This window comes from Perognathus longimembris, chromosome 9 (genome assembly GCF_023159225.1).
Source record: "Perognathus longimembris pacificus isolate PPM17 chromosome 9, ASM2315922v1, whole genome shotgun sequence".
Classification (NCBI taxonomy): Eukaryota; Metazoa; Chordata; class Mammalia; order Rodentia; family Heteromyidae; genus Perognathus; species Perognathus longimembris.
This window is the reverse complement of record NC_063169.1, coordinates 34,964,334-35,240,014: the sequence shown is the minus strand read 5'-3', so window position 1 is coordinate 35,240,014 and position 275,681 is coordinate 34,964,334. Positions and strand designations below refer to the sequence as shown.

General features: G+C 38.7%; 4 protein-coding genes across 7 annotated transcripts; 2 read left to right on the top strand and 2 right to left on the bottom strand.

Moving 5' to 3' along the window:
* Positions 1 to 83,958: 83,958 nt before the first annotated feature.
* Lama4 (laminin subunit alpha 4) lies at positions 83,959 to 229,140 on the top strand. Of its 3 annotated transcripts, XM_048353934.1 has the most exons (39): positions 83,959 to 84,071; positions 84,219 to 84,565; positions 116,557 to 116,658; positions 124,794 to 124,918; positions 130,744 to 130,824; positions 140,484 to 140,698; positions 142,996 to 143,091; positions 144,918 to 145,069; positions 146,063 to 146,173; positions 154,765 to 154,876; positions 157,467 to 157,634; positions 159,783 to 159,976; positions 164,727 to 164,843; positions 170,403 to 170,551; positions 181,187 to 181,328; positions 181,915 to 182,011; positions 186,021 to 186,137; positions 187,874 to 188,053; positions 188,721 to 188,860; positions 192,301 to 192,474; positions 193,001 to 193,146; positions 193,964 to 194,126; positions 195,039 to 195,172; positions 195,848 to 196,019; positions 197,096 to 197,227; positions 197,720 to 197,862; positions 200,161 to 200,299; positions 200,404 to 200,541; positions 202,246 to 202,379; positions 203,274 to 203,438; positions 204,517 to 204,670; positions 207,240 to 207,427; positions 208,761 to 208,950; positions 216,734 to 216,889; positions 218,559 to 218,718; positions 221,162 to 221,292; positions 222,299 to 222,392; positions 222,902 to 223,021; positions 228,659 to 229,140. In XM_048353934.1, exons 2-39 carry the CDS (start codon positions 84,368 to 84,370, stop codon positions 228,802 to 228,804), a joined length of 5,475 nt encoding a protein of 1,824 aa, XP_048209891.1. In that variant the 5' UTR covers positions 83,959 to 84,071; positions 84,219 to 84,367; the 3' UTR covers positions 228,805 to 229,140. The 3 variants fall into 3 exon arrangements, with proteins under 3 accessions (XP_048209891.1, XP_048209889.1, XP_048209892.1); XM_048353932.1 differs by lacking the exon at positions 83,959 to 84,071 and having other exon boundaries at positions 84,168 to 84,565; XM_048353935.1 differs by lacking the exon at positions 83,959 to 84,071 and having other exon boundaries at positions 84,168 to 84,565; positions 142,996 to 143,070; positions 228,659 to 229,139.
* A 2,445-nt stretch (positions 229,141 to 231,585) lies between these two features.
* Positions 231,586 to 242,120, bottom strand: Fam229b (family with sequence similarity 229 member B). 2 transcript variants are annotated; one of them, XM_048353937.1, is made up of 4 exons: positions 241,982 to 242,120; positions 234,069 to 234,227; positions 232,982 to 233,120; positions 231,586 to 231,807 (listed from the first exon to the last, which is right to left on the bottom strand). In XM_048353937.1, the coding sequence occupies exons 3-4, from the start codon at positions 233,104 to 233,106 to the stop codon at positions 231,690 to 231,692; spliced, it is 243 nt and encodes an 80-aa protein (XP_048209894.1). In that variant the 5' UTR covers positions 233,107 to 233,120; positions 234,069 to 234,227; positions 241,982 to 242,120; the 3' UTR covers positions 231,586 to 231,689. The 2 variants fall into 2 exon arrangements, with proteins under 2 accessions (XP_048209894.1, XP_048209895.1); XM_048353938.1 differs by having other exon boundaries at positions 234,126 to 234,227.
* A 15-nt stretch (positions 242,121 to 242,135) lies between these two features.
* On the top strand, positions 242,136 to 257,086 carry Tube1 (tubulin epsilon 1). Its single transcript, XM_048353936.1, has 12 exons — positions 242,136 to 242,249; positions 242,357 to 242,430; positions 243,217 to 243,269; positions 244,468 to 244,525; positions 247,613 to 247,728; positions 248,835 to 248,956; positions 251,923 to 252,110; positions 252,327 to 252,502; positions 253,518 to 253,658; positions 254,879 to 255,019; positions 255,628 to 255,802; positions 256,043 to 257,086. Exons 1-12 carry the CDS (start codon positions 242,225 to 242,227, stop codon positions 256,199 to 256,201), a joined length of 1,428 nt encoding a protein of 475 aa, XP_048209893.1. The 5' UTR covers positions 242,136 to 242,224; the 3' UTR covers positions 256,202 to 257,086.
* A 165-nt stretch (positions 257,087 to 257,251) lies between these two features.
* On the bottom strand, positions 257,252 to 267,379 carry Ccn6 (cellular communication network factor 6). The gene is made up of 6 exons (XM_048354535.1): positions 267,241 to 267,379; positions 265,007 to 265,059; positions 263,686 to 263,974; positions 262,797 to 263,030; positions 258,851 to 259,044; positions 257,252 to 257,835 (listed from the first exon to the last, which is right to left on the bottom strand). Exons 1-6 carry the CDS (start codon positions 267,377 to 267,379, stop codon positions 257,554 to 257,556), a joined length of 1,191 nt encoding a protein of 396 aa, XP_048210492.1. The 3' UTR covers positions 257,252 to 257,553.
* Between the last annotated feature and the right edge of the window lie 8,302 nt (positions 267,380 to 275,681).

The following is a 275,681-nucleotide window of genomic DNA, read 5'->3' as shown; positions in this document are numbered from 1 at the left end:
TTTTCCAGATAATTCTGATGCTAGGTTCAACATCCACTGCCTTACTGCTTCTGAAACTTTACTTATAGGAGACATATTTTCTTACCAGAAATTCTCATTTCTATTTCCAAATTATTTATTTCCACAGGAAGGCTGAATTCAAAAAGAAACATCTTTTCAACCACTGAAAATATTTAGAACCACTTATCTCTAATATTTTTTTTTAAAAAAACTTTGTTACAGCTTACCAAAAGAAGTGCAGGAAACTTCTCTTTCTACTTTTGGAATAATCTTTTAATGATCATTAGTACTTCCACCAAGTAAAAGTAAATCACAAATTATGTTCCCATAGCTTCCTGGCATAAAAAAAAATCGACTTTTATATATGCAAGTTAGATAAGATGCAGACATTGGGGGGCAGGAGGAGAATACAGCCTGATCAGGAATCAAAGATATGTATATGAGGGGGCCATTGGTTCTTTGAGGATTTGTTTTGGAGGAATTTAATTTTTTGAGTTCGACGTATGTTTTAGATATGAGGCCTTTGTCTGCTGTATGGCCAGTAAAGATCTTCTCCCAATCTGTGGGCTTTCAGATTATCTTGTAAGCTATGTCCTTTGCCGTGCAGAAGCTCTGTGGTTTGATGCAGTCCCATTTGTCCAAACTTTCTGTGATTTGTTGCATTTCTGGGCCTTTAGTAAGGAAGTTTTATCCTGAGCCAAGGAGCCCAAGTGTTTCTCCTATTCTTTCTTGTAGTGTTTTCAAGCTATCTGATTTTACTTCAAGTTCTTTGATCCATTTGGATTTGATTTTGTTGCAGGGTGATATATTTTGTTTGTTACAGGTGTTGAAGCAGTTTCATGGGCACCATTTGTTGAAGAGGCTGTCTTTCTTCCATCCTATTTTTTAGCTCCTTTATCAAAGATTAAGTAGGCATAGGCCTGTGGATTCATTACTAGGTCTTCAGTTCTATTCCATTGGTCCTCAGGCCTGTTCTTGTGCCAATACCAAGCTGTATTTATTACTATAGCTTTGTAATACAGTTTGAAGTTTGGCATTGAAATTCTTCCAGCACTGTTCTTTCTACTTAGGATTTTTTTTTTTTTTTTTTGCTATTCAGGGTTAAGGGTCTTTTGTTGTTCCAAATGAATTTTGGATTGCTTCCTCTATTTGATTAAAGAATGGTATTGGGATATTGATGGGTATTGCATTGAATTTGTGGATAGCCCTTGGCAATATTGCCAATTTCACAATGTTAATCCTTCCCATCCAGGAGTATAGGAGGTTTCTCCATTTCCTTAGTTCTGCCTTAATTTCCTTTTTTAGGTTTTTAAAGTTCTCATCATAGAGATCTTTCACTTCTTTGGTTAAGGTTATTCCTAAGTATTTTATGTTTTTTGATGCTATTGCAAAAGGTGTTACTTTCCTGATTTTAGCCTCGCTCTTTAAGTTGTTGGTATATAGAAAAGCCATTGATTTTTGAGAATTTATTTTATATCCTGCTATTTTGCCAAAGTTTTGGATCAGCTTAAGTAACTTGGGAGTAGAGTCTATGGGGTTCTTTCATAGAATGTGTTTGGTAGCAAAGAGACTTCTCTGAAGAGGAAATGAGAATGGCCAAGAGACACATGAAGAAGTGCTCTACATCACTGGCCATAAAAGAAATGCAAATCAAAACAACACTGACTTTCCACCTCACCCCAGTAAAAATATCCATTACCAGGAAAATTGATAATAACAAATGCTGGAAGGGATGTGGCCAAAAGGGAACCCTACTCTATTGTTGGTGGGAATGTAAACTTGTTCAAACACTCTGGAAAGCAGTGTGGAGGTTCCATATAAGGCTAAACACAGAGCTCCCCTACCACCCAGCAGTCCCACTTTTGGGCATCTACCCAAAGATTACCAGCAAGATCACACTAAAGCCACCAGCACAACAATGTTAATCGCAGCACAATTTGTCATTGCTAAAATATGGAACCAACCCAGATGTCCCTCAGTAGATGAGTGGATCAAGAAAATGTGGTACATATACACAATGGAATTCTAGCCTCTATCAGAAAGAATGATACTGCCTCATTTGTAAGGAAATGGAAGGACTTAGAAAAAATTCATACTAAGTGAAGTGAGCCAGACCCAAAGAAACATGGACTCTATGGTTTCCCTAATAGGGAATAATTAGTACATGTGTAGGATACTTATAGCAGAAGATCACAATAGCTCAATAGCTATGCCTGTATGATGACATAAGATGATCCTAGGCAATATGAACTCCAAGTTATGGAAATAAGTGGTACATCATTGTTGTAGTTATTCTCAACATCCCATGTGAAACTGTACCTTTCTTTTCTCTAGTATTCCCTTCCTGTGGTTTTACCTCTGCTATTACTGTAAGTGATCTTAGTACCCCAGATACTGTAAATATGTGTATTGGAACTAGGGAAGGGAAAGGGAATACCAAAATCAAGAGACAAATGATAAAAAGACAAACTGTTGCAACAGTGATAGTTACAAAACCAATTTGGTGTAAACTAACGGTACAACTCTTGGAGGGGAGGGAAATGGAAAGGGGGAGATGGGGAAAAATGAGGGAGGAAGTAACAATTGGGTAAGAAATGTGCTCACTGCCTTTCATATGAAACTGTAATCCCTCTGTACTTCACTTTGACAGTAAAGAAAAAGAAAATAAAACAAAGGTAAAGAACAAAAACAAGAAAAAAAGATATGTATATATTCAAAACACTTTGGATTTTTTTTTTTTTTGCCAGTTATGGGCCTTGGACTCAGGGCCTGAACACTGTCCCTGGCTTCCTTTTGCTCCAGGCTAGCACTCTGCCACTTGAGCCACAGCACCACTTCTGGCCATTTTCTATATTTGTGGTTCTGGGTAAATAGAACCCAGGGTTTCATGTATACAAGGCAAGCACTCTTGCCACTAGGCAATATTTCCAGCCCCACACTTCAGATTTTTGAAAACATAGCAACTCAAGTGGGTGAGGTTTTGTCCATGAGCTCCCCTGCCCTGGTGTGGGATGGCATAGCACCAGCTTACAACCTCCTCTTTCCTTTGGTTCTTTCCTCTTCTCCTCTCTGCTAGCCAGCTACACATTAAAGTGAATTCTCTGCTTATGTGAGAGAAGTCTGAACTGCTTCTGAATTATTAATGCCAACAGAACCCAGTAATGGAGTTCCCTCACTGTCTTCTTCAAACACAGTTGTCTTTTACAGATGTGCTGAGCCCCACACAGAGATTGCCTCTGGAACTTAGGATGTGCAAAGGACAATTTAGGACAGACTATAGAAAATGTCAGGGATAATTAGACTGCCCACATAGTTCATTTTAGGTAGTCCTTGCTGCATTCTTATTCATAAACCTTTTATTCTTCATGTCTCTAAATTTGTTTCCTATCAAAAGTATTGACAAAAATCTAAGTCATGAAGAAGTCCTGGGCACAAGTTCTGTGTACATATTAAGAATGGGCCATGGATTTCTTCATCTATACCTTATTATCAGTGAAAATAATCAGCTCCAGCTTGAGTTCTGACAGAATTGTTCATGACCATTCACCATCCTCAAGTGAAAGAGTGGTGCTTAGCTTTCCCATCTTTCAATGGGAAAGGGTTCTAGACCTTCAGTATCACACCAAAGACTCAGTGTAAATTATATAAATGTCATGTATATAAAAACAAATTCAGATGGCAATAACCCTTGGGCTTCTATCTTCATGTCTTTGTGTCTCGTAGCACCAAATATAAGAATTTTCACACCAGGCATGAATTCTTTTCTCTAGTTTAGGGCTATCAGAATACTTCTTGGGCAGGTGAAGTGGTCTGAATCAAAATTAATTTTTTTTCAATCTAATCACCACACAGCCAATGGACTGATCAATGCACACTGTGAATGTTCCAACGCATCTAGCTAGGGTTCCCCCCTACCCACACCCCACATGCAAGTATGGCTTTGATTTGCATAGGGTCTGAAGGTGTCCTCTGAGCCCTCATGTATTGAACTGGTATCCCCAGTGTGAGTTCTTAAGAGGTATGAAGCTTCTTCTGCCCATAGTGTTTAGGGGTGAGACCCTTGGAACATTATTAGAATTAAAGGTGTTAGGATGATGGCTCCCATGAGGAAATCTTGGCTGGCTTTATAAGCATAAGAGAACTAGAGGACAGGCATGCTCCTTTTCTCTTTACTCCGATACTCTGTGTCATTTCATTACTCTGTTAGCAGAGAGTCTACATGCAGACTCTCAAAATCCAGAATTGTGAACCAAAACAACCCTTTTTATAAGCTCCCTGATGCATGGTATTCAGTAGTTAGCAACAGAAATATATCACACAGCTGCATATAGGAAATCCCACCTGGGTCTCATCAGGCAGAGAGGGCTAGATCTTTCTAAACCTGCCATACAAACCAGTAGATAACAAATCACAGCACCACCCTCCTCTACCAGCTCAATCCTATTTATGGTTCCTTAGAAAAACTAAATATCCTACTATATCCTCCTACTGCTCTGTGCAGCCACATATCCCTTTATCCAGACAGAAAGCCTTCTTCTCTTACTGAGACTCTCCATCCTAACTCAAGGCACACCTTGCCAGCCATCCACCTCATTATTTCCTACTCATCTTTCATAGTTGAGGGTCAAGTTCCTCAGGAAAATGTTCCTGGATCTCCTCAAGCTAGGTCTTTGCTTTACTTCCCTCCATCCTTCTTCCATATAAATCACAAGAATATTAGTTGCACATTTATTAGAATGTGAGCAAATACATTCATCTCTGGTTCCTTCATATTTGTATATAAAACCTATTGTGTTAGTCAGCTTTCTATCACTGTGACAAAAACCAGGAGATAATCAACTTAAAAGGAGGAAAAGCTTGTTCAGAGTTTTAGAGAGCTCAATCCATCAGTTTTGTCCTGTGACTTTGGGGTCTATGGTAAAGCAGCATACAGTGGTGGAGTAAGTAACAGAAGTGGGGCATTTACCTCAAGGAGATCTGAAAATGATATCTCTATAGCCCCTTCCAAGCCATGCTACCAATGACCTAACTTTCTCCCACTATACATCCTAAAGTTTCTCTAACACTTCCCAATGAGGTTGCTGGCTAGAGTTTCTACTGTATGAGTCTTTGGTAGTCACTTGAGATCCAAACTCCATTATCTTCAGACTACTTATTACGAGCCAGCCATTTTTCCAAACATTTCATACACTTCCTCTCCTGTTAGCTCTATGAACTCAGTGCAGTTATCATCTTTATCACCCAAATAATGAATTTAAGGCTCTCCTAACCACCAAGCTGGTGTGATATTCATATGTTCCTAAGACCTCTGGATAGACTGTTTCTGGCCATGTTCCATAGGAGACAGAAATAAACATCAATTCTGTTTAAGCCTATATGTTTTATGAGCTTTCAATTTCATGCATGCAATGCAATCCAATTACAAAAGGCCCAGGTTTGTAAAAAGAATTCTGTTAGCAGTGGCATTGAAAAAAAAAATAAGTAAAGATAACAACTTCAGTGAAGTCAACAGATTTCTACAAATTCAGCTGAGAATATCTTATGCAGTCAATTCCTTCAATTGACTACAATATAAACCAAGCACACTATCTTAACATCTTCCCCACTGTTGTGAGGTAAGCCAAGCTAAACCAATCTAAATAACCATTCTGCTCCAGAAGTTGCAATTCAGTATTATCAGGAGAGTTCAGTCTAAGGTCAGTTGGCCTAGTTGCTTTTCTGACTTATGGCAAGGAAGTACATCATAGAAGTGTGTGTCACCTCCTGACACTCAGAAACAAAGAGAGGGGAAGAGACTGAGGTCACTATAGAGACACCCATTCAAGGGCAGGGCCTCAATGGCCCAACTTCCTTCAGCATCTAGCTTTACATATAAATGTCAATATAGACTATGGAGTATCACTTTTGAGGTACTCTATTTGATTCAGAAGACACTATCATAAGAAAAAAAAGGAATAACACAACTAATGCGCTTGTGGTTGCAGTAGAATGAGGGAAGAGAAGACAAATACATAAGAAGCTAAAAAAGTCTTGGGAAGTAGATAAGACCACGATAAGTGATAGACAGGTAGCTAAATTCATTTTTAACCACATCTACATGAAGATACCAAAACCAACCTAATTTGGCTTGTTTAAAGATATTCTTCCATAATGCTCACATAATAGTCATTTCTTTAAAAACATGGAAGATCTTTAGAAGCAACACCATCTAACTTGTCCTGTATGAACAGAATAAAGATAACAGGTATAGCTTTGTTTATTCGAAGCACACCCTTCTCCCACCGAACACAAGTCCAGTCACCCATCACCATAAACATCCCATATGAAGAGCCCAACAAGTATTACAGAAGAATAATTTACAATGAGGTTAAACATTAATGTATTCCTGCTACACATTATATAGAAGTATATCCCTATATCCCATGCCCCTGCTCCATGGGAGGCAATGCCCTGAGTGACAGACATGAAATTGATGGAAATTGATGGGTAAGGCAAGTACAGTCCCTGCCTCTACAGCAGTAGTAGAGACAAGGAAACTAACCAATACAATATATTCTCTAAGTACTATGGTAGGAAAAGTGCATGGTGCAACAGACCTCATGAAAGAATATGTCATGCAAGCTCAAAAGGTCAGGGTAGCCATTCGTCAGTGGTTCATGCTTATAATCCTAGCTACTCAGGAGGCTGAAATCTAAGGATGGCAGTTCAAAGATAGCCGAGGCAGGAAAGTCCCTATGCGACTCTTATCTCTAATTAACCACCAGAAAACTGAAAGTGGCACTTTGGCTCAAGTAGTAGAGGGCTAGCCATGAGCAGAAGAGTTCAGGGACAGAGCCCAGGCCCAGAGTTCAAGCCCCACAACTGACCAAAAAAAAAAAAAAAAAAAAGGTCAAAGTAAGTGTTCAGAAACAATAGAATCTAGGTAGAGATATAGTGGCTGAGATAGAGTCCAGAGTGAATGAGCTAAGAGATAGAAGGAATTTTTTAAGCAGGAAAAAAAATCTGATTAAATGAGTATTCAAGAGCTGTAAGTATAGCATGGGAAAGGAATGAACCTGAGGTTGAGGCCAGTTCAAAGGCTTTGCTCTAAGAAAAAGACAGGGATGGCCAGGTATATGTAATTGTTTTCCAAGGTATTTAGGAGCTTGAATCACCAGGATTTGATCATTGTTTAGAAAAAGATGAATGTGGGACTTCTGAACTGGAGACAGAAATGCTGGTATCAGGCACTAAAGTGTGATGACCAGGAAGAACAAATATGTAAGAAAAATGAAGCATGAGATGTTGGTCTTATAGAGGTGTCAGGAGATGTTTAATTGCCTCTAGACCTGAGATAGCCACAGTTCTGCATGTCTAGGCTGTCGACATGAACTTGAAGTGATCAGAACAACTGTGATCCAGAGAAAAGGTCAAGATCGTCCAGGAAAGCTGTGCAGAATGGGAAAGGAAGCACCCAAGATGGAACCCTGAAAAATATCAGCATTTAAAGGCAGTAGAAAAACCATCTTCTAAAAGCCTCAGACTCTGAGGAAAGAGATCTACGAGCAACTGCACAGTTTGGGAATGCGCTCTAGTGGACTGGAGGCTATTTGAGTGGTTTAGCCCAACTGGGTCAGGCTTCAGTGCCAGCAGAGTCAGTCCACAACAAGCCAAAACTGGGAGTTCCAAGATCCTGGGGAACTAAAATCTAAATGGACAAAGAAGTGTAGAAAAATAAATATGGTGTGACACATGAGTCCAAGCAAGAATGAGCAGACAGGCCCACACACGTTGAAAAACAAGGGTCAGAGCAAAATCTCCTGCCCCGTCTGAGGACACAAGTCCAGACAGGAGGGAAGTTTCAGGAAAGTAAAAATATGGGTACTTGATTATTTTAGTTATTAAATCTCAATGGAGTTAAGTTCTGCAGGGAATTTGCCTGCATCTTTCCTTTCCTCTAAGGACTCTTATTTTAGGAAATTCCTCTTCTACAAATATCTGTTACTGCTGAGTCAAGTCTCTTTAGCTAAAGTTAAATAATGATCTTCAGATTAGAGATGATTTCATTGCTTATTACAGAAATAATGAGTTTTAAAAATCTTCAGCAAATTGGGGCTGGGGATACGGCCTAGTGGCAAGAGTGCCTGCCTCATATACATGAGGCCCTGGGTTTGATTCCCCAGCACCACATATACAGAAAATGGCCAGAAGTGACGCTGTGGCTCAAGTGGCAGAGTGCTAGCCTTGAGCAAAATGAAGCCAGGGACAGTGCTCAGGCCCTGAGTCCAAGGCCCAGGACTGGCCAAAAAAAAAAAAAAAAATCTTCAGCAAAACTTCCCTGGTTACCAAGCACTTCTATAATAAAAAAAAAAAAATGCTTAACTATGTCAAGACTTAAAACAATTATTTCTAAACTTAGGAGTTACTATAGACAAAAACTGTAAATGCTTTAAAAATGTAAATATAGTTAGCTAATTAAATATGCTCGTTGAGACTATACAATACTGTTCAAAGTTATCTATTTATAAAGCTAAAGAACCAAACCACAAAGTCCTAATATATATAACACACTCTTATGCCATGTCCAGAATGTTTATCTGTAAGTAACTCAAGGTGACTTTACTTTAAAACAATAAATAAAGTATGAAGGGCAGAGATGGCAGCCCAACCCTGGAACTGTAAGATTTTGATGTGCATTGAAGAGGAATTTTTGAAATACCTATTTTTTTTTTAAATCAGGCTTAAAGCTTAGTGTTCTTCAGTGTCAACATGGTTGGAATAATTTAAGTTTACTGATTCAGCAAAACCAATTTTCTGTGGAAAAATAATTTCCAAGGATAACCTCTTCCCCTGACTGGGCTGGAAAAAAACAACTTCCATGTCCAGAGATTCATTCTCTGGCCAGTCAGTTGCTTGGCAGGATGGAGAAACTCGAGAATCTGTGTGGCACACTGTCATCTACCGTGTAGCTGCGGAACTGCAGGAGCAAACTACAACACAGCATCCTAGGTCTATTGGTGAACAGAAAACCAACGTGCCTCACATTCCTATTGGTTATGGGAGATTTATAAATATTATTGAAAATGTAAATGATAGATAGCCATGCATGTATGCTTAGGAAGAAGATGTGAACAAGCAGTAAATAGGACAAGAATCTTACTCACCCAGGGGAAATTAACTTATCAAATTTGTAATCACTTCTGGGCATCATGGAGAACAAAGAAATCTATTTTGTTGTTGATGATTATTTTGTTGTTGTTTAAACTAAATCCCAACGCAAACAACTCTAACTGATATGGCTGAATTATGTATAGGTAGAAAATATTCATGCAGGCATATAGGTCTGTTTTATTTATTAAAGAAGTATTTGTGTAATTCTCTTGTTGTGCATCAATTATTTAAACTGAGACAGCTTGCATTTGGTTCTATCTGTCCTATTTTTGTATGTTGGTAGCTAACTTCTAGCTCCTTTGCTGCAATATTAACACCAAAGAAAGGAAGATAATACAAAATAATGAACAGCCACACCAAGTCCTGTTAACTGGGCTTCTAAGCAATTTTGATAGGTCTGTAAAGGGAAAATATTTTCATAAGATTTCATGATGAGTTTAGCTCACTGAGTCATCAATACGTGGTAACTTGAATCCTGGATGGTTTCCATATTAATGTTTATTTATAAACTAGGTTGTGATATGAAAGTAACACTAGTACCTAGTACTGGTGAACCATTGTAGGGCTTAGCCAGGAGCTGCTGGGGGCTGAGATCCTCTATGCATTAACAGTGTCACAATTCCAAATATACTCATTCCTGATGTGATAGGCATTGAAACAAATATTCTGAGGGAGAATGACAACCTACAATCCCTGGAAATGAGAAACATCTGTAAAGAAGCACTGGAGGAGGAGAGAAGGTGCATTGACAGATAAAAAGAGAGAAATGTTGAGGGATTTTTTTCACTCTTAGTTCTCATCCTCTTGCCCTCAATTCAATAAAATTGGGAGGGCACTGCAAGGATTGTTGAATTATGTCAAGGGAGCATGTTATTGATTCTTTGATTTGTTATGTTTCTGGGCCTTTACTAAGAAAGCAAGACTAAAGCTACTGGCACAATTATGTTCATCACAGCACAATTTACCATGACTAAAATATGGAACCAACCCAAATGCCCCTCAGTAGATTAATGGATCAGGAAAATGTGGTACATATACACAATAGAATTATGTGCTTCTATCAAAAGAATGACATTGCCCTATTCGTAAGAAATGGAAAGACTTAGAAAAAATCATATTAAATGAAGTAAGCCAGACCCAAAGAAACATGGACTCTATGGTTTCCCTCATTGGGAATAACTAGTTCACATCTAGGATAGCCCTAGAAGAAGATCACAATAGCTCAATAACTAGGTATATATGAGCACATAAGATGATTTTAAGTGAAATAAACTCCAAATTATAGAAATAAGTGGCTTATCATTGTTGTTGCTTTTTTCTTTTGTCTCTCCAAGTTATGGAAATAAGTGGTTTATCATTGTTGTTGCCTTTTTCTTTTGTCTTTCTTCCCCATGGTTTTACCCTTGATGTCACTATAACTGATTTTGGTACCCTGGGTATTGTATATATGTTTATCGAAACTAGGGAAGGGAAGGGGAACATCAAAATGGAGAGAGAAAGGGTAAAAGGCCAACCAATGCAACCACAATAATTACAAGACAATTTGTTGTAAAGCAACTATCAAGCTCCTGGGTCGAGGGGGAGGGGTCAAGGGGAAAGAAGGGAACTGGGGAAGGGGGCAGGTGGGAGAAAAATGAGGGAGGAGGAAACAAATTTGGTAAGAAATTTACTCACTGCCTTATGTATGAAACTGTAACCCCTCTGTACAACACTTTGACAATAAATTAATTAATTTCAAAAAATATGAAGATTTGTCCTTAGATCATACAATCATGGAATTATTCTTTCAAGTTTATCAATCAAGCCTTTAATATTTATATGGAGTGATAGAGTATTTTATGAATAGCCTACCTATTATCATGGCTCATGATATTTTATAATACAATTGTGGAACATACCAGAACATTCTACAAATGGATTCTACATGTAGAATTCTACAAGTGGAAATGGGAGGTAATAAGAGGAATAAAGTTATGCAAGAAAATGCAAATGCTACTATATTTGTGAATTAAATAAAAAATATAATGTGTAGGTATAAATATTGAAAAATTGATGGAGAGAAACAAATTTGGAATTTTCTGTAAGGGTCAATTGTAAGAACAGTTTTCTCTGACACACCTGTTCAGATAATAAGGCTTTAGCTATGAAATCAAACTTGAGTAGAAGTCTGGCAAAAGTCAGGTCTACAGAACATGTCAGAATAGCATAATTTATACTTTGGAGCCAGTTAATAACTCATGAACTTGTCTGGATTTAAACAAGCAATAGGGAATTGTTGCAATGTGAGTACTTAATCAGCATTTGGGATCTCACTCTCTCCCATGAATATTTTTAATAAGTTAGATGCATGGGCTGGGGAGTAAAGGTTAGTGGTAGAAAACTTAACTAGAATGTATAACCCCCTGAGTCTAATTATAGAAACACAAATATAATAATAATAACAATATAAGTTGAATGTGTCAGATATTTAGTCTTCACTTTGATGTACAGAAGTAGAGGTGTGGCTCAAGTGGTAGAATGCCATCTATGAGCAAAAAGGCTAAGGGAGAGCACAAGTCCCTGATTTCAAGTCCCAGTACAAGCAATGAACAAACAAACAAATTTGTTGAAATGTAGCTCCTAGCACAAAAGTATTCTCTTTTATAACCACATTTTAATAATCAACAATCAGATTGATCACGGAGCATAGAGTGTACTACTGTAATCCCTACTACGCACAAGGCAGAGATCAAACAGATTGTGGTTTAAGGATAACCCAAGGAAAAAGTTTCCATGACACTATCTTCCCCTCATCCCAACAAAAAAGCTGGCAAGGTGGCATGTGTATATAATCCTAGTAATATTGAAAGTATTTATTAGGTGGATTGGAGCCTGAAGTGAACTCTCAACAAAAACTCTAGACCTTGCCTAAAAAATAACTACAGTGAAAATGGATTGGGACATGGCACAGGGGTATAGCACCTGTCCAACAAGTGGAAAACACTGAATTCAAATCTTTGTACCATCAAAGTTCATCAAGCCACGTGGCTTTCTATCCTTTTTGCTCTCCATATGTCTTCAAGCTTTCATTGTAAGACAGCAATCACCGTCAACTTTTTAGTGCTGTTGTTTGTTTGTTTGTTTTTAGGACCCTGACATTGGGATAAATCTTTTGCAGTTGTTGATTGTAGAAATACCTCTCCACAAACCTCACTTGCCTGATCATGCCCTCATGTTTAGGTCCAGGTCATATTTGTCCATAGGTTTTTTAAGTGGATCAAGACAATATCTATTCCTTATTTGTATGTTTCAACTGTAGACAATTCTCTACCAGACATAAAAAAACTATGAGTTTGTCCTTTTGGAGAGTAAGAGAAATCAAAGAGAAGAAGTAAAGAATGGTCGACTTGTTTTAGTGCCAGATTCTTTAAATTAGATTCAGATGGTGTATTCACAAGGTGTGTGTGTGTGTGTGTGTGTGTGTGTGTGTGTGTGTGTGTGTGTGTGAATCTTGACATTTCTGAATCATTTGAAAGGATTCAGCTGGTCTTTAGAGATTGCCACAAAAAAAAAACCTCCCTTTTCTTCCTGCACAGAGAGATTTTTGAACTTAGAATGTAGAAAGTGATTGTTCATTATCCAAACCCTTTTAAGAGAAAAAGAAAAGGGGCGGGTGATGATCTAAAGGAAGAATCTTAGTTGCTGGGTTAAAAAAGACAAAATTTATGACTTTCCCACTGAGTCCTTAGCCAATTTTACCCTCTTCAGGGACTTTCCACTTCTTCAGAGATTAAAACATGCTTGAATAGGAGCAGGCATTTCCTTCCTTCTGTTCAGTGCCCATTCTCAGAGGAAAATATCCATTTTGCTCTTTGATTCCCGTAGCCCAGAGACAGCAATGAAAAGGCCTGCTGCTTCCTAGGGTAGAAGGATTTCATCTGGGGGCTGTGGACAGGAAGGGGAGCTTGAAGTGAGTATGTATCAAGCGTGGGTGTGAGAATTATTTTCCCCAGGGCCAGTTACTTGGTCTGGAGCCCAGAGTAAACCATTCATCCACCTTAAATGTCCCACCATGAAATAGAGGAGGTTGCGGGGGAAATCACTAATGGGTGCTGTCACTTATTGCCCTTTTCATTGTCTCCTTTGTGTGGGATGTCCAAGAAACATAGGCCATTTTCCATTTCTTCCCACCAGGGGAGTAAATAATAGACTTCTTTTAAACTATATGGGATGCTACAGGACTGTAATCCCAGCTATTCCTGAGATAAGAGAGTAAAATTAGGATCGTGAGTTGAGTTCAGTCATGATCAATATAGAGAAACTGGGCCATAGAGAGAGGAAAAAAAGATAGGTAGAAAGAAAGAAAGATGATAGATAGATAGATAGATAGATAGATAGATAGATAGATAGATAGATGGATAAAAAGAAGAGAACCTCTCTGTCATCAATTAACTAAATGAAATAGCCAAAAATCAGAATAATTTTCCAATAAAAACTAATAGTTGGATCTATTCTTGTATTTTGTGGTCTTACACCAAATGCAAACAAGACCTAATAATAAAACATATTTCTAAATACAGAGGGATAGGAAACATGAAATTTCTCTTCATATAGACATAAAATCAATTTCATATTTTATGGTCAACAGGCAGACCCAATTTGATCTAGTTTTATGTGAGGATATTTACTTTTGCCATGCAGCTTAGGAGGTCATAAAATGATAAAGCTGGCTGGGATCCTAGCAATGTAAAGTTTCTGCATTTGTGTCTAATTAAGGGCACAATTAGAAGTTTTCTTACTTGTGTGGGGGTTAGTTGTTATCATTTTTCATTTGAAACAAAGAGAGGAAGTTTTGGTCTGGTCACCATTTCACTTTAGCTAAGCATATGATGCTTTGCCTGGTATCAATATGGTTTCCAAGATAAGAGATGTTCAGTGCCAAAATGAGGAAATATCTGGAAAAACTGGCACAAGTGGTTATTTTGGTGAGTGTAAAATGAACACAGCACCTAAAACATAAAATGCTTAGCCAAACTCATGTTATAATATTAAACTTACATCAGAATTAGTGAAAGAAGAGAAGAATTGCTATCAATGTAGACTGAAGAAAGTTCTACATAAGTATGAATATGCAGGAACATAGATGATTTAAGATTTAAAACAACATTTTGAATGGTTTGGAAAAGATTAATACTCTTCCTTTTCAGGAGCTACTCTGTGATCTCTGTTTCTAAGAACATTTAAAACAGATCTTTCTCTCTCTTGAATTTCCCCTTAAATTAAGAGCGATAATCATGTTGAAGTTTATAAATACCCTGAGCTAGGCTTCTAACCTGGTTTCTCATAGGAAAACCAACTCACAGAAAAGCATTTTCCTCTAATGACTCTGTAAAAATATTGATTCCTTAGTCTTTGGATTCCATGGAAGATTTTTGCTAGTGATAGTCATAGTAAGTAACTCCTTGGGCACAAAATATATATTCTATTGAAATCATTAGAAAACAATCTTTAGTAACCATTGGGACATTGGGTCCTTAAAGAGAATGTTCAATAGGAGTTAAAAATATTGACAAGTGTCAGGTGCCAGTGGCTCCTGCCTATAATCCGAGCTACTCAGGAGGCTGAGATTTGAGGAGTGCAGTTTGAGGCCAGCGAGGTCCAGAAAGTCCATGAGATGCTTATCTCCAGTTAACCACCAAAAAGCCAGATGTAGAGCTGTAGCTCAAGTGCTAGAGCATTATCCTTGACCAACAAACCTCAGGAATAGCACGCAGGCCTGGAGTTCAAACTCTAATACTGGCACACCAAAATAATTGACATAAGTAATCAAATTTATTAAGCAAACAAATCATAGAACATATATCAAAGAAAAAATACCATTTGCATTAAGTAATGAGGATGTACCATGACTTCTTTGTAAAGAGGTTTATGTAGGACCCTGCTTAGTAACTATCTCACTAAACAGTAACAGCCTGTGTAGCAGAGAAATTTTGAGACATTTTGAAAAACACAGGGCCAAAAAGTATGAATAAGTCATCAAAATTCAGATGGTGAAAAAGGAAATGACAACAAAATGAATACAAACAACAAACAATATAAACAACAAAATTCAGAACTGTGTGATTGCTAATGGTAGTAGAACCATAGATATTTAAGAATAATTAGAATCTAGAAAGCATTAGCAGGTATTTACTGACCTATTTGGAAGTAGTAGGGAGGAAGGCATTAGATGGTAAGAGGAATGAGAAGCTATACCATTGTCCTCCAGAAAACGGAAAATCCAATGGCCCTGGATTTGAAGCCTGCTTCCTTACATCCCAAACAGTTTGATCTTGGGAGAGTTATTTAATGAGTTAAACATCTGTTTCCAACTTACTAAAATGGAGATGCTAGACTGAGCCATATGAAATTTCTGTATAGACAGGTTAGAATTGGTGAATATTAGCAGCTGCACATGGTTTGATCTAAAGGGCACTTATACCATGACACTGTTACAAGGGTCAATAAGATAGCCGTTCAGCTAAAGATTAAAAGCAGAGTTTCTAGGGCCATACAGCTTTGAATTAAATGCTGACTCCATGAAGTCTAGTTGTGTGATGTTGGGCAAATTGTTCATCCTGTCTGTGCCTCTATATCCTCTTGTATAAATTAAGGTTAAAAATGGCATCTATTTCTTTGGCTTGTGTAAAATCATCAATGATTTTTCAGCTAGTAGCAACTCCACAAATGGTAATAACATTTGACAGGTTACAGCATGAGGGAAGTTGGTTTAAATTGAGCCCTGCAAATAATTGGTAGACACTTTAGTGCTCCATTTGTATGAAGTATTGTCTCAGTGAACATATATAACTCAAATCAATAATTTCCCCAGAGAGACAGAGGTTGTATGTTATCTTTCATGTGTGGAAGCTAGAATCAATGTATAAATATCTAAGTGAATACTTCAGAGTGTCGTGCAAGTGTACACAAATGTGTTGACTGAAATAGGGTAGATTCAGGGGAGAACTCAACAGCTTAATTCCTTAGAAAGGCTCACAGTTCAACAAAATAAACATTAGGAAAGGGATACTTGAAAGGCGAGGGGACAGACAAATGAAGAGAGAAAGGGATTAAAGGATGTTACAAAATTCAATGCACATCCTACACAATTAAAGAAAGTGAGGAAAGGGGTGGATTGGGAGAATGTTGGAAAAGGTGACATTGATCAAGATGAATTGTATTTATAAACTACTTTGTTGAATAGAAACTCCTTTGTACAATGACCTGGAGATAATGAAAATATATTATGTCATTTAATCACAGTATTTGGTATGTAAATAGTATTATATCTATACACCTGTATAAACATATATGGTATACAATATAGCATACATAGAAATATCGTCATTTTATTGATGTTACATTTAATAGTAAAGTTGGGCTTCTTTTTATAAACTTGAATCAGTTATTTCATGCTCATACACAAAATAATAGTTGATGCTCATATCAAACATTTACACAAGCAAAATTTTCCTTATTTACTGAATAAAGAAATGCATAAACACCACCTCATCATTCTGAAGACTCAATGACCTTCAGAAGAAACTGTATACCTCTTCTAACAACAATAGTTAGGTTTGGATTTATGGGAAAAAACGTACACCAAAAACCTGACAGTTTTATTTTAATTTTCTAAACAAGTCAAATGATTAGCAGAAGAAATGCCAAATCAAAACTATGTGGGATATTTGTTAATTAAAATTTTATGAGCATTTTGGTAGTATTTCGACTAGACTATGATGGGCTTCAGATAAAATTTTAAACTTGGCCACTTAAGGTTCTTCCAGGCAATTAGCTTTTTATCCAGTGGGTCATCTCGTGCACATGGAAGAGAGAAATAAGCAGAGGCAGGACTAACTTTTATTGTGTAAAAACCATGGAAAGATGTAATAATCAAGATATAAATCATTGGCAAGAGTCTTTTCCAGCCAGAGATAAAGTATAATACTTAGACCTGTTTTTTGACCAGATTCCTTCTTCCTACTCCACATTTTCCAATGCTCCCAAAACAGTACAAGAAAGTATTCAATGCCTAACGTATGAAAGTGTAACCTCTCTGTACCTCAGTTTGACAATAAAAATTTAACAACAACAATAAAAAAAGACCAACATCGTTAGAAGTCAAGTCACATGACTAGGAGATTTCTTACAGGGTTCAAGTGTTTCCTGGTGTGAGAGCTTGACCTATAACCACCACTCTTGATGGGGAAGAAAATGAGCTTTTGAATCAGATCCTTACAGAAATATCAGAAACCAAGAAATGCACACTAACTGCTATATATCCTATGGAGAAAATGCATTTCAATGCCTCTGAACTCAAGACACTATTTGCAATGTGGCCTTTGGGAGGAATTTCTCCCTAAGGTAGTGGAAACTGGGGACACTTCAGACAATCATTCTCACAAATCTATGTTTGACATTGCCTCACAATTCCATGACAAAGAGGCCATTTTTTTTCTTTTTTTTTTTAATCTAAGTATTGCTGTTGCATTGGTTCTTTTACCCTTCATCTCTCCATTGTGATGTTCCCCTTCCCTTCCCTAGTTCCAATAAATGTATATATAATACCCAGGATACCAAAATCATTTACAGTGACATCAGGGGTAAAACCTTGGGGAAGAAAGGTAAAAGAAAAAGGCATAATTTCACATGGTACATTGAAAATAACAAACCAACTGTACAACTTGTGGGTGGGGGAGGGAAAATGAGAGAAAACTGAAGAAGGTAACAAGTTTCATAAGATGTACTCACTGCCTTACATATGAATCTGTAACCTCTCTGTACACCACTTTGACAACAAAGTAATTGATTAATTAATTATTTTTTTAAAGATCATTTCAGTCATCTTTAATTTCCTGAGAAGCAAAGTTCAATCCAAGGAGGTAAAACATTTCAAAGCAAGATTCAGGGTGAGAATGTAACTCTGTTCCTGTACCCTGCTACCTCTCAAGAGAAATATTTTTTGTTTCTTCTCTTTAAAAATGTTTATGTGGATCCTCAAGTGAGCATTTTTAAAGCAGTTTCTAAGTCTACCAGAGAAGTTATTTGGTGCTGATAAATTACACTAAGAATAAGATTGTGATTGTAGATTGAAGATAACTAAAAACAAAGACTTGCCCAGAGCTAGTGGCTCATACCTATGATCCTATAATATAACTATAATCATAACTACCCAGGAAGCTGTGATCTGATAATGATATCTATGATAATCTTATCTTCAATGACCCAGCAGAAAGCCAGAAATGAAGGTGTAGCTCAACTGGCAGAGCATTCTTGAGTGAAAAAGCTAAGTAGGAGTTTGAGGTCTCAAGTTCAAGCCCCAGTATCAGCACCAAAACAAAACAAAACAAAAACAAAACAGAGACTTATAAAGAAGAAGCATAGTGTGAAGTAAAACCCGTACTCCAAAACTTTCTCCAAATTAATATATTACTAATTTTACTCTTTCTGTCTCTATTTGATTTCCACAGAGTAGACAGAATAGTATTTTACAATGTTTTCTCAAAAATATTTGCAAATGACTTAACATAACATGAAACATAAGAGAATTGAAAGGGAAACTATTGCTGTTGTTGTACATACAAGAAAAGATTTGCTTAAATTTTCTGTGATAACAGAAAAACCAAATCGAAACTTCTTTCTAGTTGAGAAAATTTCACAGTGCTGAGAATTGAAGCCAATTGATCTCACTCAATGTACCCACTCCTGTTCATTATACAGATGGAAAATTATTTGTTGAATGATAAACAAACAAGAACAGGTCCTCATCCTGTCTTGCTGTGAGTGTCCACTCATGAGAACACTCAGCTTAAACTGTTTTCTAGCTACTCGGCACTTTTGCCGATTTTGTCTGTTTACATTATAGAGAATGAAATCAGTGTTCTCCCTTTCTCTTCTGCCCAGCATGTCCTGATACCTTGCTAATCTCTTTAGCTTTCTTGTCTGATTATTACTGAAGTTGGGTTCTCAAATCTAGAAATGGTAGAAATGAGATCAAACTCTAAGGAATACAGGCAAGGTTTTCTATTAGGATATCAGCTAGTCAGAGACAAGAGACATAGCTTTTACCTCAAGAAAGTCAGAATTTCTGCTTCTCACACAAAGGAAAAGGGGGTGGTAAATACATGAAGAACTCCTTCCAAAGGTCCCATCCAGATCCTTCATGAAAATAAGGAATTCACACTTGCAGAGGATAGCTAGGCCTGCCTGGGCAATGTCCAACCCTCCCTGTGATAAACAGATTTAAGTTTGCAAAGGGTATGTGGACCTGATTGGTCAATGTCTGAGACCAATTGCAAACAGCTTAGTCAGCTTTTGACTTCTAGGGTAAGGAAAGTTTTCAGGAAACTGATTATGGCTTGCATCTGTGTTAGTAGGTCTTGCTTATAGCTGTTGTATTTTCAAATTCCAGGGATATGTGTGAGTCTTGGGTCCCCACTTATATCTTTTCTCTTTGTTGTGGAAAGCACAAAACAGATATGGTCCCTTCCCAACACCACAGGTTCTATTTCCCTTGGAGGTGTCCCTAACAATCTCACAATGTTGGAGACATTTTGAGTAAGAGGAGAATATATTAACTAGGTTGCCTAGGATATGGCTCCATAAAATTTGGAAGTATATAATAAGAAGTAGAACAGAATTTAAATTGAACAGAATAGGAGTAGAATAGAATTTATGTTGAGAAAACTCACATTCTGGCCTGGGAATATGGCCTAGTGGTAGAGTGCTTGCCTCCTATACATGAAGCCCTGGGTCCGATTACTCAGCACCACATATATACAAAAAGCCAGAAGGGGCACTGTGGCTCAAGTGGTAGAGTGCTAGCCTTGAGCAAAAAGAAGCAGGGACAATGCTCAGGCCCTGAGTTCAAACCCCAGGAATGGCAGAAAGAAAGGAAGAAAGGAAGAAAAAAGAAAGAAAGAAAGAAAGAAAGAAAGAAAGAAAGAAAGAAAGAAAGAAAGAAAGAAAGAAAGAAAGAAAGAAAGAAAGAAAGAAGGAAGAAGGAAGGAAGGAAGGAAGGAAGGAAGGAAGGAAGGAAGAAAGAAAGAAAGAAGAAAGGAAGAAAGAAAGAAAGAAAGAAAGAAGAGAAAGAAAGAAAGAAAGAAAGAAAGAAAGAAAGAAAGAAAGAAAGAAAGAAGAGAGAGAAAGAGAGAGAGAAAGGGAGGGAGGAAGGGAGGGAGGGAGGAAGGAAGGAAGGAAGGAAGGAAGGAAGGAAGGAAGGAAGGAAGGAAGGAAGGAAGGAAACTCACATTCTTCAAACTCTCCAAAGATAAAAAGTAAGTAGGTAGCATATGCCCTATGATTCAGAAGAAGTGATCTTCTGGCAACAACAACAACAATAACATCAACAACGAAAATAGTGAGCTTCTCATGCTTTTTTCTCATGTTTTGCTATCCTTATATGAGCATGCTCATTTAGGAAGGAACACCTCCCAAGACATCAGCCTAGCAAGGGTGTGCTTTGCAAATGTTATAAAAGATTCACTAGTTGGTAAACAGAAAACAGCAGATTAAAAAGTAAATGTTCATTATTTCTGAAGAAAGGACACTAAAGAGAAAGGAAGTCTTTAGTATGCACATCTTCCCTGTTGTTGAAGTGTGAAGGGGAGAGAGGTGTTTGATAAGCTGTGGTGCGCATCAGTTCACAACCAACTCAACATACCACTCATTGCCCTACCACCTTCTGGAAGTATGTACCTTTGGCATCTAGCTCATTCCAGTCCTATTCTACTGACCAAGTTTTACCCTTATCTTTATAGCTGGTGGAGGGGATGAGAGATGTTACCATGGACAAATGTCCTTAGGACATGTCATAGAGCTTGATAAGTTAATTGATTTCTGGTCCCCAATAAGATTCCCTGCACACACCACTATGGTGGAGTGGGTTGTCCAGTGTCTCAAAGCAACTTTTCTGATGTTCATTAGAAACCAATTTGTGCTTAGCCACAGGGCCCTCCAAGGTAAAAACTCATTATTCACCCAAATTGGAGTGGCCACATTTGAGTCCCAATTTATCAGGTAAGTGTGTCAGTATTTCTTCTCACCTTGTGTTGTTTATTCATCATTCAATAAAATTCTTGCTGATACCTGACTATGTGCCAAGACTACAAGATACAACATTTAATAAAACACAACTCATTATACTTGAAGCCTATGGGATATAAAGAGGGAACATAAATAAAAATTTTATTGCACCTGAGTGAGCTGAGCCAATTGCTATGGGACAACACAGTTTTGTTGGCTTTGTTTTTCAGGCAAGCCACCTTTAAAAGTTAGCAGCCAGCATATAACACAGATTCTGAGAGAAAACTTTTAGACATAATGCAGACTTATTCTCCCAGATGACAATAAATAAAGACTGGAGTAAATCTGAATTATGTCCAGAAGATAATAATTCATTTTAGGGAACAAATCAAGAAAGATTCACCTTGATACAATTTACTGCTGCTGATTTGAAGAAGAACTCCCCATTGGATGACAATAAATGTAGCCTGGAACAAGACTGCCACTATGTCCTCTGGAAACTCAGTTTATAATACAAATTTTATAGACCAACTTCAGATAATCTAGCTGTGACTATCAATAATTCTATATCTCCCTGTATTATCAGAGGTCCAATAATTGTTCTGTTTCTCTTGTCTTGGTTTAAAAATGGGAGTTACTCTGTTTCCTTATGATTTATAAGAATGTCCAGATGATTCCAGATGCAATAGAGAGATCATTCTATTACATCAATGAAAACCATCAAGAAATGATTCACACTAGGGGAGAATGACAGAAGGAGTGATACTAATCAAGATGCCTTGTGCTAAAAAACTGATGTGATACAAAACACATGACACACACACTCTCTAAGTTTCATAGCATCTTACATGGGATACAAATCCATTCCATGAAAGGAGCATTATTTGACTTGTTCTAATCTTTAGATGAGTGTGGCATAAAAAGTGACAGCACTGGAAAGAAGCAACACAACAAAATGAAGATGAGGGTGTAGGGAGTGAGCTCTAGATCAGATGGCCCTGAGTTCAATTGAGTGTAAGTTGCATACTTATATGAAACACTAGTTCTCTTTAAAATATAAGAGAGGGAGGATCATTCCAATTTCATCCTGCAGAGGGCTAGCATGGTGCCACTTGTATATAGAGTATCTGCCCAGTTCCACTTGCTACCCTCCCCACCCCCTAATCCCCGCCCTACACCCCCATCACACACACACACACACACACACACACACACAGAGTAAGAGCAAGAGAGGACATTTGTGGAATCTTGCCATGTTTGAAGTGGCTAGCTCCAAAAGAAATATTTTTCTTGGCTTATCCCAAAGAGTGAATTTTATTATGGGGGAAGGGAGGCAGTTTGCGGAAGTAAGAAAGCTTTTGTCAACATGGTGTATGGCAGGGGAGATGTATAACCTTGAACCAAGAACACAGAGTGATAATAGTAATGCAAGCAATGCAATCCATTCTCTTTTGTTATTCATTTTCCTAAACAACCTATCATTCATTCTTTTTTTCTTTTTTTTTTTTTTTTTGCCAGTCTTGGGGCTTGAACTCAGGGCCTGAACACTGTCCCTGGATTCTTTTTGCTCAAGGCTAGCACTCTGCCAACTTGAGCCATAGTGCCACTTCTGGCCTTTTCTATATATGTGGTGCTGAGGAATAAAACCTAGGCTTCATGTATTCAAGGCAAGCACTCTTGCCACTAGGCCATATTCCCAGCCCCCATCATTCATTCTTTAAACAACACCTAACATGACTTTGTCCATTTTTCTTATATTCTGTTTTTTAGTGGGTGGCAGATGGCAGATATATTTTACTTATTACATAATTTGTCTTAAACATGCACTTGAAAGCAAAACTATCTTCAGGATTGTTGTTAAGATGCACAGTGTGAACTTAGAGAGTAAAGGAAGGAGTGACATTGTCCAAAATGCAATGTACCTGGCTTATAACTGTAACCCCTCTATGCATCACCTGTATAATAACAACAAAAATAAAAGATACACAATACTCTACTGCATTCCTAAAAAGAAAAAAGCTAATGCTCAGTTGATACCTCCAGCAAACATAGTGAAAATGGTCTACCATTGTGAGGAGTGAGCCTCAGGAGGCTGGGATCTCAGGATCATGGGTTCAAAGCCAGACCAGGCAAGAATGTCTGTGAGACTCTTACCTCCAATTAACATTAAAAACAACAACAACAGAAATGGAGCTATGGCTCACATAGTAAACAGTCAGCTTTGAGTTAAAAGGCTAAGAGACAGTGTCCAGGCCCTGAGTTCAAGCCCCAGTACTGGCCATAAAATAAGTAGCTAGATGGATGGATGGACAGACAGATAAATGGATACTTTTTAAAATACCTAACTTAAAATTAAGGCAGGACTGTCTGTACTGTGCAAATGCCTATGTATTTTCTGTGATTTGTATATTCATGTGATTTGCTCATCTTTCTGTTCTATTGTTATCCTTACCCATGTCATTCAGAGTTTTTAGTATTAGAAATAATAATATGATTATCAAATATACCATGTGCATTTTCTAAGTTTTAAAAAATCTATTGCAGTCAAATCTATCTTTTCTTTCTGATCCTTTTCATTGACACATCTCTTCACAATTCTGTCTGATGCTATATAGAGATCTGAAAAATAAAGACTACAGAGCTGTTATTCAATTATAATAGTAAGATGCCTTTGCACATTTTTAATAAGCAATGTCTACACACTTGCAAACTTTGATGTTAAATTGCAACAAAGAATGCAGGCCAATATCTATGCAAAAGGAAATAGGCAACATCAAAGTCTGTGGCTGGGCAGAGTGAAGAGCTTAGTTGAAGATACTGATTCTAGCTAACCTGCCATTCCTGCAGTGAGCTGTGTTCCTTCCCCACGGTTCACTAATGATTGACCCTCATTACTGAATATCTGTCCTCAGAAAGGAAGTCCATTGCTAGTGCTAGCTCAGGAAAAAAAGCTGTGCATCAATATGGTCATACTGGCAACAAATGAATTTGAAAACACATTTTCTATATTACTTCCTCTTTGTCTGTTGTCAAATGAGGCAGGTAGAGAGGTAGCATGTTTTCCTTTCACAGAAGAAGAAAATGAATTTCTTTCTGGTCCAATACATAGTGTGAAATATCAAATTATGTTCTTACAAGCTAAAGTGTCTACTTTTGCAAGTAAGGCAAAATAGTGAAGGGATAAAAAATTAAGAGTACTCAAGACAATGGGCACAACTTAAGTACAAATCAAATGAATACAGATCAAATTCAATAACATTGGATACATGGTACCAATCATGAGAGCTAGTGAGATAGCTGAGGAAGGCCCACATAATATTAGCTAGAATATTGAGAGAATTTGGGTAGAAATGGAAGTTGTGTTGTGGTAAATTAGAGTGAAAGCAACCATTTAGACAGGAACAGAATGACAACGTATTGTGTGGGCAGACAGAGAGCAATGAGGAGGAAGCCCTGGCTGAGATAAGCCTTCTCATAATTTACAGATTAGGCTGGAAAGTTCAAGCCAGAATTTGAAGGGCTTGGAATATCAAGGTGAATGTTATTAAACTGAACTGTGAAGAAGCATTGTAGGTGTTTTCAACAAAGGGAGGGAAGTGTTCTGAGAAGTACTTTTTAAGAAGAGCTGATAACACATGCTAAGGAGATAGCAGGAAAAGGTACTGGCAGCTAGAAGAAATAATTCAAATCCTCAAACAGCCACCCAGACATGAAGCTATAAGGTATATAGGATGGTATTGAAGATCGAAAAGTTAGAAAAATAAGGAAAATGAAAGAAAAGGAAGAAAAGGGGAAGGAAGGGTAAGGTAGGGTAGGGTAGGAGAGGAAACCAGAAAGAGAGGAAAAGAAAGAGGTAAAAATAGAGTCTGAGATGCTGGAAAAACATCCTCCCAAGTATGAGCTGCAAGAATTGGAGCTCCTTTGATGTTAGGAGAGGCAGAAAGGCAAAGAGGGTGTTTAAGAAGGGACATGACTAAAGGACTGAGGAAAACGTGAAGAAAGTCAGATGCAGCACATTTATGTATGCCTACACACGCACACCTCCCCCCACACACACCTTGCTCATGTACATGAACTCAAAAAACACATGCTCCTTACCACACCTGTACACTCTGGAAATGACATAGATTAAAAGATTTTTGATTGAGATACAATAACTAGCAGTGTGAAAAATAAATGAGTCCTGGGACATAACAAATGTAGATTTATTTTCTTAAGGATGCATATGGAGTGAAGGAGCATTCACAGTTAGTGGGTAGGAAAATCTAACAAAGCTGATTAAGGAGCAGGGAGAGTCCTAGTTGCCTCTGAAAATAACACAATTCCCTTCTAAAGCATTAGCTTTAAAGATTCACATTCACTGCCAAGGGTGTGAATGGTAAAATTAATGGAGAAAGCCCAGTTCTTCTGCCAAGGAGACCCATTTGAAAGTGAGATGGAGGTCAAAACCCCACTCTGGCATGGAAATTAGAAACCACCAGATGTTCTGATGCAATGGTAGTTCAAAAGGGGAAGAATTGAAGGATTATTAGCCAGGCCAGCTGGCATCCTGGAATTTATGTTTTCTTTGTTGTGTGAAATGTGCAATCAAACAGAAACATTAAGAACCTGAGTAGGTCCAAAGAAGGACATAAAACAGCATAAATCAAGTTTTGCCGCAATGAATAAATCTAGCAGCAGAGGGCGCGCTTTGATGCCTGGCAAATTCTCAAGACATACACATGCCAGATGGGGAGCTTTTTTATTTTATTTTGTATTTTTATTCTTTGGTAGCTTCTAGTTACAGTTGAAAATGTCCATATATAATAAATACAGCAACTATCCACATTTTAATATAAATTAGAAATGCAATATCTAGACCAGTAAGGTCCTAAAAATTCATTTTTTCTTTAAAATTTTCCCCCACTGTGCTTTTTTACTAATGAAAAACATTAATTGAAATTATTAATACAATTATTCAAGGTCGTCTAGGTATACAAAGCCTCAAGACAGTAATTCCTATAATATTTCTCAAATATTGCATACTGTCACCTGATACATACAATATTTGAAAAAATGCTAATTTTGGCCTATAATCCCTAATCCCAAATGCACAAATTACAAACAAAAAAGTTGCACTTGGCAAGCAAGAACCTTTAAAGAGCTGGTGCCAGTGGCTCACACCAGTAATCCTAGCTACTCAGGAGGCTGAGATCTGAAGACTGGGCCTGGGAATATGGCTTAGCAGTAGAGTGCTTGCCTAGCATGCATGAAGCCCTGGGTTGGATTCCTCAGCACCACATAGACAGAAAAAGCCAGAAGTGGCCCTGTGGCTCAAGTTGGTAGAGTGCTATCTTGAGCAAAAAGAAGCCAGGGAAAGTGCTCAGGCCCTGAGTCCAAGCTCCAGAACTGGCAAAAAGAGAGAAACAGAGGCAGAGACAGAGAGAGATCTGAAAATTGCAGTTCAAAGCCAGCTCATGAGATTCTCATCTTTCCAATTAACCTCTAGAAAACCAGAAGTGGTGCTAGCCTTGAGCAGAAAAGCTCAGGGACAGCACTCAAGCCCTAAGTTCAAGTCCCAAGACTAACAACAACAACAAGAAGGAACCTTTAACAATGCAAAGCCACAGGAAAGCTTACATATAACTGAACACTAGGTGTTTTAATATCTAGTCACAATCTTATTTGTATTTTGTGAAGATGTTTGTAAGTATTTTGAATCATTTTCAAAACATCACTACTCTAGACAGGAAGACCATTCTTGTTCCAACCAGATATTTTTTTTCTTTTTCTTTTCATTTTTAAAGTTATCTTTAAGTAGTTGAACCAAAAGGTTTCAGTTCAATATGTCAATTGATGAGTGCAATGCATCTTGATCAATGTCTCAGTCAACTATTTTTAATTTACTATGAAAAAAATACATAGCTTTGCCTCAAAAAATTTAAGCTGTGCTTGAAAATGTGCTTTTAACTTGCACATTGGCAAAGATAGTGATTTTGTCTAGAAGACTAGGTTTACTTCTATTAAAAATAAGAAGCTCATCTGAATATTGACTTATTTTTAGGTAGATGCACAATTTTATTGTGTCTTTGGATGTTACACCAGGAGTCAGCAAACTTCAACCTGAGGAGCCAGACCTAGCTTGCTGCCTACTTTTTTCGGTTGTTGTTGTTGTTGTTGTTGTTGGGGTTGTCTTGTGTTGTGTCGCGTTGTGTTCTGTTGTGTTTGCTAGTCCTGAGGCTCAAACTCAGGGCCTGAGAGCTATTCCTGAGTTTCTTTGTGCTCAAGACTACCACTTAAGCCACAACACCACTTCCAATTTATTTTCTGAATAGTTTATTAGAGATAACAGTCTCACAGACTTTTCTGCTCAGGCTAGCTTCAAACCACAATCCTCAGATCTCTACCTCCTGAATAGCTGGGATTACAGGTGTGAGCCACCATTCCTGGCTTGCCTATCTTTGTATGATATACAAACTAAAAATAATTTTTGCCTTGCTAATTGGCTGAAAATTATTTAAGTAAATGTAATATTTACTTCATGACATGCAAAATTTAGGTGAAAGTCAAAGTTCACTATAATGGAAATTTGTTTTCTTTCTCATTATATAAACATTTACCTAATACTCCTAAGTTTGCTTCTTGGCCAAGGAAACCTACAATATTTTCTATCTGGCTCTCTACAGAAATGTTTTGCCAAACCCTGAACTATGCCAAACCTAAATACCATTCTTCAAATCCCCTTTAGTTCCTTATAAAACATGAAATATCCTTTATCTCTGAGAGCAAATAGACAACAATAGTGGTACCCAAAAATGATCTCTACACTTTTCAGTTACCTAAGTAGACTCAAAAATAGTGTTATTCACATGTCAGCCCCAGAATCTGTGATTTAATTGGTCTAAGACATAACTGGGCCTTCAAGTTTCTAAAAATTCCCCAGTGGTTCTAAATTGGGTGCCTCCAATTTAGTGCTTTGAAAAATTCTATCTCTTTAACATTACTTGAACCCTTATAGACATTTGTTCTTCCTGCAGATCCCCCAGACAATGAAACCCTTCAGTTGCCACAAACTTTCTCAATTCTTGTTGAGTGTTTCATTGTAACCATCCCACCCAAGGTTCCATTCTAGCAGCAAGTGTCCTCCTCACTAATTCAACTGAGACCCAAACCAACCAATCACCAAGTTTGCCTGTTTTACATCTGGAGTGGAATTCCTCCCCTTAAGTCCATTTTCTTCTTTCCAATACAACAATGGTTGGAAGAAAAGAAAGAGGACCTTAAATCAGACACACCTAAATTTGAGTCCCAGAAGCTCTCTTAGCAAGATGTGAGACCTAGAGCATATTATTTAATCAATTTATATATATGTATCGCCATTCAGAAAGCATAAAAAAGTATTTACTCCTTAAACATATTTATTCCTTAGGAATTTTTGTGAAGATTGCATGAGACTTTCTTCCTATTTGAAACATGTTCCTCAGATTCGCATCCCGGGAGTCACTCAAGCACTTGCTAGACCTACTCAGACCTCTGCATCAGCTTCTGCATTGCAATGACATCGCACAGGCTTTGTGTGTACCATACAGTTGAAGAACAATGGGGCTAGCCAGCTTCTCCTTTCCCTCCACATTGGACTAGAAGGTCTTGGTCTTTTTATAGCTCTAAATGCACACAATGTAGGTGGTCTTCTCACTGGTGGTTTTCTGAAGAGAATTGCTTACAGTTATTGTTTGGTTTTGTTGTTGTTGTTTCCCTTCTGATCCTAGCTATTCCGGATGCTGAGATCTGAAAGTCTGAGCTTCAAGGCTAGCATGGGCAGAGAAGTCCATTAGACTCAGTTTCCAATATAACCAGCAAAGAGCAGAGCTAAAGTCTTAAATGCTAGAGCACCAACCGAGCAGGTGCAAGGCCCTGATTTCAAGCCCCAGTACAAGAAGAAGAAGAAGAAGAAGAAGAAGAAGAGGAAGAGGAAGAGGAAGAGGAAGAGGAAGAGGAAGAGGAAGAGGAGAAGAAGAAGAAGAAGAAGAAGAAGAAGAAGAAGAAGAAGAAGAAGAAGAAGAAGAAGAAGAAGAAGAAGAAGAAGAAGAAGAAGAAGAAGAAGAAGAAGAAGAAGAAGAAGAAGAAGAAGAAGAAGAAGAAGAAGAGGAAGAAGAGGAAGAAGAAGAGGAAGAAGAAGAGGGGGAGGGGAGGGGGAGGGGGAGGGGGAGGGGGAGGAGGAGGAGGAGGAGGAGAGGAGGAGGAGGAGGAGGGAGGGGGGAGGGAGGGAGGGAGGGAGGGAGGGAGGGAGGGAGGGAGGGAGGGAGGGAAAGAAGGAAATCAGAAAAATCTATGTATAAGAAACTTGAAACCAAACTGGAAGTCCAGAGTCACATTCATGTAACTCAAGAAAAGATCCTCTTTTGAGTAGACATGACTCGTGGGTAAACTTCATGAGCTAAGGGGCCCTGGTGCAATTTAGAGAAAAATGCCCCTCTGGGCTGAGGCTGCTCTGATCAGAGCAGGTAACAAGCCAACTGCAGCAGGGCTCAACCAGTCATCCTTGGGCATTGTGTGGCAACTGTGCAGATAAGGAGAGTGTGGCCAACTGGAATAAAAACAAAGGTGGATCCAGAAAATACCAAAATGGTGGGAGTTGTAGGGGAAAGGGGAAAGAGGAAAGTACCTAAGTTTGCCAAGATTTTCATTTGACACACATCCAAAAGCTTATAAAATTTAAGTATCAAGGTGATATAGAATCAAATATAAGCAGGTCTTATCTAATCTGAGCATCTACGTATGAATTGCCTCAAAATCTGAAACATGTCCAGGACTGAGCTGATACAAATGGAAAGTTTTACACTTCATCTCAGGTGACAGAATGTAATAAAAAGGCAGATACACTAAAAATCACCTCCATGCTATGTGTATAACGAATATACAAAACACATAAGTTTTGTGTTTAGACTTAGTCCCATTCTCAAAAATCGAATTATACATGTAAATATTCCTAATCTTAATTGCTTCTTGTCTCAAAACAATTCAGATAAGGATACTCAACCTGTATTTAAAATGTCTGAACAGCCAGGCACCAATGCTTGTGCCTGTCATCCTAGCTACTCAGGAAGTTGAGATCTAAAGACCTGGTTCAGAGGCAGCCATCACAGGAAACTTCAAGACACTTTTCTTTTTTAAGCTTTTTATTGTCAAAGTAATGTGCAGAGAAGTTACATATGTATCAAACTTGTTACCTCCTCCTTCATTTTTCTCTCACCTCCCCCCCCCCCCCCCCCCCGTTCCCTCCCCACCCTCCCTGAGTTGTACAGTTGGTTTACAGCATATTATCTCACAAGTATTGCTGGTGAATTGGTTCGCCTTTTACCCTTTGTCTCTCCATTTTGCTGTTCCCCTCCCCTAGTTCCAATAAACATACATACAATACCCAGTGTACCAAAGTCAATTACAGTGACATCAGGGAATAAAACCATGGGGAAGAAAGACAAAAGAAAGAGGTATAATTTCATAGAGTACATTGGAAATAACAATAGCAAAGACAAACCACTTATTTCCAAGTTTTGTAGTTCATTTTGCTTAGGATCATCTTTCCACTTTGTCAAAAGGCATACAGAGAGCTATAGTGAGGGATCTGGTCAATTCATGATGTCTTGTCCCTTGCCATTACTGCACTGAGCCCAGCAGCCTAAGTCCAAAGTCTCCATTGCTTTCCAAATGAGAAGTCTGTTTCCCCTTCTTGACATAATTCATTCTGAGTGGCTACCACCAGGGAAATTCCTGTTTACTTCATTTAACACAGTTGCCAGCCTAGTTCTCAAGTCAGATTTTTTTTTTTTTTTAGAAAAGAAGGTAAGAGGGAAGACGAAGGCTAAGGTTAATTCTAGCCCTTAGCTATGTAGTTTGAACTAATGACTACTTCTTGAAGTGGAAATAACATGCCACTCCCTGAATGCTCAATTATGTAGGAGGAGGAGGCCCAGAGAAATGTCCAAGCATTACTGTTAGAAAACCATTGGTAACGATTGTGGTAAGATGATTCATTTTCTGAATTTCATGTGTATTCTCTTCTTCTGGAGCTGAGGTGATCAGTAAATATGTAATGGATGGATGAAACAATAAATGACCAAAGGCAATCTAAGAGTTTCAGCTCCCTCCCATGGGAACTAATGATAACTAGTTAAAGAAAACAAAATGCCTGTGTCTAGGGCACCCAGCAGGGAGTAAAAGCTGTATATGCTAACCTAGATAAAATGCTGTGGCCTGGGAGTCACTTGGAAGACCTGAAGCATTAAAAACAGTCTTTTCAATGAAGGTCTTTTGCATGACAAAGGATTATGGAAATGGAACTTTTTTTGTGGTAAGTCATGGGCCTTGAACTCAGGGCCTAGACTCTGTCCCTGCCTTATTTTGTTCAAGACTAGTGCTCTACTGCTTCAAGCCACAGCTCCACTCCTGATTTTTAAGTAGTTAGTTGGAAATAAGAGACTCACAGACTTCCTGCCTGGGCTGGATTTGAAATCTGGGTGCTATTTGACAAAGAAATCAAGTCATGAATTATCTTGCATTTGAACTTTTAAATAAAAAATCAGGAAATAAGGAAGAGAAAGCAAGTCCTAGAGAAAGAAAAACAGAGAGAAAGAACGACTTTTTACTTTGGAGTCAACCTAGATTACAGTCATGAAAAAAGGATTGTGCCTCTGGGAGAGATGGTAATATATGCAAACAAATGTCACATATGAAAAGTCAATTTTTCCTCCTAATGCCAGTGAGAAAAGATGAAGAGTTTCCAATGGTTTGAGAGAGCTTAGTGATACCTGGGAGCTTGCAGTCTTTTGCCAAGTTTATTTCAGAAATGGGAGAAGAATGAAGTGCAACAACAAAATTTATGTTCCCCCTTAGTTCACAGCTGAAACAAACTCTGGTGTGAGAGATTAATGGGCTATCCTCCCTTCAAGTGTTCTGTTTTCAAATATGTGCGTGCCTGCCCCAGAGAATTGATATTGTAGGCAATGTGACTGGGTATAATCCTACACATGGGCATTGTTATGTTATCTGGGCTTTGCTTTAAAAATACTTTGGCATAGTATGTACTTGTTTAAGTAGAGCCTTTGTTGTTTTCTATCCTGCTAAACAGAAATTCTCACAATAGGAGCAGTTACTCAGTTAATTGGAAAGCCCACACACCAAAAGGCTGCTACAAGTCTTTAGCTATAGAGATGGATGGGAAGGAAATTAAGCTAGGATAATTAGCATAGGGACATTAGTGACATTTTGTGTATAGACATTCTGGGTATAGACATGAATTCACAAAGTGGATTCAGGATACTCCTAGCTCTAGAGAATGAATGTCACAAGGCCTATTTCCTATACCTAAAGCGATAAGCAGCTAGAAGGACAGAGATTTCTGTCTATCAGATATCAGCTTCTCAGAATAACTAGATTCTTTCTTCAGGAAACCCATGTCTGCCTCCAGTAAGATGAGTGTTAGAACAAGAGTAATTGAAGCACCTACAAATGGAGAGAGCCAGAGGTGATGAAGCTCAGTGGTAGAACACTTCCTAGTGTATGCAAGACCCTGGCTTTGATCCCTAGCAGTCGGGGGTGAGGGGGGAGAGAGAGAGAGAGAGAGAGAGAGAGAGAGAGAGAGAGAGAGAGAGAGAGAGAGAGAGAGAGAGAAACACTAGACCTTTCTAAAGTAGGTAATTCAGTTTAGTATATAATAATCACCTTGCTAGGTATTCATACCCCATAAGATCATTTTACAAATCTAAAACAGATGCAATAAGAATTTTGAAACTTTTACCTAAGCATCTGATATCAGAGTGATTAAAGAGGAGCTAAATTATACCTATATCAAATCAATTGAAATCTATTCACTACTAACAATAAATCAAGAGTTGTACCTTTCCAAATGTGCCTTTGTCAGTTGAAAAAACCTAAATAAATAGTTTAAACAGGAGGACTGCTGCTTTCTAACTTGCCTTTTGAGTGCTAAAATACACAGCGCAAATGAGGGTTTTCAGTGTCTATAGCATCACGAAAAGGATGGCTCACTGTGAGTGGTTCTATTCTAGCTCTTAGCAAAGAGGGGAAGCATTTTTAGATAAGCAGAGGCCCAACTTTGAAGATATTGACGTAAAAGTCAGCATCATCTTACCTGACAGCTTCAAAACAAGAATAATAGGCCTGAAGTCATGCATAAAGAAATCAAGCAAGCCTGGGGAGAATCCCATGTGTGTATGGAGTCCTGTAAGCAACAGATTCGCACCACTAACACCGTAGCACCATCAGACAAGGCTGCGGAGTAGTAGCACAAATCTGAAACTGGTCACTGTCCTTGTAAGACATGCCATGATTCTTGTCCCTTGTACTCATTATTCAGTTGTCTGGGAGACTCAACTTCCCTTCATCCCAGTCTTATTTACCTACCTCACTGACAGACTCCAGATCAACCATATCTAGATCCAAACCAGCCCAGGTGGTCCAAAGAAAATTAGTCTAGTAGGTGTTAGAAGCCTAAAATTGGTTGTTAGGGTCCTGGTCATCTTTATTCAGACTCAGGCTATTTGTGGCAGTAAATTTCTTTATTCCAACTTATGTATCAGACATTGTCACAGCAATTCAATGTGTCCACAGTCTATACATCCTATGTTTACAATTTAAGTAATGAATCTTTACTATTTTAACCATTTTCAACCATATATCCCTTTCCCTATATGTATATCATCCTTACTCTATCAACAGAGACATGTGAATGTAACTTTTTTTAAAGTGTCCCTTGGGCATCATCAACCTCCTCAGGTTAGCATGCTAAGTGACAGCTCTGATTACTGGTTGCTGGGACTGTCATTGCTTTGACCTATGACTGTGACTCATGATACTACCTCAGGTGACACTGGCCAATGGGTTCCCAGGTGTGAACCTAGATTTAATATTTCAGCATTACTTCAGTCTCCTATCTTTCATGGTTTATCTGCCCATTTAATGCCAATGAATCAGTGTTCCAGAATATTAATGTAAAAGGTTAGTCAAATGAGGAAGACGAGTGCCTATAGATACAAAGTATTTCACTAAAGTGAGCATTGACTTGCAGGTATGTCGAAAATGAAATCAACGATTGGACAATAAGCTATGTTAAATACAAGTTCAGTGTGTGCTCAACAAACGCACTTTCAGCTGAGCATGCATTGTAGCTTCAGAAGAAAAGTAACTTTTCAGTTTGAATCCAGACAAGGCAGGAAAATTTGTGAGACTCTAATCTCTAATTAATCACAGAAAATCCAGAAGTGGCACCATGGCTTGAGTAGTAGAGTGCTAGTCTTGAGCCAAAAGGAGCCCAGGGACAGTGTGCAGGTCCAGAATTCAAGCCTAAGACTGGTTAAAAAATAATAAAGTAACTTAGACAAAGACTATTTCAATGCTTAGAGTTGAATCATCATAACAAATATATTAAAGCACTTTCCTTAGAAAAATTCAAAATACTTTACCAACTATTTTGTCTGTTCATTGCTATCACTTTATTATTTTTTTTGTCCACTGATGAGACTTGAACCCAGGGCTTTGCCCTCTTGCATTTCTTTGTGCCGTAAGGCTGGCACTCTGCAATATGCACCAAATCTTTATACCTTGTGTTTTCATTTCTAAAGCATTGCTGTGCTCACTTGGCAAATAACTAAACTAAAGAATCACAATCCTGTATCTATTCCTATAGTAGTACATGAAAAGGACACAGATCAAGTGAAAATAGTGACTTGATACCTTATCTTTTGAGAGAGTCTTGCCTCATAGCCCAGGGTAGCCTCAAGCTTTCAATCCTCCTGTCTGAGCTTGCTGAGTGCTGGATTACAGGCATGTGCCATCACACTTGGCCTAAACCTAAACTTTTTTTCTGTAATCTAAACAATATTAAAGTAGATATCTTTAAAACTTAAATAGTTCTTTTTTTTTTTTTTTTGGCCAGTCCTGGGCCTTGGACTCAGGGCCTGAGCACTGTCCCTGGCTTCTTCCCGCTCAAGGCTAGCACTCTGCCACTTGAGCCACAGCGCCGCTTCTGGCCGTTTTCTGTATATGTGGTGCTGGGGAATCGAACCTAGGGCCTCGTATATCCGAGGCAGGCACTCTTGCCACTAGGCTATATCCCCAGCCCTAAATAGTTCTTAAAGGATTATAAAGAATAGCAATGACAGATAAGCTTGGTGGGCTCTTGTTCTCAGTTAGCATAAAAATAAATCCAGGAAAAATGAGCACAGTTTTAAAGAGTTTACACTCAGGAGAGTGTATAGTGGGACCAGAAACCCACTGTCCACTACCTGATCAGGGATCTGTTGTTTTACATTGTCCCTCCCCATCTTTTTCTCCTCCCTCGGCAATTTGTCAGATGGTGATTAATCTGTTTAAAACAACCAAAACACTCCCCTAGATGGCAGCTTATTAGAGGACTTGCATGGTTTATAGAAGACCCAAGACCCTCCCCTCTGTGGTGACCATTGGTTGGGGGAGGGAGAGGGAAAACTGGTTGATGTTTTCCCTCCTCACCTCAGTGATCTGCCCCACCATTGCCCTGCTCACCAACAGCACTACTTTTTATTCTTTCCATTATTTTTCCTAATATTCATCATCACATTTTTAAACATTGCACACTTTTAGACATTGCACACATGCTGCTGTTCTTTGTGAAGTTTACACAGTAGTCTATTCATTTATAACAGTAGCTGGAAACCATCTGGCCAGTGTAACATGAAGTAGCTTCTTTCAATGATCACGGAGATTTGGCCAAAAGTCACAAACACAAAAAGTCCTTGTGCTACAAAATTTGAAGATTCTATTCATTCTTGAGTCACTGAAAAGATCAAGTTTACAATACAAAATCAGAATACAGAAAGGATAGAAGATTTGAGAAAAATTCTTTGGAGGGTTGAGGTTGTGACCCAATTATTGTTTTCATCCCCAAGGACATGGATGCAATGTCACTTTCTATTTCTTTTGCCTCAAATCCAAGACACTAGGTTTGAAAGTGACCATCATAAAGATTGAGATGTAGTCCCTGCTGGGGAACCATAACAGATACATGCTGTATTCCTGCTTGAGGCCAGCAGGCTGCTATGCTGGCAGGACAGACAGAACATTGAAGCATGTGGGTAAGAAACTTTGTTTCCGGTTGATGGTGGGTTAAAGGCTTATGAAACCCAAGGACACTATGTTGCACCTATTGTAAGTATGGTGAAGTATCTTAAGGATATACTATTGAGTGAGTCATCATTATGTACAGTTCCCTCATATCCAAGTTGGACAGAACATGTGATTTACTTTTATCGAGAAGAATATGTCAAAGGTAAATTATATCACTCTGCTAATTAGATAAAGGTGACAGGACAGTCCATCCATTACATTACATCTTGGTGAACTAGATATTCTTGTGTCTTTGAAAGACCAAGTTCTCATATAGTTTAGGGTCCTTATGAACAGAAGACAGAACTGCAAATGGCCTCTAGCTGCTGACAGCAGCCTCTAGCTGACAGTAAACAATGGGGAAAAAAATCCAAAACCTCAATTCTACAAATGAATTCCACCATCAAAACTACCTGAGCATGAAAGCTGTACTCAGTTCATCTGACATTCTGATTGCAGAAATGTAGGACTCTGAGTGGAAGCCCTTGCAAAGCCATGACCAGACTCCTGACCTACCAAAGCTGACGTAATTAATGAGTGTTGTCTAAAGTTACAAGTGAGTTTTATGCAGCATTAGAAAACTAATATCACAGGGAAATAATTCTGTGGCAATATATGTGGGAATGCACAGACATATCCCCAATAATAGGAGTCTTGAGATGTCTACGATCAGAAGCCGACTGAGTAGGAACAGCCAGACAAAGAATCACATAAACAGGGGTCATGACAGAGCTATAGGTACCTCATCATAAGAGACCCCGCCACAAAAAAAAAACTTAAAAAGTTGTCTAAAAGTCGACAAAACTATCATCCTAGACTGGAGGGCTCAAACTACCAAAGCTCTGGGAAAATTTCCTCTTCCCTACAGCAGTGTGTTGAGTAACATCTCTATAGAAGAGTTATAAAGTCTTCACATGTTGGCCAATGTCTCTGTGTATTTATACTCATGATGACTGATTTCAAGCTTCCAGTGGTATAACAATCAACTCATGGTAATCCAGGTATACAGTAACAGGATCTGGAGAGCTAGCATTCAGCAGGACACTGTTATCTTCACTTCCTTCACCCTGGAGAAATCAGTCAGCCAAGGGGAGCAGGCAGCAGAATCTTGATCCATTAGGAATCTGTCTTGTGTATGAAGAAAATAAAAAAAAAGACTTCATTTCAAATGGAATGTATGGTGTTGAGTTATAACTTGAGTGAGGCAGCCTGGAATATCTAAGGAAATGATGAAAAACTTACTATTACTCAAGATTGAGTGAGTGCCCAAATTCACACATGCACATATACAATCTCATGATAAATTAATACTCTACAGATTTTTGAAAAAAATTCTACTTGTTGTTGGTGGTGGTGGTGGTGTTAGTAATACTTGTTTTGTGCCAATCTTTGAGCTTAAACTCAGAGCCTAGGCACTGTCCTAGGCTTCTTTTGCTCAAGGCTAGTGCTCTACCAATTGAGCCATAGCTCCACTTCTGGCTTTTCACTGGAGATAAGAGTCCCATGGATTTTCCTGCCTGGCCTGACTTCGAATAGCAATCTTCAGATCCTAGCCTCCTGAGTACCCACTAGCACCTGGCTGAGTTTTCCACTACTTTTAACATTCTCCTTTTTTTTTTTTTTAATAAAAAGACCTCATGAGTGAGATGTTTTGTATGTCCTAAAGTTCTAAGCAGAAGCATGAACAATTACCTAATTGGCTGAGGAAAGTCATTTTTTCAGCATGAGAGTGCTTCCCTGTGCCTACCCAAATCCCCTATATCAAGGGGATTCTCCAGGGGTCTGCGTGGTGGTGCAACATGGTAAGCAATCCCTGAAACATGCCAGAGAGAATGCATCAAATTTTAAAGCAGTGAGAACATAGTGACTTCACAGACCTAAATGGACCTGACAGCTAAGTGGGAAGAGACATGGGAGCTGAACAGGAATCTTTGCTTGGGGACTCTCACAGAGGAAATAAATTTAAACCCTTTGTGGAGTTAGAGCTCTGGGGTCAAGATGAATCTCTCTCATTCTTTCCACTTAGATGCTCTCAATGAGTCATCTGAGAGAAGTGTGTGTAGTTGCTATGAGTTATCCTCCTTTCAAGAACATTCTTAAAGGAATGGAGGCCCTGAAAGTTCCCTCTATGTATGCTGAGTTTTGGAATATCATTTAATTATCTATTCAACAGCTATGTGAGTAACACATTTCTTGAACCATGGAACTTCTCAAACGGGTCTTGTCTATTGATTCAGCACATGTGAAACTCCAGCAAATAAACACTGTTTAAGTAAGGGAATTTCAAAGTAGTGGGTCTCTGACATATTTATGTCATCATAAAATTTTTGGATTATCCTTGTTCTTTGATGCTAACCTTTAATTTTCATTTCTGTGAGAGAATAGAAACCCTTAGAAGAAAACTTTCACAAGCTTCTACTAAAGCATGTATCATATTGCTACATCTTCCATACACAAAATTTCCATTTTCCTATCAGCTTTTCCTAGTGTGTGCTAGACCTTAAACTTCATGCCTAGGATATCATTCTCTCCTCTGTCTCCAACATTTTGCACTTGTCTGTTGTATCATTCTATCAAGATTCAAATATGTTCTATTCTTGACATCATCAGTAATTTCCATGTTACTAAAGCCAATGGTCAGTTCTCATTGGTTTTTCTCCGTTGATCTTTCAGCTTATCATGTGACAAAGCTAAAGGCTTACTCATCCTTAATCCAGTTTTTATGTGCTTCCCAGGAGAACACACTTGGCTTTTGCTTCTACTCCCAGATCATTCCCTTATTTGGTTCTTCTTCTTCTCCAGGACAACTTCATGTTAGAAAACCCTAAGGTTGGCTAGTTTCCTAACTCTTCTTTATTGTTTAGTGTTCTTTATGTGGCAGGAGTGCCTGCCTCAGATACACGAGGCCCTAGGTTCGATTCCCCAGCACCACATATACAGAAAACGGCCAGAAGCGGCGCTGTGGCTCAAGTGGCAGAGTGCTAGCCTTGAGCGGGAAGAAGCCAGGGACGGTGCTCAGGCCCTGAGTTCACGGCCCAGGACTGGCCAAAAAAAAAAAAATTTTTATTATTACTATTATTATTATTACAGCATTGGAGATTGAACTCAAGGCCTATTGCTTAAAAGGCAAGTACTCTACCACTGGAGCCATCCCTCCATCCCTTTTCTGCTTTGGTCATTGTTAAGGTAGAGTCTTGCTTTATGCCTGGGTAGGTTTGGGCTTCAGTCCTCTTATTTGTCCTTCCCTATATTACGAGAATTATGAGAATGACAGGTACATGCGCCATGATCAGTCATTGGTTGAATGGAGTCTCATGAACTTCTTTTTGCTTGGGCTGGTTTCTAATTCCAGTTCTTGAGAGGAAGATGGCACCATCACAATAGGGAGGCACCCCAACTGGCTTCAACCGAATAGTGATCTGGGAACTCCAACACCCAATGCCCCATCAAGAGACCAGAAAACCCAACAACCAGAACAAACAGAGAAACACAGGAAACAAAAAAGAACAAAGTAAGGAAAGCCTACAACCTGCACAGAGCCAGAAAATCTCTGGGGTACCCCCTGGCCCCCACCTACCCTGGCCCGAAGAGGGCCAGGCTGGGAAAGCAGCCCCTGTGCCGGTAAATGGGACCGCAGACTGTCAGCGACCAGAGAAGCAACAGCCAAAAAGTCCCGCCGTGAGTGCAGAGTCCAGACAGCAGGAGCTCCACAGGCCCCAGACAGAGCACAGACAGGACCGACACAGCTGCGCAGGTGCGGGACCGGGACCAGACAACAACAGCAGGGCAACCAGGCGCCACAGACGGGGAGAGCTGGACAGGGAGAGCCAGAACGCCACCACCAAATGATCGATCACCACACCTCAGCTCGGAAAAGCCCACAGCAGTGCGGGACACACACACAATCCAGGACCAGTAAGTTCCCCATTGCCACACACACCCCCCGCCACGGAAGATCAGCTCTAGAAGTACCCAAAACGTCATGTAGAGCTCATCACAAGGGGACAAAAGCTAGAGCTCCCTCCCTCCTCCTTCCCACCCCTAAGGAACAAAAGAGCCACATATCTGGTGGCTCTAGAACCCTACAGCTCCTGGGAGGACACAGGAGCTAGCAGCAGGTGGAGCAGCGCCCAACAAAGTGACTGGGAGACACCATAGGCCAGCATCACCCAAAGCCCCAGTTGGGGAGCCTGAATCTGTCTGCACCAGCATCCCCCACAGCAGGGACCCGGGGACTGGTAGGCATTTGAACACTACCTGAGGCACCCTGGTCCGTGTGGACTTTTTGAACAACAGTCACAGGCATGCTGGTGTGCAATACCATCCCAGCGGGGTCACCTGGGCCCGAGCACACAACCCCTCACAGCAGAGGTGCAGAGTGTCTGTGGGCACCAACCCACGCCCAGACACTGGAACCTGCTGGGGACCACGCATACCACCCCCACAGTAGATTCGCCAGAGGGCACAAGCACACTCCAACAATCCGGGGCAGTTGGCCCCAAAAGAAGCACAAGAGTGCCCCCCCAGGGCCAACAATGGTCAGCATGCTAGCCCTCTAGCAGGAGGATCTGACGCCCACCCCCAACACGGGAGCATGCAAATGGGCAAGCTGCCCCCTCAGCAGCAACGCCCACTCTGATAGGCACAATCCACACAGGTGGGCAGGGCCCCCCAGTGCAACGCCTGCTCTGACAGGTGCACTCTGCACAGGTGGGTGGGCCATCCCTTGACAGCAACACCTGCTCTGACAGGAACACTCCACACAAGTGGGCAAGCTGCCCCTCAGTGGCAATTCTCAATCTGAGAGGTGAGATCTCTTGACCCACAGCAACTAGCAGGAAAAGAATCAAAGAAGAGAAAAGGCTCCACGCCACACTGAATCAGCGACCCACAAACCCCAACAGGGGCACACAAGGGTCAGCACAACATGGCGGCAGAGCACAGTTCTGCAGAGAAAGACACAGAACCTACCCACTCCTAAGGGCTGCAAGGGTGACTGCCTGGGAAACAACAGAGATGGTCATGCTCACCCATTTGGCAGTAAGGTTCAACAGACAAACTCAAACCCAGAGCCAGGACACAAACAAGTCCCCACTGATGGACCAGTGGGAAAAAAACACAAAACCAAGCCAAGGTCGCCACACACAGGTACAGATCTCCAGATGTGTAAATCACAAAGAAATATTACAAATTTCATGAAAGGTCAAACCAACTCGCCAGCTCCAAAAACTAGTACGACCAAGGAGGAGATGGGGAATAAAAAAATCAACTTGAGACTAAGATAGCAGAAATGATGGAAAGCCTCAGGAACGAATTCGGAAAACAGTTACAGGAGCTTAGAATGGAAGTCTCGAAGGACCTTCAGGAAGTCAAGAAAGAAATGGAAGCAAAAATGGATACAGTCTACTCCGTTAAAGAAGACCTTAACGTCCTAAAAAACGAAATGCATGAAAAAATAGATTCAAAACACAACTCATTAAAAGGAGAAATTACCACGATGAGAACTGATCTGGCAACCATACACAGCTCACTGGCAGTGATGAATACCACACTCGAAGCCAAATCAAAAAGAATTGACCATATCGAATTCAAATCTCTTTTTTGGACAACAATGTAGCTGATAAGGACCAGAAGATTACCACACTCCACGAAACTGTCAAACTCCAGGGTGGACTAATCCAGGAGATAGTGGACAGGGAAAAGAGATATAACCTGCAAATAATTGGAATAGAGGAAGAAGAAGACTACCAGAGCAGAGGTCTGCAACACATTTTCAATAGAGTTATTACAGAAAACTTCCCCAATCTCACACGGGACCTCACCCAAGTAATGGAAGCTTATAGGACACCTGGCAGACCAGACCCTAGAAAATCCTCACGTAGGCACATAATTATCAAGACCTCAGATCTCAAGAATAAAGAGCAAATTTTGAACACAGCCAAAACGAAGAAAGAGCTATATTACAATGGAAAACAGATCAGAATCACGGAAGACCGCTCCACACAAACCTACAATGCACGAAGAGACTGGGAGAACACAATCCAAGTCCTCCAGCACAACAACTGCCAACCCCGAATTAGATATCCAGCAAAATTAGAATTCACCTTCGAGGGGAAAAACAGATCTTTCCATAGCAAAGAGGACCTAAAGGATTATGTTAATAAAAATCCAGCCTTACAGCAAATTCTAAGAGGGGAACCCCACCCAACAGAACATGTACAGGACCCCCAGACAGAAACAGAAAGAAACTACAATAGCCAGAGCCCAACAGGAAGAGCAGCTCAATAAAGACAAGAAAAAAGGGAGAGAAAAAACAGCCTATCAGGAAAATTGAGGGATAAAAACACACTTATCCATGATCTCTTTGAATATAAATGGTATAAACTCTCCGATAAAGAGGAGCAGACTGACAGAGTGGGTCCATAAACAAAACGTTGCTATCTATTGTCTTCAAGAGACCCATCTTACAGCAAGGGACAAAAACAGGCTCCGAATGAAAGGATGGAGCAAGATCTACCAAGCAAACACACCTACCAAATTGGCAGGGGTAGCCATCCTGATTTCAGACAAGCTGGACTTCTCATTAAAATCAACTCCAAAAGACAAGGAAGGGCACTACATTTTAATACAAGGAAAAATCCAGAATCAAGACATCACGGTGATAAATTTATACTCACCAAACAAAAGAGGCCCTAAATATGTCAAACAAATTCTCACAGAACTACAGAAAAAGATAGACCCAAACACAATCATAGTGGGAGACTAATACTCCACTCTCTCCAAGAGGCATATCCAGTACCCAGTGGAATAGCAAGGCAGCTGAAGACCTAACTAACACCATATCCCAAATGGATCTGACAGATCTGTACAGAGTCTTTCACCCCACAGAGACCCAATACACATTCTTCTCAGCAGCCCATGGGACATACTCCAAAATAGATCATGTCATAGTCCACACAAAGAACCTCAGCAAATACAAGAGTATTGATGTCATCCCATGTATTATATCTGATCACAGTGGAATCACGGTAACTCTCAATAACAAAGGATACCACAGAGGCTATACAAATACTTGGAGGCTAAACCTCTCACTGTTATCTAAAACTTGGGTCACAGAGCAAATTAAGGATGAAATTAACGAATTCATAAGCCACAACTACAATGAAAATACATCACAACAAAACCTATGGGTTACAGCTAAGGCAGTGCTGAGGGGCAAGATCATTACCCTCAGCACTCACATTAAAAGAATGGAAGCAGAGCAGGTGAATAACCTCACGATGAAACTAAAACATCTGGAGAAACAAGAAATAATCGAACCTAAAATGACTAGGAGTAGAGAGATCACCAAGATTAAAGAGATAAATCTGATTGAAAATAGAAAGACCATTCAACAAATAAATAAAACAAAAAGCTGGTTCTTTAAGAAAATAAATAAAATTGACAGACCCCTTGCAAGACTTACAAAGAAAAAGAAGACAAGAGACTCACATCCGTAAGATCAGGGACTCCATCAGAAAAATTACAACAAATACACACGATATTCAAACAATCATAAGGAACTATTTCCAGAACCTCTACTCACTAAAGAACAATAATTTTACAGAAATGGATCAATTCTTAGAGAAGTATAAACTGCCCAAACTGAGTCAAGAAGAAATAAATCAACTAAATAAACCAATAACTTACAGTGAGATACAGGGGGTAATCAAGAGACTCCCAACAAAGAAAAGCCCAGGCCTGGATGGATTCACCAATGAATTCTATAAAACCTTTAGTGAGGAGCTAATGCCAATACTCCTCTAATTCCAGTTCTTTTGCCCCCCAACCTCTCCATATCTGAAATAGCTTGAGCTACTTGAGCTCAAGCTATAGGTTTGAGCTAGTCTGGTCTTTACTTACCATATATTCATATATATATATATATATATCTCCACATATTTATATATACATATATGTACATATAAATGTATATATATAAACATGTATGTAGATCCTTATCCTGTATCCTTAATGTATATCTCTTTCCCAAATTGTAGGTTCATATAGTCAACTACCTCCTCCATTTGGAGGCCTGATCTTCCAAACTCAACAAGTCTAAAACTAATCTTCTGATCTTTCACCCAGCCCTTCTTCACCTACAACCTTCTTCATCTCAGCTGAGAACAGCACCATCTAGTTGCTCAGATCACTAACTCCAGTAACTTTGGAGTTATTCATGTGTCTTCTCTTTTCTCTACAACCTTCTCATCACCAATGAGATGTCATTGGCTTTTCTCTCAAATATTCTCTACCTCCCTTCTCCCAGCATGGTCACAGTCACCATCCTCTCTCATGGGAATTGCTATGGAAATAGTCTTCCATTCCCTTCTGTTCTCCAGTTGTCCCCTAGTGTCTTTCACCATACAGCAGCAAGAATACTCCATACAAAACATGGGTCAGTTATTTCTGTTTAAAATCCTAGTCTTCCAAATTTCCTGCAAGACAATTGCCTCAGAGGAAACCATTGCAGGTTCTTCTGGCTAAGGGGACTAGCTTCCCAGTTAGAAAGGAAAACTGCCTCTACAAACAAAGTCTGTGGGTTTAAAGCCTCAGTTTCTTCAGCTATATTAAAGTTCACCTGCATATCCCCATTCCAATTTCCAGAATCTAGTCCTTCCTAAGCAGTAATATCAACAGAACTGATCCTGAGAGGTTCCATATTATTGGTTCCGATTGTCCAGGTTATGGGATAGGTTCCAATTGTATAGTTTCTAATATACAATGGTTTTCTCATCATTAGTTTTCCTATAGTTTGTATTCTTGACACTCTTACTAAAGCAAGACTTGTTTGGTACACTGCACCATTTCCAGCCTTTTCTGGGTAATATATTGGAGATATGAATGTCACGGACTTTCCTACCCAAGTTAGCTTCACTGTGATCCTCAGATCTCAGCCTCCTGAGTAGCTAGGATTACAGGCATGAGATACCAGCTGCTTTGCTTGTTGTATTTTTATAAACAACATATCATTAAACGGCTTCTTTCTTGAACATATTGATATTTTCTTTGAGGCTGAATAAAGAAATAATATTTATAAATGCATGTTTAAAAAGCAAATGCATTTTATACTTTTTTCTGAGATATATTTTAATAGGTTACTAATGACTTATGTAACTAAAATTCTTTACTACATACAAATATGGTGGATACAGGCTCACAAAAATGATGGTTTTTATTTCTCAGAGGATAGAGCAAAAGCTCACATTCCACTAATGGAGAAATGAAGTCAGTTACCTGGATATGCAATCTAAGTAGCCTTGTGTACTATTTTCTTCCACCAAATGGAAACATGGTCAAGGAAGCTATTATGCTCCTGTAGGAAAAATGGAGGCTGCATAGGAACTTGCAGTCAATGCCTTCTCCATCATAGCCTTTGCAGAAAATATGGACAAGTGACGTTGAACCGATATTTTGCTTTCCAGAACCAGTTATGCATACACAAATATACGATCAACTAGACACCCTCTCCAAAGGCAGGCCATGTGGCATAAAATGGGATTTCCCTCCCACAAAATGCTTCTGATTAACTCTTTCAAATACTAAAAACAAACCCTGACATTACATAAACTACCTAAACCAATTTTATCTGATCCTAAATATATGTGAGATTTCAAATACTATAAAAACAATCAACATACATCTGTAGATAAAGTACTATGTGACAATACTCTAAAATGTAAAATCATAACACAATTCCCATTTTCCATGAAAATAAAATGTACAGATATACCAATCCCATTCTGTAAAAATATTATAAATATATTTTTTATTTGTTTAATAATTGAACACAATTTTTTTTACAAGGTGTTGTGCAAAAGGGGTACAGTTACATAGTAGGGCAGTGTGTACATTTCTTGTGATATCTTATATCCTGTTTTTCTATCCCTTCTCTAGGTCAGGTAGACATATATACAATATACAATGTATCAAGAACATATAAAGTATTCACAGACTTGGTCTCTACTGTCTCTCCGTCTCCCTTTGTTAACAGTCATATATCAGGGAGATCATGCCCTTTTGTTTTCTGTGTTCTAGGCTTGTCTCGCTCAACATTATTTGTTCGAGTTCTGACCTTTTCCCTGCGAATAACAATATTTCACCATTCCTAATCACTATGTAGTATTCCATTGTGTATAAGTAGCATATTTTTTGGATCCATTCGTCTGTGGAGGGGCGTCTGGGTTGTTTCCATATTTTGGCTATTGTGAATTGTTCCACGATAAACATGGAAGCACAAATGTCTTTTTGATATCTTGGGGTTTGCTGTTTAGGATAGATGCCTAGGAGTGATATGGCCGGGTCATAAGGTAGGTCTATATTGAGCTTTTTGAGAAATCTCCATACTGTTCTCCAAAGTGGTTGTACTAATTTGCACTCCCACCAACAATGGAGAAGGGTTCCTCTTTCCCCGCACCCCCTCCAGCATTTGTTGTTGCCTGAGTTCAGAGTATAGGCCATTCTAACTGGGGTGAGGTGGTATCTCAGGGTTGTTTTTATTTGCATTTCCTTTACCACCAGGGATGTTGAGCATTTCCTCATGTGTTTCTTTGCCATTTTTATATCTTCTCTTGTGAAGTCTCTCTTTAGCTCCTTTGCCCATTTCCTAATAGGTTTATTGGGCTTGGAGGGGCTTAGTGTTTTGAGTTCTCTGTAGATGACCGATATCAGGCCTTTGTCTGTTGCTGTGCTGGTAAATATCTTTTCCCATATCATTGGCTCTTTCTATTTTGGTGGCTATGTCCTTAGCTGTGCAGAAACTTTTTAACTTGTAGTAGTCCCATTTGTCGAGTCTTTCCCCTATTTGTTGTGCCCCTGGGACTCTATTCAGGAATTTCCTTCCTGTGCCTATAAGTTCTAGCGTCTTTCCTACTCTGTCCTTCAGTGGTTTCAAAGATTCAGGTCTGATGTTGAGGTCTTTTATCCATTTTGAGTTGATCTTGGTGCATGGTGATAGGCTTGGGTCTACTTTGAGTTTTCTGCATATGGCTGCCCAGTTCTCCCAGGACCAGAAGTTGAAGAGGTTATGTTTATTCTATTGTATGTCTTTAGCTCCTTTGTCAAATATCAGTTGGCTGTAAGAGTGTGGTTTTATTTCTGGGTCTTCAATTCTAACCCATTGGTCTTCCGATCTGTTTTTATACCAATACCATCCTGTTTTTGTTATGATGGCCTTGTAGTAGAGCTTGAAGTCTGGTATTGTGATACCTCCTGCACTGCTTTTTTTGCCTAGAATTGCTTTAGCTATTCTAGGTTTTTTGCTTTTCCATATGAATTTATGGATTGGTTTCTCTATTTCAGTGAAGAATGTGGCTGGGATTTTGATAGGTATTGCATTGAATTTGTATAACAATTTGGGCAATATGGCCATTTTCACTATATTGATTCTGCCTACCCATGAGCATGGGAGGTCTTTCCATCTCCTTGTGTCTCCTTTGATTTCCCTTATTAGATTTTTATAATTTTCATTAAATAGGTCCATCACATCCTTGTTTAAGTTGATCTCTAGGTACTTTATTCTTTTTTTTGGCTACTGTAAATGGAATTATTTCAATAATTTCCTTTTCTGTTTGTATATTGCTGGTGTACAGAAAAGCTGCTGACTTTTGTGGATTGATTTTGTATCCTGCTACTTTGCCAAATTGATTTATTAGGTGTAGGAGTTTGGGTACTGAGTTTTTTGGGTCCTTCAGATATAAGATCATGTCGTCTGCGAATAGGGATAACTTGATTTCTTCCTTGCCGATGTGGTGCCCTTTGATGTCCTCCTTTTGCCTTATTGCTATGGCTAGGGAATCCAGCACTTTGTTGAACAGAAGTGGGGAGAGTGGGCATCCTTGTCTTGTTCCTGAGTTTAGGGGGAATGATTTAAGTTTCTCTCCATTTAATATGATATTAGCAGTTGGTCTGTTGTATATGGCTTTTATTGTTTTGAGGAATGTTCCATCTATTCCTGTTCTCTCCAAAGCTTTTAATAAGTATGGATGTTGTATTTTGTCAAAGGCTTTTTGGGCATTGACTGAGATAACAATGTAATTCTTAATTTTAGATCTGTTTATGTGGTGAATTACGTTGATTGATTTACGGATGTTGAACCATCCTTGTGACTGTGGGATGAAGCCTACTTGGTCATGATGTATGATTTTCTTGATCAGTTTCTGGATCCTGTTAGCTAATATTTTATTAAGGAGCTTTGCGTCTGTGTTCATTAGTGATATTGGTCTGTAGTTCTCTTTTTTTGTTGGGTCTTTGCCTGGTTTGGGAATGAGTATGATACTGGCTTCGTAGAATGGGTTTGGGATTTCTCCCTCTGTTTCTATTTCGCGGAAGAGTTTGAGGAGTATTGGTATTAGCTCATCACTAAAGGTTTTGTAGAATTCGTTGGTGAATCCATCTGGGCCTGGGCTTTTCTTTGTTGGGAGGTTCTTGATTACCTCCTGTATCTCGCCGTAAGTTATTGGTTTATTTAGTTGATTTATTTCTTCTTGGTTCAGTTTGGGCAGTTTGTACTTCTCTAAGAATTGATCCATTTCTGTAAAGTTATTGTTTTTTGCTGAGTAGAGGTTTTGGAAATAGCTCCTTATGATTGTTTGAATATCGTGTGTACTTGTTGTAATTTTTCCGGTGGAGTCCTTGATTTTACGTATATGAGTCTCTTCTCTTCTTTTTGTTTGTAAGTCTTGCAAGGGGTCCGTCAATTTTGTTTATTTTCTCAAAGAACCAGCTTTTAGTCTTATTTATTTGTTGAATGGTCTTTCTATTTTCAATCAGATTTATCTCTTCTTTAATCTTTGTGATCTCTCTCCTCCTAGTCATTTTAGATTCTGTCATTTCTTGTGTCTCCAGTTGTTTTAGTTTCATCGTGAGGTTATTCACCTGCTCTGCTTCTATTCTTTTAATGTGAGTGCTGAGGGAAATGATCTTGCCCCTCAGTACTGCCTTAGCTGTGTCCCATAGGTTTCTTTGTGATGTGTTTTCATTGTCATTGTGGCTTATGAATTCGTTGATTTCATCTTTAATTTGGTCTGTGGCCCAAGTGTTGGACAGCAGCGTGGGGTTTAGCCTCCAAGAGTGTGTATAGCCTCTGTGGTATCCTTTGTTGTTGAGGGTTTCCTTTAATCCGCTGTGATCAGATATAATACATGGGATGACATCAATACTTTTGTATTTGCTGAGGTTCTTTGTGTGGGCTAGGACGTGGTCCATTTTGGAATATGATCCATGGGCTGCTGAAAAGAATGTGTATTGGGTCTCTGTAGGGTGGAAGATTCTATATAGGTCTGTCAGATCCATTTGGGAAATGATGTTACTTAGGTCCTCAGCTCCCTTGCTAATCCTCTGGGTGTTGGATCTGTCTCTTGGACAGAGTGGGGTGTTAAGGTCCCCCACTATGATTGTGTTTGCGTCTATCTTGTTCTGTAATTCTGTGAGAATTTGCTTGACATATGTAGGGCCTCTTTGGTTCGGTGAGTATATATTTATCACCGTGATGTCTTGACTCTGGATTTTTTCTTGTATTAATATGTAGTGTCCTTCTTTGTCTTTTTGAGTTGATTTTAATGCAAAGTCCAGCTTATCTGAGATCAGGATGGCTACACCTGCCGTTTTGGTAAGTGCATTTGCATGGTAGATCTTGCTCCATCCTTTCATTTGGAGCCTGTTTTTGTCCCTTGCTGTAAGGTGGGTCTCTTGTAGACAGCAGATGTCAACTTTTTGTTTGCGAATCCATTCTGCCAGTCTGCTACTCTTTATCGGAGAGTTTAAACCATTTATATTTAAAGAGATCAAGGATAAGGGTGTTTTTTCTCCTTCTGTTTTCTTGTTGGGCTGTTTTTTCCTCTTTTTTTTTTTTCTTGTCTTTAGTGAGCTGTTTTTTCTGTTGGATTTTGGCTATTGTAGTTTCTTTCTGATTCTGTCTGTGTGTCTTTTACGATCTCTGTTGGGTGGGGCTCCCCTCTTAGAATTCACTGTAGGGCTGGTTTTTTATTCACATACTCCTTTAGCTCCTCTTTGGTGTGGAAAGATCTGGTTTTCCCTTCGAATGTGGACTCCAATTTCACTGGATATTTGATCCGAGGTTGCATATTGTTAACCTTACATACTTGGATGGTGTTCTTCCACTCACTTCGTGCTTGGTAAGTTTGTGTGGATAAGTCAGCTGTTATTCGAATCCTCTTCCCATTGTAGAAAATTTCCTTCTTTGCTTTGGCTGAATTCAGAATTTGCTCTTTAATCTTGAGGTCTGAAGTCTTGAATATTCTGTGCCTTGAGGTGGTTTTTCTGGGGTCTGGCCTGCCAGGTGTCCTATAGGCTTCGGTTACCTGTGTGGGGTCCCCTGTGAGATTGGGGAAGTTTTCTGCAATAACTTTATTAAGAACATGTTTAAGCCCTCTGCTCTGGTATTCGGCTCCTTCTTCTATTCCAATTATGTGCAGATTATATCTCTTGTCTTTGTCCATTAGTTCCTGGATTAGTCTGCCCTGAAGCTTCACCGTTTCTTGGAGTGTGGTCATTTTCTGGTTGTTGTCGGCTGTTTCATCGTCCAGGCGAGAGATTCTGGATTCCATATGGTCCACTCTTTGTGTTATGGTTTCAATTGTGGAGTTTATCGATGTCAGAGAGCTATTTATGGTTGTCAGATCAGCTCTGATCGTGGAAATTTCTTCCTTCAAAGAGTTGTATTTTAAATCTATTTTTTCATGCATTTCAGTTCTCAGGTTGTTAAGATCCATTTTTGCTTCCATTTCTTTAAAGGAGGCTTGCATTGTATCCATTTTTGCTTCCATTTCTTTCTTGGCTTCTTGGGTGTCCTTCAAGATTTCCGCTCTAAACTCCTGGAATTGTTTTCTGATTTCCTTTCTGATGTTTTCCATCATTCCTGTTAACATGGCCTCATTTGCTTTTTTAATCTCCATCTCCTCTTCAGTCGTGCTGCTTTTTGGAGCTGGCGAGTTGGCTTGTTCTTTGATGAACTGTGTTATGTTTCTTTGTGATTTGCGCATCTGGAAATCTGTGGCTGGCTTCTCAGGTTTGGTTTGTAGCTCTGCCCTCCCTCCTGTGTAGGTGTGTCTACCGGGGCAGGTGCTGCCGCTGTGGCCCTGCCCACCAGTGCGGGGTATACCTACCAGCATTTTATACTTTTAAAGCTGGTTTCTATGTTCATTTTATTTATTAAATTTTCTCTGGCCTTACTTAAGGGATCTTAAGGATCTTAACATTTTACAAGATTTTAAGGATCTTGACTTAACTTGTCATTTCTAACAAAAGCACACAAAGTTTAATGCTTGTGGATCTGTAAGAATGAAATGAAACCAAAACCTAACAGGACACTCATCATGTCTTCCATCAAATTTAGAGAGAGAACTCAAGACTTACACTGAAATAATCTCAGTTATTCTCTTTTTACCTCTCTCCTCATCACTGCTTGTTTGATTCCTGACAGAGCATATTTCCTGGTGCTCAAACATGAACTTCACTCTGTTTTCCCTGCTTGAAATGTTCTCCCTCAGAATTCTAGCTTACCTCTTACCTCTGCTCAAATCTCTCAACTCTCAAATCTACCCCAATCTTCCCCTCTTCGCTAGAGCTACCCTCTCACCCTCTTTAAGATACAACTCCCCTGGACTTCTAACTGACAGACTCACTCTTCTTTATTCTAGTTTTCTTTTTTCATTGTGCTTATATCACGTAATCTAACTTACTATGAAATTTATTGGTTTTGTTTATTTTTCATGGTTTGCCTCCTCCAGTTGAACGTAAACTCATTTCGAGATAAATTTCAAACACTAACATATTCAAAGATTCTAGAACTTTACCTGGCACATAGCCAGAGTCCGGTAAACATTTGAGGAATGAATAAATGATGGAAGCTTCAATTTAAGTCATCCTTTCAGGGAGTGTTTTTGGCATTCTAAGACTTTGTGGGGAGAAATAAATAAGTCCTGCATTGGCAACAGGTCTTGTTTTTGAAGTAATATCACAATGCTGCATCTAAAGTTTAGCTGTGAAATTTAAAAGGCAATTTAAGTCATCTAAAATTATGCTGTTACTTCTCAAAAGATTCCCATGGTCAGTGTTTCTTAATGCAAATGTTTTACTGTGCTAATTGAGAGCCTTCAATAATATGTAGCTATTCTTATTTATGTATATACATATATTTTTTTCAATTTCAGAGAATCGGAGGAGACCCTAAACCCTACATGAATTAGGTTATTTTTGACCCCCTCCCCAATAGCAGCTGTATGCTTAGTGAGATATATATATATATATGCATACATAATTTAGATCTTGTTACTAGTCTATCTATGAAAGCTTTGTCCTTCACCTTACCAAGTGCTGGTGTTGCTGCTCCACTGTTTATTGCAATAATGTTAGAGTGTTTTCATTTCAGAAGAAGCTTAAAGGCCTGTTGAGTCTATCTCCAAAGTGGGGACCAGATAGGTATTTTTCAGAAAAACTTCTAGATGACTTTTTAAAGACAAATTGCAAAGCAAATTGCAAAGTGTTAATCCATGTTTTGCTTGTGGTTTCCACTTTTTATTTGAGATTAATATTTAATTTTTTAAAAAGTTACTATGATAGTACAGAATTCTATAAACCTTTCACCAAACTTCCTCCATCTTAACCACATGCATGCTCACCACACTCACTGATCATTAGTCAAAACTACAAAGTTAACATCAGTAGTTTTCCCACTAATCCCTTCACATTATTTTAAGATACAGGGCACCACACTAGTTAATCATCTTATATTCTCAGTCTCTTTAAACCTGGGAAATTTTCTTAGTCTTCCGTTTAAAAAAAATGACTTCAATACTTTCAAAGAGTACAAGTCAGGCATTTTGTAGACCATCCCTTGATTTCAGTTTGCTGATATTTTCTCATTACTTTTTGGGGGAAGAGGTACCCCAAGTGAATGGATATTAGAATCCCATGGAAGGAAAAGTTGACAAACTGATGTTTGGAATAGGTGTGTCATAGTGATATCACTTGCCAGTGTCCCTACAGAACACAAATCAAAGGCCAGGCTTTAGGAACACAAGGATTGTTTAAATTTTGGATGTATCCAGTTAGAAGCACTTTGGGCTTTCCAGATGGAGCAGTTTCACAGTTAGTTGGAAGTTTGTTCACATAAGAAGATAGAGGCAGACAATATAAAAGAAAACGTTGGAACTGATACCAAGAGGTTAAGTGAGATCACTCAGAGAGATTTGCAAAGCTGAAGAAAAGAGCACCTAATGCAGCTGTAAATTTAGATAATATTTAAGATTTGGCTGGAGAGAGAGCCAATAAAGAATGACAGGAGGGGGCAGGGAATATGGCCTAGTAGTAAAGTGCTCTCCTCATATACACGAAGCCCTGGGTTCGATTCCTCAACACCACATATATATATAGAAAATGCCGAAGTGATGCTGTGGCTCAAGTTGTAGAGTGCCAGCCTTGAGCAAAAAGAAGCCAGAGACAGTGGTCAGGCCCAGAGTTCAAGCCCCAGGACTGGGAAAAAAAAAAACAAGAAAGACAGGAGGGTTAAAATATTCTTAGAGCAAAAAGAGAACCAGATGTGAGTAGTTTTAGAAAGTGAATCTAGTAGAATCCAAAGAATGAGTCCAAAGTCTGTTGATGCTGATAAAGAGATTCTCAAGGACCAAAAGAGACAAGAGGTGACAAAATAACAGAGGTAATTTGTCACTTCTGCTCTTTGAAGCATGAAAATGGACAAAAACCCAGAAACACAATGTGATGTCTTGAGGAGGTTTTAGGATAGACTACAGGTAATGTTTTCTTGCTTTCTGGCCTTGTTGGAGTCAGCAAGAATGACAAATGAAGGAATTAGAGGTGGGAAATTCTCAGAAGTCTAATGGGCAGGCTGAGTCTCTTGTCCTTCAAGTTACCTCTATAACTACAAACACAAGGGGAAATTTTGTAGATAGTGATTTAAAAAAGGAAATTCTAACTATGGGGAGAGTGGAGGTAGAGGTGACCAAAAGACTTAAGAGGGACTTCATAGATTACCCATAGATTATATAAGCAAATTTACTTATGTAAAATATTTGGTATTTGGGGTAACTATTGTCATAGACAGTGAAAGCAACAGTTTTTTTTTTAATCTGGGATTACTTTAGAAAGAAACCCCAACAACAGAACTTTGTGTTTTTAATCCACGATATGATTTTCTCAGTCAATTTATAATGCTCCTGGGGTTTGAGATCACTCATACAATGTGTTTCCCGAGGGTTGTAGATATGCAATCGTCTTAAACAAGGCTGAAATGCCAGTCTCACACTATGAACACCATCTCAACATCAAAAGAAAAAGCCATATTTCATCTCTTGTGGGACTAAATATTTTAGACTCATCTAAACAAACATCTTCAATGTATTTATTTATGCTACATTATATAGAAGAATGTATTGAAAACACAAACAATACTGAACTGAAATATGAGCTGCTTGTTTATGCAGTGGCTCTTTAAAAACACAATAATATGAGTCACAAAAATTTGCTGTTCCTTTTTGTAACACGATCTGGAATTTCTTTTGATGTGGACAAAACGTAATTATAAATAACACCAAAACATCATTGAAAGTATTAAGAATAGTGGTTTAGATTAAACGTTAGCTGAGTATAGGTAGAAATTATACTCTTTGTTTGTTATTTTCTGTACTATATTGCACTGTACTCCATGCTTATTATGATGTAAGCATATTCTGAAGAGAAGACCCCCACAGCAGGAGTGGGAGATACAATCTTGACCCCCAATCCTAGTTGTGTTGCTAGGTGGCACATCTTTCCTCTGGAATAAATTCTTCCGGAATATATTTCTTCTGGAATATATTTTACAGAGACTTAAATTTAAAATGCCTACATTTAAAACATATCGTCTACTTTAATCTCTGAGAAGCAGAGATTAAAAACTTTTGGAGGAGCAAAAAGGAAATTCATTGGCTTGATGAAGTAAAAAAAAGCACATAGACATCTTAAAGAGATGAGTGGAAGCAGCAGCTCTTGATTCTCACTGGCTTAGTACAGAGGTAAAGGCAGGAGCCCTGGAGTCAGACTGATAAATTCAAATACGTCCTTTGTCACTTATTAGCTGGAAACCTGGAATAAGTTATTTGTCTTTAGTAGCCCTATCTGGAAAAGTGAGTCCACAATAGATCTTCCTGCTTAGATCTTCCTGTAAGGATGGAAGGAGTTAAGATAAAGAAAACACTGGGGCTGGGGATATGGCCTAGTGGCAAGAGTGCCTGCCTCCTATACATGAGGCCCTGGGTTCAATTCCCCAGCACCACATATACAGAAAATGGCCAGAAGTGGCGCTGTGGCTCAAGTGGCAGAGTGCTAGCCTTGAGCAAGAAGAAGCCAGGGACAGTGCTCAGACCCTGAGTCCAAGCCCCAGGACTGTCCAAAAAAAAAAAAAGAAAACACTTCTGACATGTAAAGACAAAACTATGTTAACTTCCTATATGATGTGTCTCACTTTGCTCATGTTTCTTCAGAGGTTTGGATTTCTTACAGAGAGGAATACATCAGTCAAATATGGCACTGAACTACTACTCAAAAACTAACTTGAAGCCAGGCACTGGTGAGCTCAGCACCCAGCTACCAGTGATCTTAACATCATTACTAGCTGCTCAGGAGGCTGAGATCTGAGAATCACCATTCAAAGCTAGCCTGGGTAGGAAAGACCATGAAACTCTTTTTCCCAAATAACCACCAAAATTCAGGAAATGGCACTATGTCTTGAGTGAAAAGGCAAAATTCCTAGGCCCTTAGTTCAAGCCTCAGTATCAGAGAGAAAAAAGAAGTCAGATCCAAAGAAACAGATCCAAATCCAGGTTTTATATTGCCTGAAGATTATACAATTTGGGAGTCCATTTTTAAGAACCAAAACATAAAATTATAAATTATGTATGTGGCAGGAACCCTGCCTGCCAAAACCCAAGCTTGTGAAGAGCTTGGAGCTTAAGCTTTTTGGAGAGTCCCCCCAACTTCCCCATCACAGTACAAAATGTAGCATGTCACTGTGACTTGAAAGCTTTTTCCAAATTCTTTCATGTAAAACCAGACAAATGTAAAATATCTTCTACAAATTAGCTCAAATACAATCCGAACTCCACTGAGGAATTCTTGGATCCCCCACAACTCAGAGCCAAGAGACTCAGAATGTTTGAGGTTGGAAGAGACCAACTTGATGTTTTTATTATGAACGAGTGCTTTGCGTGCAGGCACAGAGGCCAGCTCTAACTGCTAAGTCCTGAGATCTAGAAGGAGCAGGAAGGGGTTGTGTGAGCTGCCAGAAGAGCAGGGCCCCCATGCAACTTGCCTGCGGTGTGTGTGCTAAAAAACAGCCTTCTGAGACAGTGCTGTAGGAGCGCTCAAGTTGCCAAGCCTAAGAGAAATATAGCCAAGGAGGGAAAAGCTGAGTAGAGGTTGGGGGAGGGAGGGAAGATGGGAGGTTAGGAAAGAAAGCAAATGTGTTTTCCTGACTATCCTCTCCAAAAGCAATGAGACATCTCCCCTGAAGGCTTCCTTCTGACAGAGAAACACCCCCTTGAGGATTACACTATTAGATTGTAACTGGAAACCCAGGGCCCGAGAACAGGAGAAAATAAAGGCAATGAGTGAGAAATTTTTTCTTTCCTTTTTCTGTTTTCTTTTTAATTTTTTTTTCTTGAAAACCATCCAAGCCCCCCTGCAGTTGTCTTTATTTATCCACACTAAGCAAATTCTGTTTGCTAATGGACTGTCCTTGCTTTGAGGAGAATCACAGGATTGTGTTGTTGAAGAAAAGGAATGTTAGTATTTTCACTATAGCTCATCTGTAAAACTTCTGCCAGGAGGAGAAACATAGCTTGGGAATTTACACCAGCTTAGGCGCTAGGCCTGACTCCAGCACCTTTGTCCAGCTGCATCAGTACAAAAGGCAAACCTTTCACAACTTCAGTTTCTTTGTATGCAAATCAAAGGAAAAGATGGTGCCCAAATCTTTGGAGTGCTGAGAATGCTGGGGAAATAAAACAAACCAAGTTGTAGCAAGGTTCCCAGCAACTACTCAGTGCTCCCAAAGAGCAGCTATTGTTTGTCTCCTACCTATGACATGTGAAGGTTTCAATCCAGTGTATTACTTGACAGATCAGAGTGTTTTCTGAAAGTAGCAACTACTAATATCTTTTTTTATTGTTGATTGAGTTGGGGTTTGGTTTGGTTTAGTAAGGATTCATTTATGTATAATATTATTAAAGTAGAGAGAATTTTAAGAGAAGACTTCCCCATCAAGAAATTGGAATTAAAGGCTAAAAATAGTGCTTCTGAACTGTTTCTTTTATACTTTGGGAGGATACATATGGCTCTGTTGGTCTAGCAACTCATAGCCATGAGCCCATGGTTGGAAGTAGGTCAGATGGGTGAGACTTATGCAAAATAGACTTGCTCTTTTAATTTTTCAGTGTGAAAAATCACCAAAGAAGGAAGCATCCATGGAATGCTTGATGTTACCAAAATTACTTTTATGAAATGATGCTCTAGATAAGAATACAATGCTTTAAAACTTTGTAACACCAGGTGCTGGTGGCCCACACCTGTAATCCTAGTTATTCAGGAGGCTGTGGTCTAAGGATTTAAGTCAGAGCAGAAAAGTCCTTGAGACTCTTATCTCCAATTAACCAGCAAAAGGCCAAAGGAGAGCTATGGCTCAAGTTGTAGAACCTAACCTTGAACTAAAACACTAAGAAGCAATGCCTAGATCCTTAAGTTCAAGACCTAGTGCCAGCACCAGTACACACACACACACACACACACACACACACACACACACACACGGGGGGGGGGAGAGATTAACATCTTTATTAACATCCTATTAAAGAATGCTGTATGTTTATGTTTCATCCATTTTAAAACCTGTCCTAGGAAGGATATCCAGACTTGTTGCTGAAGTAAAAAATGCAGTCCTGACCTGATGCACTTATAATTTAATAAAGCAATTGGCTTAACAGAGAATCACATAAATAAATATGACAGAAAGCACATAGTAAACATTTATACATCGCTGCACACAGCTGCATGGGTTTACACAGGTGCAAAAAAATTGTGAAGGAAGGAAAATTTAAGCAAGTGAGAGTTGTTATAGTGTTTGGGGACTCAAATACAGAGTAAATTTTAAAAGATTCACTGGTGCTAAACAATGTTGAGGCCAAAGATTAAAGCCCCAGTATTAAATTAAGGAAAGTAGGAATTCCACATCATAGGAAGAGCAGAAATAATAATGCATTAGAAATGAGTGACATTGAACCACTGTTGACCATGAAGACCTGAGACTTTCTACTGTGTGAAGAATTTAGCATTACAAGAATTATCTCTTTTCGTTTTCCAAACAACAAAATTCAATAAGGATGCATTGCCATTATTATACTTTACAGAAGCAAAAGCTAAGGCTTACGGGAATTAAGTGACTTGGTTAAAATACAGACACTCATTGTGAGATTGTCTGAACCCCAGCTTACCATCTTAAGCAATGGCACTCATTTGTAAGGCAGTATTTCTCCTCTACCTGTTATACAGTAACAGGTAAAAGAGTTGAAAGGAAAAGAGTTGAAAAATATCCAGCAAGAATGATGGTTGACTAAGTCCTCTTAAGTTCCAAATAAGTAATCATGAAAGCTCCAAATTGTGTGGAAGAAGCCAAAAGAGCATCTATTTTTCCCCTAAGGCATCACTGGCAAGCTCTTCCTTTTTTTTTTTTTTTTTTTTTTTTTTTTTTTTTTGCCAGTCCTGGGGCTTGGACTCAGGGCCTGAGCATTGTCCCTGGCTTCTTCTTGCTCAAGGCTAGCACTCTGCCACTTGAGCCACAGCTCCACTTCTGGCCATTTTCTGTATATGTGGTTCTGGGGAATCGAACCCAGAGCCTCATGTATATGAGGCAAGCACTCTTGCCACTAGGCCATATCCCCAGCCCCCAAGCTCTTCCTTTACCACTGAGCAAGTTGCCTTGACATAAACACTTTAACTCCCTAACAAACACCACAGTATTGCTACACCACATGAGAGAACATAAGTCATCCAAAGTATGCACATAGTTAACCAGTATAGGGCACTATTGATTTGGTGACCTGATCGGTTGGGAAATGAACTGGGAAAATGTCTTCTGGCAACTGAAAAAAAAAAAAAAGAAAATGTCTTCTAGCCTAATAAATGCTTTACCAAGCAAATATCTCCCAATGAGGTCCAGGTAAAAAGCTTGCTCCCTTCACAATTAGTTCTGGAAGAGAAACAAGCCTGGACTTGAATCCAGGTTCTAATATCTATTGACTCCTGGACAAACGCTTTAAGTATTCTAGGTATGGCTTGTAATGTATGCATAGTAATTTTATTCTCTCAACAGAGGATGATGAACTGAGATGATCCTCCAGAAACAGTGCTTAGTCCATTATAAGTGCTCAAACAGATTAGCTGTTGTTATTAAAAGTTTCATAAAGCAGACAATGCACCCCATAAGCTCTCTTCAAAGCAGTCAAAAGCATTATGGATCTATTGATATCAGCAATGTGATTTTTTTTTTGCCAGTTCTGGGCCTTGAACTCAGGGCCTAAGCACTGTCTCTGGATTCTTTTCGCTCAAGGTACTCTGCCACTTGAGCCACAGCGCCACTTCTGGCCATTTTCTATATATGTGGTGCTGAGGAATCGAACCCAGGGTTTCATGTATACAAGGCAAGTACTCTTGCCATTAGGCCATGTTCCCAGCCCAGGAATGTGATTCTTATATTGGAAAAACCTTCTTTTGCTTATTTATGTGAAATCTGGTAGCTGACATTGTCTAAAATGACCACCCTGCTCATCTGAACCTTACCCCTCAGGCTTCTTCTTTCCCTCTGGCTTCCTGGGATGCTATCCTGGTTTTGATTGCCACCAGGTTTGCAGTGCAATTTAATCAGGGACACATTGCACGAGGCTTTGTTTGGGTGTTGCCCTGTCAAGATAACATGGAATAGGGCAATGAGTACAATCCACTTCCATGTTCATCATTACCCAGAGAAACCTCCCAATTAACCTTAGGGTGTAATAAAGCCAATCAGTACATGAAAACAAGAATGTTTCATTTACTGAAATGATAGTTAGCTTATAATTGCTGTCTGGGAATATTGAACCAAGAAGAAAACATTAAGGAAATGATTTTCCTCCTCCCCACAAATACAGGTTTGTTGATTATTGATAAAACTATGAATATCATTTAGCAGTCTAGCTGCTTTGTTCTAATACATGATAAGCTTACAAATCTATATTGTCTTTCTTTATTTTCTTTCCAGTACTGGGGCTTTGAACTCAAGGCACTGAATCAGCTTTTATGCTCAGAGCTGATGTGCTATCATTTGAGTCACTCCTCCACATTTGGCTTTTTGCTAGTAAATCAGAGAAAGTGTCTCAACCACAAATCTCATATCTCATCCTCTTGAGTAGCTAGGATTGTAGGGGTCAGTCACCAGAGTCTTACTCTATGTTGTCTCTTGATGTAAATGAATATGCATACGAAAACATACTTATAGCATAAAACCTGAAATAAATTCATAAATCACATAAATACTTTCAGTAGTCTTTGTGGCTTAAAACTCTAGACATTAGGAATTAATTTGGAAAATATATTTTCTTTCCTCTCTTTTTTCTGTCTGTCAGGGGGCTTGTACTCAGGGCCTGTGCATTGTCCCTGAGCTCTTTTTGCTCAAGGTTAGCACTCTACCACTTTGAGCCACAGCTCCACTTGCAGGTGGTTTGGGATTTGGGTTTTTTGTTTATTTGTTTGTTTTGAGTGGTTAATTGGAGATAAGAGCCTCACATGAAATTTTCTGCATATACTAGCTTTGAACCAAAATCCTTAGATCTCAGCCTCATGAGTAGCTAGGATTAGAAGTGTGAGTCACTGGTGCCAAACTAGGAAAATGTATTTTCTTTACAAACATCCTCAATCATTTTTTTATTGTCAAGGTGATGTACAGAGGAGTTACAATTGCATATGTAAGGTAGTGAGTACATTTCTTGTCAACTTTTTACTTCTTCCCTCATTTTTCTCCAACCTTCCCTCCTTTGCAACCACACCCTCCCCCAGTTGTACAGTTAGTTTACAGTATATTGTCTTGTAAGTATGGCTGTTGCATTGGTTCACCTTTTACCCTTTGTCTCACTATTTTGATGTTCCCTTTCCCTTCCCTAATTCAGATAAATGTACGTACAATATCCAGGGTACCGACATCAAATACAGTGACAACTAGGGTTTAAGCCATAGGGAAGAAAAATGCAAGGAAAAGGAATAATCTCACATAGTATGTTGAAAATAACAGCAATGATAAACCACTTGTTTCCATAACTTGGAGTTCATTTCACTTAGCATTATCTTATGTGTTCATATGTACATAGCTATTGTGATCAACTACTAGGACTGTTCTAGATGTGTACTAATTATTACCAATGAGGGAAACTATAGAGTCCAAGTTTCTTTGGGTCTGGATCACTTCACTTAGTATGATTTTTTTCCAAGTATTTCCATTTCCTTATGACTGGGGCAATGTCATTCTTTCTGATAGAAGCATAGAATTCCATTGTGTATTTGTACTAAGTTTTTTTGATCCATTAATCTACTGAGGGACATATGGGTTGGTTCCATATTTTAGCTATGGTAAATAATGCTGCTATGAATATGTCTGTGCTATTAGTATGACCTTGCTATCCTGGATCTTTTAAAAGAAAGAAAACAAAATAAAGAAAATGCTGCATATGTATAAATAAGAGATCTACCACAAATCACCACAAAAATTAGTAAGAAGATTTCCCAGTCAAACCCCACCATTTTTTTTCCAGTCCTGGGCCTTGGACTCAGGGCCTGAGCACTGTCCCTGGCTTCTTTCTGCCCAAGGCTAGCACTCTGCCACTTGAGCCACAGCGTTACTTCTGGCTTTTTCTATATATGTGGTGCTGAGGAATTGAACACAGGGCTTCAGATATACGAGGCAAGCACTCTTGCCACGAGGCCATATTCCCAGCCCAAACCCCACCATTTTTGAAGTCTTACTGTTTATCCTATACCACTGTGCTAGCTGGATGGACAATACAAGATTAAGGAGGGATAGAGAACCAGTATTTTTCAATTTGTGCCTACCAGCCCTTCAGAAGTCTGCTGAAATGAATTAACTAAATTGATGCGTATTAGGCCAATGATGAAACATTGTCATGATGCTTAAATCTCCAGTGTAACTATAAATATATTATGTGTGAAATTTTGAAAATACAACTAATAGATAGCAACATAGAGCTGTAATTTTCATTTTGAAATAATTATACATAAACAGGTAGTTGTAAGTATACAACATAGAGTCCCTAAGACTCTTATCTTCAGTTAACCAGCAAAAAGCTGGACGTAGATAGCACCAGCCTTGAGTGGAAAAGCTGAGCAAAAGTGGGAGGCCCTCAGTTCAAGCCCCAGTACTGACACACAATAAAACAATGCTATATGAATAGGATGATATCATATGTAGCCATTTGAGATTAATCTTTTCAGTGAGAATATTGCTCCCACAATCCATCCAAGTTATTGCATGGGTCAATAAGCCTTTGTTGTTTTTAGTTATTGATAATGAGTATTCCATGATATAGATATACCCAGGTTTGGTTTAATCACTCACTTGTTAAAAGATATTTAGATTGTTTCCAATTTGGGCCTACAAGAATTAAAGCTGTTATGAATACTCTAATATACAACATTTTGTCATCCTAAATTTTCAGTTTCCTGTGATAAATGCCTAGGAATGTACATGTTAGGTCATATGATAATCATGTGGTTAGTTTTGCAAGAAACTGCTTCCTATCCCCACCAGCTAAGTAAGTGATCCATAATGTAACCACTCGTCTTTATCTATTTCTGGCAATGTTCAGTAACATATCACTATGGTGTTTAAATTGCTTTTCACCAATACACAACTACAATTTGTAAGAAGTCACAAGAGACGAGTGCAGGTGACTCATATCTATCATCCTAGCTGCTCAGCAGACTTAGATCTGAGAATAATAGTTCAAAGATAACCTGGGCAACAATCTCCATGAAACTCTTAGCTCCAAATAACCACAAAAAAGCAAAAAATGGAACTGCAATTCATGAGGTAGAGTGCTAACCTTGAGTGCAAAAGCTGAAGGACAGCTAAGGCCCTCAGTTCGAACCTCAGTACTCACGAGAGAGAGAGAGAGAGAGAGAGGTCTCAAGATATTTAACTGAGGGCAAACAACATGAGTAAACTTCTTCTTCTGTCTTGATAGTTTTTCAGCCTTTTAAAAGAATATTCATTTTTATTAAGTAGTGGTACAAAGAGATTTCAACTCCAGAAGTCAGGTTATACAATGCATTTTAATCAATGTCACTGCTATCATCACTTCCCACCCCATCTTTCCTTCTCTCATCCCTACCCTTAAGTTATTTAGTTCAATTTTTATATAATATATATTGATATAAGGACTGCATTTACTCTCCCTTCATTCTTATGACCCCAGTTCTCAATCTTGATGTTACTTTAGAATCACCCATGAAATGTCAAAACTATCCCAAAGCACAGACCATATCTTTAGACCAATTAAATCTTGAATCTCTCAGTGTAGACTTGGGCATTGTTCCTCATTTGTTAAAATGTGCCATATAGTCTTATCATGTGGCCAAGGTTGAAGACCAAGGCTGAACACAATTTCTACACAGACACTAGAAATGTGACCACACCAAAAGTTCTTGGATGATTCCCTATAACCTGTTCTGCAGCTAAACCCCAAGCCCATTGGCAGCCTCCACCAGATTGTGTGGCTTCTGGATCCCTTCTTCCTCATCTCTGTCCATTTTCCACTCTGAAGTAACCGGCTAATAGAACTATACCTAGCATACCACTATGTTTCATGGGAATGTGGATTTTCTCTCAACATTATCCCAAGACAAGTTAAAACTAGAGGAAATAATATGGCTCAGTGGAGAGTCCTGTAGGACAAGCAAAAGTGTGACAAATGGGTGAGTAAGGGCAGAGAGGGGCTCAGGGCGCTACCTCACAGGAGTAGAACTCCACTAAGAGTTCAAAACATGAAGACTGAAAAGAAATTAGCCAGACAAGTACAAGCAGGGGAAATCATGGCATTTTCCTAAGAGACAAAGGATCACGTTGAAAGCTAAAAACAAAATGTTATGGCCTTAAGCCAGGCACTGGTGGCTCAAGCCTGTATTCTCCTCAAGAGGCTAAGATATGAGAATAGCAGTTCAAAGCCAGCCTGACAAGGAAGGCCCTTGAGACTCTTAAAAGCCAAAAAACTGGAAGTAGAGCTGTGGCTCAAGTGGTAGGCTGCTAACCTTCAGCCAAATAAAGTAAGGAACAGAACCCAGGACCTGAGTTCAAGCCTCAGTATCAGTGCATACAATGTATGCATATGCACACATATACACACACACATACACACAGTGACATGGCTTGTCAGTTGAGTATAATTGTAACAGGAAGGAAAAAGACTAAAAATATACATGAACTGTTTTAGCTATATTAGTGCAATACATCTAATATAGTAATATCAATAAACAAAGATCAATGGCCATGAATGAGTAGTCATCTTTCTTAAGCAGAGAGAAAATGCTAATAGTTGATAACTTAAAGTTATTTTTGAAGACTCACTAAGAAATAGCTCTCAATTCACTAAATTCTACCAGTGCCATATTTTTATTTAGGCCCTGATCCTACGCAGGAGTGGTTTATAGCTTCAACTTCAAGGTCAAGACATTTGCTTCAGGCACTTGAAATTTTTTTTAAGTTTTTTTTATTTTTTTTTCTTATTTATTGTCAAAGTGATGTACAAAGAGGTTACAGTTTCATACGTTAGGACTTGGGTACATTTCTTTTACTGTTTGTTCCCTCCTCGCTCATTCCCCCTCCCCCTTCTCCCTTTCCCCTTCCCCCTTCTTCCTTTCCCTCTCCCCCCATGAGTTGTTCAGTTGGTTTACACCAAATGGTTTTGCAAGTATTGCTTTTGGAGTTGTTTGTCTTTTTATCCTTTGTCTCTCAATTTTGATATTCCCTTTCACTTCCCTAGTTCTAATATCTTTTATGGGAACTAAGTACTCTAGTTTAGTCCACATTTGCATCTCTAATGGGAGAAATTGCTCTATTCCCTGAATGACTGACAGTCACTTTGCAAATACATACACAGCAGATGTTTTTCTCCTTTAGTCAGTCACTCTGAGAGGCTTCCTTCTCTCTCTCTCTCTCTCTCTCTCTCTCTCTCTCTCTCTGTGTGTGTGTGTGTGTGTGTGTGTGTGTGTGTGTGTGTGTAAGACTAGCAGGGAGATGAAGAGGATTGGCAGGGATTAAAGTATAGGGTCCAAAGTTAAAAATTGCTCAAATTGCCATAGTATTTCATTGGAACCAAAACAGGATGAATTTTTCAGTTAAACTGCTGAAATATATTACCATGAAATTGAAAAGGAAAAGAAAATAAGTATTTCATTTTCAAAAATTTAACTGAAAGAAAAAGGCAAGTCTCATCTCACTGGGGAGGTTTTCTGTTCCAGAACAATTCTAAGTTCATTTAGGGATATTTTAGTTAGATTCATGTTTTGGCAAATTTTATGAACTAAAGATCATTTTCTGAAAATAAGACATTTGTACAGTTCCTGCCAGTTTCAGAGTGTTTCACTTAGTCAAAACTTTTCAGGATCACTTATATTTTAAAATATAATCCCTAGTGCTGCTCTACCTTTCTGATGAGACCATGTCCACAAAACAGCCATGAGAAGATCCGATCAATCTGGCATTTTGGGGATCCACAGAGCAGGACATCTGAAATCAGGAATATCTAGAATATTTGCATCTGGTCTGTGGGCCTACTCTGGACTGACTGACAGCCCAGAGCATTTCTACATAAATGATGAGGCAAAAAGTAATAATCCTTGAACATGTAAAAAAAAAATAAGAATATATGTGCTCAAGCTAGGCACCATTGACTCAAGCCTATAACATACTTGAGATGTTGAGAGCAAAAGGCTCAAGGTTCAAGACCATGCAAGGCGTAAATTGAAAAATTGTATTTGCTGGTACAGAGAGAATCTGGACATGGAGATATATAACTATACTCCCAGTAGTGACTGGAAGCCTAAAGTATATGGATTATGGCTATTGGCAGGAAACAAGATCCTGTCTCAAAAATAACTAGCTGAAAACCAGCTAGAGGAGTGCTTCAAATGGTAGAGCTCTAGCCTAATAAGTTTGAAATCTTGAGTTCTAATCCCAGTACCTGAATATTTCTCAACCAATTAGTTTTACTTTACTAGTAGCCGTTTGCAAATCCTTTGAATGCCCTGAGCTCTTTAATAAAAGAGGACATTAAAAAGGCCCTACTGGCTAGCTTCTCAAGTTACTCACTCCTGCTAGTGAGTCTCTCTTTCCCAGAATTGAAACTAGGGACAAGTAGAGAAATGTACATGTGAATGTGTGTGTGAGTGTGTGTGTGTGTGTGTGTGTGTGTGTGTGTATAAGCATTCATAGGGAGACGTAGAGCTGGAATCAACTCAGAAAGTGGCTTGTTCTTATTTCCTTGTAACCTGGCAGTCAAGACTATAGACTGTAATTTGAAGAAATAATATCATATGATGGAAACATATTATTTATTGAGATGACAGCATATACAAATGTACATATTCATTCTCTAAATTGCAATGCCATTTTCAGAGCAAAGAGTGGACTTGGATAGATTTTTCTGCTATTTTTCAAATTTCCTATGTTATGGAGAAAAGACAAACTTTCCATTTTCCATTTTTGACATTTTATGAGAACTGGGATGTATTTTATCCTGTAATGTAATGTGACTTTGAAAATTACCTGTTAACTTCTAGCAAGATCTTAATACTTAAAAGTTCTAACAATCTCCACAAAGAAAAGGCAAAAGTAGAGCAAATTAACAAGGGGACAGCATAGTACATTTTCAGGGCCTGGCTGGAAAAAGGTAAGAAAAGTGATTGATCCTCAAAAGCACATCAAATTCAAACCTTCCAACACACCCTATCTTTCTGCAAGTGTAAGTTCTCTTCCTAGCCAATATAGTAAACCCAGTGACAATATGATTACTTCTTCCCTTCATTTCCCTCCCTGTTCTTCTTACAGACCTACAGAATTAATTTGCAGGCCAGTGAAAGGAAATGATTTCATCAGGGTGGAGAAGGGAAAAGATATAATTTGAGTCCAAATACTGTAAGTCAAATGTGCTGCCTAAGAAAAACAACTAACCCCACAGGCTGAGTCTCCTAAGTGTCAAGCCTTGCTTCTGGAGCCTCCCTAAGGGATGCAATAGCACAGGGTGGAGACAGACAAGAGGCCTGCGAGGCACACATCTTGCATGCCTGTTCTAATTACCACGATCCTCTGGTTTTTTCCCTTTTTACGTTAGCAGAGACATTTCTTTCTCCTCAGAAAACTAGAGAGCTTTTCTAGCTGCTAGAACTTCTCTCCCTGCTCCTTCTCAATTATGGATTATACAAGAGGCCCTATTTCTTAGATTCTTACATATTGTACTAATGCTAAAAACGAATCAAGAGTTACATTTGAAAAACTAAGTTCCTTTTATTTGGGCACTGATGGTTCATGTCTATATTCCTAGCTACTAAGGAAACTGAGATCTCAGGGTTTATGTTCAAAGCCAGTGCAGCAAAATTCCAGACTAGAAATGTGGCATAAGTGGTAGAGCACAAGTTGTGTGCAAAAAGTCAGCAAGAGGAGGATGTCCTGAGTTCAAGCCTTGGCAGGCAGGCAGGCAGGCATGCACACACACGTGTATGCACGCACACATGCATGCACACACACATGAGTATGCACACGCAGCCCATGTGAAAACTTAGATTTAAGATACTGTCAAAAAGCCAGAAAACTAGTTAATCTTCACAGAATAAAAATGTTGTAAGCTGAGTACTAGTGACACTTACTCTTACTCATTTCATTGTGCCATGTTTTATCCCCAGCATGCTACACTGAAGGGGTCAGGAAAAGACATCAGAAGGGAAACTGGTGGATATCTGGCATGCAGCAGGGGAAGTGAGGCTCAGCCAGCCAATCTTTTGGGTAGCTCAGATTTGAGGTTAAATGTGAAATAACTGCTTCACACCACCACTTTCTTTTTCCCTGCTCTCTCCCAGAAGGCATCCTTGTAAGCTCATCTCTATGTTCTCCTTTCAATAGGATGGGGTAATAGTTCTCTTTCAGATCAACTTCAGGAGACCTCAACTACAATTTACCAAAGTATTTTCCTTCCAAGTGCCTTCAAGACAACTTATTGTTGATGCATGCATGCCCTGCTGTTTAACTAGATAATTAAGCAGCATATTTTAAATCATTTACTAAGCAGCTATTACACACAACACCCCCCCCCCAGCTTATAAAACTGGAACTTTGGAGGAAACCTACATCTAACCACTTCACTCTCTAGCCACCTACCTCCCCAAATTAACAGGATTTTGAAATCCAATATTGATCACTGCCTTGCTTTTTTTCTCTCTCCTTACTAAATCCATACACACTTTAAAATGTAATATTTTTTGGCCTTAACTTTAAGAGGAAAAAAATATACCGTACTGTAGATATTGTTCCAAGGCATATTTTTTTTTAACGGAACATATTGCTGAAGTTAATCCATTCCTTTAGATTATACTCTTCCTTTGCCCTAGTAATACAGTATATTCTTCTTCTTCTATTAATGGGGCATCTGGGCTGTTTCTGTGTGTGCTTTGCAGCTCAGTGCTTTCAGACATGTGTCCTGTTGTGCAGAGACAGTGTGGTAGTATTCTCAGAAATCGCTGGCCCCTTGGTATAACTTGACAAGATGATGTTGAATATTCTTAGGCAAGTGTGATGATTCAAACCCAATCCTACAAGAAAATAGCTCTTCCAGAGATTTGTGGTGGCCAGTGTAGATTCTATTGACTGTGAAAAAGCATGAGATTAGTTCTAGGCTACCTATCATTCAAGGATTTGTTTTTTTTTGGCCAGTCCTGGGCCTTGGACTCAGGGCCTGAGCACTGTCCCTGGCTTCTTCCCGCTCAAGGCTGCTAGCACTCTGCCACTTGAGCCACAGCGCCGCTTCTGGCCGTTTTCTGTATATGTGGTGCTGGGGAATCGAACCTAGGGCCTCGTGTGTCCGAGGCAGGCACTCTTGCTATATCCCCAGCCCTATCATTCAAGGATTTGTTGATTTTGAGATACATGAGCTCCAAGTTAACATGAGAATGGTGTGGGGAGATTTGTACTTTTTGGTGTATATTTTATGATGGTGTCAGCAATTCAATAAACTGTGTAAAATTATTTCCAGAGTACAAACCAAGTCATTCTCGATAAACTCTTATTGGTTTATAAATCTCCAAATTAACAAGTTTCTCTGAAGTGTTGCTTTGGGAAATTCTTTTTTTTTTCTTTTTTTTTTTTTTTGGCCAGTCCTGGGCCTTGGACTCAGGGCCTGAGCACTGTCCCTGGCTTCTTCCCGCTCAAGGCTAGCACTCTGCCACTTGAGCCACAGCGCCGCTTCTGGCCGTTTTCTGCATATGTGGTGCTGGGGAATCGAACCTAGGGCCTCGTGTATCCGAGGCAGGCACTCTTGCCACTAGGCTATATCCCCAGCCCCAGCTTTGGGAAATTCTTGACCTGAGGAAATGAGCTGGAGACAAAAATTTACCTAGCAAAATTCTGACCAGTTCGGTGGGCTATAAGTTACAATATTCTGTTTGCAGACATTGTATCTAGACTTAAATGGGAGCTTTATGAACCACAATTATACTAACACACCCCCATGACAGATAGGTAAAGAGAATATTTCCATTTCCAGAAAATATCCAAATGCTGTCTTTTTAATCCTTGAAATCAATTATTAAGTCTTCTCTCTTTTCTTACCAGATGCTACATCACTTTCTCTTGAAATTGTGGCCACTTTTCCCTTTAGAAATATACTTGTAGGCTGGGGATATAGCCTAGTGGCAAGAGTGCCTGCCTCGGATACACGAGGCCCTAGGTTCGATTCCCCAGCACCACATATACAGAAAACGGCCAGAAGCGGCGCTGTGGCTCAAGTGGCAGAGTGCTAGCCTTGAGCGGGAAGAAGCCAGGGACAGTGCTCAGGCCCTGAGTCCAAGGCCCAGGACTGGCCAAAAAAAAAAAAAAAAAAGAAAGAAATATACTTGTAATACACTTTGGGCTTAAAAAAAACACTACCTAAGCCAGTTAAATTGTACATAACGAAAAGGAAAAGGACGCTGAGAGACAGTAGAATGAGGCAGTATTTCACTGTATTTCATTGGCTTTATATTGCTTTTAGGAATTAAAGACATAGTTCGCTTACTTCCTTATTTTCTGTAATATTTTTAGTGCAACAGTTTGGTAAATAGTCAACTTCCAACCATAAAAATATTTTAGCAGAAAATCTAGACCACAACCCAAGTTTTAGTTCAACTTTGGTATTTGATTGCTAAATGGCATACCCTGTCAAGGTGAGTCATCTTTGCACATTTCTCCATCAGTGCAACCACAATGAAGAAGTCACTCTCTTTAGGTACAAAAATGCATTTAGTGTTTTGATATATCCAAATGGTTGGATACCAGAATGACACTTTTTTTTTCTGTGCATGTACTTGCCAAAATATATTCTATCACTTTTGGATAAAGCTAAATAGATTTCTTGTATTAAAGCAAGTGTTCTTTAGTCGAGTAAGTAGAGAAATTTGCCTAGGAACTTCCTTTCTAGAAATTCACAAAGCTCTGAGAAGTACATTAGTCTTTTGTTTTAACTTTGTTTAACACATTATTATGTAATATGCTTGTTTGTGAAATATTGCTTTACTAAAATTGATTGACTTGGAAATGACTGAGAAGTGAGGCTCAAAACAAAAATAAATTATGCAAACAATTGAGGTGGATGACTAGGAAAATCAATAGAAAAATATAAAGGAGATTTCATATAGCGAAAATGATACATTCCATTATCAGCATACTGAGAGTGATGGAAAGATCCTCCAGAGGGCTGTAAAAGTTCAGCAATTGGAAATTCTTGAATAGAACTTGTTTTAGTAATACATAAAAACAATAATTAAAGCCAGGGCAGTAGGTTAGATCAAGAAGGAAACATAAAGAGATAAGAATGTTAGAGGCTCAATGTCTCTCTAAATTTAGAGTTATCAGAAAGTAGAGAACAAAAGGAGAATGATTTTATAGAAGCCTAATAAAGAGAATTTGAAAATAAATACTCTCAAGAGACTAAGATCTTATATAAGATTACTGAATATAGTATTTTAGAAGCCTTGCCACTCTTATGGTAAAGAAACTATACCTTATGAAAATGTTTAAAAGTTGACTGGGTGCAGAGGGAGTAACAGCAAGTCAGAGGTGAAAGGAGGGGAAAGATCAGGAACTTAAGAAATGGTAGAATAAAGAGAGAACATTTTTAATTTTAAGAGACAAGAGGGAAGCCTAAAAGATTTTCTGTAGTCAAAGGGAGTGATTAGAAATAGAAGTAAAAGGGCAAGGGTATAGCTAATAAAATTATAGAGAAGATGAGGGGGAATGAGATCAGTAGTCTGGTCATCATTGGTAAAAGATGTAGTATTGAAAAAACTTTTTAAGAGACTAATGTAAGGATATCTATGCAAAATTATATGTATATCCCTTTGAACTAGTAATTTTATTTAAATGAAACCTTTAGGAATCTAGAAGGAAGTTAGGTCACTGGAAGCACATCTGTCCTTGAAAGAGATAGGATCACAACCCCCTTGTTTTTTCTCTTTCTCTCCTCTTCTCTCCCTCCCCTCTTCCTCTTCCTTCTCTTCTTCTTCCTATTCCTCTCTTCTTCTGCCTCTCTCTCTCTCGCTCTCTCTTCCCTACCCAGACACCATGAGGAGCACACCACCTACTCCATGCTATGATGTTTTTGTCTTGCCAAAAAAATCAAAGGCATCATTAGCCATCCTAGACAGAAACTTCTGAAACCATGAACTGAAACAAAGCTTTCCTTCTTATCTCAAGTATTTTGACATGGAGACAGAAAACTAACACATTAGCTACCACTGGGACAGGAAACATTCAATTACCTCGCATAGATATGGAACTGTAGTTAGGAAGTAGTCAATAAATATTTGTTATTGAATGGATAGGATGATAATTTTTCAATACAAGCTGCAAAACTGGATTTGAGTTTATGTACAATATATGTGTATATATACTAAATAGATTTATGTTTTCTAATATTCATTCTTGAATAACTTTGGAGAATAGGATTGAATGGGATGTAGTAGAACAGAAGTATATTCACTTTTATAATAGTTTCTTTGGTGTTATTAAATTTTAACAAGTATTACATTTTTCATAATATTGATATTTTGATAAAAGTCATAAATCACCGGAAACAAAAAAAAGTAATCCGATGGGTTAACCTTGACAAGAGTCAAGCCCTGTCTCACTGAAAGACAGTAGTGAATGATGTATAAGCTAGAGAAAGAAAAATAGGCAAGAGAACCCAAGCATGTGTTTCAATAAATCAGGACCCATTGTCACTTGTGAGAGTGAAGACAATGGAGGACCAAGACCAGCAAACATCCAGAACTATTTCAGACCTGGTGAGACCCTGAACTCCATATAATCTACCACTCACTTTTTAAAAACTTAATTTTATTGTCAAGGTGATGTACAGAGAGGTTACAGTTACATACCTAAGGTAGTGAGTGAATTTCTTGTCATATTTGTCACCTCCTCCCTCATTTTTCTCCAACCTTCCCTCCCTCCCAGTCCTTACCCCCCCCCCGAATTGTACAATTAATTTCCAACATATTCTTGTGAGTGTCACTGTTGCGTTGTTTTTCCCTTTATCCTTTGTCTCACCATTTTGATGTTCCTCTTCCCTTCCCTATTTCAGATAAACATATATTCAGTACCCAGGCTACCAAAATCAAATACAGTGACAACAGGTGATAAACTATAGGAACAAAAAATGAAAGAAAAAAGAAATCGTTTCACACAGTATATTAAAATAACAACAATGAAGAACCTCTTGTTTCCATATCTCAGGGTTCACTTCCCTTAGCTTCATCTTATATAATCATATGTACGTAGCTATTGAGCAAGTGTGATCTTCTGCTAGGACTACCGTAGACATATACTAATTATTACCAATGAAGGAAACCATCCACCACGCACTTTTATATAAGATGTTATTAAAGCACTTACCTAAGAACACAGAGTTTATGAGTGACAATGACAACCCAGGATGACACTCTTTAAAATTATAAATGCATAAATGTACTATCAGGCATTTAAGAGAACCCTGGTAAGATTACAACCAAGAAATTGTGAAAGAGTTCAGGCCTGTCTTACCTCACTTTCATTTTCTAGAGGGGAAAATAAGGGCCAGCTTGCTTCAGAGGCTTGCTCAATACTGTGACTAGGAAGGGGAAGTGGTGCAATGAGAACACCAGGCCTACCTGTACATAAACCACTTCATCATTACTCATTTTCACACCAGACAAAAAATTACAGATCTTCTTCAGACACTATTCAGCTGATGTAGACACAGAAATACCATGTGTCCATTTTCAGTAGCTGGATGAAAAAAAAAATGTTATTCCAGGATCTTGGGCTCTTACTCATATTCATATGAAAGACTTCTTCCCACAAAACAAACCAAATGGCAAACCCAATTCTTTCAGATACCCCAATTAATAAAGACAGAGATAAGAATAGCTTTCATTTTTATTCAGTTTTTTAAGGATGAAATTCATCTCCTTTTCAGTCATATATTCATTCTCTTCTAATCTCATCATCTATTTCTTGTCACTGGCATTTTTGTTTTCTAATGGCAAAGAATAGTTTAGTCAAACATAATAGACAAAAGTACTCATTGTTGACCTCCATACCCTTGCTACTAAACTATAATGTCATTTGAGTTGTAAAGTTAAAGATGCCAAGTTAGGCACAATTGTATTTTATAATCTTAGATAATTGAGAAACTAAGATCCAGAATACTGAGATCCAGAATATTGAAGTTGAAAGCCAGCCTGGGCAGAAAAGTCCGTGGGATTTCATCTCCAAAATAAACATCAAAAACCAAAACTGGAGGCATGGCTGAAGTAGTGCAGTGTCAGCCATGAGCAAGCAACCTAAGTGAGCATGAGGTCCTGAGATCAAACCACCGAAGAAGAAAGCCAAAGATTCAAAGACTGATGACTTTAGAAGCCAGGAAGAAATCACAGTAAATTGAGAACTTGAACATCAGCCACTGAGGCCTAAGCTCCTGTTCCCTAAGGGCCCTGTCTCTCTCAGCTACAAGTTATTCTATTTGAAGATGCTCAATCACTTAACAGTTGTTAGCAGAGTAACTGAGACAAAGTAGGTGACAGCAGTCTATGTACTCTAACTGATGAAAGTTTAAAACCAATGTTAAGTTCCATAATTCTAAAAAAAAAAACTTTAGTGAGTGCCTGAGAATATCAGACAGGAAACTGGCCCCTATAAAAAGGTCTAATCCCCTAGAAAATCTGTTCACTTCTAGGCACTTATTGCTAAGAAGTTTAACTGCCCTGGTCTGTAAACGAATATAAAAAATTTAATGAATAAAGTAAGGAAATAATTCATAAGAAAATCACTCCAGATGGAAAGAACCAAGTAATTAAATCATAGTGACTAGAGCTTTGGATTGTCTGGGCAATTCTAAGGGTTAAAAGAGCCAAAAGATAAGAGTTAGATAATATCTTGTGTCCTTAATGTGAAGAAGACTATGTGATAGCCCAATTAGCCTCTGTGAGAAATGTTAGCCAATATCAAATATTACATTGATAAACCATCTATAATCATTACATTATAGCTTCTCAATGTTAAGAAATGAGCATTTATTGCATGATGCTACATATAACAGTAAATTCTATTAGTCTTATAAGCATCAGTCTTCATGTCTTTTGTTTGTTTTGGGTATATGACAGTCCTGGGCTTTGAACTTAAAATCTCTACCACTTGAGCCACAGCCCCATTTCCAGCTTTTTTGGTGGTTAATGAGAGGTAAGAATCTCACACTTTCTTGCCCAGGCTGGCTTTGAACCATGGTCCTCAGATCTCAGCCTCCTGAGTAATGAGGATTATAGGCCTGAGCCACTACTGCCTGACTTATGTAGGCAATCTTAATAATCTTTAATTCTTTTACCTTAATAGTGTAGAAAATGAGGTTTTAGAAAGAGAGAGACTAGAAACAACATATTACATTACATATTACAGGGACAGGAAGCCAAGGGTTTGCAATTCCCCTCCTGTGACCTCAATGTCACAATACATCCTTTTTGTAATCTTTACCATTTCAGCCTCTGGTCACTACTATTATGCTTTCAGCTTCTATGAGATCAACTTGTTTTAAGTTCCAGAATTAACTTAGGTTATATGTTATTTGTCTTTTTGTGCCTGTACTGTGCTTGTACTAGTCTTTCAGTAGAGGGCTACCTTCTAATTTTCCTCAGAAGACATTGTGCATCAAATAACTAATTAATATTAGTATGATATTGAGAAAAGCTAAAGTTTATAGAATGTTCACCATAGAAAAGGAATTTTCTGAGCAATTTATACATATTTTATTCTTACCAAAACTCCATGAGACAGGTATACTCCAATCTGAGGGAGTTCCATTTACCCTAACTTTTAGTAAGTGTGTTAGTAAAGTCCTAAAGATGAGGGAGCTCAAGCTTTCAGAATAAAACAGCTTCCCAAGGTCTCATGACTAATAGATATAAGAATTAAGAGCTATAAATAAACACTATCTGACCACATACACTGGGACACATACATCTGATTTCTCTTTTAATAAATGTTTATAAGTGGGTGCCAGTGGCTCATGCCTGTAATCTTAGCTACTCAGGAGGCTGATATCTGAGGACCTGATTCAGAGACAGCCCTGGTAGAAAAGTCCAAGAGACTCTTTAAAACAAAATGATTGTCATGGTGATATACAGAGGGGTTACAGTTACATATATAAGGTAATAAATACATTTCTTATCAAACTTGTTACCTCCTGCCTCATTTTTCTCCCACCTTCCTTCCTCCCGCCCTGAGTTGTACAGTTGGTTTACAACATACTGTCTTGTCAGTATTGCTATTGCATTGGTTCACCTTTTACCCTTTGTCTCACAATTTTGATGTTCTTCTTCCCTTCCCTAATACAGACAAATATATATACAATACCCAGGGTACCAAAATCAAATAAAGTGACAACAGAGGCTAAACACATAATGAAGAAAAAAAGAAATAATTTCACGTAGTATGTTAAAAATAACAACAATGATAAACCACGTGTTTCCATAACTTGGAGTTCATTTCACTTAACATCATCTTAGGTGATCATATGGACATAGCTATTTAGCTATTATTATCTTCTGCTGGGACTATCCTAGTCATATATTAATTATTACCAATAAGGGAAACCATAGGGTCTACGTTTTTTTGGATCTGGCTCACTTCACTTAGTAGGATTTTTTTCCAGGTCTTTCCATTTCTTTATGAATGGGGCAATGCCATTCTTTCTGATAGACTCATAGAATTCCATTGTGTATATATACCACAAGTTCTTGATCCATTCATCTCCTGAGAGGCATCTGGGTTAGTTCCATATTTTAGCTATATTAAATAATTCTGCAATAAGCATGGTTGTGCTAGTAGATTTAGTATGGCCTTACTTGTGATCCTTTGGGTAAATGCCCAAAAGTGGGGTTGCTGGGTCATAGGGGAGCTCTATGTTTAGCCTTTTAAGGAACTTCCATATTGCTTTCCAGAGTGGTTGAATAAGTCTACTCTCCTATCAAGAGTGTAATAGGGTTCTCTTTTGGCCACATCCCCACCAGCATCTGTTGTTATTAGTTGTCTTGATAATGGCCATTCTTAGGACTGGGGTGAGTGAAATCTCAATGTTGTTTTGATTTGCATTTTTTTTATAGCTAGGGATGTTGAGTACTTCTTCATGTGCCTCTTAGCCATTCTCATATCTCCAAGCACTGGAAGTAGAGCTATGGCTCAACTGGCAAAACATCATCCTTGAGCTAAAAGCAACAGACAGTGCCCAGGCCCTGAGTTCCAGCATCAGTACACACACACACACACACACACACACACACACACACACACACACACACTGAAAATGGACAAATAATTCACTTGAATTTTCATCAGCACCATTAGAGTCCTTACCATGTCACTATGGGAATGCCTAGAAACTATATACAAATGTGGCTACATTTAAAAGATTTTATAATTATCTCAATGTTATGTATATTTGGCCTCATTTAGCTGGTTGCCTTTCTGACTTGATTTCTAGCCATCCATCACCTCTATAATTTCATTTTAGCCCTTTTTTTTTCAAAAGGCAAGCTCCTTCCTCTTTTCTAGTGCCTTGTTGATCTGCTCTTCTAAGTTGATGGATACCTGTCTGTTTTGCCCTTCCCATTCTTTTAGACTCTACCCAAATCTTGTCAGCGGGCAGTCCTGAAACAGAACACCTCAGATATACCTCATCCCCTGCCTTCTTCTCCAAAGCACTGAGCAATTGACATACTAGACAATTCCCTTATCTGACACACATACCCATCCTTCTCCCCTACGAGAGATCAAACCTGGATTCATCAACCCTTGTTTCAACACAATAAAAATTCCATGAATTTTTAATCTAATTTCTTTTTTGCTGTACAGCCTAGGAAAAATGAAGCTTGCAAAGTAGATATTTGAAAAATATTATTTGAGTAGGCAGACAGTGAAAATCAATCATGTTTAGACTATTAAATATTCAGAGATAAGAGATAAAGTAGAAAGTGACTTGAAAATCTTTTTCAAAAGGGCTGAATCTAGACTTGCAAAAACAAATTGATTCCTCACTTGTGAGAGAAGCATTTCTAAAGTAAAGCACTGTGAAAATTTGACACATTGTTATGATTATGTATTCCTCCTTATTTTGGACTTATTTTTCTAAAGTTGGTTGATTACCTAAACTGAGCATGACTGACATATGTTTTCTAGAAAATAAAGCAAGGGATGCAGAGTTACAAAGTTACAAAGTTAAAAATCTCAGAGTGGCTTCTGTCACTGCTCACACAAGACAAATTACAACCACTTTACCCCACCATCCTACCTATACACCCATCATGATGACAGCAATCATCTTGGTGGCCAATTCCTTTGTGTCACTAGGAGTAAAGTAAGTATGGAAATACAAAAAGCATCTCTCAATCCTCCTATTTGGATGTCACCTGTCTTAACTCTATCATTTTATTACCAAGTCCCAGGAGCTTCTATTTTGTATTGATCTCATTACTGAGCTAATTGATGTTAACATTTGCGATTCTCCATTGAGTATTTTACCACAAGTGTGAATCTCTCTCCTTCAGCCAAAGTGATGTCATTATCCTATTAGACTAGAAGGGAAGGTCACCACAGAGGCATGACAATAACCCTAGTTAGGACCACTGTCTAATGTCTGTGTTTCATCCACTAAGTGTGACCACTTGCTACCATCATTTTCAAAGGCTTTCTAAGTTTCCCTATCCATGCATGAAGTCTCTCCCCTTGGTCCCTTTCTGTATGCCTCAGCCTCCTAACTGGTCTCTGGTCTTGTTCTCCAGGGGAGGCTTCTTCCTCACTAGCTAATCCTCCAAAACTGCAAATCTGAACATGGTAAGCTAGGCATCGCACTGGCAGGGACAAAAAGGTTAAAATATTGTGCATAGTTTGATAAATTGGTGTTCAAGAGTGGATGTGATACAGAAAATGAATATAGGTAAGATAATGATGTAGAATATATTCTGGAGTATACAAAATATAAAATATTTCCTTTCTTTCCTCAGGTTCAATGGACCTGCAGGCAGGGACTGTGCCCCTGGCTGAGAGGTTTGAAATCACATGACTTCCTTGTTCTTCAGCTTCCTGTTCTGTTCTTCCCCTTTCCCATTAATTAAGACTTAACTACTGCCTTCTTCTAGAACCTACAGCTGTATTTGTGTAAAGGCTGCTCTATTTATTTCATTTTTTTCCTTTATTGTCAAAGTGAAGTACAGAGGAGTTGCAACTTCATATGTAAGGCAATGAGTACATTTCTTATCCAACTTGTTACCTCCTCCCTAATATCCTGTCTGAACCACTGTTAATTACTTCACATCCTCACAGGATCTACTTCCATAGGTCCCATCTGACTCTACTCCTTGAAAATAAGGATCATGGTTTGACCCATTTCCTCAGTGTCTAAATCTGGTATCTGAGATGTTCAGTAAATGCAGTGACTTAACAAATGCACAGATAGATGAAAGGAAGAATTTTAAAAAATACAGAGAATATATGATCAAAGAAGATGAGACCATGACAGGAAACAATAGATAGGCATACTATCTAATTAACACAAGTCTCATGCTATCCACTCCCTTGAATAAATGCTGGGAACTAATGGGAAGAATATTTTTTTATTTTCTTGTATTCCATATTTATTACATAAAAATGTTTCACTGTGGTCATTTATATGTGCATATATTATAATTTAGCCAAATTAATTTCATCTATTACTCTCTTTCCCAGAGAAACTTTCAAGAAATTTCATCCATCTGCTAGCTCTTTTTCAGACACTGCTCCTCAAATGGCATGAATTTTCATTAGGGTTGTCCATGAGAAAAGATGAGTATTAGTAGAAAAAGAGGGATCATATCACACTTTTTATTCTTACCACAGGATTATCAGTTAGAGGTCTCAAAGTGAAAGGAGGGGAGAAGTTCAGTTCATACTTGCATCTCTAACCAAAGTCATCATGAAATGATTGTCACTAGTACACAGTTCCCACAACAATCCTCTGTCTAGTTAAGATTAGCACCTACAAATCCAAAATAGCATCTGACACAACTTTCTATTTACAGAATGGCATATGGGCTATGTTAACAGCACACTTAGGTCTTTAAATGCTAAGGACAGGCCCAACAGCTAAATGCTGAAGAGACACGCAGCCCTGATATTTATCTGTTGATAACTGCACTGGGGATTGGGGCGGTAGAGGGACTTGTAAGGAAATTCCAGAACTTGCTTTGATAAAAATCTTTTTTTAAAAAAATGCCAGATCTGCTGCTGCCAGGACCAAAAAAAAAAACAAAAAAAAAACACCGTAGTCTACTTAGTTAAGCAATTGGTCTAGAAGTCAGAAGTTGCACTAACTGGTTTGGTGTACTAGAAGAAGCTATTTAAGGCTTCCCCAGATGCCCCTGCTTTCTTCTCTGCCTCAGGATGGTCACCAGGAAGAGAGGAGTCCCAAAGAAGTTAGTGGTTGCAAACATTCTCAGCAAATCTTCAACACCATCCCCACAAAGGGACAGAAAGTCATAATTTGAACGCAGCCATACTGAAAATGCTCCTCAATTGTACTTTTAGCAGGAATATAATCCTTCCATGCTCAGATCTTTGGTGGTCTGGGAGTATCCCCTGAGTGAAGAGATAATTGGTGCCTTTTGCTCTGTGCCACCTTCTAGCTTGCTATAAAATATTCATCCATGCTTTCTCCTTGCCTGCCTGCCCTATCACACTGTGATTCATGGAAGCCTCATTTCAGTGGTTAGTAAAGGAAAGGGCCTAGGAGAAGTAAAAATGGGAATGGTTATTTTCAGCAAATGTGAAGTTACCCAAGCCACAGCATAAACAAGCATAGCTATTTTTCCTCCTTAGAAATAGTCACTATTAAGGCTTGAAAATTTTGCATTAAATAAGAATTATTTACTGGCTACTTAGTATGTATGTGCTAGTCTATATTAATATTATTCTTACATTATTTCCTTGTTACTCATACATAACTCAATGAAAGAAGCATCACTATCCTCATTTTACAGTTGAGGAAATTAATGTTTAGAAAGATTCCATTTTCTGTCAAGCTCTTAGAACTACTAAACTTGTCTAGGAGGTGAGCCTGGTTTTATTTCAGACAAAGATCCATGCTATCACATATTGTGCCATTTGACTGGAATATGATCATAGCTACTGCAGAAAGATGAAAAAAAAATGGAGGAATAGGTTTAACCAAACCCATAGGTTCTGGGTAATGACAGTCCCCACTGCACAGACCTTTAAAATACCTGCTGGGCAGAGAAAAGAGGTCTCAGGTTAAAGAAAAGTTGTACAATTATGTGACAGGGAAACAAATATGCATGTTTTTAGTGTGTTGCTGAGGTGGACAATATTTAAAACTATCTCCGTCTCTATATATACATATATGTGTGTATATATGTATATTTCTTTTAAAAGAAGAATAGTGCAGAAAAATTGAATGTCATTCTCCTTCAGAGTCTGATTACCTCATCTGCCAATAGAAATTTCAAAAGAATCAATCAAACCAAGTGTGTGTGTGTGTGTGTGTGTGTGTGTATCTTACTAAACATGTGTGTGTATTTTACAGGACTTGTGTATGTGTATTTTAGTGGACATATGTGTGATTTTTGTGTGTGAATGCAGTGCCTTGCACTCTCTCTTTACTTTTTCACTCAAGTTTCAAGTTTGAGCCACCAGCAATCATCCCCAAACATGTGTTTTGGGCTTTTTCACTTTATATAGTTGATTACTTTATGTGGAAGATGGTGATAGGAATTCATCTTAATAGTTTCTTACAGTACTATTTTTAAATATTTCAATAAAACATTACAAATACTTTAGCATCTATAGACCCCTTCTTGTTTCTTCTGGTTTTGGATCTTTGCATTATAGCATTTATAATTTAAAGCAAAGGCCTTGCTTCTACCAAGCAAAGGCTCAATGCTCAATGGGCATGGAAGCCCCTACTATAGAATTGATTATTTGCTGAATGTGGACTGACAAGGAGACAGAAGGCATACTCACATCCATCTTCTGATGAGCAACCTAGGCTAGGGGATCTAGGGGGAGGAGTGGGGGGATAATGTATGCAGTAAATACATCTAAGTAGAACTAGAAATCATGGTGGTCCATCCTGCAACTGTCGGCAGCATCCTCACTTCTCATCAAAGCCCACCATGCTCTGTTCTTGTTCCTCAATGCTGTATCTTAAAGCACCAAGCTCTCAAGGTCATTTTAGATCAGACTCTAGGATTGTGCACCTGTATAATGAAAAATAGCCTTAATCATTTCAAGACGAAGGGTATTTGACATATTATAGCTCATTTCATTAGATTTACCTGGGCTCCAGTAATACCCACTGTCATGTATATGACAATACTTCCTGAGATTTTCCTGTAGATGAAATTAAATGAGATAATCCCTACAAAATTTTGGTATATGGGAAGTACCGCCCCCCCAAAAAAAAAACCAAGGAGTACCTGTCCCTCCTGCCTCTGAAGCTGTTAAGGTCTTTATTTTGAGAACTTCAGGGTGACACAAGTGTGAAGGCAAGCTTTGGACTTATAAAACCAATCCAAACTGCAACTCAGCTTTCTACCAGTTGGGTGGCCTTGGGCAAAAGTCCTGGTCTTTCTGAATCCCTGATTTTTCTTCCATAAAGAGAAAATAATAGCCTTACTGTGCAAAAATGCTGTGAAGTTTTCAAATAACATATGCCAAGTATCTGACACCTGATAGCTGCACAATAAATGGTTGTTTTGTGTGTCTTCTGATTTAAAAAACCTTGTTCTGTGGAACAGAATCTGAGATTCATTTTCAGGAAGATGTTTTATTGCAACATTGTGATTTCAAATACCTGGAAGACTTGAGTATCCCTTTATGGTTGTTTCATCAAGAACTTTCAAAGCTACTTTTGAGTAGCTGAACTGGAGATATTCACACATGTAAACAAAGTACCTACAGACAGGCACTCATCCACAGGACTGGCATAATTGTCATCCAACTTCTACCAAAGTCTTGGAAAGGTTGCATGACTCAGACAGATGGAGTAGGCATGAGGTTACAGGCCAACAGGAAGAGGTTGGGACTGTAGGCACTATATTTGACAGGCTCATACACTGTAAGCCTTGTTCGTGGTCCCTTACAAAGCACCTCTTTAGGACGAAAACAAGATGTTCTTTGTAAATCAAAGTTCATGCATTTGAGCAACGCAGTCATTTTCCAGCGGGGCAGTGAAAGATATTCTTCTCCCAAGCCCTCTGGGTGAGGACTGTAGGGAGGAAGAGGGTGGGCCATCTAGACTCCAAAAAAGACATTAGCACTCAGCACAGAAGTCCATCTCTAGAAAAGGAGAAGGCTTGCTCCAAAACTGGACACTGAATCATCTACCTCTGGTCCCCTCCTACCCTTGGAATCTCATTTCCACCCACTTTCCTGCAAACTAGTGGAGCCACATGAAAAAAAAATCTATTTAAATAGATAAGACTTCCAGCTGGGCACCTTTTTACTCAATTAATAAAAGAGATGTGAGAAAGCAACTGCAAGCTCTAAATATTTGGAGCCCCTTTAGGGGCTCCAAACTTGAGGGGAGGAAGAAGAGGGGAGGGAGGCTACCAGGAAAGCCTTGAGCGGCTCCAGCTAGGGGTGGGAGGGCCTGGAAGTGGAAGGTGGGAAGGGAGTGGTGAGAGAGCAAGCCAGCTTGTGGGAAGGAAGCCAGAACTGCTCTGTGTGCCGCCGTCCCTGCAGCTGGCCCAGAGGAAGACGAGGTGGCAGGCGCTCGCCCGGGGTCCCAGTTGCCTTTGGAGGCTGGCTGGATTCTGAGCTCCATCCATCTGTAGGTTCCACAGCTCAAGCTTCAGGAGTGGAGGGCGGGGGCAAAACGAGAGAGAGTGGGAGGAGGGAAGAGGGCGAGAGAGAGGGAGGGAGAGAAAGAGAGCGCCTACGCTGACTCTCACTCTCGCTTTTCTTTTTTTAACAACAGAAGTTAACCCGGAGTTGCCTGCCCACATCTGGATACCGCTGACCCAGAAAAGATACATACACCAGGCAACACCACAAGCAACCCTTCGGGATCCGACCGAGAGCAGCAGTCCCTGGAGGCTGAGAACCGGGCTGGATGCACGCGCCCAGATGGCTGTGAGCTCAGCTTGGTGGTGCTCCATCCTGCCCCTGTGGCTCCTCTGGGGTGCTGCCTACTCCAGCGCTGCGTCGGGAGACGACACCCCGTTTGCTTTTGACATGGAAGGGAGCTCCCCGGTGGGCAGGCAAGACCTACCTGAGACCAGTGAGCCACATGTGACATCCAGAAGCCCACCGCCTGTGGTCCAGGTACAGACTCCCTGCCTCTGCCACCCCTGCTGGCCACCTGCGCCTGCCTGCCTGCCCTCTGTGAATCCACCCATGCCTCCTTTCTCTTGCTGCCTTGGTAGTTAGTATCACCTAGGCTTATTATTTTGTAGGTTGGATTTTGGATATTGCCAGCTGGAAGTTGGAGTTTCTTACTGTACTGATTTAAGTTGGCCTGGGTCCGTGCTCTGAGCCTCTTCTGGCCCACTCAACTGGGAATGCCTAAGCATATCAGTGACATTCTGCTGTTTGCAGGTCCCAGGAAGCATCTTGGAAAGCCATAGCATTCGTGTGTGCTGGTCACTCACTGCCTTCCTCTTCCTCTGCTTTTGGGACAAGACCTAAGCTTTGATTCCGTTTAAACAAAAGGTCTTCAACAAAGGAGGTTGAGGGCCTGAGTGACAGGGAGGAGCCAGGAAAGAGGCAATTGGGAAACCACAGAGCAAATAGATCCCTGAAGTAGAAATGAAGCTTTCCTTTCCAGCAGCAAGATTAAATCAAGCCCGTCTGCAGTTCAGAAATGATCCCGATATTGATAATGTGTTTATTCAGACAGCTGCTGCTTGACTGCCTTTCCAAAGCTCAGACGTTGAAAACATAGCTAAAAGTGCAGACATTCGGTGAGGTCTGATGGATCCAGAGCAAGTGATTTAAGAGTCCCCTGAGCCCAGGCAGACAGTATCATGTCCAGTGCGTGGGAGATGCTAAGGAGGAGGAAATGAAGTCACCTAAGTTCATGGGAAAGGAAAGAGCAACTGGCCTCAACACGCATGCACACACACACACACACACACACACACACACACACTACAGCCTCAGTTATATACCCATAAAACTAAAATAATTATGCAGAATGGCACCATTTCTAATACCACTCAAGTATGGATTGTTGCTTTTAAATGATACTATTTGGGAGAATAAGGAGCATAAAGACCATCCTGCATCACAGTGAGCTCCACTCTCCTTCCCCAAAAGACAGGAGAATAGGTAGAGCCAGAGTGTATTCATTGCCTGTCCTATATGTAAGTGAGAAAGAGTGGGTCAGACTTGGGGTCAGCTTCACACCCAGACACTGGAGACAAGCTACAGAAGGTGAGACTCCATGCTATGGAGGGGCACTGCAGTCGTGGAATTAAACCCAAACGAAGCATAATCTTTACCTGTCCCTTTGAGCATGGAAAGTCCCTGATTGCATGAAATGCTCGACTTAAGAGCAGGATTGGCAGACAAAATATAGAATGCTCAATTAAATTTGAATTCCAAGCACAGCTTAAGTAAAATGTTAGTCACGTCCCAAATATTGCCTAAGACATATTTATGCTTAAAACTTTTCACAGTTCATCTGAAATTTAAATTTATCTAGACAGACTGCATTTTGATTAAGTCAAGCACATACAACTTTAAGAAAATGATTCAGTATAAAGGAACCACAAAACTTATTTCTGGGACTGTGAACTGTTTCTTATATACTCATGTTCAGTAAAACAGTAGGAAAGTGGCAGAGTAAAGTGTTTTAGATGACAGCCTTTCAGACAGAAAGTACTACATTCAAATTGCAAGCTTCTTGATCCAGGAAAAATTTCAGTTATCTAAATTGCAGATAACAAAACTGACACTTATAGAGGATTTTGATACCTACTTCATACCTCAGTTATGGTGATTAAGTTATGGAGAGTGCTTGGCACAGTGTTTGGCATAGTAAAAATGCTAACTATTGTTGTTGTCACTATTATAAATGGGTGATTAGGTTAAGAGAGACCCCTCTTTGGCAATAGTTCTCAGGATGTTATTTTTTCTGGTTTTATTTTACTTAATGTTGTTTATAAATATTATTATGTATCTGTCTCTATCATACTCATGGAAAAGAATTTCCCATAGTCACTGAAGTATGCAATATTGTCAGAGTCTAATAGTTTCAAAATTCCATTTGAGGACTTTAGGAAGCAGAAAGAAAATACAAGACGTTCCAGGAAGGTCAAAGTGTAGGCTGTACACAGGGTGTGATGGAGGTAATTGTGTTCCCAGTGCATACTTTCACATAACACTGCAGTGAGCTACAGTCCCAGGGTGATTCCAACACCCCATCCTCTGGCTTCTCAGGCTTTTTATAGCCAAGAAGCAGATCTGAAGTGGAATACATTCCAGAGGTTTTAATAACATGGCATGACCAGTTTACTGGATTGGATCAGAAGATTGTGTTTATAGAGGCAGGGAAGGAAGGGAGGGATGGAGGATGTGGATATTTATGGGAGAAGTTGAAAATGTGGATGGAAGAGTATTCTAAAAGTACATTTACTTTATTTGAACTGGATTCATATGAATGGTTATATCTCAGATTCTTTTCAAATGGAAAGAAGAAAACTATAAAGGCAAGCATGGGATGGTGGAAGGTGATTGGCTTTAGGCCCTTAAGGTCCATACCAGACTTATGCCCTGTCTATGCCTGCACCATTGGACCAAGGCATGGACTCTGGACCACTGTAGTGTACTTTGTGTGAGGTGGAAGCAAATTCATGAAACATATTCAGACTGAAGGATTAGAGAATGTTGGACTAAGAAACAAGGAAGAGGGTCCTTCTTTTCTCTTCTTCTCTTTTCTTTCCTTTCTTTCCTGCTTCCTTTCTTCCTTCCCTCTTCATCCTCTTTCTCCTTTTCTTTTCTTCTGCCAGTCTGGGGCTTGAACTTAGGGCTTGGGTGCTGTCCCTGAGCTGCTTTTTGCTCAAGGCTAACACTCTACCACTTGAGCCAGAGATTCACTTCTGGCCTTTTTTGAGCAGTTTATTGGAGATAAGAGTCTCATGGATTTTCCTGCCCAGGCTGACTTCAAACAATAATTCTCAGTTCTCAGTGTCCTGAGTAGGTAGGATTACAGGCATGAGCCACCAGTACCTGGGTCCTTTCTTTCCCTCTTCCTTCCTTCCTTCCTTCCTTCCTTCCTTCCTTCCTTCCTTCCTTCCTTCCTTTCTTCCATTCTCTCTCTCTCTCTCTCGCTCTCTCTCTCTCTCTCTCTCTCTCTCTCTCTCTCTATTGCCAGTCCTAAGGCTTGAACTCAGCCTGGGTGCTGTCCCTGAGCTTTTGGGCTTAAGGCTCCAGCTCTACCACTTGAGAACCACAGCTCCACTTCTGACTTTGGGGGGTGGGGTGGGGGTATGTTCACATCTCAGCCTCCTGAGCTAGGATTAAGCAATTTATCAAGTTCATTATTGCTGAATATGTGGTAATCGTAGTGTTTTCTTTCAGTTGGAACAGAAAAGACATCCCAGTATTCACATTTTTAAAAAATGACTTCATTTCATCATCTCTACTGTCACTTGTGAACCTAAGCAAATATCATCTTGCCTAAATGAAGGAATGTACCCAAAGCAGGGAGAATGCATGACCTGGGTAGGGGACATCCTTAAGGCACTGGTATGTGACTTTTGTCTGTGTAAGAGTTAAGTAAGGTCAAGACCACTAGGTTAAAGGTTGACACTATCTGTGGGCTGGAAAGAAGCCACCCAGGATACTGAGCAATACAGGAGCAAGAACTTTGCTCTGAAGGCCAACTGGGATTGGGTGGAGGGTGCTGTTATTGGTTTGACACATACAAGAGAGAATAAGGGAAATAATTGACAACAGTGAGCAAACTTCCCAAAAGAAAAGAGGATTGTACTTCCCAGTAAACCAACTGTGTCTTATTAGCATTATTTTGTTATTTTCCTCCAAAAATATCCATCCGTCTTCCATAGCCTCATGTGTACCATACCCTAGCCCAACTAACTTGCTTAATGGAAGCCTTGTGAAGAAGATTCATTTTGCTAGACTTTCCCTGTAAATTCTTTTCACTGTTGATCAGTGATTTCAGCACACACAGTTAGACTCCCTGCAGAATGTTTACCAAAAAATGGTTTATATCTCTTTCACTATCTGCTTTCCTTTTTCTTATCTTGGTCTCTTTGAAAGAAATTCCAAAAGGCCACAGTAATACCTCTAGTCACCAACCTAGGCCATCACCCTGGAACTGTTGTTCCAGCCACTAAATTAGGTAATTTGAACCCCAGCATGCATTACTTCTCCATTTACTTAATCACTCTAGAACTAACCCATTGAGAGACTTAATCAGCTTCAGAACAATTAAGAGGGTCTAGGAGGAATGGAGAAGGCATTCTCACCCTTACCCTCAAGAGTGAGCCATCTAAGAAAAAAATCATATACATAGCAATTGCACACCGCAAAATGAGCTGATATTCTGTAAGGGTGAGTACACACTAGGTGCTATAGAGATAACATGGAACAAGAACTAATCCTACAGTAGTAAAGCACAATAACCTACTCATCAAACAACAATGGCTTTATAAAGCTTACTGTGGAAGGACTGTAATATAGTAGTAGTTGTATGTACTCAGTACTTACACATGCCAGATACTCATCCAAACACTTCCTGTGTGTTAGTTCCTTTCACCTTCTTGACTAATCATGACCATCACGTTGTCACTTCATTTTACAAACATACCAACAGAGGCATAAAGCAGACAGCAGGCCTCCTGGATGGTAAGTAGTAAGTAATCCAGCTAGAAAGGAATTTATAAAAGCTGTTTGTCCAGGAATATCTAATAAGATGAAGTAACATCAATAGAAACACCTATGGGGACCATTTTATCAAAGTTCAGGGAAGTTCTTACAAATGAGGAAATGTAAAATAACAATCAATACTGAGATTTTTAAGAGTAGCTTAAGTCACATAAACTATTAGAACACCAAGACTTAAAATAACTTTTCTTCCCTGACTTGTCTAATAAAAATTTTTACATTTTTTTATTCATGGGTTTTTGTGGTATTTTGAGGGTTACATGGGATAGAATCAGGATTTCAAACATGTTCTCACCCGCTGAGCCCATAACTATGTTTTAAGTATTCATATTTTTAAAAAGAAAAAAGTTAATGCTTTTTTATTCCTATCATATCCCATCAACCTACATTTACTATTATCTTACTTAATACTCCAGAGTGAAAACTATACCTTTCCTGTGAGTTGATGTTGGAAATGACAAGTACCTTGCCCAAGCATTAAGTTCCTATTCTTTTTTCCCAGTAGATCACTGCTTCTTCCTACTAGATTGCCCGTTGACTAACTATAGCATTTTCTTGTGTTCTACTTTCCTTTTATACACATATTCTAATGTTTTTTTCTCCACAACATGCTATGGTCTCCACTAGAAACTTTTCATTTAGGCTAATAAAAAATTCATAACAGCAACACCTCCAGGAATATCTGATCAGTACTATGAAAACATACTAGAAGATAAAGATTTCCATTCCCTTAATTGGTTCAGAGTTCTCTGACCTAACCAGAGGAAGTTTTATTAATGCGATAAAACATTTATAGCATAAACATTACCATTGCAGTTATTTTATGTATAGTTTTCACATTCATACTGTTATGTACCCCAATTGAAACCCATTAAATAATTTATGCCAGTCCAGGTTCTCAGCCGCTGATAACCACCATTTTGCTTTCTGTTTCTAACATCATTGTAGGTACTTCATATAAGTGGACTCATGAAAATTTTCCTTTTGCGTTTGCTTTATTTCATTTAGCATAATGTTTTCAATTTTTGCTCATGTTGAACATGCTAAAATTTTATTTTTAGAACCTGAATTATTTATTTAATATATTATCCTTTAATTCTTTTTAATTTTTTTTTGTGGTACTGAGATGTGAACTCAGAACTTCAGGTTTGTTCAGCAGGTATGCTACCACTTGAGCCATGCCTCCACTGCTGCTCTTTGCTACTTATTTTGGGGATGGATCTAGCACACTATTCTTCCTTGGCTGGCTTCAAATCACAATCCTCTTGATTTTGGCCTTCTGATTAGGATTACAGGCTTGAGCCCCATCATTATCTTATACCATATTTCTTTATCTATTACAATATCTGCTCAACACGGTCAAACATTTGTGTTACTTCTACCTTTCAGCAGTTGTGAATGATGCTTTTATGAGTACTAATGTACAAATGTGTTTGTTTGAGTCGCTCCATTCAGTCCCTCCAAGTATATATTCCAAGCTTGAATTGCTACATCTTGTAGTACAAAGGAATTTTTAAAATTCAGATTCTTACAAAGGTCAAGGAGAAGGAAAAAAAAGCCAGGATCCAACCTAGGTGGAGCCAATGAAGGGAATGAAGCCTGGCGAGGATGAACTCTGAGTCACAAGCAGCCAAAGTATGCCTCTGGCTCAGCGGTGCCAGGTCTTCTGGGGTTTTCTCTGTTTGTTTTCTTTTTTCTAAATTTTCTGAGAGAACAAAATATTTCTTAAGAGAAACTGCTGACTTTATGTTTGTAATACCCTCTAGGCTAAGTATATCTGAAGACCAGATTCAGTTGGAAAACTATTTATTTGTAGTCTGCTTTATAATATGTGACATGACCTTTCATCAAAAGCAGTATATACTTTTGGCCAGACAGATAGAAAGTGTAAATCTAGCTCCAGAACTCTCTCACCAGTGGGCTTTGAGCAAATTTGTTCTTTTTTTTTTTTTTTTTTTTTTGGCCAGTCCTGGGCCTTGGACTCAGGGCCTGAGCACTGTCCCTGGCTTCTTCCCGCTCAAGGCTAGTACTCTGCCACTTGAGCCACAGCGCCGCTTCTGGCCGTTTTCTGTATATGTGGTGCTGGGGAACCGAACCTAGGGCCTCATGTATCCGAGGCAGGCACTCTTGCCACTAGGCTATATCCCCAGCCCAATTTGTTCATTTTTTATTTTTAGAGACTCAGTTCTTCTAACTGTAACATGAATCGAAATATATTTATTTGCAAATCTGACATGGAATTTAAGTGAAGTATTACATAGAAGCTGGCACAGAGTCCTCAGTTTCTAATTCTGTTTCTTTTCCTCTCTTTCTCCCACAACATTTCTGTCTATACTGTATACAGGGAAAGTTATATAATTCATAATTTATTAAAAGTATTTTGTTGTCTAAATCTTTACTTCTGCTGTAAGTTTGATTGCTTTCAATCTTTGCTTACAAATCTGCTGGTTTTGCAACACTGGAGAAGACTCAAGTTCAGTTTTATAATTTTATTCTTCAGTTGTTTCCTTTACAACCTTTCCTCACCAGTAGAATATCTCAGCAGTTCAGAAAAAAATGAATCTCTTGGAAAGCTAAACAAAAAATGCAAGGCCTTCACTACAAGGATAGTAACTTCTATTTTGCTACAAATTTCAGACCCAATGTTAGGGTTTTGTAAAGTAAGACTCCAAACACTTCTATCTTTGAGCAGTTTTCCTTGCTTATGGTAAATGTGATATATAGTAAATGTTATAGCCAGATATAGTTTTCAGAGCTTTCATTGGTTAAAAGCCATTTAAACCTGATGGCCAGTACATGCTTTGAGTTCTAAAACTGAGCCTTCCCAAACAGTTATTTGTTTTCTAAGATAAGCAAGTGTGTGAGTTCATTGAGGTACAGTGATCACATAGCCAAAGATTTAAATATCCACTCTTATATTTGCAGAAGAGCAACATTCTCTTTCCAGCTGTTTTTCTTTTCTTTGCTCCTGGTGTAGTAAAGTTAAATTCTGAGAAATGGTTTACTGAAGGGAAGTTTAGCCACAGATGTTTGTAATTCCAACTTAAGTTTCCCATCAAAGTCTTAATGAAACTCAGCTGCCAGGAGTTTGCCTCCGAGTCTGAATCTTTTTATCATGAGAAACTTGGGGGAAGTAACATTCTAAAGCAAAATGGTAGCGGGAAAATTTCCATACTCAAGCCAAAATCCTTTGCATTAAGGGGAAAAAAAGACACATAAAGAGATTCTTCATTAAAAACTAGGGAAAACATAGATGGATGTACTTAGAATATTATGCAAAATGACCCTCAACTTCCAGAATGTTCTTAGATTTTATGTTGTTTTCTTTTGAATGCTAGAGACCTTGTGTTTATGTAAATGGAGTGAAATATCTACATTTATGACTCCATGAGAACTAGTAAGTTGGAGAAATTCCATAACATCAGCAACTGCATTATTCCAAGTCTCTTGCATATCAGAATAGTAATCCATTTGGACATTACAGCTAAAAGGGCCCCTGGAGCATGGCGCAGTCTTTGTCTATTAATATTTACTTGGAAATTATACTCTCTCTGAGCTTGATTAGTGTATGATTGCATAAAAGAAAATCAGGGACTCCAGGGGTCACCAATATCTTCAGTAATACTCTCTTTGAGTTTGTGATGTTACATGAATTACTGTTGTCCAAATGTTACCATTTGCTATCTGCAACTCCACATACTGAATGAAGAAGCCATTCCATGCCAAATGCCAAATCACTACATAAATGGCCACAAGCAAGAGGCAAGGAAAATGTCCAGTGGGCCCTCAGACCCTGGAACCCCAGAGCTATAGAACCACCTAGAATCTGATCATATAAAATATCAAAATGGCTGCAGAATGTTTAAGACAGAAATCCTTTTCTAAACGTGTGATTACAGCATATGATGATACAAATTCTAGGTCTAAAGCTTAAATGTGGCAAGCCTGTTTGATAGCAAATTAGTTGGCAATGCCTTTCAAGCTTCCTGATGTGTGTGCTTCCCCTCAATGAACAGTGATATACTTTGACAAACGAAGTGTGCCCTAAATGTTACCTCTCTTCCCGCTGATCTACTATGAGCCCTGGGAGCAGCAGTCTGTTTCCTGTCAATCCCCAGGTTACAGGAGGAGCAGTACATGTCTGCTATTTGAAGACTGAACAGAGACTGAATGTCTGAACTACGCTGCTGTGTTCTTGTAGTACACAAACAATGGCCATATTCTATTCTGTTGTCTGGGATATTCCTGTCTGTCAAGATCAATGCCAATAGACACCCCAAATCCCACTTCAAAGAGATGAGCACTGCAGCCTCAACAGCACGCATAACTCATTAGTAACACAGACATGCATCAGGTGCTTGAGAGTCAGTGGGAGGTTTTTGTGGATTTTTTATTATACCTTACAGCATAAACTCAAAGAAACAATCAGATATTAGACTGAGAAAGGAAGTTTAGAGATCCAATTCATTCTTGCTAGTAATGAAACTGAATTGGGCAAGAGGAGTAGTTCAGCAGCAGGAGTCCAAAGAATTCTGTTCTGACTATTAGAGTCTTCCCAGTCATTTCAATGGGCCTAAAATGATCACCCTTCAAACCTTCAAATTAAACATCATTACACTAATATACCTTTATATCCTTTCTTTTTTCAGTACTGGAAATGAATCTCAGGGCCTTGTGGATGCTAGAGAAGTGCCCTATCACCCAGCTCTATCTACCCCAAGCCCTTTATAGCTTCATAGCTGATAAAGGAAAATGTTTACTTCCATATTATCGCCCACTTTGTGCTTTATTATCTCTACTTACTGCAGTACCTTCTCAGTAAGAGATTCTCATGGAACTGAATAGAGCTGGCTTGTGAGTCTAGAACAATTCAGGTTCTTGGCTCCACTGTTAATGAACAGGTTGCCTATGTCAGATAAAAGACACTGAGCAACAACTCCTTCCACATTCTGGGACCAGCATTTGTTAAGCCAAAGAAAAAGGGTTACTTCTAGCAAAAACAAACAAAAAACCCTCTAGATTAAAATATATACCAATCAAAGGGAGCCAAGTTTAAGGAACAGAATCACACAGGCATAGCTGTTACTGCCTTTTGAGATCCAAGATTTAAGAGTCCAGAACCTATGGGAAATAGAGGGACCTGACCTTGCAGAGAATGTGAGCACAGGTATTTAATCGAACATGTTTTCATGCTTCCCACAAAGTATGGGTGCGGAGCTGAGCATGATCCACTCAACAGAACACTGGCACAGCCATAGACATGAGGCTTTCCAAGGTGACTTACCACGGAGGCTTCCCAGACAGTACTAGTGACTATGAAGTTTGTCCTGGTGAGGCCAACAAAACCCTTTCAGACCCTTTACAGTGACTTTAAGCATTCAGCTTCACACAAAGAGACAGCAAGTATAATAATGAAAGGGGCCATTGACATGGAAAACTACTAGGAGGAGCACCATCTCAGTACCTAAGTGCCATTTAAGTACCCATGAGTCTAGAGAGGAGAATACTTTTATCACTCATCAGGAAGAGTAGGGCAAACTAGCAACAGATTATTTATACGCTGTAAACACCAAATCATCAATAGTATTGTACACTGTACAGCTAGCAACCCAGTGAGTCTTAATAATTCTGGAAAGGAATACTTGGGAGCTAAAATAATACTTGAAAACGTACCCCAGATTTGGCAAAATACAATATTTAAAAACAAATATGGGGGCTGGGGATATAGCCTAGTGGCAAGAGTGCCTGCTTCGGATACACGAGGCCCTAGGTTCAATTCCCCAGCACCACATATACAGAAAACGGCCAGAAGCGGCGCTGTGGCTCAAGTGGCAGTGCTAGCCTTGAGCAAAAAGAAGCCAGGGACAGTGCTCAGGCCCTGAGTCCAAGGCCCAGGACTGGCCAAAAAAAAAAAACAAACAAACAAATATGGGTCTGGGAATATGGCCTAGTGGTAGAGTACTTGCCTCATATACATGAAGCCCTGGGTTCAATTCCTCAGCACCACATATATGGAAAAAGCCAGAAGTGACACTGTGGCTCAAGTGGTAGAGTGCTAGCCTTGAGCAAAAAGAAGCCAGGGACAGTGCTCAGGCCCTGAGTTCAAGCTCCATGACTGGCAAAACAAAACAAAAAACAAAAACAAACACACACACACACACAAAAACAAATATGTTCAAGGAACTTTCTGAAGTCAGAATTAATGGGTGTTAGAGCACATACACTCATGTATGCATTCGCTGGTTATTACAGCTGGCTGTGGAAAAGTGGAATCTGAAAGGCTGATAATGTGTGGTCCAAAAATGGTAGCACCAGTGTTCCCCAAAACATGTAAAGAGCACAGAACCACAAAACACCAGGTTCCACCCCAGAACCAGAATCTGTCCTTTCACCATAGGATAAATTATCCACATTAAAGTAACTCTGAGAAAGAAAGCAGAAAAGATGGAAGTCATACCTAAGACAAACATAAGATAACTCCATTCCTAGAAATTGTCAAGCCCTGAATAAAACAAGCTGACTGAGAAGACTGAAAATTTATTACCCTGAGGGGCAAGAGCCCTGTGCTCATCCCCTGATGTACCAATGACTTGGTCAGCACTGATCCAGCACCTTTGCCCTCCTCAACCAGGACAGTGGCTGTGGCAGGGTCATTTGTGAAGACCGTGGCTACCTGGAAAGGGAAAAAAGATAGGTGTGCACTGGTCCCTAAACTTTTCATGCCCAAGAAATCTCTATTATTTCTCCCCCACCTCTAGTCTCACATACTTCACAGTGTTTGTTTGAGCTATTGTATTAAACTCTGAGGTTTTCCACAATAAGGCATTCCAAAAGGGTGGCTTAAACAACAGAAATTTATTTATTTTTCCATAGTATTAAAGGCTACAAGTTCAAGATCATGGAGCTGTCAGGGCTGGGTAGGTTGCTTGTCTTCCTGGCTTCACAGGAGGTCTCTCATAGCCTTTCTTCTGTGCACCAGCAGAAAAAGAGGCCTCTGATGTTTCTTCTTCTTATAAAGACAACAGTTCTATTATAGTAAGATTCTGTCCATATGATCTCTTTATACATTTATTACTTTCATGGACCTTATCTCTAAATACAGTTGCAACATGAATTTGGAGGACACACAATCCAGCCTAAAATATATACCGTACAAAATGTTAAGGAATATCTCACTTATAAGCAAAGCAATTTATAACTGTAAAAGATGGTTTTGATAAAGGAATATGGTGTCATTGTTCTGCTTATCTTTGGCCAAAACTACAAAATTGTCATTGTATGTTAGTTGTGCATTTATATGGCTATGTCACAAATGGTTTTTAAATAAACTATAGGAAATGGTATTTAAGTTCTGCATTGTCACCTTGTATTTCTTAGGCGTTCAAAGATACTTGCCTGATCAGCAACAATATCTCTATTTTTTATTCAACAAAAAGCACCTACAACTTCAACAATTGCCACATTCCCTGAAAAGATGAATGGAAATAAAACAAAGACCCTAATAATTTAATATAGTTAAGTTACTAGATTCTGAAAACTCAGAGAGTGAACCATCTTTTCTGTTTCTGATGGGAAATTCCTAAGTAACCATACAAGAAAGGTAACTTTTAAATTATATCTTTAAGGTTTAGGGGAAGGATCTACACTGACAGGACATAAGTAAGAGTGAATGTAGTTAATCATGGAGGAAAATTTGTGCAGGAACCTTTAACACAGAGTTTTTTTTACTAGGAAGAAAAATAGACCCAGCTGGTTGGAATGGAAAACACTGAAGATATCAAAGCAGAAGACAAACTCAATGAGAAACGTACTTTATCAACATTAATCTGGGCATAGGATGGATCAAACAGTAGGCAGCAGAGAGCCTGAAAGTAGGGTAACCTATGTTGGGCATTAGTAACTGTTTGGAGAGGGATAATGGGGGAAGGTGGTATAAATGACCTGGATTTATATGGTGGTGTTGTCTGGAAGGTAGAAGAACAGGTTGCTAAGGTCTTAGCAAGATTTCACAGTGCAGAGATAAAGGAGAGAAAAAGGTACTGCTGATATTATAGAAATGAAGTCAATAAACTGTCATTTTTAGGGAGGGCAAAGGTGAGAGAAGATGAATGGAGCAAGGAACAGTGGGTAAATACAGTCGTTATATTCAATGAACATATATAAAATGAACTACATAATTTGAGGATTATGATGGGTTTGGGAAAGCTGGAGGACAACTATGAAAGGGGTGACATCATCAAGACACATTGTTCTTATAATCTGACATGTTGAATTGAAACACACACACACACACACAAAAAATGTGGTCAATCATGGAGGAAAATCTGTGCAGGAGCCTTTTCACATAAGATCTACTAAATCAGTGGTTTTCAAGTGAGGAAGCACAATGGAAACACGGTGGCTACAACAAGGAGTGATGTGGGGATTCTTACCTTCTCTAACCACATCTACTTCCTTTTCCTCATAGGATTTTTCCTTCTAGGATTTCACTTCCCTCCCCCCCCCCAAAAAAAAGAAAAGAAAATGAAGCTTCTCTGCCCTTTTGGAGGTTTATAATTACAGTACTGAGGTATCCAAAGTAGATGTTCTAAATCACCACATCAGAGATGTTACCCAAAACTTCATTCCACTCAGTCATCCTAGGCAGATTCCTTAGGAGGACACACATCTGCCTCTGGCCAGGATGTGCTGTGCCTATACAGCATGGCTGTTCTTCCGAACACCATCAGGCTTCCAAAAGTGAACAGAGATGTTTAAACAATTGGTCCTCTCCTAAGAGATATTTTTATGCTTCCTGTTCCCTGTCTTATGATTATTTTTGGCCCTTTCCTAGGAAATTCCACTTTTGTCTCAGTCATTACCTGGGAGCACTGAGGAAAACAACAAAGGAATTTTGGCGAGAGGATGTGGTGGCAGAGGGCAGAGCAGTTAGCAACTGTCTTTTGATCCTCATAGGCATGACCAGATGTTTGTTCATTTTTTTGTCTACTTAAATCATTCCATCACAACTATTACCCTAATGTAGAAACTACATCATGATATAAGCCAAATAATTGCATACTTCCACCCAGGATGAAAAAAGTAACTCTCAGGCTTACTTGCTCTTCCTTCAACTCAGTATTATGACCTATCTGTGATCCAAAAGCCATTTCCACAATCTCCAAAGGCCAAATGCTTCCAAATAGAAATTTAAAAAAACAAAAATATATCAAAATAGTTTTAGTAGTCTGGTGCCAGTGGCTCACACCTATAATCCTAGATCGTGGTAATCGAGACTGTGGTAATCAAGACTGTGGTCTGGGATTTGTGGTTCAAAGCCAGCCTGGGCAAGAAAGGCCATGAGAATCTTATCACTAATTTAACCACCAAAATGCCAGAAGTAGAGCCATAGCACAAGTGGTAGAGCACTGGCCTTGATTGAGCATCAAATCTTAAGAACAGTGCCCAGACATTGAGTTTAATCCCTAAGACTGGCATAAAAAAAATCATCTATTAACATCACTTTGTTGTACAGGGAGGGTTTTTTAAAAACAAAATTTATGTGTGCAATATAATTCATGTATAAATGTATGTGATATATACATACATAATCATCCCCCTAATGCATCATAGAACAGGATGCTAGCTACCTTGGGAACAAAGGCTGGAGTGAGGAGAGCATGTGAGGACAGCAGATAACATCTGCCAGAGAAGAGCCAACCCATAGACACAGAGAGAGAGAGAGAGAGAGAGAGAGAGATACATATATGTATAAAGATATATAGAGATATAGATAAATATATCTTCTTATATATGTATATCTATCTGTCTATATATATATATATATATATCTTCTTACTACATCTGTGTAGCATCTGCATCTTAGTACTAAATAATTTAATTACCAAAGCATTAAAAATTCCCAAAGGCCCAAAGATCTTGAGATCCTTACATTCATCTCAAATTTGAATTTAATTTGTCAACACAGCATTTATCCTTTTCCTTTGTTTGGTTTTGTAGATGTTTACCCTGGTCTCATACAGTTATCAACCATTTAAACTTTGCTCTGTATATCTAGACTTGGGAAGTCACTTATTCGAGGGCAATAAGACTTGAGAATTTCTGGCTCAAATTTTCTGATGGTCACATAAAATTAACCATACTTCCTTGATCTTAAAAAGAAGAAAGATCAATTTCAAAACCGAACAATAGCCCCTTTTGTTTCAAAACTAGGAGACCTAAATTTTAAATTTTACAGACTACCTCATGTCTGGTATTCCCCACATACAGCCTTCAGTCAGGTTTCCACAGGACTTCAAGGAACTTCCCCAGTATGTTGCAAAACAACTGAAACATGAGAAATTGAGAAATGAAAACATAATGTTTCAGAGGGCTGAAGTGGTCTCTTCCCACATTTCTACCCCACTGTGACCTTTCTAGGCTGCTTTAGAGCAATTCCAGTTTTATTTAACATCTCCAGTTTTATTTAGAGAGCCCCACCACTGTGGATTTTAAAGTTAAGTCATGCTACCAGTGTGTGTGTGTGTGTGTGTGTGTGTGTGTGTGTGTGTGTGTGTGTGTGGCCTGAGCACTCTACCTGGGCTTTTTCACTCAAGGCTGACTCTACCTTTTGAGCTACAGCGCTGCCTTTTTGTTTTCCTACACTCATCTTCTAATAACAATGATAAATACCTGTTTCGCAAAAGAAAATGTGAGACTTCACATTGGAATTCCACCACTTTATGATACAATCCAGAGACTTCACATGTGAACAGCTTCTGATCAAATGTGCTTTGAGGGGGGGCAAGAGTGTCTGAAGAGTAGAAGAGTTTCCCTGCAATTTAGGGCAGCCTCTATCTGGTCAACCAAATGAAAAGCTACTTGGGAGATAGGATGGTTCAAACCTGCTACCCATTCTAGGGTTCACTGCCATACTGTTTTCTCCCCATACTTGGAGGTGAGGAAGACCTCAGGAGGGTAGGGTAACTCTGTGTTTAAGGTGATTCTGGTACTGCAGAAAGGTCAAGGCAATTATCTTCATGAGGCAAGGATAGTATCCTGCGTAAGGTACTTTATAACCTCTGGGTTTTATTAAAGGATTGAGCTCTCTCTAACCTAAAAAAAAAAAAAGTATTTGTAGTTACTTTGGCAGATGAAACACATTTTTACTGTGCCTGTGTTCTTGGACATAGAGTATAACAAATATTCAGGGGGAAATAACTATTTTGAAGAGATTTTTTTTTCCTGTAGGACATCATTTTATCTCCTCTTTCACTCAGTTATTTTGAGAGCTAAATGTAAGATTGATATTTTAGTTATAAATCCTGTATTTCATCTCAGATTACCTACATAAGTTTTGCTTTTGTTTGATTCCAATCTTTTTTTTTTAATCTGTTAGGAGTACAGCCTCATTCATCCAGAAAATGTGTGTTTTTTTCCTCAAAGGACCAAATCAACATGTATTTCCTTTGAGTTGAGTTCAAATGATGCAAGAAATTTATAAAATTTAAGAAAGGAAGATTCAATATAAACTGTACTCCCAGCTTAAATAATTATTTGCTCCATTTCAGCTAGACAAAGACTGGGTTATTGGAGCTGGGCATAGTGGCTCACACCCTTACTCCTGGGTATATACAAGGCTAAAATCAGGAGGATTACAATTCAAGGTCAGCCTAGACAAAAAGTTTCTGAGACTTCATCTTAACAGAGAAAGCTGTACACCATAAAATAAGTAAATCTATCATCCCAACTACAGTAGGAAGTGTAAATAGGATGATGGTGCCTCAAACAGGCCACAACAGAAAACATGACCAAAGCAAAAGTGCTGGAAGCGTGACTCAAGTGATAGAGTGCCTGCCTACCAATCTCCTGGTGCTGAATTTGAAACCCAGTGCTTCTAAAACAGAAAAAGAGACTGGGTTATTAACTATAGAAAACTGAAAAACAAGTGCACCAGTTTCTTTTCTTAGTTCTCTTTTTCTTCTTAGAAATATTTTATTACATTTACAAATAACATTGCATCCATATTTGCTTAGTTTCTCAGTAAGTTTCTTAATCTGATCAACTGAAATGCTTCCAATTACCAAAAATGACATTTAAGTGAAGAAATGCAATCAATAGGTTTTCTTTTTTAAAAATTTATTATTCAATGGTTGTACACAGAGGGTACAATGCCATAAGTCAAGTTATAAGTACAGTGTTCCACTGTCACCCTTTCCTTCTTCCATCCCTACCCTCAAGTTACATAGTTCATTTTTTACATATTGTACCTTGAATATAATGACTGCATTTGCTCACCCTTCCTCTCTCCTTTCCTAATTGCTTCTTAATTAGCTAGGTTAATGAAAATAATCTTGCAATTCTCAGAGAGCCACAAAGCAAAGCATTTCCCCAAATCTCTTGCTCAACTCAGTTTGAACAGAATCAAAGAGGGTAAAAATATAAAGCATCCTAGTATCTAGTTGAATGAAATTGTCTCTTTTATAAGTTATAACTTGAAAACTATTGTCACTTCTAAAGTTTCTAATTTCCAAGTTGTATAAGAGTAACTCATGGGACCTAGTGAGCAAAAAGAATTACAGAGACGCTCGGGTGTGCCTAACAAGTATTTCAGGAATTAGGGATTCCTCCAATATTATCTACAATGAAAAGAGAAGAGACAGAATGACCTTGGAAGCATATGCTAGAGGTTAATGCTTAGACCTAAACTCATTTTTTCAGAGAAAAAGGTTCCAGCATGAGATTAAATCAATTTTTATTAGGGTAGATTACCAGAAGGGAAACATGTTGGCTTCCAAAATCAAGACAGCAGGCAGAATTTAAGATGGCAGGGAATAATGAAAAACTGTCCTACTAAAAGTTTCCAGTCTTTAACTTCAGGTCTTCTCCTTCCCAAAGCCCTGTACAATACTGGGCTTGATCTCAGGGCCTGGGCACTGTCCTTGAGCTTTTTCACTCAATCCTGGTGGTTAATTAGAGAAAAGAGTATCACAAACTTTCCTGCCTGGCCTGGCTTCAAACCAGGTTCCTCAGATCTTAGCTCCCTGAGTGGCTAGGATGAGTCAAAGACACCCAACCTCCAAAGGAACTAGTCTTGATTCCCTCAGCCTTTCAAGTCGCAGCTTATCTCTCCTTCCTCCCCACACACCAGCATTTCTCTATAGCACTCAGTGTATTATGATTCTTATTACTTTCTTCTATATGTGCTAGTAAGTGATAAAGACATCTTAAATACTCTCACTGAACTGCAGACTGATTTCTCCATCACTCATTTTCTGATTCCCTAAATTGCCTGTTCAAGTGTCTTGGGTGTCTGTGGTTTTGCTTATGCATCCCTTGGTTATTTCTTGGATGTCTGCTCTGTGCCAAGCATTGAGTTGAGCTTGAGTAAACGATGATACAGGAAACAGAGACAGCAAATGAATAGATGACCATCCCAAATACCAAAGCCAAAACAGAACGTAATTTTCTGTTTGTAGCACACGGGTCTTCTGATATAATTCTGTCAAATAATTCTGAGAAAGAAATCAGCATTCTGCTTGACATCAATAGTGAACCATGGTGTTATGTGCCCAACTGCAGGCACGAGAGAATGCCTTTTAAGCTAAAAGCTTTGTCTTTCCCACTGTATATGGAAAAATTGACTGCACTTCCATGGAGAAGCTCTGTCAAGAAATGTTTATATTGGAACAAGCCCCATCTCTAAATCTGGGCTTGTTACTGAATGGTATTTTGTTTCCTTGGATCAGGGAAGAGGTCTGGAAACATCTGTAACTAAAGTATTGTTTTAAAATCAGCACAATTTTCCCCCTCAAATGACAGATAACAGAATTGCTTTAAACCCAATACACTCAACTTTCTCTGTCCAGTTCCTCTCACAAAAGTATATTACTTGGTTCTCATTAAAATGGCCTTTCCCTTCCCAAACTTTCTTATTACTTTAGTTTATATACTTTGCCTTCAGTTTTCTAAACAGCCTATCATGGGATGGCTGCCAAGATTGTAACAGTTACTTGGGAACAATTTTTCAAAGCTACAGTAATGTGATAGACAATAAAGTGATTCTAAAAGTATCCTCCTAAATTTTTACTTAAAAAAAAAGCACAGGTTATGCATGCCATTCACAACTGTAACTTAATTTTTTAAAATACTGTAACTAAATCTTATCTTACAAAAAAAAAACAACTCTATATCTTTAGACAGAGAAGTTAGAGAGAGGAAATCATAGGAAAAATTTTAAATAACATGAAAATATGGGAAATCTATGATAATTTTAATACCATTCAAAATTTTAAAATAATAGAAGTAGCTTGCAGACAGTTCATGATACTGGAGTTAAATTTTTATGCATAAATATTTTTCTTGAGAATTTTTCTTTAGTTTTGTTTATCATTAGCTCCCTCAATGAAGGGGGCAATATTTAATTTTGCTTGATTTTTGGAAGCAGGTGGTTCCTATTATATGCATTTATTTCAAATTGTTTGAAATGGTCCTATTATCAGAGATCTAAACAACCACTGAAATACTCTGGTCTTGTCCTAAAAATCGATTCCATTCTTCCAATCTTTTAAAGTTATTTGACATGCAACAGATATGCAATATATCTATTAAATGATTTTACTAATAAGTACACTGGGATACAATCTCATGGTTATACATACCACAAAAATCCACCAATGGTAGATTAAGGGTTCACTCCATAGCCTGAAATTAGGAGTGAGATCTAACCTTCATCAGCATTGAATGACAAAGGTATTTGTTTCATAGTTCAGTCAAAATTTTAGTGATGGCATTTTATTAGTGCAATTTAAGGGCCATAGTTTTCCTGTTAGATGCAACCAGATATATGTCAAGCTGCCATATATAATGGCTAGCCAGACATCTGCTTCTGACTCATGAGGGGAAACACCTGCACACATGCCGGTATGTGTTACACAAAGGGCATCCTTTCCCAGGACCCACTGTCAGATCCCTCGAATGGAACAAGGGAAGTGTCACAACACAGGCAGATGTTATATGGCCATCTGCCAACATGAAGTGACTTCTCTAATGAGTAATGCATTATTTGCCTCATAGTCAATATCAATCCACAAACATAAAACATTTAATAACTAAAACACTAGCTATAAAACATTACATATGTTAAGATTAAGTGCTAAACGAGATGGTTGATGAGCAAGCTTTCCTATTTGAAGTCAGCTAGGGTGTGCTCATTGAGAAAATCTGAGACTTCCCAAGAGTATTTGAGCCACAACCCTCGCCCCCCATTCAAGATACTTAGGGAGTGACTAACAACACCTTTTTATGATAGTGACCCTCCCTTTTAAAATAAGGGAGAAAGAAGGATGGAATATTGTCTGAGATTCCTTATAAACATGAAAACATTTGACTTTCCTCCCAAATATCTCTTGTAAAGGCAGAGATGGGCAACATAGTGTTGTTTGCAATCCCAGAGAACATGTGTTCTTCAGCAGTAACTCCAATTTTCACTTTCTTCTCCAGTCATCAACAAGAAGTATAGCTGCTGATAAGTCCTTTATTTCGTTAAGTTCCAGTCTTTCAGTTAGTGGTATAGTGAGACCTGAAGTCTAGATGTTCTCACACTTCCCATCCACTCCAGTTATCTCCAAAGGACACAAAGAATGACAAAACTTGTGCCCACTGTGACAAGTAGGTAGCATCAATACTGACAGAATAAACTGAAGTCTAAAGGCTGGAGATATCTTAAATGCAAGCATATTTTCAGTATAAAGTCATTCATTTTAAATTAATGAATGGCTGCCAGGAAAATGGTGGGCAAATGGGCCTGGATACTGATGCAAATGCTTCTTAACATGACAAAGATCAGATTTCCATCCTATCCTGACAATTCAGGATGTAAATGAACATGTTACAGGGTGGGCTTGGGATATGGCTGGGGAGCAGGAAGCATAAAAAAAACAAAAGTACAAAGGAAAAGTTTTTCTTTTTCTTATGAACTGCCCTTGATTTATTCCATTTAACATTTAGATACTGTGACTACATTGAAAAATAAAGTCTACCAAAACTGATTGGTTGAAATGGACTCCTTCTTTAAATACAAACACTTATCTCTTTTGATTCTTTTCAGCCAAACAAGGAGAAAATGTCACTTTCCCCAGGTTATTGTAGACTTATTGTAGGTTATTGTAGGTTATTATAGAAGCATCCATACAGTTGAAGTGCAATATATTTTATACAGTGTAATTTCAGTTCTCAGATAGATAGAATTCACTTTGCTAACTCTTTTCAGTCCTTACTAGTTACTTCAGAAATATGGCTTGCAAGAAGCATTTATAACCATGCCATTTCCTACGGCCCCCTAATGAGAACATTTCAAGTTCAGATGCTTCTACCAAATTAGTGTCTGGAATAATTACCTTTGAGAATATCTTTCCACGTCTGCAAAGAACAATTATCTCCCAAGAGTTGGTTTAACTTCTTAGAAATGCAAGGTTGAGTTCAGGACATTAAAGAAGATAATCATGTTATTATGGTTTGGGGTCTTTTGGGTGACTTACCCCTAAGGAATACTGAGAAGCAGGACCTAAAAACATGAAAGAAGCATTGCTATCTGTCAATTAAAACAGTGAAGAATGGGGCTATGAGGAAGATGTGATTTTTAAAAGTTGGATATAAATAACCTTTCATATTTGGCCTATTTCTAGGTTGGTCCACACAGCCACAGTGATTTCTAGAACCACATTTAATAAATTTTCCTAACAAAAGCTTTTCTTTCAGGGTTTTAAACCATCTTGATTGATAAGTGAACATTTTAATAAGACTTTGAAATACTGGTAAAAAGTACCTTAATACTTGAAAAGCTACGTGACTGTACACCTAGAAAGTCAATCAATCAGATGTCACTCCACATATACACTGCTTGGCCACTGAAGAGTTCCCAGATGAACTGCTGGCAAGCCAGCTCCTCTGTTTCTCTCTATTTCTCACTGTGTGTGTTTCTCTCTGTGTGTATCTCTGTCTCTTTCTGTGTCTCTGTCTCTGTCTCTCTCTCTCTTTCTCTCTCGCTCACTTGCTTCCTTCCTTTCCATTATCATTAAGTAGTTGAACAAAGTGCTTTAATTTCAGCAAGTCAGTTTTGAGTACAATGCATCTTGATCAATGTAATCCTTCCAGGAATTTCTTTCTTATTTTTCTTATTCCTGCCACACCTTTGTTTCTATCCAACTGTCCCCCACAGATCTTGTCTTGCCCTGCTCATCAGGCTAAGCACAGAGTACTACAATATGGAGGCTCCCTTGATAGCTGAGAACCAGTAAAAGGGAGAGCTCCAGACAGCTGTCTTACTCCCTGCCTCAGAACTGCCTTTGGGGTAGAAGTTTGAGCCTCCAAAGACTGCAAATCCTACTGGCAACCTTCTCTCCTTCATAGCTCTGGTGTGCCCTGGGTTAGTGAAATCATCTTCTTTACTAATTGGGTCTTAGGAACAGATCTTTGCAAATTCTACTGGATCTGAATTTTCCAAGTCCGCTACATTTCTTGCTCCCTGTAAGAAGGACACATTTCTCTAAGCCATCACCCATTGGATTCTGTTCATTTGAACCTGCTGATTTCTTTTTCTTGCTAGGCTCCACACTTCTTACTAATCCCCTTCCAAAATTCATGGCTTTCCCCATTTCTTTGCTTATGGAGAAAACCTTGTTACAATCACTCACTTCAGTCAGCTGTTTGGTTCACAATTTGTTTGCCTTTATGTAATGGAAAACAGAGAAGAGATTATACCAAAAGAAAGAGAAAGAAGGGATGTGATGGAGAGAGAGAAAGACAGACAGAGACAGAGAGACAGAGACAGGAAGACAGAGACAGGAAGAGATACAGAGAGAGAGTGACAAAGAAAGAAAAGAAAGAAAGAAAGAAAGAAAGAAAGAGAGAGAGAGAGAGAGAAAGAAAGAAAGAAAGAGAGAAAGAAAGAAAGAAAGAAAGAAAGAAAGAAAGAAAGAAAGAAAGAAAGAAGAAAGAAAGAAAGAAAGAAAGGAAGGAAGGAAGGAAGGAAGGAAGGAAGGAAGGAAGGAAAAGAAAGAAAGAAAGAAAGAAAGAAAGAGAGAAAGAAGAAAGAAAGAAAGAAAGAAAGAAAGAAAGAAAGAAAGAAAGAAAGAAAGAAAGAGAGAGAGAGAGAAAGAGAAAGAAAGAAAGAGAGAGAGAGGAAGGAAGGAAGGAAGGAAGAGGAAATTTAACAGGCTATGACAACATTATCTTAAACTCCCTAATTCATCTGTATTTGTCCAGATTATTGCATAATTTTCAGTGGATGTTTCTTCAGATCCAGATCAGCAGTGAGGGCAACCTTTGGCCCAGCTTATGAGTCACTGTTTTTATGTTGAGCCAATCTAATGCCAAAATGTTTAGAGCTCCATTATTAGCTGTCTTGGCTCCTGAGGGGGGAAAAAGCACTTTGTGAATATGGCTGAACACTCCTTTTGGAGAGAAAATAGACTGTGAATCCTTTTACCTGGATTTTAGTTTCTCTATCAATTGGAAAATTAGTGTTCATAATTCTGACCACTTTTTATCTCTACCACAAAAGCCCTCCAGATTGCACAGGCAGCCTAGGAGAGATAACTCTTAAAGTGCAATAATCCATGGAATGCAAATTAGCCATTCAGAAGAATTTAAAAACTGATGAGTGCCTTTCCTGAGACAAACATCAGACCTGTTCAAGGAAGGCTGCCGCATAGAGGAATAGCTGTTGACCATACAGTGAAAAACAAAGGAAGAATAAATTAAGCAAGGAATGTTCATTTGATTTTTTAGCTGTGTGTCATGATAAGGCTACACCAAGTGAATAGCCAGGAACTGAGGAGAATTCTCCACATGCACCTGAATCCATTGTCAAGACCACATTAGTCACTTCCTAAAGATGATGTATGACCTCACAAATCTAGACATGAGAATCCAATATGCAGCCACACATGAGTCACATCATTTTTCCTTTCTTTTTACTTTCATGAAATGTGATATACTCTCCATATATCTTCATAAAGACAAATTCACTCTATATAGAGCCCACAAATTATACTTAAAATTTATTCTCTTCTTTGTCTTTAACTAGACTTGTTTCTTAGATTCCCATACATTTTTTTCTGATTTCTCTTTACATGTGTGCACCCCTACCCTAGCTATTTCACACTAAACATACTTTGAATGCTTTCTATGTGATAAAGATATCATACTGTTTCTCTTATGCAGCTGAGTTTTCCCAGAATATTATACTTATAAGACTCAATGGTGATAGATCAATATTTGCCAAATTATTTTCCAATTTGTTCTTATCTGACTCATTCTTTACAGATTCAAATATTTTTTCCTATTACTATATTTTCAGTACCCAAATGCTATTATCCAATCATAATTTTAGGTAATAAGGGCATAAATATGAATGAGACTCTATCACTATTCTCAGTGAGCTCACTGAGAAGTCAGAGGATTATAAATTAAAAATCATAGTATTATGTTCCATGTGCTCTAATGATGTATCTGCAAAGAGCAAAGTGACTGAGAATTTTCAGAGGGGGATGAGGGAAGAAAGCCATCTGGGCCTCTATAGCTATATACTCAAAGGCAAGGTGGGCATATATGGAAGGGGAAGCCAATTACCAGTGGCTCATGCCTGTAATTCTAGCTACTCTGGAGGATGAGATTTGAAGATCATAGTTTACCCAACCCATGACAGGAAAGTCTATGAGACCCTTATCCCCAATTAACCACCAAAATGCCAGAAGTGGAGCTGTGGTTCCAGTGGTAGATCACTAGCCTTGAGCAGAAAAGCTCAAGGACAGCACCCAGGCCCTGAGTTCAAGCCCCACAATCATTACACACATATACACATATAATCTGTGTCTAGTCAAGAAATTTTATTTATTCATGTAGTCAATAATCCAGGAGCCACTTGAGACTTGAAGCAAAAAATTTTTTAAAGTAATATGATAAGGATTTTAGTAATTCTAATAATAAAGAGTAAACTGGAAGAGAGATATTCTAGTAAGGAAGAAAATAGAGTAAGGAGTAAGAACAATCCAAGAGAGAGAAGTAGTAAGAGGGTTAACAGAGCTGAGATGTTGGGAACAGGAGGAAGTACCAACTTGGAAACAACAGAGGTAGAATGTAAACCTTATGAGAGCACCGTGCACAATGAGTACCAGGAGATGCAAATAATCTAAACCAGGTAGAGGCAACAAGGGGTGTGTTGTATGTAGAGAAGTTTAAAAATTATAATAAAACATTAACCTTCAAACTGCTTTCTGTTATGAACACATGCCAGCAATTCTAAACAATGTAATGACAAAAATTCCTTCCTAAAAATAAAAACATTTGTTGTCTAAGTTCTAAACAGTTGCTCTGGTGACTGCTGAGTTTTAATAATGAAATAAATATGTAAGCTTTAAATTAGCACATCCTAATTACTCAACCATATATAAACATTGTATTCAACACAGAAATTAATTTGGAAAGCTGCTAATCCCACAGTTCATCCCAATATTCTGGTGATGTAAATTCAGATAGTAAACTTATTATACTTTAGAATAAATTGTACAAGGTCATTCGTATGCCTGCATTGCAATAAAGACAGAAGACACTGCTAGTAACTGTGAGGAAGAAGAGGCATAACTTGACTACAACTATTTTTTCATTCTATTTGCAATAAGTTTCCAATCCTTGGTCACTCTTGGAAGCATTTCACAAAATTATATTTTGAAACTATTAATCATTGCTTCTGTTCATGTCCCACAATCTTTATCATTAACTATGGTGATCTTAGTTATCGTCAATGTGATGAGAAAAATAGGTTTGTAAGAGGTATAATAGTGGGGGACATGTTAAGTTTTATATGCCTCTAGCATAGGAGATGCATATAAAAGAACAAAGACAGGAATATGTAGGAAGATTTGGGGGTAACCGAAATATAGATGGAGGAAAAAACTGTGGGAGGGTTGACATCATCTAGAAAAACTATGTAGATAGAAAAGAAGGTATAGGAGACACCCAGAAATACAGAACCCACCCTCACTACTGCATCTCACCCCCCCCCAAAAAATAAAACTAGGAAATATATACAGGAGACAAAGACCAGAAAAGAGAGTTGTTTTCTGGAAACCAAGAGAAGAGAGAACTTCAAGAGTGAATTCAAACATGTTAAGTTCTGTAGTATAGTGAGAACAAATAAACTGGAAAAGCAAAGCCACAGACATCACTTGAGTTTTCTCTGGCAGGACATTGTGCTACAATGAAGGCAGTGGTCACACGATTGGAAGACACACACACTGAAAGGAAAGAAGAGCTAGTATGGTTAATTCACTTAAGAAAGAGAAAGATGATGGGAAGGTGAAATGAGACCATAGGAAGACGTTAAGGCATAGCCAACATAAGATCCAGCGTCCACCTGTACTCTAAGCCCCCCTCCCTTTTCTGGCTGCCAAATAGTGAATAGATTTCCTCAGTTTCCTGCCACATAGTCTTGTCATGATGTATGGTGTCATCACAGACCCAAAGTAGCAGGGCCAAGCAACTAGTGACTGAAATTCCTGAAACTTTAAAAGTTAATCTTTCACAAATACTTGGCTCATTGTAACAATAGAATGATGATGAGCAGAGATGGTGTAAGAGACAAGGAGGGTAAGCAACACAATAGGGTCTGAAGGACACAGAAATCTTGGCCTCGGAGTATGAACAAAACACTGGTCTTTCTCCTTCCTTTTAGTTTTTGACAGGATTAAGAAATGAACTCAGAGACTCATACTTGTAGGACAAGTGTGCTGCCACTTGAGTACAACATCCCCCAATCCAAAAGGGAAAAAGAACAGTGCCACTTATGGAATGAGAAAAGGGCCTAAGAATGAATCAAGACAAATGGGTAATTTTGAAAAGAAGAGAGCTATAGTGAGATTCCATCCAATGGCCTCTGTGCTATCATGGAAGAGATAGTATTATCTTATGAGCAGAAGTGGATGTGATGGAAATTTGGGATGCCTTTCCCCTTCCTACTAGCTGGAAATAATGTTTCTTCAGTGATGCACAAGTCTGTGAGGAAAAAATAGGAAGGGAAAAAGATTTGTCCTAGTCACTTCCTGATTGAATTCTTGAGTGATTACCCAGGGAGAGGGTAGCACCAAGTCACTCCAAATAATAGGGTCATTTACAAGCAGCAGAAAGTGAAAAGTATTGCTAGTTTCCCTGAGCTCACTGAAGGGACGGCATTGTCATTCATAGACTTTTCAACTTCCAAACATCCTGTAAGAAGACATTTGCAAGGCTGAACCATAAAGTGTGAGCAAACTGATATCATCCCTAAAAAGCACTAAGATCAGTCCTTGGTGCCTATCCATCAATATTAGCTGTTATTATTCATCAACACACACTTGAAGATGACAGAGCTGAGTGTCATGTCACACCTTTGATTTTTCTAAATAGTGAAGGAGTCACCAAAATGTCCTAAATGCCTGTAGTTGTGGTCTTTTCTCCCTTCTTGTTTTTCTAGCTAGCCCAGTAGCTACATCTTCCTTTCTTGGAAATGTGTCCACAGCATTTGCCCCAGTAAATAAAAAAATGAGTCCAAAAACCTGACAGAAACTAGGTTGTGTAACCATAGCTGAGAAGGTGAAAAGTGCAAAGAACAAGCCAGTTTCAGGAAGCGATGTGAGAATCCAGAGCAGAAAGCCAGATGCTTACAGATTTATTTTTTTAAAATGACCACTGGAGGCTTATTACATTATGCAAGCATAATGTTATGCAAGTGGCAATCACTGCTATAAATGAGTAACTTAAAATGTATTTTAAGTAAATTTTCAGAGAGAAAATGAAAGCAATGTTCATCAATATTAATTAATGTCATCATCCCTACATCCAATAGTTCATAGGGAAAATCTATATGGCTCTAGGGCCTATGAAATTGATCCTTTCAATTGTGCAGATAAAGAGGAATATTTATCAGCAAGTGAAATATTTCAACAGGCCCAAATATGTTGGTACCTATAAACCCAAATAAGTATTTGATGAACTTAGCTTGGAGCTGCTGCTGTTGTGTTGTTATTATTGGCATACTGGAGTTTGAACTCAAGACTTTGCATTTGCTAGGCAGGTGCTCTATTGCTTACACCATGCCTCCAACTCTGGTTGTTTTGTAGACAGGATCTTGCTTTTATGCCTAAGCCAGCCTGGATCTCAGTTCGCTTTTGTGAAAAGCATGTGCCATCATACCCAGATTTTGCTGTTGAAGTGGGATTTTATGAACGTTTTTGTTCAGGATAGCCTGAAACTTCAATCCTTTTGATCTAAAGCCTCCAGCATAGCAGTGGTGACAGGCACAGCTAGGATTTGAGATGAGAAGTTATATGAACTTTCGGTTCAGAATCGCCTCAAGCTGCAATCCTTCTGACTTCTGTCTCTCTAGTATTATAGATATAAACCAACATGCTGGGCCTAGGGACAATTGGGATCTGTGAAGGGAGCATGGGTTTTCACCTATGAGAATTCACATTAAGGAATGCTGAGGGATAATCACATAAATGTGATTTAAATACCATGATAATGATCTTCCTAATTTTGTTTTGTTTTGTTTTTTGCCAGTCTTGGGGGTTAAACTCAGGGCCTGAGCACTGTCCCTGGCTTCTTTTTGCTCAAGGCTAGCACTCTACCATTTGAGTCATGGCGCCACTTCTGGCTTTTTCTGTTTATGTGGTGCTGAGGAATCGAACCCAGGGCTTCATGTATACAAGGCGAGCACTTTACCACTAGGCCATATTCCCAGTCCGTGATCTTCCTATTTTTGACTAAATGAAAGAGCCTGACTAAAGATTGATCAAGACAGCTCTGTGTTCCCCAGAATTCCTCAGGAGATGAATCATTGTCCCTACATCATTAGTAATTAAATTGAGAGCTGGAATGTCTTGTAAACTAGACTAACTGTGGCAGACATCTGCTCTGAGCAGCAAGCATAAAGTTAACTCTAGGAGCCAATTAGGAGAAACCAACACAGCGTGAACTATGTATGTTTTTATCCTAGCTTTATTATAACATATATAAAAAATAAGATACTTTTGAACTGGATAAAATCTCATAGGAATGCTGAAACCACTTTCCTAATCAAGCTGTGATAAAATCACTGACAAAAAAGAAAATCTAAAAATCAACTTGTCCTATTAAAATGTAGGAAATTTCAATTACGCAAACAAGAACTTAGACATACCCAGGGGAGACTATATGGGTAATTCTCTCCAGATTCAAATAAAATCAATCAAGAGACCAAATTATTATGTAACACATGGCATATGCATTTTGCTTATCTTGGTGCTTTGAGTGGATATTGGTACATGTTAAGCCCTATTCAAGCCCAAACTTATCAATAGCTTAATTTGGGGCTGCTTTCCAACACAGATTTTTACCTTTTATTTTTTTTTCTTTTAGCTACTCCTGGGGCTTGAACTTAGGGCCTGGCACTCTCTCTGAGTTTTTTGCTCAAATCTATCACTCTAACCATTTAAGCATTTAGGCCAGAGCTCCAGCTTCCATTTGCCTGTCTGTTGCATTTTATGAGTTTTTTAAATGGTGCCTCACCTCTGCATAGAGGAACTGGAAAATATAGTTCTTTCAGATAGACCTAATCCAGAAGGAAAAGAATTTTCTAGCTTTGCACCCCAAAACCCTGCCCTTTCGTCAAAAGGCTGAATGACTGCTCAATACAGCTCTTTCCCTGCCCCTTTTTTTCTTTCTCTTCTCTCACAACACAAGCCAGGAGCTAAGTTATTCTTCACCCAAGGTCACAGTCTCAGCCTGAGCACTAGATAAGTGGGTAATGGCAGCCTATCAAAGTGAAGTCACCTCCTAAATTCAGCACAACTTAAAGATTGTACCTGGGATGCAGAGCAACCTAAACAGGGGCTATGGGACACTAAATCTAAGAGCAATCCAGTCCTTGCAGAGAGCAGTGGATGGATTAGCAGCAAGTGCTTCCAAAAGCACACAGGGCTTAGATGTGTTATCCCAGTTCCAACCATTCCAATGACCACCTGTTAGTGAACAGTTAACATATACGCATTGTAGCTGAGTGATCTTTATGCAGATTCTCCACAATCTTTTGTAAATCTTGAGTTATTTTAAACTACAAAAATTACCTGTTGATAAATACAGATCCCTTGGTTTCATCCTCAGTAGTACTGGAACAGCAGTTCTCTGAACAATTATAACATGATCAATGAAGAGCTCAGAAGCCATTGCTTTGTAGGCTACTGGGATAACTAATATAAGACCTTTGCTACTCTTTTTTGGGTAAGAGCAAAGAGAATACATGGACTTAAACTCAGAGCCTGGGCTCTGCCACTTAGCATTTTTTAACTCAAGGCTGCTGTTCTGCCACTTGATCCCCAGCTCCATTTCTGGATTTTTGGTGATTAACTGGATATAAGAATCTCATAGACATTCCTGACTTTGCTGGCTTTGAACTGCAATCTTCAGATCTCAACTTCCTGAAGAACTTATATACTCTTAACCATTCCTCTAATAATTGAAACCATGAAAATTGTAAAGTGCTACATTATACATGGGTCAAGAAATTGCTTTTGTGGGCCAGGGCCATGATATATTTTTAAATAAAGTAGAGAACTTTAAGGCACACTATATAGTAAGTTTACTTAGTGTCAAATAACTCTGTGCCATACCTATATTTGTGTGTGCATTTCCAGATCAATATCAGCATCAGTCTAGATACATATATGAATACCAATCTTCATACTAAAGAACATTGAAAACACATGTTTTAAGTTATAAGACAAAAATATGTGAAACTAAATCTAAGTTTCAAGCTTCCTGCTGAAATTTTAATGGATTTCCTTTCTTTTGTCTCCAACTTTCTTTTGGGAAACTGAGAAGTTTTTCATCAACCATAAACTCCCCATTATAAATTAAAATTTGTCCCTTTCAGCCTTACTTGTTCTAAAGTAGAAAAGGTGAAATTTCTTTTCCTATTTTTTATGGACAAATGCCATTATATTCTAGTAAACTCCCTTCAAGTAAACCTAATAAAGTTTAGTTTTACAGTCCTTCAAACACATATGTAAAGTTTTAGTCTTAGAGTCCAGACTGGTGGTGTTTTTATAGTGTGACTACTGTCTACATTGTTCTTTTACAGAGAAAAAATTAAGAGGAAATAGGTTTGCGTAGCAGTCACAGGGACTTCAGCCAGATAAAATGAAAACTTTCCTGGTAACCAGGACAGTACAAAACTACAATGGGTCAGTAGCAAAGGGGGGTAATGAGGAAATCTCCTCTTACTGTGCAAGTCTGAGGGAACAATCCAGATTCTTATCTGTTTGAAATTCTTTAGATGTAAGCCTATCTGAATGGCAAGGAGTGAACTTCCAAGACTACAATGCAGTATTTTCCCCTGCATCACTGAGACATGTTAAAAAAAAAAAAAAGCAAATATATGTCCCTAATAAGCTCATTCACATGAATAGGGAGAAATCTGTTTCTTGGTTGGCAGCACTAAGGACAGTAGAGAGGGTCCTTCATTACTGGGTAGGTGACCTGGTACATTTCAGTATGGTTTAACCTCCCAGAGCCACTTAACTTCTCTGGCTCTCATTATCTAAATACTAGAATGAAAGAAAATAATGTGTGATCAGCACCTAACAGGCCTGATAAGTGTAAAAACTAACTAACTTCTTATCCTTTCTCTGTGTAATATATTAGAATCTGAAGAAATAAAGTTAAGAACCCACATTTGTGAAAGATGCAGCTCAGCTCAAAGTTGCTATCTCATGACCAATCATTACTAAAACTAGAAATCTGTTTACAGGAAGCCTGCTGTAATTGCACATATTGACTAATGGTCATGGATGGGTTTGGATTGGATTGCATTGGGAAAAAGCAACAAAAATTTCTTACTGTTGACTAAGGTGTTATTCTTCCTTAAAATGATGGAACACTGTTAATAGTATTTCTTCTCTGCAAAGGGAAAGAAATTATACACACACACACACACACAAAAAAAAAAAAAAAAAAAAAAAAGATTTGATCAGCCAGGTACCAGTGGTTCACACCTGTAATTGCAGCTAGCCAGGAGGCTGAAGTCTGAGAATCATGGTTTGAAGCTAGCCCAGACAGAAAAGCCCCTAAGTCTCTAATTTCTAATTAATCAGCAAAAACCTAGAAATAAATGTGTAGCTCAAATGGCAGAACAAAGACCCTGAGCTCAAGCCTCAGCACCAGTACAGAGAGAAAGTGAGAGAGAGAGAGAGAGATCTAACCTATCTATCCATTATCACTGCATGTATAAGAATTACTTTACATATGCTTTAGCAGTAAAGTAATTTAATTTACTATTCACCTACCATTTCTCTCAGGAATTACAAATTGCAATGAGTCTTGTAATTAAAATGTTTTTAAATGTGTTGCAGAGATGTGATACCGGCTACTTCCGGGCCTTGTCAGGAGAGTGTTTACCCTGTGACTGCAACGATAATTCCAATGAATGCTTGGATGGCTTCGGATTCTGTGTGGTGAGTCTGGGGACTGAAAGAGCACAAACTGCTCATCAAGCCCCTTCCCTAGTCTTTACATTTTCCTGCAAAGCACATCATGGAAATGTCTTCTCATTTTAAGTGGCCACCAAGGCTTTGGCACAAATGTACATATGTGCTCCAGAAGGTTCCTGCCTCCCCACACTCAACAGCTGGTTTCCTGCTGTAGGCCAGCAGTGACGGGTGAAAATAATACACAGAGGAAGGAAGCATGCATCCAGATTCTTCTGTAATAGTATAGTTTGCCATATGTTTGGCTTCATCCCACAAAAACCCGGAGAATAAAGCAGTTGCTGCATAGCTTATTATAGATGATAAGATAAGCAGGTTTATAGATAAAAATTAGTTCTAAAAGGTGTTTAAGTTTGAGCCAAATAGCCAATAAAGAAGTAACCACAAGGCTTCATCTTCAAGTCCCACAGAGACCTTTTTTCCCCTTAATTGAAATTAATTCTCCAGTAGACTGATCTTCCATTACGTATGATACAGAGAAGGCTTCTAAAAGAAAAGCCCTCATTGCACATTTCTTGCTTCAGTGCCTGGATATGACACCACAGTGAGAGTGGATAAGGAAATACTGACTGGAAGTAGCTACTGTAGAAATCAAACTTACCATTTCTAAATTCTTATGACCTAATGCCATGCTTTTCTTCATCAGGGATGTGATGTAGTAAGAAAACCCATTTCTTCAAGTTTCTATACAGCAAAAGAGCTTTTCTCATGCTATGAGTTTTTCTTAAGCTACTGGAAGATTTATTTAAATACACTTAAAATTAGCATAATTGTCCCAATTAAAGAATTTTAATTCGAGGTGGCCTCTAAGGTACATGAAGATGCTATTTTACACTTCATGTGAAGCTGCAAATTAGAACACTTCTATTTATTTTAAACCTAGAAGTTGTAATTTTTTTAGGGGCAGAAAACTAAGAGGCAAAAAGTGTTGTTATGTCCTTGTAGTGCTTTTCAGCCCTCATATTTGTTCTCCTGCTCTCCACCACCCCCCCAACTTCTTAAATAACCATTACATTCAGGATGTGCTTTGTAGCTATGTAGGCATACCCAGCTGCCAAAGTCTACCCCTTTCTAATGCTTCTACCTCCGGTTTCCTGTTGTTTTAATCCCAGTGACATTTGGAGGGAAATTATCCCATGCATACCCTTAAACTAATAATGCACATCTCTGATAAATTTGAACACTTAGAGGCTCTTTATTTAGTAAACTACAGAATAGTAGGGAGCACCAAGCCTATCATCTGCTGCTTACTGACAAGACTGGAAGAAATTAAAAGGGGAAAATGTCTCCTGCTAGACCCTGCCTAGAGCAGTGACTAAGCCACTGTATAAAATGATGATGTCAGTATAGAAACAAACATGGTGTGTTGGTTGATCTGGTCTTTGGCATCTGAGAAGATTCATTTCTTCCCTGTTTCTGGAGTACAGGGGCTCCTAATCAAAGAGTGAGGCTGGGCTAGTGTTAAACATCATTTTGTGCCCCCTGATCCTCCTATGATTACTTTGTTCTAAGATAAAATTTAAACAAAAAAATAAACAACTATTCTACTCATAATTGTGGTTCCTCCCTCACAATATATGTAGAGAGAAATAGCTTGTTTTACTTACTCACTTAATATTTGCTCAGTGAATTTATTTAGAGGCTATGTAGTATGTTTGAAATTCAAAAGTATAAATCACCCACAGTCCTGTCTCCCAAAGATACATATATTCATATTCTTATAAACTTGATTTTGAAAAGAAAAAAAGTGTCTCATTTGTATTATGTGTGAGTAAAGGAGGATAAATGCCTTGCAAATACAGAAATGAGAGATTGTCACTTAATTGGCAAAGACAATAAGCCTACGGAGTAACACTGGTATCAAACTCAGTTGTTTTTTTTTTGTTTGTTTGTTTCCTTGGTTGTCCCTATTCTAGCCTAACAATGAAAAAAAACAGTTTGCTCAACACCTGTGGTCCCAGATCATTCTCCCATCTCAGGGAGCCCAAGAAACAGGGGCTCTAACAAAACCACTCTATGCAGCTAACTATGTCACCGGTGTTCTGGTCTCACCAGTTGCTTGACTTCTTATCTCTTCCAACCTTTACAGGCAATCAAAGTAGAAAGGCTGCCTTTTATTTCATTTTTGTCTTGCTCTACTTTTATTTTGAAAGCTAGAGCATATATTTGTATGTGTATGTATATACATGTATATATATATATGTGTGTGCTCGCATGCACACACACACACACACACACACACTGTGTACTCCCAACTGCTTCTAATTCCTTCTCAATTCCAGTGCCAAAATAACCTTAAAATTAACAGACTGGAGTGGGATACCTGTGGCTCAAACCTGTAATCCTAGCTAGTCAGAAAGCTGAAATCTGGATATCATGGTTTGAAGCCAGACCAGGCAGGAAAGTACCTGAGACACTTACTGAGACTCCATTTAACTATCAAAAAGCAGAAGTGGAGCTGTGGCTCAGGTGCTAGAGTGACAGCCTTAAGCAAAATGTTCAAAGACAGCACCCATTCCCTGAACTCAAGCCCTAGGACCAGCACATCAAAAATAAGAATTATAATTTTAATAATGGACTGATTCTAATTAATCAATAAACTAAGCCGTCTAGCAATATAAACAGAATGACAGCACCATTTCAGACATCAGACAAGCAAGGAGATTTTTTCACTAACACCTAATCTTTCAGAGAAAGCTACATTAGAAAATGGCTTAGACATCTAATATGTACTGTGTCCTTCTAAGGTACCACTCTGCATCCTATCAGAACCTTGGGCAGTGTTTGCAGAAGAGCAGCCAGGTAGTGTCCCAAAGTCCAGTTAATATACCAGGCTGTATAGAAGGCTTCCAGAAGGTGGCACAAGATAAGTGCAACCCATATAGAAAAGTATCAAGGCAAGCACTCTTGGCACTAGGCCATATTCCCAGCCCCTAGAAAAGTATCAAGAACAAAGCAGGCTTAGAGGCATGGATCAAGTGGCTGACCTAACAAATATTTCTCCCCTTTATACCCTGCTCATATAAAAGTATACTTGTATAACTAGGCTCACTCCACAGCACCTGACTGCTGCTCAAACTTCCACACATACAATGACTTCCTCTAATCTCCCTGGGCATACATGGAAACAGCTTTCATAAACAACGTAAGGAATCCTTTGTTCTAAAATCCTCCAAAAGTTTCTTCTTCATTTATAGCTCATTATCTATCATGGTATCAGCTTAATCCATGTTTGTTAAGTAAATGAATGCATTTGTAACTGACATAACAAGATAACCTAAATACCAAAACCTTTCACTTTGTAATATCTAACAGACAGGGGTCACCCTTTTTATACAGCCTCTAAAAATTTAGGCTTTGGGACAACTCTGAGTAATTAGAAAGTGCTGATTCTAATATTAGGTATTTCTTTCCAGATTCTTACTTTCCTCACTTCACAGAGCAGCCTACAACAATGCCACTGGCAATATATAGACACTTGCTAGAAATATAGACTCTTAGGTTTTACACCAATTGTCCTGGATCCAAACCCTCATTTTTACCAGAACCTTAAAATATGTGTGCATAGCCTGAAATTTTAAAAAAGCAACATAAACAGTTCTCAAGCTAAATATCATGAATTCTTTATATACTTGAGATTTATTTATTTTATTTGTTGTACTGAAAAAGCCCACAATAAGAAAACCAAATAAGACATTGGAACACATACTTTGTTTATGTAAAGAGAAAATGTATCCTGTACAAAGTTCTAATTTTTTTAGAAAGAGCTTGGTTTATGTGGTTTACATTAGAAAATAATTGCATTACAGCCAGTCACATGTGGTCTAAGCCTATAAACTTAACTACTTAGGATGTTGAGATCTGAGGATCTTGGTTTGAAGCCAGCCCAAGCATGAAAGTTTGTGAGATTCTTATCTCTAATTAAGCACTAAAACAGCCATAGTGGAGCTGTGGCTTTGAGCAAAAACACTCAGGGATAGCACTCAGGCCTGAGTTCAAGTCCCAGGACTGGCACCAAATATATTGCATTAGGAATTTGAACTAAAAACAGGCTGGGAATGGGGCTTAGTGGTAGAGTGCTTACCTAGCATGCATGAAGCCCTGGGTTTGATTTCTCAGCCCCACATAAACAGAAAAAGCCAGACGTGGCACTGTGGCTCACAAGGTAGAGTGAGCAAAAAGAAGCCAGAGACAGTGCTCAGGCCCTGAGTCCAAGCCCCAGGACTGGCAAAATAAATAAATAAATAAAACTCATCGTTTTAAACTAAAAACAATTTATAATTCTTATAGCAATAATAATCCCATTAGCTGTTAATCTATGTAATGTACTTTTATTAAACTTTTACATATTGTAAATGTGTTGGAGACTGACTTAACTGAGAGTAGTTGGATTGATACACCCACTTCTGCTTCAAGCTGGCGTGATGTTGTGTTACATTGCTTCTAGAAAGGTGCATCTCATGCCCATGAGCAAATGAGATTACAAAAGACAAAATATTAATTTTATTTGGGAAACAGTTTTCACCTCCTGGCACATATATTGAGATCTGTGGATTTCATTCTGCATGAAGCATGTTGATATTACCCAAGGAAGAACCTGACCCTTTGGGGGTCTCATCCTACATTGTGCTGGTATGGTGAAAAAGTTGTCAGAAGACAGAATTTCTTATGTGGAGAGAACAGAGCTTGTGTTCAAGATCATTGCTAACACTTTGCTTGTAACTGACTCTGGCTGTCTGGCCATGGGTTAATTACTTCATCTTTAAGGGGGGTGAGTTATATTAAAAAGTAAACTCTTCCTCAACAATATATTTACTCTTGTCATTGTTGTTTTCTCTCTTTTAAACAGAAAAGCTTTGAAAGTCAAGGGACATTGCATAATCTCAGAGTAAAAGATTTTCAAAGAGAAAAGAAACCCTGACTGGCAGTGTGGACTGAGTCTTCATTTTACATACAGTTAAAGAAATAGAGACCCTAGAAGGGAGAATAAGCTAGGGACCTTTGCCTGACAGCAGATTCTCTACCAGTCTTCCAGAATGGACATCAAGGCCTTCTAGGGAATTTCATAACAATCATTTAAAGAAGAGAGATAAGGAGAGTCAAGTTTAAACCATCATCTTTTAGAGGTCAAGAGAGAGTTGATGCCTTTGTCCTGGGGCAATTACTCCCCTTGGGTACTACAGCAGAATTACAGCCCTAACAAGAAACCCATCAGTTTAAAAGGGGACACAATGAGGAACTAACTTACTTTAACCATGTAAGAAGCACTTCATGCACAAGTAACTGTTTGACAGCTGACCACGGGCCTATTTTCTTCTGCTCAGATAGGCTTCATCTGTTTAACAAGGACTCAGAGAAATTGGGCCACAGTCTACAAAGCAGTCCTTCCTGGTTGCTTATGGCTTGGGTTCATGATAGTTCATGATGTTTACCTATGGCTTATTGGATTTCCCTGGAATGAAAAATCACCACCAATTCTGAGCCAGTTTGAGTGCAAATTAATTTCTTTTATTAGCTCCAGATACTAGCCCATTCATTCATCATTTTTCCTTTTCATGTATTTCCCCAGCAAATATATTCCTAAAGGACGACTAAGCACACAACCAGTTTTAAGAACTGTGAGCTACATGGGGGGCTTCCCCAGAGTGTGGCAGAGAAGATCCCTGGGCAGGTGTTATGCCATCACTTCACTGGAGCCTGGGGGGTTGCCTAGCAACCCTGGCCTCCAACAACAGGATGCATCTGGGCTGAGCTGAGGCATGGCGTGGTCCTGTGTGGACTCCTGTGATGCTGAGGATGGTGGTACCTTGGCGCCCCTATCTCTGCCCTGTCCAATGTTTGTGTGGCTGCAGCCTCTGGGCTCTCCTCGTTAGTTGGCCAGAATTAGCAGTATACTTTTAAATGTGAGAAAACTGAATGACACTTTTAAGATAATGACCATTATCAAAACAAAATGTATAAGGTCTTAATTTGAACAATTAACTGAGTGTTTAAATGCTACCTGTAGTCTCCACATACAAAAATAGTTTCTTAGATTTAAAAAAAGAACTGTGAGATAAATATGTTAACACCCTCTTGCATATATACCATTCATTATTTTTCAGAGTTCTAATTGATCAAGCAATCTTAACTTTGTTGTTGTTGATCAGGGGCTTGAACTCAGGGCCTGGGCTCTGTCCCTGAATTCTTTTTATCAAGTTAGCGCTGCAACACTTTAAGCCACAGCACCACTTCCTTGCAATCTGAACTTTGTATGCATAATTATAATCTAGGCTCATACCTAATGGCCAGTCATTTGATTGACCTTAAGCGTGTTCAGTGAATACAGATTGTTGATTTCATGACCATTCCTCTCTCTTAACTGTGTGATACTCTGGAAGCTCAAAATTCTCAGTAAAATAATCCAGTGCATTCAATTGAAGCCCATCTAAGACTGGTTTGGAAAATGAGCCTTTTCTCTAGCATTACTGACCAAGCTGTATGTTTTATGGGCCTGGACTGTGGAGCAAGATTGAGACTTGGAATCTCACTTTTGCTGCTTATTCTCTGTGTGATGTTGAACATGCAGCCTGGTGGCAGAATGATTGCCCAGCATGCATGGGATCCTAGGCTGGATCCTCAGCAATGCAAGGGGGGAAAAAATAAAGCTTCTGAGATCTCCAAGTATTGCAATTCAAAGCCAACCAGGACAAGAAAATCCATGTGAATTTTATCTCCAATCAGCCACCAAAAAGCCAGAAGGGGAACTGTGGTTCAAGTGGTAGAGCAACAGCCTTGAACAAAATTGCTCAAGGACTGAGTTTAATACCCAGGACAAGAACAAAAACAAACAAACAAGCAAAAGACCTTAACTTTCTATTCCTCTCTTTATATGTAAAACGTGAGAGCAAAGAAAAACATTGTTAGAAGAATCAAATTGTTTAATCCATGTAAAATGTTTAGAGCTAGCTGTTCTATTCTGAAGCATAAATAGCATAAAGACAAAAATAAAGAGTCCAAAGTTCAGCTTAACTCTGCTCCAACTTGGCCCTCCCCCACCCATCCTAACTCCCTCCACAGAGGGAGGCCCTGTAATAGCTCTTGTGCACAAGCATTACAAGATAATTACTCAAATAGTGCTTCTCCAAAGGCAATCTGGTACCAGCAGTATAATTCTTCACCAATTCCACTTTTGTACACACTGGAGAAGGTACTCTGAAAATAGTGGGGTGCTATTGGCCTATTAGATCAAGTTTTATGAATGAAAGCTGTCTCTGTGAATCACTGCCTCTGTGGAAATTAATCCTGCCTCTGAGCATTTACCTGTGCTGTGCACATTAGTGATAATACAGTGCTGAGGACACAGTATACTGGAGAGGGTGACTAAGTCTGGGAACAGATAATAATGGGATGTGGGTAGTAAGAATTGCATGGGAATCAGGAGTGGAGAATCAGAGAGAACTTTCTGGAGACTTTGAAGCCTAGTATAATTCTTGGATGCTGAGCAAGCATTCCACACAGAAAGATCAGCCTATTTTGTGTCTTTCTTCCTATTTATTATCCTTCACCACAAATGGAAACATCATTCAAATCAACCCACTATTTCTGTGTGTCATTATCCAGAACACCATGCCATTAGCAAGATGCTCTTTATCTTTGTTTGTACCACAATCTAACATATTGGGTTCATCCATGCCCATAATCTTTTATTATTCTCATTGTTCTGGGTAAGTCATAGGACATATTATTTGTTTTATTTTTGTAATTTCATGCTCGTTACTAGTCTGCAAGCGGATGCTTCTAGAACATGCAGAGTATGATTTTTCTGATGATCTTTCAGAATTGAAACAATAAATGGTCTCCACTGCACACAACCTCTAAAGAGGCCTCAGGCTGCTAGTGCATACCCAGATAGATATCCAGGATAAACACATCTATCTTCTGTCTACACTTTCTAGCAGTAATTGGGACTCCGGAGGGGACTCCTTTGTGCCTCCACACAACATCTATCCTTCTAGGCATGATGTCTCTGTGTTTGAAGTATTGCTTGCTTGCTGCATTTTCTGTCTATAAAATTCCATGTGCATCTAGGTCATTTTTTTTTCCTGTCTTGTGTCTCACAGCACTGCCAGAGGAACACAACAGGGGAGCACTGTGAAAAATGCCTGGATGGCTATATCGGAGATTCCATCAGGGGTGTGCCTCGATTCTGCCTGCCCTGCCCCTGTCCCTTGCCCAACCTGGCCAAGTAAGTCTCAAAGAAAGAGGGTTTTATTCTAATGCTCATCCTCAACATTTTTTCTCCACTTGATCCAGAGTTCTGAGGAGAATTTTTCCCCATAGTCAACTCTGAACCTTGAGGTGAAACTGAAAAAGATATAAGTGGGAAAGATCCCTAATCTAAACACCCTCTGAGGTAAAGCTGAAGCACTTGCATGTGATTAATTCTGTTCCCAAAATACCTGAATGTGTCATAAATTCAGTAAAGTATTCCAAGTTTCATAAGCAAGAGTATGACACCTTGGCTATCTCTAACCTATGGGGGGAAATGTCTAAATAGTCACCACACACACACTTGCAGACTTATAAATACACATATACTCACACTCATGGCTAGAAAAGAGAAAAAGAAGGAAACAACCATATTTCCACCTGAGGATTTTCCTTCACTGAATATGAATATTAACTAACAATTCATTCAATAGCTTGTGATGTGTTCAACTCCTACCACATACCTGACAGTCAGTGAGTTCAGAACATCCACAACCTTGTCTTTCTTTAGAAACTATAAAAGGGCCTTAGACCTTGCTTTGTGATCTCTCACGTCTGATAGTATTACTAATGTGTTCAAGGTGGAGGGTACTGCGATGGAGTGAAGACACAAAAATTAAATATTCTGCTACCTCCACTTGAGAATGACCCAATTTATGAGCTCTTTTGCCTCATCTAGGTGGAATCTTTTTTTTTTTTTTTCTTTTTGCCAGTCCTGGGGCTTGGACTCAGGGCCTGAGCACTGTCCCTGGCTTCTTTGCTCAAGGCTAGCACTCTGCCACTTGAGCCACAGCGCCACTTCTGGCCATTTTCTGTATGTGGTACTGGGAATTGAACCCAGGGCTTCATGTATATAAACGAGGCAAGCACTCTTGCCACTAGGTCATATTCCCAGCCCCCTAGGTGTAATCTTTAAGTGTACATTCATATTCTGCTTTCAAACATTAATGCTAATGACATCTGATATTTATTGTACTATTTTCTTGCCATAGGGTACTTATTTTGTTAAATATATTTGCCTCTGATCTCCAAATAACCAGTTAGATGCATTATCCATATAAATGAAGATGTCGTACAACTTCATCATCTCAGAAGAGATTTTCTAAGCTTTGAGCTGCAATTCCTTTAGTCAGTCACATGAATTAGGAAGGCAATCTCAAGTGATCCTTTCAGATTGTACTGTCTCATTTTTGCACTTTTTGACCCAGGCACATGAAAAAACTTTCTTTTCCTGACAATTATTTGACATTAATGTCTTGATATACAAGACTTTGAAACAGTTTCAAAGTAGACTGAGACATCTTATCTACCTGCATTCATGCAAGTATACATATTGAACAATTATGTGCTGGTAGAGAAATGATATTTCTTTACAAAGTATTAGTATTTTAGTAATACAAAATAATAAATTTCATTATGAAATTTTCATACATATACATAATGGACTTTGATCATCTCTAGCCACATCTTAATCACTGATAACACAACAAAAAATTTTGACTTCATTAAGAAACTTCAAAGCAAATCTGTTTTTTGAAGCTGCCACAGAAAGTCTTTTTATTAAGTTAATCATTTTCTAATAACCTTTTTTTTTTTTTTTTTTTTTTTTTTTTTTTGGCCAGTCCTGGGCCTTGGACTCAGGGCCTGAGCACTGTCCCTGGCTTCTTCCCGCTCAAGGCTGCTAGCACTCTGCCACTTGAGCCACAGCGCCGCTTCTGGCCGTTTTCTGTATATGTGGTGCTGGCGAATCGAACCTAGGGCCTCGTGTATCCGAGGCAGGCACTCTTGCCACTAGGCTATATCCCCAGCCCCTCTAATAACCTTTAAATAGTTGTACATGCCATTCAATTCAATGTGTCAATTTGTATGTACAATGTACTTTGATCACTGTCACCCTTTCCATCATTTCCCCACCTCTCAAGTTTCCATGTTCATGTGTATAAATCAAGTTTTATGACTGTCTTCATCCACTATTCCTCTGTCTGTGCCCCTTCCTTTAATCCTACTCCCCTCTCTCCATAAAAGACATGCTTCAACATCCTGGTATTCAGCAAGTAAGTCTTTATGTTTTCACCCCATTATCTAGTATTATGGTTGAGCAAGAACCACTTCCCCCAGGCATTTGCTCTTTTTTCCCCAATAATCATTTCCCTTTTATTTCTGTTTTTAATTTAATTTTATTGTCAAGGTGATGTACAGAGGGGTTAGGATTACGTACATAAGGTAGTGAGTACATTTCTTGTCAAATTTGTTGTCTCCTCCTTCGTTTTTCTCCCACCTTCCCTCCTCCCCAGTCACCCCCCTCTTGGTTGTACAGGTAATTTTCAAGTATCATTGTTGCATTGGTTGGACTTTTATCTTTTGTCTTGTCAGTTTGATGTTCCCCTTCCCTGCCCTAATTCAGATAAGCATATATGCAATACCCACAGTATCAAAATCAAATACAATGAAAACAGGGGATAAATCATAAGAAAAACTCAAGAAAAAAGAAATAATTTCACATAGTATATTAAAAATAACAACAACAATGAAAAACCACTTGTTTCCATATCTTGGAGTTCATTTCGCTTAGCATCATCTTACGTGATCATATGTACATAGTCATTGAGCTATTGTGATCCTCTGCTAGGACTACCCTAGACATATACCATGGCCATTAGCTCTTGTCAATGAATGAGGCAACACCTTTCCAATTGGTTGGTGTCTACCCTAAGAGAGGAAATGGTTTCCAAAGACATCAGGATTAATCATTTCTACCCAGCATGGGTGGAAACCTGCGAGGAGCCAGAGTTTAAAATAGCTGAAAAAGGGGATTTGGAAATGTGCTGCCAAGGTGCACATTCACAGATAGAATGGGGGGAAAGTCTCTGTAATACATACTTGATATTGTACTACCTGGTGAAAATTAAAACACAAACAATAGTGTGCTATATATAGGTAAACAACGTTTTGTGGGCATGATCACACATGAGAGACCTTCTCTAAGATTTTATAGAGTTTTCTCTGTAGCAGCAATAGATTACTATCCAGAAAATAAACTTCCTTCTAAAGAACAAGGGGTGGGGACAGTGAATCTGTGATCACAGAATAAACAAATATGCTTGGATCCCTCAAAGATCTAATCCTTAGTCTGGCTTTATTAATGACTCGGTTAATGAATCTCAAATACTAATCAGCGAGTTTATCAAAAGTCGAATGGTCCATCGCCTTCTGCAGCTTTTAAAATATATTCTTCTTGAGAGTTTCTATTAAAAAGAAAAGTAAAAAGCTCATCAGAAAAGGTGTGGAAACAGAATTACACTTGAAAGATCCATAGGTTGAGCCTGTAGAGGGCAGAATTTGGGGTTCTAGTTAATAATGGCCACATCAGAAAGCAAGGAAATCAAGCTTGAGTGAGTTAAACAAACAGGACTGAGTCTTTTTGCTTGAAGTTCCCCCCAAGGGTTTTCCAAGAGAGATGGTATGTGCAGTCCTGAGAGTATACCGAGAAAAACATAGTGTTTTTATTTTTCAAGCCAACAATACTGAGTTCCCTAAGAAAAATATTACTGTTAAGACTGATTTAAAAAACAACAGCAGCAAGAATGAACATCTCTGTTTCTGCAGGTCCCCAATCCAAAGGGCAAATTGATGCTCCTGGGGACCATTTGCAGGGTTCATTTACTTATTTTGGGTTGCCCAGACATCCTCCATGTCTATGACTATTTATGGTAATCACTCCAATTAAGGAAAAGGTCATCTGTTTGAAACAGTAGGACATCAGGAAAAGGCAGACAACACAGACCACCCTGGCAGATGTTTCATCTTAAAGTTGTGGGTGGACTGATGAGTGCAACACCTTTGAAGGAACATGTATGAGTATATGTTCATGTTCTGGATTCCATTGGCAGTGTCTCTTTAAAGCAGCTAAGGGATATGAGCAAGCAAAATAAGGGGGAAAAGGCCAAAGGAATGTAATTTCACTGGAATGTTTTTACCAAAGAGAGAGAGAGAAAATAAATTGTGGGTATTTCCTTTCACTGAGAAACATACACTGTTTTCTAACTAGCTTTATAAATGTCTTCAAACAAAGCAAACATATCCATTTGCTTTCCTTCCAAGATCATTAGAGTAAAATTGCTGATACATGCAAGAACTTGAGAGCAGCAGGTCATGCTTCATTGATTTGCACAGTGCTTAAGCCTAGACTAATTTAAAAGTCTTTAAAATTTTTCACTCACCTACACCCTGATTCATGTGTCAGTGTGAAATTTTCCACACATGTGAAAAGTAATGCTCCATCTTTCCTGCCTTAATAATTAAGGGAGTTATTTATTCTGCTGGACCAAAATTTTCTATACTGTATCCTATTTTTTATTGACAAAAAAAAGTGGGAGAAGGAGGACAGGAGGAAGAGCGGGAGAGGGAGGAGGAAGAAAAAGAGGAGGAGGGGGAGAAGGAAAAGGAGCAGGAGGGGGAGAAGGAGAGGGGAAAAAAGGAGGAGACAAAGAAAAAGGAAGAGGGAAAAGTCTAAGTACTGGAAGAAAAGGAAAGAGGAAGAGGAGAAAAGGGGGGAGAAGAAAAAGTATGAGGAGGAGGATGGAGAAAAGGACAGGAAGAGAGAGGAAAAGGTCAAGAAGGGAGGAGAAGGGGAAGGAGAAGGAAAAAAAAGGAAATGGTCTGATTTTGCTTAAAGGCTTACTTTACACTGTTCAGATTTAGCTAGTCCCTTCAACTTAGCCCAATCTTTACAGTACATAATGAAAGAAATTAAGGTTCTGTGGAAATTATAGGGTGTAATTTATGACTGGTCCTTGATCTTTTAAAAATCTGATTTTAGATTTTGGCTAGTCACAGCAGAGGATCACAAGAGCCCAAATAACTATGCCCTTATGAATGCATAAGATGATGCTAAGTGAAATGAACTCCATGTTATAGAAACTAGTGTTTTATCACTGTTGTAATTACTTTCAACATGCCATGTGAAACTGTAGCTTCTATTGTTGATGACCCTCTTTTATCCCCTTCCTGTGGTTGTACCCACACTATCACTGTATCTTATCTGAGTACATTGGAAACTGTATATACTGGTATTAGAACTAGGAAAGTGAAAGGGAATACCAAAATCAAGCAACAAAGGATAAAATGACAAACAACTACAAAAGCATTACTTGCAAAACTGTTTGGTGTAAACCAACTGAACAACTCATGGGGGGAGAGAAAGAGGGGGAGGGAGGAAAGGGGAATGAGGGAGGAGGTAACAAACAGTACAAGAAATGTATCCAATGCCTAACGTACAAAACTGTAAACACTCTGTACATCAGTTTGACAATAAATAAGGGGAAAAATCTGACTTATTGCCAAAAATAGTGGAAAAATTTTAAATGAGAATTCTTATAAACATCTAAAATTATAGCAAAATTTTAATTATTTTATTTTTGCCTTTAGATATGTATTTTAGACCTCTATCTGAAAATTTAAGTACGATATTTATGTTATAAATGTACACATACATATTTGTGGAATACAAAATGATATGCTAGAAATTCCTACTGCTTCCAGCAAAAATAATGAAATAGCTATATTAAGAAATAAGTAAACATACCTGGAAAATGGTACCACCAACAGAGTGACATTTTCTCTTTAGACATCCTGGATGTTAGATGTCTTGACAGGTAAGAATTTAACTTAAGTAAATAAAGTAAATGATTGTACCCACTACAACATAAGGGGGACTAAGGTAGAAACTGAGCTAATCAAAAGTTAAGATAGTATTTTCAGTGACATATGGAATTGATTTTTTACATTCATTTATAATTCTAGTTTTGCAGAATCCTGCTATAGGAAAAATGGAGCTGTTCGGTGTATCTGTAAAGAAAATTATGCTGGACCTAACTGTGAAAGGTAAGTAAATAAATAGAATTCTCCATTTTCTTTCTATGTGTCAAAAGAAGCTTTATGGGCTGGGAGGTAGCTCCGTGGCAAAGCTCTTCTTGCCTATCAAATGCTATGTCCTGAATCCCATCCCCAGAACCAAAAAGAAAAGACAAAAAATAAAAAGTAAAGAAGAAGAAGGGTGGAGAGACACATTTCAGGAGATCCTTCCCAAATTCCATGTCCTGATGTAGCTCTAATGATGTGTTCTTTGGAGTCTAGGCCTCAGCCATAGTACAGAATATCAGGATAAATGGATAGGGAAAGAGGAAGTTAAGGCCGTGTGTGTGTGGTGTGTGTGTGTGTGTGTGTGTGTGTGTGTGTGTTCAGAAAATTATCAAGACAGTTTTAGTTACACTTCTCTCTCCATCCCTGGAAAACAGTGTAACAATATAATGCCCTTACAAGACATAGTCTCATAAAAAGTGAATCCTTTATTGTTAATGAACCAATATATTGACAAAAAGATTACCCTACCCTATTATTATTTCTTATACCTTCTCTTTTAATGTAAACAAATAGCAATGATAATTTGAATTCTCTATAGCCCTCGTTAGTATGTACACATTGGTCTCATCTCTGTGTTCAGGCAGGTGGATGATAGATAGGGAAGGTCCTGATCAAACACATTGTCTGTCACCTACCTGCAGGTTGCTCATGTCAGTGACAGAGCATACAAGACAGCCCCTGAACAGGGTACACAAATTCAGCCTGCAGAGCTTTGAAAAACATTCAGCAGATTTATATGGCTATTTCAAACAAATATTTATTTATAATCTTCCTCCAAAGAAAACAAGCTTAAAAAAACCTTCTGAATTGTTAACATGATTGATTATTAAACATGAAAAACTTAGATGGTTCTTCACTCCAAGACTATGGAATTTTTTCTTTTCCTTGTTACTGTTGTTGCTGGAGGGAACATGAGACTTGAGGACTCACGTGCATTTCATTCCCTGCAAGAGACTAACAAAAATGAGCTGATTATGTTGGGTTGATTGATATTTGTGACACAATCATTCTGTAGTTCCTTAGTTGGAAACAGAGGAATCTGAGGCACAAGATTTGCTCATCTTCTGATTCTAAGGTTTAGACTCCTCTGAGGGGTCTAATGTCTCAGCTAAGACTGGATTTGTTTCTCTGAGGTTAAACTCAGTGAATCTGATAAGGACTGAATGCTGTTGCTAATGGGTATTTGATGTCTCTCCAGAGAGGAGTTAATGGCCTCTCACAAGGCCCTGCTGAGCAGTGCAAGGCCTAGCAAAAGAGAACTACTCTTGGCCTGAAGGGCATGCCAGAGCCCATTGGTAGAGATAATTGATTCTGTCAGCTGTGTTGGCCCCAACCCTGACACAAGACAGCATGCCTACCAGACACAAGGTTGCAGATAACAGATTCCCTCCCCAGTACCCCCCACTTGGGAGGCTTATGGGATCAGCCATTATCCAGTGAGGCTGGGTCAGAGCTGATGTTTATCCTAGACCTGAATTGACAGGATTTAAAAAGAACACTAGTTTGGGAAGTGGATACAGAATGTTAATGAGATTTAGCATTAGCCTGTAGCACAATTCAATCACTTCTTGATTCTCTGGGGTAAGTTATTTGATCTTAGAGTCAATTTCTTCTTCTGTAGAATGAGAAAATGAAGGCAGCGACCACACAGGGCTGCCATGAGGTTTGCCATCAGGTTTTTATATGGCACCTGGCACTCTAATGAATGCTCAGTGAGCATGAACTGATACTCATGGTCACTGTCCAGCTTCCACCCCTGGCAGAATGCGGGCCTAGAATGAGTTGGTTCATCCTCCTGAATCTCAGTTTCATTAATTACAAATTGTGTCTTTGAATAATAATTTCACTTATTAATTGCCCCCCTCCCCAGCTTCAGCCTCACAACCACCCTGAGAGGAGGTCAAGTTTTGCCATTTTTCTGATGAGAAAACTGAGCCAAAGGAAGTGATGTCGCTACCCAGTGGGAACAACAGATTTGAGTATTTAGGTCAAAAGTTTAGGTTCTTGCACTGTCCCTAAACTGTTTTTCCTAAATGCCTTCCTAAGTACCTTGGATTTTGAAGGGTCTATGATGATCTTAGACAAGCCTCGGAGATGCAGGAAAGCACTGCTAACCTGTGGCTAGCCTCTGGGATTTTCTTTGACAGAGGGCTGCCTCCACCGAGGAACTAAAAGTAAGCTTCCTCTCTAAGACCTTTCATTGCATGAGGAGGCTCAGGGTAAGCAGCTTTCTCAGCTCTTTCTGCCTTTCCAGTCCACCCCCCACCCCCCATTACCCTCATCCTTCCTGTGCCCCTCTTAAGAAGAAAGTACCAATATCTTTTACATAAATATTGATCTCACAATCCAGGATTAAAGGAATACATGCAGATCCTGCTACAACTATTGGTCCTTAAGCAATGTCAATGATAGGGGAGGAGACAATAAAACCACAAGACAGGAAAACACATGCTTAAGCCAAGTATACCCTCATAGTTCAGATCCCCTTTATTTGAGCCCAGAAGTTTAGGGCTACCTTGGTTTAACAGAATAAGACACTACTCTAGCATCTACTCCAGAGTATAGAATGACTTCTTTTCCCATGCAGTAGCTATTCATCCCAAACAAGGTGGCCTTAGCTATTTTGGATTTGTGTTTGACCCAGGGACTGAGTGGAGGGTTACTGTTCTGAATTTATAATCCAAGTTCTTAAGTTGTCTGAGTGAAGCATCAACCTAATCTATGTTTTCAATGTACTGGTGAACTTGGACCTGTCCGTGAGAGCTTTTCAAAACATTCAGCAGATTTATATGGATATCTATTTCAAACAAAAGAAAATACCAATCCAATCCAAGAACACTCAGAACCTTTCTGTACTTGGACATGATTTCATAAAGAGGGATATTTTCTGTTGTAATAACTGAATACCACAAACTGGATCACATATAAAGAAAGAAAAGATAGTTATTTCATTTCATTCTGGAAACTGAGACATGCAAGGTTAAGAAGCTGCACCTGGTGAAACCTTCCTTGCCAGGTGGGATTCTGAGAAGTTCTAAGATGGCACAGAGCATCAGATGGAAAAACAGAGATAGCTAGCCAGAGAGAGCTCATGGTACTGTAGAAGGCCATTCATATGGTAATCATCCAGCATTGACTCATGAGTGGACTCATTCAAACTATCTCTCAAGTATCATTAACATATGCCTTTGGGGATCAAATATCTAAACCATGAAATTAAATTTCTAACACATTCCATCTATTGTAGGTGGTTTTTCAAATGACTCTTAATGTCTCTTTTCAACTCATCTCTACCACCCACTGAGAAGATTGTCTAGGTTGTAAGGCCTGGGAAGCCACACTTTGGCTTTCCATTTGGTTCCCAGGCATGGAGTTCTCTGTTTTGTAGAATACGTCAGGCTTCAAAATATCACAAAAATGTAACAGAACAATATTCTTTTTTCTTTTTTTTTTTTGGCCAGTCCTAGGCCGTGAACTAAGGGCCTGAGCACTGTCCCTGGCTTCTTTTTGCTCAAGGCTCGCACTCTGCCACTTGAGCCACAGCACCACTTCTGGCCATTTTCTGTATATGTGGTGCTGAGGAATCGAACCCAGGGCCTCATGTATACGAGGCAAGCACTCTTGCCACTAGGCCATATTCCCAGCCCCAGAACAATATTCTTCACAGCCTAAGAAACCCTAGTATCCCCTGAAATATTCGTGAAGGTTCATGTGTTGCCAGGGAATATTTTCTTCATTTTATGTTTAACTGCAGTGACAATCATGAGAAAAAAGTGTTCGTTAAATCACATTCAGGGCTTTCTGTAAGTCTCCTTGCCTCCATGTAAGGAAGAAAAAAGCAGGAGTGGCAGTGTGCCTCGACACTATGCAGGCAAACTGCAGTGGAATGGCACCTATTGGCAAACTGAGATGTGAGTCATCACACAGCACGTGGCATGATCTGCACACATAACTCAGACAACTCTCAACCACATCTCCTCCCAAGTGACCATTCCAATGCAACAAAATCATCACCACTATCTCAAGTAATGCTTTCAATATGATTAGCTGTACTTTCATTTATATTTTATTTGAAAGTGTACACTGTTTTCAAGATATATGTAAGCCACAGACATATGATGTTTCCATTTAGTTTAATACTTTCTATATTTCAAAAATGATTTAAATAAACACTGGGAGGTGTTTATTAAGAATGTATATTCTTTTTTAAAAAGACTCAAATGGTATGTAATATCTAGAGATAAAACATGTTTTGCTCCCTCTGCCTCTTAATCTACCATGTAGCATACAATATTCACACCACCACCCTGTCTTAGCAGTCAGGCCCATGATCTTTCCTCCTTGAGCCCTTCCTCTAAAGCCTTTCTTCTGCCTCCCACTTTAAACTCCACACATTGTGCATGCTGTTCCCAAAATTCACCCAGGCCCAATTTGTGAACTTTGACTTAGACTATAATCACAATGATAAAATAACAGTTATAAAGCATTTAATGTGTACCAGGCAATTTCCATACAGAGAAAGCAATTGCCCCTCAAAATAATATTATGGGATGTTATCTGTAAGCAACTTGCTCAAAATCATACAGTACTCTGTGTGTGTGTGTGTGTGTGTGTGTGTGTGTGTGTGTGTGTGTGTGTGTGTCCTGGGGCTTGAACTCAGGGTCCGGACTCTGTCCCTGAGCTTTTTTGCTCATGGCTAGTGTTCTATCACTTGAAGAACCACAGTTCCATTTCCATTTCTTTCAGTAGTTAATTGGAGATAAGACTCTGACAGGCTTTCCCACCCAGGCTGACTTAAAACCATGTTCCTCACATCTCAGCCTCCTTAATACCTAGGATTACAGGTATGAGCCACTGATGCCCAGTTTTACAATGGCTTTTTAAAATGTTTATTGATAATCTATGAACTACTTGACAAAAATCAATACCTTATTGATTTGTGTACTCTTCTCCAATCACAGTATCTGGCATTTATTCATACACATATACATCACTTTTTTTTTTTCTCAAATTTTTATTTTCAAACTGACGTACAGAAAGGTTACAGTATCATACGTTGGGCATTGGATACATTTCTTGTACTTTTTGTTTTTCAACTAAAAAACACTGTAAGCATTCATCCATATATATACACCTACACATCACTAGAGCCAGTAATTTCTTACCTTGTTACATCCTCATTCCTCCCCCCACACCCCATCTTAGAAAACTGGCAAAGAATGACCCAGAATTAACCAAGCTGAGTCACTGCTCTCTAGCTAAAGAGAAGGCACAAATGGAAGAGGTCTGCCACTGTAGGTCTTGGAAAATGCCCAAGCCTATGGAAAGAGTTTTGAAATTCTGATTCTTCTCCTGGTGGCAGTGTGAAATTTAGTCTGATTCTGTCTGAAGGCACGGAGTATTTTCTTTCTTTTTTTTTTTTTTTTTTGGCCAGTCCTGGGCCTTGGACTCAGGGCCTGAGCACTGTCCCTGGCTTCTTCCCGCTCAAGGCTAGCACTCCGCCACTTGAGCCACAGCGCCACTTCTGGCCGTTTTTTTCTGTATACGTGGTGCTGGGGAATCGAACCTAGGGCCTCGTGTATCCGAGGCAGGCACTCTTGCCACTAGGCTATCTCCCCAGCCCGGCACGGAGTATTTTCAACCAGCTGTCAGCTCTATTATTTGCCCAGAGTTGTTCTTATGCCTCTCTCTGTACTCTTCTCTCCTTAACACCTTGAACAGGTTAATTACATTGTTCTTGCCTTACTTCCCTGGCTTTCATAAAGTGGAGAGCATTTAAGTGATACCTACATTGTTACAGGTGTGTGGGTTTTTTTCTTTCTTTTAAGATCCTCTTATTTAGCCTCAAAGATGGCTACAGAGTGACTCCTCCCACAATAATTCTGGTGGCATTTAGTGTGAGAGCTTTCACATTCTCAAAAAAGCACTCTGTAATAGCTGTATGTCCCTAGGAGGAGAAATACCAGAGAAAAAGGAGAAGGTAAGAATGCCAAAACTTCCCAACAGCTGTGGTTCAAAATCATCTACAGAAAAGGATGACATTGATGGGGACGCATTACACTCATAAACTGACAAGTTGAATTGAAACCCCTTAGTACAATTACTTAAGAGCCAGTGGCTCAGGCCTGTAATCCTAGCTACTCAGAAGACCCGAAGATGGCTGTTTGAATCCTGCTTGGGCAGAAAAATCCATGAGCCTCTTATCTCCAGTAAAGTAGTCAGAAAAATGCAGAAGTGGCTCTGTGGCTCAAGTGGTAGAGCACTAGCCTTGAGCACAAATAGGCTCAGAGACAGCACCCAGGCCCAGAGTTCAACCCCCGGAACTGGCAAAAAAAAAAAATGAAGAGAAAAAAATTTCAAAAGAAAATAGGTGTAAAAGGAGAAAAAAATCATTTTTTCTATTTTTCTCAAATTAATTGAAATGACAAGGTTTATGTGCTACAATCCTTTCACTAACACTGTAAATAATTATTTTCTCTGGCTATATCAAGTCATTAATAGATACAGAAATGAGATTGTAGGAAATGACGAGCAGGTGCAGGCTGTTAGATTCCAGGGACCTTCCCTATCTCTGTTCTTTGAGGGCAGGATTGGACACATAAGTAGGATTTGATTATTTAAGTGTCAGAATCATTAATACACTAATTAGCTAATACCACACTCATGAAGTCAAATGCATTAAAGCTGCAAGTAAGTCTTGTTATTTCTCAGGCTATAGCTTGTTTATCTATAAATGGAGGGATATGCCTTGTCTGCAAAGCCTGTAGGAACGGGAGTTTAGACGGAAACTTCAGAGTTGCCTCTGAACCTACCACCAAAAGGTATTCTTGAAGCTCAGAGTAGCTGAGCGTAGACTGAGATTCCAAAATAGAGATTTTGTGTTGCCTCCTGTGCAAGACAAGAAGACAACCTGTATATATCAAATGCAGTGAAATCAAATGGAAAAAAAGAAACTGACACCTGGCCTCTAGGAGCTTTGGCAAGTCCTTTCTCCCCCTCCCAGATCTCTGAATTTCCAGCTATACATGGAGGTGGAAGATCTGAGTCCCATTTCAATGAGTCTGAGTCTGGTAGCACTTGTTTGGTGAACTGCAACAAAGGCTAGAAAGTCAATGCGGACACATGTCTCAAGGATGAATAATTTATGCTGGCTTGGGGACCAGAGGACCTGTAAATCTAAAGTACAAAGACATGAGGAAGTGTGAATAACAAGATCATTGAACATTTCCTCTTAGGATGTCTCTTTGTGGGGTATATAAAACTTACATTCATCCTCGTCTTTTCCGTAGACTTTGATTTCTAGAATTCACCATATTATGTTTAATTCATTTCCTGCTCTTTCAGAGCAGGGTCTGTGTGTTTTTCCTCTTCCTGTCTCCCTCTATGCCTTACAGAAAAGAGACATGAATTGTCCCTCTGTTGGATGAATTTACTTGTTCATTTATAGCAGTAGCAGCGTGGTCCAGGGTGGAGCAAAGGAAAGAAAATGGGAGTTGAAAGATCTGGGCATTTCATGGTGACTTCTTAAGATTCTCTCAGGAGAGTCCAAGTGGCATTCCAGGCTCAGAATGCCAGGCATCTGTGGCCTTTCAGGTGCAAGGGATAATTAAAATCACACATAAGAGAACCAATGAGATAGAATGCAAGCAAAGAATGCAAAGACTGACCATGTAACACATTACAAGTTTACCAGAAAACTGAAACATGGGAACAAAGACTAGGAGAGAAAATGTTTTCATTTCTCTGATTTTTGAATATTCTCAATCATCGTTCTGGTTAAAGAATGTAGCTTTGAATAAAGAAAAAACACATAGTATATTATTGTTATTATTAATTATTATTGGCTGTGGTTTGTTAATTTCCTTGGAAAATCCTCCCTTTCTTTCCATTCCAAGGCCAGTGCCCCAACCCAAGTCCTCCACACCCCATTCTTATCTCTCATTGTCTCACTCTGGAGTCCATCCTGTACTTTGAGGCCAACACTGGCTTCCTTTACCTCTACTTACTTTCATCACACTCTGAAACCTTCTCTGGCCTTCTTTGTTTTTCCTTATCACAGCAGAACTAAAGCTTCTTCCTGACCTTCAACCCATGGTAGGTAACCACATGCTCTTTCCTGCCACTCCCAAATGTCATCACCTCCAATTAGCCCAAATTCTAGTTTGGGCTAGTCCAAATTCCAGGATATTCACAGGCAGCCAGTACAGGAGAGAATAGACGGTAAAGTACAGTACAGTCATCATAACATTGTATGAACTCTATAGTATTTTCCAGTTTTAGACAGACTTTAAAAGTGTAATTTCACATAAAAAGCCAAATTTCCATTTTTCTTCAAAAATACTAAGAGCTGACAGCACAAGGGCTTTAGTCACATGTGTGATGTATATGTGTATGGAGGCTATCATCTGGCAGTAACTGGCTTGCACTTAGTAGCAGCTGACCATTAGATGAGGTCTGAAATACCAATTTTCAAAGCAAGGCCTCTGCTGGCAGCTTTGAGGTAAGTTGAGGCAGAGGTAGTCTCACCCAGAGTTCACATGTCAGTAAGGTTATTGGATAGGTTTCAGCAAGACTGGATAGATTTTAGTCTCTACTCTCCAAATTAGCTAGGTTGTCTCATTAAAAGCCCAGAAAGTATGACCATAGACACTGACTCTGCCCCCACAATACTGGTAGGTACCTGGTGTCTGCAGGTTCACATACTAAAATGTCCAGAAGAATGGCAGTTTGGTCTCAGCTTTATTTATGGTATTTTCAGCTCTGCCATCTGCTTTGCCTCCAGAATGGCTTCACACCATTGCAAGATGGTAGCTCCTACCTCTTTTCTATGGTCTTCAAACAAGAGTATGAGCTATGATCCAATCAACTCACTCCTAAGTTAATCACTTTTGGTTAGGAGAATGTGATTGGCTCAGGCTTAGTTACTCGTACAATTCATTATAGTGAAACATAGAACAATGACTTAGAACATGTTTCTCAATAGAGGTTATTAAAAGTTTGCCAGGATATTCCTTAGCTGTGAATTGCTGATCTATCCCTTGCAGTATATTTAGTCAGTCTAGCTCTACCCACCATATGCCAGCTGTACAAACCAATCACTGGAGTTACCAACAATGTATCATGCACTGAAGTACTCCAAGAACTCCTATGACTGGAGCCCGGCCGAATCAAATGGCCTACCACACAATGTGGGAGGATGGTTCCTTTAAAATAAAAGCTGTGCCTAGAGGAATGGCTCAAGCAGAAAAGTGCTTGTCTAGCATTAGTTCTCCAGTTCATACTCCAGTAACACAAAAAACAGAAAAAGAAAAGAGTGTAGAGCAAGAGGTGGTAGCATATGCCCCATCTTAGTGTTTGCGGAGGCTGAGACAAGAAGATTGTGAGTACAAGGCTAACCTCAGCACTGAGCTAAATAGTGAGGCCTTTATCTCAAGAAACGAAGTAACTAACTAAATAGGTCATATTAGCAATATGTATTCTGAGTGGACTGTCTACTAATATCCACACTACACTTTATCTTCTATGTAGGCTAAAAAATGGCTTTTTTATTGTTTCTATTGTTGTTTAATGGAAATAACAACTGTGGATGCTAAATGCCTCACATGTTTAACACATTTCAGATGTGCTCCTGGTTACTATGGAAACCCCTTACTCATGGGAAGCACCTGTAAGAAATGTGACTGCAGTGGAAATTCAGATCCTAACCTGATCTTTGAAGACTGTGATGAAGTCACTGGCCAGTGTAGGAATTGCTTACGCAACACCACAGGATTCAAGTGTGAACGCTGTGCCCCTGGCTACTTTGGGGATGCCAGGACAGCCAAGAACTGTGCAGGTACAGGAGAAGGAATCCTAAGCAAGCTGTCTGGCTATTATGCCTTCCATTCATATTGGGTTTGGATGAGTAATTTATGTCAGGAAAATACTGCAAGAGTACCCTTGTCATTTTTCCAGTACAATGAACCTCTACAGGAATGTATATCCCAATTCACCAATCTTGGCAGTTTTGATCAAAACTACTAGTTTAACATAGCTCACTGGTAGAATAAGCCAAAGGAACACAAATAAATTTTTGTCTTATAATAATCTTTGCAATTGCATTCAAAGAAATGAATCAGATCTTAGTAAATTACCTACAATTTACCAGAGGACTGAATTAATTCTTGCATTGTTCAAGTCACTTTTCTTATTCTGGATGTCACATCTTATCTTTCACTTATATTTAGAAAAATTGACATTTCAAGGATATAGACTAGCAAAACAAGAGTATAGTTTACTAATGCCACACACACTTAATTTCCTTAATGGTAAGTATGGCAGGAATAGTATAAAATATCATACTGGTTAGTTTATTTTAATCAACATGTACATATGCTTTATTCATGGTTTTGTTTATCCATTTGCTACATAGAGCGAAACTCTTCAGAAGTGAGGTTAGATGACTTTCCCCTGGGAGTAAGGAGGGCTGAGACAGAATACTTCTTACTTTTAAGTGACTCTGAGCAAAAGAGGAAGAGGAGAAAGTATTATACTGAAACATACTCCCACTTGACAAGATTTACAGATTGAAGAGTTTAAAATTGAGAAGGTGCACATATGATCTGCGGAAGCCACAAGTTAAATACAAAATGCCTACAAGCAGGGAGTGCACCTAGAGTTATGGTGCCAGGAATAATGACAGGGTGAAGTGGTACCATGTCCAATCAGATAGGGAAAGGAGTCAGAAAGAACCTTAGTGAGATGAGAGCCTAAGAGGTTGATGTGCTTATTCTCAAAGCATCTACTAAAACTCACTTTAAACAACAAAGATGCAAAACACTGTTAGAAAAGAATTTCATTGGAGAAGCAGTAAAGCATGATTTGGTTGAATGGTTCAATAAATCTGCATTTTCTGCAACATTACAGAGCTGAAATGTAATAAATGGATATCCCTTTTAGATCTACTTTTTTATGATTCTTCAGTTAAGACAGTTAAGAGGTTAGAGTAAAGAGTCATAACTCTATTGCAGCTCACCTCTACTAGGGATAATTTAGGAATTCTTCTTTAAATATTATAAATTAGGGCTGGGGATATAGCCTAGTGGCAAGAGTGCCTGCCTCGGATACACGAGGCCCTAGGTTCGATTCCCCAGCACCACATATATGGAAAACGGCCAGAAGCGGCGCTGTGGCTCAAGTGGCAGAGTGCTAGCCTTGAGCTGGAAGAAGCCAGGGACAGTGCTCAGGCCCTGAGTCCAAGGCCCAGGACTGGCCAAAAAATAAATAAATAAATAAATAAATATTATAAATTATTTCCACACAAAAAAACAGTGAAGAGGCTGAGGTATAGCTCAGTGGTAGCACATATGCTTAGCATGTGTGAGGTCCTGGGCTCAGTCCCAAAAAAATCCAACCAGAGGCCCCTCTCCAAAAAAAAAAAAAAAAAGGAAACTCAATGGAAAATGAACAGTCTGATAAGACTGGGGTTTGCTTATTTTGCTTTTCAAAAGACATTATTGAAAATCATCAGTAGATGAATGATGGGCTCTCAGGTCTTTTAAATTTGTGTAAATATGTTCCTAATTCTTTCCTTGGCACTATTCCTAGCCATCTCACTGATGGCACTGATTTGGAGGTTTGCAGTCTGTTCTGCCAAAGGTCAAGCTCATGAGAGCCAAGAATTTCTCCTAGGACTCCTCACTCTCTCCTCTCAGAGCTGATTCTCCCTCACACCTGCAGTTAGGTTAAACTGCAGACTTCATATATGATGAAAGGGTGGCTTCTCAGATGGAATGCTGAGCTCCATGGCCATTTAGTGCCCTGTGAAATTCACCTAGATCTTTTTTGGAGTAAAGTAGTTGCATAGTCATAGGCAGAATCCCTAATAGGATTCAAAGAGAGGAATTCTAGAAAATTCAGAGCCCATGGTGCCTCATTGTCACCTTTAGGGCATGTCATTTGCCAGAGTGGGTGAAGAGTGAAATATGTAGGATCTATACAACAAAGATCTATACAACCTTAAAGATGATTGTAATTCATCCTCATTGAAGAATTTCACACTTACAAGCCAGCATTTCTAGAAACACTGAAACTATTACCCTATTGTAAGCACGAAGAGTTGACTCCCTAATCTCTTGTTTTGGTTTCCTACAGTGTGCAACTGTGGTGGTGGCCCATGTGACAGTGTAACAGGAGAATGCTTGGAAGAAGGTTTTGAACTCCCTACAGGCACGGACTGCCCAACCATAAGTAAAAATAACACTACATCATTGACTAACCCCACTTTCTCTAATGTGCTGCAGGTATGGGATTAGGAAGGACTAGGAGAGTGAGATGTCTCCATTTCTCTCTCTCCTCCCCTTATTGCCACCCTTTATTTAACTCTGTCTGCACCTCAGTAATCAGGTAATTTACACTTATGTAGTTTAATTGAGAACTTATTGATCAGCCTCCATGTTCTTTGTCTTGCCCCATGGGTGAGGGCACAGTTAGAGGTGCCACTCCTAGTAGTATGGCTTATGAGTTCATGTCCACATTGGCTCTCCAGGTCCTTGGGCAATGCCCCACGACACCTGCCATTACTGAAATGCCAAGAGACATAAAGGGCATTTCCTAAACCAAATCTGAGATGGGATGAGAAAGAAAATATTCAGATGTTACCAAATGGAACTGTCTTCGTTCCTTCATGGATTTCTCTGCCAGTATTTTCATCAAATCAGGACCAGTTACACTGGAAACAAAACTTTTGCTTTAAAGACTATTTTAAAATTAGACATTCCCTCCTCCATACAAAAGTGTCTTAGTCCCACATTCCATCTGGACACAAGACAAAGCATCTTAGAAGATGGAATGGATGTGAGGCACAAATAAGGCAAGGTTTGTGAAATGATCTCAAGTAGATGGCTCTCCAGCTAAGTATATTTAAGAACATCAAGATGCCTGCCTGACCTAAACATCTTCTCCAACTTCCTGAGGATTCATTCCCTGGTAGATAATGCTGTATTAACAATAATACAGTAATTCTGTATTAACAAATTAATATATTAACTACCATTAACCCCTCAGTCTCCATTTACCAGCTTTTTAGAAGAGAGCACAGTCTGAGGAAAGGGGGCTTGGGAAGGGACAAATTACAAGTGGGGAATGAAGACAGGGCTCAAAGCACAGTGAGCCCTGCTTTAGAATGTAGACTCCAGAAGGACTAGGGTCCCAGACCACAATGGTCAGAGGACCTCAAATGTGAAAGGTGAAGAACAAAAAGAAAATGGATGCTCTCAGGCACTGGTAGTCACACCTGTAATCTTAGCTACTCAGGAGGATCTGAAGATCACAGTTCAAAGCCAACCTGGGTAGGAAAGTCCATGAGACTCTTATCTCCAGTAAACCATCAGAAAACCAGAAGTGGAGCTGTGATTCAAAGTGCTAGCCTTGAACAGAAAAGCTCAGGGACAGTACCCAGGCCCTGAGGTCAAGCCCTATAACCAGCAAACAAAATGGGCCCTGCCTCTCCATATTCCCCCTTTTGGGCTAGAATTTTGGCACCCCCTTATGGGCTCAGAGCATGGTATTTACATTGATGCCTTACAGATATATTCATGTGTGCATTAGTGTTCATCTGGACAGTTGGTAGACTTCAAAGAAGAGCTAGAAGAAGTGAAGGCAGATACTAGCACATGAATGGTGACTGAGATAAGGTGCCTGCCAACAGCTAGCTGGCTTCCCTGCCTATGACCAAATAAGAATGATCCAAGCCTGACAAATAGAGCAGCATGCCAGACAATTTTCCCACCATTAAAAGAACGAAGGAGGCTTTCCCTTCATGTTTCCTCAGCCACTAGTGCTCTTGTTAACCTACTTTCCCCATTGGCTGTGCTCTTCATTGTTTTAAGTGGGACTTGTGTTTGGTTTGTGGAAAGATTAGCTTTGTAGCCCAGTGCAACTTCTCAGGAAACAAACAAACAAAAAAAAAAGCTTGGTATTAACCAAAGATCTGCACATTCATCATCTGAATAAAGCAATATGCTTCCAGGCTGACTTTAGGTTCCGAAGAAATGATGTCACTGTTTCACCTCTAGGCTGTGATAAGTGCATCTGGGACCTGACGGATGATCTCAGGTTAGCAGCACTCTCCATTGAAGAAAGCAAATCTGGGCTGCTGAGCGTGTCCTCCGGCGCTGCTGCACATAGGCATGTGAATGAAATGAACTCCACCATCTACCTCCTCAAAGTATGCAGGGGTGCCATGCCTTGGGCTGTGCTTTTACTCTCTTTACAGAGTCACTTCTAATAGCTTTTTCTTTGCTCTTCTACTATCTGAGACCCATAGTTACATTACAGATGGTTGGGCTAGGTATGCCTATTATACATAACACACAGTTGCATAGGACATTGTGAAAAGTTGATTGTAACCTTAAGTATATATCTTTTCATGGCGTGTGTGTATGTATTGTATTAGGGCTTGAACTCAGGGCCTAGGTTCCATACTTTAGTTTTTTCTATTATGATTGGAGCTCTACCACTTGAGTCACAACTCCACTTCTGGTTGTTTGCTGGTTAGTTGAAGATAAAAGGCTCACAGACTTTCCTGTCTTGGCTGGCTTTGAATCCCAAGCCTCTGCTATCAGCCTCCCAAGTAGGTAGGATTACTAACAAGAGCCACCAGTGTCCAACTTAGGATATGTCTTAATCAAGAGCTCCACTCTCCAAATGAGATTATATGGAAAATAAACTAAAAAAAACTATGTGCAAAACTATTGAAGGAAAAAGAACCCCAAGAATGATGGGCTTGATCCAAAGCAAGCTGAGTAGAGCTAAATGAGACCAAACCCCTTAAAAATGTGAACCAATGAGGAAAATGGCCTAAAAATAAAGATAATTGCTTCCTTCACTCCAAAAGAAGGGGCATGAGTTGCTAAAGCCCATTTTCATTGATCCTGAAGGGATCATTTTCATTGATCCAAGGCCTGGCCAGATTGAAATTTTGAATCTCAGGACACCTAGACATGTCACTACCACACTCTATTATGCCTTTATATTAATTAAAGGTGCTTTTTCCCCTATGACCAGCCCAGGGCTTACACTGAACAATCCAATAGAGCTCAGACTTTCAGACACATAGCCTCCACCTCTGCTGTGGGCCCACTGTGGAATCCTCCTGCAATGTTTTAATCCCTGGTATATGCACATTTAGTGATAATTTCCAAAACATGTTTTTCCACAGACAAAATTGTCAGAAAGAGAAAATCAGTACACCCTAAGGAAGATACAAATCAACAATGCTGAGAACACAATGAAAAGCCTGCTGTCTGATCTGGAAGAATTAACTAGAAAGGTAGGTGTTCAGTTTCTGTGCCTTCCTTCAACAGAGGGTTGGGCCAATGTGGCTAGTCACAGATGATTGATGTTAACACAGCTTAGAAAAAATATAGTGCCCAAGGTCTTAAAAGAAAGTTAACATCCACCATCTCCATGGACTCTTCCCATTTGACAGGTTTTCTTGAAAAACTATTCTTATGGAAAATCTCTGTATTTGCTGCTTGTTACCTGTTGCAGTTTAGGTAGTCATTTGGCTGTTTGCCTTCACATTTTGTGGATAATCGCTAGTGAGCATCCAGAAATATACTTTATCATATAAAGTATGCAAAAAATGGTTTGGTAAAGGTTGCATTAAATGTTAAGAAAGCAATTTTGGGGGCTGGGGATATGGCCTAGTGGCAAGAGTGCCTGCCTCATATACATGAGGCCCTGGGTTCGATTCCCCAGCACCATATATACAGAAAATGGCCAGAAGTGGCGCTGTGGCTCAAGAGGCCGAGTGCTAGCCTTGAGCAAAAAGAAGCCAGGGACAGTGCTCAGGCCCTGAGTCCAAGCCCCAGGACTGGCCAAAAAAAAAAAAAAAAAAAAAAAATTAAAAAAAAAAGAAAGCAATTTTGCCAATAGACCAAAACAAAGTCACTTTCAACCTTCTCATCATACAAACAAATTAAAATAAACTCTAGAGCAAGAATTTATGTTAAATATTATAACCACAAGAAAATAGCAGAAAGTATGAATAAAGTTCAAAAGAAAACAATGCACTTAAATACAGCATGAAGATTTACAACAAAAAGATGTGATAGATTTGAGAAGATAAAATTTAAAAACACTAGAGAAACAGCTAATTAAACAAACAAAAACTCAGATAGACTTAAAACAACATTAAGGTAAACATGACTTGAAAAAGATCTCTTATATGAATAAGAAAAGCAGAGTTAATAAAAGAGATCATTCAATATACCCCAGAAGTCTAGTACAGAAACATCCACCTTTCTTCCATATTGTAGCCAAAAAACAAAAACAAAAACAAAAAACAAAGTTTAAGTCACATGGCACCTCAAAACAGTTAGCATACTAACAGTTAACACACTAGCCATCATAGTGTATGCTATCATCCTACTGCTCAAGAAGTTGAGGAATGAGAAATTCTACACAGCCTGGGCTATACCATGAGATTTTCTCAAAAGAAAAAAAATTCCTAATAATTTTCCTCCTCATAATGCTCTACCTGAGCAGCAGCTTCTGCTTTGGCATAGTGGTATTTTGACATCATGAATTGTCAGAGTTTTCTCCAAAACAGTTTTTATATCCTATGAAAAACAGAGCTACAAGTGTAGCTCAGTGATAGAGCACTTGCGTGCAGGATGCCCTGAGTTCAGTCCCCAGCATGGCAAAAGAAAGAAAGAAAAGAAGGAAGGAAGGAAATAAGATCCACGCTGAGGTTGTCTTGTATTTCCTAAAATTTTAAAAGATAATGCTTCTAAACATGCAAATTACTCTAATTGCACCCCTAGATTTACCTACTTTAAAATGCATGTAAAATTGTCCCTAGCTTCTATAACACACATACAGTACATTAATCCAACAAATATCCAAAAAGAGAAATGAAATCTCTTAAGTATCAAAAGAATTAACAAGAAGTTTTTGTCAAAGTTTCTTGGGGCTGGGGATATGGCCTAGTGGCAAGAGAGCTTGCCTCATATACATGAGGCCCTGGGTTCGATTCCCCAACACCACATATACAGAAAACGGCCAGAAGTGGCGCTATGGCTCAAGTGGCAGAGTGCTAGCCTTGAGCAAAAGGAAGCCAGGGACAGTGCTCAGGCCCTGAGTCCAAGGCCCAGGACTGGCCAAAAAAAAAAAAATTCTTGTTAATTCATTTGACTATCATGGTTAGGCCTTGTCAAAAGTATCTCAATTTTTGAGGCATTATTTTTACTCAGATTGATTCCACCCACAGCTCAGACAGTTACAAGTCCTTTTATTGCTTCTAAAGTAAGTTAAATACAGGCAGGGAATAATGGAAGTTTGAAAGTGACCTCATACTGTTCTGGGGACTGATAACTACAGAAACTTTCTTCTGGACATTTCCCAAAATGCTTACTGCAAGCAACATCTGATTCTAATAGTCCTGGTGGCACAAGAGCCTGCAGAAACATTTGGAAATAAATGAACAAGATTGGACCTGCTGTTTCTCTAGCACCCTTTAAACCCTTAGACTTCAGAAGTCTACGATTGCTTCTTGGAAGGATTTATGGAAAGCATTGACTTAGAAAGCCTTCTATCAAGAAAGCAACTGAATTCCATCACACTCATGTTCCAGAGAAACTAGCTCACCTCTGACCCATTCAAAAATCCTTGTGCGCTTCTAACAGCAAAGATAATATTCATGGGGCCCCGCCGAGGAGCCACCCTCGAAGAGCTGACAGTCACATTCAAGATCTGCACTGTGAGGTGGCTGGGTGATGTTTTCTCACTTTGAAGAGAGCTGTCATCAGATCCTTCCTTCTCAATGCACTGGGTGAAGTTGCAGAAACCAGTATCCACACTTAGAGGCACAAACTGCAGCACTGAAAAGAAGGACAGTGATCAACGTCTCATGGAAGCAATGCAGCTGAAGAACTAAGAGACGAAAGTTGGGTGCTGGTGGTTTATGCCTGTAATCCTAGCTACTCAGGAGGCTGAGATCTGAGTGATGGCAGTTGGAAGCCAGCCTGGGCAGAAAAGTCCCCATGGACTCTTTTGTTTTTCTTTATTGTCAAAGTGTGAAACAGAGAGGTTACAGGTTCATATGAAAGGCAGTGAGTACATTTCTTATTCTACTTGTTACCTCATCCTTCATTTCCCCCCTCCCCCCTCTCCTTTCATCTCTTCCCCCAAGAGTTGTGCAGTTGGTTTACACCAAATGGTTTCTAAGTGTTGCTGAGAGTGTGCGTGCTTGGAGCAGCAGCACCAGGCATCTGTCTCCGGGCCCGCTGCCCTCCCAAGGAAGGGAGCGAGGTTCAGTGCTAAGAGATGCCATCGGTCACACACCAACCCCTGAGACTTCTACACTAGGTTGGCAATTTGGTGACCACTGCGGTTCCTTCATCATTGTGTACTTTTGGCCCAAAGCCATCAGAACTTCACAAAACACAAACCTATGCTAATAAAAACCATCGAGGTCATCTGCTTTGTGACGGTGAAAGGTTAAAACGTGTCACTAGTTCAGGGCTGAGAAAAGCCAGGTGTATCCGTGGGCTCACAGTGTTGTGTGCAATTGCACAATGCTGAAGACATTTTATTAACCACTTCATTTCCTTCTTTTCCTCCATAGGAACTTATTTTAATAATATTAACGAGAATACTAAGGCTGTTTGGGAATAAAACAAAACAAGAAAAGGTACTTGTGAGAAACCAAATGATATTGTAGAACCCAAGGATTCCCAACAAAGCCATCGCCTCCATTTGCCCTCCTCTTCCTTCTCTCCCTCCCCCTCCTCCTCCTCCTCCTCTTTCTCCTGGGGCTAAAGTTCAATGGCCCTTTACTTTTCTGGCTGGGAAGTGCAACTTTGGCTTTTGCAAATGGGAGACTATGTTGAAGGTTTCATTTTGTTTTAGAAAGAACAAAAAAACTCCCAAATTGGGGGAGGACTTAAATATTTATTTGGTTATTCAAAATACATATTGAAGTTTAAATTTAAAAAAAAAAGAAAGTAACTAATATGTGGCTTTAATTGTATGAAAGATTCCATTGTGTATTTCCACATGAGGGATGAGGTAACAAACAGTACAAGAAATGTATCCAATGCCTAACGTATGAAACTGTAACCTCTCTGTACATCAGTTTGATAATAAAAATTTTTTTTAAAAAAAAGTAAAGCTGTCTGGCGAGTTTGACCTCTGTTGGCTAATTATCTATTGCATGGGTCATGTATGGCCTAGATCTCACAAATCATACTCACCACAGATATTAGTGATGTGCTAATCTCCATATCCAAGTCCTTCAGCCCTCATTGAGAGGTTGTTGAGCCTTTTCCTCTCATCCATGCATCTGTGCTCACAAACAGCCAGTGTCCAGTGTCTTCCTATTGCCACAGTATCATGTGTAATGAAATTCCCTAAGACCCTTCAAAGATTCTCCTCTCCTGTTTTCTCAAAGCCATCATGCTCAAGGTGAGGGTGCTAAGCTACAAGCAGAGATGGAGACAATGGTTCTCTCCTAGTCTCAGTACTACTTTTTACTCTCTCAGTCCTACAGAGCCAAGAGTCACACAGCCCAATCTCTTTGGGTGGTACAGGGTGCCATCTAATCTCCTTCTCCAATTCTGTTCTACTCCCTGAGCTGAAATGGAAATACATCAAAAGTATGAGGTTCATCAGTGGTCCTGCCCACCCCCAAAAGGAAGAATGAAAAGAAGTAAGTGGATCATGTATGGTGACGGCTCCCCTATAATCCCAGCTGCACAAGAGGTTGAAGTATAGTGATGGCTGCCTGAGTTTAGTCCTAGCAAAAACACTGGACCCTGTCTGAAAAAGAAACTAAAGAAAACTCAAAAGAGCTGATAATGTGGCTCCAGTGGTACCAGTGGTTATCTAGCAAGAAAAAGTCCAGAAGCATTTCTGAACACTTGGAATGTAACAGTAACTGTGTTAGGTGCTGAGGGTACAGGTGTGTATAAGGCCCTGCGGTCAAGCTGCTCAGTCTAATGGAAAAAGATATGTAAAATGACAGCTATGCCATACCATGTAGTCATGGAGGCCTGGTGGAAAGAAATACTGAACTCTTTCATTGGGAAAGGGTTTGTATATTAAGAATGAGTCAGAGTTTAACAGGAACTTCCAGGCAAGGAAAGTACTGCAATGGCAAGAATGTGAAACAACATGCCTGATTCTTGGTACCAGAAGAACTTTAATCTTGAAGAAAATTAACTGTAAGGAGAAGAGGAGGATAGAATGCTTTAAAAGTTACCAGGGACTGGTATGTAGCTCAGTGGCAAAGGACTTGTCTAGCAAGTGCAATGTCCTGGGTTCAATCCCCAGCAACAAAAAAGAAAAGACAAAAAATGTACAGTTAAAAAAATCCTAAACAAACAGAAAACAATTGTGGAGTGTTGTGGCTCACACCTGTCATCCTAGCTACTCAGGAGGCTGAGATCTGAGGATCACATTTCAAAGTCAAGGCAGGAAAGTCCATGAAACTTTTATCTTCAATTAACCACCAGAAAACCCAAAGTGTAGTTGTGGCTCAAAGTAGTAGAGTGCTAGCCTTGAGCAAAAGACAGCACACAGGATGTGAGTTCAAGCCCCATGACCAAGAAAAAAGGTTTCCAGTGGCTGAATCATGAAAAACCTTGCCCACTATGGATAGAAGAACAGAAATTTCATCTCGTGGACTTCAGAAAACATTGACGTATTCACTGAGAACAGCCAGTCAGATTTGCAAAACGTTCCCCTAAACATATGGGTGGCAGACTGGCTAGTGAAGATTCCAAGGGCTGGGACACAGCTGGGAGACTGCTATGTAAGACTTGACAAGAAAGTCTCTGCTTAGGTCCTTGCCTGCACTTGTAACAGGATTTGCCGAGAACTGGGACAGACTGAGACGAGTGAATGTGGAGAAGAAGAAGAGAAGTCAGAATAACAAGAGGAATAAAAGAGATGGGGAGCCAACCAAAAGTGAGAAAAAGGAGGCACATGGAGAGAAGTTAGGTCTTGGAGAGATGATGGCTAAGACAAAAACTGCAGATTACTTTGGACACTTTAAGAGTGTGACATCTGTGGATGCCTAGAGGCAGGTAGAAATTAATCTACACTCAGAGGATAAATCTGGGCCAAAAAGGCCTTAGAAAGTCAATAATGTTTAGCAGGAAAAGAATTCCACATAAGTAGCCATCACTGTCCAGATTCTGAAATTGCACATCAATGTTCCTACTATTAGTTTCTCCAGACTGTCATTCACACTTGCGTTCCAGAATAATTGCTAAAACTTTCCCCTTTCACTCATAAACCTATCCTAGTTTATACAATTAGTAATATGATCATCCTATATATTAGTTGTCATCTTCACTAAATCTTGTTATTGGTTTTTGAATTAGTATTCAAGGTATACTGTCCTTCATGAACTGTATTACTCAAAACTCCTGTCACTTTTTTTTAATCAACTACATCCAAGGAGAATTTACCATGGAGGTGAGCAAGTAAGATTAATCTTTCAAAATGTAAACCATCAATTTATAGTTTTGAGGCAATTTTTAACTTCAACTTTTTAAAGCAAGATAAGCCTGTTTTATGATATGTCTATATCATTATTTTCCTCCCATAACTGAAGCTACAGGAAAACAAGATTTAAAGAAGATATCCCCTCAATATTATATTACATTCGGTAATTTTACAATTTAAAGTAACGAATGCCTGGTATAGGGAAAAAAGCTGGATCTAGAGGTATGGCTCAAGTGACAGAGTTCCAGCTATGAACAAAAAAGCCAATCAAGAATGAGAGAAAGAAAGGCCCTGAGTTCAAACTGAGCACTGGTGCACACACACACACACACACACACACACACACACAGAGTAAGAAATGTTCAGTTTCCTACCAATTGGGTTTATTATATCTATAGATGTACCTGTATATGTCTAGCTGTCTATCTCTTTTTTATATACATACATTTTTTATTGTAGAGGCATATGACAGGTGCTCAGTAGAAGACTTTCAGCTATAAAATATATTAGAATAGAATTGAGGAGGAACTGGATTAGAAATGCAATTTAAAGAGTCAAAAGAACTACACATAATTTTTATTTTTAAGACTCTACCAAGAAAAGAGCTAAAACTGAAAAAAAAAAAAACTGGAGACATGGCTCAACTGGAGTTCAAAACCCCAGTACTCCTGAAAACAAAACACCCCCAAAAAGAGTTTTCTTAGTTTTGACAGTCTCATGACCACAGAGAAAAGGAGGAAAGGGATGAGCATCAAAGTGGTATTTGCGAGGAATGTGAGTAGAAGCTCATCCATTCAGCTCTAGCTGGTTTGAAATACAGAGTGATCAGAGTTCTTCTCTTCAGTAATCTGAATTTCCAGTTAGAAATAATTAGCAACTGGATGCTAGTGGCTTATACCTGTAATCCTAGCTACACAGGAGCACAGGAGGCTGAGATCTAAGGATCTCAGTTCAACAGCAGCCCTGGCAGAAAGCTTTTGAGTCTGTTGTCTCCAAAAATGAAAGTGGCGCTATGGCTCCCTAGCTGTCTCTCTCCGTATCTCACAGTGCCCTCTGGTGTTTAGCAGAAACATTTTTTTGGTTTTTTTAGGTGTGGCTTCCTCCTGCTATTTTTATCACTTGAATTCAGTTATCATGTCAAAAATAACTTTAAAGACAATAAACCGTTCCCTTGAAGAATAAAACTAGAGTAAAATGAGTATTTTTGTAATTATAACTATTTAAACATCATCAAATATGTACTTGTTCAAAGTTCTTTTAATGTATTAGATAGTTTTACACCTATAGATACTTTTTAAGCAATGAAAATTGTTACCCACAGTAGTCATCCAAGCTGGAGGTATAGCTAGAGGGCATAGTGCTTGTCTATGGTACATAAGGCCCTGGGTTTCATTATGACCAAACAAATACCACAAACATTTTATTTTATGCATTATCTAATCCAGACCAACACTTTGCTACAAAGCCGTGCTACAAAGCCGAGCCAAGAAAAACACAATGCAAGGCAGGGAGCCCTTAACAAATACCAGACTAAAGAATTTTCCCTCCAATTAAATATAGCTAATCTTTCTAAAGCCAAGAAGTTGTGCCCTGTGCTGTTCACACAAGGCTGGGTTCTGGCCTTGAACTATGTCCATGCTCTTAGCTGACAACACAGAATCACATACACACACACACACACACACACACACACACACACACACACACACAAACACACCCCTTCTTTCTTCAGAATCTACTTGGGACTTGGATTTAAGGTTGACACACCACTATATGGGAGCTCTGAAACAGAAGTGAGTAGGTTGACTGGATAAAATCAGCTCTGCTGAAGAGTTTCATTCACCAAGCCAAATCTGCCTGAGTACAAAAGTAGCATCCACATTGATGGGCAATTGGAACAAAGTTCTGAAATCTTTCTTTAGCCCAATGAATGTAGTAGTCCTTTAAGTTTCTGTGGCAATTCAGTTTCAGTAGTGGTTTGGACTCCCCCTGCCCCCCAGGAGCCTATGGACAGTGGAAACTTCCAAGGTCTATTCATCTTTAGATAATTTTCTCTTCAAATCTTCAAACTTTTCAATAGGTACAATGTCAGCTTGATCACCAGCCCTGGGTCATTTCCTAGACTGGCATCAAGAGACACAGCAAACTTAAAAGATAAATTACATGGGAAGGGTGGATGCTTTAGATTGAACTGTGACTTTATAGCATCTTGTGATTCTAAAATCTGTCATCACTCAGCCCTCAGGCATGACTTCTGGGGCTGTTCTATATGTGATAGAACTTTCACATTCCAGGAGAATTTATGTTCATAAAATGAATGCAATGTGTTCAACTACTCCACATGCACTTATCCAAGCATTCCTTTTCTTATAAATTTTATCTTCTGCTCATTCGGATTCTTTGTAGGGAAATCAAGCCTCAAGTAAGGGGAAACATGTTCAGAAGGAGAGTAAGGATACCACTGACCATGCAACTCAACTTGTAGAACAAGCCCACAATATGAGGGATAAAATCCAAGGTAAATACATTCTCTTTTAATTCAACTTTATGTCAAGGAAATGTATAGTGGGTTATTGTAGTAAAAAAAGAAAAAGGGCTACCATATTGTGTGCCAGGGACTTGTTAAGAGGGTGATAGGCTTTAATTCATATAAGGTCTTCATTTCACATTGTTTCTCTAGTATTTCTGAGCCCTTGTTCCTGCTTATAAACTGTTGGTCTTCAAGGGAAAAATATCCAAAATAATTCCCCTTTCCAAGTATTTCACAAAGTTTAGTACCAGGATACTTTTCTAGGAGAGAAAAATCACATGATATGGTATCCCTAAAATGCAAACGTCAAGTAGGAAACACAGTAGATTCAAATCCTAAGATGCTTCTGTGGTGCTTTTCTCTAAGGACTAGGAAGACAAGTTGCTTCAGTCCCCAGCCCAGAAGAAAAGGGGTGGGGCCATGTAATTTCTTTGCCCTAAAACACTGTGACAGTCTACATTTCCCTTTAGAGATTTACTTATTTGTGCTCTAAACCTCTGCTAAATGCTGCCTTTATCTTGAAGACAATCTTAATAGTTCACTAAAAGCTGCCTTTAATTTCCTAACCAAAAGAAATTGGGTCTGTTCTGTTATAAAGAGACTTTCCTTAGGTTATATCCAGTGCTTGTGTTCTATAGCTTTCATTGTACTATATATAATAGTATAATAAAGTACACAAAGTACATCCCGGAGCACTAAGACAGTAAAGGGCCCCACAGTAGGAGATTTGTATCTCTGTCCCAAGGAATCCAGGCATTTTCCAGGCATGAAGATATTAAAAAAAAAAAAAAAAGAAAGGTTCATCATTTACTGTATTTCCATTGCTACTATAACAGTTGATGTAAGTTCCCCTTCTCTATCCTCAATTTCTCAGACTTTTGCATTAACTGATAAAATGTTCTTTTCCTATAGCACTTTAGAGTTACTATTGATTTGTTCAAAACAGTAAGATGGAGCCTAGAACATTAGGTGACCTCATCCAATTAAGAAATGAATGCCTCTTCAGGCAACAAATAAAATTAGATCCCTAGTAAGCCATTCGAAGGCAATAAATCACCTTTAGTATTTTGTAACCCAGACTTTTTATTCTAAGGTGTTTCATTTGAAAGGAATCTAAATCTTCATATTTGACCTTTAGTCATGGGAAAGAGTAAAGAAACATAAATAGGAAACAGTAACTTTTATCTACTTTTTAGTCTCTTTAAAATAATGTGTGACTAGTCTCCAAAGACCAAAGGCAAAAATTTTATTGTCTGTGTTTCCTGTTTCTAACCTATACCAGACATAGCTAAAATAAAACAGACCGAAACATGCTATTTGCATCAAAATGCCAAAGAATTCAATATTTTACATACTAGAACTTCGAAAAATTATTTATGTTTGGTTTATTCCTAGGGATTGTATTTTAGGCATTATATTTGAAAGGTGGATATTTTACTTCCCTGAGAGTTATTGTTTTTTTAAGCACATACTGGTTTCCCTAGAACCTTCTAGGAAATTTTAATGCTATAAAATTATAGCATTAAAAGTTTTTCTGGTCCCATTAATCTCCTTTCAGAATTCAGGAATGGTGTATAATACCAATAGTGTGTCATTCATCATTCTTAGCCACATCTAAAGTAGCTGCTAGTGACCTTCAAGCTATTATCCACAAAAAATACAACCCCTATCCTTTTGTGATTTATGTGACGCCAGTGTTTGTTTACCCATCTTGTCTGACCAACCACATAGATCATTGTAAACCTCAGACACACAATTTCATTTATGCCAGGAAGATAAAATGCTTCCTCCCTGAGCTGCCATAGAACAAGGTAGCAATTACATATGTTTCTGCTGATCATATACAGTAGTGATGAGGAATTCAGCAACCTGGGCCAGCCTGGCATGCAGCTCGACATGCTATTGTGTAGGCAAGTTATTTAGTCCCTCTGAGCATCAATGGATCCTCCTCCCTAAATATAGATTGGGGTGAAAAGACCCTGAACAAATGGTTCAACCTTCATAAGCAGTCATTACAGAAGGCAAATAAAATTGCCAAAAATGATTAGCAATAGCCAAAACTTCATCACACTAACACAAACTGCCAGTTTATAATCTGTCTAGAAAACAACAGGAAAGGTTCATTTGGATAACAATCAATATGCTCTCATTTTGCCTATGGGCTTTGTTTGGTTAAATCCTTGGTTAAAATACAGTAAATACCTCCAATGCATCCCACAGATGATAGACAGTAGATACTTCTGAACATTTTATCCAAGGTAAGTATTTCTATAAAAGGATGAGCTTCTTGAATGGGTGTGGAAACCAGATGGGGATGAGTGCAGGGCAGCAATGTAGCAGCCTGTTTCCATTCTGAAGATACCCACTGGGAGGCAGCAGGGTTCCCTCTGGTTTTCTTCCTCTTTGGACACATTATGAACTCAAGCACCAGCACCAGTGTTCACAGAATGACATCAGTGCTGTCTTTGAATGAACCTGGTTTTGCATTACAGGATTCAACCAGTCTTGCCCACCAGCCTCTCTGCTTGCAGTAGCATCCTCTCTCCTTGTCCCTATTTCACCATGTTCCTTCTTTCAGAGATCAACAAGAAGATGCTCTATTATGAGGAGGAGCAGGAACTTGGCCCTGAGGAAGTCGCTGAGAAGCTGGTGTTGGCTCAGAAGATGGTGGAGGAGATTAGAAGCTATCCATCATTTCTCATGCAGAGAGAACTTGTGGATGAGGAAGCTGATGAGGCCCAAGATTGTATGTGTCTTCAACATCTGGCTAACCCAGCACATGTCTGCTTTCTTTGTGGGTCAAGGAAATGATCCCAAGCCACAGGGCAATGAATTCTCAATATTCAGAATTATTTAAGGTTTACTTGTGGCTTTAGGGAATTATTCAGAAAACTTTAACTGTAAGAACTTGATTTTTAGATCTAGGCCCAACTTTGCACCTGTGAGAAATAGCTGGAGCTACAGAATTTTTACTGTAGAATTTTTAGAGACTTAGCAGTTGGCAAAAATGTGTTAAACAGGGGAAAGAAGGCTTGGAGCTACAAATTCCTAAGACTATCTAGAGTAGGGAAAGTTATAATAAAAGTGTAGAAATACTACAAATCTAGCAACGTTCATGTTCCAAGGAGCCTAAAAAACTTTTACTAACTTTTAACCTCCAATAGAAATTCAACATTTCTTTCATGATAAAGAGGGGCACCAATTCAGAGAAGTATTATTGAATCCATGGCTTGATCACTTCATCACTTAGGGTTTGCTATCTACCAATCCAGCTCTTATGTATTCATTTAAAACATACATTTGTTCATGATGTCATGGGTTAGCAATTTAGACTGCGCTCAGCCTAGACAGCTCAGCTCTGCTATGTGTGGCATGGGATAATGCCCTCATGTATCTGTGGCTAGCTAGTAAGGCTGGGTCTCTTCTCCCCTGTGTGACTTCTTACTATTAAGGAGGTAGCCAAGGCTCATTCACAGGGTGAGACATAGCCTTCCAAAATGGTAAGACTAGAAAGTGTAAGGTTCCATAGGGCCTGGGAGTTCAACCATGTCATATCCACTCTGTTGGTCAAGAGCTTCCCAGATTCAAATAGTAGGAAAATGGGTTCCATTTCTGATGGAAAGAATCACAAAAAATTTGTGCCCATTTTAATCTTACATAATTAACTACAGAAATTCCAGCTCGCATACCATATGCTGCTAATATCTTACAACGCTATCTCAGCTCACCAATAACAATATTATGGTAGTTGTTAGACCCATCTCCAGATCTTATTATTGAATGCATTAATAAAGTAGTACATAATAATGATTCTATAGTAATTCTATAATAAAAATTCTAATTTTGTCATTTAACATATAGTTCACCCTCTACATTTATTTTATGCATTTTAAAATACATTGTAAGGAGTGGGACTAAATGCTTCCCTGAATTGCAGACCAAAGGCAGTACATTTTTCCACAATTGTTACTTTCAACCTCTGCTAATAGTTATTGCGGATACCATCGAAGAGCATTATTGGAATAAAGATTTGTTGTGGAACAAATCTGTAAAATCTTAGCAACAAAGAGAACCAAAGAAGAGTCCTAGGCCCCAGTTCTAAGTGAGGATGAGGCTCACAGCCAGGAAAACTGCAACTCCGGTGTCACTTCCAGATGTTCCCAAGCCCCTTGCCTACTGTGGCTTTTTAACAAGTCCAGCCTGAGGAAAGGGGACCATTTATATCTCTAGATAGCCTGTCACCATGTTCTGACCTCATATTTTCTTCACTCAGACAAGAACTTATGTCTTCTCCTTATAATGATTAAAGACAATACAAACCTCAACAAGATAGCATGGGAGGCTCTGAAGAAAAACAGAAGTAAAGCATACTGGATACAGTACTTTTGAAGATACATACAAATAGAATTTAAGAATATTGTATCACTATTGAACCTTTATTCCAGTCCAAATCATGGCTGAGGCTTGACCTCAGGAACTAACTAAAAACAGTTGCCTGGCAAAATGAAATGCAGAAAATGAGTAGTTACAAACATCTTTGTCTTATCACTGACAAGGTAATTTTGGGAATTTTTGGCAGTTAAAAACCATGGTATATCCAAGTCCCCTTTACATGATTAAAATGGGTAACAATTGAGGTAACAATAAGCAACATATAATGACGGGATTTCCATATAAATCAAAACTAATCAACCCCTCTTAGTCAGTCTTGATGAGGCGTTCCTAAAATAACAGTTCTTACTTCAAATATAAAACATGAGCTATTCTGTCAATAATGGGATTAATCTCAATCACTGCAAAAGGATGATCTGAAAAAATTGCAATTCTGCTAAATGTTGGAGCAGTAGGAGGAGGCAGAAGCTCATACTAAATATATGTCTCTATTTCTTCTCAGTGCTGAGCCATGTTGAGAACTGGCAGAGACTACACAATGATACTCGCTCTTTCTTTCCTGTCATCTTGGAGCAATTGGATGACTACAGAACTAAGCTGTCAGACCTCCAGGAATCACTTGACCAAGCCCTTGACCATGTCAGGGATGCTGAAGACATGAACAGAGCCATAGCCTCCAGGCAGCGAGACCATGAGGTATGGTGGGTAGTAACTGTAAATACATGTCAGGCATAAACAGTTTGAAGTTACATCAACAAGGGACAGCTAGTGTAATTTTTTTCAATATTGGTATATCTAAATAGTCACTTTTAGTATGATGACATTTTTAGTGCTGTCAATTGCTAACGTAAGTGTGTGTAGCTGAAAAATTGGGTTGACACTATAATTGTTTAGTTCTTATTTTGTTAAGAGTGGCATTGCTCCAGTCCAGGTGTGATAATATATACCTGTAATCCCAACTGCTAGGGAGGCAGATAAGTTAGTGAGACTCCATCTCAATAAAAAGCCAAAATGATTTAAGAAGCACAGGGAAGATAGAGCAATAGAGCCTTTTGATTAAAGTATAATATATGCGTATGTGTGAGAGAGAATACAGTAAAACTCTTTTGTACAAGTAGTATATTTAACAATGAATAAAAAGAATATTAAATAAGATCTGTTGGGAGGGTAAGTTGTGGGAGGGAAGATCAGATAGGCCATTCTGGAAGGGTAGGGAGGATTAGCATGGAAGGGAGCAAGGATGGAGGAGAGAAAAGTATGCTATGGGCTGAGAAATGATAAAGGCCAGAACTAAAGAAGTCTACAGGAAAACAGAGAATAGAGCTACAATCTGTTCAGATGGTGAAACTAGGAGTGGCCTGTGTTTGACTGGATGTGGGGAAATAGAGGAGGGGTTTCAGTGATTGTATTTTGCTGTAGTTATTATTAAACAGCTTCCAGTGAGTTTTGTTATGCCATCTTCATTATATAGACATAATGTACCTCAGTATTTTTTCCTCTATCATTCTTTTCCTTTCTCCTTTCCTCAGCCCATCAAACAAACCCACAATTACAAGCACGCTTTGTTTCCTCCATTTCCAGTTCCTACAGAAGACTAGCCTCAATCCCATATGTCTTCTGCATAGCTCTATTTCTGTCTTATGATCATGTAGGGATAGAACATCTTCTCCAAATTCAAGTGCCTCCAAGATGCCAATCAACTGTATCTTCTTCATCTATGGGTCCTAAAGCCACTGTCATAATGCCTGGAACAAAATAATTCAGGAAACATTTGTTGATAATCATTAAGAGCTTTCTAATTGTGAGATTTCCTGAATTGTACCCAAGTTTATTGAAGATCTGTTTTCAGCTCTTAGTAATAAATAATTCTTCCTTGCTGAGATTAAAACCCATTCCTCTGGCCTGTAGGGTAACACTATTATATTCATAAGAGGAGATTCAGAGCTTACGCACAATGAACTGAGAGCCAAAATAACTACATAGACACAAAGCAGCTGATTTGCTAACAGCCAGTCAATAGCAATATGTGTCTTGGGAGGCTCATAGGACTATATAAATGTAATAAGCACTAAGTGGACAACGGTACACATATGAAAAGACTTGAGTTCTAAAATTGAGTGAGCAAATAGATGCCAAATAGCTTTTAATTAAATTTTCCTTATGCAACATTTTTTAAATCTTATGCATGTGGATACCAGGAATTTGGCATTTTAGTAATTGAAACAGATGCTAGTCCTCATTTTAGCTCTGCTAAACAAACTCATCTAAAGAGCACAAATGAACAGCAGAAGCAAAATTTCAGGAAGAGAAGAGCATAGCATGAGGCATTTCAAAGCCCCTCTCATCTCTCCTTTTTCTCCCTTGCCTTTATACTTGGCATGATCCAAAGCCCACCCTTTTGCCCTTATCTGCCTCCTTAGGTGACTTTATCCCATCTCACTGGAAAGGGGGTTGGAGGACTGCATCCTTACTCATAACTGAGCCCATAGGACCCATATGGGTGTCTGTGTGCAGGAACACTCACATGGGCATCTCCTGCTATTAACCTGCTAAAACTATCAACCCATTCCTGTTGAGGCATCTTTTCTCCCTACCAAGTCCCCAGGCTCCTCAGTCAGTCCCATGTATCTCATTTGTAGACCTTTTACTCCTTCCTTCCTTCTTCCCTTCCTACCTTCTTTTCTTTCTTCCTTCAAATAGTCCATCCTAATGACAGGTTCATATCCTGACCACTACAAGGAATCCCTCCTCCATTCCATACTGATATGGGCTAACTCCACAATGATTTCCAAGCTGCATCATACGTGTCATAAATTCTTCTATGTTCCAATCCACAAGGCACCTAGATTAATTGCTGAATGTGTATTGTGTGTCGTGTGTGTGTGTGTGACTGTAGAGCTAGTCTAGTGGATTGTTAACATTCAAATGGGGAACATTTTGCTAACTTTGCAAGAATCATCATCCTAGCACCTAACAAAATGCTTCATATGTTTCATTAGCTCTATGAACACACAGATAGACAAGAGCATGGAATATTTTATATAATCTAGATATGATTTGAATATGTTGGTTATTTCTGGATTATAAATACTGTACTCATTTTATATTAACTTGGACTGCTGACTAAATACTACCATTAACATTCTTTTGACTGCTTTTGTATATCTTTTGTATATTTTTGTGTATCATGAAACTTTCAAGAAAATTCAAAGCCAATTCTTGGCTTTTACATCATTCCTAAAACAAATTGATTTGGATGGGTCTGATTTTATTGGAATTTATTTCTATTCTTTAAAGAACAGTTTTAATTTCACAGTTTTCTATTAAACTTACAGCTTGGGTCAGGAAGAAATAAACCAACATTTCAGTCTTTATGTCAAACTAAAAATACTCACAAAGTGTAAGAACTCTGACTTGTATGAAAAGTCTCCACACACTAATAATTACCTTGTTTATTTTGTTATCTTTCTTCTAACTTAAAAAAGTAATAAAATAATTTAAAAATCATTTTCTGTTGAATATCAGATTCTATATTTTAAAGAAAGTTAAATTCTCTTTAAAAATCTCTGCTTAGAGATTCTCATAAACCAGCTCTTGACTGTGTCAGCTTTTTAGAATCAGGAAAATTTTTTCTTTTCTTTCACTTATATGGAAAGGGTATGGTAGCCTGTAAAATACTGCTAAATCTGTTACTTCATCATAGTTGATTTTCAGACTCTCTTCATTCAAGTTGATCATCTTTCTTTGGAAAATCCTTACTTGGTTCCAAGTTCATTTTATTGCTAATGTTACATATAAAAAGTGGGGAGAGACTTAAACTTGAAATATGCCATTTTCCAACTACTACAAGTAAGTTTATCATATGGTGCCATTAGCACACACTTTGAAGTTCAGCTCTAAGTTGAGTGTCAGCAGCGTTCTCTTAGAGTGACCTGAATATAAGAGCTCACAGAGTGGTGCATAACTCAGTCACCATAAAAGGAAAACAGCCCAGTTACAGCTAAATAATACCAACCCTTTTCACCTCTATCCTATTACACACACATTTCACACTATTACTTTTATGTAGCACTCTATAAAGACCTCTCCTTATGAGATATGAATAATTGGTCCCAGATACTCACACTGCATTAGGCTGATGGATATTGGGGAAGGGATTTTTTTTTAATGTCCTTGAATCAAGAGGAAGCTCCAATGTGACTCTTTTCTCTCTGTGCCTATGTGTATCCCTTTAACAATGTATTTGGAGAAGAGAGCTTTCAGTGTTCCTTTCCACTGAATCAGAAAAATACTGCTGAGAGTAAGAAAGGACATTTGGATGAAAGTTTTAAAGTATGTCCTTCTAGGTGTAGGATTCTACAATTAGTTTATGCTGTTTTATATTACACCTTAACATATATTCCACCTCTTACTAAGTGACTGTTCATAAAGCAGTTCAATTCACTTCTTATTCAAATTGTAAAATAAATATTTTATTTTCCATCCTAAAGCTCATGTCATGTTGCCTTCATAGTCTGAACTCATTTAAAGCTTCATGCCTCTTCACACCCCGAAGTGAAGGTAGAAATTCAAACATTCATCAAAATATGGTTGCAATTCCCTGCTTCAAAAATCTGAGCCTCTAACATAAATAACTTAGAGTAGTATGAAGCAAGACCACAATGTCCTGCTTCAAGAATAGAGCCCTTTTAACTTTTCAATGGACATTAGAATTATATTTACTTGTATGTATTTTTTAAATTATCTTCAAGTAGTTCTACCAGGGAGTTTCAACTTACATATCCATTGTGTGTACAATACATCTTAATCAGAGTCACCCCTGTCATTATTCTCCCCCACACTCTCTATATATATGTATACATTTTATTCCTGTCCAAATGGACCATCTCTTCCAGGTCTAGAGCTGGGGCATGATAAGCACTTTTTAAATTAAATCTTTTTCCAATTACTGCAAACATATAGCCTGCACTCAACCTTGTGTTTATAGTCCCACTGTACAGTGCAGAGAAAAAGAGGATGTTTTTTCTAGGACACTAGTTCTTTGAGATCCTGATGTTAAAAGGGATTTTCCTCAAGAGCTTCAAATCACCCTGAAATGCATATTTTTGTTATATAAATGAGAAAACTGACTATAGACAGGTACATTCTTGAAAAGCAAACAGAAAATTCAATAAAGAGCTCAGATTTATCCAAGTTCAAGCGGGGGCGGGGGAGGGAAGAGGTAACAAATTGTACAAGAAATGTACCCACTGCTTTATGTATGAAACTGTAACCCCTCTGTACATTACCTTGACAATGAATAAGTAATTATTCAGAAAAAAGTAAAGTAAAATAATTAGAATGAGATTTAAAAAAACAGCAGGTTGACATGAACCATTATCCCTGATGCATTCACTACAGACCGACTGTCTCCCTCTCACCTTGCTTTGCTCTTCCTTCCTTGAAGAAACAACGAGGGAGAGTGCAGGAACAGGTGGAACTGGTAAACATGACTCTGAGTGCATCTGCTGAAGCTCTGTCAACCCCTCAGCTGACCCTTGTGGAGCTTGATGACATAATAAAGGTAAGGGCATACCTGCATGATAAGAGTTGTAACAACAGGGACACTCAAGAAGGATGGAAATCTGATTGTTTTGGAGGAATTTAACTTTTTGAGTTCTGTGTATATTGAAGATATCAGGCCTTTGTCCATTGTATGGCTGGTGAAGATCTTTTCCCAATCTGTGGGCTTTCTATTTATCTTGGAAGCTATATCCTTTGCCCTGCAAAAGCTCTGCAGCTTGATACAGACCCACTTGTCCAGCCTTTCTTTGATTTGTTGGATTTTGGGGCCTTTGTTGAGGAAGTTTCTTCCAGTGCCAAGGAGTCCTAGAGTTTCTCCTATTTCTTCTTGCAGAGTTTTCAGGGTTTCTGATTTGATTTCCAGGTCTTTGATCCATTTGGAGTTGATTTTGGTGCAGGGTGATAGATAGGGCTCTAGTTTTAGTTTGTTACAGGCATTGACCCAGTTTTGCCAGCACCATTTGTTGAAGGGGCTGTCTTTGTTCCAACCTATAGTTTTAGCTTCTTTGTCAAACATTAGGTAGCCGTAGGCCTGTGGGTTCATTTCTGGGTCTTCAGTTCTGTTCCATTGGTCCTCAGGCCTGTTCTTGTGCCGGTACCAAGCTGTAAAATCCATCAAGTTAGCAAGTTTATAAAACAGACCATGTGATGGGATTTTCCAGTTTCTCACTCTATACTGTGGCTAGTAAACACATATGGCTACTTAAATTACTTTAAATAAAATTAGAAAATTGATTCTTGGGTTCAATTAGCCACATTTCAAGCCTGTATGTGGCCAGTAGCTGCTATATTCTATTACACAGATGTCACTGCAGAAAGTTCTGTTAGAAATATTACTGGGTGTCAGTGGCTCATGCTTGTAAATCCTCACTATTAGAAGACTGAGATCATGAGGATCACAGTTTGAAACCAGCCCAGGCAGAAAAATCTTTGAGACTCTTAACTCCAAAATCATCAGCAGTATATCAGGTCAAGCTTGGTGCCAGTAGCTGATGCTTATAATTTTAGCTACTCAGGAAATGAAGACCCTGAGGATTGCAGTTTGAAGCCAGCCCAGGCAGAAAAGGCTTTGAGACTCTAGCTCCAGAATAACTAGCAAGAAGTCAGCCTGGAAGTATAGTTCTAGTTGTAGAGTATCTGCCAAGGAAGCAAACTGACAAGCATGAGGCAGAGTTCAATCCTCTAATTAATCAATTGATTACACTATTCAATTAATCAATGGATCTGGATCTGCTTTATTCATTCTTTACTCAAAAAGTGCTTACTAAAGCAAGTGTTCAAAATCAATTTTAAAAAAACCCACACTCTTTAGAAGGAAATATTTTCCCAAGCTCATGGAAGGAAATGATGATGAAATTACTTGGTTCATTTTGAAAGAATATCAAACTAAAGTGATTTGATTACATCTCCTTTTTTGACAACTTCAGCACCACAGTTCTGTTACCTACAATTTCCATCACTTCCTTTAGTGCCACCAATATTTCTGTGGATAAGCCACTGACAATCTGACCTCCAGCTCCTTCAACTTCTCTCTGACAAGCTTTTCCTCCATCCCACTCTGTCCCCATTCTGTGACCTTTCCCAGATCTACTCAGCAATAGCAATTCCTCCTCCCTAATACCACTTTCAAGCTCCCTACTCACTGAGCACAATGTTCCATCTCCTTTACTCTAAAATGACCGGGCCAACTATTCTCTGGTTGCATCATATTCTCCTTGCCCCATTTCATCTCCTTTCCTCTTTTCTAAAACAACTAAAATTATCAGTATACTCATTCTTTAAAAATACCATTAAGTAGAGCAATGGTGGCTCATGCCTGTCAAACTAGCTATGTAGAAGGCTGCCAGCCTGGCAGGAAAGTCCGTGAGACACTTATCTCTGATAAACTAATCAGAAAAGGCCACAAGTGGTGCTGTGACTCAAGTGGTAGAGCACTAGCCTTGAGCACAAAGAGGCTCAGGGATAGCACCCAGGCCCAGAGTTCAAGCCCCAAGACCCACAAAAAAAAAAAACCAAGCTTTAATTTCTATATCTACCAGTTCCCCCATTTTATCGAACTGAGACCTGGATCATTAATAGACCCAAGAATTCTCAGCATCATAGCTACACCCAAGCAGCTGACTATGACTGGTAGGAAACCTATCTCCCCTTCTCTGAACTGGTTATATTGCTTCATGCTTGGTTGAAAAATTAGAAACAAACAAGGGACTTCCCCTCACTTCTCCTCTAAGTCTGCTGGCTCACCTGCCCCTGTAGCCATACTTCTGCATCCTTTATTGCTATATATAAGTACAATTCTTCTATTTCTACACCATATTCTGAATCCCATTCTCCTCACCTTGAAAATAAAGTGAAAATATGCCTTCATCTCTCTACCATTATCCAAGTGGTTTTAAGTATATTTTATTACCTTTAAGTAGTTGCATAAAGGAGTTACCATTCAACTAATGAATTCATTAATACAATGCATCTTCATAATGTCATCCCTTTTTATCATTTTCCCCAAGTCCTCTCAACCCAACTCTCTCTTCTGTGAATACATAGAGCTGTTCTAGCTCCTCCTACTTTTAAAATACAAAAGGGAAAACAGTTGTTGGAGACAATAATTTAAAAGACACAGAGACAGAGAGAAAAAGAAATGGAGAGAAGAAAGGGAGGGAAGAAGGAAAGAAGAAAAGAAAGAAAGAGGGAGAAAAGAGAAATGAAAGAGAGGGAACGGAGGCCTGGAAATGTGGCTTAGTGGTAGAGTGTTTGCATAGCATGCATAAGAGCCTGGGTTCAGCTCCTTGGTACCCCATAAACAAATAATAATAATAATTAATAAATCATAGCTACAATTTTAAAAGAAGGAAAGAAGAAAGCTTACATTCCCTGTAACTTCTGCCCCATTACTCTGTTCAGCTTTATAGAAAAGTATCTCAAGTCATTTGCAGACATTCTTTCTCCTCCCAGTGCAGCCCCCCACTGCTGCTGAACTCAATCCATTCCACATGGTATCCCATTGCTCTCCATTGATGCTATTGTCTCCATTCTCCACACTTTGGGAAATATTTTAGTCCCTGCAGGCCATACTCAGTCTCTGTACCTTATTCTTCTCAGCTTTATGTTTGTTTTTATAACCCTCCAAAAATGTAAAATATATTAGCTCAAGGCTGCTTAAAAAGAGCTTTGAGCTGTACCTGGTGATCAGTCTTGCTGATTCTAGCTCTAGATAATGAGTCACTAGGTGGTGCCCGTTGAGCCCTCTTTTCTACTTGTCCTCAATGACACGTGTCTTTACAGATCACACACTGACAAGCTCACAATTTCTACCTGTAGCTACAACCAACCTCCACTGAGCTCCAAATTCATATGTCAAAATGGTGACATGACATTTTCAAGTCAGAACTCATTGCCCTGGGAGACAAAAAAAAAAACCTCATAACTTTATCTGTCATCTAACAGGCACATCATACTTAATATTTTCTCCATCAAATTTACAAATGCAATAAGGCTTTTGACTGACCCATTTGCCTCCTTTCTTGACCTTCAAATACTCCTTCCTGAAGGAGTAGCCAAAAAATCCTTTAAAAATAGAATCAGATTGTATTAAGGTTTTCTTCTAGAGCCTCTATGTGAAATTTAAAATAAGAAACAACACTCATTTCACCATGGTTTGTGAGAGTCTAAGCAACCTGGGCTCACCACTTCTCTGACTTAATACCCTATTCATTTCCTCTATCACTAAGCTCCAGCCTTCCAAATTCATTTCTTTTTTTTCCAATCATACTGTGCTTATTATTCTTGCTGCAGAACCTTTGTGCCTGCTGTCCCTATGTCTCCTTACACCATACATCTCCATCCCCTCCCAACTGGCGACATTTTATTCAAGGTATTTTTTACTTTCTGTAACTAGCTTGTTCATTTATTTGATCAGTTAGTTACCTGCTTATTATCTGCATATCTTCCCTCCAGATTACAGATTCTTTAAGAGTGGACACTCTGTTTATAAGAATTCTATCCCCTAAAAGAAGATCTGGCCTGCCGAGCCAGCCGGCAGCGAAAAGGGGATCCTGATTGAGGGGGCGAGGACTAAAGAAAAAGAAAGATAGATGAGAGAAAAAAGAAGACAAGAGACAAAAGATGGGGTTCGGGAGGTCTGCACCTCGAGCTTGTAACTCAAGACTGCAGCCAAGTTTATTCTCAGCTTATATGCAGTTTTGGAATCAGGGAATAGCATAGAGTTGTTAAAATTCCAGAACACAAAGAGGCTTAGAAGTTTGCAACATTTGATTACAGTAAACACAAGGTAACAAAGCAATTCCGGATAGTGGCTGTGGACAAATATCTTTGCATTTAGCACGTCCTGGTGATAATAGCACAGCCAGAGGTGATAATGAACCTAGCTGCAAGTTTGGCTCCCGACATCTTGGCAATATCGGCACAGCCAGAGGTCAGGATGAGCTTAGCTGCTAGCTCGGCTCCCAACAATCTGGCACATAATAGTTAGGTAGTAAATACTTGTAAAAGGACGAGTAAAAGAGGAATGACCATGTTATTTTTTTCTATTTATATAATTCAAAAAATTTTTCAAAGCATTGTTCTAAAGATAATCAACAAAATGATTAGAGGTTCAACATAGCTCTAAAAATAAATCCTATGTGCTAGGAACTGTGCTACATTGTGAGAATGCAAAAATAAGTTAAAATTACTTTATTGCTTCCTGTCTGAGTAAAATCTGGATTACTGTAATCTGGTGAGTGAAATAATTCTCTACAATGACTACCATAACAGGACACAGGATTAATAGAGTATGTGGCTATGATAACTCACCTGAATTGTAGGTCTAGGATTGGGATTAAAACCAAGGAAAACGACTTCATGGGTGAATTTCAGAAAAAGAGTATCTAGCTAAGAGTTTAGACAGGTGAAGGCCAAAGGATATCCCCTGGATTTAATAACTCGTCATTAAGCAAACTTCTTTTCTGATTGGGCAGATCCCAGACTGGAAAAGACTGGAGTACAAAGTTAAAATAGTGGCAGTAAATATAAACAACCTATTTTGTTATAATGAGACTAGAAAGAGGTTGTAGAGTAAAAGGAGATATGTAGATAATGAGAGTTTAGTTATATTTTTAGAAAGAAAATGTCAAAGATGTCTGAGTTATAAGAAAACAATCCATTAAGAAGAAAGAATTTAAAATGTCAGAGAAATAGTAAATATCTACTTACAATATTTTAAGCCTGAAATACACTGAACTTCATGATAGGAAAAAGTAGAGATTATTAATTTTTTTTTTGCCAGTCCTGGGGCTTGAACTCAGGGCCTGAACACTATCCCTGGTTTCTTTTTGCTTAAGACTAGTGCTTTACCACTTGAGCAACAGTGCCACTTCTGGCTTTTCTATGTATGTGGTGCTGAGGATTCAACCCAGGTCTTCATGTATAGGAGGCAAGCACTCTACCACTAGCCCATATTCCCAGCCCGTAGAGATTATTTTTTATGTGTCTGTGTCCTAAGGAAAAATGTTCAAAGTTCCTCTAAATTTGGTTCACCTAATTTTTAATGTTTTTTCTTTAGAATGTATCAGGAATTTATGCAGAAATAGATGGAGCCAAAAATGAACTACAAGGAAAATTATCTAACCTAAGTAACCTCAGTCATGATTTAGTCCAAGAAGCTATTGACCACGCCCACAACCTTCAGGAAGAAGCTGATGAGCTGATCAGGTAACATCTTAATGTGAGGAATACAGAAATCTACAGGGGTTAAATAAGACATTTGAATTCAGTTCTATGTGATAGAATTAGTAGGATTCAGAGCTTGCAGGTGGGTTGAGGTTGGGTTTGCTTATTTATTGATTTCTTAGCAAATTCACTCTAACAGCCAATCCTTATTTATTGCAATTGTTTTGTAGAGAATTTTTTGTATGTGTTTTAGCCTGTTAGATTAGAGGTCTGTGCTCTTGAAGATGGTGCAGGTCAATAATTTTATTAATGGAATGGCCTAAGGCGATTTGATTAGAGGCATTAAATGAGACCCTTGACAAAGATACATCATCACTGACTTATTTCATCTACATCATTTGCTTTCCACACCCAAGTATCTTAAGTAAAGTTAAGCTGGCAGAATAAATGACTTCCAGTAAGTATTCTAGTCTTTCTGTGGTGCCCAGTGGGAACTCTTTGATTTCAACACCTATGAAGAGAAAAATCAATTGACAATTTTCCTCACAGCATCTAGAACAGAGTCATGCACCCTGTGGGCACTCCAGTTAATGTTAATTGAAATGTACTGCAAGATTGGAATTGAATTCATGACCTTGAAATAACAGGTAAATAATGAGATTGTTACAGAGAAAGACTACAGATATGGCAGTGAGAGATAGAACCCATAAAGACCATGAGTAAAATAAGTACCAATATTAACTTCTCAAAACCTTTTTGTCCCTGTTTGTCAAAATTTTCAAACACCCTTCGAGATCTCTAGAGGCATGGAAGGAATGGGAAAAAGAAGAACCTAAAATCTTTTTTTTTTTTTTTTTGGCCAGTCCTGGGCCTTGGACTCAGGGCCTGAGCACTGTCCCTGGCTTCCTTTTGCTCAAGGCTAGCACTCTGCCACTTGAGCCACAGCGCCACTTCTGGCCGTTTTCTGTATATGTGGTGCTGGGGAATCGAACCCAGGGCCTCATGTATACGAGGCAAGCTCTCTTGCCACTAGGCCATATCCCCAGCCCCTCTAAAATCTTATCGTATGAAATAATTATATCCATCCCAGCTTTATACTACTACTAAGAAATGTGCTTTCACACACACACACGTGCACACATGCCAGTACTGGGACTTGAACCAAGTTCCCGGGCTCTGTCCCTTAACTGTTTCATTCAAGGCTGGTACTCTACCACTTAAACCATAGCTTTCTGGTGGTTAATTGAAGATAAGAGTCTCACTGACTTTCCTGTCAAGGCTCGCTTCAAACCATAATCCTCAGTTCTCAGCCTCCTGAAGAGGTAGGAGTATAGTTGTGAGTCACTGGTGCCCTGCATGGGAATGTGCTTTTGATGAAGGCAACAAAATGAACTTAAATAAAATGCTGATTTTGATAATATATTATATTAGATGAGCATTGGTTTTAAGATCCAGCCTATGATCCTGTTTGTCATTCCTTCATCATCACTGAAACTATGTCCCACTGACTAAGGTCCCAAACATAGCTTCTCTAAGTCACACTTTACAGAGTATTCCAGCATGCTTCTGAGTATACTACTGCACATTGCACACGAAACAAGATCAGAATCTAAAATCATCCTGAAGTCCTTTTATGCTTAGCATATGTCTGATTGACCCTATTTATGAAAACACTCAAGTGTGTATATATCTCCCTTTCAAAATGTGAATGTTTGTTAATGTGTCTGGTGGACTCAGGGATATACATATTGTCCTCCCAAAAGACCAATTTGTTTCACTGAGAAGGTTCCATTTCCAAAGAACTTTTAAAATATTTTTTATTAATTAAATTTTGTTGACAAGGTGTTGTGCAAAAGGGGTACAGTTACATAATAGGGCAGTGAGTACATTTTTTTGTGATATCTTACACCCTCATTTTTCTTTCCCTTCTCTAGATCAGGTAGGCATATATACAATACCCAGTGTACCAAAATCATATACAGTAGCCACGTGGCGTATGCCAAAGGAAATTCACCTAGAACTTTAAATATAACATCAACAATAGAGTTTGCTTATCCTTGTCTTATATGATCAAACATACATAGCTATTGAGCTATTGTGATCCACTGAGAGGTCTATTTAAGACCTTTTTATGTTTGGTTTTAGATACATAATGTAAGGTCGCTGACCCAAACCTGTGGAAATACCATTTGACAAGAAGTTTTTTGTTTTGCGAACCTGGTCTCTACTGTCCCCCCACCCCACCCCACCCCCACACACACACCTTAACAGTCATATATCAAGGAGACCATGCCCCTTTGTTCTCTCTGTTCTAGGCTTGTCTCGCTCAACATTATTTGTTCAAGTTCTGACCATTCCCTGCAAATACCAATATTTTATTATTTCTAATCGCTATGTAGTATTCCATTGTGTATAGGTACCACATTTTTTGGATTCATTGTTCTGTAGAGGGACATCTGGGTTGTTTCCATATTTTGGCTATTGTGAATTGTGCAGCGATAAACATGGATGTGCAAGTGTCTTTTTGATATCCTGAGACCTGTTGTTCAGGATAGATGCCTAGGAGTGGTATGGCTGAGTCATAGGGTAGGTCTATATTGAGCTTTTTGAGGAACCTCCATATTGTTCTCCAGAGTGGTTGTACTAATTTGCACTCCCACCAACAGTGGAGAAGGATTCCTCTTTCCCTGAATCCCCTCCAGCATTTGTTGTTGCCTGAGTTCAGAGTATAGGCCATTCTAACTGGAGTGAGGTGGTATCTCAGGGTTGTTTTCATTTGCATTTCCTTTACTGCCAGGGATATTGAACATTTCCTCCTATGTTTCTTTGCCATTTTTATCTCTTCTCTTGTGAAGTCTCTCTTTAGCTCCTTTGCCCATTTAATAATTGGTTTACTGGCCTTGGATGGGGTTATTTTTTGAGTTCTCTATAGATGACGGATATTAGGCCTTTGTTGCTGTGCTGGTGAAGATCTCTTCCCATATGGTTGGCTGTCTTTCTAGCTTGGTGGCTATGTCTTTAGCTGTGCAGAAACTTTTTATTTTGTAGTAGTCCCATTTGTCAAGTCTATCCCCTATCTGTTGTGCCCCTGGGACTATGTTCACGAGTTCCTACCTGTGCCTTTAAGTTCTAGCATCTTTCCTACTCTGTCCTTCAGTGGTTTCAAAGATTCAGCTCTGATGTTGAGGTCTTTGATCCATTTTGAGTTCATCTTGGTGCATGGTGATAGGCTAGGGTCTACTCTGAGTTTTCTACATATGGCTGCCCAGTTTTCCCAGCACCAGTAGTTGAAGAGGCTATGTTTTTTCCATTGTATGTCTTTAACTCCTTTGTTGAATATCAGCTAACTGTAAAAATGTGGCTTTATTTCTGGGTCTTCTATTCTATTCCATTGGTTTTCAGGTCTGGTTTTATGCCAGTACCAGGCTGTTTTTGTTATGGTGGCTCTGTAATAGAGCTTGAAATCTGGTATTGTGATACCTCCTGCACTGCTTCTTTTCCCTAGAATTGCTTTGGCTATTCTAGGTCATTTGCTGTTCCATATGAATTTATGGGTTGCTTTCTCTATTTCAGTGAAGAATATAGCTGGGATCTTGATGGGGATTGCATTGAATTTGTATAACAATTTGGGCAATATGGCCATTTTCACTATATTGATTCTGCCTACCCATGAGCATGGGAGGTCTTTCCATCTCCCTGTGTCCTTTTTTATTTCCCTTTTTAGATTTTTATAGTTCTCATTAAATAAGGCATTCACATCTTTAGCTAGGTTTATCCCTAGGTAGTTTATTCTTTTTTTAGCTATTGTAAATGGTATTATTTCCATAATTTCCTTTTCTGCTTGTATATTACTGGTGTACACAAAAGCTGCTGACTTTTGTGGGTCGATTTTGTATCCTGCTACTTTGCCAAAATGGTTTATTAGGTCAGGGAGTTTGGGGACTGAGTTTTTTGAGTCCTTCAGATATAAGATCATGTCATCTGTGAATAGGAATAGTTTGATTTCTTCTTTGCCAATGTGGATCCCTTTGATGTCCTCCTCTTGCCTTATTGCTATTGAAAAGAAGTTGGGAGAGTGGGCATCCTTGTCTTGTTCCTGAATTTAGGGAGAATGGTTTTAGTTTCTCCCCATTTAATATGATATTAGCAGTTGGTCTGTTGTATATGGATTTTATTGTTTTAAAGAATGTTCCCTCTCTCTCTAGGGTTTTTAACATGTATAGGTGTTGTATTTTGTCAAAGGCTTTTTGGGCATCAGCTGAGATGATGATATGGTTCTTGGTCTTAGCTCTGTTAATGTGGTGAATTACGTTTACTGATTTATAGATGTTGAATCTCCTTGTGTCTGTGGGATGAAGCCTACTTGATCATGATGTATAATTTTCTTGATCAGTTTCTGGATCCTGTTAGCTAATATTTTATTGAGGAGCTTTGCATCTGTGTTCATTAGTGATGTTGGTCTGTAGCTCTCTTTTTTTGTTGGGTCTTTGCCTGGTTTGGGGGTGAGTATATTAGCTTCATAGAATGAGTTTGGGATTTCTCCCTGTTTCTATATTATAGAAGAGTTTGAGGAATATTGGTATTAACTCCTCACTAAAGGTTTTATAGAATTCATTGGTGAATCTATTCAGGCCTGGGCTTTTCTTTGTTGGGAGGCTCTTGATTACATCCTGTATCTCGCTGTAAGCTATTGGTTTATTTAGTTGATTTATTTCTTCTTGGTTCAGTTTGGGCAGTTTATACTTCTCTAAGAATTGATCCATTTCTGTAAAATTATTGTTCTTTAGTGAGTAGAGGTTCTGGAAATAGTTCCTTATGATTGTTTGAATATCGTGTGTATTTGTTGTAATTTTTCCGGTGGAGTCCCTGATCTTACGGATGTGAGTCTCTTGTCTTCTTTTTCTTTGTAAGTCTTGCAAGGGGTCTGTCAATTTTATTTATTTTCTCAAAGAACCAGCTTTTAGTTTTATTTATTTGTTGAATGGTCTTTCTATTTTCAATCAGATTTATCTCTTCTTTAATCTTGGTGATCTCTCTCCTCGTAGATGTTTTAGATTCAATTTTTTCTTGTTTCTCCAGACGTTTTAGCTGCATCATAAGGTTATTAACCTGATCTGTTTCCATTATTTTAATGTGTGCGCTGAGGGCAATGATCTTGCCCCTCAGCACTGCCTTAGCTGTATCCCATAGGTTTCTTTGTGATGTATTTTCATTGTCATTGTGGCTTATGAATTCGTTAATTTCATCCTTAATGTGCTCTGTGACCCAAATGTTAGATAGCATTGGGGGGGGATTAGCCTCCAAGTATTTGTATAGCCTCTGTGGTATCCTTTGTTATTAAGGGTTACCTTGATTCCACTGTGATCAGATATAATACATGGGATGACATCAATACTCTTGTATTTGCTGAGGTTCTTTGTGTGGACTATGACATGATCTATTTTGGAATATGTTCCATAGACTGCTAAGAAGAATGTATATTGGGTCTCTGTAGGGTAAAAAACTCTGTACAGATCTGTCAGATCCATGTGGGATATGGTGTTACTTAGGTCCCTTGCTAATCCTGTGTGTTGGATCTGTCTTTTGGAGAGAGTGGAGTATAAAAGTCACCCACTATGGTTGTGTTTGGGTCTATCTTGTTCTGTAGTTCTGAGAGAATTTGTTTGACTTATTTAGGGTCTCTTTTGTGTGGTGAGTATAAATTTATCACCGTGATATCTTGATTCTGGATTTTTCCTTGTATTAAAATGTAGTGCCCTTCTTTATCTTTTTGAGTTGATTTTAATGAGAAGTCCAGCTTGTCTGAAATCAGAATGGCTACTCCTGCTGTTTTGGTAGGTGTGTTTGCTTGGAAGATCTTGCTCCTTCATTCGGAGCCTGTTTTTGTCCCTTGCTATAAGATGGGTCTCTTGAAGACAATAGATAGCAACTTTTTGTTTACAGATCCACTCTGTCAGTCTGCTCTTCTTTATCAGAGAATTTATACCATTTATATTCAAAGAGATCATGGATAAGTGTGGTTTTTTTCCCTTCCATTTTCCTGTTAGGCTGTGTTTCCTTTCCCTTTTTTCTTGTCTTTATTGAGCTGCTCTTCCTGTTGGGCTCTGGCTATTGTAGTTTCTTTCTGTTTCTGTCTGGGGGTCCTGTACGTGTTCTATTGGATGGGGTTCCCCTCTTAGAATTTGCTGTAAGGCTGGATTTTTATTAACATAATCCTTTAGGTCCTCTTTGCTATGGAAAGATCTGGTTTTTTCCTCGAAGGTGATTTATAGTTTTGCTGGATATCTAATTCTGGCTTGGCAGTTGTTGTCCTGGAGGACTTGGATTGTGTTCTCCCAGGCTCTTCATGCGTTGTAGGTTTATGTGGAGCAGTCTTCCGTGATTCTGATCTGTTTTCCATTTTAATATAGTTCTTTTGAGGCCTTGATAATTATGTGCCTAGGCAAGGATTTTCTAGGGTCTAGTCTGCCAGGTGACCTATATACTTCTGTTATTTAGGTGAGGTCCCTTGTGAGATTGAGTAAGTTCCCTGCAATAGCTCTATTGAATATGTCTAGTATACCTCTACTCTGGTACTCCTCTCCTTCATGTATTCCCATTATGTGCAGATTATATCTCTTCTCCCTGTCCACTATCTCCTGGATTAGTCTGCCCTGGAGTTTGACAGTTTCTTGGAGTGTGGTAATCTTCTGGTCCTTATCAGCTGCATCGTCATCCAAAAGAGAGATTCGGGATTCGATATGGCCAATTCTTTGTGATGTCGCTTCGAGTGTGGTGTTCATCGCTGCCAGTGAGCTGTGTATGGGTGCCAGATCAGCTCTCATTGTGGTAATTTCTTCTTTTAATGAGTTGTGTTTTGAATCTATTTTTTTATGCATTTCATATCTCAGGATGTTAAGGTCTGCTTTAACGGAGGAGTAGGCTGTATCTATTTTTTTGCTTCCATTTCTTTCTTGACTTCCTGAAGGTCCTTCGAGACTTCCATTCTAAACTCCTGGAACTGTTTTCTGAATTCATTCCTGAGGCTTTCAATCATTTCTGCTATCCTAGCCTCAGTTGTTTTTTTATTCTCCATCTCCTCCTCAGTCATGCTACTTTTTGGAGCTGGCAAGTTGGCTTGACCTTTCATGAAATTTGTAATATATCTTTGTGATTTACACCTCTGGAGTTTTTGCACTCTCAGGGTCCTGTAGGTGGCGGCCTTGGCTTGGCTTTGTGCTGGTTCCCGCTCTTCCATCAGCAGGGACTTGTTTGTATCCTGGCTCCAGGTTTGAGTTTGGCTGTTGAACCTTACTGCCCTATGGGTGAGTGTGACCATCTCGGTTGTTGCTGAGGTGGTTACCCTCACTGCAGTTAGGGGTGGGTAGCTTCTGTTACTTGCAGGACTGTGCTCTGCCGCTGTGTTGTGCTGACCCTTCTAGGCCCCTGTTGGGGGTTTGTGGGTCACTGATTCAGCATGGCGTGGAGAGTTCTCTCGTCTTTGATTCTTTCCCTGCTAGTTGCTGTGGGTCAAGAGAGCTCACCTCTCAGATTGAGCATTGCCACTGAGGGATGGTTCGCCCACCTGTGCAGAATGTTCCTGTCAGAGCAGACATTGCCACTGAGAGGGGGTCCTGCCCACCTGTGTGGAGTGCGCCTATCAGAGTGGGCGTTGCTGCTGAGTGGCAGCTTGTCCACTCGTGTGCTCCCGCATGGGGGGTGGGCGCAAGATCCTCCTGCTGGAGGGCTAGCATGCTGACCAACACTGGCCCTGGGGGGTGAGGGGGCACATGCATGTGCGCTCCTGTGCTTCTTTTGGGGGCGTGCTGCCCCAGATTGTTGGAGTGTGCTTGTGCCCTCTTGCGGATCTACTGTGGGGGCAGTATGTATAGTCCCCAGCAGGTTCAAGTGTCTGGGCGTGGGTTTGTGCCCACTGATTCTCTCCACCTCTGCTGTGAGGGGGGATTGTGCTCAGGCCCAGGTGACCCTGCTGGGCTGGTAATATACACCAGCAAGCCTGTAACTGTTGTTCAAAAAGTCTGCGCAGACCAGGGTGCCTCAGGTGGTGTTCAAATGCCTACCAGTCCTTGGTCCCTGCTCGGACAGCTGGTGCGGAGAGATTCAGGCTCCCAAGCTGGGGCTTTGGAGAACATTGCCCTAAGGTGTCTCCCAGCCACTTTGTTGGGTGCTGCTCCGCCCACTACTAGCTCCTGTGTCCTCCCAGGTGCTGTAGGGTCCTAGAACTGCCAGATATGGGGCTCTTTTTTTCCCTCCGGGCAGGGAGGGGGAGGGAGGGAGCTCTAGCTTCTTTGTCCCCTTGTGATGAGCTCTACATGAGGTTTTGGGTCTCTGTTAGAGCTGATAATCCCATTGGGGGGGGGGGGCAATGAGTAACTTACTGGTCCTGGATTGTATGTGAGTCCTGCGCTGCTGTGGGCTTTTCTGGGCTGGGGTGCGGCAATCGATAGTTTGGCGATGGTGGTTCCGGCTATGCCTGTTCGAGGTGCCCGGTTCCCCTGGTGTTGTTGTCTGGTTCCAGCCGTTCAGTCCTGCGCCGCCAGTCCCTCAGTGCCTTATGTCTGGGCCCTGTCTGTGTGCAGTCTGGGGCCTGTGGAGTTCCTGCTGTCTGGTCTCTGTACTCGTAGCAGGACTTTTCCGCTGTCGCATCTGTGGTCGCTGAGGGTCTGTGGTCCCTGAGGGTCTGTGGTCCCATTAAGCAGCACCGGGCCGCTTTCCCAGCCTGGCCCTGTTCGGGCCGGGGTGGGGAGGGTTCCCCAGAGATTTTCCGGCTCCGTGCAGGTTATAGGATTTTCTTTCTTTGTTCTTTTTTGTTTCCTGTGTTTCTGTTTGTTCTGGTTGTTGAGTTTTCTGGTCTCTTGATGGGGCATTGGGTGTTGGAGTTCCCAGCTCACTATTTGGTTGGAGCAAGTTGGAGTGCCTCCCTATTGTGACAGCACCATCTTCTCTGAACTTTTAAAATATTGATCCAGTGTGTTTTGTGCCTGGCAATATCAGTAAATTAATAAAGGTTTTGTTTCAAGCTCTTTGCTACTTCTGGTACTCTACCCAGCAAAATATTCATATTTGTAATATTTTGTCCCTTTTCAGCTTTTTTCTTTTATAAGTTTTCTTACCTAACTTCTCCAGCTTTAGTCTCTGAACCATTTCTAGGAAGCAGAGGTAATAAGAAGAAGAAAATGCTAGCATTTTGGATTATGGTCACCTATACAATGCAGGCTAGAATATGACCTTCACAAGTAATAGGCACTTTGCTTGATTAGTCCCTTTTTCCATAAAATAAATTTAAACAAAACTGGCATAAAGATTGACAGCATCATTTTTATTATCCCCTTTTATTTTCTTCTCATTTAAAAAATGGAAGTGTAAACATTTTTTGTTTGCATTTAAAAAACAAAACAATAGGGGCTGGGGATATGGCCTAGTGGCAAGAGAGATTGCCTCATATACATGAGGCCCTGGGTTCAATTCCCCAGCACCACATATACAGAAAATGGCCAGAAGTGGCGCTGTGGCTCAAATGGCAGAGTGCTAGCCTTGAGCAAGAAGAAGCCAGGGACAGTGCTCAGGCCCTGAGTTCAAGGCCCAGGACTGGCCAAAAAAAAAAAAAATGTTCTTAATGGGTAAGTCAGCCTTGCTACCAGGGAGATAGAATGGATAGCAAACTTGGAAAGAGGAGAGCGAAGTCACTGTGAATATACAGAGAAAGTCACTCAGAGCCTAAAAGAACAATCCAGGATTGTACTGGGAAAGGAGGAGGCTGAGAAACAGTGGACTGAGTTTGATAGTTCAGGTAGTTTGAAAAGAGAAATCTGCACGACATGCACAGTGTCCTCTACTGACTAGGTCACCAAGAACCTTTGAAAGGCTGTTGATGAATAAAATGATCAATGGCATCTGTGTTTAGAAATCAGAGAAAAGAAAACAAACAGATGGGTTTAAGACTGTATAAAATTGATATGAAAGACAGAGGATGAATTGTGGAACTGGGGTCAAATTTATATCATAGAGGAATAAAATTCATTTGGTAATAAAATAGATTATGTAGATATACATTCAGTTTACAATACCAATTCTGGAAGTTTCCTGGATGCCAGGTGCAGGATGGTGAGCACTTACAGATTTAATCTCTACTAGGCCTCACATGAATCATTTGAGGCCATCCTCTTATTAGCCCCTATATGTGACAGTGTCCAGTGCATGATGGGCACTCAGTTAATGTTCAGTGAATCTTACACTAAAAAAGGGGAAGTGGAGGCGAACATGGTGTGTAAGGGCAGAGGTGAGGTCGGGCTTGAGGTGAGATCTTTACAAACCAACATATGTCCTCTCTCTCAGCCTCATCTTCTCTTATGGTAAAGAGAGTAATGATGTGGATTCAAACAAGGGGCTGGTGAGGATGACTATAGGTTTGTGTCTTCACCTGACCACCACCACAGAAACACATGAAAGAAAGGAGCAATGGGGTGTTTTTACATAATTCTTTCCTTTTTTACAGCAGCTTTAGCTAGGCAGCAGCTGACATGATCCAAAATGGGGTGAAGTGTTGCGGGTAACATGAGCAAAGGCACATCAGAGTCATGCCAGATGACTTGGAATAACCAAGTATACATAATCCTTAAAGAGAGCCACATACCCCAAGAGATCAGGAGAAATAATAACCAATTGGTTTATTAACAGACGTTTGCACAGCTCAGATATGAATGGGCTGGTGCAGAAAGCCTTGGATGCATCAAATGTCTATGAAAATATTGCCAGTTATGTTGATGAAGCCAGTGAAAAGGCAGAATTTGCTTTGAATATCACTGAGCGAATTTATGACGTGAGTATCTCCCTTCTCTAAGGTTTATCTATACATTACCTTGTCCAATTTTAATGGTTTTATTTTCTAATGTCATATCATGAGCTTCCAATGTAAAATAAAAATGACAGAAAATCGACTAAGAAAACACCATTTTATGCAATGAAGGTCTTGGTTTGCAAGTTTTCCAAACTATGTGTACTTCAATCTACAAATTCTATTTTCTTTTATTGTTAGTAGCCAAAGATCCTGAAGAAAATGTATTGAAGACTAGTTTTTAATAATAAAGGATGTGCTTTATACATGAATCCAGATTTTCTTCAGCTCGTATTATTTATTAAGTGGCTTCTAGGTGATAAGTACTTTGAGAGAGCCATGGATGAAGCACTGTTCTAGGTTTGCATGATTTTCTTGAAAAATCCAAATATATATCCTGAAAATTCTTAAGGACATTGATTTTTCATGCTCATATTTGACCCTGATTTTGAACTATGAAAATGAAGCTATCTGAATTTTGCTGTGTCTAGCAGATTCATTGTGTCATTTAAATCCTAAAGTTGATGTTTCTTCTGCTGTCAGTCTTACTTTCTCCCCACTTCCCTTGTAGGCTGTGAGTGGGATTGATACTCAGATCATTTACCATAGAGATGAAAGTGACAACCTTCTCAATCAAGCCAGAGACCTGCAAGACCAAGCAGATATCAGTAAATACTTTACCTGTCTATCTTCCTTCTGCCTCCTTCCCTTCATACACCTAATTCAGAGATTTCTAAAACCTGGTCTTAAAAACTAAGTAGTATTACATCTGAATTGTTCACCAATAGCTCCTGCTTTGATATTTTAAAGTAAATTATGATGAAACACAGCCTGCATCTAGAAAAACTACATGGTAACATATTTGTCTCATATATGCTGCACATTCTTACTAGTCAAATAGATTAGTAGCTACTGACTAATAGAAACTTACCATAAGTACTAATTTTCAAATATGCACTTAACAGTAAAACTACACTTACTCTTCCTTGAACAATTCAGAAGGCCCTTGAAATATTTTACTCTAGAGGAATGGATCATCCTTCTGAGAGTCAATCAGTGTGGCAGAGTGTCACAAGGCCATCTGGCTTCTTGGAATTTCTTGTAGCTTATGTTTCACAGTTGACTGCACTTAGGACAAGTCTAATGATCCTATAGCAAGAAATATTTTCAAAGGCCGGGCTTTGTACCTGCTAACTAAAGCAAACAAATTCATGAATGGGATGGGGAAGAAAAATATAAATGAGCTAACTCTGTGGCTCAAGCCTATAATCTTAACTACTTTGGAGGCAGAGATTAATGACTGAGGTTTAAGGCTAACTGAAACAAACAAATAAGCAAAAACAAACAAAGTTTGAAAGATTCCATCTCATTCAGTGGTTAGGTGTGGTGATATATGCCTATCATCCCCAGAGACACAGGAAAACATAAGTAGGAGGATGGAAGCCCAGGCTGGCTCTGACACAATGCAAGAAGCTTCATCAAAAATAACCAATGCAAACAGAGTTGGAGGTACGCTCAAGTGGTAGAACACCTACTTTGTTAGTGTGTGTCCCTGAGTTCAGTCTCTAAGATAATAATCCATTCCAAGGATAGCATTTAAAAATAAAAATGAAATTTCTACTCTTGAAAACAACTAAATGAATTAAGAAATTCCGTAAGTATTATTCATCTCTGAAGCAGTAAACTAATTCCCAAGGATATTTGAGCATTGACTAATGAACTGGAAACTCATTTTCTAGCTCACTTCTAACTACCACCTAAAAACAAAAACCAAGTTTGAAACTAAACTCCTACCAATTTTTTAAAATTTTAAACAAAAATTATAAAACAAATCTATACATTTATTGATTAAAACATTTATAACTTTATAAAACAAATTGATAAATTTATTTATCCAACAAGTTTATGAATTTTTTTCTTTTTTTGGCCAGTCCTGAGCCTTGGACTCGGCCTGAGCACTGTCCCTGGCTTCTTTTTGCTCAAGGCTAGCACTCTGCCACTTGAGCCACAGCGCTTCTTCTGGCCGTTTTCTATATATGTGGTGCTAGAGAATCAAACCCAGGGCTTCATGTATACGATGCAAGCACTCTTGCCACTAGGCCATATTCCCAGCGAGTTTATGAATTTCTAAACTAAAATTTATTAAACAATATACAAGTCTACTATAAATTTTCTTTTGCTTCCTTTAACAAAGTACTGCTATTTGGGAAAAGTAAATCATTATTGAGTATTTGAACCTCATGAAAGAAACATTTCTATTATGAGAATCTATTAAAGTCCCATACTTGGCCAGGTATCAGTGGCTCACACCTTTAATATACTCAGGAGGTTGAGAGCTGAGGATCATGGTTTACAGCCAGCCCAGGCAAGAAAGACAATGAGACTCTCCAATCAATTATCTCCAATTAATCACACACAAAAAAACTGAAAGTGGAGCTGTAGCTCAAGTGGTAGAGAGCTATCCTTGAGCAAAAAAAAAAAAAAAGCTTGGAGACAATGCCCAGGCCCTGAGTTCAAGCTCCAAGACCACACACACACACACACACACACACACACACACACACACACTCATATTGCATACCAAATAAATCACTCTATATCCATATCTTTGAATATTTTACAGATTTAGCCATTTATTTCATGATCTTTTTTGGTTAAAATCTCTTCATAAAAGAGACAGTGAAAGGGACTTAGAATTACGTGGTTCAGGACTTCATAGGACTATCTCCTTTTGACAATAAACATGCTTGTGATATCAATTGAGGGTCAAGATTTAATAGAACTATCTCCTTTTGATAATAAGCATGTTTGTGATATCAATTCAGGTTTTCATCTTAAACTGTTACCATCTATTGAGCTACATTGTAATTTTAGTTTACTGTTTATTCATTCTTGAATGAATTTCAATCATGAGTAGGCTTAATTTCCATAAAGGAAATGCAAATCAAAACAACTGGGATTCTACCTAATCTCAGGTAAATGTCCAGTATAAAAAAAACTAACAATGACAAATGCTGGTGTAGAGATGGCCAAAAGGGAGCTCTATTTGTGATATCTTTTTAATAGAATTTAAAATGAAACAACAGCAGAAAGACATAAAACTCAGAATAGTGGTCATCCTTGGGTAAGCATAGGGTCCCAAGAAGCTTGGTGTGTTCTAATAACATTCTATTTTCATGACCTGAGTCCTGGCTGTGTTTGTGTTCAGCAAGCTAGGGATTTATAACATGTACCCTCTTTTAGTTATGTGCTAGATTTTAATTGAAATGTTATTGAAGTGTGTCGGGATCTGAACGATCCCCTTCTCCCCGATCTCCCGGGGAGAATGGTGACCCCAAAATCAATGAAAGAGCACTTGGCCTTGCCTTCTGCCGACAGAAGGCCAAAGGTGTACTATCATGGACTTGCGCTAAGTTGAGGAAAGGTTGCTGAAGCCTCCCCTCCCCCCAGTCCCCTCACATGTTACCGGGGGCGGAAAGAAGGCATCAGGGACACGCTGCAGTGGTGGGATGTGTCTCAAAAACTTTAATAGGGAAAGGCATTTATATAGAGGCAATGGCGGGAAAGAAAGGGGGCTGGCCAAAGGGCCAGTCATAGGCTAAGGACCATGTCCATCAAGTGATATCAGGAAACTTCCTTTGTGGGAGGGACAACCCCATCATGGTGGCACACACCTGTTCACCTCCCAGGGGCGGAGGCTTTCTTTTCCGGTTGAGGCCAGAAGGTGGGAGGAACTTCCTCCCACACTACCCCAGAGCTGGCGGGGAAGGGCAGCATCTTGGGGGCTCTGTGCCCTTCCCCCTTCATGGCTGAAACTGAATCCTCAACAGAAGTGGCTCACGCCTGTAATCCTAACTATTCAGGAAGTTGAGATCTGAGGGTCTCAATTCAAAGCTTGCTGTGGCAGGAAAGTCCATGAGACTCTTATCTTCAAAAAGCTGGAAGTGGGCTATCCTTCAAGTGGTAGAATGCTAGTCTTGAGCAAAAAATAAAAATAAAAATAAACAAAACATGTTCAGGGACGGTCCCTAGGCCCTGAGTGCAAGCCCAAAGACCTAGGACTAGAACCAAAAATTAATAAAAATAAAACAAAGCATACTATTGAAAGAACAAAAAGAACAAAGAATTATTCTTATATAACAATTCATCATCAACTAGGTAAAATTCTTTTCAGTTCTTGATTGACTGTGTTGTTATATGTGATTCATCTATATCACTGCTTTATTTCTCAAAGAAATTAGTATTATGGCATATTAAATCATTCCCAACCAGTTACAAATTTTCTGCAATTCTATACTTCTTTTTTTTTTTTTTTTGCCAGTCCTGGGGCTTGAACTCAAGGCCTGAGCACTGTCCCTGGCTTCTTTTTGCTCAAGGCTAGAACTCTACTACTTGAGCCACAACGCCACTTCTGTCTTTTTCTATATATGTGGTGCTGAGGAATTGAACTCAGGGCTTCATGTATGCGAGGCAAGCACTCTACCACTAGGCCATATCCCAGCCCAATTCTATACTTCTTACTGTAAGTGGCAACTTCTAGTATTGATGATCTATGTCTAAAATATTCAGGATGTTGCAGATGAGTTTATGGTTGATCAGAACTTACATTGTTTTCATGGAGACTTTTTCTAGGCGTCTTGAACCCACTCGGACTTTTTTGCTGCTGCTTCTCCCTAGGCAATGAGGCAGCTGTAGCTGACACCAGCAGGCGTGTGAGTGGAGCTCTCTCAAGAAAGGACATCCTTAAAAACATACTAAATGATGCCGTGAGGAGACTCCAGGCAGCAGAAAGAGGTAAGAATCACACAGAGAACTTTAAAGTCTCATTCATTGTTCACTGATTCATAAGACTAATCTCTGTGGAAAGATTAGGTAATTAGCTATCTTATTACCCATGTTTCTAATAAGGACTTGTGAATTTTTTTATGAATTAATATCCCTTTCTAGGGAGAAAAGAATATTCATTACCATGAAAAACTGTAATCACCCAATAGTGACTTTTATATCTGAGAGCATTTTTTTTTCCCATTTCCCTCTGTGCCTGAGCCCGTACTGAAGTGTTTTAATGGGATCATGCTGTTCTCCTTCTGGACAATATGCTTTCTCATGAACATCCATCCTTGTTAGCAAAATGCCCTAATTTGATTGTTGACTTTCCCTGGCCTGCACTTTAAACAGTTTCCCTCTGATATATATTAAGTTTTTCTTATCACCTAAGCAGGAAGATCAGCAAGCCAAATGGAGAAAAATGGTATACATTTTAACTAATCTGGACTTCAGGGGTGTCTTAGAAAGATGTGATTAGAAACAGATGTGCCTTCCTCCACAGAGTGAAAAATGAAGACATTTCTAGATGTGGATTTTTTGCTAAAATGTGCAGATCTTAGCCACAGGTCTGTAGTCCACCAAAGTTCTGGCCAGGGGAGTGGTGGTGAAGTGAGAAGCATTGTGGGCAGCCTTGCATCCAAACTACTTCTTGTTGATGTTTTGTGAGAGCTGGCTACAGACCAGGGAACTTAGCTTGTGGGGCATTGTGCCATTATTAACTCAGGGCTGGAAGGAGCCCTGGAGCTGATGAAGGTTAGGGAACTTGTTCTAATAGGCACTGCTAGGAGGAAGCAAATCCAGGATCAAAACTAATGATAGAATTCAGAGTTTATGAGGCTGAAGTGTTTCCTTACTTTACAGGTCTGAAGCACTAACATCATCTAAGTCATTTCTAATTATTTTTATTATAGAAGTAATACACAATCCTAATAGCAAAATAACAAAATACAGATAAGAAAAATAAAGGACAAAAGTTACAGTCTCATCATGTAAACAAAAAAATACTGTACATTATTTTTTTTATTTTAAGTTTTTATTATCAAACTGAATTACAGAGAGGTTACAGTTTCATACAGTAGGCATTGGATACATTTCTTGTACTGTTTGTTACCTCATCCCTCATTCCCCCTCCCTCATTCCCCCTCCCCCCTCCCTCTTTCAAATACTGTATATTATTTTTATTTTCAGTATATCAGAATTTTTTCACAAAATGGGATCACACTATTGAAACTCTTTTATGAAATTGTTTTTATTAAGCAAGACACCTTTTTTATTAATGTATTCTGGATGTAGCATCATTTTTATGGCAAAAGCATCCCATGAGAATAGTTTTTCATAAATGGAAGAGGTATTTGTGATGAATTTTAGACATAAACCTAAGTTTAAAAATCTCAAAATCTCATATGCATTTTCTCTACATCTGTCACTTGAGGAAATTGTCTCTCCTTTTTAAAACACTTACCTCTTAATTAGAAAACCTTTCAAATAAATTACTTGCTTTCAATGAGACTGTGGAGCCTTGAATACTCAATTATTAATACTCTGCATTTTTGTATACTTGGATTATATCATTGTTGACATACATTTAAATATTAATTTTCCTTACTAGTCCAAGTCTTGAGGTGTGTTTTATCCCTGTGATTAACTGGGTGTTGGTGTTCTCCAATGAACTCCAGAGTGAATGTCTTTGTGCTTTGTGGAAGGTGATGCTCAGCTACGCCTTGGTCAGTCCAAGTTGGTCATCGAGGAGGCTAACAAGGCGACGAGGGAGGTCCAACGAGTTACTGGTCCCATGGCTGGCAATCTCACCGACTGGTCACAGAATCTTCAAAGTTTTGACTCTTCAGCTTATAACACTGCCGTGGACTCTGCTAGAGATGCAGGTATCTCTTAGACTTGACAGCTTAAATCCACATGGAACTATTAAAATCTATGCATCTTTTGATGAGAAGCAGAGAGCATGCTGCATTTGGAGTTTGGCTTGGAATATTGTAGAAGTTAGTTTAGAAAAAGAGGGAAAAATGGTATTCATCTATCAGTCTGTGTATGTAGACATAGAAAATAAATGTGCATCTCATATAAATAGGTAATAGGAAGATTGTTGAAGTAAGTGAAATAGTCATAGTTTTCATTAGTGGAAGCTTTTGCTGAAACAAAATGGATGATACCCACGCAGACTTCCTGGAAAACATTGCCCCTCTTAATTTTGTCTGGTGAATTCATTGACACCTGTTAAATCATTTATAGTAAAAATCAAGTAGAAGCTGTGTTTTGTGATTAAGGGGACATGTGGACATTTGTTACAGATCCTGACCTTGAGCAATGTACAGTCTAAGTTAGCCTGTTCCACTTTCAACTTATAACAATAGGTAATCTAAATATCACAACGTAGGAATGGATTCTACTTTGGACTTTACTATTAATTTGGTAGGATGGAAAATAACTGCTCACATTCTACTAGAGGTAATCATGTGTTGTCTCTCCACTTGATTGCTGAAATCCATGTAATATTCAGCTATTTACTCAAGCTACTGATCTTTATTACTGCAGTAAGAAATCTGACAGAAGTGGTCCCTCAGCTCTTGGATCAGCTTCGTACTGTTGAGCAGAAGCGGCCTGCAAGCAATGTTTCTGCCAGCATCCAGAGGATCCGGGAGCTCATTGCTCAGACCAGAAGTGTTGCCAACAAGGTAACAGCTGAGAGGTCTCATAGTCACTCAGTTACAATGAGAACCTGAAGCTCAGCTCCAACTCCTTGGGCAGCTCCTGGACTCTGAAAGCTTCATTCTGTTAAATCCAACACAGAGTTCTTAGAATCACAGAAGGAAATTAGAAAAAAATGAAACTATTTCTGCTACCAACCTCAGAGTGAGAAGTGCGTGCGTGTGTGTGTGTGTGTGTGTGTGTGTGTGTGTGTGTGTGTGTGTGTGTATTAGGACTTAAAGTCAGAATTGTGTGTTCTCTCTTGGTTTTTCCTGTTCAAGGCTGGTGCTCTATTACTTCAACCACACCCTAACTTCTGGCTTTTTACGGGTTAATTGAAGATAAGAGTCTCTCAGATTTGTCGTCTGCCCAGGCAGACTTTAAACTATGATCATCTAACTGGCTAGGATTACAGACATGAGTAGCCGGTGCTCAGCTTCACAATCTATATTTTTTTAAAGTTCCTAAAATATTCTAATGTGTAGTCATGATTCAGAACCATAGAGTTAAGCTAGTCAGCAAAGCTCAAGATAACAAATGAAATCAAGTAAAGCACCAATGAAAAAGATTCAATTCAATATTATCATTTGCTACTTTAACAGTTGGGCAATTGCAATGTTGCCCATCTGTTCTACCTCTGCAAGCAATCCTCTGGTCTACACATGGGTTATGTGAAGCTCTTATTGAGCACTCTATATGCTTAGCTGTCCTTAGCTAACACCAACTAAATTGAAGAAACTCAATGAAGACTCATTTCTGAGATTCTTTTACAGGAACAACTTAGGAGCAAGGTCACCAGAGCCAGTGTTTATATAAACATCTTGACACAATAGCCTAACAGAGTTCTTAGAATCACAGAAGGAATTTTTGCTCCCAACCTCAGAGCAAGAATAACTCAAAATACACACATACACACACACAGAGAGAGAGAGAGAACATACATACATACATATACCTATATACATATATGTGTATAAATACATATATACATGTATATATATATACATATACACTCATATACATATACATCCTTTTTTGTGCCAGTATTAGGGTTTAAATCAGAGCCTTGTGTTCTCTATTGGCTTTTTCTTTGTTCAAGACTGGTACTCTACCACTTCAACTGCACCTCAATTTCTGGGGAGTTATAATTATTATAATAATGTTTTGTGTGGCAATGTAGGGCCTGTTCTGGTAACTCTTTTCAGTTTGTTTCTTATTGATCTATGGGCCAGACTCATTTTTTTCACTGTCAAGTTATATACTTTTTACTTTCTCAATTAAGAATGAGACACTATAGACCAAGAGTAAGAGCTTAACTATTTTATAATGATAGAGATGATTCTTGCTAACTATATCCAAATTTTAAATGGTATGTGATAAATAGTCCTATATCACCTTGTTTGGGTGTCTCCATGAATTTTTAAAAGAAGGTTTATCTTAAGGTATATTAAGAATTGGTATGTTAAAAGCTATATTTCCTGCTACTCAGCCATCTTAGTAACAAACACTCAGAGTTTAAAGTCAACCAAAGTACACAAATCTAAAACACTCTTATCCTTGGTTAATCAGCAAAAAGCCAGAACTGAAGGCATGGCTCAAGTAGTGGAGCACCAGCCATGAGCATAAAAGCTCAGTAAGAGCTCAAGGCCCTGAGTATTAGGAAAAAATATATATATATATACTAAGCTTCTATGGGTACTTTCTTATTATTTATATGGAGTTAGAGATTTGGGGTCTTTGTCACCTAAAAGCATTTTCTAAAAAGAGCCTTGGCCTAGAGTCATCTCCCCAAAATGAGGCGCTTGTCCTACAAACATACACACTTCTCAGACTCTTGGTTATTATAAAAAGGCTCCACTCTCACACCCTGCTTGGTTGCTTGTTAAGATGTATTGATATTTACTCAACTGGCAGCATAAGACAGCTGCATTCTCATCACTTGGGAATAGAATCTTAAGTTTCCTGACTACCAAGATCAGCCAAATCAATATTAATTAGTGTTCAGAAAGATCTGTATAAGTGGCATGAGTGTACATAGTTCATCCATTTCTGAATACTCTCAAAATCCCTAATGGGTCAGATTAGCTCAGCATGTCAGAAATGTGCTCAAATTGTGCTTTGTTATAATGTCTTTCTGAAAATCATTATAAGAAACCTCTTAAGGGGGCTGGGGATATGGCCTAGTGGCAAGAGTGCCTGCCTCGGATACACGAGGCCCTAGGTTCGATTCCCCAGCACCACATATACAGAAAAACGGCCAGAAGCGGCGCTGTGGCTCAAGTGGCAGAGTGCTAGCCTTGAGCGGGAAGAAGCCAGGGACAGTGCTCAGGCCCTGAGTCCAAGGCCCAGGACTGGCAAAAAAAAAGAAACCTCTTAAGGATTTTCTAACTACATAATTATTACATCGAGCTAAGAATTGAGAAACCCTTTATTGGTATTATCTTGCTTCATTTCCCAAACAAATTGCTTCCATATTACAAATGGGGAACAAACTAAGTGAATTACTCATGGTTACCTAGTTACTACTTGGTAAAGTCACATCTCAAAACTACAAGAGACCAGGTCCAGACTTCTGCGTGCACATGCGTGCATGTGTGCATGCATACATGCATGCGCATGTGTGTATATGTATGTGTATGTGTATGCTGGTTCTGGGGCTTGAACTAAGGGCCTTGATGTCTTCTTTAAGTTTTCACTCAAAGTTGGTGCTCTACCACTTGAGTCACACATCCGCTTCCAACTTTTTGCTGGTTAATTGAAGATGAGAATCTCAAGGATTTTACTGCCTGGTCTAGCTTTGAACCACAATCCTCAGATCTCAGTCTCCTGAGTAGCTAGAATTATAAGCCACTGGTACCCAACTAATGGTATAGCCCAGGCTCGTCTCAAACTCATGATCTTCCTTCCTTATCCTTCTTGTTGATTACCAGAATGTGCTATCACAGCTGACTCAACCCTTGACTGTACAGGCATGACTAAAGATGATTCCAGAACCTCACCCCATGATCCTTTTATATGGCCCTGTGAAGAAAAGTTCTGGCTGTATTAATACTCAAGATTAATTACACTTCCCCCAAATAATTAGTTTTTGTATAGCTATTGGGGTGTTGTAAACTGTGTCAGATGTCCCTTCAGGCTGTTTGGTCCAACCCATAGTTTACTATGGAATTCATATCTATCATCATTCTTTAATCTATGTTGTCATTTTATTGTTTTGCTTTCTTTTATCTCAAGTCAAGTGTATAATAGTCTTCCTTCAATTCTTTTTTTTTCCAATAAGGTAAGAGTGTAGAAGGAAATAAATGAAGGCCAACAGAGCTCTGATTGGTTTCCCCTCAGACAAGAAGCAATACTACTGAGAACCATTGGAAAGAATTCTGTCTCTTTCTGCAGGGGATTTGTTAATGGAATGATTTTCTGACTCTAGATCCAAGTCTCCATGATGTTTGATGGCCAGTCAGCTGTTGAAGTGCACCCCAAAACCAGAATGGATGACTTAAAGGCCTTCACATCCCTCAGTCTGTATATGAAGCCTCCCGTGAAGCAGCCAGACATGGCTGAGATCTCAGATCAGTTTGTTCTCTACCTCGGAAGCAAAAGTGTAAGAATATAAGAACTTAAAGGAAATGCTAGTGCTGAAAGGGAAAACTGCATTTTCTCTTGCTGGAAACAAAGTTACATGGGAAAACAGACAAATTCACATTCTGATAACTAAGAAATAGAAATCAATTTTGTGGCAAGATTGGAGGGCAAAGAAATGCCTTCTCTATGTAGGATATTTCTGGGTTTGCTTCCTACCTGTGACCTATTACTACTTTTGATGCATCTGAGCAGAGTATTTCAAAGACCTTGGGAATAACAGCAACTTATTTATATTTGATCCTGCTTAAAGCTACTGCAACAATTTGTAGTATCAGGATGCATGATACCCCTGGCTAGCCCAATCATTTTTGCATAGTCCTAGAATTGTGTGCACTAACTTACCATCAACTTTGTACAACCATGCAGTCACCCCCCTTCCTTCCTAGGTTGCACGTGGAGTGAGCATAGGGACAGGAGACTGATAGGTGAGAAAAATTGATATTTATTTATATGCATTTTATTTAAGTGACTTCTTAACATTTCAGGCCAAAAAACAATACATGGGCCTTGCAATAAAAAATGATAACCTGATGTATGTCTATAACTTGGGGACTAAGGATGTGGAGATTCCCCTGGACTCCAAACCTGTCAGTTCCTGGCCTGCTTACTTTAGCATTGTCAAGATTGAAAGGTAAGGCAACTCCATGGCACACAATTTATATGTACTCTGCATGAGAAATTGATGGAACGCACATCTTCTGTGGTGTTATAAATATCTTCTTCCTTTTCGTCTTTCTCCTATTTCCTTCACTATTTGTGTACTACTTCTCAAAAACTTTAGTGGAACAGTAAAGGCTAGAAAAAAATGGTCATAATTTCAAAACAGTAACCTCTTTACTAGGTTTATTTTACCCAGGTATCCCAAGAGTTAATTGCAAAACAGTGTGTTCTTTCCCTTCCCATTGACAATCAATGCTAATTAATAAATGCTTCTTTTTTTAAGTTTTTATTATAAAACTGATGTACAGAGAGGTTACAATTTCATACGTTAGGCATTGGATACATTTCTTGTACTGTTTGTTACCTTGTCCCTCATACCCCCCTCCCCCTCCCCATTTCCCCCCCTGAGGTGTTCAGTTCACTTACACCAAACAGTTTTGCAGGTATTGCTTTTGTTGTTGTTTCTCTTATTTTACCCTTTGTCTCTCAATTTTGGTATTCCCTTTCAATTTCCTAATTCTAATACCAGTATACATGGTTTCCAATATACCCAGATAAGATTACAGAGATAGTGTAGATACAATCACAAGAAGGTGATACAAGAACGTCATCAATAGTAGAAACTACAGATACACATGGGATGTTGAAAGTAACAGGATCAAATCACCAGTTTTGTAATGAAGAGAAATTAGCATTTCAAATTAAGAAAGTAGATATAGATATCCATACACATATATATATTACAAATTATAAGATTAATAAAACATGTCAATCCTTTCTCTCAATAGGATAGGGAAACACGGAAAGGTGTTTTTGACAGTCCCAAGTCTCAGTAGCACAGCAGAGGAAAAGTTTATTAAAAAGGGGACATTTGCAGGAAACAACTCCTTGCTGGACCTGAGTCCTGAGGACACAGTGTTTTATGTTGGAGGAGTACCTTCAAACTTCAAGGTAGGCCATCCAGTTACATTTTGACTTTTGACTTGTTACAAATTAACAATGATTGATTTCATAGATCTATACGGCTATAGGTATAGGGGGAACTAGAATAAGGGGTGAGAATGATCAACATGTATTATACTTATAACCTGATTTGTGGAATTTTAACCTCTGTATATAACTACTTAGCAAGTTAAAAGAAGTTTTAAACTCAGCTCAATAAGTAGACTTCAACATTAGAATGTACAAATATGATATATCTAATCTCTACTACCTATCTTTTCATAGAGTCCAATGCATTCAAGCTAACACTTAAAATCAACTAATTTTTTATTTTGATATATGCAAAGGTAATTAATATTAGTCAATCTGCTGCGAGTGCCTTGTGATACACATTTTGGGCCTAGTCTTAAGCATTGCACAAGAGCAGTTTCACACATGCCTATCTCAACTGATAGGCATGAAATCAAACTTTTTGGAGAGAGTAGGACTGAGGGGAGAACCTGAGACCTGATGAAGGGTGGATAAAAGAGTCTTAAGAGGATGAAAAGCCAATCTAGCGTTTCCATTGCAGGACCTCATACTGGTTATGAGCACCTTATTAAGCTTCCTGAGAATCACCCTCTCTCGTTTTGTAGGTGATTAGTAATGCCTGCCTCATAAAACTGATGTGAGGATTGCTTTTTGTCATGAATTCATTGTCCAGCATACAGAGTACACATGGCCCCACATTCTCTGCTAGGATGTGCATAATAGACTATTCTTTAAATGATTTGTCATCGAGTTTGTTGCAAACTCTGATCTCAAAAGATGTTCATGTCTGTAAGTGTGCCCTCTTGACAAGCGCTCTGCTTTGTGTCCTGTTCTGTGCAGTGTGGGTGAATCATAGCCGGGGGTAAGTTAATTTCTTTGTCTGTTGCACAGCTGCCTCCCAGCTTAAACCTGCCTGGCTTTGCTGGCTGCCTGGAGCTGGCCACTTTGAATAATGATGTGATCAGCTTGTACAACTTTAAGCACATCTATCACATGGATCCCTCCAAGTCAGTTCCCTGTGCCAGGTAAGACACAGTTAAGGGTAATAAAGACTTTGGTAGTTAGGCAAGAGCAGTCAGCAGGATGAGTGTGTGCCAATGTACAGGTTCTCCGACTTGTGCTTTGAATAGTTGTGAAACTATACAATATCATGTCTGCAAAAAAAAAGATCTTCAGTATTTTTTCTATCACAGATGAGCACATAGAAGCATCAAATGTGTTTGTTTGGAGCTTTGATTTAGGATTGCAAAGATTGGGAGGGTTTTCCTGGAGACTGCAGTTGTATTAGTACATAGGGTAAAGGAGAAATTCATTAAAAACAAATCAGTTTACTGGGGGGGGGGGGGAATTACTGGGGCTTGAACTCAGGGCCTGAACACTGTCTATTAGCTTTTTCATTCAACCACTAGAGCTACAACTCTACTTCTGGCTTTTCAGTGGTTAATTGGAAATAAGAATCTTACAGAGTGTCCTGTTTGAGCGGGCTTCCAACCATGATGCTCAGATTTCAGCCCCCTGAGTAGCTAGGAGTACAGAGTAAGCCACATGCACACAGCCCAGTTTACTTACTTATAAGTTCTTCAGTTCTTCCACAGAGACAACAGGACTTCACTTAAAAGTAGGATCAATGAAAGACCTGAAAATGGGGTAAAAAAAATGACAGAAATAATAATATTCATATGATCCTGTTTCTGTTTCAGAAATAAACTGGCCTTTACTCAGAGTCGAGCTGCCAGTTACTTCTTTGATGGCTCCAGTTATGCTGTGGTGAGGGACATCACAAGGAGAGGGAAATTTGGTCAGGTGACTCGCTTTGACATAGAAGTCCGAACCCCAGCTGATCATGGCCTTGTGCTCCTGATGGTCAATGGAGTGAGTAAACAGAAAAGTCCTATTTCTTTATTTCCCTTACTTTTTGCTATTTCCCAGGTACCTTTCCAGACTGAGTGTATCACTCAGTGAAGAATTCCTAGTTTAGAAAGCAAGATTGGACTTTTGTTTCCCCTTCAGAGAAGCTGTAACTGCAGTAAATCAAAGCAGTCCTGAAATGCATTTCCCCACATAACATTTTTTGATGTTTGTTAAGCAAGCCCTTTCATAGACTAGGAAAACCTTGAAAAATCAGTACCAAGAGCAAAGTGTAATCTCCCTGCAGAAATTTCACAATGGTCTCCTTTCTAAATCATATATCTTAAGCAGTCAAAAAAGCTAGAGTGCTTTAGATACAAGTGTGTGTGTGAAAATGTATGAAGTTTCTATATCCTTATAAATGATGAACTAAAGGTAGGTAGATGTAAGTATTCATGAAACATTCAAAAGTAGTAATCAAATTTATGTAAAGATAAAACATTGAATAATTACCTAAAATAAAATTCTTATAAAATATACAGAAACTCTTGCTCTCACTAAAACTGACTTTAATATCAATGTCAGTAATGTTATACTTAAATAAGCTAAATACTTTTGAGAACCATGTTGAACTCTTCATGATACAATGATTCAAAAGTCTTGTCCTTATTTTAGTACTGTTTTTTTGCCTCTTATAACTGAATTAGATATCTACCAAAAGCAAAGAAAATTAAGACACATTTCAATAGCTATGCTTACCAAATCACGTACAGTTTTTCAATTTCCTGTACCTTGGCAAAGTTAAATCTTCAAAATTTGGCTATTAAATTTTCTCTCTCCTGATGTCAGTTCTTGCAAACTAATTTGATACAATAAAATTTAATGAAAGAGTTCAAAGTCACTGGAAAAAAATCTCTTCACATAAAGAAATTTCAAAGCCATGAGAAATCTTCATTTTGTTCCATAGTAAGAATTGCATAGGACTTCCTTGGCTTTCAAAAATAATTTCAACAATAACAAAACGCTCTCATTTCAGCTAAATCTAACTCCACTTTCATAAAAGCAGATGCTCCATCTTAACAACTTCCTTCTCTCCACAGAGCATGTTTTTCAGCCTGGAAATGCACAATGGTTACTTACATGTGTTCTATGACTTTGGATTCAGCAATGGCCCTGTCCATCTTGAAGACACGTTGAAGAAAGCCCAGATTAATGATGCAAAATACCATGAGGTAAAATAATCATACTTTGGGTGGTTTGGTTTTGGATTTTGAACTTAGGTTTATCTAAGTTCAATAAGACAGGAAGAATAGTAATTAAACTGAACTGTTTAGGTGAAGTGGTATGTGTCCGTGATCAAAGCTCCATGGGAAACCTAAATAAAAGGATCAGAGTTCAAAATAGCCCTGGCAAAAATTGAGACCCTATTCATTAAATATGTGCAGTTCTTCATATATCAATTTTACTTCAACAAAGAAGGCACCTGCTCTGCTTCCTTCTCACATCTCCTCGGAAGGGACATGGCAAACCATACGTCTCACTATTGATTTCTAGCTGCCTCTGCTTCCCCAGGAAGGAAGAATAGTAGTCATAAGGGCAAAAATTTTCATGTCCATGAATAAGAAAGCAAAACTTGTTCCCTATTTTGTGAACAAACACATAGATGTGAGATAATTAAAATATAAAACTTTTGATCAAGCTTGACTTCATGTTATTTCTCACAGATCTCAATCATTTACCACAATGACAAGAAAATGATTTTGGTAGTTGACAGACGCCATGTCAAGAGTATGGATAATGAAAAGATGAAAATACCCTTCACAGATATATACATTGGAGGTGCTCCTCCTGAAATTTTACACTCAAGGTGAGGCTTTTGTGTTAACTAGTTGTTTATTCTCAATGTTGTATGACTGAATACTAAATAAGTGGAGAAGTTTAGCAACAGGTTTAAGAAACCCCACTTGCTACTTTTATACACATGCATAGGGGCAAGCACACATGTATCCCCAAACCCTCTGCACTCAATTTTTCTGATGTTCTTTTTTTTTTTTTTTTTTTTTTTTGCCAGTCCTGGGGCTTGGACTCAGGGCCTGAATACTGTCCCTGGCTTCTTTTTGCTCAAGGCTAGCACTCTGCCACTTGAGCCGCAGCGCCACTTCTGGCCATTTTCTGTATATGTGGTGCTGGGGAATCGAACCCAGGGCCTCATGTATACGAGGCAGGCACTCTTGCCACTAGGCCATATCCCCAGCCCTGATGTTCTTAAATTCATATCTCATGCATGTAATGCACAGAGTTCTCTAATTATTAAATTCCTCGTCTAAAAGGAAAGAGAACACAATCTAATACAATATTTCTTTTTAACCGGAAAAGCAAATTATATGTGTTTTGTTTGAGCCTTATTTTTTAAAGTTAACTAAGGAGCTGTGGCTTTGGTATAATGAAACATTGTTTTATCATATTCAAAATGTCAACTCATAGTCATAGAACCAGAGAGCTTTAAAGGGAAAGGAATACCAAACCCGAAAGACAAAAGATAAAAAGACAAGCCATTGCAACAGTGATAATTACAAAACCAATTGGTAAACCAACTATACAACCCATGGGCAGGGTAGGGAATTGGGGAAGGGGAAGATGGGGAAAAATGAGGGAGGTGGTAACAAGTTGGATAAGAAATGTACTTGCCTTACATATGAAACTGTAACCACTCTGTACTTCACTTTGACAATAAAGAAGACAAAAACTCTTATAGAATTCAGTAATGGGGAAAAAAAAAAGAAAGCCAACTTTAAAAATACCCAGTCTAGTGGTTTTCACTAGGACAACCCAAAGAGTTCTATAAATGCTATTGTGTGTGACCACTTTCCAGAAATTCTAGTTTTCCTAGGGTAAGGCCCAAAATACTTACAAGACAATATGCTGTAAACCAACTGTACAAGTCAGGGAAGGGTGGGGATGGAACCGGTAATGGGGAAAGGTGGGAGAAAACGAAGGAGGAGGTCGAAAGTTTGACAAGAAACATACTCACTGCCTTATATATGTAACTAACCCCTCTGTATATTCCTTAGACAATAAAATAATAAAAGATAATAAAAGAAAAAAATAATTCTCATCAAGTAATTTACTGTACAACCAAATTTGAGAATTTCTGATGAAATGTAACCCTTCATCTGTTACAGAATAGCTCTGTATTTAAATGAATTTATTATGTGTATACGTTTACTCTAGAAGGCAAAAAGACTATGTATCTAATAACTTTAATTATTATAAAGATTTTCTTTCTCTTGAGTCAAAACCAGCACCATCCGTTATCATGTTTCAGTGTTTCTTATCTAAAGAAGTCTTCCCAAGTTTCTTTCCAAACTAAGTGCCCTCTTCAGCCCTCCAATCACATCATAGAGGAACTTTAGCTGTTCATCATGTTCACCTTTTTGTGCACCTTGGTGTGTCAATTAGCAACATCCTCCAAGTATGATCTGATCAAAGCAGAACAAAAAAGGCTGTTAGGTTATTCAGTGTTCATCAAAGGTACAGTGAAGCCCTTGGAATATCTTAGAAATCAACTTCACATTCATTCCATATGTGATGTGTTCTAGAGAATCTCCCATGCAGCATGCCTGGGGAGTGCTAGGATTGCAATCTTGAACAGGATGCCATCTAATTTTAAGGATGAAGGATTTCTTACTGTTCCTATTGATCCAGCAGCAAAATGTTTATAATATATGCCTCAAGTTATAGTGCATTGCAAATCAGAAAGTCTAAAAATTTGACTTAAATTCTTAATATTTGTAATATGAGAGAACAATTTACTTTGTAATTTCTATGATATTACCAAGAGCTGACCATATTTTTGCCTCTGGTTTAACCTTAAGATCATATGTAAAAACAAAACACTAGTATTTTCCTTTATCTTGCTGAGTCATTATAAAAATAGCATAACAATGTAAAATTTTAAGAACTATAAACAATTGTCTTGACATAAAACACTACCATAGAGAAAGATTTGATATTGCTTATACTTTTCAAAGAAAAGTACAAAAATATGAATCATCACAAAGCCTTTATAAATAATTAGAAACAAATTCAAACTTTTTGACCTCCATGAGCAGGGTAACACCCTCATCGTGACTGCATCAATGAAGACTGATTCTCTTTTTTCCAGGACCCTAAGAGCACACTCTCTCCTGGATGTAAACTTCAGAGGATGCATGAAGGGTTTCCAGTTCCAAAAAAAAGATTTCAATTTACTGGAGCAGACAGAAACCTTGGGAGTTGGTTATGGATGCCCAGAAGACTCTCTTGTAAGTACCACTCAATCCAATTTAAAAACTTCCTATAAGTAACTGGTTTTTTAAGCATTTAGTAATTACCAAAATCACACTGTATTCACTTTTTTGTTGCACAGATTTCTCGCAGAGCATATTTCAATGGGCAAAGCTTCATTTCTTCAGTTCAGAAAATATCTTTCTTCGATGGCTTCGAAGGAGGCTTTAGCTTCCAAACATTACAGCCAAATGGCTTACTATTCTATTATGCTTCAGGGGTAAGCATTTGATTTTTCTCTGTGAACACTTCTTGACGAATGTTTTGTCTACTAAAAGTAAGTTTTATGCAGCAACAAATGACTTTAAGCTCAGATTTTGATCCTCACACAAAAGAATGTCTTATTTCAGACAGTAGACAGTATTAGATATATCAGGAATTCTTAAACATTTGATCTGGCTAGAAATCAAAGAGTCTGTGAGGTCCTGGCTAGAAATCAAGGAGTCTGTGAGTTAGATAGGATAAAGTATATCTCTATTTTTTGTAGCTCAAATTTATCATCTTCTTCAGTGTTATATGTCAACAAACCACAGTAGTATTATCAGTACCTATGCTTTTGTCATTTTAAAAATTTACTAATATTTTCTGTTTCACAAAAATTATAAAATTTGTCACAGACATCTGAAAATACCATATTTGCTCATTTCTACTTTCATTTCTATTAGATCTCCTACTATATCTTACTATGTAATGTCTGAATAAACAAGTATAGGCCTGGAATCATGGTTCAGGCCTATAATCTCAGCACTCAGTGGGCTGAAGCAGGAGAACAGACAATTAGAAGCTAGCCTGGGCTACAGAATAAGACCCTTTATCCGTGTGTGTGTGTGTGTGTGTGTGTGTGTGTGTGTGTGAACATGTGTGTGTATCACAGATTATTGTTTTAATATTTTGAAAACTGTGTTTCAGTACATTTGGTTTCTTTCCTATTCCTGTATTTTTGTCTTATACATTTTAAAATATTATTTTATGAAGAATTCCACATAAAAGTTAAGAACCTCTATTTGCTCACTAGACATAAATACATGTGTGATTTAATGTATAAGATAAAAAGAACGTGCTTATTTCCTTGTTCCTGAATTTACTACAGAATATTTTTGAGCTCATATTACAAAACTGTTATTTCCAGAGTAAAATAAGATCTGATGATGCTAAGAGCCAACTGTTACAACATTTAAAAGGCCATCACCAATATACACATAAAGAGATATTTGCTTTTTATGGCCATTACCTGTATCTCACATTTACATCTGATTTCATTTAAATCAGTAGCATCTGTGAGAATATATGGAAAGCATTTAGCAGGATTTTTCTGCTGTGAAAACTGCCTTAAGATTAATCTGGTAAGTTAAATAATACTTTTTTGTTCACAAAAAGTAGTCTGTTCGGGATAGAATTCAAGAGGAAATTGGAAAGAAAAGCAAGAGTAGCATTTACCAGTATTTTAAGACAAGGAGTGAACAAATTCAGAAAAAGAAATGACTTCTGCCTTTTGAAATATCTCTCCTATCTCTAGAGATGAAAAAAGGCAGTATTTAAAAAGTCCAAACCAAATTAACTCTTGCATGGACATCTAGCTACACCCTCCAGGAGACTTAAATTTGTCCTTTAAAGGGGGTTAAATGAAACTAATGAATAGAAATGCTCAGGCTAGAAAAGTCATTGAAACTGGGACAACTCTTAGCGTGAAATAACTGCCCAAACCTTGCAGTTCAAATTACAGGAACTTTTCTTTTCCCTTGGAACATATCTACTATTATAAGCAATACCAATATAAGCCAAAGTGACTGTTTTGTTGTTACTCATAGCAATCACTTTTCAAGCAAATTTCCTGTACACTGTGTTTCTTCCTTAAAGCCAGTCTTAAAAAGGAGTCCGTGTTTCAGTCCCTGGACTCTCTTAATCACCTGTGCTTGCATTTCAGTCTGATGTGTTTTCCATTTCACTGGACAATGGGACTGTCATCATGGATGTGAAGGGGATCAAGGTCCAGTTGGCAGAAAAGCAACTGAATGATGGGCTGGCCCACTTCATCATCGCTTCTGTCTCACCCACAAGGTACAACCCCTCACTTTTGGGCCTTCCCACCATATGTCTCTATTTGTCGAATGGTGATCCTGTCAAATACTGCTATCCGAAAGAAGCTCTCCGATTGCTTTTCAGGTAGTCAAAACAACAGTGGAAGGAACAGCATGCTGTCTTCCCCCCTCCCTTGAGAAAACTGCTATTAATTTTCAAGATATGCCAAATAAATCACCATAAAGTTACTTAATGAAAGTATAAAAGGGTTTGTTTTCAGTAAAATGACTAACATCTCAACCCTGTTTGCTGAATGGAGTGTGGGGAGCTTCCCCTAGGAGCAGCTCAGCCTTTACTACTTAGTCAGATTTTGAATTGAACCCTGGATGATGCTACATTGATGGCTACATTTTAAAAGCTATAACTTTATCTTTAAATTCCTTTGTCACAATTAAAATCCAAACTAGGAATAAACCTGCACTCTAAAGTGCTGTTGTTCTGTGTCCTTTTCTAGGAAGCTAGCTCATCAAAAAGCAAACAGCAGTAGGATTTTTCTAGGCTCCATTTCCCATCAAGGGAAAACCATTCAACATTCTTTACAATGAAAACAGTCCCCCACAAGTGTGATTAAATGATCATCATGTGGAACGGTCCATTTTTTTCCAGCAAAAAAAAAAAACCCACAAGATTAACTAGTCATGAACTTCTTTACTCTGTGGGATTCCAATCTTGGTTGGGAGAGTCTTCCTTGCACATAAAAATATTCAACCATTTTATCCTGAGCCTAATGAAGAGTCTGACAGAATTCTTTGTCTTTTTATTAATCAGATGTTTCACTTCAGTTTCATGAGAAAATATGCTTATCCAACCTAGAGGGGAACTCAAGGTGAAATGGTAGCTGTATTGTGTATAAAGACACTGTCTCTTTTGCAGATATGAGCTGATAGTAGATCAAAACAGACTTGTGAATAAGAATCTTACCAAAGGGAAAGCAGAACCGTCTCCAGCAGGAGAGAAGAAGTATTACTTTGGTGGCTCTCCCATCAGTCCCCAGTATGCTAATTTCACCGGCTGTATAAGTAATGCCTACTTTGCCAGGTATTATGCTTTTATTATTAATGAATCTGCATGATTTAGAAGGACTGCGGCAGTAGTGAAAATAGGTACATTATTGATGGAGAACTTTAAAGCCAGGCACTGGTGGCTCACACGTATTATCCTAGCTACTCAGGAGGCTGAGACCTGAGGATCATAGTTCGAAGCCAATCTGGGCAGGAAAGTCCATAAGACTCTTATCTCCATAATAAATGACTCAAAAAAGGCTGGAAATGGTGCTGTGGCTCAAGTGGTAGAGCATTATCTTTGAGCCAAAGAAGCTCAGCAATACCACTCTGACCCACAGTTCAAGCCCCAGGATCAGCATTTTTAAAAAAGGAAAAAAGGTAGAGGAGTCTGAAATTTATTGAAGGCAACAGGTAGTAATTAAAAGTTTGTATGTTTGCATGTGCTTGAACAACTGACCTGCTTGGGTTTGTGTTTATTTTTTCTGCCACTTAATTTCTGCATAACTGTGGCTGAGTAAGCCTTCATTTGCCACCAAAAAATGCAAACAAGAGTAGTGATTGCTTAGTAGCCTCACAATAAGGAACCAATAAGATAACACAATAAAGCATGTTGGAGAGCACCTGGTCTATCACATACTATAAAATATTAGATGTAATTGCTTCTGTACTTGTTGTTTTTTTATTGTCAAAGTGAAGTACAGAGGGGCTACATTACATATGTTAGGTAGTGAGTACATTTCTTGTCCTACTTGTTTTTAAGGGTATACTATAGAATACCAGAATCACCATTCAGAGTTTAAGAAAGTCTGGCTAATTTAGTGCATGACTTTAAGCAAAGCCATTATTTTAGGTCCTTAACACTGATGACTGATGTTCCTTGAGAACAAGAAAAGGCATTGGAGGAATTTAATGGAGACTAAGAGTGTGATGAGAGAAAGGATTTCCACCAGTCAGAATGTGTTGGGCCAGGCACATGGTTGTTAGTTAACTCTTTGGATAAGAATTTCAGGGATTCTAGATTAGCCAGTGACAGGTCAGGACCCATTCTTACACACAAATATCACTTGCCAGCATTCTTTTACTACCGTCATTTTCCTTTGTTCCAAACACAGGTTGGATAGAGATGTGGAGGTAGAAGATTTCCAGCAGTACTCTGAAAAGGTCCATACTTCTCTCTCCGAGTGTCCCGTGGAGACTTCACCATTGTTTCTCCTTCACAAAAAAGGAAAAAATTCCTCAAAACCTAAGTCAAGTCAGAATGGAAAGGTAAAAAATAACACCCTGCAAATTCCCTGATTCCTTTCTATTCCAAAGACAGGGATGGGGCTGCATTATAGATCTTGTTCTCGCTCACAACTGTGTGTGCATATGAAAGACAGGACGCTGGCAATATGGAGAATGTCAAGTTTAGGATTGTTGCATCCTGAGAAATATTATTTTCACTTCGTCAACTTTTTTAAAAATTTCTTATCGTTATTACAAAGGTGATGTACAGATGGGTTGCCATTATTAAGTCAGGTAATGAGTACAGTTCTTTTTGGATAGTGTTACCCTTTCCCTCACTCTCTAAGAAACATTTGACTCAGCTGTTTACTTCTATTTCCAAGTGCCTTTCATTACAGTGGCTAAAATTGCTCTGTTCTTAGCAATTCATACATGTACTTCCTGTATATAATTGAGTAGTCCAGCTCTAGCATCACTTGCTTTTGTATAATAATCTCAGACTTTTGTCACAATCCTGGAATCCTGCTATCTTACCTTTGTTCTCCTTCCTTCAGGGACCTTCACTTCAGTCACTCACAGGCACAGGTTATCTGTGACGTCAGCTGGACTTGCCTGCCTTCAAAAATAGTGACTTCTAAAACAAAATCTGACTACTATTCTTTCTCATTTTCTTACTCCCAGTGTTCATATTATTTGGTTGCATCACAAGTGAAGCCTCTAATTGCTTCTCATTCTTTCAGTCTACCACTCCCCTCCCAAATTCATAGTGCACTGTTAACACTCAGATGTCCGCATTATCACCCTTGCCCAAGTTACCATCATATCTCACCTAAATCCCTCTAATAATCTCCAAAATTTTTCTATTTTCTTTGGTATTCTACTCACAACAAACATCCAAAGCCTTATAAATGCAAACCAAATCTTGTCATTCCTCTAATCAGACTTCATTCAAAGCAAAACCTCAAGACTCTAATTCACGAGAGGGCCTGAGTGATCAACACTCCTTTCCTTCTCTAAGCATCTCCTCCCACTATCCACATCGCTCACTCTTCTCCTTATCTTCTTCCTAGACCAGCCTTTTGGCTATTTCAACACATTAACTTTCTATCCTAAGATCTTCCTATAAAATTTTCTTTCTTTTTTCTTTTTTATTTTTTTGGCCAGTCCTGGGGCTTGGACTCAGGGCCTGAGCACTGTCCCTGGCTTCTTCCCGCTCAAGGCTAGCACTCTGCCACTTGAGCCACAGCGCCACTTCTGGCCATTTTCTATATATGTGGTGCTGGGGAATTGAACCCAGGGCCACATGTATACGAGACAAGCACTCTTATCACTAGGCCATATCCCCAGCCCCTATAAAATTTTCATTACCATACATTAGTTGTATAGAGGTGTTTATTGTGATCTTTCCATGCAAGCATAGGATGTAACTTGGTAAAATTCACCCTTTCTGTCATACTCCATCTTCCTTTCCACTTCTTAAAATAATTTCAGCAGGTTTCATTGTTCTACTTTGATACCTGTACATAAAGTACTTCAATTGTATTCACCTCGCTGTTTTCTCTCTCCTCTCTTGCTGACTGACACCTGCCTCCCAACAGATCATTTCTGTCCCTCATTTTTTAATGTATACTAATTGCACAAAGCATTTTCCCCATGGTATTTTACATATGGATATATTATATATACATATACATATGAGTATATGGTAGTTAGCTTAACCTCCTCTGTTGATCCCTTTTTATGTCCCCTCCACACCAATATTATTCAACAACTTTATTTAAGCTTTCCATCTGTCTCTACTCTTCTCCCAAACATTAGCATAGGAAGTGTCTACTAGAATCATTCAACTTTCATCTGCCCAATGGGACCTATGTTGATAGCCTATTTAGATACAGCTTAAATGACTATGGAGAAAAAACTATGGCCTCTAGTTGAAAATTTTTCAATATTGTGTTAATGGTTTGAGATAATAATAACTTATTTTTGTGATCACATCCTAATATTCCATTTCATGCATTTATTGTAATTCATTTAGTCAATACTTTCAGTTGTGTGTAAATAATCTTCCACATAAATCTTCTATTGCTGAATAAATCTTTAGAATACATTCAAGAGGTAGGATTACTGGACTAAGGCTAATTACTTTCCAAAAAGGTAAGAATATCTACTACAAGAAGCTATGGCACATCAAGGCAGGTACATGCCTGTATGAGGGTTTTGTTGACTGATTCTCTTGGGGTTCTCTTATTCCTAGCTTTTCCATTTTTTCATTATTATTTAAGATGTTCACTTAATTTAAATGCTAGCGTGGTTATCTCTATAGCTTCAATTTAACTCTGCTTTACAATCACAAGCTAGAATTTTGAGTTTTTAATAGGCTTTGTTGTCATGATTTTGTTATTACTACTGTAATTACTGCTCTCATTTGCTTATAAGAGCAAATAGTTACTTATTTTGTGATGGAGAGATGAGGAATGCCTTCTATTTTCTGAATGAAAACTACTCAATAACTATTTTGTTTTTTTACTATTATTTATGGTGAGGATACTACAAATTAATTTTCATTGTACCATTTTTATTCCTTAATTTCATGTATTTCCTATTTTTATAGGGAGAGAAAATTAAAGATGGACCTTCATGGGATCCTGTTGGCCTGAAATTTCTAGAACAGAATGCTCCCAAAGATTCCCACTGCCACCTCTCCAACAGGCCAAGAGCAATAGAGCACGCCTATCAATATGGAGGGACAGCCAACAGCCGCCAAGAGTTTGAACACTTAAAAGGAGACTTTGGTGAAAAGTAAAACATCACACTACATGAGACCCAGATGACCCAAAGACCCAATGCCATGCTCTGTCCTTGCTTGCCACATGTCATCTTTTGTCCTATGATCTTTCCTTCCTGTGCCACTTCAATCTTATTTTCTAATTATCAAACATAAATAATACATCATCATTGCTCTCCAAGAAATTATGTTCAGACTTCTTCCCAAATGTAAGATATACCAAAATTCGTTCTTCCAGGTGTTTTCCATATTTAATCAAAAAGAAAAGTTACCTATGGAAGGGAAGGTGGCTCAAGTTTCATGGCTCATCTTCTGACCTTTGTATCTGACCTTTTATATCACCTAGCCTCCTACAACAAACTGCTTTCTGATTGTAAGTGAAATGCATCCAACCTGCTGGTCAAGGCACAACACTGGAATTACAAGTGCACTTGTATGTCTGTGGCCCTCCTGCTGTCTCAGATTCTCATTTCTTCTCAATACTTCACAAAACTCAAGTTATTCAATAGTTATGAATGGGCTTGGATGTAGCTCAATGGCAAAGCTCTTCCCTAGCAAGTGCAAAATCCTGGGTTTGGTCCCTAGTACCAAAAACAGAAAAGAAAAACTACAGTTTTGTTTTAAAAGATAGTATTGATGATCCATTTTATAGCTTTGATACCAAAAAATCCATATATAAGTCTTAGGTACCTTTTTTAAACCTTCATGTTGACAGTGTATTCATGAGGAACCTCTAAAGCCTTAAGATATGAAGGCTGCTTGAGCAGAATCCGTATTTCATGTTCTTCAGGAAGAACTTAGATGTATTCGCACTAGAAATATACTTTACCCATATTTGGATCCAAGGAGAGGAAGGTTTCTTCACATACATATTTCTACCCTTTTGTGTGGATATTTTATTGTGATAATATTCATCAATTCATTTTTATAGGGAAAAATTTAATCTGTAATTTAGGTAATACACTTCTATTAAGATTTTTACATGCATACTCATTAGTATGCTGTCCGCACATATAGGTATCTTAAACATGTAGAATTTTACTAACTTGCAGCCATATTTTTCCAAAGGGATACAAGATAAAAATCATGAACTAGAACAACACTTCCTTAATTGTGGAATATACCCCTTATGTATAGAAAAGTTATATGCTTATCCAATATTCATTAATAATGCTAAAATACAATTAGAAGATAGATAAGAAAAGCTATTTATTTATTTGTCCTTATTGCTTAACATTTATTACTATATACTATTTATTCATCCTCATCACTATATTATTCTGAGAAATTAAGGATAATCCTTAGTCCCATTTTACTTATGGTGAACTTTTTCTTTTCATTCACCAGATCTCAATTTTCCATTCGTCTCAAAACTCGTTCCTCCCATGGGATGATTTTCTACGTCTCAGATCAAGAAGAGAATGACTTCATGACACTCTTCCTGGCCCATGGTCGCTTGGTTTTCATGTTTAATGTTGGCCACAAGAAACTGAAGATTAGAAGCCAAGAGAAATACAATGATGGCTTGTGGCATGATGTAAGTCGAAGGCAGAGAATAGCTCCACCATCACAAGGTGGCTATAGAAATATCTATTTTAATATTATGCTGCTGAGAACACTTTGTTCTCAAAATCTTGAAAGACACACAGTTCCACAGTTCACACATTATCATTTTTTTAAGTTTTTATTATCAAACTGATGTACAGAGAGGTTACAGTTTCATACATTAGGCATTAGATACATTTATTTTTATTTATTTATTTATTTATTTATTTATTTTTGGCCAGTCCTGGGGCTTGGACTCAGGGCCTGAGCACTGTCCCTGGCTTTTTTTTTTTTCTCAAGGATAGCACTCTGCCACTTGAGCTACAGCGCCACTTCTAGCCGTTTTCTGTATATGTGGTGCTGGGGAATTGAACCCAGAGCCTCATGTATACAAGGCAGGCATTCTTGCCACTAGGCCATATCCCCAGCCCTACATACATTTCTTGTACTGTTTGTTACCTCATCCCTCATTCCCCCTCCCCCCTCCCCTTTTCCCTTTCCCCCACCCATGAGTTGTTCAGTTCATTTACACCAAACAGTTTTGCAAGTATTGCTTTTGTAGTTGTTTCTCTTTCTCGATTTTGGTATTCCCTTTCAATTTCCTAGTTCTAGTACCAGTATACACGATTTCCAATGTACTCAGATAAAATACAGAGATAGTGTAGGTACAACCACAGGAAGGTGATACAAGAAGATCATCAATAATAGAAGCTACGGTTACACATGGGACATTGAAAGTTACAACTGTGCTATAACAATCGTTTCCATAACATGGAGTTCATTTCACTTAGCATCATCTTATGTGTTCATATGGGTATAGCTATTGGGCTCTTGTGATCCTCTGCTGTGACTTGCCTAAACCTGTGCTAATTATTCCCTATAAGGGAGACCATACAGCCCATGTTTCTTTGGGTCTGGTTCACTTCACTTAGTATACTTTTTCCAGGTCCTTCCATTTCCTTACAAATGGGGCAATGTCATTCTTTCTGATAGAGGCATAAAATTCCATTGTGTATATGTACCACATTTTCCTGATCCATTCATCTACTGAGGGGCACCTGGGTTGGTTCCATATTTTAGCTATGACAAATTGTGCTGTGATGAACATTGTTGTGCTGGTGGCTTTACTGTGATTTTGTTTGTGGTCTTTTGGATAGATACCCAAAAGTGGGGCTGCAGGGTCATAGGGAAGTTCTGTATTTAGCCTTCTGAGGAATCTCCATACCGCTTTCCATAGTGGCTGAACCAGTTTACATTCCCACCAGCAATGAAGTAGAGTTCACTTTTGGCCACATCCCCTTTAACAATTGTTATTGTTAGTTTTCTTGATATAGGACATTCTTACTGGGGTGAGATGGAATCTCAATGTTATTTTGATTTGCATTTCTTTTATGGCCAGTAATGTAGAGTACTTTTTCATATGTCTCTTGGCCATTCTCATTTCCTCATCAGAGAAGTCTCTTTTTAAGTCTTTAGCCCACTTGATGAGGGGACTGTTGATTCTTTGCGGTTTTGTTTTGGAGGAATGTATTTTTTTAGTTCTGCATATACTTTAGATATGAGGCCTTTGTCCGTTGAATGGCCGGTAAAGATCTTCTCCCAATCTGTGGGCTTTCTGTTAATCTTGTGAGCTATGTCTTTTGCCCTGCAGAAACTCTGCAGTTTGATGCAGTCCCATTTGTCCAACCTTTCTTTGTTTTGTAGCCTTTCTGGGTCTTTGTTAAGGAAGTTCCATCCTGCGCCAAGGACCCCAAGTGTTTCTCCTACTCCTTCCTTTAGTGTTTTCAGGGTGTCTGTTTTGATTTCGTGGTCTTTAATCCATTTGGACTTGATTTTGGTGCAGGGTGATATATAAGGATCCAGTTTTAGTTTGTTGCATGTGTTGAGCCAGTTTTCCCAGCACCATTTGTTAAAGAGGCTATCTTTCTTCCAAACTATTGTTTTAGCTCCTTTATCAAAGAATAAGCAGGCATAGTTCTGTGGGTTCATTTCTAGGTCTTCAATTCTGTTCCATTGGTCTTCAGGCCTGTTCTGGTGCCAATACCAAGCTGTTTTTATTACTATAGCTTTATAATACAGCTTGAAGTTGGGTATTGTAATTCCTCCAGCACTGTTCTTTCTGCTTTTTGCTATTCTAGGTCTTTTATTTCTGGATTGCTTCCTCTATTTCATTAAAAAATATTGTTGGGTTTCCGCATCAAGTGATATAACCATGTGGTTCTTTACTTTGCTCCAGTTGATGTGGTGGATTACATTAATTGACTTGCATATATTGAAGCAACTTTGCATCCCTGAGATGAATGAATCCAGTTTGATCATGGTGTATGATTTTTTTAATGACCTGTTGAAGTCGATTGGCCAGAATCTTGTTGAGAATTTTTGCGTCTATGTTCATCAGGGAAATCGGTCTATAGTCCTCTTTCCATGATGAGTCCCTGCCTGGTTTTGGGATGAGGGTTATACTGGCTTCATAGAATGAGTCTGGTAGTGAACGTTCTCTTTCAGTTTCATTGAAGAGTTTGAGAAATATTGCTGTGAGTTCTGTTTTGAAGGCCTTGTAGAATTCTGCTGTGAATCCATCTGGACCTGGGCTTTTCTTGGATGAGAGATCACTTATTGCCATTTCTATTTCAATACTGGATATGGGTCTGTTTAGAAGGTTTAAATCCTCATAGTTGAGTTGGGGATATGAATTTTTCTAGGAAATCATCCATTTCTTCCAAGTTCTCAAATTTGTTGGCATAAAGATTTGCAAAATAGTCCCTTATTGTGTTCTGAATTTTGGTTGTTTCTGTGGTGATGTTACCTGTTTCATCTCTTATCTTGTTTATTTGAGTGTGCTGCCTTCGCTTTTTGGTCAGGTTTGCCAGGGGTCTGTCTATCTTGTTGATTTTTTCAAAGAACCAACTCTTTGTTTTGTTGATTTTTTCGATGTTTTTTTTTCATCTCTAATTGATTTAATTCTGATTTGATTTTAATTATTTGCTTCTGTCTATTGATTGGGGTTTGGCTTGTTGTTCTCTTTCAAGGAAAGTAAGGTGCTTCCTTAAATTATTGAGTTGCTGTTTTTCCAGTTTGTTGATGTATGCACTCAGAGATATAAATTTTCCTCTGAGTACTGCCTTTGCTGTGTCCCAAAGGAGCTGGTACTTTGTGTCCTCATCTTGGTTGAATTCCATAAACATTTGAATTTCCATTTTAATTCTTCAATGACCCACTGACGGTTCAGCAGTGTGTTGTTTAGTCTCCATGAATTGTAGGATTTTATGTGGTGGCTCTTTGAGCTCTAATTTTATTCCATTGTGGTCTGAGAGAATGCAGGGAATGGTTTTGATACTTCTGAATTTGTACAGATTTTCTTTGTGTCCTAAGATGTGATCTATTTTGGAGAATGTTCCATGTGCTGCTGAGAAGAATGTATATGCTGTTGTTGCTGGGTGGAATATTCTGTAGATATCGATTCAGTCTAGTTGGTCTATGCAATTGTGTAGTTCTGTGGCTTCTTTGTTCAGTTTTTGGCGTGTTGATCTGTCCGGAGGTGACAGTGGAGTGTTAAAGTCCCCAACTATCAATGTGTTTGGGTCTATGACTGTTTTTAGAGTCAGTAGTGTTTGTTTGATGAAGTTGGGTGCTCCTGTATTTGGTGTGTAGATATTTAGGATGGTTATATCTTCCTGTAGGAGAGATCTGTTTACTAGTATGTAGTAACCCTCTTTGTCTCTTCTTACCTTTTTTAATTTGAAGTCAATTTTGTCTGATACTAAGATTGCAACTCCGGCCTGCTTATGGGGGCCATTTGCTTGATAGATTTGATTCCAGCCTTTCACTTTTAGAAAATATTTACTTTTGCTGGATAGATGTGTCTCTTGGAGGCAGCAGAAAGATGGATCTTGATTTTTGATCCAATTTATGAGCCTATGTCATTTGATTGGAGAATTAAGTCCATTAATGTTGAGAGTTAGGATTAAGAGCTGATCATTTGTTCCTTTCATTATCCCTGTCTTGTTAAAAGCTGTGTCTTCCCATTTCTTGATCTGATATTCTGGTTTACTAGTTAGGTTTCATTTCTCTGTCTGCATTGGGATCTTGATTATTTTCCCTGTATAGTACGTCTTCGAGGATTTTCTGTAAAGCTGGTTTGGTGGAGATATATTGTTTCAGTTTTTCCTTACTGTGGAAGACTTTTATTTGACCTTTGGCTATGAATGAGAGTTTAGCTGGGTACAGTATTCTTGGTTGGTAGTTATTTTTATTTAGGGTTTGACATACCTCATTCCAGGCTCTCCTTGCTTTCATGGTCTCTGCTGAGAAGTCTGGGGTAATTCTTATTTCTTTTCCTTTATATGTGATTTTTTTTTCTCCCTAACAGCTTTAAGAATTCTTTCCTTGGACTTTACTGATCCTGTTTTGATTACAATGTGTCGGTGGGATGTCCTATTCTGGTCTGGTCCGTTTGGGGTTCTAAATGCTTCTTGTATCTGTATAGGCCTATCCTTCTGGATATTTGGGAAGCTCTCGGCTAATATTCTGTTAACTAGGTTGCCTATTCCATTAACTTCTTTCTCCAGGTTTTCCTCAATACCTATCAGCCTTAAATTGGGCTTCCTGATTGTGTCTTGAAGCTCCTGGAGCAATCTGTTTTGTCAATTGGATTGGTTTTGTATTGATTTTTTATCTTTCTCCATAGATTCTAGGGAATCTTCAGCTCCTGAAATTTGATGTTCTGCTTCAGTTTGTCGGGACTGTAGGCTAGCTACTTGATTTCGAATCTCTTTTTCTTCTGACTGGACTTTCCTGATGATCTCCATGTCCTTACTATACTTACATGTTAAGTCCTGCATGGACTTCTTTACTTCATTAACTTCATTAATTTGGTTTTGAGTGCTGTCTCTCAAATCTTTTAGCTGGGTAACTATCTTTTCGTTTGACTCTTGTTCAATTATCTTTCTATTTGTGGAGGCCATGAAATTCTCCATTAATTTTTGCTTTGCCTCCTCATGCTCTAGAATAGTTGACTGAAGAGATTCAAACTTTTCATTTATCATTTTTATCAGTAGACTTTGTAGAGTATTTTTAGGGTTCTCTTCCATGTCTTTAATTGACTGCTCTGCTTCCTGCTTGTTTTGAGTAGGAGATGAGACTCCATTGTTTGCCATCTTTCTTGTGTTTCTTCTGCCCATTTGGATTGGGAATGCCAATCTAAAAGCACTTGTGATCACTGTTTAAGACCCAAAGCAGACCTTACCAAGCACTGTTGTGTAAATCTTAGAAGTTCACAATTATATACAGATACCTTGTATTCCTGTATATAAAATTTGATTTGGTGTTCCTAAAGAATACAATTTTGATATAACAACCACTCCTGAGCCCTGTATTCAGTAATTACTTATTTACTGTTACAACCCTATAAGCAATTTTTGTTGTTATATTAAGTTTTTGTGGACTGTATGGCTTTGTCTTTGAACCCCTTTGATTCACTCTGTTTGAGCAGAAATTCCCTCTATCCAATAACCTGGGGTCAATGGAATCTGGAGGTCCTGGAAGTAAGTCAGGATGGTAATTTAGAGATAGTAAAGAGAATAGAGTAAAGTGGGGGGGCAGGTGATGATTTGGTTTAGTTTCAGTGACGTGGAAATGTGGAGAAGAGTAGAATAAGTAGAAAGAACAAGGTTTAAATGATAGTCAATGGAGTGTTAGCAGAAAACAGTAGAGGTGTTATTCATAGGAAAGTAAACTTTTTAAAGAAAAAGAATGTGAAGAGAGAAATAAAGAAAAAATACTGGAAGACAAATTCACAAAACAGAGAAAAGTTATTTTAAAAAAAGAAAAAAAAACAGTAAAATGAACAACCACCCCCCCCCAAAAAAACTTGATAAAACAAACAGGTAAAAATGGAGAACCAAACAACCAATGATGTTTCAGAAATGAAAAAGAAAAAAAAAAGCTTAAAAAATATTTTGAAAAGAAAAAAAAAATGGAGTCTTCCTTGTTTGGGTGGGCTTTTTACAGTCTCTGGTTTCCTTGAGATAGTCTGCAGTCTATTTTGCTGCTTGGCTGGTTTGACTTGCTTTCAGTTTGCAGGGGGTGGATCTGTTCTGACCCTCCTCCCCTGTTAGTGAAATCCTGGGGCTCTATGGTTCACACAGCTAGCAGGTAGGCCTTGGGTGTCCACTGTAGATAGGGCAGGTGAACAGTCTTGGGAACCGTGGCTCCTCCCGTCTTCTGTGGGGCTGCTGCCTTTAACGCCTGGCTTTGAATAGGCTGTGGACTCAGCAGGGCGGGGCACCTCTGGCCTGGTTTACCTGGCTGAGAGACACTTGCCTGGGAGAGGTTCCTCCCTCCTGGGCTGGGCAGCCTCCTGGGCAGAGCTGGCTATGGAATTCAGCTCTGTTTAGGGCTGAGAATTGGGCTTTCTCTGTGACGGTACTGTTTATCTTTCTTGGGAACTGTTTGTTCTCCTGTCTGGTTGCTCTGTGCCGCCAGTAACTGCTCACTGCTTTCGGTTTTAATTTAGAAATTCCGGTGGGCAGGGCGGGGCACCTCTGGCTGAGTTCACAGGATTGTGTGAGCCACAGCCCAGGACAAGCCTCCCTCCTGGGCAGGGGGCTTTCTCCTGGGTGGAGTTGGCTCTCACTGATTGGTCCCTCTTGCCCTTTTCAAAGATGGCCATTTTGTCCTTGCTTTCCCCAGGCCCGCTTTAGTTCCAGTCTAGTCTGGCCCTATGCCATTGTCAAAGGTGGTGCTTTACTCTGGCGGTGGAGGAAGGGCTAACTTCAAGGAGCTGCTCTGTGGGCGCGAGTGAGATTGTCTTTTGTGGGGTACTCACGCTTTCTCTGCTATTTCGGCCCATCAGTGCTCAGCCTGCGATCTGCGTGTGTCTGCCACCATCTGGAGGATTTCTCCCTGGTCACCGCTGGTGTGGTTTAGGTGTGTGGAGTGCAGGGTGCTGTGCCGGCGCCGGCACTGGTGTGGTGGCGAGTCTCTGCCTGGAGCTCAAATCTGTGTTTTCAGGCCAACAAAGTCGATTTTTCCTTCCTGTCCAGAATCCCTGTACTGTTATAACTAACTTGGGCTGTCTTTCTAGGAGTAAAAGTGTCTCTGGAGTGGGAAAACTGTGATGTCAGAGGGAGCTTAGCTAGGGCTCTGCTGCTCCTCTGCCATCTTCCCAGAAGTCACATAACCATTTTAATAAAGGATCATGAGCCAAAGTAACTGAACATAAATGGAAGTTTGGTTTCTAATGATTTATAGACTCTTAATTTTTCAGCTATTATTAACTATCTTGAGTTTATGCTGTGGGAGATACAAATTGAGTGAATTAGTTAGGAAAATGGGCTATTACAAAGGAAGCACCTCCATATTCCAAGTAATCAAGCTGGCAACAGGAAGAGCTTCATAAAGAACCTTGCTAAATATAAACTGAATTTAGAAAATATACTGTAGCATTAAATCATTCTTTTTAAAGGTCATAAATTGCATGGGGAAAATGCAAAGTGAGCCAGAAAAACATACCAGTATCTAAACATAGCAAAGTTGGCCTAGTGATTATTTACAACAAAGGACAGGATTTCTGATGTTCCTGCCATTTCTTTGCCAGAGGTTTACTAGGCAGAAGAAGAGACATTGCCTCTGACTTTCAGAGATGGAAGCACATTGGATGAACTGGTTCATTCTAACAGCATTGCAATCACATGATTGGGAGGAGGAGAGAACATGGTCTGTTCCCCAATATTGGAAAGTCCCCAAAATGTACTATTTCCTTTCCCTTCATCCAGGTGATATTTGTTCGAGAAAAGAGCAGTGGCCGGCTGGTCATAGATGGTCTGAGAGTCCTGGAAGAAAATCTTCCTCCCACTAGAGCTGCCTGGAAAATCAAAGGTCCGATTTATTTGGGAGGAGTGGCTCCTGGAAGAGCTGTGAAAAATGTCCAGGTAAACCAAGCATGACAAGGTGAAACCATTCAACTATACAACCAAAATACCACTTAACCCAGGCCTGGTTTTACAGTTTAAGAAACTAGCAAAAGTAAAATTGTAGTTTTACTAGAGATAAGACATCATAGTAAGTATTACCTGCAGGCTATCTGTCTGCCCTGAGGCATTACAAAGTCACTAGCCCTCTTTTGATTTCAAGATAGAGGTAAAAGGGAATAATGTTTCTGAAGCATAAATTATCATGAAAAGTCACTGCTCTAGGAGATCTCACTTGTTCTAAAAGTATCTATAGTTTCAATTTAAGCAGATATCAACACCAGAAAACAAATATTCCATTAGATTGTTGAGTTAAAAATGTAATGTTTCAAATCATCCCATAAATTCAATTATATTTGTGTTTCTTTTACATTCATAGTTAGTAGGGTAAAATATATAAAGGTATAAATATTATAAATTTACTTAAGGACTGCAAGTACCCTGGAAGAGAAGTGAGACTGTAGTAAGAAAAATCATTTTATGTCAACTTTTAAAAATATTTAGCAATAAAAGTAATGCCTCAATGGACTAAAGTTTCTTTTTACACTAATATGTATTTGATTGTAACACAAAGTATTAATAATACACTTCTAAAATCCACTAACATAAATAAAGCAAAAATAGTCATTCACATAGTAATTAAAAAAGAATTACGTTTGAAATCTAATTTTAAAAGATTTCCAAACACAAAATGAAATCAGTTATCCAATATGGCCCACGTTTTATGTCCTGAAGTGTGATAAATTCTACTACAGCAACAGCTAAGGCCAGAAATACAAGCTTTCTACTGTTTAGTTAGTTATTAGAGATTTAAGAACTTTGCCAGCTCTCATCAGCATTCATGTCAAGGGCCTAGCTGTTATTCTTTTTTTTTTTTTTTTTGTCAGTCAAGAGACTTGAACTCAGGGCCTGAGTGCTATCCTTGAGTTCTACTTTAAGCCACATCGCCACATCTGGTTTTCTGGTGGTTAACTGGAGATAAGAATCTCACAGACTTTCCTGACTGAGCTGGCTTTGAAACATGATACTCAGATCTCAGCCTCCTAAGTAGCTAATATTATAGACATGAGCCAATAGCACCCAGCTCTAGCTGTTATTCTTGAAGAAAAATGAACTAAAATACTTCTTTTTTTTTTTTTTTTTTTTTTTTTGGCCAGTCCTGGGCTTGGACTCAGGGCCTGATCACTGTCCCTGGCTTCTTTTTGCTCAAGGCTAGCACTCAGCCACTTGAGCCACAGCGCCACTTCTGGCCATTTTCTGTATATGTGGTGCTGGGGAATCGAACCCAGGGCCTCATGTATATAAGGCAGGCACTCTTGCCACTAGGCCATATCCCCAGCACACTAAAATACTTCTAATACTCAATTTGCAGCCTGCAGCTGCAATTTATTTTGTCACTGTCTATGGAAATTTTTTCATCGCTTAATTATACAAGCTGATATTGTCAAATGCAAAGTTCTAGCTTCAGAGGGCTAGTTAAAAAACAACCTCCTGGAAAAGTCTTGATAACTCAGAGCTAAAATAAATAGATAATGAACTACTTGGTTTTTCTTCAGACTCAGCCCCTCTCATTTTGCTTCCATGTATGTGCTGAGAATGTGGATTTTTAAGAAATGTTTTCTTCTTTCAGATTAACTCAGTCTACAGTTTCAGTGGCTGTCTCAGCAATCTCCAGCTGAATGGGGCCTCCATCACCTCTGCCTCTCAAACATTCAGTGTGACCCCTTGCTTTGAAGGTCCCATGGAGACTGGCACTTACTTTTCAACAGAAGGAGGATATGTGGTTCTAGGTAATGTTGATTGCTGTGATTTCAATAGGGATTGCCACCATTTAAACTAGGGTTGAAAATTATTTCCCAATGTAACAGCATTGAAAGATGTTGCGGCCCTTAATGGATGATGAAACCATTAAGAAGGATTCATGTTTTTTTCTCACAGGAATTAGTCCTCACTTTGCAGGGGGACCAGCTTGATGATTGCCAGAGTAGGTTTCTTAAAAAGAAAGCTGGCACCTCCCCTCCTGTTCTCACTCTCTTGCCCACCTATTCACTTGCCTGTAATGTGACCATCACTGGATGCCAGTACACCAGGCTCCTATCCTTTTCAGCCTCCAGAGCTGTGAGCCAAATAAACTCCTTTCTCTTTATAAACCACTCAGCCTTTGGTATTCTGTTACAGCAACAACAACAACAAAAAAAAAAAAAGACTAAGATAACGACTTGTATTGAGCACATGAACCATGAAATGCTCTTTAGCTGGAGACGGCTTATAGGGAATCCTGGGTTCCAATTGAAAACTTAAAAATGTCACTCACTTTGATCACATGACCTTCTTTCCCTAAGGATCCTTATGTTCAGCCTTCACTGCTCAGAGCAAATGTGTGGTTCCCATCCCTGTTTGCTCGCCCTGACTAGAGCTTCTCCACAGCTGCCAAACTTCAAGGTACACACAGTCATGGCTCTAGAACTTACTGTCCCATGTGTGGTCTGGCCTATGTTGACTCTTGGCCCTCTTGTTCCTCTCCCTCTTCCTGTGCTCCCTTTTAGCAGGACACCTGTTGTCCCTACTTAAGGAAATATCTGCCATACAACCCTATCTGACAATACTATCCTTCAGGGATCTTATTTCTGGATTTTTATTCTTCTTCAGTATTACTCAATTTCTCACTCAACAATTGTATGCCTCTGATATGGCAATCTCTATGGAAGATGATGGACTCTAATAGTTCTACAAACAAATAAAATCCTAGCAAACTACAGACAACTACCATCTGATCCATTCCAACACACATTCTAGAGCCCAACTAGTAGAGGTGAGAAAAGCACCAGGATAGGAACTAGGAATGAGGATAGGAAAAGGGTAAGAGAACAGATGCTCTCTGATCTTTAGGCACTTAGGTACATCCCCAAATAAAGAAATTTCAATGAAACTGTATACTTCCTTAACCATTCATGTCCAATAGAGTAGCCGGAGGTAATCTCCTTCCCAGTCTAGCTCATGATTTTGCTTTCCTTTTCTTCTCCACCTGTTTTTTCCTACTAAATCATCTATATATTTACTTCTTATTCCATCTGTGAGGTTTAGTAGTATAACTCTAACCGTTTCAAATGCATAAGCACCTGTACAATTGATGTTCGATTACATGGACATTAACAGCAGGAAAAATGGTAAAGTATAAACACAATTAAGATACACAGGTCATCTGGGTGCTGGTTCTTCACACCTGTAATTCTAGCTACTCAGGAGGCTGAGATCTGAGGATCATGGTTCAAAGCCAGCCAGGGAAGGAAAGTCCATGAGAATCGTTATCTCCAAATAAACAGAAAAAAAAAAAAAAAGCTGGGGGTAAAGCTGTGGCTAAAGTGGTAGAGTACTAGCTGTGAACAAAAAAATCTCAGGGACTAGTGTTCAGATCCTGAACTCAAGCCCCAGGACCAGCAAAACACACACACACACACACACACACACACACACACACACACACACACACACACACACACCTACCTTTCTTTTAATCCCACAGGTCTGCAATGAACATCTTGGAATGAAAACCAAAAAACACTGTCTTGAGTCACCACAATAACAACAGCTCTAAATACTTTTGCTGCTCTTACTTTTTTCACTGAAATGCTTGTCAGCACTGTCACTAGTTAGCGATTTGTTTAAGGATTATTTTACTAATACCCATCTGATCAAGTCATCTCCTTCTTCAATGGCCACAAATAAAGTCTAACTTCTGCAGTTGAGCACGGAGCCCTTTCAGTGTGGTTCCCATCATTCTTCCTTCTCCCTGTGTAGCACCATCCTTCCATGGTTAAGAAAGTGACTCACTGGCCTTCACCGGGCTCTCTAAGGATTACAGCCTCCACCCCAGGATTCAAACTTGATCTTCTGTCCAGATTGCCCTGTTCTCATTCTCTATCTTGAAATAGTAAAGTATGCTAGCTGGAACTCACTTCTCCTCCCCTGAACCCTCCAAGCACAGACAATATTTTTAGCTTCTTGTCCCACCTTCTATACCACAACAAGAATAAAGGGTTAGTTAGCTTAGTCTCCCACAGTGCTTCCCATCTGAGTTAGACATTGAAAATGGCACTTTCTAACTTTCCCACTGAGAAATGCATCCAACTTTTGAAACTAGATACAAAAAAAATCGATGTAATTACAAAATCACCCCATAGTTGCAAAATTTTACTTTGCTGTTTTGAGAGCATATGGTATTTCTGTCCACAGATGAGTCCTTCAACATTGGCTTGAAGTTTGAAATTGCATTTGAAGTTCGTCCCAGAAGCAGTTCTGGAACCCTTGTCCATGGCCACAGTGTCAATGGGGAATACCTAAATATCCACATGAAAAATGGGCAGGTCAGTCTTAAAATATGATTTATTGGTGTGTTTCATCAAACCTTGGATTATGATCTAAAGCTGATTTAGTTCACAAAATTATTTCATCAATCTTTCTAGCTGGAAAAATAGGAAAGCTGTAGCATGAAATTTAAATGTAGGGAATATTTGCATTCATATCTATACACTGGAAATTGTTTGATTAGAGAAACCATGAAAACATGCCAGTATTACTAAGAAATAAAAAAGAAAAAGACAGCCAATAGTAACTTTCTAAAAACTTGTAACAAAACTTATCACGCAAATGGAAGTAAAAACATACCTAATTATCAAAATCAACAAATGCAAAACTCATCCAACTATAATGTATGTTTATCAAAGACATGCATACATATGTACTTGTGCATAAATGTTATTTTAAAGTATCAGAAATGTACTAATTCAGTATAATTTGAACATAACTTTCACACTAAAATATTACCAAAGAATATTCATAATGTAGTTAAATAGATATTAAGGAAACTATACATTTACATTACACCTCAAACATAAACATAATAAACAACTAAATAATAAAACCATGCCCAAGACCCTGAGTTGGAATCCCAGCCCCTCAAAAATAAACTAATAACAATAACAATAATACTTAATTAGTCCTCCCAATATCTCTAGAACATAGGTAATATTACTGCTTTTAATTTTACAAATGTGGAAACTGAGGCAAAAAGTAAGATTCTTATCAATATTTTAGCTAGCTTTGCTTACCACACTTACCTTTAGAAATCAATGGCATTCTTCTGTTATATTTACCATTCTTCTCATTTTCTTCCTAATATATATCATTGTCTTTGCAAGAAGCATACCCAGAATAAACTATTTCTATCTCCTATTAAAGACTGACCTCTTGTGTTCAAATTGTAATCAGGTTTAGATATATTTGTTTAAGGTATTGTTTCTCTGTGGTAAACTATTTAAGAAAGTTAACTTTATCATGCTGCACTACATAGTGTGCTCTGTTTTTTGACAGGTCATAGTAAAAGTCAACAATGGTGTCAGAGACTTTTCTACCTCAGTAACACCCAAGCAGAGTCTCTGTGATGGTAGATGGCACAGAATTACAGGTAAGAAAAATCCAGTGTTCTGAGTTTCCTTTATAAAATGAGTCTAACACACACACACACACACACACACACACACACACACACACACACCTGGAGGGGGAGGGGTAAGGGACTAGCAGGACTTTATGACTTATATGACAGATGATAAATGGCAGTTTAAAGGCAGCCAAGAAAAGAGAATCAGGTGTTATTTTACTAAGTGTGTATGTTGAATCCATGTGTGATCTGAAACTACACATGCTGCCAAGTAGTGCTGGGGAGTTGTTTGAGTAATGCATAACTGGTAAAGCTACAAGGCAGCTCTGGCATAGTCTAAATATTCTCCTTTTCAAAGGAAAATGTTCCAGTATTTGCTCAGTTAGATGTGGCTAGACATTGTAGATGTTTCCACGACATAGAAGCATGAGGTTTCTTGTAGAATTTATCGTTGTTGTGATTAACCAATCACTTCCATGTGAAAATTAATCATGCATTTGCCTCTCATGACCAGTTTTCACACTGTATTTCAGTTATTAGAGATTCAAATGTGGTTCAGTTGGATGTAGACTCTGAAGTAAACCATGTGGTTGGACCGCTGAATCCGAAGTCAGCTGATCATAGGGAGCCTGTGTTTGTTGGAGGTGTTCCAGGTAAGCTTAACAGAGACACTTCCAAATCCCAAAAACCAGTACATTCTCATAACTGTTACTGTGATGTGAAGAACTGACCCATAGGCTTTCATAATTTACCTAATAACTCAAAAGAGTTTATATATAAAATGTCCCTTATAAGAAAAAAAGGCATCAAGGCCTTTCAGTTCCCAGCCCCACAAAAAAAGATATATGAAAAAGCATATTGAAAATGATGACTCCTTATCCAAGCAACAAATAAGAACTAGCATTCTAACCAGCATATTACTCCTATCTCACCATTCTTGCTAGTTTTTCTCTCTTCCTTGTAAATATCCTCCATATATACACTACCAAATACCCTATGAAAATGTACTTACTAATACTGCTCTAGGAGTTGAGGGATAGGAGGATTCAAAGTTTGCTGATAATTGCTCCCTGCTCTTAATAGGAAAGAATACATCATTCTCTGTCTCACTTAGTTTTAATTGTGAAAACAGCTGCATGTGGTTCTCATATATTGCACATTCCCTGAGAGGTTCAATCCAGCTGCAATCCATAAACATCATCTGCAACATCACTGCCTCATCTGCCAAGAATGCTGGATATATGATCCAAGAGGGTGCTGAGCACATTTACAGACCCTATGTTAACCCCCACATGCATGCATGATTACACACACACACACACATACACACACACACACACACACACACACACACACACACTCTTTTTTAACTTCTAACCATAACCTTAGCCGAAACATAATTGTTTTTATGTATTTCACTAACTTGGAAAGATGAAATAACTAGGAGAAAAATAAAAGAAGGACATATCTGTGTTTTTGGATCTGGAATTTTAATCATCTCCTCACTTGATCTAGACCTTCCAGTGTAAAGGTAGTTGATACCTCAAGAGAAAGAAAAGGCATAGATAAATGAAGCATCTCACCTTGCGTCCTTTCAAAATAGTCCTAATTATTATTTTTTCAAATACCAGTATTGACAATGACAGTAATTTGTGATCAAAAGTTACATTTAAGATTTTTATAGGGAGCTGGGAATATGGCCTAGTGGCAAGAGTGCTTGCCTTCTACACATGAAGCTCTCGGTTCGATTCCCCAGCACCACATATATGGAAAACGGCCAGAAGGGGCGCTGTGGCTCAGGTGGCAGAGTGTTAGCCTTGAGCGGGAAGAAGCCAGGGCTGGTGCTCAGGCCCCTGAGTCCAAAGGCCCAGGACTGGCCAAAAAAAAAAAAAAAAAAAATTCTTATAAAGAATCTTCTTCTCTTTTACTTCCTCCTACTGACTCCCAGAGCTGCTCTGCTCTTTCTGCTTGCCTCAGGCTTTAGTTCTGAACGAGACTCAAACAAAAGCCACCACCGCATTTAATGAAGGTGCAGTATAAAAATTGTTTTACATCAGTGCTTATATTTCTACAAACTGCTTCCTTCCTAGGAGCACATATTTTAACATAGTTTAACATATTTTTAAAGAGCCCATAGGATCAAATTCCACATCATCCTGAAGGCCCTTGATCATCTGTCCCTTCCTTCCTCTCACCCCTGAGACCTCCCTATACATTTTGACACGTCTTTTAATGTTCAGTGATGCTTTCTTTGTTGCACTAGTGCTCCAGGCTTCAGTTTCTGGAACAAAATATTGTTCTCCTTTTCCTCTAGTAGCTTTTCAAGAAACAACTTCTTCCAATTTGAATTTCCCTTGAAAACTCTGCTAAGACTTTTGCTTAAGCCATTTACCCTAGGGTGTCTATTTACCCTAGGGTGATAATAGTGTCTATTTACTTATCACAGAATGTGATTAAGGCTCAACAGTACACTCCTTGCAGGCAGGGACTCTGCCTGCATTCACAACCCCAGCACTGTGCTAGGCTCCTGGAGTTGGGCATAACAATCATGACCCTCTAATGAAGTTAGTGTTGTGGTTCCTCCCTTTACAAGTCACACACCATATCACACTAATGTTTCTCTTTGGGTTTTTTGGTCTGTTTTTACAGCCTGATTCTAGCACTATATCATTAAACTTACTAAGAGATGTACCTAAAGCCACTCAGCCTATCAGAATCATATAGTGAATACCAAACTTAGTTAATGACACAACCTGCAGAAACTAGTAGGCTAGGGGACCTAATTACCAACCCACTATACCACTGCAGCTTTTAATTCCATCTCAGAATCATATCAGCAAGCATACAACATAAGCAATTATAACTTAAGCTGAATGTAATTAATTATGTCATTTTGAACTATTTGAGACTGATTCCATTAAAATCACATCAGCAATAAGGGCATTAAGAAAAATAAATACCATACTAAAACTCCTGGGATAGTAGCCACTTGTCCCACTCAGAGCTGTAGTGACTTTTCTTTTTCTTATTTATTTTTTATTTACTTCCTCATTTACTTATTATCCTTAAGTGGTTATACAAAAGCATTTCAACTCACCATGTCAGTTAGTACAATGCATCTTGATCAATGTCATCCCTTTCATCATTCTCCCCTATCTCTCCCAACCCCACTCAGCGGTTCATTATTTCTATTGTTAAGAGCTAATACATAGGACTATTACACCAACAAAAGACCACTTAGTTCTATGAAATTTAAATGTTTAAAGTTAAAAGAATTTTTAAGCTTATGAGCCCATACACCGATTTAACCAACTATTTCTCTAATGAAAATTCTATAGTTTTATATGAAGTCAAACCTTCAACCTGAGAAACATTCTCTCTTAATTGATTCTGTCAGTCAATTATTTATGTCTTGTGATGAATTGTACAGACTATAACTAGTGTACAAATTCTTTCCTCTATGAGCCACAGGATAGAATCAAAGTCCATGTTCTTAATCTAGTCTCTGGTTGTGGGCAAGAGCTTTCGAGGTTCCCATTCCTTAGAATCTTCCCTATTAATTTTTTAGTCATCCTAATTTAGAGACATATAAAGGGAACAACTGCTCAAGCCCCTTCCAAGTCTAAAACTTTGACTATCGATCATTCTGAGTATTAAATGCTATTGCAATAATTTATTTTCAGTACTCAACTTCTGCACTCTTACTCACCACTACTGAGAAAGTTACAGCTGCTTGAGGATGTTTAATTTGCTGTCTTGTTTTCTCTTTCTGAGTTACTGATTTCTAAGTGTTTTATTTCTTTTATCTGCTACTACTCACAGAGCTGTTTGTATACAATAGCAGATTTGACTAAATGGATTTTAATTTCACAATATTTCTAAGCTCTCTAAACTGATTTCAATTATATTACTTCTATCATCCCAACACATTTCATTGTATCGGCACAATTAATAAACATAAGGCTTCTTCCTCTTCTAATTACAATAAGGGGAGAAAGTCCCCCTGGCATATTACAGGCCACCTGTGCTCACACAAACACTATGCCAGTTGTAACTTCCCTATTTGCAACTCTGAAGCCCTGAGCTCAGAAAATTAAACTTTAGTTTATGTGGATTCATTATTTTCTCATTCTATTCTATGAGCTTGGCAAAATATAGAGGCTGAAGGGTAATAATACTAATTAAATAGAAACTGAAATGTCTTTCTCCCTTCTCAGCAAAACACAGGAAATAGGTGAGGCCTGTGTGAAATTAATTGTGCCTTTACATGTAAGTAGCAAATTTTAGCCCTAAAAGGCAACTAAAATTTAACTCTACAAAGACACCTGATCATAGAAAACACTGTGAATCATTTAAATGATCATGTGCATATTACTTCAAAAGCAGATGATAGACCTATACCAGTGGTTCATGCCTATAATCCTAGCTACTCAGGAAACTGAGCTCTGAGGATCCAGGTTTGAAGTCAATCTGAGCAGGAAAGTCCATGAGACACTTACCTCAGGATAAAGAAAGAAAGAAAAGCAGATGATGTTCCTGAGTCAATTAAAGCTATATTCCATTGCTGATTTGTGAAAACTTATGAGCAATTAGAGTTTTTTTTGTCAGTTGTAGAGCTTGAACTTGGGTCTTGGGCATTGTCCCTGAGCCTCTTGATGCTGAAAGCTAGCACTCTACCACTTGAACAACTGTGTCACTTCTGGTTTTTGCATGGTCAGTAGGAGATAAGAATCTCACAGGGACTTTTCTGCCTGGGTTGGCTTTGAGCCACAATCCTCAAATCTCAGGCTTCCTGAGTAGCTAGGATCACAGACATGAGCCACCAGTGCCCAGTGCAATTATATGCTTTTTAACTTGGTGCCAATATTTGGTATTGGAATGCCTCCATTCCAAATTTTTTATGTAAACATGGCATACATAGTAGTTAGTTACATAATCAGGTAATGAGTACATTTCTTTTTGAGCAGTGTCACACAGTATTTTCCCTCATGACCCTCCTCCTCCCACCACGTTATATAGTTCATCTCCAACATAGTGTCTAGTGAGTATCACTGCTGAATTGATTCACCCATTGTCCCACAGTTTATGTGATTTCCCTTCCACTCCCCAAATCAGATAGACTTATATACAAGACAAAGGGTACAGAAATCAAATATAGAAACAAAAGGGAATAAAACAAAGGGGGAAAAAAGAATTGCAAACACAACAAAAAAATCTCTTCTTCCCATTTCTTGGAAAGCTTCCCTATGACCCAGAAATCCCACTCCTGGGTGTTTATCAAATTGACCACAAACCAGGCCACACTAAAGCCACCCAACACAACCATGTCCGTTGCAGTATTGTTTACTATAGCTAAGATATGGAATCAACCCAGATGACCTTCGATGGATAAATGGATCAAGAAAATGTAGTATATATATATATATATATATATATACAATGGAATTCTATGCTTCCATCAGAGAGAATAATATTGCCCCATTCATATGGAAATGGAAAGACTTGGAAAACATTATATTAAGCCACATAAGCCAGACCGATAGAACAAAGGTTGCATGGTTTCCCTTATTTGTAATAATTAGAATGTGCTTATAAATCTACAAGTAAACCCAGTGGATAGTAAAAGACAAAAAAATTAGAGTTCAAGCCCCATGACCACCACCAACAACAACAAAAAAGACACAAAGCAAGGAGAGAGGCCTGAGGAGAAATTAAAGTTGTCAGCACCTGCTCCCTAAATTCTATCCTACAGAATTATGAGAAAATATATTTCTGTTGTTCAAATTACCCAGTCTGTGACTGGTCCAACTGTTAAACAGAGCCCTAAACTCTAAAATAAACAAGAGGATTTTAAAATTTTATTCATTTAATTGTAAAGGTGATATACAGGGTTACAGTTACATAAGTAAGGAAATGAGTATATCTACTTGTTTTAAACTTGCACTTTGAATAGACATTTTATCTTTTTATCTAAATGTGATCATGCAGAGCTTATGTGGAAGATATTAATCCACTGAATTTTGTAGACCTTCCAATTTTTATCCCACCTCAGTTTGCTAAATTGGAAAAACCATTTAAAATGTGTTTCAGTAAAGAAACTGCTTTATACATGAAAAAAAAATTACATTTGGACATGACTAATTAAATAGAGCTCTAAACATTTGCACAGTGAGAACAACAGAGGATATTCTTGAGAGGATCACAAGGGCTCAATATTTATGTGCATATGATCATATAAAATGCTTATCAAAATGAACTCCATTCCAATTTTTATTTCTTTCTCTTTTCAGAGTCTCTACTGACACCACACTTGGCCCCAGGCAAACCCTTCACCGGTTGTATCCGCCACTTTGTGATTGATGGGCGCCCTGTCAGTTTCAGTAAAGCAGCCTTGGTCAGCGGTGCTGTGAGCATCAACTCTTGTCCCGCTGCCTGACATGACCAGGCCACAGCTACCTAGAGTACTGAGTTCTTTGGAGCACTGAAATAAACACAGAGACAACCAGGAAGAACTCTCTTCCTCTCAGTAGAAGCTCTCATCTTATTGAACAGGAACTTAAAATGAATTGTTGGTGACTGGATGTTTCTTCCCATCTGGATTTATAACCTGGGGTCCAAAGCACTTGCAGTGGGGAAAAGAAAACTTGTGTTGAAAGCATACATACTTTCTGTTGGCAAAGTTACTGTTGCTGTCTCTAATAAAATAAAATGGGTTCTAAACAAACACTGGTAAGCATTTTGTAGTTGTGACTACATTCTCAAATTCACCTCTTTCAGGAATGATAACTTTTAATTTACACAAAAATATTTTTGACAAGAACTACTTTTATTTATCTTGCAAAGATTTACTCATATATATATGAAATCTAAAATTAGAGGATGAATTTTATTTATCACTTTAACAATAATAATTTAGGTTTATAACTTCAGTTGTCAAGGTTTAATAAAGTTTAGTTCCTGCAAATAGTAGTGTAGTTTATTTTTATCTACATAAAAGGAATTTAACTGAAAAAAAAAAGGATACGTGAAGGGACACTCTTGTAAGATATTAACATTCCCTGTGTTCTTTAGGAATCACCAAGAAATTATAGAGAAGAGAAAAATCATAAAATGTAACTTAAAAGCATGAAAGTGCTCTTCTGAAGGTTAGTCCTGGTGAAAGTATAGTGCAAAGATGAGAGCCTTGAGCAATTTCTCTGGATTTTGTTTTAAGGAGGGTTGCATTTTTATTTGGCAAACAATTACGTTATCACCTTTATTTTCTTGTTTTATTTTTAGTCTGATTATCCTTAGCTTCAGTCTAGAGATATTTATACTTAATAGAGTCATAGCTTTTCTGGGTCTCTACTTAAAGCCCTATATGATCAGCAAGTCTTTCCTCTTTGGTTGATTGGAATTCAAGCACCTCCCTGATTTATACAAGCTCCAAAAGTTTGTCATGTTATGACTCCCTAGAAGGCTTTTCTGATTTTTCAACTAGTTCAGTATACACACATGATAAGCTAATATTTTTTTGTTTAAAAAGACATGTCAAATATCCAAAAATGTTGATAAAGAATTGGAGAACTGTCTGTATCTGGCCCAAAGATAGTCTTTTGAAGGCAGTTTCATTGGATGAAGTTCCTGAGAATTAACACAAGAAGAAAGAACATATATAGAGCTGGTCTAAACCTCAAAAGTGATCCTTAATTTAACAAAGTAAAAGGATTCATCTGAGATTTTTCTGTATCAATTGTGGACAATTTCAAGGTGACTGTGGCTTGAGTCATCGTATGATAATAGGACATCATTTTTCTTGAAGAAATAGGGATTACAACCATATCCTTAACCTCACTATCAATAAATTTAGCCAATAATCTGAGCTCCTATAGTAATAGTTTTACAGTAGCTTTACAGATTAACCATGCACTAAAAACTTTCTTTGATCATGGGTATTTTTCCAAAATACACATGCTCCATTTCTTAACTGATACTATCAAAATTTATCAAGCCAGAAACTATCTTGGGGTATTTCAATGAAATGATTCAGCTAAGTATAAATTCAAATATAAACAATGGAACCTTTCTTAAGCACACAAAGCATTTAGAAATTGCCCCACAGAAAATAAACTTGAATAAGTATGCACACATTTAAAAAAGAAAAACTTCATGCTAAAGAAGCCAGGTGAGCAACAACAGTATCTTATTTTAGCAGAATGAAGAGGGTTGGCAGGACAGTTTTACATAATTTATGTCATCCCTCTCAACCACAAGCATAGTAATATATATCATCTTGGAGGACAGATGCATAAGCAAGCATAAGACTTTGCATTGGAAGTCAATACTAGGCTACCATAGTAAAACCTAGCACAAAACACCTAAGGTCCCACACACAAGGCCACTACCCACAGATGAAGCACCTAGACCTATTCCAGCTCTAGCAAGATGAGCTTGAATTCTGGCCTATGTCACTACTAACAAACGAGAGCAGCCTTTGACCCTGAATAAACATCAGCAATGGGTCGGCCATCATCACCAACATATTGGTGTTGCACCAGCCTGCCAGACACAGGCTTTGAGTGTGACCAATCCACTACAACTGCCTTGGTAGATAATGGATGCTTGCCAGTAGTGAACCTAAGCATATAGTACCCCTTTAACACTGCAATTGTTAAAGTGCTCACAAAATTCAGGATTGATCAGTCAACCTGCCCTGAATTCCTGGGGACAGGTGAATGCTGTAGGAAAATCCCAAGCACAGTCAGACTGTGAGGATTGGCTTCAGTACCATGTCACTGCACACACACACACACACACACACACACACACACACACACACACTTATAATCACAAAAGCCAGAAAGCCAGGATCAACCACAGAAACATAACATCACCAAATGGAGAAAGTAAGATACCAGTGGCTGATCTCAAAGATCTGTCTGCATGACAGAACTCTAAGTAAGCTGTGTAAATAAGCTTGGGGAACTTCAAAGAAATATGGAGTAACAATTCAATAACAACAGTGATAGCAATAATTTTGAAAAATCACAGGTCCCCCTGATTGATAAGTAGGGCTTCATCTCGAATTCTTGGTATTATCTACTGTGGGCAAGATATGTTTTAGATACTTTCTACTTATGAAACATGATTCTGTCTTATCAATCATAACTAATAGTTTATCATTATGTAACTACATTTCTGTTGGGTTGTTTTTTGTAAAAAATTAAACCGTGCAACTTTGTCATCATCCAACAGTGTTGCCACTTTATTTGTTTACCAGATCATACTGGCCATTACCCTTGACCCTAGTCAACCCTTGACCGAAGACTTAATGACAGATGACTATTTCGGATGCATTTCCTTGCTGCTTTGTGCAGGTGGCTTCCGCATTGTTGCATAGACAGTGATGGGGACATCAGTTATTGTAAGGCAATGACTTCCCGGGCATCTTCGGAGTTGCCTGATGAACAAATGACAGATAGAGTGTTAAAGTTTCAGTATATGTCCAACTGCTTAAAATCACTCTGAAATCTTTGAATATCACAAAATTCCTGTAACATAGAATTGCTGATGAAGCAGACCTTCTAGGCTTACATACAAAACAAATTGTGGTCCTTGCCATGGATTGAGCAATAGAAAGTTCATAAATATAAAAATAATTTTCCAGATGTTCATTCTGAAAGATATTCAGTGATTGCTGGCAGGCAACACTGCAGTTATAAGCACAAGTAATAACACTGTGGCAATTTGTTCATAGAGACACTTTAATGTCACTCTGGGTGAGTGATTTTAAAATTAGAGTATTTGTGGAGAAAAAAAAATTAGCAGATTATTCTTCACAGTGTTGAAATGTTGATAAGATCCCAGGTTTGAAATAGCCCTTAAATGGCACCTAGTCCAAAAGCACATCCAGCATCTGGGTTTCCTTTCCAACACTCCCACCAAATACTCAACCAGCCTCAAATATTTCTAAAGAGAAGGAGCTCATTACCTCCCTAAGTAGCCTATTTCATCCTTGAATAACTAATTTCAAAATCCCTACCTTATTAAGCTCATATCTATGTCTCAAAATCTCTAAGCCATAACAAGGCTGGTATTTACTGGTTTGCTATGATAAATGGCAGAAAAAGTGAAACAAATCCTATTATAGTTTTTTTGTCTCTTTTCAAAAATGATGTAATAGACTCTTTTTGCTGTGTATTAATCTCTTTCAGCAGAGATCCAGTCAGTCAAAATTACACTAATCCTGAGGTTTAAATACTTTGCTATTCATATTTGTAGACTTATGCCTAGTTCTGTAGACGTATAACAACTTTAAAGATTTTCTTGAATGTTGTCTAATCTTGAAACTATCAACAGCAACAAAAATATATCTAGCTAAAAATTTACCTCACAGATGAGAAAGAGACAGCAGACTGGTCTAGACTTACAGAGATATAAATACACTCTGTTTAAAAAAAACTAAACAATAAAAGAAAACCACTAACCCTGATCCTCATAAATAATAGTTTTATCACAGCAGTATTTGAATTCCTGGTGTTTTTTTTCTTGCCTAGACTAAATCTCAGCTAAAGCTTATACTCATGATAACCAATACTTATCTCTTCAGCTGTCAAAAAGAAATGAACTATCACCTATTTGGCGATGTCTCCTTCCTGTTACAGGCAGCACTGGAACTCAGGCCCGATTCTAGCCCGATTGAAGAGTCTCCTCCTTCCACTGGAAATCTCCTTGGCTGGGTCCCAAACCGAAAAGGCATAATTCACTGAAAACCTAGGTTCAAAATGTAAAATCATGGAGAGTTTATCTTCAAAGAGTGACATGAAATTTTAATGTTCTATCATCCACAAACATTTTGAAAAATAACACGTTAAGATATCTAGGAAAGTACAAGATACCGTATTCCACACTAAGTATTAGTTTGTGTTTCACTTTTGTTGAGAAGGCTTCTATACATTTTATTATCTAATTTTATAGCACCTTTCATTTGTTTTAGAACAATCATTATCAGTCTAATCCAGCATTTCTCCTCCATGATACTAGTGTGACATTTCGGACATTACTCTTCTCCAAGATGGAGAAGGGCAAGCTGTCTTGTGACACGCAGGGTGTTCTGTAGTATGCATACAGGATATATCATCAATATCCTTCTACAAAACATCTCACTACAGTGCTAAGCACTCCCAACTAGGAGGGAAAGGCAAAATACCTCTCTAATGTTTTCACCACTGCTTCCTGTCTGTCTTTGTCACCACTAACTCCTTAATACCTAGATGAGTTTTTAGCACACAGTGGGCATTTATTTAATAACTCTCCCTTGAATAAATGTCCTCAAAGGATATGAAACATGAAAAACATCTTAACACTATCTCATATATTTAGTAATCTATGCCTACAAAGTAAATGTTTATTGGTGGTAATAATAAAACCAAATTATTAAGGTTTAAGAGTTTGAATAACATATTTTGTAGAGCATGTTAGTTATCTAGGACAAAAAAGATTTTAGAAGAGATGACATTGATCATGATGCATTGTACTCATAAATAGATATGTTTAATTGATTAGTACAATTAAAGGTAATTTAAATTAATTTTTAAAACAAGACATACATTTTGCTCAATAATGATATTTTAACACCAGAATAAACAATGGCTTAATGTAATTATCTAACTGTGGAGGTACTAAGTTACAGTCAATTTGATCAAGGAAACATATACTTACCAAAATAGGCCGAGTCTGATTCCTGTAGAGATGAATAAATCAATTGCTTCTACTGACCTTCCATAGAAAGCTGAATTTGCCAAAGGGATGATGATAAAATGTTCCAGTGCTACCCGGAAATTATGACATCAGAAGATTCTTTCCATAGCTTCCTACCTGCTAAAGAATCAAATGTCTCCATTCATAACTAGCAACAAGATGAAACTTGGATAAAAATTTTAATCTCTAAGGCTGTTGTTTCTTTAAGAGCTTTATTCTATAACTACCTTCTTTTCTAATAGTAAACATTTTAATCTATGAATGAATACCTGTAGCCTCCTCCATCAGCACAAACTTTCCCTGGTAATTTTCTTAATATTCTATTTTCCTCATCTCTTATCTCCCAAATCTTCCCTTAACAATTCAAATTAATCCAAACTATCTAGGTCATCATCCAACTTCAATATCCCTCACCTCAAACCAAATTTCTTTTTTTACTTGTTCAATAACTGATGTTATAGAAAAAAGTTAAAAATCATTTCAAGGTGGAATTACATTGTATAAGTGACAATAGCATGGATAATAAGTACAAATGACAGTGATGTTATCACTACAACGTAGCCTTAAGAAATATTCACTTTTGACCAATAAATAGGTTTAATTTTTGTATAGGACAATTATTGGAGCTTTATTTTTTATTTTAAATTTTATTGTAAAGGTGATGTACAGAGGGTTACAGTTACATAAGTCAGGTAATGAGAATATTTCTTTATGAACAGTGTTGCCCCTCTCCCTCATTTTTGCCCAGTCCCCACCCAAAGCTGTATAGTTCCTTTCCAACATCATGTCTAGTGAGTATCACTGTATTATTTTTCTATTTCTTTAAGACTGCCTTAAACTCCTAAATGGCATTTGAAAGAAGGGAGAATACATCTTGTACACTGTCATTATTCTGGTTTCTTATCCCTGAATTTCTTCTCTGTCAGTCTGTCACCTTAGCCTGTCTCTGGTCCGCTGCTCTTCTCCCAGCAAGTTCTTTACTTCTACATGCACAGCTTATACTAATGTTCACTATCTTCCCTACCTACTTGAATTATTAGATTTACCACATAAGCCAGAACATTGCTTTCCAACTAGCCAGTTTTACAACTTACAAAGCTAATGACTAAAGTGCTAAATGTCAGTAAGTAGCTTTCACTTGATTAAATTCTTTACTACTACCTACATATTACACTAAGTTCCCACTGCTGTGTTTCATGATTTGTGTTACGAAAAAGTTGACATTCCACTTAAGAATTTATTTTACATAAAATCTTACCTCTAGACCTTCAAGGGTGCTATCTGTGAATAAGTTGATCAAAATTTTAGCTTAGAGAAATACAGGTTTCACTTATTGTGTCATAATAAGACAAATCACTGCTGGTCATTGTTAGCTAATGCATGGTTAGGACATAAGCATTTGTTCCTTAATATGGTTAATAAATATTTAATGGTTGGACATGAAACATGAGTGCAAAAATAAAGTGGGGTTGACTTCAGATGTGGTATACATTTTGACACCCTCTTAGCAATGAAATTCTGAAACACTACAAGTTTATCTAAAATGGTATTACAATTGCAAAGTAAAAAATGTTAGATTTTTCAAGGAAAATATTTAACTTGTTACTAGTTTAAATGTGTTCATTTTGCACAAATTCTGCCAAGTTTCTTCAATGGGTGGTACAATGCAACCAAACAGTAGGTTTATACGATGAGTAATAATACAGTCAAAGACAGTGTGACTTGACTCCACAGTAGATTTGTACAAAGCAATGGTAAATAAATGAAGTTTAAATGATGGATAGTGAAATCTCTAAATATGTTCTTTTAAATTATCATAAGCCCTGAAATAATCATCTTTCAATTGTCATGATATAAATTCGTGATGTGCAGAAAAAGTAATACGTGAACTAGTCATATCCTAAAAACATTCATTGAGACTTCAACAAATAATTTTCTGAGAATCCACCAAGAGCCATGTATGTGCTAAATTATAAAAATAGAAGACAAAGAAAAAACACAATTTTTGCTATAGTGGAGTTTACAGGTCAGAATAAGATATTTTTAAGACTATGCTATCAAATCTAAATCTAAAGGGTGAGTAGACACTAATAAGGTAAAAATGAGGGAGAGGCAAAGACATGAAAACAGATGAAACAGTATATGCAAGTATATCAAGTCAATATAGACAGAACAAAAAAAGATCTTGAAGGTCACCATCCACACAGCTGGCCTAAGAGATAAGTAAAGTCCTAACTATGTAGGAACATGAATCAGAGTTAAGTAGGCTTTATCATATGAGCAAAGGAACCTGTAAAATAACTTAAATTTTCAAGAAATGTATTTAGGTTTCACAAGTTTTCTCCATTAATTTGCCGTCCCAATCTTTACTCTTATCTGCTTACTTTGGGTTTTAAATTGCTTTCCTTTTCCTAGTTCCTTAAAAGGACATGTAGTCACTGATTTTCTTTTCTAGTCATTTAATTTTGTAAAGTTCTAGCAAAGCATTATTTTCATTACACAGACTAAGAATTTGTCTTTTAGTTTTCTCAGCCAAAAATTTCCCTTTTAAGAAAAAGGCATATAAAATGTTCAACGTATTGTCATATTTTCTTTGACCCATGAGCTATTTACAATCTTCTTGTTTCATCTTTAAACACTTAGGAACACTCTATTTTTCTTTTATTTATTTCTAATTCAATTTTATTTTGGTCAGACAACATTCTTTGTATGATGTGGAACATTTTAAATTGAGACTTGTTTTATGCCTAGAATATAAGCTCCTTTACTAAATGTCCCATGTGCATCTTTTGATGTTAATTAGGTGTTCCGCGTAAGTAGTTACTAGAGTTGTTTGATGCTTCTATTTTCTTCACAGTTGTTTGATTACTGAAGTAGCCATGCAGAAGTCTCCAACTATAATCATGAATTTATTTACTTTCCTTTCTCTTCTGATAACTTTTGCTTCATGTAGGTTCTCAGCTGTTATTTTATGCATATTCCATATAGTGATATCCTCTTCATATATTGACACCTTTATTATTGTGAATTATCTTTTATCATTGTGAATTATCTTTGTCCGTTGTGAACTATTCTTTCCTTTGAAATCTAAAGTTTCCATATCTACTCTCTATTGGCTACAGTGGTGAATGTATTTTTCTTATTATTTGATTTTTATATGTATGTATATTTGTTGTATACCTAAAGTGGTCTCTTATAAATAGTATGTAGTTGAATCTGATTACTTTTGTCTTTTAAATTATGTTTTCATTATTTGAATTGACAGGTAAGTTTGGATAGAAATCTTCCATCTTGCTATTTATATGTTCTTTGTGTCATAAATTCATTCTTTTTCCTTATTGTTCTGTTCTTTTGGTCTGAATATATTTTATGAATCTCTTAAACTGTTTTCTGTGCCTCCTTGGGCTTTCACTTTTTATATCTTCATGGTAACTGCCCTCAAATGACATCACCACTTCAGTATACTAAAAGAACCTGACAAGAATATACTCCATTTCCTTCTCTTGCCATTCATGAATTTGCACATATTTTACTTCTACTTATACTAGAAATATGAACAATTTTAGGATAATTTTTCTGAGAGGCCTTCTATATTTACCTGTATATGTATCATTTTCTAGTACTTTAGTCTTCTTGAATAGGTTCAGATTTTCACCTAACATCATTTGCCTTTTGCCTAAAAGTTTTCCCTAAACAGAACTGATCTGATTCATTCAGTTTTTATAACTTTTTGGTTTTGAACAATACAGTATTTCCACTGTGTACAGCTTGTACTTTGGAACTTGTATTTTTCTGGTTTTTAAGTACTTTTCATGTTTTGCTCTATTGGCTGGTATTGTTTCCAACAAGAAGTCTGATCTCTTTCCATTTTTCTCCATCTATAGTATTTTATCTACTCACCGATTGTTTATTTTTTGCCAGTCCTGGGTCTTGAACTCGGGGCCTCACCACTGTCCCTGGCTTCCCTTTGCTTGAGCTGCAGTGTCCCTTACAGCTTTTTCTGTGGTGCTGAGGAATAGAACCCAGGGCTTCATGCATGGTAGGCAAGCACTCTACCACTAAACCACATTCCCGGCCCACTACTCACTGATTGTAAGATTGGTTTTTTACCATTCATACTAAGCAATTTGACTATAACATAGCTGTTATAGTTTCCATCTTTTTTCTTGTGCCCTAGGGTCACTGAACTTCTTGCATCTGTGGGCTCATGTTGATTGCATTTGGCAATTCCTCAGCCATTTCTTCAAGTACTTTTTCTTCCTTGTTTTAACTCAAATTATGTGTTTATTGAAGTGCTTCTATTTGTCCCAAGCTCACTTTTTTTCAATTTTTGTTCTTCATTTTAGTTTCTACTGCTATATCTTTAAATCTTTTGCTCTATTATGGCAAACCAGAAAATCTTCTCTTTATTTCATATTATACAGTGTGCTTTTTGTCCTTAAGAAGACCAGTTTGGATCTGTTGGATTTTTTTCATTTCTTCTTCATTTGTCCATGCCACCATCTCCCATCTTTAATATATGGTGTGTATTTATAACAGTTGGATGTTTGGGAGTTGAGTTTTTCGTTTTTTTTCCCCAGTCCTGGGACTTGAACTCAGGGCCTGAGCACTGTCCCTGAGCTTCTTTTGCTCAAGACTATCACTCTACCACTTGAGCCACAGTGCCACTTCTGTTTTTTCCTGTTTATGTGGTACTGAGGAATCAAACCCAGGGCTTCATGCATGCTAGGTAAGCACTCTACCACTAGACCACATTCCCAAGCAGGGGTTGAGGGTTTGGGGGCATTCTTTACTAATTCTTTCATTTGTGCCATTTCTTGTTCTGCTTTTTTGCTGACTGAATTCTCTCATTATTGGGTTCATCTATGGGCATCCGGAAATGTTTATTTGAATGTCAGACGTGTAATATTTATATTGTTGAATTTTTTTTTATTTTTAGTCCTCTAAAGTGCTAAGTAACATAAAAATAAATAATAAGATTAAAATGATTTTATTTTTAGTCCTCACAAGTATTTTTTAATTTTACATTTTTCTAATTTTATAAATAGCTTGGTTCTTTGGAAGTTTGGTTTTTATTTCTTCTTAGTCTAGACCAATAGTAGCCTTCTATATAGGGCTAACTTATATCTATTATTTAAACAAAACTCAATGTCCCATAGATTATAAGAAATCTCCACCCAAGATATTGGGAAGGTGAATTAGACTCAGCCCTGTGTGAACCTAGGAAGATTTTGCCTACTACAGTCTTAAGTATTTCCCACACATGCATACACCAATCAACATTGACATCTTGAGGTTGGTTGTTATCACAGTATTATAAAGTTTATCCTGATTTGTATAGACTCAGATCTAGACAGGGACATTAATAAGAAAACCTAGAATATAAGTCATTATCTCAGCAATAGTTAATAAGAAAACTTGTTGAAAGCTTAAAGGATAATGATGCATACTAATTCAGTGACAAACAATTGGGAGGAAAACCTTGGAAAAATTGATAATCTAGGAAGCAGATAAATTTACTAAAACACTGGAGGAGGAGATTAGAAAACATAATGTGAATTACTGTCAAGTGACAGAAGAAATAACTCAGAATAAGCACTGTGTAAGCAAGTAATAATGAAAATTTATAGAGTACTTAAAAATTCAAATTATATTTCAATGCAAATTTGGAAGGTGGCAGAAGTACATTTTCTCTGCTGTTCTATTTCATGTATACTTACTAATCTTACATTGAGCCTTGTCTCCTGCCTTTGTATTATCTTCTAATAACTTTAATATATTTTTATCTTTTGTCTCAACACTCTCTGTGACTGTTTCAAAATCTTTCTGTACATTATTAATTTGATTTTTCATCTCTGTAGTCTGCTCCTTCACACTTTTAGAAATTACTTTTTGCTTGGACTGGTAAGAGATCCTCATGATCTCTACCCACCAAGTAACTAAGATTACAGATGCAAGCTACCATAGCCAGCCTAAGACTTAAGTTATTTCCCATGCATGACTTCTGGAATCTAATAACTGCAACAGGTTAGAGCTCTGAAAGGCAAGCATACCAGATGAACTGGCACCAAAATTCACTGACACAGATATATCATGGCCTACAAGTGTCCATGTTTTATGAATTTCACAGGTGCCAGACTTTGGGACCTCATGAAGATCTAAAGTGTCTGACTGCAGCTCAGACTCCAAGTTTACCAAGAGGCAGTTAAAGCTAAATCTAGCAAATAAAACTTTCTTGATTAAAAGCTGCCTAGAAATTCTCAAGAATCACAAGTACTAATGTGAAAAACACACAAATAGAATTATGGGAAAGCACTGGGAGCTAGTGGCTCATGCTTGTAATCCTAACTACTCAGGAGGCTGAGATCTGAGGATCTTGGTTCAAAGCCAACCTAGGCAGGAAAGTCCATGAGACTCTTGTCTCCGATAAACTACTCAGAAAAAGCCAGAAGTAGCTCAAGTGGTAGAGCACTATCCCTGAGCCAAAAGAGGCTTAGGGACACTGCCTAGGCCCTGAGTTCAAGCCCCAGGACTGGGGGGGGGGAGGGAGGGGGGAGAGGGAGTGTGAGAATACTTTTATAAAGTACCTAACAAGTTATAATCATTCTGTTCCTTAATTTAAGCAGTCATTTTTTTTATGGTCACTAGAATCCAGAGAAAACCAATTACACTTGTACAATCCTTGAGGAAATCTTTTCTTCATCACCCTTCCTAACTTAATCTGTAGGGCTCATGGTGTTTACTCTCTACTGGAGAGAAATCTCATGACTTCATTCTAAGCAGTGTTTTGATAACTTGTTTTTTGTTATAGACATGGGGGAGGGGGAGGGGGAAAGGGAGGGGGAGGGGGAAGAGGGGGGAGAAGGGGGGGAGAGAGAGGGAAAAAGAGAGAGGGAGAGAGAGAGGGAGAGAGAGAGGGAGAGGAGAGAGAGAGAAAGAGAATTATGGGAAAGATTTAGCAACATAAACCCATTGCAATTTTAAACTTACTAGTTACTAGAAAAAGTAGTGACAAATATTGTTTGTTCTGATGGGAAATAATGTGTTCTAATCATTTGAATTACTGTGTTTCATATTATCTCACATAAAAAACATATATACCTTTATATTAAATGCAGAAAGTTTCTTAGAGTATTTTTCCAAGTGTTTGTGGGAAATATTAACTTCATTAAGGAAGTATTTGAGCTCTTAAAATCTGGCCTTATATGTTCAATAAAAAAATAATGTCTTTTTATGTAATTGACAATTATAAGACATTAGAGATTTTCAGGAATGCCTGACTTTTCAAAGTTTTCTTCCTCTATCCTCTTTAAAGATTGTGTATGCAATGGTTATGTTATAAATCCCTCTGTTCATGAGATTTCTATTAACTAGGCCCTTGAATTTTATGGGACTGTCACTACCACACAATATTTTAATTCACAGTCTGAATATTTTATGTGTGTGTTTTCGATTATAATGTACATTTGTTGGGAGCTGGATCTATTCTTAATTTCTTTTGAATGTGGTGGAGAAGTAAATTTGGGAGAGCATAGGGTATTCAACAGACAATTGGATTTCTAAATGTAGCTTTGTGAGAGCGCACCTAGTTGTTAGTGGCATCTCGGTCTATTGATCTGGGGTTTGTGCTCATCCGATGAGCAGTTTTGGTTTTCCATTAGCACAAAAGATCGACATGCTTTGCTTGCCTTTAAAACAAAGGCCTCGTTTAACAGGAGCACTGAGGTGAGCCTAGCATGAAATGAGTGAAGGAAACCTGACCCACCACCCAGAGGATTGAGATGTGAACCAAGACTAAACCTCTGATAATTCACGAACAGTCGTAAAGACACAAATTCAAAAAAAAAAAAAAAATCACTCCAAAGCCGAATTACCCGTCAGTTACCGCGGCCTCCAGAGCTGCCGTTGCTCAAAGATGTTCACAAGGCAGCTCAGGTTTGCGGCTCAGAGGCCCGGTCGCTAGGGTAACGGCGAGACGCCACTGCGCTTGCGCGACCTCTCGACGTAAGCAAGGCAGCCTGGGCCTCTAGAAGTGCTTCGCGACGGCAGCGACTTACGGCAGCAGCGTGACTTACGGCTTCCCCCTTTGTGCTACCCAGTACTGGTAGTCTGGAGGGATGACCCAGTCAGTGGTCGTCCAGGGTGAGCTCTGTCCCCGGGGCTCAGGGACGCGATTGCGGCGGGCCGTAGATCTCAGTTGTCTTGTTTCGTATCTAATGTCAGATTCTCTCTCTCTTCCCTGGTCTCAGTCGGCCAATGCGGAAACCAGATTGGCTGCTGCTTTTGGGACCTGGCACTGAGGGAGCACGCCTCTGTCAATCAGGTAGGTCGCCCCGCACCCATCGCCCCGGTGACCGCCCTGGGAGCCAAAGAGGCCCCAGCTAGGCCTTGGTCTGGCCGATATGCTTTGTGTGGGATCTTCTCAGTAGAAAACGTCAGAGGCTCTGGGCACTGGTGCTCCACGCCTGTGATCCCAACCCTCAGGAGGCTGAGATGGAGGATCACGGTTCGAAGCCAGCAGGAAAGTGCGTGAGACCCTGATCTCCAGTTGACTACCAAAAAGGCCAGAGTTGGAGCTGTGGCTCAAGTGGTACAGCTTCAGTCTTGAACAGAAAAGCCCGCGAACAGTGTTGAGAGCCAGAGTTCAAGTCCGAAGACCGACACAGAGACAAAGACGGTGACAGAGACAGAGAACAGTTTGCCTAATTCTCAGTGGTCATCTTATTAGTGTTCTTGTGAAAACCACAGAGGTGGAGTGTGTGAGAATACTTTTATAAAGTACCTAACAAGCTATAATCATTCTGTTCCTTAATTTAAGCAGTCATTTTTTTATGGTCACTAGAATCCAGAGAAAACCAATTACACTTGTTGTACAATCCTTGAGGAAATCTTTTCTTCATCACCCTTCCTAACTTAATCTGTAGGGCTCATGGTGCTTACTCTTTTCTGGAGAGAACAATCAAGACTTCATTCTAAGCAGTGTTCTGATAACTTGCTTTTTGTTATAGACATATTTGCCATTCCAGTATTGTGGAATTGTTAGAACTGAACAGTAGGAAACTTTGGAAAAGAATCAAAATTTATATGATTTATTTTTCTTTCTTTTTAGAAAGGCATTTATGATGAGGCCATAAGCAGCTTCTTTAGGAATGTAGATACCAGGTAAGATGGGGTTAAAATCTATCATAAAATACAATCACCCTTTCTTTTCTTGTCCTCAGATTGAAGAGAATTCTTCAAAAGATTACAGTTGGAGCCATGAAGATGTCTAGCTTTTTTGTTTTTCTCATTGAAAATATTTTACATTATATCATTGTAGCAGAACGAAGTCCTTTTTCAGATTTTATTAAAAGAACTCTTTAGTGTGTGTGTTTTTTTTGGTACTGGGGATCAAACCCAGGATGCTGTACTTGCTAGGCAAGCACTTTGCCACCGAGCTACCTCCCAGCCCTAAAGTAGTTTCTTTAACCTTGATAAGTTTTACTAAAGGAAAGCTGAACTTTTCCCTGAGATATCATGTGATTGCATCTAGTAATGGCTAGCTCTTGATAAGTTACTTTTCTCCCATCAAAGTACTTGTTGTGTGTCTAGGATGTCCTAAAAAGGAGAAAAGCTGTTGTGTAACTGCTTACAATAAAGATTACTTTGTATGTGTGTGTTCATACTAAGGCTTGAACTGAAAGCCTAGGTGTTATCCATTCGCTTTTTCTTTCAAGGCTGACACTACCAATTGAGCCACAGCTTTACTGTTTCAGTATATGTGTACCATAAGCACTTAACTTATTTTGAAGGTAAGATTCAGGATAAGATCTCAAGGAAAGAACAGTCACAGACATTCAATGGTGTATAACTGGTGTAACAGTTGATGTGTGTTTGTAAACCTCATTAAAGGTGGCTTTAATAATTAAGGTGTCCTTATCCAGGAATCTGGAAATCAGATGATTTGGTATTAGAAAAGTCTCTCAAGGACCTAGGTACTGTATGTAATTTATCTAACCTTAGTACATTGACTATTTGTACTCATATTTATTGTCTCATGATTATAAAACAACGTCTCCAGGAATCATATCTACATCATACTTAAGGCAGGAAAAAGGAAGAAGGTTAACATCAATTGTGTATCTGGTCCTTTTTATGAGAAAATCCTGCTTCCCTTTCATCTCATTGGCTAAAGTCAGATTGTATGGTCAGCCTAAGTATGAATCAGCTTTTAAGTCACAGACAAGGAAGAAGTTAAGAATGACCTACCACATCTAACCTATAACCACCCTTGATATATAAATATAAGTTAACATTTACACGCTGAATGTTAAGAGATTTGTAGTAGATCTTAATGACCTTTTCTCATTTTATCTTTCAGAGTGGTTGGTGATGGTGGCAGTATATCCTGGGGAAAAATACGTTCTTTAAAAGCACGAGTAAGATACATATGTTTGGATTCTTACATTGGCAAGAGCTAGCATCCCAATCCAAATTTTAGAGAAAAAGAGAATGTCATTTCCTAGACTACTCTTGATTAGAACCTTTTTCTACCACCATTTCAGGATGAGAGGTGAAGGAAACAGTTTTAGGAAATAATCAATTGGTATAGATTTTTCTCCTCAGGAGCTATTGGTATTTTATGTGGCTAGAATCACTGATGAGTCTAAGCTTCACAAGACAAGTTGGTGCATGATTTCTCCACTGGGTCCAGTAATCTTAGGCTAACAAGCCAATACTCAGAATTTTATGTGAAATGTGAATCCTATGTTACACTTATGAAGAAGCCAGAAGGTTGTTACTGTATGGGTCTAGAAGAAAATACAAAAAACAGTTGTGACTCCAGACCTCAGATACCTAAATAAGAAATGCAGAAAACACTCTCAAAATATAATTAACTTGTAAAGGAAAAATAAACCAAGGACTTGATGTGACTAAAACAGAATTGGAAACATTGTACACTGTGTTAAGGTTTTAATACTGATTAAATGATGACTCTGGCAAAACTTACATCAGGAGGGGCATAAGCCTTGTCAGATAGACAAGGGTAACATTTAGTTTTCCACACAGAATCTCTAATTTTTTTTCTTTTATAATCTTTTTATTTATTTATTTATTTATTTTTGGTTATTCATGGAGCTTGAACTTGTGATCTGGGTGCTGTCCCTGGGCTCTTTTGCTAAAGGCTAACTCTACCACTTTGGGCCACAGCCCCACTTCCTGTTTTCTGGTACTTAATTGAAAATAAATTTCTCAGGAACTATCCTGCCTAAGCTATCTTTGAACCATGATCCTCAGATCTCAGTCTCCTGAGTAGCTAGAATTATAGGCATAAGCAACCAGCACCCAGCCTCATGATCTTACACAGCCTCTAGTAATACATCTTGTTAAGTCCCTCTTATGGTTAGATGTTGAAGATAGCTTTAAGGTAAGTATTGTATGCTGTCAGAAATATTCTGCAAGATCACTAAAATTGCTATTTTATAACTATACAGTTCTATATATGCAAACATACAACTATGTAAATATGTTTATGTATGTAGTATGTAATATACATATGTTTACATATATAGTAACAGTATATAAGGAAAACATAACATACATTTTTGTGAGTTACTGCTATAATTATATAGTAAAGTAGCATAGCTAATTATACAAATTAATTCAACAGCATTTATATATGTATAAATTATAACTCCATCTTACACAGTATTCTGAAATATCAAAATTCGATTGTTTCCCTTTCATTTGAACAGTCAGACATAGAGTTTAGTGGTTAAAATTCTGCTGCTAGGCTATTTGGATTTGAGTTACCATTTGCCAGCTGTGTAATCACAGTCAGTCATTTCATGTTTAGGGCTTCTGGATCCTCATGTGTTTTTAGGCCCTGCCAGAAAACTATACAAACAAAGTTGTGTGAAGTGGTTCCCCCACATATAAGATATTTAGGACAGTAACTTATAGTAATTGCTTCATGTTTTGTGGTCAGAACTAAAGCCCATAAAATAGGCATTTCTCCGTGACGCTCATTCTCAATTTACAGTATACACTGAGGTTCTTTCTTCTTTCCGCCCCCCCCCCACTTTCTTTTTTGTGTTTGTACTGATGAAGAGGGCTTGAACCCAACACATGGGCATTTTCCCTGAACTTTTTTGTTTAAGGCTAGCACTCTACCGCTTGAGACACAGTTCCACTACCAGCTTTTTGCTGGTTAATCAGGGATAAGAGTCTCACGGTCTGCTCTGCCCAGTTTGGCTTTGAATCACAATCCTTAGATCTCAGCCACCTGGGATTACAGGTGTAAGCCACCAATGCCCAACCATTTTAGCTTTATTTATTACATAATCTTGCTGAATGACACAGTCTCTCAAATGTGTTAGTGCTGATGTACAAATGTGTGCCACCATACCCATAAATCTAGTGATGTTTTGTTCATTGGGGGAGAGAAAGGGGGCTTCTAGGGGGTGCTACGGATTGACCCCAAAGACATCACACTTAGGCCTCACATATGTTAAATATGTATCCTACCATTGAGCTACTACTACCCCAACCCTTGTAGTGGAGAATATGGAAGGTAAAGTACAAAGAAATGGGGGAGAAGGCCACATACTCTGCTATCTTTCCATAGTTAATGGTATTTGTCTCTTGGTAATATAAATTAATCCCCCATGTCAAGGAAGTTGTGGTAATGAATTAGGTTGTGAGTTACTTGGAAGAAAGGAACCAGTTGTCATACGTGTCATCTATCTAGTGCCCTGTTTTTGCACATAATAATAAATTGACGTGTTTTTGTGTTTTTTTGGCCAGTCCTGGGCCTTGGACTCAGGGCCTGAGCACTGTCCCTGGCTTCCTTTTGCTCAAGGCTAGCACTCTGCCACTTGAGCCACAGTGCCACTTCTGGCCGTTTTCTATATATGTGGTGCTGGGGAATCGAACCCAGGGCTTCATGTATACGAGGCAAGCACTCTTGCCACTAGGCCATATCCCCAACCCCATAAATTGACTTTTAAGTGGGCAGTTTTTTGCTATATTCATGAAAAAAATAGCATAATGTTTATAGTAAGAAAATGCATTCGTACTATCTACATTTATTGAGAACTTTATCTTGTTTTCTAGATTTCTACGCCTTTGTTAGAGATTCTTATTACTGGGTTCTTACTCTTCCCCCACACGCACATTCATGTGCACTTACACACATACACACGCAAACTTAGAGTAGGATACAAGAGTTTAGAATCCATTTTTAATTGGATTTCACCTTTAGATTGGAGTGAAATTTTTAATTCTTAGAACAGATTCTATATAAAGATTTTGATTAATTTTAAAGAACAGCACACCTACAGTTCATAAATTCTTTTGATAGCAGATGCCTGTAATCCAATGCTCAGGAAGCTGTGGCAAGAAGATCGTGAATCTGAGGCCAGCTTAGGCTATTTGCAAGTCCCTGTATCAAAAAAAAAATTTTTTTTTCATTTACAGAGAAAGCATTCTAAAAGAAAGTACATACATCAATTTTGTTTCTCCAGGCTGTCTTGATTGACATGGAAGAAGGGGTCGTGAATGAAATTCTTCAGGGACCGTTGAGAGATGTATTTGATAGCAAACAGCTTATTACTGATATTTCTGGCTCAGGAAATAATTGGTGAGGAGAATTTCCTGAATATAACTATTGAATATCATTGAAAAAATGGAACATTCTTTTCTTATTCTCATAGATCCTGTTAACAAAAGCAGGATGTGCCACACATGCAGCCCTAGCTTGACAGGCCTAGTTTCCTTAATAAGTGAGCATTTCTCAGTGCTTGGAAGCACCTGTGTTTATTCTCACTCCTAGTTCTAATATTTTGGAAAAAAAGATGAATCACAAAATTTTGATTTGCTAACTTTGTAAATTCTTATAGAACAGTAAATGATGTCAGTACTTGAACTTTTTAAAATATTATTTGACTTTCTCAAATCCTCCAAATTAGTTAGATGTAATAGAATTGATAAAATAAGACCTGTGTCCTGTCTTTCAAGCTAAGCCTGAGGCTGTTTGGGCTTTTCCATATATAATAATCTCTTCTCATTAACAACCAAGAAAACTCCCACAGGGATCATTTAAGTATTCATGGTGAAACAGTTTTTGTAGCTTGTGATTTGCAATCTCATATTTATTATTTTAACTATTTATTATGCTTTTTGGAACTTGTGAGTTCTACCTAACTTCATATAATGGGAAGAATCATTATTTTATAATTCATGTTACCACATAAATTATAATTAATAGTTGCAAATTTGAGCAACCCAAAAACCTTGCACAGAATCTCATGAATATCAGTTGTGTAACATCTGCCATTTCATCTAGTGAAATGGGCCATACTTTCCTATTTGAAATGAGACTAGTTTACTTTATTCTTTTTTATTTCCTTGTCTTGATAAATTACCTTATCCTGTTTTTTTTTTTAATATACAAATTCACTGCAGTTCAGAGTTTACATGGAAACAAGAATAAACCATGAACTGAAAAGATGAGCTAAAAGTAGAAAACAACAGTTTAATACCTGTTACTAATGGGTTTTGTATCAGCACAATTCAGGTCTATCTAGTACCTATAGTATATCTGATTGGATGACATGAAATAAGTACAGATTTTACTTAGCCCAATTACTGACTGTACTTGTTCATCTTTTTTCTTAATTTTATTTAGGGCAGAAATAATTGACTCAATAAGTGAAAACGTGTTTTAATTTATATTCTGTTTTTCAGGGCTGTTGGTCACAAAGTGTTTGGCAGTCTTTACAAAGAACAGATTCTAGAAAAACTCAGGAAGTCGGCCGAGCACTGTGATTGCTTGCAGTGTTTCTTTATAATACACTCCATGGGAGGAGGTAAAGGCACTTGCTCATTTGCTAATGGCGGTGTTAAAATGCAAGTAGGAGTTCATTCTGCACACATATGTTTCCATACCTGCTTACAATCTATGTCTATGATTTAATGTTTGCACACGATAACTTTTTATCTTAAAAAAATTTGGTAAATCTGAGGCACTATTGCCTTTTTTTTCTTAATTCAAGTCCTTATTTAAGTTTCAAGAAAACTGTTGGAAATTTTATTTCTTCTTCCTTAATTTTTCTTTATGAAATTTTCAGCCCCATTCCTATATGTGCAAGCTTTTGAGGAATGTTTACTGTCTCTTCAGAGCTTGCTTGTTCTGTCCCTACATATGCACATTAGCATGTTCTAGGATGCTTGTCAAGTCTCAATACCTTTTTTTTTTTTTTTTTTAAGTCCTGGGGCTTGAACTCAGGGCCAAAGCACTGTACCTGGCTCCTTTTTGCTCAAGGCTAGCACTCTGCCACTTGAGCCACAGTGCCACTTCTGGCTTTTTCTATATGTGTGGTGCTGAGGAATCGAACCCAGTGCTGCTTATATACGAGGCAAGCACTTTGGCCACTAGGCCATATTCCCAGCCCACTCAGTACCTTTCTTTAACCACCTTCCAGCCTTTCTCTTCTCCACAAGAGCAGAAAAGAGTAAAAGAAATTTCTCCTTTAGTCATTTCTTACATGGTAATTAACTGACTGGAGTAGAAATGTATGAAAAGCACTATTTTCCACATAGAAGCTGTAACTCAAAACCGAAGTATATTCTCCCTTGTTCTGTGAAATAAAAGCAATAAAATTTGCTGATTTTAAGATAGGTATAACAAGACTTAAAGAAATTGCCACACTTATTTTCTCCAACCTGGATTTTAAGGTTTTAAATTTTAGCCCCATCACCTGGGAGTCAGAGTTTGGAAAGATTATGATTTGAGAACAGCCTAGGCAAAAAGTTAACAAGACCCAGCTCAACAAATAGGCATGGTTGTGCATGCCTGCTAGCTATGCAGTAAGCCCAGAGTTGGCCAAAAAGCAACTGTGCAAAAGTATGGACCTTACCTGAAAATAACCCAAAGCAAAAATGATTTGCAGTATGGTTGAGAGATCCTCAGTTTAAACCTGTGTCCTACCCCCCCCCAAAAAAAAAAGATTTTCATAAGTTTTAAGACAAACCTTTTTTACTCACTGTCATAGCATTTTTAAATTAGTTATAATTGCTGTGTAAAACATCATAATCTATTAACTAGGAAGCAAATTATCATCTTACTAGTAATAATTAGCCTGCACATTTTAGTATGTTTGCAGAAGACAATTTAATATACAACGAAAAAACTTTTCCAGTAGCTCAGAAAAATATACTTTAGTCATAATTCACTGAAAGTGGGGAAATAAGTAAACTTATCATATCTATTGCATTTCCTTACAGGTAATCAGGTTACAGGCTTGTTTTATTTTTGCTTTTGTTTGTTTTGCTAGTATAGGGCCTCAAACTCTCACTTGGCAGGTGCTCTCCCGTTTCAGCAGTGCTTCCAGTCTATTTTTGCTAGTTATTTTGGAGATCTTTGAGACTTCTGCTCAGACTACCATCAAACCTGATCCTCCAGCTCATGCTTCCTGAGTAGTTAGGATTATAAGCATGAGTCACTAGTACCCAACTTCTTGGTTGTTCATAACATCTCCTTCCATATATTTTCTGCGTCTGTGAAAGTATGTGAGTATATTTTCACATAAATGAGGCCATATATATTATTCTGTAATTGCATGTTTTTGTCAAATGTTTCCATCTCAGCTCTCACTGAATTAAATAGTGTGATATATATCACATATATATGTATGTATGTATATATATATATATATATATACTGTTTAGTTATTACTAACTGCTGTCACGGAGTATCTAGTACATACATATTTCATTTGTGCCACTATAATAGGCAATATTCCTAGAAAGGAAGTTGGGATCAAAGAATATGCATGTTTTAAATATTGATTGGTGTTATTAATATGTCTTTCTATGGTATTGCACTAATTCAATATGATTAGCAACAGTGTATACTCTTATCATTAAGAATTACCTGAAATGTCTTCCTCACTTTCATTATTTAGCTCCCCTTCCCATCATTACCACAGCCAATTCTAGGGACTAAATTCAGGACCTAGCAATTAGTAGGCAAGCTCCACTACTTGAGCCATGCATGCCCAGTCCCGCATCATAGCTTTTTAATATTTATTTGCATGGATTAGAGCATTGGTTTTCTATTTTTTAAGCAGAATAGTAAGAAATACATTTTATAGTACAATGCAGCATGCATGAGTACAGGAGCATACCCACCCTGAAACTATGTGTGACACATTGATAGTTTGAACTGCTTCATTTAAGAAAACCTCAGTCTTTTAGGTTTGGTAGCACACCAGCTTAGAGGATTCTAGATAAACCCTTGTAGGTTTCTGAATTTGCATAAACATAATGTTATGAATCAGAAAGTTATCTTTAATGAAATCCCTAGTTTCTGCTTTTAACTAACATTTCATATTTGAAAATTTTATAAATTTGAGATAGACTTTCTCAGTTGTTAACAATTTTAACTGTTTACATTACTTAATGGCATGGTTTATTTCATCATTAAAATTATGTGTAGAGTACTCCAAAGCTGTTCAAGATCGTATTTTTTTTCAAGACACTTGAAGATTACTCAGACTCCATATTATCTTCATAGGCTTTTTCACTGTTGTGTCAGATCTTTTAGCATCAAATGAATTAAATTTGGAAAAGAATGAAATCTAGAAAGTCATCCTAGAGAAGTCAGGACTTTCAGCCTGACCTCCCATGCCTTTCTCATTTCCTTATCTAAAATTTCATTATCATAAGTCATGGGAGCAAGTTGAAAATTACATCTGCAAATAAAACATTTCAAGTTCTTCACAATTATATTCTGAATCATTTATCCTTTGGTTTTTGAAATTGTATTCCTCAGGAACAGGATCTGGACTTGGCACATCTCTTTTAACGATGCTGAAAGATGAATTCCCAGAAGTATACAGATTTGTGACTTCCATTTATCCTTCGAATGAGGATGATGTCATAACCTCACCTTATAATAGCATGTTAGCAATGAAGGAACTGAATGAGCATGCAGACTGTGTGTTGCCCATTGACAATCAAGTAAGGAATAACCTTAGTACTTAGGGATACATTTTATATGCATTTAATTCTCTATTATGCTTATATATTTTTGTGAAAGACTTTGTTCACTTTTTAGTCTTCATCTTAAAAAAAATAAGTTTAAATTGTTTTTCTTTCTCTTCTGTCCTTCCTAGGAAAATATCCCTAAGTACACTCTTCTTAAAAGATTCTTTCCCAATATTTTTCTCTCAAAAGTCTTTATTTGACATCATTAGCAAAATTGACCTCATGGTGAGTTCTGGAAAGCTGGGTACAATTGTGAAGCCAAAGAGTCTGATTACTTCAAATGCTGAGGCTTTAAAAAAGAGACACAAGAAGCCCTTTGATGCAATGAACAACATTGTAGCAAATTTGCTACTCAATTTAACAAGGTAATTCTTCAGTTAAAACAGCAGGCAAAAACATCACTTTGTTTTTGATGGTGTTTTAAATTTTTGTATAGTAGCATTTTTTTTTTTCTTTTTAGTACGAGGTATTGAACCCAGAGTGTCAGGTAGACTAGATAAACTCTGTACCACTTTGTTAAACCCTAACCCACTTTTTATTCTGAATTGTAGGAGCTTCTTTATATGTTATTTTGTCTCATATTTTTATCTGTTGGAGCAATAGATCAGAGTTTTAATGCCTGTGACTACAAAGCAGCATTTTTGTAATTCTGTGGAATTAATAAGTGTACAATGGTAAGCAGTTTTGTAGTATATTTTGACTAAACAATTAAATTGGCTTTTTTTTCTGTAGACTTTCTTTTAAACCAACTAATCTATGTTTTTTCAACCAAAAGGTTTCTGTGACTTGAGTCTCGAGTATTTCATGGGCACTATTAATTTTAATATTAAGTTTCTACAATTATCGAATAATTATTGACCTGTGTTTAAATCAACATAAACTCTGTTGAAAACATCTGTATTTTGAAAGTTTAGTAGATTTCTGGTTACATAAATACAGAAATAAGAATTGCTATCATATGTTACATTTTTTTTCAAATTTTTATTATCAAACTGATGTACAGAGAGGTTACAGTTTCATACGTTAGGCATTGGATACATTTCTTGTACTGTTTGTTACCTTGTCCCTCATACCCCCCCCCCTCCTCCCTCTTTCCCTCCCCCCCCCCCTGCCACGGAGGTGTTCAGTTCACTTACACCAAACAGTTTTGTAAGCATTGCTTTTGTAGTTGTTTGTCCTTTTTTACCCTGTGTCTCTCAACATATGTTACATTTTAATTATCACTATACACAATTGTTTATGATAGTGTTTCAGAAATACAAAAAAATAATATTCCACACTAAATATTATATGAAAGAAAATGCCAGCTGAATAAATCAACTTAAATTCAAAGTGTATAAAGTTAATATCGTTCTCTTTGTTTTTGTCTTATTCTCTTAGCTCTGCAAGGTTTGAAGGGTCCCTTAATATGGACCTTAATGAAATCAGCATGAATTTAGTTCCTTTTCCTCAACTTCATTATCTTACATCAAGCCTGACCCCTCTGTATACACTGGCAGATGTCAACATTCCTCCTCGAAGGTAATATGTAAAGGAATTCTAATGTCTTAAGAACATGAAGTTCTATTTTAAAGCAAAAATAAATCTTTTTTAGTTTATATTAACTGGTCATTAATCATTTTATTTGTGAGAAATATATAAAATAGAATTGAGAACTGCCATTTCTTCATGTGTATATGTGTGTATACATCTTATAGCATTAAACTTAGAGCAAATGACTTTTCATCTTTTTCTTATCTGTAAAAATGGAACAGTACTTTTCACATGTGCTTCTTAACTAACAATGGGTTTTCGTATGGTAGCTATTGTTCTAAACACCTGCTTCTGGAGTTTTATGTGTCTGTTTTGAGCATAAAGTTAACATCAGTTTAACAAAAAAAAAACAAGATGATTTTAAAAGATGCTCTTAGAATATAATTCAATGATGATAAGCTTGCTTGCACAGTTGAAAATTGTCCTGCCAAATAGGAAGGTGAAAACTAAAGATTTCTTTTTAATAAAGTTTCAACACGATAACAATTGTCTGCTTTAGTGATACTCTTGGGAGCAAGTAACCAGTTATACCAACTAATAGGTAGGATTCGTTTCTCTATTGGATCCTATTGATCGTTATACTGAAACAGCATACACAATGTAGGATGTGTTGGTCACTGTATCCACCCAGCACATTAGTATTTTTAAGAAGAGTGAGAACTTTTTAACATGGACCCCAAATGTATTTTGATGGCAAACTAATTACTATAGTTTAGACATTTTATATATCATATTTTCTCTCACTCTCTTTCTGTGAGTGTGTGTGTGTGTGTGTTTCTGTGTTTCTTGGTCCTAGAGCTTGAACTCAGGGCCTGAACACTGTCCCTGAGCTTTTGTGCTCAAGGCTAGCTCTCTACCACTTGAGCCACTTTTAGCTCTTTTGGGGGTAAGAGTCTCACAGACTTTCCTGCCCAGGCTGGCTTAGACAGCTCTCAGCCTCCTGAGGAGCTAGGATTACAGGTGTGAGTAACCAGGCCCTAGCAGCACTTTTCTAGTCATAGGAATCTGTGGTATAGATTTGTTTTGGATTATACGGTATCACCAAAAGTTTATAAAACTTTGAAATAGTGGGCCCAATAACTGTGTTGTAGTCTTTATGCCATTTAGGGATTTGATTGATTTTGTTTGGTTTTGTTTCTGCTCTCATGTAGACATTCCAAAGGCTGCCATATCAATGTGTCTTTTTATCTTACTATTGCCTGTTCTAGGTTGGATCAGATGTTTTCAGATGCTTTCAGTAAAGATCACCAGTTAATTCGAGGAGACCCCAGACACAGTCTCTACCTTGCCTGTGCCCTCATGGTTAGAGGAAATGTACAGATTTCAGACCTTCGCCGAAATATTGAAAGGTTTGATTTCTCTTTTTCAAAGTGATTTATGTCTACTTAAGACAATGGAACTTGTTAGGTAAGACAGCCTGTCTTCAAATATAGTAATGCCACTTCCTAAAGTGTGACCTTGGGCAAGCTACTTAACCTTTCTGTGCCTTGTTGTTTTCAAGTGTAAAATAGAAATAATAGTATAGTGTTATTTATGAATATTAAGTGATATATAAATGATTTTATTTTCTGAACATATCCAAAAAATTACAGCTTTTACATACCTTTTATGTGTATATTTTGGTATTTGGCAGACTATTTTTAGAAAAACTATTCTTTTGAATTAAAAAGAGAAAATTATGTCTTTATTTCCTTTCATTTCCAGTCTTAAGTAACATGTTTCTAGGTTTTTAAACCCCTCCATAGCCAATTTAATACCTTTAAGTTACTATTAAATGACTCTTAGTTCACTATCACATTGTTACATGGTGCTGATGTAAAATAGGTCATTTAGATTATAAACTTAGTTGATAATTAGACTGATACCATCACTAGTGTCCCTTAACTAATGTGGGATGCCATATTATGGTAGACATTTTCAGTGCCTTAGTTCTTACCTTTAAATTTCTGTGTCTCAGATTAAAACCTGCCCTGCAGTTTGTCTCCTGGAATCAAGAAGGCTGGAAGACCAGCCTATGTTCAGTGCCTCCTGTGGGCCACTCACATTCATTATTAGCTTTAGCAAATAACACATGTGTGAAACCAACCTTCATGGAGCTGAGAGACAGGTTCATGAGGCTATACAAGAAAAAGGTAACCACATACTTCTATAACTGTGTTTTGGCTAAGATGTAGTAACACCGTAACAAGCCAGGATTGACCTTGTCTACCATATTTGCTATTCTGATAATAACGGAAGAGGAGGGACTTACACTACCTTTAAATAGGAAGTTGCCTGAGTTTATAGGATTTGGATAGAATATTTATTTTACTCAAGTTCTAATTTCCCATTATAAAGTTCCTGAGATATGTTATCGGTCGGTTCATTTTCAGGCTCATCTCCATCACTATCTACAAGTTGAAGGGATAGAGGAAAGCTGCTTCTTAGAGGCTGTGTCGTCTTTGTCAGCCCTCATACAGGAGTACAACCAACTGGACACTACAAGGAGCATGCCAGTGCAGGATGTACCACGGCTAAGTGTAGCTGTGTGACAGAGCCAAAAAAATACTGCTGTTCCTTTTTCCTACTCTCACACTGTATTCCTCACCTTACTACTGCTGCATGTCTGTGACTCAGAATGCCCAGTTGGTTTTTATTTTATCAGGAAGCATTTTGTCTTCAAAGGGCCTCCTGTTTGACCAGAATTTGTTGATAATGCTTGTGTGTGAAATGGGTGGAGTCCCACCACCTTCACCCCATATTGTGTCAAAAATCAAGAGAATAGAGTTCCTGAACAGTTTACTTTATTGAGAGCCTTGTATTTAGATTTTTATACACAGATAATTTTGTCTTTGATTAAAAATACATTTAAAATAATATTTTTATTTATAACTTATATTGTGATATATTTTCCACATAATTCCACTAACTTTTCAGGGATTTTTTTCCCTTTTGTACTCAAAAGTATCATAATGTAAACATTGTGTATTTATACTAAATTATTTTTAAATAGCTTTCCTGTCAAATCACTTGGTTTTGTAATAAACAGTTTAAAAACATTTTAAATGCCACTTGTTGCAACTGTTTTGAATGCCATCATTTATATAAATGAGCAGAATATTACTAACCTTAATACCTTCTTCCATCTCTATCATGAAATTGTTCCAGTTAATATATTCTCTAGACTGACTCTTTAATAACATTTGAATCACATTTCAGACACATTAGGTTCATTTACCTCATAAGGAAATAAGTTTTAGAAACAATTTCTTTTAAGTTTCTTTCCTTTGCAAAGCAATGATACTGTTCTTGGTCTTTATCTTGGAAATTAGTTTATTATTTGGGACAAAAACTTCTAGATCAAAGATATTGAGAGTAATCCAGAAGTTCATTCTCTCCTTCCCAGAAGAAATTTTAGCTAATATCTTCTATGGTATACTTTACCACCATTAAATCCTAATTACAGGATATATTTTAGAACTAACTTTTTTTTAAGTTTTTCTTTTATAAACTTTTTGTGTGTGCATATGGGCCAGTCCTAGGACTTGAACTTGGGGTCTGGGTGCTGTCTCTGCTTTTTTTGCTGAAGAATAGTACTCCATTTCCTGCTCTTTGGTCTTTAATTGGAGATAAAAGTCTCATAGACTTTCCTGTGTGGGATGGCTTCAGATCTGAGTCTCTTGAGTAGCTAGGATTTACAGGTATGAGCCACTGTCACCCAGCTACTTTTTCTATGCATTTTTGGTAGAACTTTTCTAAGAAACTTCTAATATCTCAATACAGTAATGTGAGAATGGGTGGATATTCTGAGTATTTTCAACTCAAAGATTTGTCACCCTTTTCTACTCATTCTAGTTTTTTGATTATATGACACAATTGACTAACCTTAACTTTATCCCATATTTTATAGAATCTTGAGCTCTGAAAATATGTCTCCAGGTGCTCTGCAGTTTCTCTGACATACACAAGATGTTATCCACAGCATCTTCCACTTCAGTGACCCGTCATCTGGACAGTCAAACTGAATGGTAATCATCGTAGACTTATTTGGGATGCAGCATCTCTTATCCAGGCACATTCCACAAAATGTGGGTTTGTAACTCTCAGTACTTGAACATCCAGAAAAGACAAATTTTTCCGGTTTGGCAAGTTGGAAAGTAGGTTGACAGGTTTTCCCTTTGGGAATCTGAAAAAATAACAAAAACTGTTCTTTAAATTTAATGCAGTAGACTGCAGAACTTTTCCTAGCATGATGTGCAGATTTAATGACCACCTGGAGCATTCATAATAGTTCCTATGTAGTGACTTCCAGCACCCTCTTTTCTGCCTATAAATTTTCACCAGAGGTTCTCTGTATTCTTGCTTTGTCATATTTCTTGCTCTGTGTCCTTTAATCAGTTCCATGTAAGTGGGATTTTTCTCTTTCACTTAATGTATGCCTTACTAAATATTTATTTACCTAAAACTTAGCAAATCCCCTAATCATTTAAACTGATTTGGGTAGCTAAGTAGATGAATAACTATCTTAATCCCTTTAAAATTGGGTTTTCAGCTTCTAATATGAAAGACAATACCTTGAGAATGAGAAGTATTTTAAAAAATTAATCCTTGAGACAGTTGTCTTGCCTCTTTAAAGAATGGGATCAGCTCTAGTCCTAGCTCCCCAAACAGTCTTAGGAGAAATATTTTATCATAGTCCTTTGGTAAGTTTAATATCTATTAAGCACATATCATTTGGGGAATGATGTGAATCATGTCCAAGTTGGTGTCTGTAACACCAGAATTTCTTTGCTCTGATCATCTTAATGGCTGTTTTCATAACTGATATAGCAACCAGGAGTTTGTATTCATTATTTTGATTTCACTACTACAGAAATATAGGTGTGGAGGGTTAGAATCTTAAAATGGTCTTCTCTTTAAAGAACAATATTCCTGGAGTTTTACCCCAACAAACCAGGCTGGTCAAGACCCACATTATTAAGCTGTTAGACTATGTAAAATCAGCAGATTAACATTACTTTTATTAGGTAAAGTTCTCTACACAATGTGCAATTAGATTAGTTTCTGCTTTCTTTCCAGATAATTGAATGAAGAGTTACAACAAAGTGGTTTTACTTTTATGAGAATCAAACACTATCACGTCCCTCCAAAACATATTTCTTTTAATGCTGAATTACAATTAAGTTAAATCTAAACTTTACCTCTACAGTCTTTGACATATTACTGCTGCAAGGCTGAATATAGCATAGTCTCTTCTCTTTTCTCATTTCACAGTTACTGTTTTCATTGGTGACCCTGTTAGATATTCCCATCCCACATGTTCTAGAGCATGGAGTCCATTTTGTTGCTTGCACAAGACATTTTCTTTTCCAAATAAGTGGGAGATTCCTGTAAGCTAAAATAAATGGGAGAAAGTACATATGTATACATACGTGCATACATACATACACATACTTAACATAGAAGTCATTTTTTAATCATTAGGCTATCATTTAAGAGACCTGAATAAGAGAATGTGAATGAAAGCTTATGGCCATTTGTTTTTTGTTTGTTTTTTTTTTTCTGGAGTGGAAAATACTGTATTATTATTACATATCATAGTCCTTTCACAAGCTCTCATTTTCAAATGACAGTTTATGTTTCTCCAGGTTAGGCCATTTGGTTTTTCTGACTCTAAATTGCCTTTCAGACAAGTTTGACAGCCCAGTTTCTTTATCTTGGAGAAACTGTGAATTTACTATTTATATCATTCTGCTTTACCTAACCTGAGTCTTAAGTTTATGTTCTCACTGATGTCTGTGTTATTTGTGGTCTGCTGCATGTTTGATATTGCTAACAGTCATTGAAATAAACAGATTAGGGATTGAGGGCTATTCATCAGAATAGTTGAAGGAGGGGGAATTTTTGTTGTTTTTTTTTCTTTTCAGACAGGGTCTCAAGACCAACTCAGGCCAGTCTGGAATGAGATCTCAATCTTCCTAGTTCAGTCTCCTGAGTACTGGGGTTTCAAGTGTACACTGACACACCAGGTACAATAGTGTAGTCTTAATATTAAATATATGTTGTGCTGGTACTGGGGCTTGAAATCCGGGATTGAATGCTGTTTAGGTTTTTTTCCTCTCAAGACTTGTGCTCTACAAGTTGGGCCACATCTCCACAACTGCCTTCTGGATAGTTAATTGGAGATAAATGTCTGACAGACTTACCTACCTGGGCTGGCTTTGAAACTGGGTTGGCTATGATATATTAAATCTAAAATATTTTTAAATGATACATTAAATATGAAGTATAAAAATTATATTTCAAAGTTAGATGATTCATGACTCTGTTTTATCTACTTTTTAAAATCTAGTCATAGAAATTCTCAGCTGAAGTACTATTAGAGGGCATTAAACAAATTTGTGTATACTGGGACACTGAATACAAAATCTCTTTCATCGCCCTTGTCACAGTCTGTGTTACCACACCCACAGTACTCTTCTTTCCATTGGCTGGCCAGTTCACATCACTGATGGAATGACTCAGGGAATGAATGGAACTATGGATGAGTGGTGAATGAACATGAGCTTAACAAAATCTCCCGACAGTTATACAGAGTAGGAGGAGTTATTTATCTTCTGTCTTCATTCACTACTCATCCACAGCTCTGTTCATTCCCTAAGTCATTTGATTTAATTGTCTCAGAGCATCTCCTTAAGTTAGTGTACATCTTAAAATGGAGTTTGGGAAGTGGAGGTGGGAATTGATCATACAGTTAAATGCAAAGTTCTAGCTTTGTTGCTCCAAACTATTTCTTTAAAAAGAATTTAAAAGCTGGGCACAAGTGGCTCACACCTGTAATTCTTGCATCTCAGAAGACTATTCTGAGGATTGCAGTTCAAAGCCAGGACAGGCAGGGAAATCTGTGAGACAAGAATTTGGCATCTTAATAGAAAATGTGAAACACTGAAGTATGTGCTTGCTTTGAATTAAATGATAGCATGACTGTTCTCAGTGTTAATACAGTAGGCCTTGTGATTGCATGGAGAACTGCAAGACAGGAAGCAGAAATAGGAAGATACTTGGGAAGGTATGTAATAGTTTAAAGAACTCAATTCAGGAAGCAGATTAGAAGCCCAGCACATTAGATTATCACGTAACTAGTACCCCCACTGACAGGTAAACTGAAACCTCTATAGTTCAGGAATATAACATTTGTTTAAAAAAAAAAAAGTCAAGGAGACTACAAGAGACTTGCAAAATAAGGGCTAGGTTTTTGCTTGCACTGAGAAAAGCATAATCACCACCTGCTTCCTACTGACCTAGCAAAAACTAAATTTCAGCAACAGTTGCAATCACATACATCTTAAAGTGTGTTTTGTGGCAGTAACTAATTGTGAAAGCCAAGTTCCTGTGTGGGCCATAAGTACAACTTCATAGTTGAGCAGAGGAGGGACAGGTTAATACTTTCTTTGAAACGTATCTAGGCCTAAATCACATACCAGAGAGTACTTTGTGACTTTTCAAATTTTTCAGAGCAGAGCACTAACTGCCAAGAATGACCATATGAGACCTCTCCCAACCAAGCTCCAAGTAAATCCACTGAAACCGCTGGAGCTCCATTGATGAAACCAACTTGAACATGGCCCAAAGAGAAAAGTACTGCATTGAGGTAGTTGCCTGCAGGGAGACTCACATCTGGTTTGTAAGAAGAGCCTTATTTTGAGTCAGGTCTCATGCAGAAAAAGCTGGGCACTGAATGTGGGTGAGCATCAGTGACAGAGCACATGCTTGGCATGTACAAAGCCTGGGTTCAACTCCCAGCACCAAAATAAAAGAACTATTTGTCTTAGTGTTTTGAAGGTTTTTGTTTTGTTTTGTTGTTTGTTTGCTGGTCCTAGGCTTGAATTCTGGGCCTGGGTTCTGTCCTTGAGCTCCTTTTGCTCAAGGCTAGCCACAGTACCACTTCTGGCTTTTTCTGGTTGCTTGGAGATGAGTCTCATGGACTTTCCTGCTCAGGCTGGCTAATTTAAACCACAATCTTCAGATCTCAGCCTCCTGAGTAGCTAGGATTATAGGCATGAGCCACTGGCACCAGGCTATTTTAAAGATTTTTAAAGCATTTGTAGTGTCATGTCACTGGCTAAATATTTATTGGCAAATTTACTCAACATGGTAAATATTTTTCAAATTAACTGACAGCGAATCCCTGCTGGTCTTCTTTTCATGATTAGTTTCTATGGTTTGGTTTTTTTTATTGCCTATTCACATAATAAAGGTGAACTTCAAGGTGCTTTTAATATTCACAAATATTCTACACCAACATAATTTTCACTAAGCTCCACATTAAAAGAAATTCTTGATTTCTGGATAAGAACAAGAACCTAGCAACAATATTGCCCCTGATACGTTGTTCTTCCTCTACTCAGCTTCATTTGCTGGGTTTGTAGATACTCCTGTCCCAGAATACTGTAGCACTTAAATGAGATGTTAACTTTAAGCAGGCCAGAGTGCCATTTATATCATAAATAATCAGGTCTCCCAGTAGTAGTATCATTTCATTTCTTACTGCACACATGAGTAACCTACTTTTGAAAGCCTGTGTGCAGTGCCTGCACACATGTATTTAGAGTTAGATTGGTAACCATTGTTTTCAAATAATTTTTATAGTTATATTCCTACTTATTTGTCATATTTTTATTTAATTGCTTGTACATATTTTTATTTGTTTCGAATTTGCTTTTAAACTTAGAGCTCTCCAATTCTGCTTATATAGAAAAGTTACCTGTGACAATTTTGGGGCCTGGATGGTCAAAGCTCATGGCTGTAATAGAATGATATAAAAAAAACTTCCAGGGTAACGTGAACAATCTTTGATCAATTTTCTTAAAAATAGGTAGGGAAGAAGCCAAGAGATACCACTTTTTCTGACCTAATAGAGCTTTGAAACACTGGAACATTTTTACTGACAAACCCTAAAACAGGAAGTCTTCTTTTCAGATCCTTAAAATGTAGCTGCCTGAGGCCAACACTCAGTAGTAGTAGGATGATACCAAACACCTCTCTGATCTCCAATCCGAACACTAGTACTCAGTCCCTGTAATGCACCAAAGAAACACAAGAAAAACACAGAAATCACACATGAGAAACAGTTCTCCTTATGAGCACCTGGCATTGTTTTGTAGCTTGCTGGGAGCTGCCGTTGTGATGGTCCCAGAACACAGTTTGACTTCTTTCCAACTTTGGCTTCAGAGCAGTGGCTGCCAACCAGCTTGGGGATGAACAGAGGCGTGCATCCAATGACCCCACTCACGCACAAGCAGCGAAACAGAGGGTTAGGCTGAAACACTTGGCCATTCTGATAATGAACTCTGTTGATCTCACATCCAACAGCTATCAGGTCTAAAATGGGATGAGGCGGGGGTGGGGGGGAGCAAAATTGCTTTTTTAAAAAGTCATAAATTTGTTAGACTTTCAGTGATATACCTGAAGAAAGTTATCTCCTGTATGAAAAAATAGTTCTGTTTCTTAGAACCCTTCAGAACTGCCTTTACAAAACTTCTCCAGAAATCAGCCAGGTTCTAGTACCTCATGTCTATTATCTAGGGAGCTATAAGGGAAGAGAGATCAGGAGGAGAGTGGCCCAATATCAGTCTGGGCAAAAGTTAGACCTCATCTCAATTAAGTGCCTGCCATCCCAATTATGTGACATAATTGTTTAATGAAAGAAAAAGGCTGAGTTCAGACCCATGGATAGTATTAACAAAAACTGCCATGTGTGGTACTTTAAGAATCAGTTCTATTGACATAATCTCTCCTATTTTTCTATCATTTAAAAGCCAGTTCCTGAGAATTGCAAAAAGTTGTGGATCTGCTAACTTCATGTGATGTTCCAATACAATGAAGCCAGTTCACTGGTACACACCAATTAGCCTACCTTGTATTGAGCCAAACTAAGTTCATCAAAGTTAACAATTATAGAGTTGGGGATGGGGGGGGGTGGTAATCTGTCTATACTCTAGCTTTGCCAAAGATCCAGAAGAAGAAAGACACTTACATGCACACACTCCAGTCTCGAACCGAGGGCTGTCTGCTGAGTAGTCACAGTACAGCCCTTTGTGTGGGTCGCAGAGATCAGCTTCATTGCAGAGGTCCCCTGTTTGCTTGGCACAGATTTTGCAGCATCCACAGCCGTCCCTCACCAAGCTCACTCCAGGCGGGCAATTCGGCTTCTGATGAGGGCATTTGCAGGGCCAGTGACAAACTTGTTTACGTGGATACACTTCTGGCGTTTCTCCTGGCCCTCCTCTAGGGGTGTCTGACAGCCCAGTGTCCAGTGCCCAGACCTTCATTTGGTAATAGAAGCGGTTTTAGAAGTAGTTCCTCAGATTTGTCATGCATCTCGGAACAGATTTCCTCCAAAGAGTTAGATCCATGTGACTTCTATCTGTCAGCATTTGCCATGGCCACTCTTGTCTTTCAGCTATTCTTCACTCAGCTTCCAGCACATGACTTTTTCCAATTCCTCCCTCCTCATCCCTCCTCCTCAGTCACCTTTGCTTCTTGCTTCTCATTTTCCTGAGCTCTAAACCTTAGAACCCTTTAAGACTTCAGAATGTCTTCCCTCATTGTATTGCCTCTCTCCCATTGACTTCTCTTCTGAACTCAGACCCAAATGGCCTGCTTAAGATCTCCACCTTAAACCAGGCACAAAGGTTCCATGCCTAGAATCCTAACTACTCAGGAGGCTGAGGAGTTGGGGCAAACAGTACAAACCCATCTCAAAGTAATAGCATCTCCACTAGACAAAGCAAATTTAACATGACCAAAAACAAACTTACAAATTTCCCCTCCAATCTAGTTTTCCATATGCTCCCCTATTTGAGTGAATACCTATTTCATTTTTCTCTTGGGGTTAAATCATGATCGACTCACATATTATACCTAATTCTGTCCATAAATGTTGTTGGTCACACCTTTCAAATATACCTTCCCTGATGTTAATATTTCCTCTGTGACCATTGTGACCCAAAACACCCTTTCTTCTCACTTGGATCATTACAGATTATTTAACCTGTTCTTAGGTCATATACCAAGCAAGGTAGGACAGAGAGCTAAATCAGGCAGGTTCCACAGCCTGAGCGCACAGCCCTAGCCCTCTTTTCCCAGTGCAGAGATCACTGCAAACCAGCATTGATGCTGAGCACGCAGCTGAGTGTCCCAACATGCAATCTGAATCCTGCAGACTTGGTAAGCCGACTCTGACTTCCACTTAGGCTTTGTAATAGGTTGTTCATCTCTACATGCTAACTCCTGACAATCCCATCTGCCCCTTTGTCTTCAGTTCCTTCCTGTGCAACCTGGACTACATTTCTAACCTGGACTTCTTCACTGTAGACCAACCACCTAACTAGCTGCCTACTGGGCAGCCCTATGGGGAAAAAATCAGGCTCAAATCTCAGAATCTTTCATCCCAGACAGCATCTCCAAAGTCTGGAATCCAAAAGCTAGCAATCACCTGGATCATTTCTCTCCCCCTCAACCCACAGCCATTCAGTGACTAACCCTGCTTATTCTACTGTTATTATTCTATTCTAGCCCCAGTCCTAGTCTTCCTTTCTCATGTCACTGCCACGAAGTAGGACTGTAATAAGGTCCATGGGTCTTCGCCCCAGACGAATGAGAATGACTCCTCACATGCCTTTCTTGCCTCACATCACTGCTAGAGGGATTGTAGGGTTGTAGAATCCCTTAAATCCCTCAGTGGTTCCCTATGTCTCCAGTAAACAGTCCAAACTCCTGGGCATGGCACCTAAAGCCTGCCTGTTCTTGTCCATCTGCCCTCAGCAAACTTCCCTTCAATACCCTGTTACTAGAATTTCCATATCAAGTTTCTCCTCTCTACTTTTCCTGAATGTTGCCCCTTTGTACAGGTTTGAACCCAGGGCCTTGCACTTGGCAGGAAATAGCTCTACCACCGAGCTGTGCCTGCAGCCCTTTTCTGTGCTAGTTATTTTTAAGATAGAGTCTCATTTCCTGCATGCCCGTGAATTGTCTTAAGTAAAACAGCTTATTTTGTTTTTCTTTGCTTTGATTTTATTTTATTTGGTGCCAGTATTGAGGCTTGACCTCAAAACCTTATATTTTTGCTATTTTTTCTGCTGCTCAAATCTGTTGCTCTACCCTTTGAGCCACATTTCTGTTTCTATAACAGCTTTCTACACTTTTGGAATTTTTTTCTGTGCATATTTCTCTATGTTAATACATTTGATATTTAAGAATCTATAGCAAGCTGAGCACCCACAATGCAGAGACTGAGATGTGATGATCACAGTCTGAAGCCAGCCGGGCAGGAAAGTCCATGAGACACTTACCTCCAATGAACTTCCAGAAAGTCAGAAGTGGAGCTGAGACTCAAAGGGTGGAGTGCTAGCTTTGAGCACAAAAACTCAGGGACAGAACCCAGACCCTGAGTTCCAGCACCAGAACCAGCACCAAAAGAAGGGAGGGAAGGAGGGAAGGAAGGAGGCAAAGGGAGGGATGGAGGTAAGAGAAGGGAGAGGAGGGAAGTAGGCGGAGGGAGGGAGGGAGAGAAGGAGGGAGTAAGGAAAAGAATGTATAGAAAGAAAAGAAAAAGACTCTATAGCAGCTGACAGTCCCCAACAATGGCCAGCCTTTTCTCAGAATATGGACTAGGAGACAGCCCTGTCTCGAGGCTGCTAGGGAAGCACATCCCCACAGAGTCAGTGGAAAGGACCAGGACCACTGACCTTGTGGGCATAACCCCTTAGAAATCTTCCGTCTCTCTAGAGAGACTCAAACTTTCAACTCCTTGCTTTCTATGAGACATCCCCTGCTCACTGTCTGATGCAACCATAACTCACAGACACTCCATGTTTTCTAAGTCAACAGATTTCAGCAGTTCTGTCTCCTGTGACAACAAGCACCTCCACCATGTACATAAATAAATCAATGAACAACTCACCCTAGTGTAATATTCTCATTAAAAAATTCGAAGGCAATGAATTGCTGATATTAAACTTCTTTTGGTCTGTCACTCAAGAAACATGTCAGTCTCAGTGGATCAATCTTGTATTCTCAATGGGTGACACCGGGATTGTGCCAAGACAAAAATGACAAAAAGTTGGAAAAGTGCACAGGCTCATTCCAAAGGCGGCCTTGCCAACAAGAAGCAGCTTCACTGAAAAACATCACTCCCCAAATCCACTTACAGGGGACTCCAGGCACATGGTGCAAGCGACTGGCAAGTTGAGGCCCCTGGCTGAGACCCACAGGAAGGGACACTATTTTTACTCCACCGCGGGCGCCAGCACTGAGCTGCTAAAATATGTGTAAATGTAGCAAAGTCTGTGGCTGTTCAAACACATTGCCGGTTTACCTGCAAGGGAGAAATGTCTCCCATTTCTCTCACAATGCAAGTGAACTCAAAACAACTTTATTTGAAGAGGAAAATGGCTTCCTATTTCTCCTGAAATATTTCCAATCCCCCCCGCCATCTTCATCTTCCTTTTTTTTTTTTTTTTTTTTTAAAGTTTTGGCCCAAAGAACTAAAACCAGCTAACGTCTTGGTAAAGAGATGAGAAAGACTTACCTGTGCCAGCCCAGTGAGGAGAAGGGTGGGGACAAGGAGCCCCTGCATGTCGCCGGGAGGTGAGTGCGTGGAGGGCTGGAGAGGTGGCAGCTTCTCTTTGCTCGAGGCACACAAAGCCCCCCCTGTCTCCTCCGTACATGCGCTGTGTCTCCTCCCAGGCTACTGCTTCAGGCTGTGCCTTTCGTGCCTAAGGATCCATTTCTGTACCTTTTGCTTTCGCGTGACTCTTCCAGAACAAGCTTAGCAGTTAGTGTGAAGGGGCTGGTGGGGCTGGCAAAAGGGGTGAGAAGAGAGCCAGGGTTCTCCTCCTGGAGATCAGAGCCTGTCCTTGGGCACAATGGTGGCATTAGGTACCCTTCTCTCCCTGTCCTCAGCCCCTGTTTGGGATTTCCCTGCTCTACACCTTGCTTGTGATACTTTCTTTCCCTCTTAAACTCGCTGCTGACCTGATCTTTCCCCTTCTGGCCCTATCTGGTTGGTCCTGGGGCTCTCAGCTTTTGCTGACCTTCCAAAGTGCACTCTGTTCTAACAAGTTTGGTTGTGTTTGCACAAATGTCTAGATAGACAAAAGGTGTACTCCTATCTTCCCTAGGAAAAGCCTTTTCTGTAGCCACAGTTCCATAACAGATGACAGAAGAGGAAAGCCTAATTTTTCTCCACCTAAGATCAAACATTTACCCACACAGAAAACCATTCATTTAACTTGGTAAGGTTTTCAAAATTTAGAAAACATAGTATGTTGGTAATATGTATACTTTCTGTGGGTTTTTGTTTGTTTTGTTTCTTTATGCCAGTCCTGCAGCTTGAACTCAGGGCCTGGGCACTGTCCTTTAGCTCCTTTTGCTCAAGACTAGCACTCTATCATTTGAGTCACAGCTCCACTTTATTTTTTGTTTTGTAGTTTATTCAAAGTAAGAGTCACAGACTTTCCTGCCTGGGCTGTCCTGGAACCACATCCTCAGATCTCAGCTTTCTGAGTAGTTAGTATGACAAGCATGAGCCACTGGTACCTGGATATTTCTGTGTTTCTATATATCACTTAAAAAAAATTAACCATCTAAAACCTTGCTTACTAATTTGTACCTTGTTTCCTCATTCTCACCCTTCTTACCTGGGTGACCATCAGTGCATTTCCCGTGTTGTCCCATGTGATGTTTGCTTGTCTTCCTGTGGACCCAGTGGGAAGTCCACCTTTCCTTGCCTTCCTAATGCCTATTTCTGTCCCTTTTGTCTTGTTTCCTAACTTACCACGTGCCGTTTGTGTTCTATTCCCCACATACTGCTTGCTGCTTGGGGCCTAGCTACACAAGACACAGGAAGTGAGGCCTCATTGAGGCCTGAGACCAGGGCCTTCCACCAAACACAAGGAATCTGCATGCAAGCAAGCCGTAAGTCATTACTAAGTAGTCAGTTAAATCATAATGAATAACAGGGAAATAAATCCAATGCAGCAATACTGCTGATGCCTTATAGATAAAAACTTGAGGATGGCTTAGAGAAGGAAGGCATGTCTGGGCCTGACACAATCTGCTCTTTCTCTTTCTGTCCGTCTGCCTAATTTAGGGCTAGTTTGTCTTTGGATCTCCAACCACAGTGATTCCTGCCTTACTTTGGCTTTCAGACTGGGAAGTTTCTTGCTTCTTGGCTCATCCATGAAAGGCTGAGGAGGCACAGTATAACTCTTCAGCTGCATCTCCCCAGTCCTGTGTGATGCCTCTCATAGCTCTACAATGGTGGGACTTAGGGAGACTTCTGCTCCTCCCATTTGCTCTGCATGAAAAGCTGGAGGAGCCATTTTTTTTTCTGGAAATATCTTCTGTCCCTCTGTACTGACCCTTCTGTGAAGCAGGGAGGATGTCATGTTGGCCATTCTTGCTTCTTGGAAAGAAAGGAATATGTTGCTTGAGAATTCAAATAGCAAACCCTCCCCCAGAATCCATCATCTCTGAGCTCACAGTCATTTGTGTTTAGACATCTCCAGCCATGGCATTATTACTTCCCTTCTCTTGACATGAGACAGCAAGTGAACAGGGCAATATTTAAGGTCGAGGCTACTATCTTTGACTTTTCTAGCACTTTTCATTATTATGTAATAGAACCTCCTGTCTAAGAGCTCATTTCTCAAGCATTCAGCTTGCGATATACTTTCAAACAGACATGGCACTAGGCATAACTATTATTTTCATTGCATTTTATGATTTACAAGGAAGTTGCCCGTGTATTATCGTTTCTAATTTCACAGTTCAGTGAGGTAAGCAAAAGTAGTATTACCATCCTCATTTAGCAGATTAAAAAGTTGAAGCTAAATCACTGTACTTGGTCAATAAAACACACTTAATCCTTGCCCTGTAGAGGTATGTAATCTACTGGGAAAGTAAACCTTGAAGAAATAAACATACAAAATATCCATCATTTAACACTGAATAAAGACTAATCATGGAGCACAAGCCTCGCAGGAGAGAATGACAGGTGGGAGCCAAATTAGATTGGAGGCGAAGAGGACACTTCTAAGGAAGAGATAAAGTTGAAAGCTGAAAACTGAAGAGAGGGCTCCTAGTCCGCTCCACATCTTTCATGGAAAGTTGCAAGATGCACATCTCTAATAACGTACATACAAGTATCCTATGACTGTGTCCTGTGTGCTTATTTGCTCTTCCTTTTTACCATACTCCTCGTCTGTCTCCCTTGTGTTCTTCTGTTAAGTGAATCCTACCAGTTTCCCTGGCTTTTGCCTCAAGATCTCCATCCAATGGGAATGGTGAATGCATGAGGGTAGGTTTGTTTTCTCTCCTTCTTCTCACCTGTGTTCAGCCTTGTGCTCCAACACCTGTGCATTCCCTGAGCTGCTTCCATGTTGCTAACGCCCCCTCCACCAAGAGGCAGGGTACAAGAGGTCCTGAGCTCTGTTCGTCCTGTTTGGCTTTTAGTGAACCACTCCAAAAATGAGAAATCTCTGACAAACACCAAATGCCCTGCCCTACCATCTGTGTGGGTCTTGGATCAAATTCTCTTGAAAAGAAGCAGGTGCCCTCATTCCAAGGGCATAAAAAAAAGTCAGGCTGTGGCCCAAGAAAAACAAGGCCAAATACTTAAGACAGATATAATTCACTTTGTCACTTGGCCCTGTTAGTCTGGTTTGCAGAGGGAGCTCTGCATAGAAAAGAGGTCTGAGTTAATTAGATGCAGGCACTGAGGAGGGCCACATGAAAAGCAGGAAAGGAGAGAAAAGGAGGACAAAGTATTTTCAGTATTTCCAAGTGTGGGTGGAGCCAATGTTTCAGGGAAGGGAAAGCATGCATAATGTGGGGTGCTATTCCTGATTTCTAAACTAGTTGCACATGTGCACCATAATCCACTTAGGTGGAAAGGCCCCTTGCAGGATACAGGCATGCTGGACTTGAAGTCAGAAGACCCCAATTCCCATCCAAGCTCTGCCATTTTTATGAGTTCTCTGACCTCCCATAGCCTGCTCTAGGCCTCTCTGCCTTCAGCCTTTTTAATTCCTCCAATCCATCCCCAATGCTGTTATCTGATTTGTCTTTTTTAAACTTGCTTTTGGTCATGTTACTCTCCTACACAAAATGTTTGATTCACTCCTTCTTGTATATTGAGATAAAACCCAGCTGGCAGAAGGCTGCTTGATATTTTCTCTCAGTTGGACTGGATCGTGTAAAAGTAGAGACAGGACCTCATGGCATCATTACCCTGCGACTCCCCACACCACCCCAGCTCTCAGTTCAGCTGAGCAAAATAAGGAGTCCCCAGCCTTTGCCATGCAGTTTTCCCAGGAGACCCCTGCCCACTCTAGGGAGATGTTCACATAAACAGCTTCTCAAAATCCCAAGTGAGCCTTGCTATGCCACCAACCCTTTTAAAACCTGTACTGCAAATCTTTTGTAGATAGGGAGGGCTGCCAGGCTTGGCTAAGGAAAATAACAATCATGACTATGATAGGATGTCCAGTTAAGTGTTTAATACCTATGGGAAGCACTCCTATTTAAAAAAAAAACCTTCATTATGAACCTGCAACAAATTTAACTGGGCATATGTATATATGTTTTGTTTTTATTTTCTTATTGGGACTGAGTCATATAGAAGTAAAGGCTAGGACTTCAGAGTTTGATACAAACGGATTGACATAGAGCTTGATAAATCTGTATTCGTTGTACACCAGCATTCAGTGTTCCTTGCCTTAAAATTAATCTGCAAAGCTAAACAAAAACTACACAAAAAAAAACAGCCCCGTTTATTTTTCCTTTGTCCTTTCAAGCGAAATTGAAGGCTTTGTGTTATCCAGGCACAGACCAGTTTCCTGATTTTCCAGTTCCAGCCTGCAGTGGACCCTGACGGACGCTAGATGTCACAATGGGGCAACGTTCAGTTTCGGGGTCCAGGCAGCAGGGTAAGCGGGGTTTGGCTGCAGCAGCGCCCTGCATTATTGATTGAGTTGCTGCCGCAGAGAAGGGAGGAGTCGGCCGCCATCTCGCTGAGTCTTCCGCAGTATTGGATAGTTCCTGCGGGATGCTTTTCCATCCCTGCAAAAAAAAAAAAAAAAGGTCTCTTGTTAAGTGGGGGAGAGAGAGCTCTCCGTTGCGTGCATTAGCTATTTCATTCAGAGGAAGATCAGCCCTTTCCAGAGTCAGAATTATTGCGCCGAAGAAGAGCAGCTGTACCATTTGCCTCCACCAAGCATCTCTTTTAATAAATTAATTTACACATTTGTTTATACTCGCCCATCCATACGTTCATCCAGTTTTTTCACTGGAAACCGCTTGAAATCGTGGGTGGGGCCACCACGTGATTCCCGCGTGGCACCTCGCTTTGCTGACCCGTAGGGGGCGTCGGTCCAGCCCTGCAAACCAGGGAATCTCACAAACAATGCAGACAGAGAAAACCAAGAACTAAAGCCTATGTTTTATCCAGTGGTCTTTTTATTTGGTAAGTGCCTTTTTGTTATAGCTTCGTTGATTAGAACGCTTGGGATGCGTCTCTGTGTTTCCTCCTTTGGATTTCTTAAGCGAAATAAGCACTTTAAGCCACTGCTAAACATTCTGCCTCAGAAATCGTGGGGATTCTGTATTCATACTCTTGAAATGTATTTCAACCACACCTTGAATAACTTTTATTCACAGAATCGTCTCAAAGCATTATGCTGTTTTCACTGGAAATGCCTTCTTTCTCCGTGCACTTATGTATTACTGACTTTTAACATTTTTATTTTTGCTCAGTTTGTGCATTTCATTGGAGTATATTCAAATGGAATAAGCAGGTCAGGAAAGAAGCAAGCAGCACATTGTAGCCATGTTAAAGAGAGCCTCTGTCCTACCATCCCAGAGCTCTGGCCATTCACAAGAGTGTGTTTCAGAAAGGACATGGAGAATTAATCTAGCGTGTCAGTTGCTGTTATAGGAAAGCCTCTACCTGGATTCAGAGGGGGGGGGGGGGATGTTAATAAGAGATCCATTTTATTTTATTTTTTACAAGGGAGATTTCATTGCTACATTTCTACACATTTACAGTATGTCTCAAACAACCACACTTCTCTTCAGTCTCCTTTCCCTTCTTCTTCCCTTCCCAAAATAACTTCAACTGATCTTATTGCTGTTTTCACAGTTGTATGCAATTTATGTCGACCATATTCAACCAAGACCAAACATTCTTAAGAGATTAAAATTGCTAATCTCCCTTGTTGCCAAATCCACATGTAATATAATTAACTCAATTGCTGAGTCAAAATGGTTTCCTAACAAAAGATCTGGCAAACCAAAGTGTTTACTCTCAGTGGGACTGTCAATTGATAAAGCTCCTCCACAAAAAGACACCTCCGCCCCATCCCAAGAAGCCTGATGCCAAAATTTCAGAGTGTGAAAAGAAACTCTTCAGTCCTTGGTACTCTGGGACGGCAGAGCCCATCAGTGTGGCAGGCAGGTCACACAGGCACTGCCTATACCTGGCCTCAGACTTCTTTTTTTTTTTTTTTTTTTGCCAGTGCTGGGGCTTGAACTCAGGGCCTGAGCACTGTCCCTGGCTTCTTTTTGTTCAAGGTTAGCACTCTGCCACCTCAGCCACAGCGCCACTTCTGGCTTTTTCTATATCTGCGGGGCTGAGGAATCCATCCCAGGTCTTCATGTATATGAGGCAAGCACTCTTTCACTAGGCCACATTCCCAGCCCTGAAAACAACTTCTGCTCATGCGTACAGAATAATCTTAAATATTCAACGCAGCTTCTATCGAGAATATTCTGTCTTTTCTCAACAGTTATAAACAGAGGAGACATAGAAAATGACCCCACCATGAAGACCATGAGAACTCTGGGAGATCTTCAAGCACTTCTGTATATAAACATTTTATTTTGATAACAACGTTTCCAGTCGGTACATTCTTTCAGTACCACTTCTCATTAAACAAATTCATTAAAAAAAAATGTGTCAGCAATACATGTCCCCCTAGCTCGAGAAATTTCTATTACAGTTGCACAGCTTTTATAGGCTAGCCAAGAAATACCTTAAGTTTATATTATGCAAATATTGCTATTGAGAAAATAAGTATGGGAACTAGTCAGGAAGTAACCCACAGGAAGCAGAACTGTGGGAAAGAAAGCTGAGACCTATGGCCCCTGAGAGCTGAAGGTCATTCTAGGTCATCCAACCACTTCCATTGGGAAGTGTGTCATTCAGAGACACTCCGTATCATTGTTGGAACCCTCAGAGGCAGCATGGCGTACAATCTTCAGACAGGGAAATACTGTAAAGTACTCTATAATATAGGATGATAGTATACTATTGAGCACAGAAATTATGGCTAGCAAGTACAGAACTTGTAATTTTATTTAACTTCAATTAATTAAATATAGTCACATGTAGTATGACTACCATGTTGAACAGTAATAGTGGAACAATAGTAGTGAACTTCTTTTTCTTCAACCTACAATTCATCTATTTACATAAATACCCCCCTGGTAACTCCTGTTTCTGAAGCACAGCCTGAAACAGGAGAAGTGAATTTTTTTTTAAAGAATAATAAGCACAATAGGAAAGAAAGCTCTGTAAGAGAAGAGAGAGCAATCGATGTTCTCAGATGCATGCAATGTGTTAGGCATTGCCTTTGTAAATCTACTAAATCTACTAGAAAGTAAGGAAGGTGGGGAGGCTAAGTTGACATTTATAGTCGACAGTTTGCTGGCTCCTGCAACCACTCGACCCTGAAAATGGCTTCCCTGATGCTAAAGTCTCTCACACATCTCCTCTACTGGGTATGGGCACCAAACCCAACTGACCAAACATAACCCATTCTCAGATTTGAACATGGGGAAGCATGATCTCTGAAGGCTTCTGATGGATGTCTTGTGTGAAGCTGGAGGTCTGTGGAATGGAAGGACAGGTGGCAGTGATGTCCACAGAGGCAGTAGAATGCCATGTAGGGGTGGGCTCCAGATCCATACCAGCTCTCCTGGTTGCTAGCTATGAGACCTTTGGCTGTACTCCTTAATTACTGTAGGCTTCTTCCTCTGAAAATGGAATCATTCCCATTCAGGGTTCTTAGAATTGTTGCAAAAAGAAAAATTCAATTAACCTAATTTCAAAAGATATTTATGGAGCATTATTGCCATTAACTATAGCTGTCAGCTGACACGGTCCCACAGCACTCAAATTTATGCATTTGAGTCCTTTTATTCATTGGGATTCTGTTAGACACACTTCTCCATATTTTTTACTGCCCCTCCACCCCTCAGCTACATAATTAGCAAGTTTTCATTCTTACAAATAAAATTTCTGTCATTTTGAGTCAGGAGTCTGATAACTCCAACAGAGGTTTAACTTGTACATCCTTTTTTTCAGAAGTCTAGCTTGTCCATTTCTCTACATATAAGGCCATGTGAGCTGCAGGAGTTTTTAACCTTCCATAGATTCTTATCCCCGACCAGGGGCATAGGATGGGAGAGAGCAGGCAAGCACAGTCTTAAAAGGTACTAAATGCTCCCAGACAGGACATCCTGGCAGAAGGAAGGCTTCCTACTCTCAGAGCTAGATGTTGTCAAATGATTCTTTTCTCCACCTCTGGGAAGGCACAGTGTGGATACATGATCTGGGCTTCGATAACTGGATATCCTGGATTGGTACTTAAGAAGGAATGACACAGACAGGACCTGCAGTTGTCATGGTGATGAGAGTGCTGCTGCTGCTGCTGCTGCTGCTGCTGCTGCTGCTGCTGCTGCAAACGCTGGCCGGATGGCTCATGAGATGTGACCTTCACAGGCTCCCCCTGCAGAGCCTTTCTTAGTGGTTCATTTTCATGCTTATTTCTGCAACCTTTCTGCCAATCCCATGAGCTTCTCAATGTATTGCCAGTGAGTTCCAGGAAGCGGTGGAGAGAGGAGTGGTCTTTTATTTGTGACCAAGAATCCAGCCTTTTTCTTCCACCATTTTAAGTAATTCAGAAA

Excerpts from the sequence above, each read along its gene's own strand:
- Tube1 (XM_048353936.1), top strand. The coding sequence starts at position 242,225 with ATGACCCAGTCAGTGGTCGTCCAGG. Across the intron at positions 242,431-243,216 it reads AGCACGCCTCTGTCAATCAG|AAAGGCATTTATGATGAGGC; the intron begins GTAGGTCGCCCC and ends CTTTCTTTTTAG. Across the intron at positions 255,803-256,042 it reads TGAGGCTATACAAGAAAAAG|GCTCATCTCCATCACTATCT; the intron begins GTAACCACATAC and ends GTTCATTTTCAG.
- Lama4 (XM_048353934.1), top strand. The coding sequence starts at position 84,368 with ATGGCTGTGAGCTCAGCTTGGTGGTGCTCCATCCTGCCCCTGTGGCTC. Across the intron at positions 192,475-193,000 it reads TCTACCTCGGAAGCAAAAGT|GCCAAAAAACAATACATGGG; the intron begins GTAAGAATATAA and ends TTAACATTTCAG. Across the intron at positions 203,439-204,516 it reads AGTAATGCCTACTTTGCCAG|GTTGGATAGAGATGTGGAGG; the intron begins GTATTATGCTTT and ends TTCCAAACACAG.
- Fam229b (XM_048353937.1), bottom strand. The coding sequence starts at position 233,106 with ATGCCTTTTCGGTTTGGGACCCAGCCAAGGAGATTTCCAGTGGAAGGA. Across the intron at positions 231,808-232,981 it reads AAGGAGACATCGCCAAATAG|GCAACTCCGAAGATGCCCGG; the intron begins GTGATAGTTCAT and ends TTTGTTCATCAG.
- Ccn6 (XM_048354535.1), bottom strand. The coding sequence starts at position 267,379 with ATGTACGGAGGAGACAGGGGGGGCTTTGTGTGCCTCGAGCAAAGAGAA. Across the intron at positions 263,975-265,006 it reads TCTACAGTGAAGAAGTCCAG|GTCTGGGCACTGGACACTGG; the intron begins GTTAGAAATGTA and ends TACCAAATGAAG. Across the intron at positions 263,031-263,685 it reads CGAGACTGGAGTGTGTGCAT|ACCTGATAGCTGTTGGATGT; the intron begins GTAAGTGTCTTT and ends ATCCCATTTTAG.